Here is a 258,765-nt window from a genome sequence, read left to right as displayed (position 1 = left end):
TTCAGAGTGTATCATTTGTCACTTGCTCTGCGTCACCATCCATCACTCGCTCAATCATCCTATGCCTCTTTCTCTCTTTTAGCTTTTCAGTGTTTCCGTCACTATTGTTATTTTTCATTCTTTTACTTCTCTTTCAAATTATCATACACAAACAATCATTTCTCTCAATGGGTGATTGCTGCAGGTTTGAACTGCCTCAATGTGTGAAAAAAGCCCTTATCCACACATGCAATCTCTATTGGAATTGGAGGTAATTCCTAGTGGAATCGATAACAAATCCTCGCTGTCTGGAGCGGTACTGCTGTTCAGGAAGTAAGATAAACAGACAAGTTGCCAGTTGCACCACCATAAATGTTCCTGCTTGTCCAGGGCTTTCTGAGAGTGTTTCACTACGTGTTTATTCTACGGATGTACATTCACCCTCTTAGCTGAAGATAAAACATACAAAAAAAGTTTTTACATATCAACAGCGAAAAATCTACAGCAATGGCAGAATTCTCCAGAGGCACTAATTATTCTCTTGTGTGGAATATTTATCTATAGGTGCAGGTTGTATATGTTTTCAGTCATTTTTCAGACAGTTACATTACACGTCTTATCCTTCTGTAAAATAGCCACCAATAACTCTCAGGTTACTTAAGTTAATTAAACTTCATTTACTACTATGATTTCCCTCCATTTTCAGGTGCCTGTGTGCCTCTTATGCATGGAGGCTGAATGATAGAGAAGCATATTAATTTGTCATCAGCTGATATTCTCATCCCTCAAGAGCAATAAATGTCTTTTATTTAACCATGCGAAACTCAAAGATACATACAATTATCTGTCTATCCTAACTTGTAAGAGGTTGTTTAATTTTACGCCTGATCACTTCAGATAATGTCACACAAGACATTATTTCCAATCTTAATACTAGACTGAAACCTCTGTGAAATAGAGTTTCTGTCCTTTATGTCTTAGAGCCAGAGAGAGTTCCCTCACCTGTCTGTGAAATATTAATGATGATTACAGCTTTTCCAGGAAATACAGGACAAACAGGAAAGGGTTGACTTCCCATGGTAACATACACACACACAGGCACACATCCCAAGTGTACACACAGGCACAGCCAGGCAAAAACGGACTAAGTCAACATTTTGTACATGTCTATTCTGCATTATTGATGACTGTTGACAGGTAGCAGAGAGGAAGGCTGGATAAGAGATAAGCACAGTGATGTGGAATATGATGCTGCTGCTCAAGCCACAAAAAACAGAGAATTTTCAAGTCATCTGTAACATTAGTGAGGAGTCAAGCCAAATGTCATTAGAAGGGACTGAAGACAATAATTTCAATTAGCAAATGCCCAGTCACGATGATGGATGTTTATTAGTTTAATCCAATAATTGATTACTTGATTAACTTAATTTGATTGTTATTCTGTTTTCATTTGTGAAGGGACTATAGTGTCAGTTGTCCATGTTCCACAAATGATTAAACTCTGTTCAGTGTAATGTGAGGAATCATGGAAATATTAGCAGAAAAACACAGTTATTAAAAGTAAAAGTACTCATCATGCAGAACAGCCCCTCACAGAATGTTTTACTGTCACAGTGGCAAGAAGAGGTCAGTGAAGTCTTTGGAAAGACCTGGTTTTCTGCATTAACTGGTCGTAAAATGTGATCTGATCTTCATCTGAGTCACAAGTACAGACAAACACAATGTGCTTAAGATAATTACACACAAATAATTATTATGTTTCATTTCATTATTGAACATACTGGTGTCCTGGTGGAAAAAGTAAGTGAACCCTTGGATTTGATAACTGGTCAACCTCCTTTGGCAACAATAACCTCAAACAAGCTTCTCTGGTAGCTGCAAATCAGACCTGAACAACCTTCAGGAGACAACAAATTTTGTATTACATCTTTTTCTTTTCCCATATTGAAAAATGTAGAGCTTATAAACATGCAAATATTTCTCATTTTTAAAGTTTAATGTAGTTAAACATTTAAAGTTTCCACATCATTCATGTTTTAATACCAGGCTATGACTGACTCCACGCTGGTTATGATGTCACTAAATCCTGTGCCTACATATGGCCTTGAATTCAGATTTAAGGAGAGAACAGAGAAACTTTATCTCCTCAGCAGTTGACTGTGAAACAAAACTCTGCACATAATCTGCACAGTGAAGCTCAAACTTCCAAATTGAAGTGAAGCAATTTCCAAAACACATTTTTGGGTTGAAACTGCCCAACACATCTGGATATAATTCACTTAAAGCTTAGATATGAATATGTGCCATGAATCAAATGTTTGATTGTTAGATCTCTCTATATCTGAATTCATATATGCACCGAGTTAAGCTTCTGTCATGCACATGAGGTGAAGCTGCTGACACTGACAGTGAATGAGACTCAGTGTTTTTGATTGAGGTGTGTCAGTCACTCTCTGGTTCATAGCTACTTCCTCTGCAGCGTTTCATATGAGCCCAATCCCTATTATTATCAATGGAGCAGCCTGCCCCCCCCCCACGTCACATATTGCGGACACAATCACGTCATTGTTTAAATGAGTTGGGCGAGCTCCTTGAAATCATCGTAAAGAAAATAATAACAATAAAACATGCGCCTTATATAACGGAATCCAAACGCAGTGGCCTGTGCGCAGCCTGCAGCTTAAAACATGAATCAACAGATTTTGATTTAGAAGAAACATGCGGCCACTCCACTGCTTTACAAAACAAGATGATCCACAGTTTATTATAGTTATCCATGAGTCATACACAAAACATTCACCTGAAACAAAATAAAGTTCAAGTTCAAAAGACAGATTTTGGATCTTGCCCAGACGAAGAATCACTATAACATTTCCATAATATTGCTGTCGAGACTTTACAGTGTGTATGTGGTCCTCAGGTGAGTTTATTGTGCATTATGGGTTATTTCTCAGCTCCTACTACATCACAACAATGATCCTACGGGTTTCAGACATAGAGTGGCTCTGAATATTTACAGTAACTTTATGATTGTTTGTGGTATTCTCATCTCCTGTCCATCATCATAATATCCTTACGCAGACTTATAGTTTTTCTGTGATATAATAATATACTTTATAAATATATACTTATCATAGAACTACCATAGTCCTTTCTCGTAAGGGTTGGGCAGTCACCCCGCCTGCTCCTCAGCTGTATCATAAAAAATATGACAGTAATTACAAAGGAATCGAGTGACAGCTTTTTTTTTCTCTCTCTCTCTCTCCCCTCATTTCAATACTACATTCAGGTCCGGCGAAGCTCATAAGCACTTCAGCAGGAAAAAGTTACAGAAAGCTCCCCGAGGACAGTCGCACATCTTGCCGATCCGAGCTCCTTTTCTCACGGCGCACTGCTCTCCCACATCACACTGTCAGAGAGAGAGAGAGGGAGAGAGAAAGAAACGACAAGAGCAGAGGTTTCATTCATTTTCTACCTGCTGTGACGATCAATCAATAAATACAATTTCTGCAAGTGCGGACAATACCGTCGGGACTTGGCCAAATTTCTTCTCCCACAGAGGCAGTCGTTTAGCCTGCAGCTTTTCAAGAACTTCTTGGAGAGCTCCAAGCTGCCAGCAAACAGATAAAAACAGCAAAAGCGCTTTATTATTTGTGCCTTTGATTTTTCGGTAATGCACATATTCAAACAGATAAGATCTATTAATGTGTCATATGATGATGTGATTGCACAAATGCGATTAATCTGTTGGTAATGGACGCGATGTAGTGCAGGTAAACATTCTTATATACTTAAAATGCATTGCGCAAAACAGTGATTTTTATTTAAAATTACACAAATTTATGAGATAATGTGGGAAATATGTCATTTATTGCACCGGTTAAAAGTTCCAAAATATCAAATGCATTCATTTCTGAATGGAGTTTGGTTCATTTTAAGGTGGTCACAGATTATAGACCATCTTAAAACGATTTTTAAAACACAGGGTTACTGAAATTCAAAGTAAGTAACATGCAAGAGAAATTTAAATACCGGGGGGAAAAAAATGAAAGTTGCATCGTCTTTAGGCACACAGAATGAAAGATGATGAAAATCTTACCAGCTGCTTCTCACTGGTCAAGTTCGGACCTTTTGGGTAGAAGTCCCTCAAGGCTCTGGGGCTCAGCTCCTCCTCGGACTCGGTGTCCAACACTTCGGCTCCAGCGGCGCTGGAGAGCAGCAGCAGTGCGCAGAGGAGCGCCCCGCTGAGCAGCCTGGAGCTCTGCATGGTCCTGGTGCGCGGCAGCATGTGGCCCTTTCCCCGTCTCAAATAAGTCGCTCCCCCGCGCCAAACACCTTTTTATCTGACTCCTGCCATCTGCTCGCTCCACCTTATCCTTTGATTTTTTCTTTTTGTCATGCGTAACAGCTGCCTTGGGTGAGTCATCCCGTAAAAGTTGCTGGGCAAAATATGCCTCAAAAAGTCAACAACAACAACAGCGGCGCTGCAAAGGGTCGTTACTGATAACGTAATAGATTACCCGTTACTTTAAGTGATGAGGTCATTTCTGTGAAGTTTGGAGAGCACGGAGACGACGAGCTGATTAGAATTTTATTTCATCTGTAATTTCTGTCATTATTAGATTTTATTCATAACAAACTCAGAGATTCCAAATCATTACTGTATCACAGCCTCAAGGAATCAGTCCAACTTGAAATTACAGCTATGATGAGCCTCTGTCACCCAACGAGTCTGAGAGCATTGCTTGATTTAGTATTCCATGTCGCTCAGCAGTAACTTGCAGTATTTCACTTTTCCATTATTACCTCAGAGTGGTGTTTTGCAGACTCTTCTGTGTTCACACTGAGTGACTCAGTCAGTTCTCCCTCCTGCAAATGATCAAGAAAACCAAACAGCGAAGGCGTTGTTATTCTCTCTTTTGTAAAAATCAAACCAAGCAAGAATCTTTGTATGAAAGTCAGGTATTTGAAAGTTACAGAATCTGATGTGAAAGGCCCAAAGACTGTTTTTTTGATAATCAAGCCATCATTGAAAAGGGGGAAGGGTGGTTTATTAAACCACATAGTGAAGCAGGGGCCCATCTTTACACATTTTTGAAGAAATAGGTAGAAAATGACTCATTATACAGTGTTAGTTTATTCAGATTTAGTATATACTGATGCTACATAGTACAAAGCAACATGCTGAATGACAAAAAGTTTATTTAATTTTTTTATTTTTTGTTTGTGTCTGCACCATAAAACTCTCATAGTATCACAATTAACCTGTAAATTAAAGAAATAACTATTTAAATAGAAGCAGTAACAAGCTGAAATTTGGAACAGAAACAACACTGCAAGGCAAACTCTACACTCTAAAACCCCTGATTTTAGTGCAAAATATAAATGTGATCAGCTGCACAAAATGCACTTTGACTGTGTGATAAACTCAGCAAACATGTTCTGCACCCTCCAGCCACTGTATGATATCATTTGTCCTGTTGTATAACCGCTGTAACAATGCAAAGGATGGATGTTTACACACAATGCAGATGGACAAATGGCTGCTGTTGTAGTTCGTATTGTACTCTTAATCCTGTGGTTGAGTTGTCCTGGTTCACCGCATTGATCGCTTGTTTCAGAGCTGCCCGTTTTCAGCCCGTCAGCTGGAGACAGAGATGGAGGAGCAGGAAGCTTTGATTGTGCTTGAGGCTGCATGACTCATGTCTCTCTCTTCCCCACTTTTAATGACTGAGATTCCAATTTAACATTTCATTCACAACAACCAGGCTATTTCATTCACAACCGTGAGGTCATTAGTTTTTGCACCATATCCCTGACAGCCGTCTGCCAAAGTGCTCACAGTTCTGCTGGAGCCACGTCCCTGTTCTAATTTGTTTCTCCGGTGGTTTTTGGTGTAACACTGAGGACATGAAGTGCTGCGTCTCAATCTTCCCTCAGATTGTGTTCTGTCACGCATGAATAACAGATATTTAACAACAGATTATATTTAGAGTTGGCTGACTCAACACTATCGCTCTATACCACAGCACTAAATGCAACTTGGATTTATACAGCTTCTTGTAAAAAAAAAAAAAAAGATGGAGGCCATTACAAATTGGTGTGAGGAAAACAATCAGAGGAAGTTCAAAAATAGGTTTTAAGTGTTTCTCCAGTTTGTTTTGAACCTGCATTCACAGACTCTTTGGGCACTTGGCAGCAACAAAAGAAGCTATAAACCCAGTGTTGACGGGATGACAAACAATCCCAGCATAACACATCACACAACACCCCATAAAACATACATCCATGGGTGCAAATTAAGATGTCAAGTTCTTTAAACTACAGTAAGATGCAGAATACAATCAAGTGCAATGGCGGTAGTTAGTGCTTTGCATTTGTAAAGTGCTGATGCAGAGCTGGGAAGCCATTTAGTGATTTGATGCTCTGCAGTAATTGCCAATGAGGAAATGAGATGTCCTAGTTTGATGGCCCTGGGTCTTTTCCCTGAGGGGAGAGTTATTTGGGATCTAAAGTTATGGCAAATGTACCAGCAAAGAGTTTCCTATTTACACATCCAGCAGACACAGAGCAGCATTTTCATTCATTTAGAGTCAGTCACTGGGCCACTCTTTTAGCTCTGTTTTGGTTTCTACCAACACCTGTAGGAAATATCTGGCTCTGCTGCTAAATGTTCCACTATGTTCATCAGCTGGTCTCAAACTGTGTCTGTCTGCTGTTTGCTGCTGGGCAGGTAGTGGACAGTGGCTTTTTTTTACCCTGAAAACTGCTAAACGATTTGGCTGAAATTTACTGTAAAAGCTCTGTAAAGCTGAGGGGAGCTGCAGATTCAGCTGTGTAGGTTCAACCAATCTCTTCCTCTGGTTTTTGTTTTAAACCTTAGTTTACTGTATTTTTCTCAGTCAGGTGGTAATTTTATGTTGGTTTATCACGTTACAGCCGAGCACATAGAAAAACAAGAGACATACAGGTTTACTAAATAACAAAGAAAAGGAAACAAAAACTATAAAGCAAAATGTGGTGTGATGAGATCTGGCCAGGGACTGACTGCTGCTCTGGTTTTTATACGAGGCACACTGGGCCCAGGTGTGTCCCATGCCACTGATTAGCCTCCAAACTCAGTCAGCAGCCCTGGAGAAAGCACAGCAACAGCAAAGTGAACCATGCAGAGTGGCTGTCAAACATGATTTCTTTAACATAACACATAGTCATCTGTCCATTGTTAATATAAAATCATTGATTAGAGCAGCTTTAAAAACACAAACTAAAATGGGAAAAATGGAATAAACTGATTTTGAATTTTTTTGAGAGCTCTCTGTATTTGCTACTAGTTTACCAAGATGTTTTTTTTCCTCTGTTTTGAGGAAAACAGTTTAAAAACACAGAGTGGTTGCCCCTAAGGCAACTACATGGACTCATGACAAGCTCCATTCAGGGTTGGGAGCCAGCAGATTTTAAGTCCCTCCAGCAGTTCACTGTATGAGAGTTTATTGATTCATTTCAGCTTGAAAACAGCAGGGATACATTCAGAGCTTAACATTTTCAAACAAAAACTGTAAAAAAACTCTTTAAGAAGTCTTGGACCAAACATCAGATACTGTATATTGACAAAAAAGTAGTGGGAAGAGACACATTCAGGCATGAAGACAAGTAAAGACTCCACACATAAAGGCTCAGGTCAGTGGATTCAAACCCAGAACCTTCTTACTGTGAGGCTGAACTGTGTGTGTGAAACACTGTATGTATGTGATAAACCTGCAGGTGTTTAGGATGTACCCAGCCCACAGTGTAATTTTACTTCTCTGTATTCTGTCTAGTCTGGACAAACAGTGTGTATCTATTACTGGGATCTCTCCGCTGTTGAGCTTTTACCTTTTAAGCCATTAAATTCTGTACAGAAAATTATGGTCCCCAGGGGATAAATCCCACTGAGTGCTCCTCTGACTTCTCCTCTTGTACCAGCATGGGATTGACATTTGTAGTTTTTAGCGAAATGCCATAACAACAGCTGGATGGTGGAATTGTGGATGGTAGTATTTATGTTCCCCTCGGACTTAATTGTGAAGGCTAACATTCCCACCACCCGCTGTACTTTGTGTTTAGTGCTTTTCACCAAATGTTATACTGGTAACAGGCTAAGCTAAGATGGAGAACCTGATGAACAAGGAATTGTATTTGTGATTTTGAGCATTTGAAAAATTGACTTGACTCACCGGACAACAAAAAACTCATGTTTCCCTTGATTATCTGTTATTTTGTGTATTTACAGGTGTGGATACAGATGGATACAGTTTATGATGCAAATCAATCATTTCTTAAAAAAAAGAAAAGAAAAATCATTAAATAACAAACATTTGCAGCCTCAATGTGAAGAGGTATGAACTCTGAGTGCCACAACATGGTACCAAACACCAAATTTTAAAAAAGCAAAGCAAAAATCTTTATTTTTACTAGTGTTGATGTTTGTGTGACATTTAACAATAAAATTACATCATTTTTATCATATGCAAATGTGTCAAAATTATCGACACATTAAAACTTTCAAAATGTTAAAGTTGCTAAAAGTTGTTTTAGAAAATAATTCATTTTAATGTATTATGAACAGAACTTATTTCCATCACATTATTTGTGCTTTGCCAAAGGACAGGTTGCAGTGGTGTATGTCCTCACTGGCAGTATTAAAAAATTACTATGGTTTGACTGCAGACTTTTCAAGTCTCTAGGGGAGAGATAAACCCCATTCTAGCAGAACATATTCCTTTATTTGGTGTTTTGATGATGGCGGTGGTGAGCGTCTAAAAATCTCCCATAGGACTAGGTTGAGATCTGGTGACTGTGAATACCTTAGCATATGATTCACAAAATTTTCATACTTATTAGACCATTCAGTGACCCCTTGTGTCCTGTTTGGAAGAATTGGCATTAAAGAAAAAAACTGTTAGGTTCTGTTTTTTCCCTTAATTTCAGAAAATTAGACTTCCTGGTATCTTTATCCAGTCAATCAGTTTTAACACTGCCTGGTGAGTGTCCCTGCCCTGTGAATTTATCATACTCGGTAAATTAATTGACAGCGATTCTAATGAGTTCTGTGTATCCAATCTCTCCAATAGCTGATTTCCCCATGTTGAGTATGAAGTGCCGGTCTCTCATTACTTCCTCTTCCATCTTTAAAAATGTTGTTTTGTTCCTACCTTGTCCCCCACGGCATCCCTCCCATTTCTCCGGCATCAGATAAAAAGCTCTTATCGCAGCCTCATATCTCCAAAATGCCAACTTTTCAGGAGCTAAAAATAGCTCAGCTTGCTTTCAACTTGACCATTGTGCCTTTCCTGTCCAAAAGAATGGCAGTGGCATTTTCTGAACCCAAACTTAAAAATAGTTGGCATAATGAGATTTTCTCCATCAGAGCAGCAATTTGTTCTTTGTTGTTTCTTCATTATATAAATAAATTCTTCTATGACCTTCTCATCTCATCTTCTCATCCTGAAGCCTAATTACTCGCCGATCTACCTCTGTTTTTCTTCCATGAAAGCAGTTTATGATCGTGTTTTGGCTAAATTGGGAGATTTATGTCAAGAGAAGGGCAGAGAGTGAAGAAGCAAAAAGAAAAAGAGAGAGTAGACTGAAGGAGGGGGGGGAATTTCCATTCAGTGAAGCATCTATCTGCAGAGCCCAGACTTAATTACACACACCAATACCACTGCTGCTGAGCTGCCTTGTTAGTGAAGAGCCTCTCCTTTCCGGAAAACACCTCAAATGGAGGTTTGAGAAGGAGGGGAGGAAGAAACGAAGGAAGATGAGGTGAGATAAGAGGATCACGTCAGAGCTGTTCTGTACATATTTCCCCCTCTCTCTCTCTCACTCACACATATATCAATTTGTCTCTCAAGAGCTGGTTTTTGATTGGTCCTCAGATGGCGTATTAGCCAAGTCTCACAGTGGGTCGAGTGTTAATTCCAGCTGTGACTCATCACTAATTGCTGCATCTCGAATCTCACAAGTCATCTGTGCGAAATAAGACCATGATTAATGAGCGTCATTACTGTACTGGTGTCAGCCAAATGTGAAATAAAGTAATGTTTTTTAAATCGTGAACCGGCTCTCTGAGCTTTGACTCCACCAATTCCTGTCAGATTTAGTTTCATGACGGAGTGAGTCATCGATATAATTTGTCATCTGTGTAGATGCTTTCGTGGGATCCTCCTCCTTCTCAACCTGAACTACCTGGAGTTTTGGTCACATTAAATTAATAAGATATTTTTTCTTGAGGAAACTGTTCCCTCAGGATAACTCCACAAATACATGAACATACAGTATCCCATACACATCTAGTAGACATACAGAGGACCTCATGACTTTACCTTGAGGTAACTAAATCAGTATTTTTACCACTGAAGTTCTGTTCAGGTTGTATGCCAACCTGAACAGAACTTCAAGGACATACAAGGACACTTTGTTGTTGCAGTTTTGGCTATCTAGATGATTTTCTTTAATTTATAAGGATTCTTTTTAATCCAAAGTACTTTATTCATGATCTTTGGTTCACCCTCACTTCTTTCCTCCTGTTGTTTTTGACTACAGCAGTAATACTTTGGCCCATCAAGGTTCATCAATCTTAGGGTAAAATGGAGCGTGAGATTAACAGCATCAGCCATAATGTGTGTATTGTACCAGACTATTGTGGTGAAGAGGGAGCTGAACCAGAAGGTGAAGCTTTTGATTGATTTGATACGTTCCAACCCTCACCTGTAGTCTTAAACTTTGTGTAGTGACTGAAAGATTGAGATTGCAAATACAAGTGGCTGAAATGATTTTCCTCTGTGTAATATGTCTGGGCTCAGCCTTAGAGACCAGGTGAGCAGCACAGACATCCAGAGGGAGCTCGGAGTGGAGCCACTGCTCTTTGCGTCACAAGGACCCGATTTAGGCATCTGATGAGGATGCCTGCAGGGCACCCTCCACTGGAGGCTTTCTGGGCACGTCCAAGTGGTTGGCAGCCCCGGGGTAGAGTGGACCTCTGGGTCTCTCGGGAGAAACTGGAAAACATTGCTGGGGAGAGGGACATACTTTGTTTAACCTGCTGCCACCTCGACCCAACTCCAGGTAAGTGACAGAATGTGGATGGATGAATGGTTCATTAAGACAAAAACAGTTAGAACCAGGTTTTAGCAAACAAATAAAGTATAGCACTAGAAGATTAGTTCAGTGTTAAATGCAGTTAGATGCAGTATAACTAGGTTTCTCTATTGATTGCAGGCATCAAATGTTGGTCTGAGAGACTCTCTGGTTGATGGTGATTGCAGATAAATCAGAGCATCCTGGAGATGCCTCTGAGAGTCAATCAGCAGTACATCCAGGTATGACAAGGTGTGTTTAACGCAGCAGGAGGTAGATCCTCTGTTCACACCATGATCACAATTATCTGGCTGATATACTGACAGAAGCAGCTTCTCAATTTTCTGTATCAGTGACCTTGAACAGTAACAACACCCACCTGATTAGACCTGACTAAAAGAACACGTCAGGCTTCTAATGTCTTAGTGCATGAAGTATACGTCAAATTAAATCTTAATTTTAGATTCTATGACATGCCCCAACAAATTTTCTCACCTCTTTTTTCCTCTCTTTCTTTATTTGCTCTTAACCAGCTTTACAGAACCCCCCAGGACAATCTATGCACTCAAGCAGCTGCTGATTGCCTCCTGTCACAATGAATAACCTCACTTGATCTGTCAGATATGTATTTTTCTTTTCATACACCCTCTTTAAAGTCTCCTGTTTTTTTTTTTGTTGTTGTTTGTTTGTTTTTTGACTCAATCTGTATCATTAACACATAGGGGGGGGAGGCATCTGTTTCAAACCTGTGTGGGTGTTGGAGATGATTAATGCAAAAACCTGTCAGTTCCCACCATTAAATCATAATGCTAAACCCCTTAAAGGCCTCCCAGCACACCAAAGACACAAGACATCTTAAGCGTGGGCTGCAGAAGTCCATTTTAAACTGGAACATTTCAAGCATGTCAAAGGGATGATGAAGCAGCTTTGAACTTCCCTCACTGGGATTAATATTTCAACTTTTATGAACTGAAAGAAAAAAATATTAAAAAGGAGAATATCAAAGAGGAGGAATAATAATGACATTGCGCAAATAATAAACTATTCATGAAGAAAACTACCTAACTCCACCCTTTCCTTTTGAACCCTCAGGACAAAGGCGCAGCTCCGAGTTCACTGGATCGGTAAATAACATATACTTGGACAAGTTCACTCTGTCAGCACAGCATCCTTCAGAGGCACTCTTGTGCGTCACTGTGAGGTAATTAAGGGTTGTGGGTTCGGGACCTTTCTGCTTCTGTCTGCCTACACGGCTTACATTTGTCCTTAAATAATGCACACTGTTCTCTCTTCTGTAATTGCAGTGTAGGGAAACAGTCCGGTGACAGTTTTTGCAGCAATGATAAGAATTTCCCTCATCTCTGCTGCGTCTCTGTGTGTATGTGTGTGTCTGTGTGAGTGTGTGTGTTTTCACAAATGCAAAGATGTGTGCTGCAGAAACACAGACATTTAGCCTCATGCACAAATACACACAGGGAAACACACATAATCTATTCTTTAACACTGCTGTTAGACAGTTTTTTTTTTTTTGTTTATCTTAAATAAATGACTATTAACATATCAATATGGTTTGTGGTGTTGCATTAGATTCGACACAATTCAAGGGTTCAAGTTACTTTCTACTTTTTACTTCAGAGCCTTAAAGATGCAATTGTTAACTTATCAATTAGTCAATCAACAGAAAATTTTCACAATGTTCACTCATTAGCTGTTCTGCAGTTTTAATATTGTCATCTAATATTTTAAAGATCAAGAAAACCGAAGAATTGGAAAAGATTAATTTTTGAACTGATGATGGCGCTACATCTTTGTCAAATAGTTGCTGAGAGTCTTGTATATTTATTCTCTGGTTACAGTGAATGACTGTATGAAATTTCATGAGATCCATCCAATAGATGTTGAGATAGTTGAGTTAGTCCAGACCAAAGTGGTGGACCAATTGACTTTTGCTAAACACTGCCCCTTTGTTGTTAGCTGTGTGCTGGTCCTTCAAGCTGCTGGTTCTAGCATGTGCCCACACTGTTACTAACTCCCTGGAGGTGTATAATCCAACAGACAGAAAGATCTACAGTATATGTCAGCAGCAAAAACACATTAAAAAGATAAAGATAGAAGCTAAAGCAAAAGGTTCACAATGTGATAGTAAACTACCACGTCACAAAACCAGCCTGAAAATGACAAAAATCCAAAAGACTGCATGAAAATGTAGTTTTCAAACCCTGGTCAGAACTGGTCAACTCTATGATTGGGCAGTCTGTATCTGATGGGTGGAAATTCACCAAGAGTCAGTTGGTCTACAATGATAGAGCCATGCTGCTAGTATGGTTTAAAATACCAAACATTTATTGGCAATAGCCCCTAAAATGAATTTTGCATTGTTAGATAAAAAATCAAAGAGGTCACCTTCAGCCCTGCAAGCTTATGATTTCACCCCTTTTATGACAATTTATGGACTAAACAATGAATCAGACATGAATCGACAAAGAAAACAATTGTCAATCCACTGATATGTAGGTATATATATTCTATTAATAAGACATTTTCCAGTGGAATTTATCAACTGCGGTCATTCAAAGTGTTGATGCTGACTCAGGATCCACCTGCGTAAATTATTGTTAGACAAGATTCGCAATTAGTGTCATATTACATAACAAACAGATGAATCGTTAATCTCTCAAGTGTCTTAAATGCACCTGGGCTGTACTGGGACTCAAATCAATTCCAATCTGAAGTTTTTGTCATTGTCAGAGGTAGATACAAAGTCATTGCTTGCCGCTCAAGATGAGGGAAAAGAAATCAATAAAGTCTGAACTATTCCAGGCTTTTCACAGCCATAACGTGGCAACTCGAAGTGACAAGGGAGGTCACGTGGAAGAAAAGATCCAAACAAGCTGGAAAATTCTGTACAGACTGAATGTCTTCACCAGGCTTCATTTTTATCTTGTTTAACAGCGTTGCGACTTATACGTGAGTGTGAACACATTTTATTTCTTCAATAGAAACATCTACGATTACTTTCCAAATAAATAACATATGTGTATGTATTTATAAAAATGTTTCTGTTATTTCTCTTCACATGTCAATAGAGCAAATGTTTTACAGACTGGGAACCACCTCACTGTATAACACCACGATAATTTGACCACAAACATGTTGAAAAGTATCGATCATGTTAATCCTGACAGTTTGAATTCTGTGATGTTCATGTTCTCATGTTGTAAAGTAGGTGATGTTTGGCCTAATCATTTGTACATACTTACTATAATGTGATGTAAAATAGTGGGTCCTGACCTGGAGGTCAGGAAGATCACAAACTTAGCTGTTGCCATGGAGATGTGAAAAACATGGGAGACATTTACTGACTGAAAGACAATAGTAATGAGAGCATTCACTGGACTTGTGATATGAGAGTGAGATGAAGATAAGTTGCATTAAACAATTAGTTGTTTTAGCTGATAAGTTTCTGATCCATAGCCTTTCAGATGAGAGGTGAAACATCTTCAGGAACCTCAAGCAAGTCCAGTTTCCTTCATATAGGACTTAGAAACATTAAACCAACAGTTTCTGGGGATCATCTTGAGGCCGATGTGAGTTTCCAATAACGAAACCTCCACAGGACATCTATCTGCATCCAACCTCACAACATGTTGGAAAATGAGTTTGATTGTCTTATCAAAAATAAAGGACACTCAGCTACAATCAGGAAGTAGATTTTTGTGTTTTGTTTTTCTCCTGTTGTACCAGTTGAGTTGAATTTGTTTTATCCTGTTTCCTCTGGTGGTGTGTAAGAGAAGTTGTTGTGGTAGAAAAACACTTAATAAAAGACAAAAAGATTAATGTGCAGCCTAACTACATCACCCCAGAATCAATGGAGTTAATCAATGGAGCCATAATGAGGCAGCCTGGTGTTGTACATTCAAAAGCTGCTTTCTTTTTTCCTCTGTTTTGTAATTCTAGAACATGTTTTCATGCAACTGTTCATACAAGTTATATTCTTTATAAAATCCTTGCCTTTCCTTCACCAAATTGATTTAGCTGTTTACCATACATTGATTTTAACCAATATTTTTCCAATCTGACTGCCTGAATGTTAATGTTAACATTTACACATGAAAAATATGAAAATGCCACGCTGAGTTTGTGCCATATAATCCTTTCATGGTAGCGGATGACACTTTGCATCACAACTTGAAATTTGAATTTCAGATTCTGTGTTTATTTCACAGTTCTTTATGACTCCGTTTGATTTTTGGGCAAACACCCAGTTCAGCATGAGAGATTATATGATATAGTCAGGTCAGACAGGATGAGGAGAATTTTTAATGTCATTTGGACTTTATTAGACAGTGTAGCATAATAAGAACAGGTACAGGGACAGAGGGAACCTTAGATCCAAACCAAACATTTAGTGTTTATGAGTACAGCAAATACTTTTTTTTTTCACAATCAGCGTCATCCTGCTGATGGAGACATCACATCAGAAAACACTAATGAGACATACAGTGACATACAGTTAAGGGCACACTACTTCCTGTTTTAGCACTGAATGTTGGAAATAAATGTAAATCATCATCCACTATGAACTACTAGAGACTGGCTCCTTGGAGGATAATTCACTTTTCAAAAACACATAGATAAATAATGGTGGTAGTATTGGGTTTATCTTTGCTCTGACATTTGCTTGGTTTGCAGAATTTACCTGATCCTTAATTTGTCCGTAATGTTCAGCAGCAGATGTTTCCATGTAGAGAAATGTCAAATGTGTCTTATACAGAATCCTGCAGTCAGCCTTTTTTCCCCCTAAAGTTGTTAACTGATGAGAAGTGGCTCCCCTGAGCATAAGTTATATTTAAACTGAGGTGAAATCCTCTTTCTTTATATGACACAAGTGCTCCTCTTCAAACTGTAATCTCAGCTGAGGAAACATGTAAAATATGCTGATGCTCAGTTTAGAAGTCAGACCTACCACAAACTTCACTTTTCTACCTAGCTTAGCTTTTAGGTTGTTTTACTGTTTAACTGATGGAAATTTGCTAACATGCACAAGAGAAGAGCAAAGTGGAGCAGCAGGTTTGGAGGTAAAGGAGGAAAGGCCTGGAGATCAGTGCTCTGCACCACAGTTAGTCCAAATACACTGATCCATCTCTTGGTGCCAAGACTGAACCAAAGCTCACCCAGTTCACGTTGGATTTCACATCAGCTCTAATCTGCACCATTAAGCTAAAACTTATTCAATATTTCAGCTATAACAACATTTTGATTTTTTTATTTTTTTTTTTAATATAATTTTGGTTTATTTTTCAAGTTTTTTGTAGCATCTATGTTTGTGGGTGGACATGTTCATATTGAGTTTTTAAAATGTAAAATAAAAGCCTCAGATCTTATACCACAGTGCAGAAATATTCTGGTGCTATTAAAAGTCAAAGGTACGTGAACACTTCCGTCTGTCACATACATACTGTTTTGAATGGTTTGTCTGAGCTCACATGAGGGGGAAATCTCAATGCTGTAGCAGTCTGTGTTTGTTTCTTTCTTTTCTGTGCACAAAGCCAGGTCCGTACAGAAATAGTGTCCCCCAGTTTGATGTGGAACAACCTGACTGGTCTGCACAAAGTCTTGACCCCAGCCCCATTCAACCCCTTTGGAACGAGCCAGTTTTCAGCCTGTGAACCAGACCTCATCACCCAACATCAGTCGTGCTCCTGTGACTGAATGGGAGAAAGTCCCTGCAGCAGGTTTAACATATAAATATTGAAACAAGAGGAGTGGAGACTGCACTAAAGATTAATGTCCATGTTTCTGGAATGAGATGCTCATTAATCAAAAACAACTTGGTCAGGTTCAGGGAAACATTGTGGTTTGGGTAAAAATTACTTCTTTGTTAAGGTTAGGGGATCTTCATCATGGTTACAATAGTAAATCCTTGGTTATAGTTTGGGATCTGTCATGGTCATAGATAAAAAGAGCCAGTGTTGACTATTGGTAAAACAAAAAACAAACAAACAAACAAACAAAAAAACCAGGAACCAAACAATGGTCTCCTGAATGTAAGTCAGGTATTGGCCCACCACTGGAGGGTTTTGTCACTTGAATGTAAACAAATGATGTTTCAAGGCACTTGATAAAACGACTGATTGGTCGATTTTCAATCCCACCTTTTTGCTTGTAGCATGTATGAACATACAACATATTAGCTAGCTTAAATCAGTGTGGCAGGCAGGTGTATTCAGTATGTCTTAGTAGGTGTACATGTGTAACACAGTTATTAATTTTAATGAATCAAACAGTGTCAAATACTTCACAGCTCTCACAAAAACAAAAAAAGATTCTGTCCAACAAGCATCCAAAACTAATGAGACTGTCTGAATAATTAATCCCAGAGAGCAGCTGTTATTAGAGTTGTTGTAATGACTCACATTAGTCACTGAGGTTTTCTCTCTTTGCTGGTGGACCAATGTAATGTCTTTCTGTTTGACAATCACACTTAGACTAATGTCTCAGTCAGGGAAATTACTTAAGGCCCAAAGGTCAGCAGTGACCAGCTTTAATCTCCTGTTGTTCACTGATAAAACATCATTCATGTCAGACTGTGTCTCCTGAAGCGACATGAGAGCTTCATGAGAAATAAAAACCTTAACACAGGACACAGAATTTATATAACACATACAGTACTTTAGTTGCAAAATCAAATACTTCACATTTTCAACATAATGTGTCACATTTTAATTCTGTGACACACATTATGATTGAAAAGAACATTTTATTATGCACTGCAGGAAGTGTTGATCAACGCCAATCTTCGTGAGAGAAATGCTTTTATAAAATGTCAAGGTGATGACTGTTGGTTGTGTTTCAAAAAGCTAAAGGTACTCCCACTTTCTTACTTTAAGAAATATATTTGTCACTTTACTTTTTATATAATCGATGTTATCATAATCACCAGTATGACATTAAAGAGGCATTGGCATTTGTTTTGGTTATCCAAACTATGCAGTTGTGAAAAACTTCTTCCCCTACACTATGTACAAGTTCACCTCAGATGTTTCAAATTGTTGAGGTCCAAATCTCATTCTTGACGTTTTAAATGACAGCTGAGGAAATAACATCAGCAGATGGGGTTTTGCTTATTTCCTTCTTTTCCTGATTTTTGTAACAAGGACAAAAAGTTCTCAAAAAAATCAGAACATTTGCAGTTCTATAAAAACTGGGCCAACTCCAAATGCTGATGAAGATTATATATGATAGAGCTTGTGGTTACATTTTCTCAATTTCAAATTGTCCTTCTTCCTCAGCAAGCTAATATAATCAAATTAAATAGCAAAACAGGCAGCATATACTGTATGTAAAGCAGTGTATATGTAATTAGTACAAACATGCACAAATGTTCAGACCAAAGACAGAATCCAAATCATGAGAAAAATGCTGTTGTTAAAATCCCAGTGTCTCCAAGGTAAAGGGCTATTACAGTCTGAAATTAGTTTATCACAGAATTCAGTGCTGTACTCTTTTTGTTTCCAATTTGCTTCTAAAGGAAAAGAAGAGTTAATTAGGAATTAGATGCTAAATAGAAAAGTAAACCTGCCATGAAAACATGAGATTTGTAATGTTTTGCCACTGGAACAGGTGGCCAAATATCTTTTTTTCTCTCTGATCTTTTAACATGGATGAGAAGTCCTTAACTGCTCAGAAAAAAACATAACAACAACAGAGCACCTGCAGTTCCACAACAACAACTGAACCAACTCCATCCATGATCCACAGCTTCACAAAAGCTATTAAATGGACCTGTCAAATTGTTGCTTTGTTCCTAAAATATCTGATATCATCAGAAAACCATCCAGTGTGCTTTAATAATATTGTTGTTTCCATTTCTACCTAAGACTGACAGGAAAGTCTCCATGCATTACATTACATTATTAAAACAATTGTGGTTGCACAAAAGGCAAATTTCCACAGTCAGATAAGGACTAACATGTGATTCATGATCTAACAACAAAAGAGTAAACTGTGTGCCACTAACAGTGGAGAAGCTGCAGGTTTTATTCCAACACCACATCATCTGATTCCACAGAGAGGAGGAACTAATTAGTGAAACACCTGCTGAAGTGTTTGACAGAAGTGTTAAACCCTCTGGTACATGATGGTTCTGGACACTTGTTATCCAGAATCCTCCAGGTTTTATCTCCCATTTTAATTCCACTTGTCCCCCTGGTGTCCCCCGGTGACCACTTCTAAGACAACTAGAGAGAAAACCTGGACAGAGCTGCCACAGGTTTCAATGAATATTTGTAAAGAAACAGCACCATCTTCTGGTAGCAGCAACAGCATGAAGTCACAGTCCAAAGGCCAATAACAGTTACAGTTTATTTACATTTAACATGGTCTATGCTTTTTGGGGCTGATTTCATGTCAGTAGAGAAGGGAGGCGGTCATGCTCATCTGGCATGTGTTTAAGAGGATGTTTTACTTTTAACATAGAACACCGATTGAAACAAGTGCACCCCACGTAACACCACGTCCCTTTCATTGACACAAAATCTGGCCTTATTTCTGAAAGAGCACACAGTGGTAGTGCAGTAAATGTGCCTGCATCAAGATTTACAAAGAAAGTCCATTGAGGATTAATACATACAGAAAGACTGCAACAAAGTTATACTTCAATTGTGTCTTGTGCTTGTGTGTTTCAAATGTGCCTCGAAAATGTTAATAGTAACACAGTGGAGTTTTCTTGGTCGCAGACCTGTTTAAAACCCTCAGATCATTTATTTAAAAATACCTAAAAATAATTGGATTGGATGAGAGAAATAGAAGTGGTCTTAAAAAGGTCAGGTCATTCTGATGGCAGGTGGTAAAACTGCAGGTGTTTTCACTTTCTGTGCCTGATTAGATGTCTTCTCAGGACTGTGTGGGCGTGTACAAACTGTTTGATTGGCACCTCCCTCACATGGAATTAGGTGACCTCAGTTTATTTCCAGTGCAACTCTGCTGAACCTCTGCTCGTCTATTCAGCCATGATAAGTGAAAACACCTGTGTGGGTGTGTCCAGGACCTATTTTTAAACTGTTGTGTTCACAAATTCATGGACTTTTTCTGAGGCACAGCGACATGACCAGTTCCCTGCAGTGTGTTTGACCACATGAACACTACTTTTCCAAATCTGTGTGATTTATTTATTCATGTCTGTTTCTCAAGAGGCAGAGAACAGAAATATGTGACATCCATGTTTAAAATCTGCAATACTGGTATTTTATAGATTTTGAGCAAATATGTATTTATGTTCGTTTTGTTTTGTTGAAACTACACTATATCTCTGGTAGAAAGAAGTTCAAATGACCTCTGGTCTGCTCATCTCCATTGCACTGAGGCATCAGCATCAACTTAAGTGAAGTGACCATTTAAAGTTTAACCGTTAATCTCACCATCCCTCTGCAGTGAGTCCAGACAGCCGTTCCTGTCCTGTCTGCGACTGTATTCTGTTTAGTGGAATCTCATTAACATCTGGCTCATACCGTGATGCTGGTGGCAGACAGAGATTGTGTTTTCCTTCCCTGCAGGTTATTGGCATCCCAATAAAAACATTTGCAATCTGAGCAGTGCACTTGGGAGTAATTGCATCTCTATTCTTGTTCACAGCTCGGATGCAGTGCGTGTTCATCCACAAACACACACACAAAACCAAAATGCTTTTGCTAAGATCAAAAAATGAAAATGAAGGTTAGATGCCTTGAGTTATATTTGAATTACATCTCAGTCTAATGGATTTCCATTTATGCCACTGCATTAGCTCAACTCTCCAACCATTCATATTGGAAATGCAGAAGCTTATTACATATTTTGCCCAGAGATACACGTGATTGATCCTTTTCATAAGCTTTCTATCTCAGAATCTGAATGGGATTGCTGCTGGTTTTGCAGGATGTCTGGAGCATTAATATGAGTTATAGACACATTTTCAATGTTCAGTCTTTAATAGACCTGTTTCTATGAGGCTTCACCTTATACTTATATTTAGTTGAAGAAATTCTGACACAAAGAAGAGGCTGATATTTTATGCTGTATTTAAAACAACTGAAATATCTTCACACCTGAGCAGAGACACATCACAACATTTAGAGCATCATCCATTGAACCAAGGGAATTTCCACTCTGGATATATTCAGGATACATGTTCCCCTCTCCTTTGAAAGAAATCTTATTTTTACACCATCCATCTCTCCCTGCTGTTCAGTGTCCACTGACTTTACCCAATAAAATCTCTCTCTAAATTGTCTCCGCAGTTTCCTTTTACTGTCAATATCAGACGTCAGAGTCTCTAAATTGACAAAAAAAAAAAAAAAAAAAAAAAAACCTTAACAGGTCATCAGGGATCCCCTCAGTTATTATACTCATTACAGTGTCACAACATACTTTTATAAGAGAACATATCCTGGTTGTACTGCATCTTTTAAACTTGATTTTTCGGTTTCATTATTGCTTTTATGTTACATTTTATTCTGGTCTAGTTAACACCTCATATTATCTATAATGTCCCCATTTAATTTGATTTGACATTTGATTGATAGTAGTTTATAATAGTTTATTTCAGTTTGCTGCCTTGTATGAAGCACTTTATAGTCATTGTTTTGAATTGATATTAAAAGAAAAACTAATGTGACTTTACTTTGAAAGCATTTGTTTTCCCAAATAAGTGATAAGCAACGGGGAACAATCAAATAAAACCACCAGTATTGTATTTGTTTTTGTCATTTGTCCTTTATGATCCAATGTGTGTCAATAAAGGTCATAAAAGAGGATAATGCCAGTAGTGTTGTCTATACATGTAAACATTTATTACCATCTGCCTGAATCACTCACACATTAACTCCACCGTTTGCTCAGGTCCATGGTATTGAACGTCTTCCACTGGGGACAAATCTAATAGTTTTCTGTCTCTCTCTGTATTTTGATACAAATGTGTTGAGTAAAATAATTAGTTTGGTGTACTTAGCCACTGATGCAGCACTAATCCCATCACTACATTAATAAAGGGAGAACCTTATCACACTGTATGGTAATTAGCATTTTAGTGTAATTAAATCATTCCATACAGGAAGTGTTATATGGGATCCCACAAAGAATGTTGCTGATGTTTAACGCCATAATCACATTTTGCAGCTCAGTTTCAGACAAATGTTTCAGTCACAAGTGAAAAATGGACTATTAAGTTAGCTTGTTAGTCAGTTGGCTAATTAATTTCCATGTTCTCATCCTACATGGGATCACATGACACTGCTGTGTGTCAAAAATCAGTGCATCAAGACATATTCCTGTGAGCCAAAAGCAAATCCAGCGTTGTTGAAACATGCTTATAGTTTCAGTTTTCTCCAAGTAGTTTAAAGGTGCTCTATGTGAGTTTTTGCTCTCACAACATATCCAGCATTAGCATTAATAGCTGTTTACTTAACAAAAGTTTTAGCCATTGTGGCGTTTGCAAGAAGTCCTCTGGGCAGCTTTACTTCTTCATCCTCTCATGTCAGACTTAACGCTATAGTGACTCGCTATCACAAAGTGGTATAGGAGGTGATAGAAATACAAATAAAACAAGAATATTGGTGTTGTTTTCCATTGCTGGAGACAGCTCTTAGGAAGTGAAGGAATGAAATTTGATTGTGAACTCCCAGTGTTTCTTGTAAACTGATAAGTAAGTGGGTGTTAATGCTAATGTTGGCTATGTAACAATAGTAAAACTTAAAAGTAGCTTCTTTAACCAATAATCACACAGCATTATCGAGTGAGAGATGCTGGTTATGTTCCTAACATGAGTCTTTTACCATCCATCCATCCATCCGTTATCTGTACCACTTACCCATTAAGGGTCACACGGGGGCTGGAGCCTATCCCAGCTGGGGCCAACACATACTGGACAGACAACCATTCACACTCAGAGTGTCGACCTATGGGCAATTAACCTAATGCATGTCTTTGGGTGGTGGGAGGAAGCCAGAGTACCCAGAGAGACCCCATGAAGGCAGCAGGGAGAATATGCAAACTCCACACAGAAAAGCTCCTGGGCTCAAACCCATGAACCTTCTTGCTGTGAGGCAACAGTGGTAACCACTGCACCAAATTTACTAAATCTGTAATTGACTTCAAGTGTGAAATAATACAGTCACACTAGAAGACAACAGCAGAGTGCATCAGTCATAGAGCTCCATTTCATCACGGGGTCAAAGGTTAACAGCTGACCATCTGAAAATTTCCTCTGGGCAAGTCACTAAATGACTCTCTCTATCTGTCTGTCTCTGTTGGTCCTCACATCAAAGAGGTTATAAACGCGGCACTGTACCACTAATTGCTCCATACATCTCTTTATCCCTCGGGAAACATAAAAATGTGCTGTCTGTCTGACAAAGGAAATCAATACCAACCTCAAAAGTGATCAGACCCAAACCCTCTGATTGACTGAAATTCAAAGTTTTAGCAGCACTGAATTCTCATTGATTACTTGCTGCTATCATATTCTTTAGGCTGAGTGGTCTCACACCATTTCTAATAACATTTAGAAATAAACCAAGCTGGAAAGTTACAAACACAAGAACAGCAAAATAGAAATTACATCACCAGAAAAGCAAGATGTCAACGAGGGAATTTAAAGCAACATTATGTAACTATTTTATCTTAATTCAACAGCTTCAGACTCATTTTGATGGTTCACTGTGTAATAGAGAGAATGGTTCCTCTTCCCTCACTCACTCCCACTCATCCTGAACACCTTGTTCTTCCTCTGTGTAACTTTGGTGAGTGTAGTCAGCAGATTAAACTGCTGCAATCAGGCCCAGAAAGTTCAAGATTAATGCTGAACTGTAGATCAGTGCAAAAGACTTAGAAGTTATTAAAAACCAGTGTTCTCTGATATCCGGAGGAGAAACTTAGAAAATATCAAGAATTATAAGCAGAGTTTGGTGTGTTTATTACAACAACAGCACTTGGTGCTCCACAAGCTGGGGATTGTGGGTAATGTCGGCCACTCAGCCGTGTGTTTCAGTTCAGTAAGTGAGACTACACAGTTTGAGCTCCTGGTCAGGCGAGCAGAGGCTGCTGTTGCTCAGCAAAAGTTACATTTTGTTGCTTTAAGTGAATCTTGAGACTTTGGGTGACTTTTGAAAAATTGAACAGAAGAAACTAATTGTACGAGGTAAATGATTCCTGTGTTTAGGGGCAGAGGCAACAAATGCTCTGCTTCTCTTTGTCTAATGTCAGACTTTGAGGGCATCCAGTAGATGGTAGTTAAGTTAACTTTCAGAAATGTACTCAGCGTCTTCACCAGGTGCTTATACAAACATAATATTACACGTCAGAGACTTAATTTGAACTGCGATGAATCCAGCAGAATGATAACCTGAAGCCTGGGAATGAATGCCAAGGTTAATCTGGTAAAATAAACATGGCAAAGCGATATTTTACTTATTTTAAACTTAAGTACTTCATGGTATTTATTAGAATCCCTGAGTTATCTTTATTAGCTAAAAATAACAGGTGATTCATCACCAGCTACATCACCAGCTAATGTGGGAATATTAATAGTTTCTGCTGAACCTTCTGATCTACACAAATATGTTATTAAAATGTATTAAAATGTGCAAGCAGAACGACAAGTTCTGATTCACACTTATGGCCTTAGCTGTTGTTGTTGTGGTGTCATGTTGTGGGAGGGTTAGACAGTGAACAACAGTAGAAAACAGTTGGAGCATGAATGCAAGAAATAAATGAGTAAAATGAAATTTTATTGAAAAAATTACAGTTTTTCATTACAGTGAAACAGCTGTTTAAATTCAAATGTGATACAATGAATAAACATACTGTAACAAAACATACAATGAGAATTCATACTTGATTTTATTCTTCATGTAATCTGTTGGTTCTGTATATCTTTATGAGTTTGTTACATGGGAACAACAGCCTCCTGTCTCAGCTGCCTAAACAGAGCTGACTCCACTCTGCATCACAGCTGTTTGTACAAACACAGGAGTTCATTGTAGCTTCCAGCAGTCTGGCACCAATAAAGAGAGAGCTCAGGTGAGCCAGTGACTGCATGTGAGGTCCAAAGCCTGGAATTTAAAGGAAAGAGTCCGCTGAGGCGGCTCTGGATGGAGACTTCACTGGGTTTCTGAGGACAGCAGCAGCAGCAAAAAACAATACAGTTGTGCTAACAATAGTCATGGAAAATTGCAGAGGCGGCGATTAAGAAAAAAAATGGATTATACCCTGTATGTCTATGGATACTGATGCATCTAACAGAGAACTGAAATATGTGAAGATTTGTTCTAAATGAAAGTTGAAAAATGACTCTCACTTCCCACATTCAAGTGAAAATGTGTAACTTCAGACCGAAGAAAGAAAATATTCTCCCTTTTACACATGACAAGCAATAAAATGTAACCTCTGTCATTTCAAACTGGGAAACTTGACATTATTAGTCAAGGTAAAGAATAACCATTAAAAAATGTCCACATAATTTGAAAACTGAAGTTCAGTTTCTGCCTTAAAAACATGAGTGAACTTGAAATGGAAATTGGTATGAATATAGTTGAAGTTTCTTAGCTTGAAATTGTGAGTTGAAATAGTGCAGTTGTTTGTTTTCTGTGAACATATAATGTAACACTTCAAGTTTACACAACAAATGATCATTGGTTAAACAACTTGCATCACATAACTTTTTAAATTGAAACAATGTTTATATTTGAGTTTACTCACATTTTTAAGGCAGATACTGAACTTAAGTGTTGAAGTTGAACTACATTATTTTTACAGCCATACTTAGTCTGGTGTGACCTGTAGCTTATGGTGACTGATGTCAGCAAATATTATCAAAGTTCACACAGACATTGTGTAACTGTGTAACTGGCATTACTGAGTCAGTTTCCTGACTTCACAACGCTTCTCTACTGGAGCTACTGCTACACAATGATTTAGCTTTTATTATTAACCTGTACTTGTCACTTACACACTCACTTTAATAAAACAAACACTGGAGTTAGCTTAATACCTTTAATTAAACTCTGAAAGAGTGTTGTATATATTATAATATCATATAGGGTTTATATATATATGCTGTATTTGTTAGGCCTAGTATTATATTAAGATATATTTTATATACTACCAGTTTATAATACCATACTCCTGCTGTAAATAAAAGTAAATATCAAAGTACAAATGAATATACTGGCCATTAAATACACACATAAGAATGTATTTTATATGTATTGTCTCTATATAATCCAGCTATTGTCATCAACCAGGAAAAGATATGCTCATAGAATATGCTCATCAGTGCATGAAATTTGATCACCTTATTGAATATTTTACCACTCTGCCTTCTTTTCTGCAACAGGCAAACACACAAAAAAAGCTTTAGCCAAGCAGAATTTAACAATGAAGACACTTTTCATTCACTATTGACTTGTTTTTATTGCAGCCTAAATTGCCTCAGGCATTGAACGAGGGAAACATCACACTGCTGTTTGTCTCCTATCTTTTCCCCAAAGCCAAAAGCAGCCAAAGGACTTTTAAATGAGCTCTTCAGTCTTTTATGGTCCTGCGGATTAAGACTCCCGGGACAAATGAAAAGCACGTATCTGTTGGCTGCAGGCCACATGTGTTGGCGAGCCGGATCTGCTCTGCGTTTCAGCATTTTTTTTAATTTTCTATTATTATCATTTGGAATAAGTGCGGCTTTTGTCACAGCTGGATTCTTTGCTTTCATTTGTCACAGTCTGTGTGAATGAACTACGTTTATTACAAGCTGTGGATAAATGTGTGCAGCAGTGGGGGTGCACACACTGTGAAAGAAGCCGGAGTAAAACTCAACTAAAGGTCAGTCTCTAAAAGAGTTTCTAAAATAACTCAAGCTCAGTTCATTGAAGGGCAAAACATTCTTATCCCACACTGTGGCTTTGAATATACCTCAAGAAATGTTCAGCTTTCATCCTGGCTACATTGTTTTGTTTGTTTTGTATTTTTTTTAAAAGGTAAATTCATACAAACCATGTTTCACTTGGCTCCACCTCAAGCAGTGTTAAAACCTGCAGTGTTTTCCAGCTTCAGGGCTGTAATCAAATCTAAAATGATGACTATAACGTTAACCAATTTGAATCAATACTTCTCAGTGAATCAATCTGAGAGAGAACTGTCACCATCCCTGCTGCTCTGTGCAGCTTTTCTCTTTCAACTCATTAGTTTGGTTTTATAGCACAATTGTGTAGTTAGATCTTTTCAGCAAACAATCTCCGGTAAACCCACTGTGGCGGAGACCAAAACAGAGCTAGTGAATATTTGATTTACATTCATCAAGTGGACAAAAACAGAACTCCAAATAGCAAATGGCTGCATTTACTTTATCCAAAGCCATGCACACACACTTTCAAACACACCAATGCCAGTAAGCTACCATCCGAGCTACCATGACAGACAATCTGGAGATGTTTGGGGTTCAGCATCTTATAGGGCACTATGACAACAGGAGCTGGGGATCGACCCAGTCTAACTCCTGAGCCACAGATTTCAAATTTGAAAGATCTTGAATCTAAACGTTATTGCCCAGTAAAAAATATATGGGGTCTTGTGTTTCAATAGCTGATAGATACAATTTCTTCAGTGGCCTAATAGTCACCTGAAACCACAGCTGACTTTGTTTGTTTGTTTGAAGGACAAAAACCATTATTGCTGTTTGACAGATGTGTGTAGGAGGACTATCAAACTCCTGTCTCTCTGAAAAGCTTTCATTTGCACAGTGCTGTGCTTCCAGCTGAGTACACTTCCTGTACACTGTCATGGCTGCCATACAAACAAAAAATAGGCAAACAACCTTTGCATAACAGGTAAGGTGAAGATACATGTAGTCAAAGCAGACATCTTGTTTCCAGTGACAAAATGGAGAGTAGATAAAAATAATGTGTATGTGCAGTGTTCATATTTTAGCAAAAACTGTTGCATAATGTTAAAATACAAACTGGTCACAGTGGGAACACAGATCCTAAAATAATCTTTTCTAAACATTTAAGCATAAATACTTGATGTAGGTATCTCTGCTTTTTCAGAGTACTGATTCAGCCAAGTTAGAATTAGCCATTATTTGATCCCATTATTATTTAAAGACAGACATGCATGTTGATACATGGATTTATGGATTTTGGAAGTATTATTACAACTAAAACCTGTATCATCCCTGAAATTTATAAGCATTTACAACAACATGGATCGAGGAATGCTACGTACCTATGAGTAAACTGACAGAAAGATGTGTTGACAAATCTGTTTATTGAACATGAAACATCTACATGCTACAGTGCATTATAAGACTGTCAGAAAGTACAAAATCCATGCTTATCTTCAGGCAACAACTGCCAGAACAAAGGGCAATGCATGACAGATATAAATGCTGACATTAGAGAATGACAATAAGATGAGAGTCAGGTGTTGTGTGCAGCCAGCTGAAGGATGTTTGGTCCTGCGAAAAGAGCGCAGTGCAGAAAAAGACAACAAAAGTCCTCTGTGGTTCAGATGCACTTGAGTAGGTAGGAGTTGCAGTTGGCGCCTCTTCCACAGTCGCAGAGCTTCCCGATGCGAGGTCCAAACTTCATGGCACACCGGTCGCCCATCCCACACTGAGGAGGACAGAGAGAGGTGTTATTCATATACATTTAACGTTACTATTCATTTCAAGAATGAACAATTAGACTCTTTGGCACCTTTGTTGCTGGCAGAAAGGGAATTTAAATGTCTCCCCAAAAACAGATAAAAAATATGGTGCAAATATTAAGCACAGGCTTTTCCATTAATTAATTTGCTTTGATTAATTGTTTTCATTTTCTGTTAATTATTTTGATTCATTTAACACAAGAGAATGAGGGAGGGAAGTTAATCATTCCATCTTTTTTCAGTGAAATAATGAAATCCTGTTCATTAGCTCAAATTGAGCCTTTGGGTAACAGGCTGGTTCTGTCTTATTTCTCTGTGAGGGGACGGGATGATTGAAAGCTTTTTACAGCTTTTTAGCTTCCCACTTTCAGCTAATTGGAGTTGGGCGACAATCTTGATTAGTCTGTAATTGCACTGAGTGAAAGACTGTTGTTGGCATTTTCTTGTTATCTTTTAATTAGTGGCAGGTATCTTTTGCTAACTGGTTTAATTAAACAGCAGTGGAGTGATGTTTGGAATGCACTGCAGTGACCGAACACTGTCTTACAAATGACTAAATCACACTTTGGTGTTCATCACGGTGCATAGGTGCATTTAGAATTATAATTACATATATGTAGTGAATAAAAGCAGTTACCAGTGGGATGCTCCCTCTTTTTTCGGTGGAGGAAATCCGATTATGCATCCTACCCAGCAGAGCCTCCAGCGCTTCTATCTGCTCAGTAAAGAAGTTAATTCACAAAAACACAAACATCAGGCCCGAAGAGAGTGCACGTTAACCTCTTACACAAACACAATCTTTTTAAAATATTTATATCTGCCCTAATTCTTCATTACAGATTCTGTGGTCTTTTAAAGCTGCATCTTTCCAGCATATGAAACTATTCTACATGTCTTGTGCATAATTTTATTGTCATTCCCAAAAATTCAACTTCACATAATTGATGTCTTTGGAAACTTTTGCATCTCCACTAAAAGTTAAAATTCTGCTCTGTAGACTTGGAGTGTGGATTAGCTGCATAATTAGTGTTGAAAATCAGCTGAATAAACTCTGATCTAACTTTAATAATCATGATTTGCTTAAAAAATAAAAATAAACATGGTTTTCTTTAAAGACCAACAAAGTCAAAATCAGTAATATGCAAACGTTTCTGACATTGGTTATACAATAAAAGAAGAAGAAGGGATTAAAAAAATATATTTTATTGAGTCCAAATAAAAGAAAACTGTCCTGTAACCTCACTAAACAAACTCTGCAACAAGGCAACAGGTTATTTCTTCTGCAGAAGGCAGGTTTCACGTATTTCCCAAGCTTACAGGACATGTGAACCTGCGATGTCACTTTGACCCATGATTACTGTCATTCCTCCATAAACTAACATCTGTGAAGCTCTTCAGATACTGACCAGGTCTCTGTCTGCAGCTGGTTCGGCTTTCTCCACTCCAAAGTCCTCCGCAGAGACTTCCTGGGACGCCTGGCCGTGACACAAGATGGACAACAGGCCGACAAACAGCAGCCCGCGGAGCATCCCGGAGTTGTCCATGGTTCTGGTTAGGGTGGTGGAGGAGGAGGCAGCAACGCAGAACTAGAGGAGCAGAGGGTCGCAGCAGGTCCACAGGAGATTGTCCCTCCACCCACCCTCTCTCCTCTCTTATACTGGCTCATAGAGCCCCGCCCGAAAGGCCACTGCAGGATTAACGTGCAGGAGAGTTTTGCCTGGGGGCAGGAAGGGATGGATGGCTGCACAATAAAACCACCAGCACTCAATTTTCTAAATCGTATTTGCAGTTAGAATTTTTGAATAAACCCACATGAAAGTCATCATGTTGGTCAAAGATGCTTCTTCTGCTCATGTAAAAGCCCATACACTAAAATCTGTCTGAATAAGAGCCAGCTCTGCAGCAAACATATGAAAAGATTTAAAATCACCACATTCCACAAACACAGAACACATAAAGATGAGAATCTTATTATTTGATTCTGTGATTCAATCACTACTAATTAGCCAACTTGCTGTATATTTTATGCACTGGTCAGTTTCAAGGTGTGTATTTCCAGTGTATTTTTTAGGGGTCAAACTTGAATATTCAGGATGACCAAGGATAAACATTCAAGCGTGGATTACCTAATTAATCCACTGATTATCTGCTTAAAATCCATTTATCAATAAGTAAATAAACAGGTTACACGGTGGTGCACTGATTATGTGGTCATATTGTTTACTGTTTGTAAAATTTGTAAAACGTTTATGTCACTCTTTAAAATCATCCACTACCTATGAATTATCCTGACATTGTTTGAAATACAGATGAGCACTTGACAGATAACTCCTTATTGAAGGTGAAGGTGGTTCAGGTCTCTCTGTTCAGCATCATCATCATTTGAGTCGGCGTAATTTGATTAAAAGCAAATTTGTTAGAAACTTCGTGCACTGAAGTACAATATCAACTATCGGGTCTTCCATCATGTGGATCTGGTCTGGAAGAGAGACTCTGTGAAATTATAGTTTTAAGACCTTAATTGTTTTTGTTTACAGGTTGTGTTTAATTAGATTGTTTTTCACTGTTAAGTCCCACAGAAAACCTGAGGCAAGCTTGTATTATTCCATCGTAGGAGCGCTGTCAGGCTGCAACCAGAGATTACTGAGTGTATAAAATGTCAAGAAAGAATGAAAAATATCCCTCAGCCAAATTAAACCCAAGTTAATATATTCTAATGTTGTTTACTAACTGTCTTGTTGGGTTTACTGTCACTGATAAAAGTAGCAAATATTCACAATGTAGAAGGTGGAACAAATTTTTCCTTCTAAAAAAACTTAAATTATTACTCAGTTATCAAACAATTAATCTTCCGTCAATTAACTACTTGACTAACCAATTCATTGTTTCAGTTTCGGAGTACTGGCTGGTTTCTTGGTGCCTGGGGAAATAACAAAACTGCCATGTATAGTAGGGATCAACAGGGGCCCCGGTGCCCCCCGGGAGGTTAATCTGGCCATGGTGGATGCTGCAGATTTCTCCACTGACCTCCAGTCACTTGATAATTGCAAACATAAGTCTTCACAATAAATGCACCTCATTAGGAGGGAAAAAAGAAACAAGATTATCACTGCAGTCACTGTGATTCTGTGGGAAATATTTCATTTACACAAAACATAATTACAGAGTTGATGTACTGGTACTTCACTTCTTTCTATTTAGATGTTTTTTAAACTGCATTAGTATGAATTTCAGATGTGGTTTATTGGGATATTAAAGCATTATTGTGGGGTTTTTTCTATTTGGATGTGCTCTGTACAAATTTAAAATTGCATTGGCAAAGAAAGGGGAGAGTATATCTATCCTTTGTGTTTCTAAATTCTGCTTACTCACAGTCTGTCCTGCTGGAGCCGGAGCCGCCTGTTAACTATCAATACTGTTAATAAAGCTGTTAAGAACACTGTTGATCCCACAGGACAGATTCTGTCCCTGTGGTGAGAGGAAACAATATTCATCAGTTTCACACCTTCAACATATTGATTTACATTATAGCCAGAGGTGTTTATATGTGTGTGTGTGTGTGGGGGGGGTAAATTATTCTTGTTCTTATTTATTTGGCCTTATTCATGATCAAAATGGAGTCATGTTACAACTTTTCCACTCGAGACATTTTCACAAAGCGGCTGTGTCCCATTCAGGTTGTTCCAGTTCAGAAGATCTGGTACTGTGCATCGTAGCTCACTGTAATAGTTTATACTGGGGCTCTTCAACAAAATAAGGCCAGTATTAATGTTACTAGTCACACCTGTGTCTCCCCTGCTGGTACGACTCAAAACATCTGCAGTGAAAAAGACCTGAATGTATTATGTTACATAACATAGAAACAGCAGTTACAGAAGGAAAAGGGGGAAGAGAAGGAGGAAAAACACACAAACAATTCTAAGAGATCTTATGAAATGTAAAAATATCATTTATTTAATATATAAGGATTTGTTTTACACAAGAGCTTTTTAAAGTCTGAGAAAATAACCCCTAATGGTGTAACAGTAATATCACAGACCTCGGCTTCAGGACACATTTTAATAAAGCAAGAAAAAAAAACCTTCAGATACTTCTGATAATCTGAACAACTCTGTGGAAGAAAATAGATGTTGTCACCTGTTAAATATAAATCTCTTGGTGTTTGGCTTCAGTGAATCAAAGTCCTGTTTTTCTTTGGAAGCGAGGGAAAGTGTTGGTTGCTGCCACCTTCCTATCAGCACAATGTCTGCACGAGATTTGTCACCAAATTTAAACCATGAACTCATCCTTGAACTGTTTATGTTTTGAGTCACTGGTATATTTTTATTTTTAAATATTTGATCTGCAAAACTATTTCACTGAGTTCATCTTCCATGAGACAGAAACTGTATCTGCTGTCTGCCCCTGGAAAGACAGAGTTCATGTTTACTGCTTCAGCCACTTTGAATAGTTTGCAGAGGAAAATTAAAGTGTTGTAAACTTGATAGAACATGACTCCTTTACTAAACCATTGTTTTGTACATTATTATTGTTTTATTTGTATGTTTTTGTTGTATTGTCCTGTGTGAAACTTGTAATTCCGTCTTTCTTGGCCAGACCTCCCTTAACCATGACTGTTAATAACCACAAGTTTTTAACCAATCTAACTGGACATGTGGAAATGAAAGGACATAGATGAATGCTGTTGTCCGCATTAGGATCTAGTGGTTTAGAAGCTTGACCCCGTGGGGCTAAAGGTGAGGAAGTATATTATTAAATCAGTGGAGTCCCCCTTTAAATTTTGCAATAGAAAAAATGAGTTGGCAGTTGACTTTTCAGTAGTAAACTAAAAGAAAAGGAAGTGATTAATTGGCTGCCCATTCTGTGGTTGAGCAGGCTTTAGTCTATTTATGAATCAGTTCTTCCACGGTGGTTTGAATTTGCAGCTACAGAGCAACAGATTACATATCATCATCACATTCATCTGCATCATTTTATCTCAGATTTATTTCCAGTGAAATCACACAGATTAAGTACAGTGAAGTACAGGTTTGACAGTGTAATCTCAAGTCAGATGCTTCTTCTGGAGTTTTCAAATACATCTCATGGTCCTCCTTGGCAGGTCTAGTTTGTCGTCATGGAGATAGTTCAGTTGGTGATATTATATGATCTAAAAATACGTCTGCTAATGAAGACTGTGAGAAACAGTTGAAAGACCCAAGAGAAAATCCAGTGAATGGGCCGTGAGTTAAGATTATTTTGTTTTCTGGTATTTTCATGGTCAGACATCAGTGTAACTTTCAGGTTTAGATTGTTCAAGCTTTACATTTTCAGTATAATCAATAAGAATGTTAACACATTACTACACAAATAAAAAACAAATCAACAAATATAGAGATTTTTTTTCTCTCCTTTTTTTTCTCCTTGTTAAAGTTTTTCTGCTTGGAATTATTATTGGGTGTATTTAACAATAATATTACCTGGTTGTTATTTCAAGAGAAAAGAAACTCTCAGGGTCCCACTGAGGGGCCCCTGAAGGACCCTGGGCCACAGTTTGAACCGCCTCCTGCAGTCTCCTGTCCTCAGCAGACAGCAGGGGGCGCTGCGCTTGCAGTTTGGTCGCCTGGAGGCTGCTAAGCTCCGTTTCCTGAAACGCATACTTCAGGATTTGGAAGAACACACCCAGTGACATCAGTGAGGTTTGAAGAAGAAGAAAAAAAGTCTCAACTCAAACTGTGCAGAGGAGGAACAGGAGGGCCGAGAGGTCCTGCTCAGTTTTCTGTCGGTTTTGAGTGTTTTTCTTTAGCTCCGGAAAGTTTGGGGAAACAAACCGTCCAGACTGCGCGTAAACTTTTTTTTTTTTTTTTTTACTGAAGCGGAGCGCAGAGAGACGTGAGGATGTCAACTTCAGACGAGACAGACGGGCCCCGGCCGAGATATGGCTGTAAGTTCAGACTTTTTCTGCTCACCTTGAGATGCCAGGCAGGCTGCTTCTCCTCTCACCACACAGGGAGAAGCGGCTCCGGATCAGAGCTCAGTTTCTGGTCATGCAAACGTCCTCAAACTCCAGAAGGGTCTGATTTAATAGTAGAAAGCGCGCACAGTCAGATCGGGTTTTATTTCTGACAGCATGGTTACAGCCTAATTATGACTTCCGCGTTTTTACACTAATGCAGAGAGGAGAGGGAGGGCAGGCCTGCTTTTACAGTTTATACAACTTTCTCCTCTCCGCTGACACGTTAGTGTTCACAGCCCAAGTTATAGTAAACATTTGACTGAACTTAATATTAAAACAAGACATAAATAATTTAATAACGTGAAGTTTATGTCAGAGTTAGACGTACATATGAAACAAGCCAACAACCACCGCCCATGGACTTTTTTTTTAAGTCTCTTTCTGAAATATTTTGAGGCAACGTTTGAAAAAAAAAATGTTTGAGTTAGTCCTTTATCTTTCATCTGCATTGCACAATAAAACTTCACATTTCTTTATCCATCAAATATGGAAAACAAGGAGGAGTTTGCCAGGCAGTCAGATCCTAAAACTTCAGTTTTGAATATGTATCAGTGGTGAAACAAACTCAGGACCTGGAGCCAAACAGAACACTACTGAAGTCTTCACTGCACTCAGTCTCTTTTATTGTTAAAATCAGGATTTACCTGCTCATGATGCTGCCTGTGAGCTCATTCAGGCTAAAATCTCCCACCTGAGATGTGACAGGGGATAAATAAGGGCCTCTTTGTATTGCGTGGCTTCATCCTGTCCCCATCCCCCTCTTCATAGTTTGGAAAAAAAAACCTTCTATGGGGAACTCTGCTCTGCAGGCGGAATCACGGCTCCAATCTGTGTAATCTCATGGGAATCGCCCCTTAACCACCCCTGCATTGTTTTTTGTTTTCAGTGTATGAATAACTGTGCCATTTACAGACAAAGGCATGCCACATCACACAGCCTAACAGGCCTGAGACTCACTAAGCTCATGTGTTAACTGGCTACACAGATGACTAATAAACGAGACTGGCTTCCTTTTGCAAAACACCTCAGTATGTGGAACCTTGGAGAGGCCATGGAGCCGATGGAAACTTTCTCCTGGTTGCATAATAAGAATGTTTACACAGCTATTTGGGAATAAATGGAGCAAAAACTCTTTAATAATGGAGAAATAACACAACATTCTTCAGTGATTCTTTCTGCTGTTTTGATGTGAATTCAACAAGGTCCAGAGTTTTCTTATTACTTTGACTGATTGGATGCCGGTTTTGCTGCTTTGTAAAAAGTTTGTCTTATGTATGTTTTGACCCCCAGCTGTTCTGGATGGCGTGGAGCGGCTCACGGCGGAGGAGATGGACGAGAGGCGGCAGCAGAATATGGCCTATGAGTACCTGTGCCACCTGGAGGAGGCAAAAAGGTAAGAGGCTGGAAGATGGTTCACCTGCAAACCAGTCGAACCTCTGTGGAGTTAGAGGCTGTGGTGATTCAGGACAGCTCTGATTCACGTCACTGAGTGTCTCCCATGTTGGGGGTCAGTTTCTGAAAGTAATGCACAAGATTTGTCACCAAAAATCACTAAGGAGATGCTTCTTTTGTCTGACCAACAGTCCAAAATCCAGACATGCTCATTTTCACTGTCACATAAGACAAAGAAAAGAAGGAAATTCTTGCTGTTAAGAAGCATAGACGATGAATTTTTCGATCAACTTAGTGATTTGTTGACAAGGCGCTTTGACTCAAGCTGTCAGGTAGTTTTCAGTTCAGACTTCAGTTCAGTGTAGAAGACATCAGTTTGATTGTCCAACTCCACTTGGTGATTTTTGAGGTTTTAGTTCCTGTTGACATCATAGATAGGGCTTGGTGTCCAACCTCTCTTTCTCCCTTTATACTAATGAAATGTATCGAAGCTGAAGTACTGAAAGCAGACACTGAACGTCTGGTCAGATTAGTCATCTCTTTACCTGTTCCTTAATCTGGTACTTCCTGATTTAAATCAAAAACCAATTGTTGAAAGAGAAGCACCTCTCCAGGTCACTAGATTGGTACTTGCACCAAACCAGACCTTACTGAGTGGATCAGTCACGACAGGAACAAAACACATTATGTCTAAGTCATTCGAAAATTCAGTGTTTCCTTTAGAGTTTACAGGTAATTTAGTCACAACAGACCACCGACTCCTTACCTCATAAAAGTTATTTCAGTGAGCACCATGCAGAGATGGATACAGATTTTAAATTTAGGAAAACGAAAGTACTAGATGAGCACATTTGTAGTAAATGAAATTTCTCACTATCTTAAAATTATTTGCTCTTTTTGAGACAGTATGATATCAACATCCGGACATGACATATGAAGACATTTGTAACTAGCTGGTTTTTATGCAGCAGGTTATAATTGATTGTTGCTGAGGTCAGATCATAGTGCTGGTAATTAAAGAGCTTCATGAAGTGATTTTAGACCATAGTCCAACGTCCTAGATGCTATCATTTGTTACTGGAATTTATGAAGTAGGTGTATAGGTGTGTGTGTGTGTGTGTGTGTGTGTGTGTGTGTGTGTGTGTGGGTGTGGCTATGGCTGTGTGTGTTGGTTGGTCGGTTGGTTACTTGAGCCTGTTAACAGCCGTGCATGTTTGCTTTTCATGCCTCTGGAGTCGACCCTGCCGCGGGCTCGCTGATTCAAAAGAGGAAGGATTGTGTGAGACAGGAAGTGACTCAGTCCTTGTTGATTTTAGTATCTCCCACTGTTGCCACAGAAACCCGCAGTTGTCATAGCAACAGGTTCCGGTGTGAGTGTGCTGGAGTCCGTGCTGCTGCGAGCGTGTATGCTCTGTTTAAGAAGCTGAGTGGCTGTGCGGCTGTAGTGTGTGTGTGTGTGTGTGTGTGTGTGTGCGTGCTCATTGCCCCACATCCCTCACCTGCTGCGTTACTATCGTCCATCTGTGATGTTCAGGAAATTCCTGGAGTGATTTGTGTTTTGTTTGTGCCCATTTTTTCTCCACCTGACACTTACGCCTCAGTTTGTGGTGCACTTTATTCCACACTGTAATTTTAGAAATCTGGAGACTGTGTCCTTGAACCTTTTTCTCCTGCTGAGTGTGTAAATCAGAAGAGTTCTCGCCAAAATAAGAGCAAAAATATTTTTTTTCCACTCAACAAAAAGCAAGACCTGCAGGACTTACTCTACATGACTCATGGCTGCAGTGCATTCTAGTTCTTCTTTCTTTTCCTGTTGTTGGTGTATAACTATCATTAACTCATCATTTATATTTTACAGAAATAGTCAAAATACACAAACACAGAGAAATACAAGTCACAGTTTTAGTAGTTAGTTTTTAACTATCCTCCTTCTTTCTTTATGTTCATGACTTGGCTTTTCCTTTCATCACCGGTGTCAAGCAGTGCTGCAAAAAGATTAGTTCCTGTCAAGGTGGAAGTGTTGAGGGTTTTCAGTTTTCAGTTTCCTTATTGACCAAACATAGTGTTTTATCCAGCCCAGTGAGACAGGACACAATGACTGGCTTCATCTCTGTCTTGCACAGTATCGTTTGTGTCACAATTTTGGATTTATTTAAGGTGCTGACATTCTGAGGTAAAGAAAAAAGACAGTAGTTGACAAAACAATCTCACCACAAATTCATTTATTTTGTAAATGGAGCTCTGAAGCTTTTGTCCATATGAACTTTGTACACGTTGCAGTTTAGGGCTCCTGGGTTGAGTTTGATTCACAAACTCACTTTGTAATTTGTGTCAATTTGGAATTTGTTCTTGATGAATGAATAAGGTTAATATCATTAAATAGCAGCAATTTAAAACATCTGCAGACTTACAGCAGTAGATCAGAAGCAAATCAAACTGGAGACATCTGTGGGATGGGATGGGAGGACCACTATTACATATCATCTGGCATAAAACTGAAAATAAGTAGGGAAAGAATTTTAGCCACTGATAATTGCACCATTCACCTAAAAAATCACCGTTCATTCTAGGGGCTAACTTGCATACTTACATGTCTGCTTGTTGGAGTTGGCAACTCCTTAGCCGCTGGCCAATGGCTACTGAGAAGAGGAAACACCACATCTTATCTTAATACGCTGCTGCTTGATTGTCATCTTAATTAAATCCTAATGGTGCTCTCAGTCAAACCATGTTTGCGTTTTGTAAGTACACAGATCAGATGGTTTTCTCCTCTTCAAATGAATTTCACGCCGATTAATGTTAACCTCAGTAATGGATTCAGGACTTATTTCCTAAAGTTTATTTTGTCGTGAAAACGCACTTGATTAATCACCAAAGGTTTTGCAAAAATCCACCAGAACAGAAATATTAAGGATTAACACTTGAACAGTGAAGTACTTTACTGCTGCCAGCCTCCTGATTGGCTGCTGAGGTCTTCGGCAGGTGTCTGTTTTTCCTCCCATCAGGCAGATTCAGGTAGACCAAGCACCATGTGGGGAACACCTGAGCCTGCAGGGGAGCACTCGGGGGGAGGAATGCTGGGAGTGTGTGTGTGCTGATGCGGAGTGGTATGATGGGAATGATGGGAATGCCTCTGACAGGTGCACCACAGGGTGTGAGAGCCTACCTGTGGGGATGGCTGCAGGAATGTATTATGGCTCTGTCACTGTTATAACTCTACAACTGTCAGGTGTGTATTTGAGCGTAGAAGGCCTTTTACTTTGATCACCATTCAGCTTGTGCTCCATTGGCTCAGAGATGCAAATTATGTTATCTCTCTTATTTTCATGTTCTGAGGCTCATGCAGCTCGGTCTGCATATTATCATGGCATATTTGAATGCTCAGTGACCCGCTCATCTCTGCTGGCTTTTCAGAAAGGGAGACAAGTTGTTGGTTGCCTGGAAGATTATTTTTACTCTCCATAAACTGTTATATCAAATAACTGAAAACTCATTAGACCTATAAAGAACAAAAACAGTTAAAATTGTCTGACAAAAACTCCTACAGCCCAACATTGCATTTTCATAATTCTCATTTTGTCCAAACAACAACCTGAAAACAAACTTCTCTTCCTGTATCTTTCTTTCTTGCTTTCACTCTCTCGTTCTATCCTTTACTCTCCCTGGGAATGCAGTAGGACATGTTTTCTGCACGATATGTCTGTTTATTGATCCGTGCACGGTGTGGACTGCACATTCCCACTCCATCACGTCAGTGTACAGCAAACCATTTTACAGGTAGTAATAACGTTTGTAGTCAGGATGTCACCACTGCTTCAGTACCTCTTGTCACATGCCGTCCGCATTTATTTCATCCTGGCTTCCTGTCACCCCACGCTCGCTCTGTGCAGTGAGGTAAAGCTCAATTATAAATCACTCACTCAGCAGATGCTGTCAGTGAGTGACATAGTTTATTTATTTATTTATTTATTTATTTTTTTGGGTGTAGCTGAAAGGTTTTGATTCCACAGGAGAACAAGATTCCTCCTAGATTTGACGGCACCGTGACAGCAGAGTGAAAGTGGAAGAGAAGCATTTGATTTGTCACGGGGGGAGGAGAGAGTGTGTAATTAGATAGTAGAAATAAAGCTGAGGTTGATATTGAACTGTCATTTCTGTAAACTGCTGGTCAGATACACAAACTCTGCTATTCATTTTTTTCCTTTTTAGCATTTGATGCATATGAATAGACATCAGACTTATTGAGGAGAGTGAAAAAGTTTTGCTCCATTGGTTTGTTGTTGATGTTGCAGATTCTGTGCAGTGGAGGATCGTAACAGACATTTCAGGTACATTCGCTCTCAGTTTCAAGTGATAATAAGGTTAGAATGGGTGACCTGTGTGAGCGTCTGACCATGTCTGTCTCATGTTGCTGCCTTACTGAACCGTCTGGTTCTACTGACCTCACTGCATTCGTGAAATCTCAGCAGATAATTTGATAATTAACTCGACTGCATCTGTGAAAATAAGAGCCAGGCTGCAAAAAGATGGAAGACAGAGTTTTCCTTACAGCTGTGTACATACTCCTTAAACAAGCAAACATGTTTGCTTTTTTTTTTTTTCTTTTAAAGATCTTTGTCCTCATAACATACAATTAAATCAGGAACTATCTGACTAATGAACTAAAGAAGTAAACAGGAATTAAAGCTGAAATTAGTTATGTATCAAACAAAAGGTTATGTCAGTTTTAATCTCCTACTTTTACTCCTTCTATAGAATGAAAGGAAATAAAATAAAAATAAAAAACACTACACATACCAAAGAACTGATGAAGTGTTTTGGACGAGAGGTGAAACGTCTTCAAGAAACCTAAAAGAAGTCCAGTTGCTTTCAACTCTAGCACTTAAGACTACACACACCAAAATACTGGCACTGACACTGGACTTACTCTGATCCTGTGTTTTATACCTGATGGACTTTGGTATTCAGATATTAAAATATTGTCCTGTGAAACAGATTCTTTGGAACATGTGTACGTATTTATATTCCTCCTCCTCCTCCTCATCCTGCACCATTGACTCTGTAGGAGTTGTTCTTTAGACAGTTCTGAGCAATGTGAGGTACTGCAATAGCTGCTTCAGAGGGACTCACCACAGAGTGTCAGTCTGCTGGATCTACTGTAAATGTGATGACTGATAAACAGTGTGTGTGTGTGTTGCAGAGTATCATCCTCCCTCCATTCCGGTTACCTTAACTCCTCAAACACACTTCATTTACCACATCGCTGCTCATCACCGATGAGCCTCCAGAGTCCCTCTGCAGTATTCATCCTCCCTCTCTCACTGTGGTGAGAAAAAATTACTGAGCAGTGTCTTTTTTTATCTGACAGGGTGGTTCACATTCAGGCCTGTTTACAGCACACACAGATCTGTCGGAGTTAAAATGGTGTCTAATTAGTGTTTTGTGTAAATTATTCAAATGACAGGGTTCCCTCTAACCTTGAAATTATCACGAAAGTGAAGGGATTTGAGAAAAATAGCACACTTTTGTAAATGTATGGTCTTCAAAGTACTTGACCTTTTCAGCCAAATTACACTGTGTGGATTTAGCCCCAATGGTGTTTTAAAATAAAAGATTTTACCAGGATTTTATGATTGAAAAGATCAGGTGGAACTGATGGTCTAATTGTGACCAACCTTCTCCAAAAAAAGACCATTTTGAATCTTTGTGTTTCAACAAACAACCTTGAAAGTCATTGAGTTTGACGTGTTGACGTGTGTAATGGGTTTTGGAACTAAATTAAAGCTCAGTTTCCGTCACAAACAGGCCTCGTTCAAGCAAATCAAATCAGATGGTAAATATTTTCTACACAGAGACAGAGCAGTCTTATCTCAAAGGTAATAGAGGGTCTCAGTTATTTCCTCTTCCTTTATAGCTTTACCTTTACAGTTGAGGAGAATGCTTGTTCGTTTTCTTAGATGAGAGGACTGAAATCACTGATATGTCTGTAAATAAACTGTAAAGACGTGAGAGAGGTATCAGTTTCCTCATTTAACTTTTGACAAGAAAGCAAAATAACTGGATTTCCCAAAATGTTGAAGTGTTGCTTCTTTTTTTTAATTGTGAAGCACATCTACTCTCGAAAAATATTAAATAAATAAACTTACTTCACAACAACAACCACACCCGACACGACTGCTCTAGGGTATTTTTTGTGCCCATTATGCCTAAGCTTATTGAAAATGAGACTTTTTTTTTTTTTTTTACTAAACATAGTCATTACCATTCATTAAATCCATGATGATGATGATGTTTCCATTACTTCCCACACTATAAAAAAGAGCAGGTGGGGTGTTTTTTGCAAGTTGTGACTGTTGGACTAGTGACCTTTTAGATCTGAAGTCTTTACATGATCTTCTACACAGTCATTCTTATTTGGGTGCTACACTCCCCCCCCCCCCCACCCCCCCCCCACCCCCCCACCCCCATCAATACCTGGAAACCTTTGGTTTTTTTTTTTCTTCTTCTTCTTTTTTTTCACTTTACAGTGTTGGCTTCCTTCCGACCTCTGACCCAGTCATTCTGTCATGTTCTAACTGTGGTATCTTTGTGGGGACCTGTGTGCCAGTTTTTGAGACAGTTTTTTACACCTGTACATGAAGACAGATGAAGCCCGCACAGGCAAACACATGGCTTTCTGTATGTGTTGAAAAATATTGCAGAACTACTAATACCAGAGCAGTTTGATTAACAGCTTAAAAGGGAAGTAAACAAGGAGGTTATACTCTGGAGGCTTGTGCAAAAAAACTGCGGTGCTTGCTGGGGGTTCTGCATGTTTGAAATCAGTGATGTGATAAAAACTGGTCAAAGCTGCATTTTAATTCAATTTTGCTGACTCTGACCTTATTTGAGTCACAGTAAAAAAGAACATTGCTGTTTACATTGCAGTTTTTATCAGAATAGCACAGCACGGGTAAACACAGCAAGTGTTGCCGTAGCGACGGCAGAGTTTACCTGTGACTGGCCAGGTTTCCGCTGCACTGTCTCTGACTGACTGACAGACAACATGCTGGTGTTTTATTGACTCTGTCCTTCATGTTTTTTTTTCCTTCTTGTTCTGATGAAACAGACGATCCATTCTGCTGAGGTCACAGTAACACTGTATGTGTATGTGTTTGTTTGTGTAACAGCCAGATATGCCGCCTCTGACAAGTATACACTTGTGTCGAGTGAAAGTCGGCAAATGGCGAATTACATGAAGAATCCACTTTTTAAAAAGGTTTCGACCTTTTGTGTCAAAGTAAGTCGCACTTAAGAATGATCAGAATTTACCCTGAGAAGAGATTGTTGTTGTTGGGACAAATGACACAAATAGCAAAGTGGTGTGGTTATTAGGTTACATCACTGACAGGTGACAGTAATGTAGCATGTTACTCCTGTTTTGTTTATTATCTCAGGGTAGAACTCTTCCTCTGATTCGATTTCAGTTCTTGGGGCTGGAGTTGCTTCTGCAAAGTAGTGAGCAATAGGGTTTAAAACTGGGCATTGAGATCCCAGCATTCACTGGGAATTCTGTCCAACTCTGCTCCCTTTTCCTGGGAAAAATGCCTGCAGCAACCCATCATTTTAACGACTATTGTGTGTTTGCATATCAGAGACTATCATACACCCTCATTAACGCTAATCACGCTGCTGTCACAGCTAAATACTGTAGTGGGGCTGACATGTTATTATTATAGTAATAAAACTGGACCAACTTTTCTCATTTTTGCCAGTTTTCATGCTAAAATTGCAGCTGTGTGGAAGAATACTTTATTTAGAATAGGTGTGACACAAGTGGAGAGAAAAATCTATAAACAGAAACTATGCAGATGGGTCAGATTGTTTCATGTGTGAGTGCGAAATGACATTTAAAAGGTGGAGCATTGAGTGCAGAAATTAGCCCTGAGAGCTTAACGCCGCTGACAATGATCCTGTGCCTCTAGTCAATGACTTTTTCTTCTCTCCTTGCCACTAAATGCAACAGTAACCTCAGATTAGCTGTGTGATCAGATAACTAGATATTAATCATTGTTTTCAGAGAAAGCTCTGCAGGAAAAACCTGTATTTAAAGTCGGGTAGTTTGCTACTTTTTTGGTGAATTTCATTTTGATCTTATTTTTTGTGCATCTCAAGAAAATTTCTGCTTTGCTTGTTTTGAGTCATAGTCATCTCCGTAAATGAATCATGAATGTCACTGATGAAACGTAGATGTGTTGAAATGACCTCATCGTTTTTCTTTGCACCGTGGTGTGCTGATGCACAGATCTGATTGGCTTGTTCAGATAATGCTATTTCATTTCATTTGAATCTGGTGAAACAAAGACGAGCCTCAGTTTCAAACTTTAAATCACTTAAATAAAAAATAGGCCCAGAGGCAAGACAAATCAAGATCATCTTTAAACTGAGCTACAGATAGACACAGAAAAACTCCTAGGGTGCAGAGTTTCTTGTCATCATTTATTAAATTGTGACATGATAACCACAGTTTCTCCATATCACTATTTGCGTCACTATGTTTTTAAAACATGGGGGGGCATGCTGGATTGTGCAACATCTTCATCTTATCTTATTCTTCCCTCTAAAGAGGCTGTTTGTATAGAAAGACGAGATAATCCGTCACTGTAAACAGAATAATAATCTCTGTTTTATCTTTAATCCATTGTGCACAGTTGAGTGTTGTCATACATCAGAACTGTACTAGATTACAGTCCTGCTTCTTGTCTGTCCTCTGATGCGCACAAAAATAAAATGATATCCCCAAATAATACCTGTCACTTTACAAACTTTACCATCACTTACATGTCTTTTTTTGGGCACAGTTTTTAGCTGGGCAGCAGAATTTCATACAAAATTGGTACATTTTAAAATAGGATCATTCACTTTTTGTGTTGCAAAATGACACGGGAGACTGGGATCTGGGAGTAATCTCATTATAACATGGATGATTACTAACACAGCAGACATAGCAGTTTTTAATGGTGTAAAACAGCCCCATTGATGCCACATCAGTCTAAAGCTTCTCCTCCCTCTCACCCTTCACTGCAGGACCAGCCCAGTTCCCCCTCAGAGCTCTGGCCATTTGCCTGTAATTTCCTGTTTTTTAACAGTTTCCAAACACTCTTGTGCAGCGCTGCTGCTGCAATGAGCATTATGTAATGTCAGGCCTCGATATTGTGTTGCTGTGAGGAGAACAATGGCACAAGAGTGATGTGTTCAACACTTTTCATGGTGATACGATCTGTCCTCAGGTGACTGATCCTCATGGGAGACCAACTGGCTTCCTGTAAAACTTCCTTTTATTCTATTTTATGTAGAGATGAAACAATTAGTCAGTAACTGATTAGCTGACAGACAGGAAAAAAGAAAATTCCCTGGTTCCAGCTGCTGAAAACATCACCTTCACAATTTTTTATATTTTCTGGCATTTCACAGACTAAACAATGAATCAAACGGTAATGAAATTAAAATTATTGTTAGATGCCACCCTAATTTTATTTATTTAAAAGCTGAAGAATAATGAGTAGACAGAGGAGGTGGTAATTATCATGACTTAATAGAAAAAGAAAAGAGAACCACCCACCGAAGCTCAGACTGCCTCTTCGGAAAATGTCTGAGAGAGAATTGCGACGAACTTTATTGACACCATACAGGGAAATTCAAGCATGTGCAGCCATTAAAAAGGGTGCTGAATATAAGAGATTGAAGAGGGAAGTACGTAGCATCTACAACCAACCACACTGACAGGGAACAACACAGCCACAAACACTGAGAAGTTACCAGAAAAAGCAGAATCTTGTGGGCCGCCTCTTTAAATCAACATTATGTTGCTGTGAATGTGCCTCTGAAATCCAAGTCTACACTGTTGAATGTATAAATGTTACCTGCTGGTTGTTTTCGGGGATGAGTCACTCAGCCTGGCAGTGAGACTGAGGGAATGAAAGGGAGAGGGATCAGTGCTCCATAAAGGCCCTGCAGGAACCGTCCTGGTCCCACCCCTCCTCCACCACCTCTCACCTGGTTTGTGAAACCTGAGACAAGAAGTTACTCTTCCAGTTTGGATCTGCCGTCACAGCCCAGGAAAAGGTCTCTGAATCGTACGTGGTGATGGAAAATGTCAGTGGAAGAGAGCTGAGCTGAGACAACAGTTTCATTTGGCTGATCAGCAGGCCTACCTGCCTCTTAAGACTATCTCGGGTTTGGGTTTGAGTTATTACAGCTTTGTATATCAGCCCTCAGCTTTTATGTACAGTCAGATCAGACGACCTCAGCTGCAGAGTGAGGACAGTAATGGCTGTGATGGTGCCAGTCAGACGGGTTAAATGTCCTTAGAAGGAGACGTGTAGCACCACAGTCGGTCAAAGGTTACAATCCATTGATGGTGCTGTGCTGTTATAAAAAACAGGCTTTCAGACATGTATTTACATTTTTTGATAATTAAAATATTTTTTCCTCCTGCTTCGTAAATAATAATGTGTATAATTTCAGGTAAATGACTGAATTCTCTCATTCCTGTATGATTGATGCAGCTTTTCATGTCTTGCACTGACTTACCTCTGCATCATATTCACTCAGGGCACTTGTCATACAGAGCAGGTCTAAACTGTACTCTTCATATTATAATATTTACAAATCGAGACCCAACAGTTCCCACCATGAGCAAGTACTAGGCGACAGTGGCAAAAAACTTCCTTTTAAGAAGCAGAAGCCTCGAGCAGAACCAGACTCAGGGTTGGCGGCCATCTGCCTTGACCAGTGAAGTTAAGAAAGGGAGAGAGTTTATTGTCCATTTTTAAGTCTAGTTTATCCTCAATAACTTCAACTGCCTAAAATCCAAAGAAATCATATAAAACATATAAAACTGCCAAAAGCAGCAAATGAATGTTGGCAGTTTTAGTTGATAGATGGCTTAAACCAGTGGCCTTTTTCCCTGTGTTAATGGTTCCTGTGAACCCATTAAATTTACTATTACATACAACCCGGTGTCACAGTTTATACATGGGTTGTGGGTTGTGACACCTCAATGATAGAGTGATTTTGGTTTCATTTATTTACTTATTTTTAATTTTATTGGTAATTTTATTTTTGATTACAGTGTGAAAATAGTCCAATAATTCAAATAATAATTAATTCATTCAATAATAATTCATTATTAATCCAATAATAATTCACAAAACAGTGGCCCCAGGTTGGAATCATTAATTTAAACTATTAATCAATTGAATTATTTTGTAACGGCTAACAGCTTTCTAACAGTTCAAAAGCTTCTGAATATAAAGATGTTTTCATGTGCAAAGGCTAAATGAGGCAGATAGAAGGTCAATATGGAGCTGATGTGAGTTAATATTGTAGTTTTTCCTCATGAACCTTCACTAATCATACATGAAGCACATGACCCCAGTGTGATTTCCTTTCATTTTCACAGCAGTATACACCCTGGGCTGTGTTGAAAAATGATTGGTTGATTATTTCCCCCACTTTAACACACTAAACATGCTTTTCTCAGAGAGACGTGACGGGTACAGTGTGAGTCCAGCTGCTATCAGGCTTTGTGAGTGCGAGTGGTGAGAGGGGACGAGGTCAGTTGGTGCACAGATTCCAGTGTTGCAGCAAAGCATGTAATGGACAACTTGGCTCTCACTCGTCTTTTTTGTGTTCCCTCCTGTCATTTTTACCCTTGTTTTCTTCCACTCCTCCCTTTTGTACTTTTGTTCTTGCGCGACAACACTGTATTCATGAACTGCTGGTGTGGTGATTTCCTGCTGGATTGTAAGAAAAAGCTACACCGTAGACTCCTATAATTTCAGAGTGTCTCTCGCTGGTTGAAGACACAAGCTTTTCTTAAACCTCAGACTTTAATTAGACACCAGTTCAGCATCACAATGGAGGAGGCAGATAGTTAGAAAGTAACAGAAAACAGGACACAGAGAGGGCCTCTGTGCCTTTGACATTGTGTTGCTGCCAGATAAGGCTCACCACAAATAATTTGCCTTTCCAGCACACAGAACTTCCTTCTCTTTCCTTTTCAGACACGCATGGATGCACAAATGCACAAATGTATAATAGAAGTGACAATACAGAACAGGACGTTGTTGAAAACTACTGTCACTGTGTGTGCTGCTGTTGCCCTAACATGACCTTTTCCCACTTTTCATCACACTTCAGTCCCTGTATTGTCTAAAATTAGCATAATGTTTACCTGTTGCATGTGTTTCTGGTCTGACTTGCTTTATTGAGTAGGTTTACGTGTACACTGGGGGTTTTCCCTGGCTTAACATAAGCCTTTGCTTAAGTGGTGGGTGGGGTTCATGCTTTTTCTACATTGGTTTAATGTTTAAGACATGAGACTCTTCACCTGACAGTTCACCTTGTAAAACTGATCTCCAAATGTAGATTAGACCAATTTCTAACTTTGACTAAACAATTATTTTCATTATCTATGAATCTATTGGTAATTTCTGTTGTTTAATTGATAAATTGGTCGCTTTACAAAAGAGAGAAGTAGAAAAGTCATTACAACCTCTGAGTTGCCCGAGGTGACTTCTTTAAATTACTTGTTTTGTCTGACAAACAACCCAGGTAATACTCAGCTCTACTGAGAAGGTGGCTTTAATACAACATTTCATATAGCTTCATGTTGTTGAGTTTACCTTTAAAATTACACCACTGTCATGTCATTGTTTGTGAAGCAATGTCTATTGTCTTTTTTAATTCCGTGGTGTCTCTGGCAGTACCCTGCCTCTCGCCCAATGTCAGGATTGACTCCAGCCCACCTGCGACCCTTAAAGAGTGTAGATAATGAGTGGATGGATGAATTGGTGTCTCTGGCAGACATTAAATTCAGAGCCCAGAATAAAATCAAACAGGGTGTTGATGAATGACGAAGCAAGGCCATCCAGCAAGTCTGGATACAAGCTAAGGCCACTTATGCTCTTAATGCGACTAAAATCCTGGCTTAACAATTTCCATATTCAAGGCATTGCTTTCCATTAATTCTGTTTCAACAACTGCTGTTATTTCAGAGACTATGTATTTAGCTAAATTGAACTTCTGTTATTTGAATAATGGTTAATCACCACATTCAGTTGGATTCAGATTCTGGATGATCAGTTAGCGGTACACTAGAAACAATATTGCCATTGTCTCTTTAGCCCTGACCTAACTTTTCTAAACAATGAGTCATGAAAACCTATTAGGCCACTCCCTGAGAGGGACAAGAGAACAGTACCTCTCAGCATTGCAATAACAGTGCCTGTGGTCTGTTAGTGTAAGCCGTATATTATCTCGCTGTTATTAAACATTAACTGCAGCGGAAGCACTGTGACTGCGACTCAGAATGAAACCTGGGAAAGGGGAAGTTTGTAACTGAAAATCCAAAGTTTCCTCAACTCCATGGGCTAAATATTATTAACAGACCCCCTGCAGTCAAAAAATGTCCCCCACCAGCCCTGTAAAAAGCCGTGCTGCAGGAGAACAGCAGCCGAGGTGTTGTATATGTAGGAGAACAGAGGATGCAGGAGTCGGTGTGTCTTCCTGAAGAGACAGTGGTCAGTAGCAGACCTCTTCCTATGAGATAGACCTCTGAACTCAGCAATGACTTCAGCTTCCTGCCAGCACCCGGGGACGGGATGAGATAATGATTCCTGTTGTTTCCATGTTTTGCCTGTGCTGTAGAACTGTTTGATTTCTTTGATTAAAAAAAACAAACAAAAAACGTCCACGCCTCACGATCCACACTATATCAGCATAATAGGTTTAATTGGAAAACAGCTTGGGAATGCTCACACATTTGTCAAAGATTGATATCCCCTTTTGCACCATAGTCATTCCAGTTAAGTGGAAATTGAAATACAAATGTATCATTTTAGGTATTTGTAGAAGTCTCTAGCTAGCTTTAAGGATTTGACTCTCTTGTTTTAGCTCTGTTGTTGACAGTCCAGATTGTTTTTTTTAATCTCTGTTGTAACTCCATCTTTGGTGAAATAAATGTCATCAAGTTAGTTTTTGGTTTAAATTTTGATTAAATATCCCAGAGGATGCTCTTGCAACTTCACATCTCTCCTCTGTCTTGTTATTTATCTAGAGTAATTCTGGAGATGCCAGACAATGTTTTCATATTTGTGGCTATTTTCTAATTGTAGACATGCCTGTGTAGTGTCATAATCGCACCTTGACATTTCTTTTGGCTGCTGTCCGACGTTGCTGGAATCCAGTTGTTGATGGTCTGAAATCCCATTCATAGCTGCTGTCCTCACTGGTTAAGTGGAGGGTGTGTCTGTGTTTGTGCTCGCCTGGAAAGGGTGTGTAGCCCTGATAAAAGAGCCATTAGCCAGCAGTCTTTATGGAGCCTTTCACTGCTCCAGTTGTCGAGTGAAAGCAGGGGCTTGTTCCTGGCTGGCAGGCCCAGGCCCTGCGCCATGGGTCGGTCACTTCGGCCTCAATAGCAGGCCTGTCTGGAGACCCCATGTCACGACTTCCTGGGAGGGAAGTTGTTTCAGCTGGTGGTGTGTTAGCCTGCTCAGTGTGTTTTCATGAATTTGTATGAGTCACTAAATGTCTTAACAAGAATTTAAAAGTTAGGAAAATCCCTGATAATCAGGTTCTATTTCAGGATTAGGATGTGGATTTGGTGTTAAGTTTAGTTTGTATGTGATTGAATGCAGCGAAGGTCCTCACATCTCTAGTAAAACAAATGCGTGTGTATATAAGGGGGTCTGTCTGTAGGAGGAAAGGAATCTTTTAATCTCTCTCAGGATGAAGTTAACCTTGTTGTTACTTGACAAAGTCCTTGGTTACAGAAGAATGGGAGTGTTTTCTTAACAGATGAAAAGAGAGACTGTTTGCTTCTTTCAAAAGGCCATGTCTGACCTCACACTGTGAAATTCCTCACAGCCAATGATAAAGTCAAGGCTTTCATAATCAGAGCTGATATTTGAAGGCTTTAATAAAGCAGGGCAGACACCACAGTTTTTTAGTCGATTCAGGCGTGGATCATCAGGCTCACATTAAGACATTTCTGATCTTTACTCAGTAACTCAGTAATAAAATCCAATAAGAAAAGGCTCTCATGTGACATAAATAAAATGTCACATAAAGACATTACTTGCCCCCCCCCCACTCATTATAGCACTCTAAGTCGCTTGCAGAGGAAAACTCTACTTTTGCTGTGACCCCTGACCCAGTTGTGTTGTTTGTTGAATGCAATTAGATATAACTGGGCCTTGATATCATCCCACACACCTCAAAATTCTTACTTCGCAGTGCATCTGTATTGAATTCTGAAGGCAAAAACAAACTGATACTTGTCATGATAAATGTCACGTTAGCATCCAGAGAAAAAATCTGACCTCTTTCAGAGTCAGGACTCCTCTGAGTCAGGTTCACTGAAAAATAAAGTTACAGCTTCTCTTCTGAGATGAACTCCAAACAGATCGATATCTAACAGTTTTACTTCTAGAGACAAAACTGGACTGGCTTCGTCCATAGTTACTGGGCAGGGATTATATAAGGTGGTGGAATCCAGTCCACCAGGCCTGTCCCAGTGTGAGAGCTCAGCATGTCTACTCTATGGCCCAGGGCTGACATGGTCACACAGCAGGAATGTGACTCCACAATATGACCCAAAAGAAATGAAATGTCACACCTGAGGAAGGCTGAGAACTTTGTGTTCAGGAGGAGAGGTTTCCAGTGGCCAGGTTGGGAGCTGCAGATTTTTATTGGTACAGAATTATACATTTTTGTGTTATATGGATAAACACATAGAAAACAGCACAGCACTTAAATGCATTCCATACTTGTGATAAAGTTCTCTGTGTGAACCATATCCACGAGTTTTACCCTTTTTAATGTGAGGTTGAACACCTGCTTAATCTCAAACCTGATAAGTAATGATCCTCCCTGGGGGCTCCATATTTACTAGAACTGCAGGTGAATCAGTGAGTCAGTCAACAGGAATTCAAGCTGTCCTAATCTTGAAGTTTGTTTTTGCAGCTTAGAGCTTCATAATCATGAAGAATCGCTTGCTTCAACTTGAATCCTTAAGGTTTGACTTGCACGATTTACGTCATTATCTCTCTCGTCACAGAAAACAAGGGTATGTTCATAGCCACCAGAGTCAGGCTGGCGATTGGGCTCAGCTCTACACTGTCAGACTTGGTTAACTTAAATTAGTCTAAGCTGCAGCTGCATGCTCATGTTAACATTTAGCATACTAGCATTAATCTTCTATGTCTGACACTGACAGCACTTTGGTCATTCGTTTTAGAGCTATCCTGCCACAAACAGAAGTCTTGGACAAGTAGGAATTTTGTTGGTTGGTTAAATTGGAGACACCACAGTTTTGATGACATTTCATGACATGATGAGTCTTGTTACTATCAAAGCCATGAATGCACCAATCACTGGTCAAGAAAAGCGATTCATCTTCTTAAACAGGATCCTGTTAAGTACACCTCAACACCTTTGCCCTTTTCTCTATAACTGAAATTATACTGGTTAAAACAATACTTTCAATTTCAGTTTCATGCAGCTGAGGCCTTGCTGCTGTAACATTTGTAGAACTTATTTGACTATATGCTATATTTGTGTGCGTGAGTCTTTGTGGTAATATTTGAATGTTTTCTTGAAATCTTGCATCAGTAACAACATTAAGTTGTGTATTTAGGTATGAATGCATATGTATTCTTAGTGTTTGCTGTGTTATGTAATGCATGTCTGCTCTGTTCTCCGTACAGATGGATGGAGGCCTGTCTTGACGAGGAGCTGCCTCCCACCACAGAGCTAGAGGAGGGGCTGAGGAACGGTGTCTATCTGGCCAAACTGGGCAACTTCTTCGCCCCGCACACTGTCTCCCTCAAGAAGATCTATGACCGTGAGCAGACACGTTACAAGGTGAAAATGTGTATTATGTATTTATTCATCAGAGAACACCAAAATAATTGTTCATCATAATTTAATCATCTGTCACTAAAGCCAGGCACTGAATTAGAGGTTTGGTTCTACTTTACACTTACATGCATTTCTTGCTCAAGGAATATGCTTTGAAAAAAAATGGCTAAGGAGATTAAATAGGAAAAACTGTAAATTACATCAATAACATCACCTGCTTGGTATCAAGTGTGTCACCGATGACCCGACATTTGTGCTTTGGGAACCATGTATGAGTACACCAGTATTTGTTGGAAGTCTTTCTAGCACAACAACGGGAGGTTTTCTGAAACTGAGACAGAAACAGTTGAGATAAAATATAACATAACAAATACACTAATAATCACTAATTTCAGAACCACACAATATATGATAAGGCAAAAATGATTACGATAGAGCATGTGGGTGCTGAGATCTTTAAAGGGATAGTTCGCCTTAAATTGAATCCACATGCCCCCTTGTAGTACTATTTCAGCCGTCTTCTTGACTGGGTTTGTAAACAGAGCCATCGTTTTTATAGCTTTTACAAAAGCAGGAAGTGTCAGTCAAATGTTCTAAAGTGTACATACAACATACCAAAGTGTTTTGAAGCCAAAATGTGGCTTAGCTCTGGAACCAGAGTCACAAAACACTTCTCTGTCTTTTATGAAGCTTTAAAAGATTTCTCTCTTTTTTTTTTTAAAGAATTAACTTTTTGATTTCTTTCATTGTGGTCTGAAATGTAACTGAGAGATTTGTGGTTTTATAAACCTCCACAGGCTTTACTGACACGATATTCTTTAAAGTCCAGTGTTTTGCAGTCATAATGTATTTCCCTATTTTGTCTAATAAACTGGCTAAGGCTTTTTGAGTGAATATGGCCTCATTTTACAGTTCCTGTTGACTGAATCTGAGTCTTTAAGGTGGGAGTAAACAACATGTTTGTTGCTGTGTCCTGACATTTGGTTTTTCTCTTACAGGCGACAGGTCTCCATTTCAGACACACAGACAATGTCATCCAGTGGCTCAATGCCATGGCAGAGAAAGGACTGCCAAAGGTGAGCGTGGCTAGCATTTAATTTGTGTCTTGCACACACACACACACACACACACACACACACACACACACCACTGTCACTGCCGTGCGAATGTACCCATAGTTGAAATTAGGGTCAGACCAGTGGTTTTATTAAATATCAGGTATTTGTTTCTCCATAAAGAGTCTGTAAAACACATCATGATAGTACTGTTACTTCCTGACAAATATTTTTCCTTGAGTTTTTTGCATGATTTTGGTCATTGATGGAAAATCATAAACAGTTTCATACTGCACAGCATCAAAATCTGCTTGCAGAAACTTCTGCTCGAGATAAAGTTACAGTAAATTGTTGTCACATGTTAACAGAGCTGTGATCGGGGATTGTTTTAAGACACTTCCTCTGTAGTGCAATCAAAAAAACTCCAATATATGAAATGTAAGTAGGCTTCTTAAATTAAATTACTGCATTTTTGAGGTATGCTGTTGAAAAGGCAAACCTGAAAAATGCATAAACACTAGATGTGGACTTACATTATTATCCATTTTAAAAAGTATATATTTTAAAGAAAGGAAAGTACATTTGTTAACTGTGTGTGTTTTAAAAGACTCCTTTAAAAGACTACTCCCTCTAAAAGAAGTAAACAGTGGCCTATCATAGTACAAGTGCTTTTCTGAGAATTTTCCACCCAGTCCACTCTGGGGAAATTGAATACTTGTCACTATATTGGCATTAAACAAAACTGAGTATCAGCCCAGAATATCACCAATTGGCAGCTTCAGCAGAAAGTATCAGTAGCTGCTTTCAAATGTTCCATTTCAGTTGTGTCACAAAGACAATACCAGGGCGTGTGAATGCACATTTACATTGAGTAATCCCCCGTTTGAGCTAACATGCTGAATCACTCCCGTACACATGCAGCAACACGTTGGCATGCTCTTATGGACCTGTTGGAAGTCCTGCTCTGAGTGACTCTTTTTCCCTGCCTGTGTTTCAGATCTTCTACCCAGAAACCACAGACATTTATGACAGAAAGAACATGCCACGCTGCATCTACTGTATACACGCACTCAGGTACTCTCTCTGTTTGTGTGTGTCTCTCTCTCTTTGTCTGTATCTGATTATACAATCAGGCCTCAGGCCCTGTGGCTTGACTTTTTACTAGTGAAGTGCTGAAGATAATTGCAGTTAGTCCTCTGCTTAGATTCTTCCTCTACTGATTTGTTTAACCATTAAGCACAGATTTTGTAGGGGACAAACAAACAGATAATGTGTTTTAAATCACACAAATTCCTCATTCATAAGATTATAAGGACTCAAACAACTCAGGCGTGTGCACATGGAGGTCTGAGCATGTTTCATGTTTCAGTCTGTGACATTTTTATGAGGTGAACAGTGCAGTTTTTCAGCAGAAAGGCATTCAACAGTACAAGGTATGGAGCAGTGTGTTTTAATAGAGCATTCCACCTCAGGTAAAATGGATGCAGGGGCTGTGGGAGTCAAGAAGCCAAGCAGCAGAGCAGAGACATGGTGTTAGTGTTTGTGTTCCCGTTCTCCAGCCCAGACATAAATCAGTAACTCCCAGATGCCACAGTGCTGCCACAGAAGCATGCTCATCAACTGTTTTAATTAAAATTACCGCTGCAAACAATATACATGCTTCATTCGGCTGCTATGATGCAAGAATTTGATAAGTCTCATCTCAAAGAAACAGATTCTACTGCACAACTGCAGCAAGTAGTTTATCTTGGGTAGCTGTGCAGCAGCATCAGCACAGACCACTTCATATGACAGTGAATTACAGCAAAACATTTTTTACATAACTTATGGGTCATGACTTGATGCACTGTTTCATTCTGTTGAAACTGGCCTTTTTAGACTGCAGCTCTATTCCTCCTCCCTTTTCTGCTCGTCCTCCTCAACCCTCTTCCTCCTTTTCTCTTTTTCTTTTTTCCTCTATTTCTTCTTCACTTTGAAATGAACTTTGCTACCTGTAACGTTATTAGATATAAATTATATAATGTTATTTTTGAATTTGACAGTTCTTTTTCTCTTTGAAAAGAAGCACAGTTTTATTGGTTTACCTCAACTATGTACCAGTAGGAGAACAAGAAAATTACGACAAATAATTCCACTGCGTGTTTGAATTATCCTCCCTCTGCCTCTCTGTAATCTGCAGCTTCACAACAACAAAGTGGCAGGAGGTGCAGTATGGTACAGAGCTGAAACATCTGTTTCCTTGCTCTAAAATGACATGGTTGCATTCTGATATTTGTTTGGTCTGACCTTTCAACCTTTGAACCCTGTTATTCCCCTAAATCAGTCATTAGGTTCTACTGAAGTTGTAGTAGTCATGACAATATGTTAAATTGTCCAGTTTATTTCATTATTTTTTGTGTACTTGTTTCTGTATTGTTCCTATTGTCTCTGTATTCTGTTATCTTTCTTCATGTATTGTTTCTTGGTTCTGTTTTACAGCTTGTACCTATTCAAGTTGGGCCTGGCCCCTCAGATCCAGGATCTGTATGGAAAAGTAGATTTCACTGGTAAGAGTGTGAGCTTGAACATGAGTCTGTGCATCTGTTTTCCTCATTCTGCGCTTATTAACTTAATTATGTCATCTCACGTCCAGAACATTACAAATGTCACCATGTTGGCAAAGTGAAAGTGAAGTTTAAAAATGTGTTGAATGTGTCCGCACCCTGAAAGCAGCGCTGTAAGTGCTGAGAGTAAAGAGCATGGAGGGCCCCAGTGTGGAGGAGCTTCTGGAAATGTGAAAGTCATTAGTAACTGTGAGAGGCTTTCCTGTCAGTTGAGTTCCCACTCAGCTCCTGGTCCCAGAGCCCAGAGTCAGAAATCTGATTATCACACATGAGCCAGGAACAGTCTGTCTCCACAGTCTCCCACTTCCCTCGCCCAGCCCCCGCCTGCTCCTACTCCCCTCTTTTTTCTCTCTCTTTTTTTTTATTTTAACCTCAATCCATGGATCTGTTCCTTCTGCTCTGTCTTCTCTCTCCCAGAGGAGGAGATCAACAACATGAAGAGTGAGCTGGAGAAGTATGGAATCCAGATGCCCGCCTTCAGCAAGATTGGCGGGATCCTGGCCAATGAGCTCTCAGTGGATGAAGCTGCATGTAAGAGAGGCACTCAGATGTCATGGGGAGGGGGTGGGATCTGATCTTATTTAACAGTTACACACTCATTTTATTCAACTGAAAGTCTACAGACCTGTTTATTCTTATACGTGACACAGTTGCAGCTAAAATGTTATATATTTTTTGTCTTTGTTCAACACAGTTTCATAGACAAAACAGATTTGCCACAAATTTCCAGGATAATGGTTTCACTTCCCTTTTTTTCTACAGACCCTGAAGTTGCATTTTATTATTCACAAAAAACACTGGCAATAGACCTTTTAGAGGTCTAATTGCTAACTAACTGAATGTGTTTTGGCGCTGGCATTTGCTACAAATTCCAGATGATATTTAATCTCAGTTCAGACGATGAAATATTTATATGCACATGTGATATTTAAGGGAAAACATGGACAAAAAAAAGTCAAGCTCATAACCCCCCATAAAACCCAAATTGGATAAATGAAATTATTTGAATGAACTGAGTTTTCAAAGTGCTGGTAATTGTGTTATTGATACCTTTGGACAGAGTCAGGCTAGCTGCCCTTGCTTTAGCTTGATTCTTAACATCCAGATATGACAGTGATATTGATCTTCTCATCAAACTATCCAGAAGAAAACAAATACACATATTTCTCAAAATGTTAAACTATTCAAAAGTTGCATCAGTTAGACAAGATGAAATATTAGTATCAACATTGTAAAACCAAAATTCATATGAAACCTGCTCCTCACCAGTCCTCTCCTCCATCTTTAGTACATGCTGCTGTGATCGCCATCAACGATGCCATCGACCACGGCATACCAGAGGGCACACTGGCTGCCATGCAGAACCCCAACGCCATGCTGGTCAACCTGGATCCAAATTCTGCCCGCCAGTACCACGACACTCTGTACCAGGCCAAGGGAGAGAAGGTGGCCAACTCACGCAAGCGGGTATGTGAGCGGTGACGTCCTGCACCAAGGAACCAGCGGGGGATACTGTGCAGTGAATGCTGTTTACAGGTTTCAGGAAGCGTTCAGGGGAGGCACTGTCCAGTTTTTGAATAGTAAATAATGGAACATGCAGCCTAAAGCAGAAACTTTTGGTGTCGGACAGGGTAATTTGCAGCCACAGTAACAAATGATAGATGGAAGATGAACTTGCTGGAGAGAGACTCAATAAAATCACTCAGTCCTCTTTTGACAGGTCTGCCAGCAATTTCTTGCAGTTAGAAATAAATGTAGGACGTGTGATGTATTAGGATTTAAAACATATGAACTCTGTTTGGCCAATAGGCAAAGCAAATAAATGACCAAAATTAGCCCAAAAATCATAACAGAAGAACAAAAGTACCCTGTGGAGAGAGAGATATTTTTCTCTGGTGGACGGATATGATGTTTAGCAGTGCTGATGTGTAATACTGTTTGTTTTTGCGTGATGTTGGCCTCATCTGTGTTGCTCTGCTCCAACAGCAAATGGAGAATACCGAAGCAGAGAGAGATGTCTACGATGAACTCCTCACCCAGGCAGAAATCCAGGGTAACGTCAACAAGGTCAATGGTAAGTCAGCAACACAGACACACACATTTATTTGCTGATTTAGTGATTTGTCTCGGTTTCCATGGCACGATAGTAAAATGTCAACCATTCTCCCACAGTGAGCAATGCCCTGAATTCAGCTGAAGAGGCTTTGCTGAGTGGCGGCGAGGATAAGTTATATGAGGCCCTCAAAGCCATGGGCATTCAGAACCTGCAGGCCCAGAACAAAGGCTGGTACCTCAAACAGCTTCAGGGTGACCGAGAGAATAAAGAGCAGGTAGGGGTCATTGTGCAGTGAAATGTCAATGAAATGGTGAAATGTCTGCTCCTCTTTTTCTTCATTGTAATCTTATCTTCCTTATTAGGTGTCCCCAGGAGAGGCTCTGACTAAGGATGAGTTGCAGAGCGGCGTGGACGTGGCCAATGAGATTGCAGCAGGCTACTTAAAGAGTATGCATATATACATCCAAAATACATTTGTCTCATGATTTCTTAAGACCATGGCCTTCTTCTCCCTATCTGCACCTCTATGTGGTCTCATAATTCAACCATTTTCTGTGTGTGTGTGTAGTGTTGAAGGCAGTGGAGCGCATCAACGCTGCCATTAGAGAGGGAGTACCTGAGAAGACGGTGGAAGAGCTGATGAACCCTGACGCTCAGCTGCCTGAGGTTTACCCCAGCGCTGCAGACCTCTACCAGAGAGAACTATCCAGCCTGCAGCAGCAAAGTGCAGAGGTATTCATGACGAAAGACACATCCACATTAAAATATGCATACATACATACTAGTAGAACCCACACCTGCACCATAGCATCATTTGAGGTATTAAAAGTGTGTTCATGTGGCTTTTTAGGCTGACTTACTGGATTGGTTGACCTGACAAATGTGAGGATTTGATTTTATTTAAATTGAGTATGGGTTTTTGCAATGTTGATTGTGTAAAACATTGTGAGATTGTGATGGGCATTTTTTTACTGTTTTATGAAGCAAATGAATAATTGTTACAGCTCTATAATCACATTACAGGAACAGTCCCCTCCCTACATTATGTCCTGTCCCAACATCTTGATATAACTGTGGAGTTACAAAGCAAGGCAACACACTGTTCCCCTCTGACTTTGAATGTTTACCTCTGGTGGTCTGCATTGGCAGTTTGACATATGAGGTAATTGTGGTCTCTGTCCTGCAGGGCACTCTGTCCCACCCCGAGCTGCTTGTTGCCGTGGAGATGCTGTCAGCAGTCGTGCTGATGAACGAGGCGATGGACGTTGGCGACCGAGCCGCCCTCTGGAAACAACTGTCCAGCTCTGTCACTGGACTCAGTAACGTGGAGGATGAATATGCACAGAGGTGAGCACACACACGCAAACACACACATGGCCTCAGTGATGTCGGAGGAGTTATGCGCGTTCTCTGAATGGATTGAGGCAGACTATTGATGTGATACCTGTGTATTCCACAGGTACATGGACGAGCTGATGCGCCTTAAGGCAGCGGCCAGGGAGCAGGGCTGTGACTATCTGACCTGGAATGACATTCAGGCCTGTATTGACCAGGTCAACCTGGCTGTGCAGGAGGAGCATGAACGTAAGAGACGGGCACACCTGCATTCATTTACTCAACCTAGAACAATCAACTGACTCTAAAACCACATAGGCAACGTTTCGATCCCAATTAGATCTTCATGAAGTTAAAGCAGCTATAATCAGTACAATAGCTAGCTAAATTTCAGAACTGTATGACAGTGTGGACAGGGTTACTCATTGATTAGTTGTCAGTACCTCAAGTTCACTGTTTTGGTTCTCTCTTACTGCTCACTGAGACTAGCTGGTGAACATATTGGAGCATTTAGCAGCTAAGAGCCAGATATTTCCCTCAGGAGTTGGTAGAGACCAAAATCAGAGCTGAAAGAGAAGGAGTGCTGGATCTGCATTCATGAGGGGGGCACGGACACAACTCCACATGTATGATAATGTTGCTCTGTAACTGCTGGATGTGTAAATTATCAACTATTTGCTAACAGGTTTCCCATATCAACTTGATGATATGTCAATGCTAATTTCTCAACTGAAGCTTTCAGGTCAAACGTTTGCATGCTTCCAATGGTTTTATAGTAAACATATCGAGACAGTTGAAATGTTAAATAGTATACAATGAATTCTTTATCAGTAGTAGGTGCAACATACATAATAAATATATTTAAGAGTACATTTAAGAGTAGCGTTTGCTCTGCATTATCTAAGGTAAATTTCATCTTTAACTGTCAGGTGATGCCACACCTTAACTGACATTCTAATCGCCCTTCCCTTTTCTATCTTCCTGCTCATCCTCCCATATTAAAGTGTGATCATAAATCCTGAGTTTAACTGGTCTGTGTATACCTCTGTTTACATATGCAGGTATCGCTGCCATTGGACTGATCAATGAGGCCCTGGATGAAGGGGATCCCATGAAGACGCTGGCCATGCTCCAGAACCCCTCGGCCAAGCTCACAGATGTGGATCCATCTGTGGCACAGCACTACCATGATAAACTGCTGGAGGCCCGCAGAGAGAAGGCCCATGTAAGACACAGTCACAACACACACAGGCTTCTGGGAAAAGTATTCTACTTTCAAAGAGCTTCGTAGAAAAGTGAATGTAGGATATAGATGTAATGGTTATGACTTATGGACAGGTGTGAGGCTTGGATGAGAATTTAGTCTGCTCCAGTTACTGTGTTGGTGTCCTGGTCTCTTCTTTTGTGATTTGCTTTTTCACGTATATCTAGTATTCAGGCGAGCATTATGCAAACACCTCATGCAAACAGTGCCTGGATACAGTTACCTACAGACTTCTGACAGAGGCTTTTCATTGCAGCGCATAAAGTTGAAAGTTGTCACGGTCACAAACAATATTACTGTTACTGATACATATAAGCATTGTAATGATTGAAGGTACTCAAGTTGCAGTTATTTGAAGTGTTGTCTGCTTAAACGAATCCCGAGGGGCCAAACGTGCAGCTCTCTGAGGTACAGTTTTTGGTATAGTACAGTAGCAAGCCTCTGGACACAAGCTTAGATTTCTGCTTGTGCTTTAGGGCAGTTTTTGAAATTTAAATCACAATCAGTACGTATTACGAATTAGTAATTCTAATCCTTAAATTAATAATTTTTGCCCCCAAATGGTATTATTGGCACCTTTTTTAAAATTCCAGTCCAAGTTTTTGCTTTATTTTGATTATATATTGATATTGAAAAAAAAATCCTTAATGGCATGATGCTGATATGACAAGGCTTGTCAGCGCTGATCTAAGCACGAAATTAATCACATGCTATATCAGAAGGGGAACTGATCAGTTTTCTGTCAAAAACAGCACAGAAAAAAACTCAAACCTTTGTACTTTTTGAGAAGCAACCAGTCATTCATTCAGTTCTGGCCATGGGATTTTATTACATCACATTTAAGCCCCAAAAGTTCAAAAACAAAATGCAAAATTTCATGTGTTTAGCTTGTGTAATGCACAAATGTTAAATAGCTGTATTATTGTGAATGCGTGGTCATGGCTCAGGGGGATCTCAGACCCATCGTGGTTGCAGATGGCTTCATATGACTCAGGCCTCTGAGCTCCGTCTGACTCCACCAGTCTGCTGATGTCATGGTGTGATCATCTTTTCTCCCACTCGCTTCCTGTCTTGTATGTCTGTCTTTATGGTTCATGTATGTTTGTCTGTGCCTCCTTTCCTTCCCTCTCTTAAGCTTTCTGAGGCCTGACCCATCTTTCCTCTTATCATAAGCAGCCCTCGGTTACACACATGCATCCCTTGAATCCATAAAAGGGCCATGTTGGCACAGAGGCAGTGTTTCTGGAAAGCGGGTCATCAGCATCGTGCTCTCTCTGACTCATTTGCCTGTGTTATCATTACTTGAGTGAAGCAAGCTGATGAACATGGTTCTTGAATGTGTGTGTCTGTGCAGCGTATTTGCATATTTGATGTCACAGACGTGACACCATATTTGGGTTGTTTTGCAGAGGACGTGGATGTCACTAAACATACCCTGGAAATTCTTATTACTCTAAACTACAGAGTTTGATGTTCCCTCATGATTTCTTTAGGACAAAGTCTGCAAATAGAACAGTTCTCAGTGCATCCATTTTAGTACAGAGTCTGTTTTTATCCTGTGTAAATACAGATAAAGGAAGTCTCTTACCAACATGAGACTTTTAAATACTTGGCCACTACCCACTCTGTTAAATGTCAACATCATCAGTTACATCTAAACCCCAGAATACGTCAGGCAGGAATTTGTCACACTTTCAAAACAGGGGGAAAATGGATAGGAAAAAAAGCAAACTATTTTCCTGCCGATTTCACAGGCATAGGAAATAACAAGCTGGGCCTCAGTCATTTGCTTCCATAAAAGGACAGAAAGCTGACCATTATATTAAATGAGCTAGACCCATGGGCACAGGCACCAGCCACTGGTCGTTGGCTGCTGGATCTGTGGCTTTAGGTGATGAGCTAAAGACAGAGGAAGTGATTAGAGCAGTGCTAGCTTCCTGTCGGAAGGGTCAATGGCAGAGGTATTCCCCAGCTGAGACAGACAGATCAGACAGCCGCCGGTGGCTCAGACGAGGTGAGAATGACTGAGGAGAATAATCCACATAGTTAAGATGCTGTCAGGCTGTATGAGGGCTGTTCTCAGGTGATCTGAGGTCAATGACAAAGCTTCTGTTTTTGCCTGTGGTTCAATTTGTGACTGGCTCTTTGGGTGCCGCTTCATTAACTCTGCAGTATTAGAAGAGTTAGTCAGAAAGACAGTCAGGCAGAAGTTGGCTTTGACTGTGGGCTGAGGGCTGTGCCTAGATAAACAGCAGGAAGTCCTGCCCAGACTCTACTGACTAACAAGCTGAATATAGCCTACTATGCCTCTTCAGATGGTTATCACTTGACTTTGTAGCTGCAACAATCACAGCTGGGACTGTCTAAGTTTCAGTCTAGCTCTGTGCTTTGTTCTGTATGCGTATTTTCAAGTTTCCCACTTTCATGAGCCTAAAAAGACACATGAATGAATACATGTTTCATCATTTCTAAGGAAGTTAAAAAAAAAAAAGAGTTGTGCAAAAGGCAAGTTTAGAAAAATGAATTCTAAACTACCCAATCCCCTCAGCTTTCACTTCCTCTATTTCCATGATGTGCTTGTAACCTGTGATGAACTGCACCAAGTTACACCCAAGTCCTCCTCCAGTCCCCAGCTCTCTCTGGCACCACACCCTGTCTAGCGCCACCCGCCAGCTGCAGTGACTCATTACCCACGAATACCAATTAAAGCGCCAAGTGCAAACATACAAACACTAATCATTGCTCGCCCAGGTACGGCTTTGTTTACTATAAAGACAGGGCCCCTCTGAGTCCTGGTGCATGCTGCTGCAGATGTTAGCAGCCAGCCCCCTCCCTCTCCTCCCCTTGCATAAGAAATCTTCAAGATCAGGTATCAGTCTTACCCGCCCGCCTCTTTCTCACAGACACACACCTCCTCTCATCTACTCTGAAGCATGACAAGAGGGGGCGGGATGCACAGAGGGGGAGGGCTGAAACCATACGAGTTGCCTGTTTTACCGGGCTCTAGAAAGCAGCTGCAGCAAGTAGCAGCCAGCTGCCTCACACTTAATGCAGAGGCAGAGTGCGCCATCTGGATGCAGTTATGCAACACAACAGTCATGATAGTAGAGTGTTGAATTCTTTATTGAGGTATTTGTTTGGTCTGTATGTTGAACAAATGAAATAAAGTAACATGAAGGGGAAAATCCATTCTGATACACTTCAGCACTACAGTACATTTTCTATTTTTAGATCTGTGTATTTTAGTGTATTTTTCTGTTCCTATGAAATGGCCCAACCAGCAGCTATGAAACAGTTCATTGCCTAAGACAACAAGCTTCTCACTCACAGTTGAGAGATTAGAGATAGCAGAAAAATAAACTACAATACAATACAACTATAAAAGATGTTGTAATTTGAATAACAGGTGTGGACATGTTCAACCCACAGGAATGAATATGTACTGAATAAATAGTGCCGAGGACTTAATCGTTCCACTCCTCCAGTCTAATGTGTTGTAGTTTCTTTCTTTTTTTTATCTTTACCCAAAACAAACAAGAACAAACAAACAAATATTCTCAGGGAGAATTTGTGAAACTCCCTGCTATTGATTAAAAAAAAATTGTATTTGAAGAATCAACATGAGATAAGAGAGATGTATATTTGTTCTTTAACTGACCTTATTTACAAGCACAAAAATAGTGGTAATACTATTACTATATATAATACTATTTAATACTATTGGTCGTGTTGAATATCTGGCCATTTTTATTTTAGCCAGCCACAGCGATATACATATATAAATATACAGTACTCTCAGTTGCAGTTTATTAGTGACCTCTTTGTAAAAAAGTAAAACAACAACAACAACAAAAATGAAATACTATAGATATACTAATACTAAATATAAGAAGTTGTACTGTTGTGTTATTAAGTTCTGTTGTACTTTCTGTGTTTGTTACTCAACATGTTTGTTGTTGTCCCACCAGGAGACCCAGGACCCCTCTGCTGTGCTGTGGCTGGATGAGATTCAGGATGCTATTCTGAGGGCTAACCAGGACACACAGGAAGCCATACAGTGTAAGAATACACACCCACTTTTGTATCTCTTTCTTTTTTTGGCATATGTCAGGAGAATGTAAAGAGGACTGACGGCTGATACTTGTGTTTGTGTCTGCAGTCGCTCAGTCCATCCAGGCCATCAATGAGGCGGTGGACACTGGCGATGCAGCTCAGACCCTGGCTGCTCTGCGTAACCCTGGAGCAGGGTCTGTATGGTGTCACCTCAGAGTGTGCCCAGACCTACCAGGACGACCTCACCAAAATTAAAGATGAGAAGAATAAAGAAGGTGAGACGGTGGATAAGGGAAAGGGCAGCTTAGTAGTTGACATCATCTGAAGAGTCAGTTTTGATAAAACTTGGGGGAATGGTGCAACTTTTGAGTGTTTTCCAGTGTTTTTAGAGTGACACTGATTGCCTGAATTAGGAGATTGGAATTTGCTGTCTGGATTTCATATTTTAAGTTGTAGTTGCTCCCTAGACTGTGAGTCTGCTTATAAAATGCACTGACCTACTTTTTCATATATAACTACCAGAAAAAAAAAAACTGAAAATCTCCCAATATTTAAATTATGATTATAATTAAAAATCATTTTACAACCTATGGAGGGATGATGCTTCTTGGTAATTAGTGGCCAAGTTGTGCTTTCACCTTGTTCACTTGCATCCTGTCAAATGTGGTATGTCCAGGTGATAATGGCAGTGACTGGGTGAAACACTGGGTGAAGGGAGGACACAATTATTACTACAACCTTAAGACCAAAGAGGGCACCTGGGTGGAGCCAGAGGGCTTCCTGCAGAATAACATCCAGCTCAACAAGGAAGATATCCAGGTGGGCTACTCTTCCAGCTGAGCACTGCAGGGTTGTAAGTTTTTAACGCCGCATTAAACTGGTTGTTTTATTCCCTCCATCAGTCTGTGGTTTCTGGGGTAACCACAGCCTACAATCGGGAGCAGCTGTGGCTGGCCAATGAGACTCTAATTACCAAACTGCAAGCTCGTTGTCGTGGTTACCTGGTGAGGAATGGCCTAAAGGAGCGGATGAACTTCCTGAAGTCCCAAGACCCAGCTGTTACATGCATACAGGTAAGATACACCTGTATACAGTCACCATGTAGAGGTTATACATGGAAACATCTGAAGACAAGGACTTATTACACTGTTGTAGCTCACTGATTTGCAATTTGTATTTTTTTTCTAAGGCCCACTGGAAAGGCTACAAGCAGAGGAAGAAGTTCAAAGACCGCAAGCAGTATTTGAAAGACCACACAGAAGAGGCTGTCAAGGTAAAATAATTTTGCAATCTGTATGTTATTGGAATTCTAAATACAGTTAACATTAAACGATTTGTTTTTGTCTTTCTCAGATCCAGTCCATGGTTCGGATGCATCAAGCTCGTAAGAAGTATAAGGATCGTCTAAAGTACTTCCAAGATCATGTGAGTCTTGGTAGCCTAAAACCTTGTTATGATAAAGCATCGTAAATTTACTGTCACAAAAAATTGTGTTTAAAGTAAACAAATTGCTTTTCACTTAATGAAAGCTTTAAATCATGTTGCCTTGACATAAATTTCCCCTGACACATCCGCTGACATTTACTCTGGATCCTCTGGGGCTCGGAGAGGCAGATGGCTCATTTAACACTCTGACATGTGTGAAGTCATTTCCACTCTGACTCACTGTGGATTCCTGTGCTACTGTCTATAACAAGGACTATTGATCAGCCAAGTGATTACTGTTTTATATTGCAGATCAATGATGTGGTAAAGATTCAGGCCTTCATTAGAGCCAACAAGGCCAGGGATGACTACAAGACACTGAGTAAGTACAACCTGGACTGTGATCAAACAAATTTAGTCTTTTTTTTGTTGTTGTCTGAATCTAACTGTTGCTTGACTTTCCTGTCTCTCCGATCTTTCCACACGCAGTCAGTGCTGAGGATCCTCCGATGGCGGTGGTGAGGAAGTTCGTCCACCTGCTGGACCACAGTGACCAGGACTTTCAGGAGGAGCTGGAGCTGATGCGGCTCCGTGAGGAGGTGGTCACCAACATCCGCTCCAACCAGCAGCTGGAGAATGACTTGAACCTGATGGACATCAAAATCGGCCTGCTGGTGAAGAACAAGATCACACTGCAGGAGGTGGTGTCCCACAGCAAGAAGCTGACCAAGAAGAACAAGGGCCAGCTGTCCGACATGATGATGATGAACAAGCAGAGGGGAGGCCTGAAGGCTCTCAGCAAGGAGAAGAGGGTCAAACTGGAAGCCTACCAGTATCTATTTTACCTGTTACAGGTAACGATAAAGCACATTGCTTTTCCCTGTGTCTGTTTTAATCAGGATCTCTCTTTTGGGGAAAACAAGTTATATTTTACTGCAGATCATGTTGTTAGAAAGCACAATGCTTAGAATGATAAAGTTTAAGATGCTCACGGCTACAGCTGTCTTGACAGTCACCACCTCTCTAATAATATTTAACCAAATTTTTGCTTCCTTTCAGACCAACCCCACATATCTGGCCAAGCTGATCTTCCAAATGCCACAGAATAAATCCACAAAGTTTATGGACTCTGTAATCTTCACCCTGTATAATTATGCCTCCAACCAGAGAGAGGAGTACCTGCTCCTCAAGCTCTTCAAAACTGCCTTGCAGGAGGAGATCAAGTGAGAATCAGTGAAACATATTCAACAATAATATGTCTTTATGACCAGTTTTTAATCAGATGAGGCCTAAACATTACCATTTGACAACTATCTGCAGGTCCAAAGTGGACCAGATGAAGGAGATCGTCACCGGAAACCCTACGGTCATCAAGATGGTGGTGAGTTTCCACCGAGGTGCGCGGGGACAGAATGCTCTGCGGCAGATCCTGGCACCTGTTGTCAAAGAGATCATGGATGACAAAACGCTAAACATCAAAACCGACCCAGTAGACATCTACAAGGGCTGGGTCAACCAGATGGAAACACAGACCGGAGAGGCCAGGTGAGGTTGCCCTCTTGTGCTTGTGTGACTACAGTACTGTTAGAGTTAAGCAAAAACAGTAAGTCAAGAGAGGGGTAACCTCTTTTAGGACAATTAAATCTTTCTTACCAAATATAAATAAGACATATTTGTATGTCACAAATCATTATAAAAGAAAATGAGAGGTACTTATTATTATTATTATTATTATTTTTATTATTATGCTTAGACAGAGTAAAAGAACCAGTAAAACCAGATCCCATCAAACCCCTCATGTTCAATGTATCAAGATTATTCATATCAAGTCCTTTTACTACAGCGCTACTCTAGTTTTATGATCACATAGTGCATTGTAGAGGCCAGTGCATTTGTAAGAAGTCCTCTGAATTTTCCAAAATATTTTGCTTATTAGCAGAAGGTTTTTGTGCCTACAGATACAGCACTGTTCACCAGTGAAGCAAAAAGGCTTCAGAGGTTATGATCATCATTAATAGTTCCTCCTTTTCTCTGTCTTTTTCCACTCTCTCTCCTCTTTCTTCCTCTGTCATGTTGTCAACAGTAAGCTGCCTTATGACGTGACTCCAGAGCAGGCCATGGCCCACGAGGAGGTGAGGACGAGACTGGAAGCCTCCATCAAGAACATGAAGACAATCACTGACAAATTCCTGTCTGCTATCGTTGTCTCGGTGGATAAGATTCCGTAAGTTGCTCGCTAACAAAATCACTCATTTTAACAGACTCTGAGTCAGCTGGTTCAAACCAACAATTATTGTTGTTTTCCCCTGCCCAAGCTCATATGTCTCACGCTGTCTGTGGGTTTTGTCTGTCAGATACGGGATGCGGTTCATCTCCAAGGTGCTCAAGGACACCCTCCATGAGAAGTTCCCAGATGCTACGGAGGATGAGCTGCTCAAGGTTTGCTTTTCTAATTTGTAGGCTTAATATTAGTCACTAACTTTGATTGCCACATCCTTCTCCACAGAGATAGACAGCTTACATTCACACTATGATAGAAAATAATGTTGAAAACTGGGTAAACCTTTGACCAAGCATCGCTTCTTTTCTCTTGCACCCCCATTGATCTGTTCTGTTGCCTTTCTTCTCACCTTCTGCTTCCCTGTGTTTTATACATTTCTTTTCCTCTTTTTCATTTTTCTGCTGTTGCTCTGTTCTTTCCACCTTTGCCAACCAGCTCCAGCCTCTCTTTCCGGGTTAGGGGTGTCCTCCTCCTCCTCCTCTCTGTCTGCTGATGATGGTGAGCCACGCCTCACTCTCCTGGCTCTCCTCCTCTTGCTGCACAAGCTACGTCTTTCATCTTCAGTAACTTGCCCTCATTTTGCAGTAGCATCTTTTAAATCTTCAATCTTAACTCACTTCACTCCTAATCAATCTTCATGGTCCTGAAATGCAAAGATGCCAACACAGATGTAATTTTTAGCTCTTTTTTTGTATAACAACAAACCCAAGTTAAAACATTTTTCCTAATTAATATTGCATAATATTTTTTCCATCCCATACAAAGAGCTCATAAAGCATGAAAAATCTTTTTAACTGACTGAGTCATTTGATTTTGACTTCTCAGATTGTGGGGAACCTCTTGTATTACCGTTACATGAACCCGGCCATTGTGGCGCCTGATGCCTTTGACATCATTGAGGTGTCAGCGGGTGGCCAGCTGACCACCGAACAGCGACGAAACCTGGGCTCTGTCGCCAAGATGCTGCAGCACGCTGCCTCCAACAAGATGTTTCTGGGGGACAACGCCCACCTCAATCCCATCAATGAATATCTCAGCGCATCATATCAGAAATTCAGGTCTGGGGATGTTTATTGTTAAAGAAATATAAAGCAGATGTAACTGGAAGTTTGGTGCAGGGGCAGTGGAAACTTTTCAAAAGGCATTCAGTTACTTGAGGATGATGTTAATAATTTTCCAGTTTCGCTTCAGTTTCTCTTCCGTTTCCTCTTTTGTTGTCTTTGTTGCCTAAAGGTCTATTTTTCTTGGCTCATCTGACTTTTTATTCTCCCATCTTCCATCACAGGCGTTTCTTCCTGGCAGCGTGTGACGTTCCCTCACTTGAAGATAAGTTCAATGTGGATCAGTATTCCGACTTAGTCAACGTCACCAAACCTGTCATCTACATCTCAATCGGAGAGATCATCAACACTCATACAGTGAGTTTGAATTCTGCCTCACTCACGTTTGCACATACCCAGATATGTCAGTACTTATATTAATATTTTAATGTTTTTTTTTCCTTTTTGTGATGGTGAGATGTTTTGTCTTATATGATGATATGCTGACTTGCTTTTTCTGTCCTGATAGCTGCTGCTGGACCATCAGGACGCCATCGCTCCAGAGCACAATGACCCCATCCATGAGCTGCTGGAGGACCTGGGAGAGGTTCCCACTGTAGAGTCCCTCATCGGTGAGTGGAGTGACGCCAGAAAGGTTCTCTTAGTCACTGTGGTTGCAGTCAAACAAATAGTGTCAATAACATGAGCCATGCAAGAATTAAAGGGTGTGGGAATATGACTTCTTGTGGTACCTCTTTGTTTTCATAATCCTATTCCTGGGTGGAATATTTTGATCACACGAGACTATAAAATACTCAGATAGGTAGATAGTTAGTTAATGGTCAAATCTATAAAGATAAATTCCCAATATATTATGATCTGATCCTTTCCTCTGTGCAACACTTAGGTGAAAATCCTCTTCCTCCTGATGACCCAAACAAAGAGCTGATGGGGAAGACTGAGGTTTCACTCACACTCACTAACAAATTTGATGTCCCTGGTGAGGCCAATGCTGAGATGGATGCCAAGACTCTCCTGCTCAAGTAAGTCCAGTCATTCAGAGCTAAGAAAGCAGGCTCATATGGTTCTTGTCAGATTTCTTTTGCTTTGGTTTCTTATATCTCTGCGTTTTTGTCTCTTTCCAGCACCAAGAGGCTCATTGTGGATGTAATCCGGTTTCAGCCTGGGGAGACTCTAACTGAGATCCTGGACTCAACAGCCAGTCCAGAACAGGTCAGAAATGGGATACAGTACACTGCTGATTAAAAACAACTAGACAGTGAACATCAATAGCTTGAATCAATGTTTACTGTAAACAAACCAGAATCTCAAAGAATACAGTCAGTTTCTAGTTATGTCCACATCATGCACATTTCATCTGAGTGGAAAACTACTGGATTGACTAATGAAACAAAACAGGAACTTCCTTTTCAAACAGACCTAAAAGCCAAGGCTGACTTTATTTTGTAGATAGTGAAGTGCTCGTGGAATTGACCCACCTCTTTGGCAACATCCTCTTTCCAACACAAGAAACAAGCTTAATGGGAAATGGGAAATTTTAAAACAACATTAGAACTAATGATACCAGACAATATTACTGCTGTCATTAGTCACCATTCACTTACAGTTAATACACCAAAGTATCATAATAGATCATGCATATATGTATTGGTGATGTTACAATTAATTTTAGTTACATTTGAAAGGATATCAGAAATTTCCTTCCAACTGTGACACTAACACTGGGGAAATTAAACCTCATAATGACACCAAATGACTTTAAAATACAGGAAATAATGCTTAAGCTTTTCCCAACAAAAATGTAACATTTCATCTCATTAGATTACAGCTCTTTCTATAGAGGTGCTGTAACACTTATCAGTCTTTTTTCTCTGGATGACAGGAAGCAGAGTACCAGCGTGCCATGCAGAGGAGGGCCATCCGAGACGCCAAGACTCCAGAGAAGATGAAGCAGGTCAAACCAGTGGTGGATGACAGCCTGACGCTGCAGGGGAAGAAGGACAAGATCAAGAGCAACCTGCAGAGGCTGGCAGAGCTGGGGAAGGTCCACCCTGAGAACCGCTATCAGGACCTCATCAACGACATAGCCAAGGTAAAAATCGCACAAATTATCTGCGGACAAGCAGATAAAACAACAGTATTTTGTAGTGTTTTGTTTAAATGTGATGTGGTTTTTTTGTGCTTATTACAGGACATCAGAAATCAGAGACGGTATCGCCAGCGCAGGAAAGCCGAGCTGGTGAAACTTCAACAGACTAACGCTGCCCTGAATTCAAAGACCAATTTTTACAACGTGCAGATTGATTCATACAATCAGTATATCAAGACGTGCATGGACAACCTGGCCAGCAAGGGGAAGTGAGTGGCCTTTAATCTTAAAACATCTCACATTTGCACTTGCAATTATCACCGTGTCTGGTACTGTTGTACTAACCCCATACCTGCAGCTCAAAACATTTAACTCCAGATCAGATTTTAGTCTTTGCTGGCAGCCTCTTTACATCCACTTGTAGAGATGAGCCATATAGAACACCAAACAGACCACATGCACTCATTATTAGACTGCAGACAGAAGTTTAACCTGTTTAAAATTAAATATATTTCAGTCTGGAGCATTAGCAGGGGTTGGGTTAAGTGCTAAGACCCCAGGTCTTGGGCTGGAGGGTTGACTAGAGCAGTGAGAGAGACAGAAAAACAGAAAACAAAGAAAAAGGAGTAAAAAAACTGCAGGCATCAACCACAGTATCATGGAATATCTCTGTGCATACAGATGTCTGACTCTTCTCTAAATGATTTCCACATACAGTATGAATGAGACCCAAACCAGATCATAAAATACCACATTCTGCGTCCTTTCATGTCTGAACGGTGCCACACATGCAAAAATCAGAACCAGGTCACTTGTAAGAGGCGGTGGCTCACAGTGTTTATCCTCAGACACCTGCTAGTTTTAATTTGGATGTTTAATCGGGAACTGTTTTACTTCAGGAAAGCACAATACAACTAAATACAGCTGCCGCCCAGCTGGATAGAGTGAATGATGGTTTGAAACAGTTAGACTACAAGGACCCTCCATGCTCGGTGCTGAGATGCAAGATGAGAGGTGGTATCATGTTGTACTGTACACTTGTCTTTCTCACTCTCCTCAGGTTGTCAAAGAAACCAGGTGACAACAAGGCCAAGAAGAGTAAACAGGTTTCTCAGAAATACACTGCCTCCCGCCTCCATGAGAAGGGCGTGCTGATAGCGATAGAGGATCTGCAGCCCAACCAGTGAGTTCTGCTTCTTTTAATACAAAACAAACTGGTCAAAACTTTGTATTTTGATGAACATCAGTAGGCCATAACACAGCATTGGTAGTACTGGTTGCTGTAATGAAATTAAACTGTGGATTGGCTGCTCACATTTCTTATTTTTTACAATATTGAATATCAAAACATGACATGTCTAACTTCATCTTAAACTTCTGTCATTGTCATTCATTCAATTTCTTTACTTCATCTCAGCCATTTTAGTTGAATTCATGACAATTTAAGAACCAGAGAGCATTCAGTGATCAGCTTCTTGTTTGCATATTCGCTCAGTTTATTAATTTTTTGTTTGTTTTCTGTTTTTATAGGTTCAAGAATGTTATTTTTGAGATTTCACCATCAGAGACTGTTGGGGTGTTTGACGTCAAGGCCAAGTTCATGGGCGTGCACTTGGAGACATTACAGTTAGAATATCAGGTATCATTTCTGTTCTTCTTTATAGTAGTTTAGACAGTCGTTGTTACAGAGGTGGGTGGTTGTGATTGTGGCTGATCTCTTCTGTTTGCTGTTTGTCTCTCAGGATCTCCTCCAGCTGCAGTATGAAGGCGTGGCGGTGATGAAGCTCTTCGACAGAGCCACCATCAACGTCAACCTGCTCATTTTTCTGCTCAACAAAAAGTTTTATGGGAAATAGAGAAAGGAAAAAAGGGCAACAGACACTGATTTAAACCACAAAACCCACTTTAAGGGTTGCTGAAAGCCCTGACCTAAACCATCCTGGCTTTCCTACACATTCCCTACTGCACTTCTCTTATGTGCCTATGCAAATTTATGTGCATTATTTTTTATTATGTGGATCACCATTTGTGCTTTATTCTGAATGGAACACTCCATCGTGTGGTTCGAGCGAGTGGAGTTTTCTTACTGTCTCTATTGTCTGTAACTGCAGCTAGGTCAGAGGTTTAAGATATGTATGTTTTGCTTTAAATATTATGAATATCTTGTGCATGGGCTTTGATTAATTATAAAAATGTATGTTTTATGTAAAGAGATCACAGTTTATGTCTTTCTTAGCTGTTAGTTTTTATGTGCTCACCTGATCGATAACGGCCTGATAACATCTCCTCTGCCAACACCGAAGCGCTAGCGTACTTTTCAGCAGGGCTGTAGTACATGAGACAGAATTTTACAAGTCCTGACCTGGTCTCGGACTCAATGATTCTGTCCCCTCAAGGAACATTTTTGTGTTTGATTTTGTGTCACTGCTTGAGACAAATTGGAAAGGCAACCTTAAAGAGTTTCAGGGGGAAAAAAATAATTTTACTTTTGAAAACAATGGATGTTGGTGTGATTCATCTCCTTCCTGTCTCTTCATTTGGATTTGACCCACCTCAACTCAACCTAAATGCACACACAAGTATTCTGATATCTATGCAAAGAGAACATGGCATCAGACATGGTATTTGAAAAGAATTACCATGCTCATATTGAGCTGTCAAAACTTGATGTTTTTTTAATATAAACAACTTTTGAATTAAAATTTATTTGCATTAATGTGACAAATTCCCAGTATGCCACTCAGACCCAGTCTGCACTGGCTGTAATAGGCTCTGTATTCTTCCTTTTCTTTCTCGACAAGTCAGGATGTTGGTTTGTCTCGGACTGGGCTGAGCTGGCCATGACTTATGATGTGCAGAACTGACCTGCAGCACATTTCTGCTTTTAGCTCTGATGCTCAGCAGCAGAAGAAACTTGGCACTCCTGCTTTAGCACACAGATGTGCTTGGCCACTTGCCTTTCTCAGACGACTTACTGGAAATTATATTTTTTATATCTCTTAAGGGCTGCTTATCTTGTATAACTGAAACACAGATTATTGTTACCTTACAAAATCAGTTTAGCAAACATAACATCATGTCTGTTAATCTGTAAAACACAAAACACAATGAGCTCTAGAAGTGTAAGCTTGACAATGAGATTTTTATCATGTCTTGTTGAAAATAATTTGACGAAGTTGCCCTTATTTATATTTTATATGTTGTCAGGTTACATTATACTGTAGCAAAACCTAAGACAGATCATGTGAGTGAGCTTGAGGATGTGCAGTATTACAGTAACTAGACTTGTTGGTCGAGGAGAAATCACTATACTGGATCAGAGTTATTATTTCAAGAGGCTTTAAATTGAGATTCGACACAGACTTCTCGAACCAGATGTTGATTTTCTGTCTCATGTGAAGTTACCTTGATCAGAGGTCAACACTGTCCTTTGAAATGGAGGAGACCAAGCTCTCTGTACATTATTTGCTCTCATTCACAGTCCATCAAGTGTATTTTACCTGTTTTAGAATAAAGCGTTACAGATGCACGTTTTGCATGTTTTTTTTTTCTTTCCCTAATCTGATAGGAAGTGGTGAATTGTAAGAGAGTACACTGAAACAAGGAATTTACTTAACTTTAGACTTTCCATTTTATACTACTTCATATTTCTACTGCACCACATTTCAGGAGGTAATATTTTACTTGTATTTAACAACTATAGTTATACAAGATTTTACATTAAAAACATCTGATTACTTTGTAAAATGATGCATCAGTATCAGTATCAGTATATAAAGCAGTTAAAATCAACTCCCACATGACCAGCTACATTAAAATAATGATTACATGTTAATGCATCAGTAATATTAATCAAATATAACACTCATAGGGGCCATACTTTTGATAGCTGCTGATAAAACAATGCAAATGTTTAATGGAGTATTTTTACATTGTGGTATTGCTACTTTTTAAATCTGGATACTTTGTCCCTCACTGTGTGCAGGTTGACAGTACATCTGATATTATATAAATATACAAAGATAGTTGCTCCAGTACAGTAACTGAACTACAGTAAATAAAAAAATGTCTAGTACTGCATGAGTGGGTTCTTATAATCTCCTATAAAATAAATCATAATATATATATATTTATATATATATATATTTATATATATATATCATATTTTTTAATAATAACTTTGTACATTTATTAAATACACTGAGCTGACTCTGTGATCTGTGATTAATGTGCTGTCTATTGAAATAACTAATTGCTGCTTCCTAGTATTAACAGTGTCATCCAGGTCATGGTTATACAAGAGTTTAGTCAAAGGCAACAAGACTTGGTTAGATGCAGCCTTTTTCTTGAATCCAGAGGTGGGATCTTGCTTCAGTGTTTCATGTATATTAGTGTCACTGAGCAGTGTGGCGACCCTGGCATGGTATGGGGTGCAATTGCATTGGAAAAGGCTGGTGATAACATGAATTCAGTTCCCTCAAAAAGGGAACTGAATCCCAAGGTCTTGAATGTTTTTTTCTGCCATAGACGATAACATTAGTTGAAACTTTTGGCTGTCAGGAGACAGTGGACATAGAGCCTTTGATTTAAAAAAAAAAAAAAAAACAGCAAATTCACTATTTAATTTTTTAATATGTTAACCCATCCATCCCTTTTCTGACACAAGGCATGGATGGATTATGAGATGATGGGCCCTGCTTTCTTTCTCTACAGTAGTGAGACCCCTGTGTGACTTTCAAACATGACTTCATACAGTGTTATCTGCCGTGGCCCTGTGCCCTGTGGGCCTGTTCAGTTGTCCATACACAGGTCCAGGTCATGTTGACTGATTAATTATATTCTTAGGAATTATTGTTAAATACAGCTCAAGGTTTGTGAACAGAACACTGTATTTTCTCGGGAATATTGTAAGTTAGGTATTGACTATTCTATTTTGGTATTAAAAAGCCTTTAATTTAATTTTGTGAACATTGCAGAAACCCTGATTAACCTTGCAGAGACAGCGCTAATAATAATCCCACAGAGAGCCATAATCATGTAGTAACTTTGTCGCCGCCTAGTGGACATTGACGGGTATTGACGGTCTTAAACGAGGTAATGTTTTTCTCGCAGTAGTATGAGGATAACGAACCAGCGGGATTGAGTTGCTGTTAGTAGCCTGTCAGCCGACGGTTAGTAAACCGAAAACATCAGTAGCAATTTCTCAGAAGAACTCGGGTTTATCAGCGACGAAGACACAATCTTTTCTGCCGGCGGTGTTTGTTTATCTTCATGGAACCGTCGGGCTGGAGTTTGTCTGAGGTCTTTCTGCTGTCCGTGGATTAACACAAGAGTCGACTCCGAAGCGCTGTGTTATCAGTTAAAGAGTGAAATTGTGGATTATGCGCCTGCATCACATGTGAATATTTGTGGCTTTTTTGGAGGTTGTTTGCTCCTCATTTTTGTGGACTGCATAAACTCGAAATTCAGTTAAGTCCGGACAAGACCGAGCGGACACTTGTTGAAGTACAATTTACCGAGAAAACCTTTGCCCAACTGCTCTGAGCTGTGCTAATGTCAATAGCGAGATTTTAGCTAACGAGGCTAACAACTTTCTCCAACACTGGGGTTAAATCTTTTAGCACAAATCGCTTTTAATGTAAGTCTGTTAGGTGTTAACTGATGCCAAGTGTCCTCAAGTTGGTAAAGTGCGTTTGTCATCATTGTTGAAGATGGCACTGACAGCAGCTTAGCTAACTGGGCTAGCTGCAGCTGTTACTCTGCTCTCCGTTCACCTCCAGCGTTATGTTAGCAATGACAGCTAACGTTCTGTCAACGTTAGATTCAAACAAGTGGTTCGCTGGAAGTGTGTCAATATGAAGTTATATGGTGACGATAACTTCTGTTAATCAACACGCATTTCGTCCAGAAAGTTATTAAAGTTAATTTTCAAGCTTAGATAATTTGCAAAGCTTTATATTCGCCGCTATCAAAGCATAAGAAGCCAACTTTTATTAACCGGAGCTTTAACGTTAGCTTAGCTACGTTAGCTACTATCTCGTCTCACAATAACAACTCTGATACTGTGGCCAGCCGATCTGTCTCTGAATTAACTTTGGCCAACGAGTAATGTGTGCAATGTTTTTAAAACTCTGATGGGTTCGCCGCAACGCTCACTGAGAGACTTTGAAAAATAGACTCCCAGCACCGTCTTCCACTTTTTTCCAACCACCAAGTAGCTGAAGTTGTAAAAACTGCGGCCCGCACAATGTCCGGCTCCCCGGGCACAGGTGGCTCAAACCCCAGAAAGTTCAGCGAAAAGATAGCGCTGCACAACCAGAAGCAAGCAGAGGAGACGCGGGCCTTTGAACAGCTGATGACAGACCTCACAGTTTCAAGGGTAAATACACGTAATTTTCAAATAATTGTCATTTATCAGTTGTATTCTTTTTTGCAGGAATGCGTTCATTGCAGTTGCTGGAGTGAACTGTCTGATGCCTGTCTGACAGACTCCATCTGCTGACTGAGATTTCTGGTTTTCAACCAGTACTTCTTGTTTCTCTTCATGCATTCATTCAGCAGTGGCAAACCCCGTCTGCTGCCCACGTAACGTCGCTAAGTTTATTTAAAAGAGAAACAACACTCAGTTAAGCTATCACAAACATATGCAAAAGCCTCTAATCGCAATAAAAAACAAAAATAAATCGGGAACAGTATGTTGCACATTTTGGTGCAACAATTTACATTATTCGCCCAAGACCTGTTTTTGAATTTCAACTAGTGATGAAACAGGAAATGCGAAAGTGGCACATTTTATATTATCGCCACCCGCCCAAAGTGCTGTTATGAACACCGAAAGGAAGCAGTGTTGCGTATTAAGATCTGGATGCCTTGTTATTTTATAGTATTTAAAAAATTCCCACGGGTTAAACACCGATGTGCACTCACCCTCCCACCACCCCCCATGCAGCCTTGGCTCTGTGGACAGACTGCACAAAGGTAGAGTGGCACCAACCCTAGAGGATACTTTATAATTCGGGTATTTCAGTCACACACGCGTGCTTGTATTTGCTGTTGTCCATTTGCAGTATATGTGTTCAGGTGACTCCCTGCAGACCTATGATATTTTGAGAGACACGTTCAAATGTTGAGGCATGATGAGTCACAACAATCACAGTACGTGTGTTTTACGTTTACATTACCAGTTAATGCTAACATTTATTTTCACAAAAGTGTATTTCAGATGTGGTTCCTCAGCAGCATTTAACGTAAAAAAAAACAAACAAACAAAAAACAATAATAACTTACAGGTAGAACTGCAGTTGTTGTTATATTGATTAATTTGATGATTTTATTCATTCATTATTTAGATCAATAAATTCATCATTTAATTTTCAAAAAGTAAGGAAACAGTAAAAACCATCCATCACAAGTTCCCAGAGTCCAAGGTGAAATTTTCAGTGTCCTGTTTTGTCCGACCACCTGTTCAGCATACAAATACTGTTTCAGTGCTGCTTCACACTAAAACAGAAAAACCCAGGTTTCCTGATCAATCATGTCTTTGATTCTTCTGGGAAAAAATTGTCTTGACTCAACAAAACATTAAAAGCATAAAATCAAGTAGATTTTCAACAGAAAAAATAATTGCAACTATTTTGCTGACTTATTAATTATTTTAGTCATTTTAAAAACAAAAATGATTAAGCAGTCTCTTGTCCTGGCTTCCTGAATGTAAGTATTTTCTGCTTTTCTGTGTTATATATCATTGTAAAAAAAAATCACTTTTGGGTCCAGGACTGAAAATGATTTTTGAGTTCTTAATATCTCAAAGCTCTACTGATCCTAGGTCAGACTCGCAGTTACTGTGTCAAAGCACTTGGGTTTGCTGTTTTAATCTGACATCTGGTCACCTCTTGTTGAAGGATCCTTTTAGATATCCTGTGACCTGGATGATTGAGAACCTTCATCTGCAGTTATAGCTGTTTCCTCCTTTCACGTAGGTCCTGATTTTGTCAGCATGGCTTTTTAAGGGGGTTGTTGTTTCTTTGATCTTTGATCATGCCTCTCGTGAAAGTTTAGAGTATATACAGTACACATTCCAAGTAATAAAAATAGTGTCTCCTGGGGGGATATAAAGGCCCTTTTCACGTTATTCTCATTCCATTGGTTCACAATGTGCTCTTTCTTTGAGAGGCAGAGTCCTGAATGGCCAGTCAAAGAGGATGTGGTTTTGAGGCAACACTGAATGAAGTTTGCTATAAGGTATGAACTGTCAGTGACCCCTGTGAGACAGAAAAGCCCAGTCAGCGAGGTTGAGGCTGGCCAGTGCACAGGACACACTGCCAGCAAAAAGCTGGAATTAGAAGTAGCTGCTTCAACATTTAACACCAGTGACCAAAGGACTGGATATAAAACCCCTGAGGGGCTCTGAAGAACTGTAGATTGTACCTGAATACGCAAATAGACTCCAGCCTTCTGTGGGCCATGGTACAGCAGGGAGTTATCATCCTTGCAAATCATAAATGTGTAAAGTCTGCATGTTGGATGTTATGTAAGGCTATCACCAACACTGGAGTAAGAGGTTTAAATGGGGATTTATTTGTTTTCATATTTTTTTCATTTGTCCCAGATTGAGCATTGAATGTTACTGATGGGACATCCAAGTTGTTCATGGGAATGTCTGAAATATGTCTGCCTATGCATCACCGTGTTTTGGTTAGCAGAGACAGCTGCAATCAGACATCCATTGGCCACAGTTAACTAAGAATTAAATCTACATTTTATATTTGGTTGCCCAAAGTGTGCCCTCACTAAATCACTTGTCTGGGTTTGGGTGCAGCTTTGGAGGTTCAGAATTACAGATGCTCTGTCCTGAAGTTTTTGATAAGACTACATTTTAGTAGTATGTCACCATGGCTTTCAAATACAGCATGAAGGGAAAGAACCCAAAACATGGCTGTCTGGGTTGTTTTTGCTTCCTTCAGGACAAGAAAGTATTGTTTATGTTGTTGTAACTACTGCTATTATATCTTGTTTCTGTCAGCTGGCCATAGATGTTGATTAACTGAAATGATGAAGAGACAGAATCTAGTTCAGGGAAAGTTGCTGGCAAATAACATAAATGCAATCACCACTGTCTAAATTAATAGGATGCGGATGTAGGTAAACCTTCACCATTTCTACTAAACATAAACTGACAAATGTTTCACCAAAGGATAACATTTTTAGTCACATTCTCCTTACCCGTCCCAGATATCTAGTCATATTCACAGTCTGTTGTAAAGATCTTTGTCCGCTCTCTGTTAATCTATTGATAAAATTGAATAAGGTCGGCCTTTGAGATTCAAATTTTGCCCTTTCGGCAGTCTAAGGAAGAAATGCCCCTGTGATTTGCCTATTCCTGATCACAGCCAATGATTGGCTCTGTTTACCTTCCCTTGGCAGAACAAGCTGCCTTCTGTTTTCTGCGAGGTAATCGTTGTAGCATCTCTTGGTAGGCTGCTGGTTTGGAAGCCAAGCTGCCTGTTTCCTAGAATGTGTCCCCTTGTGTTACTATAATGACAAATATTTCTTCGTTTTAATGAAACTAATTTTTGAATGCTTTTGTAGAATACTTCTTTGTTCCTTTCACTTCCCAAATTGAACCTGTGAGTAAGAGTAATAAGAGTGTGTGACTGATTGGGTTGTTTAGCATACAGACCAAGTTGTACAATCAAGTTGTGGATGATTTGAAGAGGCATACACAGAAAAATTTGTGGTCCCCAAGGGAGATTTTAGACATTCACAGGTACAACTTTGTCACATATGAATGAGTATAAAGTAGGGTTGGGCGATATGATGAATATATCTGCCGTTGGTGAGTGGCTAGGTCGATTTGGACACTGCAAGCAGAGACATCTTTCATCTAATGCCATTGGACTCTTTTTCAAATACTGTCAGACAGGTGTTGCTTCATTTAGGTCTTTCAGCTCACTGGCTGTGTCTGATTTAAAACCAGAATAATCCCAAATAGGTGATTTTGTACTTTTGTTTGCAACAAGCTCTTCCATGATTACATGTACTGAAAATGGCATGTTGGGAGGTGGGATTCCTTTTGGCCAGTTGGAAATTTTGAACATATCGCCTAACCCTAACTAAAAAAAATAACCAGTGAGCTGATATCTGGTTTTATTTCTCCATGTAAGAAATAATGTCAGTGGTGGGAAAGAAAAATTCTGATAGGCACCAGTCGTAAATTTCATCCAGAACTATGTGTTCATCACACACCAAGACGGCATGTTCAGAATTCTTAACCTCTGACAGGTGTGTGTTTGTTTTTGTTCCCCTTTGACTGACAGGTGCAGTTTCAGAAAATCCAGCAGCTTCGTTTGTCTCAGCCACGGGTGCAGTACTATGGAGGCTCTCTGCCCAATGTCAATCAGATCGGCAACACCAGCGCTGAATTTCAGGTGGGATCTCATCACAGTCAAAATATAAAGCATCACTGCAACTAACTACAAATTCATACAGATGTATTAACACCTCTCTTAGACAGTCAGCAGCATCTGATTTTATGGACTGATTTTCTGTTTATTAAGCCTAGTCTCAGGCAGTTTTTACAATTTAAAAAAAATTCAAATGCACCAGGACTAGGCATAATATCTGTCCGAGAATCCAGCTCTGTAGATTTAACAGAAGTAGTGCTCATTCCAGTTGCATTAGAGTGTATGCAGAGCACCATATTTTATATATTTTATTTACCATGTCTCCTTTCTTAAGTTGTCTTGCCTTTTTTCTCTGGTGTTCGAACCAGAAACATTTCTGGCTTAAATAAATAAATGCATCAGTGCCAGATTGAGGAGGCGGCAGTTCTTTCATACAGTGCCAATGCCAGTCTCAACATGGCCTTATACAGTAGATGTACTGGTGCTGTAATTAGTGGGCCTTTTTTGTATGAATGTACTCAAATACTTTCCTTAAAGCAAAAGGAGGTTTGATGTAAGACTACACATGAATATTGTCTTTAAAACTCTTCCTTACCTTGGGATTATCGTCTATCAAAGTGAAGGTCTTGTTCTCATTCAGGGTTTTTTTTTAATGCTAATTATGTCTGACCACTCTGACCCCCAGTTCTAATGTTGTCTAGTTTAACTACAAAAACAGCGAAACGCTGTAGTGGACCTTCAGAAGTGCAACCAAGCTTCTCCTGAGAGCCTTAAATAATTTAGATGAATTTCTGAGGAAAAAAGATGGAATAAGAGATCAGTGCAGTAATTCTCAATACTCCTCCAAGCAGTGCAGTGCCGTATGTGATCTAACTGAGCCTGTATCTGTGTCAGCTCTCCAAGGAGTGAGCTCTGCTGGGATACAGAGGGTCCAGGTGAAAGTGGCCTTGTTACTTGAGAGAATGGGCCTTTGAGGTAGAGCAGTAATTGCAGCACAGTGGGCATTTCCAGAAATCAATCCCTGTATAGAGGAAGAAACTCTCACTCACTTATTGAGTCCATTCACCTTCTCTTCTGGGAACAAAACTCAACAAACCAAATAGCTTCTAGATTCCACTTGGTGATAATCATTTGTTAGCTTCAGTTAAATGAATGCAGAGTACTTAATGTAGCTGACTCTGACTTCACCAATGAGCAGCGCCCGTTATGATCAGCATTCAAATGTGGATCATATATTCAGTTTCAGATGTTGTTGACTGTATTAGCAGCAATCAAAGTGTGAACCATGCAATCTCTCACATTTGCTGCCAACAGGGAGATAAAGGGCTGGGTCTTTAAACTTAGAATAAAAGCTAAAGTTGTTTTTGTTTTTTTTAAAATTCAGTTTATAATTGTTTAGCAATAAATGTTAAGTGATTATGTTTTGGTGTTTCGAATCCTAAACTCAGACTTAATTGACTAATATATCGGCATGAGAGTACATTTTCTTTGCCATAATGCACTAAATGACACATTAAAACCTTGCACTTTTGATGGAAGTATTTTTCAAGTAATTGCCTTAATGCTATAATGAACCATTGTGTGTCATTATTAAACAAAAGAGACTACATTTAACTTCATCTTTGTGCCCGCAGTGTTAATCAGTAGTTCTTTGAGTTTGAAGAACCAGCATAACCTTTCAATAAAGTGTAGTAAAATGGCTCATCAGTTTATAAAAGACAAAGACTTAAGATTCAGTACAGATGATGATTTTATTTTATTTTATTTTAATTTTTTTGCTAAATGAACAAAATTCGAGTATCTCATTCAAATGCTCGCCATCTTCTCTTCCTGCCAGCCTGTAGGAAGCTGCAGCATTAATATGTCTGCTGTGAAAACACTCTTCCTGTCTCTTTCTCAGGGTGGCTTCCCGTCAGGATTAGACTCAGTCAGGGGGACACGGCACCATGGTCTGGTTGAGAGGGTCCACAGGGACCGCAACCGCATCAACTCTCCCCATCGCCGACCCATCGACAAGCACGGCCGGCAGATATCCTTCCTAACCTGAATACTGACAGTAGGAGACCAAACACAAACATATTTCCATGTGATGCAGATGTCGTCAGCATGAGAGGTTGATCGATGATGTGGAACTGGGTGTTGTGGCATCCAGGTGGTTTGTCTTTATTGTTGTTTTTTAAATGGTGGTTTGTTTTAATGGTGTGGTTTTAAGTGTGACGGCACTTACCAGTGTAGGCAGCTGTTTTGTAGCTTCAGGAACAGAGTTAGTCATTATGTTAATTCGATATGTGACGCAAAGAGAGTGCACTTTACTTCTGCTTAATGGACATTGACAATAGGAGATTCTCAACATACTCTGAATCATGCTCAGGTTGTGTATGCATGTGTGTAATTTGCATAGAAGTGTAACAGCAGATCTGATTCTATGAGGAAGCTGCAGAAGGGTCTAATTGTTGGAATGGTTATAATACTCGAGAGCAAGGAACAGAGGAGTGAGTGTCAGCTGTACCCCTTCAAAATCGATTTTTGCAGAGTCTCCTCAGAGTTGAAATGAGTAAGAGCAGAAAAATCTGTCTTTTTCCGCCACATTTTGGTTACAATTTCCATGGTTTCTTGTCATATAATTCTGGCTTTGTAAGATTTCATAAGCCCAATTGTGTTACATAAACTGCTCCCATTTACAGTGCAAAACTAATCACCATGAATGTTGTCACCAATCAGCAATTACAAGTGGTGTGTGTGTTTCATAAATCATCACAGAGAATAGGCATCTCATGCTGAAGAGAACAGAGACACATAAAACAGTGGTTGAATTAAGACCCAGAATGATGAGCAGCCTTGTTTAACTGTTGTGAGAATGAAACGGGATTAAAGTGCCACTTCAAATTTTGTCTTGAAATTAGAGCTGCGCCTCAAAATAAGTTGATACAAGCAACTTGTGAATCATAATGTATTGGATTGGAAATGAAGGAAAGAAGGTCTCTGTTGTATACATGACCATTGATTATAAAGAATCAAAAGTGATTACTTCTTGTAAATGATCATGAGAACTGTCGAGCTAACAGAGACACTAAATGCACCACATTTGTGATCTGAGCACACTAGAGTGCTGCTACACTACATAGTTCGTTGTAAAGAGATGCAGGACATGGATTAAATTTCCTGATCTGGATTCACACCCAATATGTCGCATTTACATGAAACACGACTTAGCCCACTGATCCATCAGCATGCCTCCTACCTCATAGTGTTTTAATAAGCGGATCTGTTCATTTCATGCCTCAGGACAGAGATGATTCAGTGACCTGTCACTATGGTGTGATTAGCTAGAGAGGAGTTTGTCCTGTGTCCCAGCGTGTGGTCATCATACTGATGTATGTTTCTGTGGAGACCAGTCAGAACAGATGTATAACGTAATGGTCACTGGATACATGCGGTATGTTGAGGAAAACACTCGACAAATCGTTTTCCCTGTCTCTGTCAGTACAGCGTGTCATTGTTGATGATCCTTGTTTTTACAGTTTGTACAGAGTCAGGCATGTTTTTCATTTGTGGGAAAGTCCATGTACAGTGGAAGGGGGTAACCTACCCTGAGGAGGCTGCAAGATTGTTAAGATTAAAGAAAGTTCAACCAGCACCTGGGCAGCATAGCCAAAAATATTACCACAGTGTTATTCATAATTATTGATATATACACTGAATACCATTAATGAGGAAGGAAATACACACTGTGTTTTGGTGAGTCATACTAAATGTAAACATAACTTGTTTGTTTGATTAATAAAGGTATATTGAGTTTAGGAGTTTAATCAACTTGATAACCAACATGGTATAACATTGATGCCTCAACAAAGCAATAGCAACAATGCTTTACATGTTATGCAACTATTTCCCATTGGTGTTGGCAGTTGTATTTACTTTTATGTGCCACATTAAATGAAATAAAAACATACTTTTTCTTATCATGTTGGGTAAAGACACATGACGATGACTACTGGGGTTTGACTGTTGAACTATCACAAGAGGCTTGTTTTTGAGCTTGGGTGCTAGTGATGGTGCTAGCAGCTTGGAACCACAGACTCTGTATACTTCGTGAGATGGTGCTTTTTTCAAATGGTAGATAAGGTTCTAGTCTTCATCAGCACAGGTCACCTGCATCCAGGTGTTGAAATCCAAACCATTTCCAAATCTTTCCTGACATCTCACTCATGTTTACGTTTCCATCAACGTGTGTCTTTCTTCTTGTTTTGGCCCCACATGTGTCATCTACAAAGCCTGTTGTGGTAGCCTAATAGAGTGATTGCGCAGGCAAGAGTTGATAACGTTATTATTGTGGGAATTGTTTTCATGATAATTATCGGGAATGTTTTATCTCCCAGCCACACCAGCAGAACATGACTCTGAACATTCCTGATGATTCCTGGTTGTATTTTCAATCAGTTTAGGCAATATGACCAAACTCTGCTGTTTGTCTTCTGTTTTCCTGTTTATTGTGGCTATGTGTTGTAATGTACAACACACTGTAATGTATATGGCCTGAGTGGAGGCACTCCTATAGACGTCTGCTCTTGTTAGTGTCAAAACAAAACCAGTTGGCTTATTTGTATGTGGTGGGCGGTGTTGTTTCCACATATGTGCATACTGTACATTCACATGTCCTTACATATAGATGGGATGATCAAGATAGTGTAACGGTCACTGTTAAGAGAGACTGTTTTTTTTGTTAGTGGCAAAATAGACAGGAATGTCCAGTCAAGTTTTGGTCACCAGAGGTTTGTCAGAGTTACATTACATTACATAATTTTTTTTCACAAGTGCATTTAATTTGTCAGTCACAATGAGGTTAGAAGCACCAAAGTCAGACCTAAATTCTCTTCACGTCTTTGTGTTTTTAGCAGAATACAGTGCATTTGTTTGAGGAGGCATGTGCGCTGATGGAAGAGGTTGGAGGTCGTGGTAGTGAAATAGTGCATGTCACAGAAAAACAGACCTGAAGAGTCTTAGTCTCTTTGTCATGTGGGATAGTGGTTAGTCTGTCATTTTTTCAGTTCTATACAGAAAAAAAAATGTGGTTTTTGTATACAACTGGCCCCAAAGTTTTCTAAAATCATCAATTTGACAGATATACCCTACTAAAAATAAGCTGTAAAGTAGGGCTGACAATCTTATCACTACACATTTTTTCATATCAGTCAATATCGACATGCATTTCATTATATAGATCAAATCACTATCCCTGTCAAGCTTAAAAGTTCCCTTTCTACTCCTAAGTGAGATGTGAAGGTATCATAAGGTCAGTTTTTGTTTGCTGTAAGGCATGCCACTGGAGAAAGTGGACACCATGGTCTGTTTTTGTTGCGCAGGTATCACGCTGGTTGTTTTAGGGGGGACCGCCCGCACTTGCATTGTGCGAGCTCTAAACTGCTTCAGATGGTAAATAAAGATTAGTGGTTTTACCTGTTTTTGTGGGAACATGCTCTCAATCCAATTTGCAGTGCAGGGTATTCTGCTTCTTGTCAGACTAAATAGCTAAAAAAAATCTCCACATTACCAAATTCCCCTGACCCTTCTTTTCAACAATCTCCTCGTATTTTGAGCCTCGGGCTGTGTCTGTTGGGCTGTCTTCTACGGTAACACTGTCTCTGGAGTCTTGGTCAACATTTGCTGTCGTCATTTTCTCTTTCATCTGACTCCCACTCCTGACATACTGGTGTGCACGGCTGCAGTAGACCAAACATTAGCATGTGTGCTGCTGTCAGCTGCTGCTCCTATGCTGTGCTGTCCCCAGAAAAGGAGAGGGCTCTCTGTGGGTCTCTTGTGGGCATGTTCCTCAGAACAAGACCTGCATCCACTGAGAATCAATTGAGTCTTGCAACCAACCTAGACCATCATCTACTATGGAAAGTAGTTTGAATCGTGAAAGGGAGCAGTGCAGCATCTTGAAAATTAAAATGTGTAATGTGGTTTGTGGCTCTGGCTTGTCCAATAATAGTGCCATATTTTGAAAATGGAAATGTGGTTTGTGGCTCAGATTGGCTAAAGAAATACAGGAAGATTTTTGAGTTGTATCCCAATTTTACACTCACTCACTTGTGCAATATGAAGGAACCATTCATTCTTTTCTACACGCTTGCACACAACTGAAGCGTGCCAATTACAGGTTAGGGTTGATCCCACCATTAAGAGCACATGAAGCAGTCAGCTAACCAGTTTGACAGGATTGTTCCTTCTCTTCCTCTGTGTCTGGAGAAACCACAATAGTGTCCTTTTCATTTAGTTTGTATTCGTATGTGTTGGAAAAAGGAGTTTATCCCATGTTTTGTATGAGGGGTAATGAGTGATAGCATGGCTCCAGCCTCTGTAAATCTGTCTCACTACTGATAATAATTTATCCAAGGGCCTAAACAGCTGCTGTGTGGAAAAGTGGTTGGCCTTGTGTGGCACCTAATCTCTGCTGTAATTTGTTTTTGTTGATCTGTCAACATTTTCAACACCGTTCCCCAAACAGCCTGTTTCCAGAGCACAGGAGCTCAACTTGCAAACTAAACTAAAAGAGTGACTGTCGGCAAGACGAAACACCACCCTTCTGAAGTCCTGCCCTTCCACAGACAATGCCAGGAACTCTGCTTCAGCATTCAGTAGTAAATTAAATAATGCTACCATTGTTTCATTAAGTATTTGAAAAAGGTAGCTCTATTGTTGACACTTGTCTTTCCACACAATAGGGCTTTGATGAGAACATGCTTTAAATATAAACGCTTTCGTTTCTCTTTGCATGTAATCCTCCGAGTTTGTGTGTCATACATTTGTGCGTAGAACTATAGTTAGAACACCTTGTTTTATTTTTAAATAAAAAAAAGTCAGAGTGAAGGTGTTGACTAAGAATGGTTTTATATGTAGGAATTTCAAATCTGATCGGAAATGTGCTGTGTTCTTGTTGTCTTTCTTTCTTTGTGATTATATCAAATAACATGCAAAACATACATGTATCATGGTGATGTTTCTGTATTTGTGCCAGTTATTTCCTTAACAAAGACCCACATAGATAGCTCTCCGTATGGAACAGTGTACCTGTCCCCACCTCCGGACAATAACTGGAGAAGGTGAGTAGTGCCTCTGTTGAGCTACTGACAGAATGGTTATTGTCTTCTCTTCTTCCTCTAATGAGATTATTTTACAACAGGAACTGTTTCCTCTTGCCAGCCTGTTTCCTGTATCAAACCTCTCTCTGCCTACCAGTATTTTTTTCTACATCCAGGCATCAGCCATCTCAATCAAACGCAGAATGTTATGTCCAGAGCAGCATTGAGGCAGCGTGACGGGTGGCCTTCATTGTTTCTGCAGAAATGCTTCAAGTATCAGGGTGCTGTGTTAGAACTGGGAAGGCTCCATCTAACTAAAGGTGTTTGACAGATAGCCTTTTGCTTTAAAGGTCATGCCCAACAGCAGTGGTCCCACTGTTAAGAGATTTTATGTTGTTCACAGCAGTATTGCCCTGTGGTAAAGACTCACCAAGTTAGCAGAAATTAAGTAGCAGTACCTGCTGGAAAACAATGCTAGACTAGTTGGCTTTGATGTGAGCTGCAGGATCCATTTTCCAGCTCTGGTTGTGCCTACATAGAGCAGTCAGTCTATTGGTAGGCGGCTTTTCCTCAGTGTTTACAAGGGAGGGTGAATTATGGCCTTGTGATAAAAAGCTCAGCCAAGCTCCTCCCCACTCACTCTCTTTCACTCTTGCTCTGTCTCCTCACTTGTGTTTAGTATGCTGGCTTTTGGCCGGCTGCCAATCACCCTGCCTCATCTTCTTCCACAGCGCCGACACAGACAATCGCCAGGCTCCGTGTTGAGTGTACTGTAACAGCTTGTACTATAGAAGTGAATAAGGCCCACGCCCTCTTGTCATTGTTGACAGCACAAAACAGGTTGGCTGACAAACGTCCTCACGGAGCAACCAGACGTCAGTGTTCTCAGAGTGGGTGTGTTTCTGGGAGAGCCATGTGGTACTAGGTGCTGAATGCAGACTCTCACTGCTTTGTTTCAGACTCCGTTTCTCAATGAAACACTGGAGCGTCATGTCATATAAACTTAGTGTAAAGGAAATTTAAAAGAAAATGTGACTACCATTTTTATTTAATACAGTTTTCTGTCATGAAGCCACATGCATGCTTGGCCAGTAGACCTATCATACATGAAGTGAACCTCTGAATTGATGAAATGAATCTCTGTAGTGTAAACCTGTTCGTTATATGCTGTAAAGTGATTGCTCATGTCTGTGGATATACAGGCTGTTGATTGATTGCAGCTGTTTTGCCACAAGAAAAGATATTATCATATAAACCTGTAAAATGGAACACCGTTTTTCTATCTCCTCTCTTCTATTCATGCTCATCTCTCCCTTTGATTGTTTCTTCTCCTTCACCATTCCTCACCAAAGCCTTCTATACTGTGTGTGATTGGCATCAGCTCTGTCAAGTCTCTGCAGGCCAAGCCTGGCCTCCTGCTCCAACCTGCAGCAGATTGTTGTCACAGTGTGTAACAAGGATAAACTTCCCCTTCAGCAGTGAATATTGGCCCACTTCACTGTCACAGGCAGAGATGTACATATTAGACTGACTGTGTCCGAACAGACGAGTTTGGAAGCTTGGAGAACACCCAGATTTACCCACTCACCATCAGAGAGTTTTACATGAGTTCTAGTTTCGTTGTCTTTTGGTTTGTTTTTTTAGTGTTGACAGTGTGTGACCAGCTCACTTTTGAAGCAGTGTTCTGATTTGATATAGATCTTATCTTTTCTAAAGACTCAGTCAAGACAAACATAAGTGCTCCTCGCTACTCTTTTTTACTTCTAATATCTCACTGTAGTCCTACTATATTGAACAAAAAACTGAGTAATGAACCTTCCTGAAATCAGAATCTGGCAGGATATCATTAGTGAATTAGACTTTTATGTTTTATGACTGATTTACAGAGTGTGGTTTTAAAGAGTATTTAAAAGATGTGAATGAATAAAGAAGGTGAAGATGTCACACAGAAGTTGTAATAATAGAAGTTGTCTTTATTGAGATGAAGCAGGCATGTTTGTCTTCTCTTATCCAAGAAACCCTGACAAGAATTTCACATTTTTAACAACCAGTACTACAGAATTGTAGAATCCAGGTTAGAGCATTTGAAGTGAAATTCACATAGAAATACAATCCAGAATTTCCCTTAAAGGACTCAACAATGCACTATCATACTTCACTATGCCAGCACCATCATTTTACTTCCATAAGTTGTGTGTCAAATAATACTATGTATTAACATTCTGATGTTTGATAACTGAATAATTCCCACAATACAAATATCAAATTTTAATTGCAAACTGTTATTTAACAGTTTGTAAACTTTTGGAACCAGAATCAAACTTGAGCTATTTGTCATGGTGATTATCAGGATGGATGGCCTCAGTCGCACCATGGGATTTTTTGCCGAATGTTGTCCACCTCAGCATTTTTTTTAGCAGACGTTTCAATTGAAACCTGGTAATTTCACAAATTATATCATGATTAATGTTATTACAACACCATTATTTTGTAACACTTAGGCTGTATATATAAATGAACAGTACATAAGCTTGCTTTTGCACAATCAGTGTTGTGTTTTTACTCAGACTGCTGACTGAGTTTGTTGCTTTAGTAAAGACATAACACACTGTTGGAAGGGAAATGGGAAATCAGAGTCTGGGCTGAGGTCTTGCCAGATTAGAGAGGCTCCTCTTCCAGTAATCTTCTGGGAAATCCCATTGAAGAAAATTCTACAAGAGACTATTGTTAATATACTGTACGTATATAAAAACTGTTCTTCTCTTGTTCAGAGAAACCTTCAGTGGCTAAAGTTAATATCCATCCATGGAAATGGTCTTAGACTGTTGTTGCAGTGAGAAGCAGATTCCCTGCTTGTCCGTCTCAGGGGAGAGTGGGGCGGTAAGTGTTTACAACGCCAACCACATCTGCACTGCATTACCGCCAGTCAGCTCTGGAGGAGAGCCACAGAGCTTTTTTTTAACTGTTTCAGTGCTTCAACTACCACGACGATGATCAGCTATCTGCTCTACACCCACCTTCTCCAGCACTAATGACTGGTATCGATTACATTTATGAAGACATTTTGGTTCCAAACACATACGATATATAGATGATTTTTTTTTTTTTTTGCTTGTGTTTGTATTAAGATGACGTTTGTCAAGCCTCCCAGCCTCTGTTCCATCAAAACTTAAAGGCAGTGGGTCAGTGCTAGGGGATCGTCAAGCATGACAGAAATGCAGGGGAACAGAGCTGTTCACATAGCCTTTAACCGCTCCATGACCAGCAGCCTGGCCAACAGATTTTATCCTCTCTCTGGACTTGGTGGGGCTTTTTTTTCTTTCATTTCTTTGGGGAAAAAAAAGTAGTGATTTCCCAACTTAGTTCATATGCAGTGAGTTGCACCATGATTTTTGATATCCACCATCTGTTCTCTAGAGTCTACTCAAAGTATGGTGCTTTCTTGGAAATGAGGCGTGTCAAAGAATATTAACTTATTATTATGCGGGTGTCTGGGGAGAGACCCCCTTAAAGGGGCTTCGTTCCTAGGGGTGCGTGAGGCATCAGACCTGAGTGTAGCCCTGGATGTGTCCCTTTGGAGACCATCTGCTTCAGGGTCAGAGCTTCAATCCAATCCCACGCCCTCCTCCTCTTCCATTCACCCATCTTTGGCCTGCTATTCCTGTACCAGCCTCTCTCGGGATGAAATCTCAGACCAGGCTCCCTGGAGATTGCTCTGCAGAAAGGCTTTCCATGGGCGAGATCTCAAATTTTCTTCCACTTCTTCTTTGGGAGATGTGGTGTGATGATTCTCGAGGGCTTTTATCACCATCTAGGTGGTCTGATTGCTTTTACACACACACACACACACACACATATATATATATATATATATATATATGCCCTGATAAATCAGGCTCTCTAGACTGACTTTAAAAAAAGCAATGTTTGCCATCGGCTGTACAAAGCTTCATATAGATTTGGTCAGTTCCCCCGAGTTCTGTCTATTGGTGTGATTTATTGTCTCATCTTTTTAAACTCATGGCAGTAACAAAACTAGACCATTTTGCGATAGGATCACACCAGCCTCGATGCCCATCAACGTTCTTGTTCTGGCCCATGAATACTCTGTAGTCATTACCACATTAATAGATGAGTAGTCAGAATCGTTTGAACCACACTAATCTTCGAACTTAGCCTTCATTTGGATCTCCGCTACTCACCCATAAAGTTTTGTGACTGCATCTTTCACAGTCACTGTGACAAACCGCCTCTGAGGTAGTTTCAGTTACAGTAGTTGTCTCCAAGACCACATTTTGCCATGATGACACACACTGACTCTCAAGATGAAACAAAACTGTCGTCAACATGTCACTGTGTCAGAGGGATATTTGCTGTTGCCCTTCAGTGACAGGTATAGTGGCTAAATCGGGTGATGTGAGGTGACACATAAACTGTTTTTACACTGCCTATCAAGTACTGCATATTGGGTTATCCAGAAGTATTTTCAAAGGTTTACTTCAAGAGCAGTTCTATCTTATCATAATTTTGCTCTTAATTTTTGCCATTAAGGTTAAATTACATACCTAGCTACAGCTGGCTGGTGTCATTTGTTGCTGTGTGCTATACATCTGATCGGTAATTAAAGGCAACAGGATATATATGCATACACAAATGCACACAGAGTGGAAGGAGGAGGGCTCACTTTTGTCCAGTGGTCCCCTAGGGGGTTAATCCAGCCCTTTTGTCCAGTATTCCTGTCAATACTAATGACCTTTTACTCACCATGTTGATTTCTGAGATCTCAGAATGCTGTAATATCACAAAATAAAGCTCACTTTCAGTTTTACCTCCTCATAAATTGGTTTAAGTAATCTATCTCAACCGTTGCCCTCTGATCAAGTGGCTGCTTATGTTTTTTGCAGAGTCTGACTTAATTCTAGAGACGCCATTGTCTTCCCAGATCTCAGCAGATGCTTTAAGTTGAAATAAATCGTAATGATCCTTTAATCCTAAGTACCATCAGACTTGTTGGATGAAGAAACCTCCATGTGTTTCTTTAATTAAAGCTGAAAAACAAGTGCTGTGTCTCAATTCAGATACTTCTGTTAGAACTTCTTCAGGGTAATGTTCTTTCAAATCCTACAGGGCCATTGGACACTTACTGGAAATGATAATCACAACGTGTGACAGTGATTGTCTCCCATCAAAATACCCACCGCTTCTTTGCTCACTTGACTAAAAAAATCATTGTTATACTTTATTGTGTGTGTGCCCCCTGTTTTATGCGACATGTAAATTGCGCCTCCACTGGTGACACTGACGCGTCCCTGTTCCTCAGGTGCCATTAACACGTTCGAACATATGTTGGTGGTCCCTCCCCTTCGGCTATGTAGTCAAGATGGCGACCATTGAGGGTGAGAAGTGTCTGTCTTTCCACAATCAAATTTTTGATGGTTTTGAGTCACCATCCTGGTTCCCACAGTGCACCAGTGCACCAGTGTCAGTGTGAGTGTCAGTGTCAACGCACTTCTGCACTCAAAATAGAAAGTGTGAGTATGGAAGTACGCAAATTGAGACACAGCAGAATTTGTGGATATATTCTGGTAAGCAGACATGCCAACAGCATGACCACCAGCAGGACTGAAAATAAAATGGTCTAGTCGTTAATAGAAAGTCCATTTGAGTTCTGTGGATCGTCTCTGCTTTTAGGAGACTAGTTCTGTTTGTTAGAGGAAAAACAGAGTGATTGCTTTGTACATAAGTCTAAGAAAGAGTCAACATCCCTTTTAGCTGAACACATCAGAAAAAGTCCACTCAGTCACCGTTCCCACTTTGACAATGACTCTTCACATCAAGTTGTTTATGTTATTTCTCTCTCTGGCCGGTCAATTCCCCAGAGAGCTGCTTATGTTGCACCAGTTTTCTCTTCCCATTAGATATGGGAGAACAGCTTGTAAGTGCTCCTCAGCTGCAGGTTTATAAACCTGGCTTGCAATCATTCTTCCCGTTAGTGCTCCCGTCTTTCTTTGTCTTTATTTTTTTCCATCTCATCTGCCTTCTGCTGTTAGTTTATTCTGTCTTTCCATTTTCCTCAAATATTAAACGGTATTGTGTTGTATCTGAGTATTTTCCAGGGTCTTTTCTTTTTTCCAACACAGATTCATCATAATATTTTTACCAAGAAATTTTCTCCTCCTCTTAAACTTTAGGGCAGGAGCCAGGGGTCTCTTCTTTCACCTAGTAAATTTGTCTATCCTGCTTTTCCTATGTCTTTTGAAGGGAACAACAGCCATGGACTGAGGAAAAACGGCCTGGGTTTAGATTAATATCACAACTCAACAGGTGACCCCCGACCCCTCTCTCTTTCTCTCTCTCTCTCTCTTTCCCTCAGTCTATCTTTGCTGCTTTATCCCTCGCTCACACAGAGGCCAACAATTCTGTTCTTTGTCTTTTTTTCAATCTCTCTTGGCCACATAACATCCTGGTTTCTATCCTTTGTAAATCTCCGCCTGATTTGTAACATCTCAGTAATCCCCTCCTTTCTTCCTCTGAAGCACTGAGATAGAGGGCCACAGAGTCCCAGCTAAAGACTGTTATGGTTGATTTATTAATCATTTTTTCTCTTTGTAGTTTTCCACTCATCTCTCCAGTTTGGTATTTCTCAAGCATTAATCAATAGTTCCTTTCTTACTAACCTAGCTTTAGGATCATGGCTCCTTTGCAGTCTAACATCAAGGCTCCTTATTCACATCTTCTTACTTTCAGCCTCTTTATATTCTTCTTTAAGTCTGGTATTTGAACATTATTTATGAGTTTTCTGAAGTCAATGGTAATCCATTTTGTGTTGATTGTAAATACTTGCTTTCTTTCAAAAAACTTGAAATAACAAACATCCTAATTTTAATTTGTAATTTTAGAAGTTTCTTTTATAAGGGTATACTACAAAATTTGGGAAAATTTGCTTATTTGCTGTCATACTGAGGGTTTGATTAAAAGATCAATGTCAACTTCAGCTCTGAGTGTTCAATACAGAGGCGGGTTTGTTGCATGTTTTTCACATTATTAAGTTGCGACTGAAGGCAAGGCAAGGCAATATAAACATTTGTCCACAAAGCCCTTTTAGTCATTTAACAAAAGATGCCAGTTCATCTCAAATGTTAAATATTGTCTAAACAAAAGCAGCTGTATATTGAGCTGAACCATGACGAGTTGATCAACAGAAAAATAACCTGCAAGTATTTTGATAATCAGTGAATCATTTAATCCATTTATCAAGCAATAATGGAAAACATTCCCTGCTTAAATATGAACTTGCACTGCTTTTCTTTGTCTTGTGTTATAATAAATTGACAATGTTTATGCTTGAAACTGTTGGTCAAACAAAACAAGCTGTTTGAAGACATTAACTTTAGCTTTAGAATTGTAATATTTTTCACTACTTTCTAACACATTTACTTCACAAAATAATGCAGATTATTCAGCAATGACAGTAACTGTTACGTGTAATCCTAGGTATAGGAAAAAACTAAATAAGTACTGATTAGTAATGAGTAAAACGTAAAAGACACATCTGATGTGGCATTCAAACATTCAGAGCTTGACAGATTTTGTTACCAAACATTTTTTTAAGAGTTGATACACAGCCGTGACTAAGTGTTAAACTTGGTGAAACACATCATGTTTAATGCACAGAGATAGAACTGACATTGATTTCCTTCCATAGCTCTCTTTAAGACGACAAATAAGCACATTTCTAAAATGTCAGTATTATTAAAATTTAGGCTGGAGAAACTCATGAAAACAACATGATAAAACTCATAATGGTCGCCACAGTGAAATGAAATGTTGACCTTGTTGTGACCTTGCTGTTTAATGCAAAGTATTGCAAATTAATTCCATTATGTGCAGTGAGTGTTCCAACATTGGACTGTTGAATTTTTCTTATTGTTTTGCTTGTGTGTTTTATTATTATTATTATTTTTTTTATAAAGCAAGCTATTTAGACAATCTGGCTGGTGATCTTTCTATATAATTTTTATGGTTATTTGCATGTTTCATTGCCTGTTTACATGGTATAATTGCATCAGTTTGCATTACATCTGTCCAGGCAACCAAGTAGTTTATTAAAAATGATGTTATGATAAGGTCTTAAAAATCTTTAAATCTCATTTTAAGGGACTAGAACACTTAAGGGATGTGTTTTTTTCTATGATAATTCTGTCTGCCATAATTGACGGATGGAAAAAAACAGATCGTGATTACAATAATTTTCTACAGTGTACTAGAAGGAGAAGTAGGAATGACGCACGAAAGAAGCCATTGAGGCTTAATGGAGAGCACTAGACACTCTTAGGTGGAGTGATATTAGACTCGGGGTTTGTGTGGTTTGTGTGGACAGGTGAATGTAAGTATGAGCTGAGTTTTCAGTTCATATTTGACTCAAAACATAAGACTGATTTAAAATTAGATAATATTTTGTGGCGGCCAGTTTAAATTGACTATCAAGCAGCATATTTTGCTTGTCGTTACTGAAGCAGCCAGATATAGCATCCCTGTCATATCAGTTCCAGGTTGAAGCTGTGTGAAAATGATATTACAGAACCTTTATGAAATGAAAAGTTGATCTTCATGTCATGTTGAGAAGTTACACATATTGCAGAGTTGTCAGTTTCCCTGTATTTTCCTCTATTAATATAATTACAGATAACAGACACCAGCATGTTTATATTAAGTGCTTTAAGGTGGTTATTATTTCATCTCTGAGCCACAATGTGTTTTCATCACAGACTGATAAACACTTAGTCCTGTGCTGTGAGGGTGTTTTATGTGTAAGGTCAGTGTGAGCCTGCAAATGAATGCAGCCTGTGTGGAGGCAGAGCAGGAAGCAGGGTGACTCACTGACCTTATGGCCCTGAGAAATCATCTGCCTCTGTCCAAGGTGCTGGAAACACTTTGCATAATTTCTCCTCTTCCTCCTACACAGAACCAATTCAGACTCTGCTCTCCATACAAGCGCTATGAACCCAAACCCTCAGGACCCCTTTGGCATGAACCAGCAGATGGGTCGAGGTCCCCCCCAGCGTAATGGTGAGAGTAACATACACACGCAGCACAAAATACTAACCTTCAAAGAGAGCAGTTGTTTTACTTTTGTGTTTGTTTGACAGTTGGACTGTTTCACTGCTTCACTGTGCAGAATGATGTGCGTGCCGCATGTGACATTAGGAGGCTGTTTTCTTATTCAGTTTCTCTGTGCTAACCTTCAGTCTCAATGTAAGACAAAGCAAAATTTAACAATGAGTGTGGAAGTCGCTTATGGTCCAATATGCAACTCAAAATGTACTTTTCAGTGAAGTAAACATTTTCTATCCAGCAGTTAAACCTCTTAAATGAACAATAGTTGCATACTTAAAGACTTTTAATGAAGGAATCTACCTTTTAGTGGAATATCCTCATATTTTACATATAAGCAAATCATTGGAATAGGGTTGGGTGATTGGTTTGAATATATCAGTGATTGGCAAAGATCATTGCTGGCTGATTTTTTTGGGGCGATTCTTGTCATTTTTAATTTAAGGGTCTGCCTCCTTGAGAATTAATCTCTGTAGATAATTAACCTGTAACCACCGGACACTTTTTCAAATAGTGTTGGACAGCTGTGTAGCCTGTCTTTACAAGGCGTGCAGAGCCAACACACCTGCACCAATATATTGGCAGCCACTGGTTGTTAGACTGTCGGTGGCCAGTTGGAAAATTTTAACGTATTGGCCAACCCTGTTTAGAATTGACATAACAATAAAAACTGTATTAGATGTTTGCTGTAAAAGTCTCAAATCTCTAGTATCATTCAGGTCATTCAGTCATTCATTATCATCATTGCTTGCTCCAGAGAGCAAATTATCAGAGCTGCTGCCTTTGACAGCTGATCAGAATTCCTCACTGTGATTATAGAAAAAGATCTTGCTCTTCAGATTTTCTGCTACATTGGATCTAGCCAATTAACAGTATGAAGTATTTTATGCCTGTTCAATTATTACATCTGTATGGTAGCTTTGCAGTCTCTTCTTTTTTCCACTTTTTTCACTCTGATAAATGAGTCCTATATAAAATAGTAGAGACGAACAGACAACAGAATTTATTAACAGATGAAAAATAAGTGGAATATCTACTGTATTCACAAGAGACAGTCTAGAGACACAAATTAAATCTGCTTGCATAAGGAGACATCACTTTAAACATTCAGCCAGTGCATTATACTTTGTAGCAGAGCTGCAGTCTTGTGAGAGCAGAAGTCCAGGTCACTGCTGCTCAAAGTCGTCCTGTTTTTAAACTAGAGAGACCCTCTCAGTCACATGTAGTGAGCAGGCTGCTTCTCTGCTGGGTCCATGTCATAGTAATCATGCTAGTTTATGGTGTTTGTGTTTCTGTCCCTCTGGTCATTTATTAACAGAGAACACAGTCCATCCAGCCAGCTGCTTTTCAAACCCACCGAGCCACTCTTAAGCTCAGTTACACAAACCACTATCAGGTCAACAGAAATGTTCTGTTTATGCTTTTGTAATCAGTCCAAAGAAAATAATGTAACTCTTAAGTCAAATAATTCATCTTCCACCCAACCCTTCTCACACTCTCCATCCCCTCACTCGCGCCTGTCTGCTGAGCGGTTTCCATCTGAGTGTCCAGTGTGTTTCTGACAGTGTTTGTCACTTTTGTCTGATCTCAGCGCTGATGAAGTGTGGACTGGATGAGAGAAGTGCTCCTCCAGTGGATTACTGCTCAGTGTGTTTAGCCAACAAGCTTAAACAGGATATTGCTTTAAGATCTGGGCCAAGTATGAGTGTCATGTACAAACAGAATCAACTCAGTATAAGTATATGAATTACAGCACACTGTCTGTTGTGCTTTAAGTGGCTCACCTTAGACCCAGTTGGAAATTATGGTGGTGTGTGTGTCTGTGTGTTGAATAGCTGATATCAGGTATTTCACGTTTATCATTGATCCCTGTTTGTTACATTTATGTCCTATCAAAATCTTTTTGTAGGGCTGCAACAAATTGACCTGTAATTTTCTCAGGTAATCATTTGTTTCTGTAGAGTACCCTTCACAAGTTCCCAGAGTCCATACCGATGTTATCAGATGTCTTGTTCTGTCGGACAGACAGTCCAAAACTTAAATAATGCTCTGTGTACTAGAAGTAGGGCTGACCTGAATATCATTTTGGAACTTCTACGCTTCAGTGAGAAATACCTGTGAATATTCAGAGCTTCAGAGTGGGGGGACAGTAATTGAACAGTTGGACAGCGGTGTTAGCATGCAGGTCACACCAACATCAGCCATTATAGAAAAAAAGGACATTTTAGCAGTTGGAAGTCAGCTAAGCCATTATTTACTACTGTTACATTTTCAGGTGATTTGCCAGTTTTCTTTGTCAGATCTTACACTGGACTTTTTGAGGATCATCTTCTCAGATGTGAATGTTATTCCAGATGCTTAACTACACATCTTGGTAGCATTCTTCTAACTTGTGAGCCCGTCATGTGTTCAAATATCACTGCCCCATTGTCAGTGCTGGCCACATGACTGCGTTACATGACTGCACAAAACTAACAACTAAATGTCCTGGTCTGGAATAACTAATAATAATTAATGTTGTTGCATGATTAATAATGTTGGATAACTATTTCTTATTTCATGTGCTATGCGGAATTGTTGGCAGTAGTGCATATATAAAATGAACAATTAAAAAACTGAGCTTTCAAACACTGATTTGGGTGTGGATTACCATGGCAACAGGCAAAGCTTCAATGCATTCAGGTCCGCCCTGCACAGGAGACTAAGAAAACCAGAAGATATTCAAATTTTAAACCTGTGTATTCTTGCATTTCTGTTTAAAATATTACTTTTATGATTAATCAGTAACTTAAAGAGATGCTGATTAATTATCTGTCCATCAACTAACTGATTAATCGACTCTTCTCTGGTGCAGAGTCTCATTCAGCGCAGAACTGCCCGACCTAGAATCAGACCGTTATAGTGAACTGTATATGTAAGGAGTTTTATATTTCCCCCATGTTGAACTCAGCTGTCTGTGAAGTATCACATAGTATATACAGTACAGTCTTCTTGCATAACCTGCTGTATATAGTCCACCAGCACATAGTACACATATCTGTACAGGCTGTACATCCTTTCCTCCAAAAGACGCTGTGACACCAATTTGGTTCATGATGGGGAACGAGCAGCACTGCCTCATCTCCCGGCTGCTGCAATTGCTGGAGCGCAGAGAGCTGTGAAGACCCAGGGCCTCATTGACACCTCAAGGTTTCAGCGGGTTTCGAGTGGTGTTAAGCCCTGGCTGATTAAAGAAGCATCTAACTAGAAATTACAGCTATGACTCACACTGCCGGGGCGGAAACACTTGGAGCAGAGGAGTTCAGTTACAGTCTTTTTGGTTTCATTTCTTTTCTGCCAATTGTTGTCAATGGAAAAGGAAAAGGAACCAGTCCGCGGAGATCAAACAGTCCTTTTGCAGCTGACAGGACCTCTGATTACTAGTCGCTCCAGCAGTAGACAGTGATACCTTTTTTCTGAACCCTGGGCATTTATAACTCACATATTGAGCGCATCGCACGGTGTTAAGTGATTCAGGCAAGGACACAAGCCAGACATTTTCCATCCCAGTTGTCCTGTTTCAGCTCTCTGCAAGCAACAGCAAAGAGACACCTTTAAAGGGGAAATGAAATGATGCTAGACTGTGACTGTTGTATCGCCTCATTGTCCCATCTGTTCCAGCAGCCGAAAAGCTGCCTCTCAAAATGAATGGGCCTCAGAGAGAATGAGAACATGGAAGGAGAAGGAACGGATGGGCAACAGATCAAAGGCTAATGTAAGAGAAGCAGAGTTCAAGTCTGAGTGATGAGGAGACTTCAAGAGAAACAAAAAACTTTTTTTTTCCTAACAAGCAACAGAGTGCACAGGAAGTGTTGTTGCTTAACACAAGAGTTAGACACGGAATAGCTAAAAGTTAAAAGGAGGAGAAGACAAAGGCATGTGTATCTGGCATTGGGTCTACAGTAAAGGGGAAGAGAAAGAGGCTCTTTGTGGCATGAGAAAAACAATGGCCCTCTCTTTAGTCCTCATCAGTCTGTGACCCCCCCACCTTCACCCACCACCCAACTTCTCTCCCCCCTTTCCTCATCTCTGTGACTAATAACATGATGCCAGATGCCCAGCTGTTGTGTTTATGAAACTGCACAGTAATTGCAGAGTGTATTCCAAAGGGCCTGTTCCTGTCAGAGGGACTGATTATTGTTCCAGACATGCTGGAATAATTCAAACAGCTGGTTAATATTGAATATCCTCTAATGTTCCTCTGCTTTTGTTTTTATGTCTTTCTTTATTTCTTCATCTATCTTCCCTCCACCCCTTCTTTTTTTTTGTTTTTTTGTGGAGGCTGGCATGCAGCTAGTGTAAATGAGGCAGAGGTGGACGGCTCTGGAGATGGTGAGTTGCATTCTTTTTCTTCTATAGTCAAGACATAAAACATTACATAAGATTATCTGTAGAACTTATTTAAAGTGTATCTTCTTCTCTACAGTCTTCTCCTTCCCCACCCTGCCAAATGAGGAGAGTCTAATAGGTGTCAGTAAGCCCCTTCCCAAGCAGCTGTGGGAGGCCAAGAAGGTGAGACTGCTGTTCATTTTTAATCCTTCATCATTGCTTTAACCATGACAACTCCATATGGAGGCATACTGACATCTGTGTATGTTGGCATTCACTGCATTTACAAATGATGGCTGTCTTGACAGGGTCAGGCCTACAACATTTATTTCATTATTGTATGATTGTTTAAAAAAAAAAGTGATTAGGAAGAATGTCAAAAAATGTGGCGTCCAAATCATGGTGGAGGAAAACATAGATGATGTCAAACTAGATGAAAAGGCATACATTTTTAAAAAATCATGCTGATTTTTCTGTCCAGGCCTCACAAGTTGTTCTAGACACAGGATCAGTTGTCCTCCACTATTACGCAATGCACGAGATGAAATGACAAATTGTGAAGCCCAGCACTCATTTTAATTCTTGACAGTCAATGTCTCTTTGGATCTGGACACTATGTTAGTTCTTAGATTTCCAGAAGAAGCACCCAACTACAACCAGAACCAGAGCCAGGATGTCATGTGTGTGTGTGTAATGGATTTCAGGTGGCGTGTGGCTCATTACAGATAGAAATATACTGATCTGATATGCAGGACCAGTATCAGTGCAGATACTAACCTCATTATGCGGATCTGGTGTCAACCATGATAAGACTGATCTACATTAAACCTGCAGTGTGGAACTTTTGTCTCCCCCCTCTGGCAGTGAGAGTAATCACACAAACACTGCTGATGCACGCTTATGACCTATTTGTCCTCGCTGTCCATCGCTTTCTTCTGCAGACTGTAACCCTTCTTCTGAACATGAAAGAAGTTTCTGTTTTATCTGCTGCATCAGAAACTTTTCTTAGACACTTCCCTAGGTTTTTCTGCCATAGGCTTCATCATACTCCTAGTTGCTGTTACCTACTCTAACTCCATCGCTATGATTGCTCCCCTATTCAACTCTTGCAAACCAATTGTGACTGGTTGACATAAATGTTGATATGTTATTTGTGGAATATGCATCAGCTTCTAGCATAATTGCAATTTTGTATGTTTCTGTTTCAGGTCCAGTCTCTGGCATCAAGACCTAAATCCTGTGAAGTGCCTGGAATCAAGTAAGTCTAAGGAGAGAAACACAGGGGTAGTGTTGAATGTTTTGCTTATTCGTAAATAAACTTTCTTATCATTGACATAATGTTACACAGCTTATTTGAATGCCACTGCACCCCATATCAGATTCTGTCATTCAAAATAGGATGTGGGTGTTCACCACAAGTAGTAATTGTTATAGTTGGTCAACAGAAGCAATGAATTCCTAGAAATGATTTGCTCCCTGTCCCCACCTTGTCAAACAGGATGTCTGTCTTCCTCTTTACACCTCTAACCCTTTTAAAGTAAGAGGAACACACTTGTTTTTACAATCAAATTCCATTGGCTTTGTTCAGCAGCAGTTTGTTAACATTATTTGCTAACATATTATCCCTCTACAAATGACCCCCGGTGTCATGTCATGAATTAGAAACAAACAGACAGCTCAGTTTTTATTAGCTAAGTCATGTTGCCAGTAGCTGCTACAGATCAGGCATGATTTACAGTTATATATTCATATTGTTAATATAAAGAGACTACTACAGTCTTCTGAAGAGCTTTTTAAGATTCTTAGAAAGAAGGCCTCTTGTCTATTGTGGAAATAAATAATTTAACAGAGCGATAAAGAAGAAGACAGACCTGCATCACCGGTGCCAAGTTTCTCTGGTCTCTTTGTTTTCTCTTTTTCTGACTGAGAGATAAACACTGTTTGTATGTTTGTGGAGGCAAGCATTTGTTGTGCCAGTTTGTGTGTGTGGGGACAGACAACAATGAGTCACAGTTGCTGCTCATATGCTGTTAATGCAGCATATGAGCAGAAATGGAAATTGGAGAAATAATTGAGGAAATGGAGAGTGGGTGGAAAAAAAGAAGAGGCTAGAACAAGTGGATGGGAGTCAAAAGAAACATCTTGTCAATTCAAAATGGCAATGGCAGCACATTTAATGACCCTACCTTTAATTATGCACAATATTTAAATGAATTCAAGCGGACTCTGAGCCACAGTGTTGTTCCAGATGAATCAAACAAGTTTTCTGTCTTCCTTCTCCTCAGTATATTCCCATCTCCGGAGCAGAACCCCGGTCTGTCTCACTACCAGGGCTCATTAAACACCGGCGGTTCACTGCCTGACCTCAGCAACCTGCACTTCCCCTCCCCACTCTCTACCCCGCTGGACCCTGAGGACAATGGAGGGTATCCAAACCTCAGCGGCGGCAGCAGCACCGGAAACCTGCCAGCCGCCATGATGCACTTAGGCATCGGCAACTCACAGGGTGGGTGCAGTGAAGCTTTGTACTTGTGTGTTTGCTTTTCTTTTTGGCTTGTGACCATTAAAATGAAGTAATGTCTACTTGCCACCCCTTCCCGGTTGACTCACAGTTTTTGATTTGATTTGTTTTGTTCCTTTTAATAAGTATTGGAGGTAAAAATTCAATCGGGAGACAAAATAATATTGTGTGATGTTCTTACTGTTTGTCCTCTGATCCAGTAGCTGCATTTTGTTCTTGTTAAGATAAGTTTAGATTACAGCTACAATTGAGACTGTTACCGTAACAGCAGGAGAAATTATGTTTAAAATAAACCTGAAACAAAGTCATAAATCATTTTGAAACTGTGTCACAGTTTACAGATCCAGAACGATAACAGTCTGGTTGTAATCAGAGCTAAATGTAGAAAGATCAGAGGAAGTTTGGCATAACACTCCATATCTCCAAACCCCTGGATATGGAGGGAATTTGACTGGAGGAATTAGATTTGTTCTTTCAGCTGTTGACACATTAAAAATAAATATCCATCCTCAGCAGCAGTGGTGCAGACTGTGTGGGCATAAATGCAAATGACATCTTCTGTTCATGTGAAAGTATTAAAATTTCTTTGGGAGAATATATGTTTAACCCATAAAGACATATTAGGACAGTGAGATAACATCTAGGTATTAGCTGATATGAACATCTAAACAGTAGAGTAGGGAATATACTTTAAATCACATTTAATTCCCATGCTTTGTTGATCTTTGTTTTGTAAAATATATTCAAGTTCTTATCAAATTAAAGGTGATCCCCCCCCCCCCCCCCCCAAAATAGAAAACTGGCCAAAATTCGAGAGCAAACAGTATCATCTTACTGCAGTGTCTGTTTTGAGTTAGAAATTTAGTAATTAGTAATTTTCCTCTTTTTCTCCATTGAGTTGTGGCACTTTAGACATTAGTGAGACACATGGCTTTAGATGAATGTTTTTCCCTGCTGTGGTATTGTCACAAGAATTTGTCTTCTTGATGGATTTGGGGTATCTGAATTGATTTAGTCATTCAGAATGTCTCCCTTCCCACTGTCAGGACTAAAAAGTCTGTGGCTTAAAGTCAGGAACCAGTGTTTTGAGCAGGTGCCAGGTTTCTTCCTCTGCCCGCAAACCGACCATACATTATGGGTAGCTCATTGAATGATCTCTCTGTCTCCTTCCTCACTCTGAACTTCGCTGCCTGATCTGATCTCACCCACCGCTGCTCCCTCTCAGTCTTTCCTCTCTGTATTTTGTGAGTAGGATGTGTGGTTGGGCTCCCATGTCGAACACAGTTCAGCTTGGCCGAGCACCAAAGTGACGGAGGAACTTTGACCCTGTTTTGGCTCGCTACAATCAGCTCTTTTCTTTTTCCCTCAGTTTCCCTCTGTCCTCTCATTTTCCTCTCACTCTGCTCTCCATCTTTCTCTCCCCCCAATCACACAATAAAGTCTAGTGTTTTAGGTTTAAGACTGGAGAGCATGCTGGAAAATCAAGTACATACTACATCATAACTTCCACATGTTCTCTTTGGTTTCTAAGGGTTCATATCTGCTCTGGATTCACAGCCTTATTAGTTTCATTTTAATGTACATTTATGCTCTCATGCTTTTTGAATCTTTCTGATCAGTACGCCCATGTCTTGTTGTCTTTATTGTCCCTGCAGGACTCTCCTCCTCTCTGAGCAACCCCTCAATTCAGGCGTCCCTCAACAACTGCCAGCTGCAGTCTTCGCTCAGCAATCCGTCCATCAACTCGTCCCTGCGTATGTCCAGCAACTCCCCCCGGCGACGACCAGCTCCCATCAGCCCCCTCACCCTGTCTCCAGGTGCTGAGCAGCGCAGGGGTTTGGCCAAGCAGCTGTCTCCCACCATGTCCCCTTCGCTGTCCCCCATCACACAGGTACACACACCAAAAGTCTCACAACTCCCTGAGGACAACAGGGATTGATTATTTTGTAGTGCACTGGAATCACAAGAAAAACTTAAATCTGTACACATATAATATAAGAAGTAGTTTTGTGTATCCTGTTTGTGAAGATTAACAAAGTTAATACATCTGGGGGCATGTTTTGTTGAGCTTTTGTTGATCTGTTTGGCTCACATGGGAGAAAAACGACCTCTGTTGTCAAAAATACTTCTGTAACAAGAGGACATTTAAAATTATACAAATTAAGATTCAACCCAAAAGTAAAAATTCCTGCCACTGCACAACACTGGTGCGATTGTTTTTGATGGGGAGAGTGTAGCTGAGTAATGACACTACATTCACAATAAATAAACGTCATTAAACTTGTAGTCAGTCTTTAGTGACTCCTGCTGGCTCTCTCTCCTGTGTAGGGAGTTGCTTTGGATACCAGCAACATGCCAAGGGAGCCACCCCCACCCTACCCTCTCTACCAGCAATCCCAGCATGCAGTGGACCAGGGCCGACAACGGCAACAGCAGCACCAGCAGCATCAGCAGCAGCAGCAGCAGCAGTCACAACAACAACAGCAGCAGCAGCAACAGCCTGTTTCCCCTCTTCAGAGCATCCCACTGGACTTCAACACGAGCCAAGTGAGTGCCATAAAGACAGCCTTTGTCAGGGAGTGTGTGTGCATGCCATGCTTCTAATTTGTTGTTTTTGTCCCCCTACAGGGCAGAAACTAGTGTGGGAGATTAGATTCAACATTGTAATTCTATTAACCCACACTGATTTGAGCAATCACATTTACCCTGTAGTTTGTTTTTATGCAGATAAAATTGTAGACAGATTAAAAAAACAACAGATTAAAATATTCTGCAAATGTTGTCTATAGCTATAAATGTAAATATCTAAACATATTGAGTAATATTCAACAGTAAATCCTCACTTTGGAGAAGCTGGAAACATTGATAAATGATTGCACTTAGTCTAGATGAAGAGACCCTTTATGGTTATAATGTTATTTGATTATAGCTCCAGGTAGTCACAGTACTAACTACTCATAAAGCCTGCTGTACTCCACCTCAATGAACCATTATTAAAAAGTTATTTATCACACATCATAGTTAGTCTCACAGAAACTTGCAGACCATTTTCTCTCTTCCCAAAGTTGATGACGTTTGGACGTTTTGTGATTCCTTGTTCTTCCCTGACAGCACAACAATATGGCAACACTCTTCAGTGACCCCTTCATGGAGCCCCAGTACTCCAATCGTCAGAGCAAGACCCTCCCCTATCAGGTACCAGTCAGCACACACACAGACACAGTATATGCATGTTTTCTCTAGCACAGTTGTGGAGGCCAACAAATACAGACAATATAGATGTGAAAATGTGATGTATTGGTAATTTGGAAAATCACAGCTGCAATCAATCACTCAAAGAAGAATCCCCTGAGAAGGTGCCCTGAAAGGTTAGTATGTCAGCAGGATACATCCAAATCTTATCAATGGATTTTAATATCATTGTTAATGTCACGGTTTTTCAAATACTGCCAACGTCATGAGAAAACACTGTAAACCACATCACATAAAATCTGCTCCAAGGGTAAATACGACAACAGTTCAGCTCACTGATCCTTTGTGTTTCCTCTCGATTTGCCATTTTCTCTCCACCATCTGCCATCTAGTTGGACCAGTTCAGTCTGTTGGAAAACGCAATGAGCTCCACAGCGGGGGGTTCTTGCTTCGACCCTTCCTCCTCTGGCTCCTCGCTCTACTACTCCCAGGCTGCTCTCTCAGGACTGGGTGGCAGCCATGGCAGCCTGCAGGACCCGATGCACATGAGGGCCAGCATGCTGTACTCCAACTGCAGCGGAGGACTCCCTAACATCATACTCACCGGTGAGTCCGGCAGGCCAGTTGGCTGTTCTCATATAGGATAACAGGTGATCTGTGAGGGGACTGGTGAGTTTCTATGGTGCATCCTGGTCATGAGGAATTCATGGGAAAAATTAGTTGGTGGTTTAAAGCTGCATTAATAGAATTTTAGCCGCTAGGGGCAGAATAATCCCGAAACAAGCTTCCAGACATACAGGACTGACATATTATTGCCTTTTTTGCCATTTAGTGCTGAGCAGAAAAAGGTAAGTATACTGGATGTTTCCGTTATTGTTCATGAAAACAGCTGCTGATCAGAGTTGATGAGAGTTTTAACCAAAACAGCGCTGAAAGAGGCAAAAAAAGTTCAGTAGAGCTTCAGAGTTAATTAGTTACTCTGTTCACATTACATGCATTGATTTGATTCAGGTAATAAAAGAAGCTTTATAGTAAAGATATGTTTCACTGTTTAGTTTATAATTATAATAAGCGACTGTAGAAAACAACGATAACGATTGGATGTAGTACAGTGTCTTTTGACCACCAACGGCCTGGCCTCAAACAGAGATTCGCAGTGTGATTCTACAGAGGAATCACTCCAAGCGTTTTGCAGTTCTTTGCAGTAAAATCATTCATTGTCTCCAGGCAGATTCAAATTATTCTTTGAATACTCCGTGTTCACACTGTGCTGTTTCACTGAATGCAGATATGAGCAAGAGTGTGCTGTCATGTTAGTGATTCTTTCCTGAGGCTCAAATCAAAGCAGTGTCTGCAGAGCACCTTGTTTTGTTTTTTTCAGTGGGTTCATATTTCTCAGGAAAATGAACACAGCTTCATAAAGATGTTGAGTTGTGTCTGTGCTGCCTCAGGCTCCAGCTCTCTTCTGGCTACAAGTGCTGATACTCAGGTCTAATTAGGGCTAAAGTTTGAACACCACCGTCATACAGGGAGGAGAGTGCCAAATGATGAGGGCAGTGAGAGTGTTGACTGCAGCAAGAGGAAGTGTGTTCTAGACTGGAAGAAACATTCATCTGTTTCTCTCTCTCTCAGATGACTCCCACCCCAGTCTGTCAAAGGATATAAGCAGTGCACTCTCCACAGTGCCTGAATGTTTTGACTCAGAGGGAGGCTTCCCGTTGGAGGATGAGCTGCGCATCGAGCCCCTCAGCCTGGATGGTCTGAGTATGCTCAGTGATCCTGACATGGTGCTGCCGGACCCGTCTGTGGAGGATACCTTTCGCAGTGACAGACTCTGAATGTAAAGAGTGTCACAGGTTTAAAAAGAAAACACACACACACACACATATGGATTTGCAGTGTATAGAGTGTACAAATCTGAATATGCATGCTTACAATCTTTGTAGGGCCACTGTGCATGCATCCACTGCCACTAAGATTCATTAAATGTGAAAGACATTAACACCACATACACAGTCATGGACACTTTTAAAAGAGGAGACTTGTGAACAAACACTGTTTACACCTGCTTCACGCAAAGTTACCCTCATACACACTCGAGCTCGTATTTCTATTTAGGAGGGGGAGTGATGCGGTTTAGAGTTTAAGATCAGCTTTGGGATCAGAAGCAGGTCCACATCTGAGACTCTGCGTCTCCCCCCTCGAACCAAAAAGACCTGGACAAACACATGAGGTGATGCAGCGAGGAGCCAAAAAGTCCTCCCCGCTTCGTTTTCTCTCATCATCAGCTCACAGCCCCCCTGAAGCCATGGCAACCTCGTCGCCATGGTTACACACCATAGCAACCCCATTGCAGTGCTGAAGAGCAGCAGAAATGCCTACACACGATTCACTTTTCTTACAGCTCCAGTATATGAGTGAATGAGAGCTCAGAGATGAAACATCTGGCAGCCAGTTTTCTTCAGGTGAAGTAAAATCCAGTTGTGCGGCAGCTGCTTCAGGCTCTCAAACAATCATGGTAGAAATGAAGACTAAAGGAATTTAAATGTATTTCTATGCTATTAGATTATTTTTGCCACAGATTTATAAATATATATGTACACATAAACAAGCCTCAATTTCAGTCTGATTAGAATGTGTTTTCAAACTAGAGACAAAAAGGGCAAACTGTTTACAAAGATGAGATTTTAATAAGTAAATATTACTAAAGAGTATAGATTTTTTTGAATTTCTAATTAAGAAATACACTTCTAAGATGTATTACATAAATGCTATATTTTTCCGTGCGATCTGGATGGATGCCCTCCCCCCCGCCTCTGTCACAGATGAGTCAGCTGTGATTTCCTCTGGCAGAACTTTGACAGCACAGGGACAGTGTCAAAATCCACTTTTAAGAAAGGAACTTCACATTTTTGACATGTTTTTGAAAAATACTTCTATGTATATTCATCACATATGTTTTATTTTACATTTTGTACCAACTTGTAATGGCGCTTGTACTGTACTTTAAATCTTGTTGTGAATAAGGGCATGCGCTACTGTGCTACTGTGGATCGATTATGTCCCAAATATGTGTTTGCATCCGGCTTTCTGTCCTTGTGTTAAGGCAGTACAGTAACCCCCACCCCGAACCCCAGCCCCTACTCTGTGGCTGATCAGTCACAGTGACTACTCATTCAGAGAGCAGACTATAATCATGTGGACATCGGACATCATGTAACATTGCACTTAACCTCTTTTGCACTTATTGGTTCACATTGTGTAGACTAATATTTTTACAATAGGTAAGAGTGTTTTGTTTTTTTTGTTTTTTTTATCTGAAAACCCAAAGAAGATGAATGAAGCCATTAATAAGAAAAATGTGTCTTTATGTGACTAAATATGTTTAGTCATTGCACATACACACATTTCAAAGCACCAGTGACAGGTGTTTAATTTTGAGGTGATGTGTGAAAATTGATGACATTTTACTTGGGCTTTGGCCATGTGGTCCTGCAGTGATATGTTTTTGTAAAGAGCTCACATTTACAGTTGATTATGTAATAACTGAGGCATTTAGGGCATTGAGTGCCCCCTAGTGTCTCTTTTAATAAAGTCAAAGAGCTATTTTTAATATAAAAAAAGATTTGGAGCAACCTTCTGACTTCGCACTTTTATGCTATGCAAGTTTTTTCAATCAATAAGTGAAACCTGTTGAACAGGTGCAACTTGAACATTATGCAGTGTAACGTGGCTAACAGGTTCATTTTGTCATGTGCACAGTGTGTGGGATCAAATTTACTAGAAGTCACAATATTACATGTGTCCAGTGTCCACAGTGTGTGTCAATTAGAAGAGAGTCTGCATCTGTGTTTAATTGATCTACAGTCAGAGAACAAGAGAGATTGTAGTGAATGATTTTAAAGGAACTCGTGTAACATTTTGCACCAAAGACAAGATGCTGCACGGCACTGTTTGTGTGTTTTCTTCTTTTCTTTTTTTTTACTTCTCAGTCAGAAGGTGTCAGACCTGCACTGTGTGGACTGTGGGTTCTTTCTGAGTGTGTGGGAGAGATTCAGTGTGATTATTTGTCAAATACAAAATGAAGAGGGGTGTTGGGGTTATCATGAGGTTGTTTTCTAAGAATTTATATTCAGTTTAAGCTATTATACATTTTTATCTGCTTTGTTGTTAACTCTGTAAGACAGTGGATGAGTGATGGAGCCACTTTGCAGTTAAATTTTTCCAGCATTTATTATGTTTTTTTTTTTTCTTTCCTCTCTCCCAGCCTGTTTCCTGCTGTCTAAACGCCTATCTTCTGCTGCCTTACTTTGTTGTATTTTAACTTTTCATATTCCAGCAGTAACCTGTATCAGCTTGTAATCACTTCCCTTTAGCTTTAGCTCTGTTTGGTACTAACTGCCTGTGGTTGTTTTCTGTCACTTAGTCTCACTGTTTTTTTTGTTTGTTTGTTTTTTTTTGTTTTTTTTTTTTTGTTGTTTTTTTGGTGTCTTACTTTTTTTAGTTGCATATTAAATTGTACAGTTCTGTTATTTAAAGAATGTTCTTGTCCACTAGTGTTACTACTTTTTTTTTGTTGTTTTGTAATGTCATTTGTTTCCCCTCAAGACATAAAATTTTCTTAGTTTGTAACGTATGTAATAGTGCTTATCTTTCTGATTTAATATAAACAATAAAACTCTGTACTGTGTATGAAGCCTTAAGAGTACATTGTCCTACACTGTCAGAGGATAAGTTAATTGTTTCTGTCAGTAGATGGCAGCAGTGTGGTGTAGTTCAGATTTACATGTCTTGCAAACACAACATCCCTGTGTTGAGTTTGGAAAAAATATTTGAAAAATACTTTGTTTAGAGTTTTTTTACAGCCACGTTTGCTGACAGATTATTTCAGAACACTTGCAGCTTTTTCATTGCTTGATTTATTTTGTCTTCAGCTCTGCAAACCTTTCCATCTGCTTTATTCTTTAAACAAACTCACAGACCATCAGTTTAGGAAGAGGGAGCCATGAGCCAGAGATGATGTTGAATCGAAAGATGTATTTCATAAAGATATCTTGGCTTTCTTAAGAAAACGGCCTTCAAGTTTTGTCTTCTGGCTTTCACTGACCCTAACCCTGTTTTTACATACTTTGTAAAGTGTACCAGTTCTTGTTATCCAGCAGTGTCCAGCTCATTCAAAAGGCCACCACTTAAATCTTCTCAGGTGGAACTGATGGCAGTAATGCTCTGTGTTTATTTGCCAAGGTCTAAATCAGAGTCAGCTGGTAACAATTTGATGGTGGTCTCTTCCTACTTACCGGCCTGCAAACACAATCAACTGTGAGATTAATTCACTACTAAATTCCTTCTTTGTGTTTCCCTAAACAGTGATTCTTTGTAAACTGAAATGATAAGAAAAAGTTTCAAAATACCATATCTTTGATAGATAGCCGCGTGGTAAGTTTAACTCAAGACTGCCAAAACCTGTTAGCTTCAGCTGAACTTAAGAGGAAGTGGAACAAAGTAGGTTTTGTCATCACTTACATTGGGATTGTGTTAAGAAAGATATGGACAGGAAGAACAATTACAGCAAACTAACACTGTTTCAAAGAACAGATGGGCGCATGAGAATTGTTTTAGGGGGTCCCAAAGAAAAGACCTTTAAATGATAACTCCAGTATTTTTCCCACGTTTCTGGGTGTGAATGATTGCTGCACTTTTCCACATCAAAGTATGTCTGCAAAAGAGTAAGATCTGTTTTGTTACATCAGAAACAAGCAATGTATCGCTACCAGACTCCACTGACAAAATCAGCTATTTTATCTCATAGAACACAGTTGCTAATCTGTTGCTGCTTTGATCAGCTTAGTTTGTCTGAGGTGTGTGATAATTTTACTTTTGAAAAGGATATGAATACCTCCTCTACCACTGAAAGTCACACAATAATAATAATAACTAATCAGTCGGGGGCAGCACTATTCCAGCAGCTGTTGTGTTCCGCTTGGCAAAATTTTTGTTTTTGTCAGTAGAGTCTGGTAGTGATATACAGCAATGTTTCTGGTTAAAGAAAAAGGATCATACTTTTTTTTTTTTTTAAAGGAATCCTTTGATGTAGACAATTGTCCAAGTGGATTACATTGCAGCAGTAGTTTGCAGTAGCCAGGTACACTGATCTTGCTCGGTACTGAACCAGTTGCACAGAAATACCGGAATTATCCTTTAATTATGTTTCGTTTGCCTCAACTATTTGTTAGGCATTGAATTTATAAATCTGACATTTGGTGCCCAGCAGGCTGGAATTGCGGTCTTTCACATTCACACACACTCAAATGGTATATACATACGAGTGTGTGAGGACAGTATAGTCTGGCAGATGGACAGTGTGGGCTCCTGGAGATCAGCCAGATCTCATATGTAGAATGCAATCTGGGAATAAGTTCCCAAAACAAGAACACACACACACACAGAGTGAGGGGGCTGAACAGATAATCACAGTCATCAGTCAGAGCTGGAGTCGGTCCACAAAGTGAGTCTGGGCAGGTCAGGATGCCAGCCTGAAATTCCTCCCAGGATGATGTTAAGTATGTTTGTGTGTGTGTTCGTGTCTGTGTGTACCGTCCAGCTGGTGGGAACCTGGAGGAGTGCTGAACTGAGCCACTGACTGAAAGTAATTAATGAAGTCTGTTAAGCTGCTGGCAGGCTCTGTAGCAGAAAACTGCTTTTATTGTATTTAACTTTTATTTAAGTCAGTGAAAAAAACTAATTCTGCCTCAGGTTTTAAAACACAGGTGAAAACAACATCCAACTTAACTCCACTTACTTGCTTTGTCCAGAGCTTTCAGCTGCATCTCAAACTGTTCATCAGTGAATGGGATTTGTTTTGTCAGTCATGGAGGAACTCCTAAAATTATTTATGTTGTGAACGGCTTGTTTACATCAGTCACTGTTGTAAATACAGCTGTAAAACAGGCCTGTATTTTCAATTATAATAAGATCTAATGCTACAAAAATTCTTTTTTTTTCCATTTAATTCTCCACAAGTCAATGTTATTAAATTATCAATGGATCAACTCATAATCCGTATGTGAGAGAGATCTCTTAGTACTAGGCAAACCCATAAATTGTTGTAGAATTATATACTGAAGTTAGCATGCTAACCAGCTAGCCCTTACCTCTTGTCAGTCATGTTGAGGAAAGAAAGCAAAACAAAAGTTAACATTGGTGTTTCTTTCCACTGATGGAGACAGCTCTCACTGAGTAAAGGAATGAAGTTTGATGCTGAACTTGTTATGTTTCCTCTAGACTGGTAAGTAAACAGCTGTTAATGCTAATGTTGGTGATAGCAAATACTTACATATAGCACCTTTAAATATGTAATTCTTTTTTAATACATTTTCCATATTAACGTCATAAAGCAAATATTTGAAAGCATTTATTTTAGGTTTTCAGCTTGTTCTGCTGCCCCCCGGTGGCCAAAAAGTCAATTTATGCAGCTTTAAAGTGAAACGCTACTTATAAAGCATTTGTAACTTAATGTATATATGAAAATACAAAAATACATGAGCCTGTATATTTAATCATTAAAGTAAACATGGTGTGTGATCATATAGATTTGTCTTTGATTTTGCTGTATAGCAGCCTGTGAGGCTGGCACACAGCATTTCAGTTAGATTCTAGTCATTCTTCCACCTTTCGGTATAAAAAATGATGTTGTCTCTTTTTTTGCTCCTGGCAACAAAACAGTGTTTTCTCCACCTTCTGCACACGGTGCCATGAATCAGGGGGACAGCTTTACATTGACCTTGACCTCTGCAGAGTCCTGAGGGTGGAGTTTATCTCTTGAAGACTTCATAAACCAATTTTTCTTCCTTTTTCTTCTCCTACTGCACATCAGCTCTCAGTCTCTGCCTCTCTAGTCTGACAGTGTCCCTCATCTGTTTTCTGGCTGTAGCTACTTGTATATTTATTGAAATGATTTTTTTTTCTTTCCCCGTTGTACTGAAACTATTATTAATTGAAAAAATGTACTCATATTTCGTATAATTTACCATGTGTTCAAAAAAGATATGCAATGCCCTTTGGGAAGCAAAAAGAGAGATAAAGCTACCCATCAGTAATAGATGAAATGAAGCAAAAGCTAGAGAAAGCGGAGCTTCTTAAAATCCCTAGTGATTCAGTAAAGGACATTTTATTGTGGAAACACACACCTTGTTGTGACAACAGGTAAAAAGACTTATTGGATAAAGACCTCAGACCTGGAGTGTGGTAGTGGTGCCTTTGAAAAGTTCTGTTCGGGATTATAACTGTTTGAACTGTCGTCAAGTTCAGCTGGGAAAGAGATTACCCTGTTCATCTGATACTGACCAAACGCAAAGTTGATGTTCATCAATATAAAGGTCAGTTTTTTCTTTCATTGTCTTCTCTTTTTTATTAATACCAGTAACCACTATCTGCTGCAAAATCAACAGAATGAAAGTTTACATTCTAACTTTATCTAAATTACTAACTGCATGCTTTCCTTGAACTGAAATGTAGCCTATTGCTCTGTCTCTGTCTGTCTTTACTCCCTCCCTCTGTTTGTTTCACTTATACATTTTTTTTATTCTTTCTTGTTTTTTCATTTGCTTGCAGTTAACTGTTCACATGTCCTTGTTCTTTTACTGTTTGCAATGAGAAGCATCCATGACTTTCCCTTCCCAGACTCTGTGTTTTTACCACATGTTTTGTTGATGTTTATGTGGCTCAGTGAGTCTCTGTACTGTTTGGCAGCTAATTCCACCCAGACCCCACAGAGAAAAACTATAAGCTGCAACTGAAAATGTCTGCAGATTGGATTTCTTCAGGTGGTTGTAATATTGATAAAAGGGGAAGCAGAGATGTGTTTTGAACACTTCGACCCTTTTTCATTTAAAGGCTGGGTAGATTTCAAAAAGTGCTGGCATGGTATGAAAGTCAGGGAGCGGCCCACACTCTCTGGTGGACTAAATGCTTGTTCAGTGCAGAAAAAAAGACTCACAGCAGAGCTGCTCCACACAAAACATACAGTGAGGTCATTTAATACTCTCTGTTCTGGCATCGGCTGCATACTTTTTATATTTTGCCATGTTTTTTTGAAAACCTGTTGGCAAAGATCAGACTGGAATCAAATCTTTGATTAGTTAAATAAGTGATTTTAGGATTTTCTTTCTTCTCTCTTCTTTTTATCAATGCTGTTTTCACAGATCGTCCATTTACATCCATTATAGGGAAGTGCCTGGGAAATTTACACATAGGTGTTTGGGGTGGAGTAAAATGCTTTGCTACCTCTTTCTGGAGAGAAATACTCTGCAGCTATTGTACAGGATCAAACTGCAGTTACTGTATGTGATTTACAGCTATAGGGGGCAACAGTGAGCCCTGAACAGTGAGTGGTTCAGTGTCTCATTCAAGGACACTTCAGTGTGTGGACAGGAGAATCCTAGGATCAAACCAGCAACCCTAATGGATGACTCATTCTGTCACCTGTCAAATGATGATGACCCACTGTTTAAAAAAAATTTGTAGACTTCCTTACTCACACTTACTATTTTGAGGGCATACATGTGTTCACACTGACAGTATCTAAACAAGCAGTGGACTATAAGTACCAGGATGGTGACTCAAAACGAAGAAGAAGTTGATAGTGGGACAATGGACACTTCTCAACTTCGACAGTCGCCATCTTGGCTACGTAGCGCCACTGTTACCAGTAGCAGATTTCATTCTTGGGTGCCACTATGAAAAGCTTGAAGTACAGTGGCTGAGTGAAGGGAAATCATCATCTCGCTACCAACTGAAATATCGTTCACTAAGTAATAAATGTTTTTTATTGTTAGTAAGGCTTCATTATTCTCTGAGGAACATGAACTTCCACACCAGATGTCATAATCCATCCAGCAACTGAACCACAGTACTGGACTGACACACTGACTTTTCCCTCCTCAAAGAATTACTGAAGAGATGAGTCTCGTAGGATTTCCACTAAAAAGCTCCTCAGTTACCTTTCCATGTAAATGTTCTATATATTTAGCAGGCAGAGAGTCAGGGCTGCGCGGTCACACCTCTGGCGTTGTGTGTTGTTTGAGTGACTGAAATGCCACACAACAGGAGCTGGATCAGGGCTGAACAGGCTCGGATAAACCTCGTTCCCAGAACAGGAGGAGGAGGAGGCGCAGCAGCATCTTATCTGTGGCCTGTTTTGTGAATGGAGGCTTGGATGTGGTCAGTGCTGGTTTTGGCCTTTGCTTACATGCTATGTGTTATTCTCAGCCAACAAGTCCTAACTGCATTTCTGTTCAGTGGAAACATCTGTCTGCAATAAGCGAGTCGGGGACGACTTTGTTTACTCTGTGTTTGCGATTTTCATTTGGTGGATGTGAAGTTATTTTACATGAACAAACATGGACACACACAAACACATCCTTGTGCACCTATCCTTGTGGGGACCCGTCATTGACATAATGCATTCCTTAGAATCTTACCCTAACTATAACAGTTCTACCACCAACCCTAAAACCAAGTCTTAATCCCCAGTTTTCTGACCCCACAAGTATATTAAAATAAGCCTAGTCACATATACACACACACACAGTGGCCACGCTCTGGAGCTCACCTGTCCTGCAGCTGTGTTTAGCAGCCTATAGGTGTTTGTACTGAAATATTTCTTAGACTACCGTGCCACTGACGTAAACACAAGTTGTTAACTGTATTTGTGTAACCTCAGCCCTTAATGAATTGTGTTTATATGTGTGTGTGTGTGTGTGTGTGTGTGTGATTTATTGTACTTGCAGTAACATCGAGCGAGCAGCCTGCACTGGAGCGTGACGTTTACTGGACTTCATGTGCGAAGGAGAGATACTGAGATAACGTCAGCCTGGACAGAGGCAGCAGATGTTTCCCATTCAGACAACTTGTTTATACCAACACTGGCTGCTCACAGGACAGTGCGAATTTACAGGGAAGAGCAACAATGTTTATTACTTCAGTGTGTAAATATCCCTAAATATCACTCATGCCAAAGATGCATCCAGGTTGAGGGTTCAGTTTCACAAACTCTGAGCAAAATCAAAATGACACTGATGACTGATTCTGAAAATGAATGTTTAAACCTTATATTAACTACTGGAGTTTTGTTTACTATGTGTGGTCAAACATGGTGCAGCATGATGCTACTGTGACCGGCAGGACAACGATTTACCTTGTACATGTCAAGATGATATTTTCTTACTAATCTGAAACCCAGTATGAAACACACTTGACTTAAAACTATTGCTCACGGTGAATGTCCTCACTGTCTATTTTCATATTGTCCTCATAGTGAATGACCTCCTAGTAAATGTCCTCAGTAAGGTTTTATTTGGTTTCACACTTTAATATCCTTACAGATGATATTATGTCAACACTGATACATCCATGGTGTGCATATCTCTAACCATGGGGAATTATAGACACTATATTTGTGTTTTCTTTACTTCCTATTTCAAGTAGTCAGTCCAACAACCCCTCTCAGCTTGCAGACTTTTGCGGACTATTGTTATGTGGACTGGATGAACTGCTAACATGATCCACTGTTTTGATGTTTTCAAGCCAGCACACAGCTTTGACATCAGGTTTTCACAATGCCAAGTCTGCTCTCGAAACAAGCTCCTAAACATTCATCACATCCCCAAACTCTGCCCTCACTGATGTTGAGAGCAGCATGTGTCTGTTTGTCTTCTGTGCATAAACTCATGCTGCAGATGTTCAGGCTGTTTTTACAGTATTCAAACAGTCCAGTAAATGTGCTGGATGGTATTTACTAGAGGATTTAAGTGTGTTATTTTCTTCTATGAGAAAGCGGTTGGTAAAATTACCATGGTGGTTGCATGTAATGAATAGGTCTTATTATGATTGGACAACACATAGCTTCATGACTGACTCAAGCTCTGACAAACAAGCTTCACAAACCCTGTACACTCATGGTCCTGTGAAGCAGCATAGTTTTTAAGGGCTGTTGACCTGTAGCGTTACAGACTGTGTAATTCCCTCACACCTTCCTACCAGCAGTAAATCACAGTTGCTGCTCTCTTTGTTCCACTTCCTTTGTTTTATGAACTTTATGAACCCCATACATCAAATCTTCTCAGCCTCTGAGAGTGCCTGCTCACTGCATAATCCTGCTACAGCCATTAAGCCAGCACCACATCCAAAACATGTCATAACATCACATCCATGTACACGGCAATGTGTTGCCCAGGTGACGGACGACAGCTTTAGATGAAAGCAGGAAGCGCCTGCAGGGTCTCCCCCCTGTAAGACTCTCAGGCTCTCAAAATAAAAGGCCTGTCATGTTATCCAGCAGACACATACGTATACCTCTACTTTACTTCAAATACCACCCATGATGCATGTTGGGATGGTGCCATTTTGTTGCATATGTAGACAATCAGAGACTACTTCATATCTTTACCTTCTTTCACCTCTTCCATCTTTTTTTTCTTCAATTGAATCATATTTGTAGAATAAAATCTCATTGGTCAAGTCCCAGGATTCATTTGTCAGTTAGTTCATAATTAAATTTACAAATATGTTTCTCCTGACGATCAGTAAGCTGTTTTTTCCAGGGCTTGATGACACTCATCCAAATTTTAATCACTTGTCTGTTTTGCCCAGACCTGCATGCTGTCTTGTTACAGACACAGTTTTCGCCTCCTGGGTAAACATGCATTTGGATCTGGATGTGCATCTAAAATACAACCATTGAAGGAAAACCAGAATACTGAAAAGATTTAAAAAATGAAATGTTTACACAGTTTAGATGCACAAAAAAAAAAACCATAAATTCACTGTGATGCTGGGCTCCATCTTTTCTGCTCAAACCACATATGAGTGTGTACAGTGCAAAGCCACTTACACACAGATTATATATTTTTAAATCTGTACTAATATTTACACCATTATGTCAAACAAAAGGAGATTGTTAAGAGTATAATGTGACACTCTTTATGCTGCACTACAACGAACTGAGTCTGCTGAATGCCTCTGTACATTACAGCTGACTTGTTCTGTACTGTTTATATAGATCAGGTTTGTAATTCTTTCTACAAAAGTTTCTTTTTCCACTGTGCCGCAGTGTAAGTGGAGAACTGACTTAACTGAGAAATGTTGAAGAGAGCTCAGACCTGTGATGTGATGTAATCAATCTTTACATTGGACTATAACACACATTACTATCAACATAAGAGGTGGAAGAATCATTCTGTCAGGTGTAGTGAGGTGTAGCTTGTCTGTAGTTGTCCGGGTAATATTCTCTCTGCATCGTGGTGTGTGAAATATAACATTGCAGTATTTGAAAGACCAACAGTGCACAGCGGTGATCCAGCTGATCACATCCTGTCACAAACTACTAATGAGCTCATTAGTGCAAATGACTGACAGCCGGTGAACTGATCTGAGTCTTCCAGTAAAACATTTAAACCTGCTGTCCTGGTAAGGAAATGTTTAATTTGTCAAGTTGTCACTTTTTAATGTTAACAATGAATACTCATGAAATATAATGTGAGCCTCTTTTTTTTCTAGAAGATGAAGAAGCCTGGGTTGTGAACATCAACAACAAACACCAGCATCATTTCATTGTGCCCTTGTAAAGGAGGGTAAGTTTGTGATACATGTTGTGTTCAAAACAAACTTATCTTGCAGACCGCAGACACCTGTTCAGTAATGCTGTGATCTCCTAGGTGTGGGCGAAACCCGTAAAAATGTCAAATATCCAAATTGTTGAACTTGTAAATACATGTCAGCTGCCTTAATTATTTGTAGCCAGGTAACGAAATTGTTAGTCTATCCAATGTTGTTTTGAAAAGCTTTTAAAAGCTCTAATCTTCTTTTATACTGAGTTTAAAGGGTTTCCCTTCATGTGCTGCATCCTCAAAAATAAATGCTACATGTCTGTGAGATGCAGTAGAATAGAAACAAATAGAGTTCATCATCCTGATTTCATAAAAATGTAGCAACCTCACCAACATTTGAAAGTCAGATTTAAATTGGAGGTTTTCATCAGACAGCAGAAGGACACATCTTACAAGCTGAAGCACATATAAGTTCCTTGCTGCAGCTGTGTTAAAGCACGACATGTAATGTATGTGACTTTTCACACCACCACCGGCAGTCTTTCATCAGAACTGGTGTGTGAAACCCAGTCCACCCAAGTTTCCCCATTCATGCTGGCAGGCTGCCAAGCTCCATAAAAACCTGAGAGAGAGAAAGAGAAGGGGGGTGGATGGATAAGAGACGTAGCCCTCCAACTTCACCCCCACCCCCCACCTCACTAATGTCTTTGAGGAGCAGTAAAGAGCCTCTTCGGTTCAGAAGCCTCTTATTACAGAGCAGCGCACTGTAGCCTGCCAAATGCACACTCACTCACAGAGAAAGAGAGAGCGTACGTGCATGAATGTGATGATTACTGTAAACACTTGGCTATCTGTCTCTCAGTAAACACACATACAGAGCACTAAACAGTGAAGTGTGTTTGGTAATGATGGGGGGGACTATAGGGAGGGCGTAGGAAAATCTATCTACATGCTGGAACAAGCACAGAGACCTCACTCAGCTTAACTAATCGTTATATATGCAGGTACAGAGGAGCCACTCACTGCTGACGAAAACATTTCTGTAACATTTATGAACTTCCAGAACAGATCTGACAAAATAAAAACATAATACTTTGTTTAATGGCATGGACTTCAATGTCATATAAACCTACAGCCAGATGTAACTATCTGTACATTCCCTTTCACCTTAACAAGTGAGGAGAAAACTGAGAAACTGTTCTTCCATGAGCAAAATAATATAACAAGACCTCAGACCCATAATATGAATCTGTCGGCCAGAACAAAAATGAGTACACTCTTCCTCTGATTAATTCTTTTCCCCTTGAATAATACAATACTAAAACTTATAACCTTTACGATTTAACTCCTGATTGATTTTGTTTCACCTTTGTTTCTGGTGGTGACAGTAAATGTGTTTTTAATGATACCAGCCATCATTGTGTCTACAAGACAAGAAGTTAGTATACTCCTCTGGGCAGCACTGCTTCTTCGTCATCTCATGTTTGCACTGAGGGCAGACTGGACGCTCCAGTGCCGCAACATCACAAAGCAGTACTATGAGATGTGACAGGCTAGGGCTAGCTGATTAGTATGCTTACCACAATAAAAGAAAAATTATTAGAAATAGAATTAAGTCAAAATTTCAAACTCTTTTCTTGTTTGTGGAAGTTTTAGTATACAGTCTATAGTTAATTATAAAATATATGTTGTACAGACTGACTTTATAGATGCAACACTCCCAACTCTGACTGACTTGTCCCTGGTATCTGCATAATATTTACAGAAAGTGAACTCTGGTATTCTGTAGTCAGACACATCCTGATACAGTATATCTTGTTCCTCTGTGCCATAGAGCAAATCAGTGATCCACACTGGTGCACTGGGTGACATATTCCTTCATCACCATGAACACACACACACACACACTGTAGTTTATTTTAACTCAGTTCCACACACACACACACACACACACACACACACACACACACACACAAACACACACACACACACACACACACACACACACACACTCACGCTCCATCCTGCTGTCCAAAATCCTCACTGCAGTACTGAAAGTGGATTAATCTGCCACTGAAAATAGTTTGATATTGATTCATTTGATAAAAACTGCAGTGAGCAGATGTTTTAGGAAACGACTGAACCTTTTTATAAATAAAACTTTAAATTAATGATCAAAGATTTATAGCTTCAAAATTAACTAGTTGACTTGGGGCAATTTTTGCCAATAACAGAAGCTTAGAATATTGTCAGCTGTATCTGTTTTTCTTTTCTTTATGTGAAACAACCATATTTCTCCTTGAGAGGAAAACTGTAGTCTTCTTCAGTCCCCAGTAAAGTTATGTGTTATTGAGTAGAAGAGACCAGAAACTTGTGCACACACTCTGTAACATTCAGACAGAGTGGCTGCTGATAGCCGCTGTCTGTCTGATGCTCCTATATATGACAATGCAGGCTCATGTCTGCATGACAACATTTGCAGGTTTCTAAATCACTCTTTTGGCATCTGTAATGGGCTTCAGATGACTGAGGCATCACATCCTGTGTATTGGTTAAGTGGTCTCACTCAGAATAATATTTACACTGGCTACATGACCCCGCACCAACAAAAACAAGCCGACAAGTAGTAGCGGAAACTGATAGCTGAGATCATGGTCAAAGCCCAGAGACAGATAATGCTGCTGTAACACCACTGCAGCACCGTGTGGACAAACTAACGCCGTCCTGTTTCCTCTATTATGTCTGCTCGGCTCCGGATGATAGTTCAAGGTCGCATGTTGAAACTGTAGCACAGCTCAGATGAATTGTCTCCACCTTGGCTTAGCTTAAAGGGACTGTGACAGACTGAGGTGGAGACGGTGCTCTGAGTTCACAGAGAGGTCATGTGGTTGCTTCACTATCTTTAAGTCTAGCTCATTTATACTGCTGGACAATTAGCACTGCAGGAAATTGAATATGACCTGCATGTTAATGCCTCATACATCACAAAATGGGCTCCAAACTGTAAAACAAAACCTGCTAAAGGGGGATGTGGCACTTCAAATATAAAGTTCAGTGAGAGACAAAGGAAATGCCCGAGGGATACAGTTACACATTTTAGACGTCGCTGTGAAAAAGGAGCGCTGGTATGAAGTGATTAACATAGAAAGGTGTCCTGACATGTAGATGGAGATGAGGTTTACCTCCCTGAAGCTGTCAGCTGGTGAAACAGAGGAATCACAGAACACAGGAGAAAGGTGAAGAGAGGGTGAGGGGATATGGAGAAATTATTGGAGAGATGGGAAGAATGAGTAAGGAGGAGACGATGGGAGGGAGTGAAAGGTATGGCGGTGAAAAGGATGGAAAAAATGGAGAGGGTAGATGATGATATGTGTGTGATCTTTCATTTTGAGGTTGTGTCTGATGTTATTATTTTATTGTATTTAGTTTAAAGACTGAAGTAAAGATGAATATATTGAATCTATTTTGTAAAGTCTGAGGGAAAACTGTGAATTCAGAGCAGCTTGTACTGTAATTACCAGTAGGATTTATTGATACTAGTTTACCTTGCTGATTAGACCTCTGCTCTCACTATCATGTGAGGCCACTGGTGTACCAACAGGAATGACAAAAGTCTAAGTTATCCTTCCTTAACAGGAGCAATTAGAGTTTTTACACAATCTTCGGATCCTTTCTTTTAGAGGGGCCCAATGTCAATATCTGGTATTTGATATTATGTGTAGATAATACATATTTCCAAATATATTTGTGTTGAATGAGTTTACCACAGACTAGGCTCAGGTAGCATAAGAGCAGTGGTTTGTTTCACGGGATTGGACGAAAACACAGTATGTTGAATCTGGCTAATCAGTCTGGTGCTCTGTACCTGATAAATGACAACAGGATAAATACACAGTTTATAGAGAGTGGGACAAACGATGGTCAAAAGGTTACAGGGATTTTTCAGACAAAGCAGCTGAGGCAGGAAGCGACTGAGATTACAGTTACTTGAACATTCTCATTTTGGGAGCCTTTTTTAAAAACTTGTACTTCACTATATTTATCTGGTTGCTGAATTTATCTTGTTAAGATTTTACATTCATCATAACATATTGCTCTTTGTCAGATGAAATTCTCCTATTTCTAAATTTCTAAGTGTTCAGAAACACTCACAAATACTTATTGACAAATTGATGACAATAAACAATTCATGCGTCATGTAGATTTTTGAAAATTGAAGAGCAATTTACATAAATGTTCATTTTCTACGTCAGTTTGGGCTTTTCTCCTAACTTCACCATCTCCAGTTTTGAGGATTTTACTCAGACAACTGATGTATTAACGTCTCTTGAACCACTCTTCATCCTTGGGCTACATTTAACTCTACTGCACAGCACCTGGTTCCTTTAAATTTATGAATACATGTGTTTCAACTGCACCACAGTGTTGTTCCATTGTGTTATTTCTACTTCTACTGAGTTTTTGAGGCGCTGTAAAGCAGCATTTCTTATTAGTTGTGTAGGAAACGTTTTGTCACTTCTGACTTCAGAGGAGCAGCTGGGCTGTGATTGGAGGAGAGAGGCGTGTTCACCGCAGGAATGTAGCGCTCAGGTGGAGAGAAAGAGAAAGAGAGAGACAGAGAGGGAGAGAGAGATCCAACACACCGACACCACGGCACCGCGCTCACACAGCCAAAGACGGTGCTGCGCTGCCGGTGACTCTCCGTGCGTTTTTACCGGGCTGTTCCGCCGCACTGTGCGCACACCCGACCTGTCTGGGCTGAGAGGAAGGTCGAGAAGAGGAGAGACAGGTACTGGAGCTACCTGCTGCTTCAGAAGTGACTTACTCGTGCAGGACTGCGGCAGACGTGAAAATCACCTGCCTGGAGGCGATACTAGAACTCTCAAACACACTTAAGGGACACTTTTAACATTGATTTCTATTTGGAATAATCACTGCTGACTGTTTCTAGTGAAAAGAAGAAACGAAGTTCGCGTTAAGGGAAAAAAATTGCTTTTCTTTACTTGTTTTTGCACCTGAGTGTTCAGCAGAAGATGCGAAAGACAAAACTAATGTGATGTGTTTTGGGAACTGAGTAACACAGCTGTTTAGATGCAGCAGTTCTGCAGTTGAGAGAAGCTATTTCCAAGTGTCGCTTAAGTAAAGAAGAAGAATAGGACGAAGAGACAGAGAGAGTTGGACATGGATGGTGTTGGGTCTGAAGTCCGTGTGTCGGAGCAGCCTGCAGCTGGGATGCACCGTGCATCTGAGCCACGACGTTTCACACCATGATAGGCGGACAAAACTGCACCTGAATGCGAATGTAACACACCTGAACCCAATCCACAAGGATCTACTATGTCCTCACTATTGACCAGGTAAACCTCGGACTTAACGTGCGTCTCTGGTGAAGTTTTCTGTCTTCAGGAAGGACTGCATGAGAACTGAATTAGGGTGATTTATTAAAAGTGTTCAGCCTTGATGGGAGGTGATAAATTCCAGAGACAAGTTGAGTTTTTCTCTTTTTTCCCGAGCTGAGGTTGTTTGTACTCTGATTGATTGAGTTGCATTTCAAGGAAGAAATATGCGGTGGCTTTAAATATTTACCCTGAGTTATTTTGCTTGCAAGGAGCCGCAAAGCCTTCAAAATTTCTTGCAGTGCAGTGAAGGATGGGAGGTGATAAATTCCAGGGACAGTTGAGTTTTTTCTGAAGTTGTTTGCTCTGTGGCAGGAAAAAGAAGTGTCTCTGGGTGCACAATTGCAGTGAGTATTTTGTCACAGCACTTATTCAACTTTTCCATCAGAGAAACTTGAGTTGCAGTCGCCCTGTGCAGTGTGTATGCTTTCTCTGGGGGCAGAAGTCATATGCAGGCTGCTGTATAAGCTACTTCTTGCCAGCGGGTGAGCTAATCCTCCTGCCATATCTGTGATATTGCAACTCCTGGCTCTACATTCCACCCATCCTGCTACACCACCTTTATCTCCTAAATGTCAGTGGCTATAAATATCCTGCTCATATTTTATCTAATCCCATCCCTGCAACAGAGAGCACAAACACATGAGGCTGCACAGGGTCTGAAACGTTGCTCTGACTGTCCATGAAGTTGTCTGATTCCCTTAATTGTGTTTCTTAATGTCATAACTTTAAATTGACCTTGACTTCATCTTGTCTTCTGGTGCTCTGGATTAATCCTCTTAGTGAAAACAATACATGCTGACATTTCTGCACTCGAGATGTTAAAGTGTGATTTTTCCCTTTTATGGGCTCCGTTTGCTGATATGTCGTCAGGATTAATGCCTAGGCTGCCTGTCAGATGGACCGCTGTCAGCCTGACTGGTCGGCAGAAAGAGGAAGATTTGGCTCAGGGCACATTTTCTGTCTCTCTGATAACCCTTCAGAGGAATGTTTGTTATGGAAGGAGTCACCAGCCCCATGAACAGATTTAATCTACTTACCATGGAACACTGAGCATATAGCTTCAAAACGAGGACTCTAATTTGGTATTGCACACAGTGATGTCACTTTCTCCTGCGGGGTGGAATGTCAATGCTTTTCTTCCCTGCGGATGTGGACTTACAACGCTAGAGAGGCCAGGATCATCAATAACTCTCTGCTAAGTTTCTGTTTCCTCCTGTAATGAACAATGAAAACAAAAAAAGTTATCCAAACTTAGATTTTCTGCTGTTTTTTTAATTAGGAAATCGCCTTCATTTTACAAACCCACAAGGATTAGGAAGTCAGTTTTTGCACTGAAAAGTTTACTTATTACAGGTGTACCAGTACGTGTGATGCACGTACTATATAATAGACCCCAGATGCATACATGGTCTATGGTCCACAATACAATTAGAAGGCAGTTTTTAAATATTTAAGGTGCAAATTTGTACCAGCTCAAGTTAAGGCAGCACATTGAGCCTGACTAGAGGCCAAAATGATTCATCGACAAGTAACTCTATTTTCTGTCATTTTGGCTCTGAATACACTGATACCCAAAAGCAGTGATAGTGGTATAGTGGTGAGAGAAGCTGCCTTTTAAGCAGTTGACTCAGGTTTGATTGCCGGCCATCACAAGAGAGTTTCTTCTGCTTAGTTTTGTTGTACGTGGTGGAATAACAATAAAGGAATTTGTTCAAGCCCCAAACATTGTTGGAGAAAGAGCCAATCACAGGCATGAAACAGCGCTGTGGCAAATTGAAAATGCTTCGTCTGTTCCATGGGAACAATACACTGCACTGCAGTTGCCAAATTCATCCAGAATCTGGAATAGAGTTGATGTAAGTTGCCGAATCAGGTTTATGTTAAGTGAAAATAGCCCCCCTTTACTGAAGGAATTCAAGCTGATACTAGAAACAATGAATTTTGCCGAAGAAACTGCATGAATCAGGCATATCACATCAGTGCATCCCTTGTTGTAGTGACTTCTCTTCATGTCCAATCATACTCATGTTCAATTTCTTTTAAATTAAAATACTTTGTAGTACTTTGTACTCGCTATATCATTGTTTTATAGGTTGCAATGATTCTTTCCAAGGTACAAATGGAAGACATATGGAAGAGCCCATGATGTTCTGTCCCAGTGACAATCGTTTGTACTCAGCGAAGTCAACAATAAAATAATATTACTGATGGACAAGGTCTAGTTTCAAGGTTCAGTCAGATAAGACTTTACTGCTCAGTGTTTGTGTCTTTTTGCACGAACCTGATGAAAAGCTTGTATTTGTACTGTTTGAAATCTTTATTTCCAAGGTGGATTAGGGCTGTGTTTTTACCCATTTAGTGTCTTTCTTTGTCTGTCAGCAGGATGTTTTAAAACCCAGTGAAAGAATTTCCATGAAATTTGATGGACACGTCGGCTTTGCGCCAAGGAACAATTGATTTGGTTTTGGTCGTGATCCAGATCTGGGATTTCTGCCATTGGACCATTAGTGTTTTTTAGCTGTAATTATGAAACTGATGGAGACAGAAACCTGACTCCCAATCCTGCGGGTATGTTTTCAGGTTCAGGAAAACAATTTTTGTTTAGTTTAATTGTAAGGTGTAATGTGTTTGGGTGTAAATCTGAGTGGCTGGCAGACAGGCTTCACAGTTGAAGCCATGAGTCTGGTTGAAGAAGTGATTACTCTGTTGTGTCAGCTTTGCAGTGTTTAAAAATGTTGGTGGTTTTGCTCATTGCTCATCAAGTTTGTCTGTTGTGTTTTTTGTCACAGTATCACTTGCTCACATGTCTTGGTGGTTTTTCATGTGTTGTGAGACTATGACTGTAGATGACCTGAGAGGCTCTGCCTCAGTCAGAGTGGCTGTGAAAAGATAATCTCATAATCCCTGAGGTATGACGGTGTACCAAGTTTGTTCTCCCTGTCGTGGAAGGAGCAAGTGAAGTGAAGTGAAGCGAAGCGAAGAGAAGGGAAGGGACCATAGTTGAGCAAGAGGCTGAGTCTAGACATTTTGGCAACAACAAAACCAACAACACGATACCAACGTCTGTCTTTCATTTAGTGAATGAATGTTTTTGTCCAGACATACAATGGTATTTAATATCTTTTCTCTAACATATTTTACTACATCTTCACATGAAGCAGCTGCTGAAGCACAAAGACCCTCCACTTGTGTTCAAAGAAGCTTGTTTTGTTAATGCGTGCTGACTGAGGCCACTGAGTGCTTGATTGTCACTGCCTCATTCATAGTCAATACAGATCCAGGGGTCAGAGCTGACCACAAAGCCTTCAGACTGAACATCTGTTAAAGGTTGTGTCAATTCATTCAGCAGCATGCTCCATATAACCATCAGACCCTCCACCGGGCTCTCCCATAGGCTGGGTGGGTCACAGCTAAATCTTTTGGTGGGTCAAAGGTCAATACCGGCCCCTGGTTGGAAGACGTATGGCTTTTCCAAACTCTGTGGGTGTGCAGACAATTGTAAAAAAGAACGCCTATAGGTCACCATACAGAAACACTTAGACTGAGATCCCACACGAAGAAACTAAAGGACAGATCTTCAGTCAGGTGTCTCCAGGTGTTGACATGACTCGCACCTTCCCAGAGGTCAGAGGACACATTCTCACCTGCAGTGCTCTCTTAACCAGTGCAGCATAATAGCTTCAATGTAACTGTGTGATAACACCATGGAGCTGTTGTTTATTTGTGCAGGGTGGGAATGTGAGAGCTGCCTGTCAGGGTGTGTTTAAGGAAAGGTTTGTGAGTTCAGTCACATTACAGAGGAATTATAAATGAGGGTGGGGAGAGCGCAGCATGTTTTACGCTCTGCTTGTGAACCAGGATAGGGGTGATGTCACCCGTCTGTCTACCTGTGTGTGGACTGATGATGCTTGGTTCAAGTATCAGTAGTTGTTGTTGCCAAATCTGTTCATGCTGCACAACTTATTCACCAACCTGCTGATCACCACTGATCATCAATGGATTACAAAGTTTTATGAAACAATTCACCAACACTAAATCTTTCTATTTATGATGCAGCCATATTGAAATCGTTCCAGTCTTATTCTGAGTGTTATTTGTTTAATAAGAGGAGTTTCATGTTGTTTGTGTCGGGCGTGGTCAGAGAGCGACTAATGTCAGTCAAAATAAACAACTAGTCTCATATTGATTAAAGCCATTTACCTCTCCCTGCCCTGGAGCTATTCACTAATGTGCTGCTATAGTCTTAATGAGAGCAGGAGGAGGCGGGCTGACCCCTGGTCACCTCTGTAAGGGCCCCTGTAGTGAGGGGGCCAACCAGTCAGTGACCAGGGCCGCTGTCTTTTCATGTTCAAAAACTGAAGCCAATCGTCAAGTGAAACAGAGAGGAATGACTTCATCTTTGCAGATTACCTTAGTCCACAGCATTCATATGTATAGTTTTGCTTGTTTTAACAGAAGTGGCTGAAAATAGTTGTCTAATCCATTTTTGAAAAGCAGCAATAACTGATTTTTAAACAGATCAAACTGTAGCTCAGCACTGACATACACTTATCAGCCACAACATTAAAAACTGGTAACTGACTTTAATGTTGTGGCTTATTGGTATATCATCACCTCATAAATCATCTCAGAAATCTGTTTACATTCAGACACGGAGCAACATTAGTATTCATTTGAAGTCATGTCTCTGCCCACTCAACAAATAAAAGAACAATATTCACTCTCAGTTTAGCACTTGTTGGTCACCACCGCCTCCTGAGGGAAACATCTGGCTCTTAAGCTGCTGACTGCTCCACTGTGCTCATCATCTGGTCTCTGTGTCTCTCTGCAGCTGGAGAACATGACCAGCGAGAGTGAACCAAATCAATAAAGTTGTTGGCTGTGAAATCACAAACAATGAGCTGAGAGATGCTAGAACAGGGGAACTACAGAGAAAAAGTTTCAAACTTAAACAGTTTTGTTTTTCTTTATCCTCTGTAAAATTTGCTTAATTTGATGAATCATGTTCAGAATATTTTACATCACAACTGACCATTTATCAAACCATTCAGGGGTTTAAGAAGACTCATCCAACCCGGTCCTCTACTAATTACATTAATAGACAACTATTGCAACAGCAAATATATCTTAAAGGAAACAGATTACATTTTCTTTTAATGTAATGAGGTTAATGTTGCTAATTGATTTGGCAGATTGCAAATATGTTGATACTAAATGAATCAGTAAAATATTCACAGAGCACAAATGTGTGTTTTTCCAAAATATCTGATCCTGAACATAATTTAGTTGTGTATATATATATAATCATAACTTCTTGGCCAAGTCTCTCATCAAGTCTGCATTTCATTGTATCAACATTAAATTATCATTATGAGGTAATGGAGTGCAGGCTTTTTAAATCAATCTGGACTTCAGCTGTGTTACCATGCCACTAAACTATGGACAATAAATAATGAATTTAATCCGTGACTGCGTTACATGACTCACGCACATTTTGAAGGCTCGGCCAGTTGATAAATTTACAGGAAAAACTTCATACAGATACTGAAACAATATAGTCTGCATCTGAAAATGATCAGCAAAAATGTTACAGTTTAAGTGTGTGAGATGTTAAAGTTACTTGATCTGTAGTTGAGGAACTAAAACCTGAAAACATTTAGTCAAACAAAAAAAAAAGAAGTCTGTGTTAAAATATCAAAGCCTGTTACATCAGTCACGATTATATGCTCCTTGCCTGTTTCGGTCAGTGTGGCCTTCCTTGTTCCTCTGATATGAATTCCCCCATGTAAGGCCAGGATGGGAGCTGAGGGCTCTGAAGGGATGGGCTGCTCAACCGAGTGTGAGGGAGATGTGTATCGTTTAATTGGACAGGGCAGCTACTGACCTGGGACTGAGCCAAAAGCCAACTCTTTGGACTGGCTCTGTGTTTATGACTCAGGGAGAGATAAAAGGAGACAAAACAGACCAAGCGAGATAGATGACAGACAGGGCTGGAAGCTGATGGAGCGCAAAGTGAGATATGAGAGAGGAGGGCAGAGTGACGGAAACCGAGAAGATTAAGCTGGCGTAACTTTAAATATCTTACATCTTTTTCCTTAGAGTGTGTCAATAAAAATGACAGGTCCCATCACAGAACAGACCCTTAAACATGACTCACTGTGACTGTCAGCAAAGCAGTGCCAGGAAGCAATCAAAGAGAGGGGCTTTCCAAGAATCACTGGCACTTCTCAGAAAAAGCTCTTGTACTTTGATGATTCAGAGGCAGAAACAGACGGAGAATCTGCGCCTCACAGTTGCCTCGCCATGTTTGCCCGGAGGTAAAGAAGGAGATGAGGCAGCTAGTTAAACAAACACAATCAACACTCAACACAGGTCTCAGTGGAGGTCTTATCTGGTAGCACCTCAGAAGTGGCTCACTGTGTTGATACTACAGACACTTACAATTGCTCTTTACACGGTTTCATATCCTGTCTCTGGTCTCCAATAAAGCCAGTATTGTGAGGTAGCAGATCAAACATGTGGTTTACTCTGCTATCAGAGCCAGGTATTTGTTCCAGGAAAGCCCAAAACTGATCTACAAGGTCATGATTATTTTATTATTATTTCTCTAATTGATATTAAACCTGATGAAACTCAGATTACTTATTGTAAGCTCTATTTCCTGTTATATTTAGTATACTGGTACACATTGCACAAGGCAAAAATAACTGCACTGATATCCAGTTGTTAAAATCTTTTGGAGATCCCAAAGTTTCCATGAATGTCAAATGTGTCTAGGATGAATTTTGGCAGAAAATCCTGTCTTAGTTACTAGTTCTTAGTAACTATGAGCTAGTCTCAAATTATTTACTAAATTGGGTTGAACCATTAAAATATAAGAATTATCTTATTAGCAAGTTAAGACTTCAGTCATTTGTAAAAAGGTTGTTAGCAGACATCTGTTGCTGTAATTTAAAAGCAATTGGTAAACTGTAGCACTGTCACTGTAGCATCACAAGTTAGCATAACCTCCAAAATTAGGCAAATAATAAATTTAGATGCCAATCTTAAATGTACGTGTGACTTTTTTGTTGTTTGTTTTTGTTTTGTTTGTGTGCATATATGGAGATTTATGTGTGTTTTAAAGTAGCATACTAGTTTAGAATGCTAATATAGCTGATGTTAGGTTAGCATGCATTAGCATAAAATTTTGTTCATTTTAGGCAGGCTATGTTGTGTTATCTGTGAAATTTAAAGTTGAAATCTTCCCAGACTACATCACTAGGCTATCATTAACAGCACTTTGAGTGTCAAGTCAAATATTTATTTATTTCATGTTTTTTTGGTCACATTTCTTTTTAAACTGATCATTAGCATGTCAGCATTAGCATTGCCATTTTGTTCAGTTAGCTTTGTAAACTGGGTGTAAACAAGTATTTTCCAGTTGAGCTCTTAAAAGGATTAATGTAAATGGTAACACCTTTAGTGGTGGTATTGCTGCTACAGTCTATGATTGCTGCAGAGTATTTGTTTATATATTTATTTTGAAGTATGTATTGATCACTCTTCTTTTTGCACTTTGTGTTGCATCAGGCTATTTTCTGTTGCAGCGCATTGACTGGGCATGTTGTTTGTAATTATTTCTGTTGTTGTTGTGTCATGTTGTTGTCTGGGTTGGCAGGAATGGGGAGTTGGGGAAGGTGTTTTTAAGTCAGCAAAGTCAAACAGGGGTCAACAGTTGGACAGGAGGTGATTAGGGGGGAGATGGGATCCAGTCAGCCAGGCGGTCCCTCCCTCTCAGGCTATGTGAGAGTTAATAAGGCACTGTTGGGGTGGGGTGACTGGGCAGGGGGAATTAATGATACTTGCTGGTTGGGGGGGCATTCCTGACCTTGGCTCCTGCCCACAGGGGTTCGCAGTAGCATGGCAGCTTATTTGTGGATATTATCAATGACCTAAAGACCTCAGCTGTTTGAAGTGTCAGTCGTGTCTTTTCTTTCAGTTTCCTCTCTTGTTCTTCTTTTCTGCTTCTGAAACACCTCTGCTGCAACAGCTTCTACGCCTTGACCTCTGTGTTTGTGCGTTCATGTGTATGTAATGTGAAAAACGATGAGGGTGATGTCACCAACTGACTCACGGTGGTTGTTTCTCTCCGTGTCCCCAGGAAGCTGACTCTGTGCCAGGCCCTGACCTTTGTCCTGCTTCTGGTCGCTCCCGTCTGCCTTTCTTCCCTGCAGAGTGTAAGTCCAACCAGCCGATATCGACACAAGTCACTGCTTGGCCTCCATAGAAACTCAGTTTCAAAACCTTTTACTATATACCCTGGACTGTCAAACACAGGTCCTTTTAAATGACGTAACTCTCTGCAGTGAGAACTTTTTAATCAGCCAAAAATAACTTAAGTGAACCAAACATTGCCTGCAGCAACAGTTATTTTCATTATTGACTAAACTTGTTTTCTCTGAACAAAACTCCATTAAATTAAAGTATATATTTTTTCAGTTTTCTGATTTTGAATTTTATCAATCAATAATCAAAGTAGTGTTTGCTGTGTTAGTCAATTTTTTAGCCATCAAGCCACTGGAGAACTCCATGAAAATCTGACAGACAACATACAGTACTATCAACACATTAACATTGTTATGGCTAATGCACTGCCTATGTTCACATACAGCAGACAAAAAGCTGTGATGGTAGAGACTGAACCAAAGAGGAAATGTGCCATAAAACCAAAACAATGGGCTAAAAGAGGCTTCAAAGCTCCATAGAGCTGCAGAGTTGGATGCCTTTTCTCTCATATTGCATATTACCATTTGATTCATTGTTAATATGAAAATATTTGTTTAATTCTGGTTTACTCAATATCCTTGTTAAATACCCTTGAATTATTATAACAGAGCTCCTTTAAGTGCACTTTTATAGATTTTTGAGGAGTTCACTGCAAGTCAGTCAGCAGCCATAATTTCAGTCTTTGTGTTGTGTTGTGCAAATATACAAAGCTAATAGCTGAATGACAGTGTTTCAACAAGTAGCACCAGGCTGCATTTACACACAGGGCCTTATAGTCTTAACCTGCCAGGGCCCAAGGCCATTTCCTGCAGCCTCCCCACTTTTTTGTGCCTTTACCTCTTCTTTTTCTTACATCTGACAGAGTTAAATGTTGTGATTAAGCTAATTTGGAAAGAAAACCCTGGTCTCAGCTTCCACATAGGAAAATCCAGCTCATTTAGATAATAAACCAATCACAGCCCTTTGACCAGCATCAGATGTGAGAGGGTCTGCTGGTCGCTGAGGTCTGCGAGCGTGCTGATTGGATTGTTTTTCCAGGGGCAGCGTGTTTGTCTTTTGATGGTATTTTGTCTTGGAAATAGTCATTCTTATGAGCTGGCATCCTCTTGGTCTCTCCATGCTCTGATTGCTACTGCACTACATTTTCTGACCACAGCGTCCATCTTTCATCACTGTTTGTCTTGTTGTCAGGCAGACACCCCCAACCTTCCCCCAGGCCCAGCTGGAATAACCAGACATAGACAGAGATAGGCAATACCCCCACCCAGCCCTCTCTGTCACATCAAACACAGAAATATAGTGAAGGGTCAACACACTTTCATTTTCTGTTTCTAGGAAAAACAGTAAATCAGAATTATTTAAACAAAAATAATGACACTAATGAAAACAAAATCACTTTGTCACTTTGATACAATAGTCCTTTTGAAAAACTGTTTTAGATGATGCAGATTACTGGGAGATTTTCTGCATTCGGTCATCATCACAGCTGCACTGGCAAGATTTTTGTTTGGTCAGTTAAAGATGAGAACAGGACAAACAAAGTGGATAAAGAAAAGGAGAAAACTAGAGTAAGAGCTGGGTGTAACCATGTCAAACTACAGGTGTATTTTTTCTTTTAGCCAGAGAATTGTAATTCAGTATAGTAATATTATTATCTAATCTAAATCTAATCTATCTAAATTATCTAATATATATATTATTATCTTCTATTGTATAACTCCCCCCAAACAACATTTTTAATAAGGAATAAAGCACTAGCACTACAACTACTACTTGTAGTGGTTTACATTCTTCACTATAAGTTATGGAAGGTTTTTTGGCATCAGTATAATTAGGTGTCTTATCAGCACTATTAAACATTTAAAATGGTTAGGTTGCATTTTTAAAATTTATGGATCCTCAACAAAAATCTTATCACTCATTCTTTGGTCCAGATCCTGACTTTTTACAAAATTTCACTCAGATGTGTTCACATTTTTTAGATTTCATGTTAACAAACAGACCAGGAAACAAATGATAAAATAGGACTTGTACTGAAGGACAAGATGAACAATGCATTGATCTGTGTATCATGTGGAAGTGTGATCATCAATGACTGAATGTCTGGTAGACTGGACTGAGTTAAGAGTAACTTTCAAGATAATGGGGTAATTATTATGATTGTGCATGTAGATGTGGATCTGTCATCGCCAGTTGTCTTCTTATTGCCTTCATGGTGGAGAAGATTTCCAGCCATGTCTGTCAGCTCCAGATTGTCTCTGTAGACTGGGAGAGCTGGTCTGCTGACAGACAAGAGGCATGATGGGAAGTCAGACAACTTTCGGCTCTGTTCATCTACATGTTGGATCTCAGAGTCTGTCTGACTCTTTACCTTCACTTTAGGGTCCTTCTGTTTCTCTCAGTCACTGTTTGCTGTTCGCTTCGGTTCGTTTCGGGGGGGGGGGGGGGGTAAATTGTAAAGGTCAAAGGTCACTTTCATTAATCTAGAATGCCAGCCCACCCATCTCCAACTGTTATCAACGCTAATTTGACCGGTGGTAACACTAATGAGGGCAACCTCAAGTGACCCTGCCATGGAAAATGATGGAGAGTTGTAGCACAGGTCGCTCTCAGCTGAGTGTGTGTGTGTGTGTGTGTGTGTGTGTGTGTGTGTGCGCGCATGCACCATTTTTACTGCTTGAGGCACAAAGTCAGAAAGCCTCAGTCGGTCTGTTTTTTTCCCCACTTGCTTTAACCAGAGAAATGTCCACTTCATCAGTCTGACGTTAACAGTTAAAATATAAGAAGTATAATGGCTTTCCATATAGATAAAGAAAGCTATTATTAAAGAAGAATAACAGAAAAGAAAATCAGTGAAAACAGAGATACTGTCTTTTTGATTCCACAAATTCTTCTTCCTTGTGAAGGCCTCCATACATGTGAAACCGTCCACACCCCATCCCTTAAAACCACCACCAGCTACAGCTGAAACATACTGGAGAAGATGTATGGTGACAGGGTTTAAACAACTGTATGTTTTCCTCTCTGATGTTTTAACCCAACAATGTTTTGCAGTTCAAATTTTAGGCTTTGTTTGTTGCCCCCTCCCCAGCTTGTAACTTTTTCTATTTATTAATTTAGTCAGTTATGGTTAAATGGTTAATAATTAATCCAATCCATGTATATAATAAGGACTGATCTCTGCTACTCTTCAAGAAAACTCTAACTCTCTTTAATATGAAATACAGTGACAACTGATGCAGCGTTAAAGACTTTATTTTTATTTAGTTCCTATCATGTGTATGTTTGTGGCAGTTTTAAAATAATTTTTTCTGTTAAGATATGAGGGCTGAAAAGTATGTTTCTCATCAGATTATTTGACTGACTGGTGTGTCATCCTGTCACACTCAATCAGGGCAGGTGCTGCCCTCTCCCTCATATACATATATCTTTATCAGTTATGGTAGTTAAGTTTAGTTTCATTTGTCTGTTCCAGTGCTGAAACAATTAGTCGATTGATTAGTGAACCGACAGAGCAGTTTGATGGTTGATTACATGCTTGAGTAATTTATCAAGACAGAGTGCCAAAATCTTCTAGTTCTAGCTTTTCAAATTAAAAGTTTTGTTGCTCTTCTCTGTTTTGTTTGACTATAAATTGTATATCTTTGGGTTTTAGATTGTTGGTCTGATTTAAAAAAAAAAAAAAAAAAAAAAAAAAAAAAAAGTCTCTACCACCATCACCATGGGCTTTGGGAAAATGAGGAATTTTTCACTACTTTTTGTGTCATTTTACAGACTTAGTGAATAATCAGTTTATCAGAAAAATAATCAAATCAATTCTTTTAATATTTAACTTTCAAGATAATTACCCCATTATCTTGAAAGTTACTCTTAACTCAGTCCAGTCTACCAGACATTCAGTCATTGATGATCACACTTCCTCATGATACACAGATCAATGCATTGTTCATCTTGTCCTTCAGTACAAATTCTATTTTATCATTTGTTTCCTGGTCTGTTTGTTAACATGAAATCTAAAAAATGTGAACACATCTGAGTGAAATTTTGTAAAAAGTCAGGATCTGGACCAAAGAATGAGTGATAAGATTTTTGTTGAGGAGCCATAAATTTTAAAAATGCAATTTTAAATGTTTAATAGTGCTGATAAGACACCTAATTATACTGATGCCAAAAAACCTTCCATAACTTATAGTTAGTTTGAGCTCTAGTCTTTTATTGTTGATGCAATAAATCAAGAACACAACATGACAGAAACATCCCTCTCAGACCACACTCCTGCTTTACAGTAGATGATCTGATTACACAGTGGAGAATCCTGTTGCATAAATCTGCATATTAATGAGGAAAGTGTCAGGGAGGGAGGACAAGTTTACACATTAACGCCTGTTTTATACATGTTCTTTCCCACATCTGGCCTGAGCATTAATTCTTGTCTTGCACAATAAGATACTCCAAATGACTTTGACTCCAGCCCCTCCTGATATAAAGTCTCGTAAAGATTGTTGAATGTGTGTGCAAAGAGTTAAAAGAGTGTGTGAGCCAGCTCCTGTATGAGAAACCGGTGGGAACGCTGCCAGTTTCAGTCCTCCTCCAGGGCAAAAACTCTGGAATGTGTTTGCAGAGCGCCATTGAGATTTCTCTAATCACTTTTATTGTTTAGCTCTGATGGTCCTGATCCACCAGGCTCACAAGGTTTTTTTTTTTTTTTTTGGATACCACCTTCTCTTTGAATAGACTTATCTGACTGTTGGATGCATGACTATAAATAATGTGGGTTTTGTTAGGCGTCACACATAACTCCCCCCCAACAAACTTTTTCCCTTTCACAAATGATATCCCGTCATCCTGCCAACACTGTGGTCTCTGTGTTCCTTCACACACACACACACACACACACACACACACACACACACACATTCATATGCAAGCATTGTGAGTTGCTGACAGTTGCCAGTTGCCACCTGACAGCTTTGAAAGTGCAGGACAACACCGCAGAGTGATGCTGCAGAGTGATAACAGCAGAGAGCAGAGAGCCATGTTGTCTCTGTTAGTGTTTGCTCTCTTGGCTGACAAGGACCCAACTGCGCACAACTCCAGAGTGCCAGTTTGTCCAAGAAAAACCATGTAAGTAGAAATAGAAATAGAAAAACAAGAGAAAAATGGAAACTCCAAACATTGTATTGAGCTCTAAATCCAAAGATTTTACATTTTGTCAGTTTTACATATAAAGTAGTTGTGGCCAGTTTTTTCATTTGTTTTCTTTAAATGAGTGAATGAATTCCTCTGATGTCCAACATTTCTCTGAAATGATAACTCTGGGATTTTTAAACCTGGGCCTTATTGTTGTCTCTATGTTTTTTTAGTTTAAATGACTGATAGGAACAAAACTCGACAAACAAACACAACATAGACACAAGTAAACACCAGACTATGGAGTGAAGAGCCGCTGCACAATCGCATGCCGCCATCTTTCCAGTTTAACTGACAAAAACAGTAATTTTACCAAGCAGAATTCAGGAGTTTGGTCTTTTTGTTATTGTGTGATTCGCAGTGGTGGAAGAAGTTGTATCTGAGAATTAAAGTGGTCATGTCTCTCTCTCTCTCTCTCTCTCTCTCTCTCTCTCTCTCTCTCTCTCTCTCTCTCTCTCTCTCTCTCTCTCTCTCTCTCTCTCTCTCTCTCTCTCTCTCTGCTTCAGTCCTCCTGGGTCTCTACGTGGGGTCCTTCCATTGAGGCCTCACTGGGGCGTCCAGCACGTGCCCGGCGGCAGCTGCACTTCAGGAATGAGTGGGCGACATGGAGCGGCTGGTCCGTCTGCTCCCGCAGCTGTGGGGGCGGAGCCTCAGTGCGGATGCGCACCTGCATCACCAGGTAAATAACAGCCACGTCTAGCAGGGTAACATAGCTCAGTCTATACGTGAAGGAGTGGAAAATATATTTTATATCAAAACAAACAAAACAAAACAATGTTTGGAGAATTAATTTATATTGTTCCCATCATTAATTTAGTCTCATTGATTTATTTGCAGGCCCTAATCCAATTCCATTATTTTCCTTTTTCCCATTTTTCTTCTAGTTGTGAGTCATAATCTCAAGATGTTTGTTTTTCCATTAAGAGGATTAGATTTCTACAGCAATTACAAACCATTGATCCATTGTCAGTGTGTCAAGTGCGACTGAAATCCTCAACATGTTGTCTGTTTCTAAATGGTATTCTCAGAGGAACCTGAAATGCATTTTAAGTAATACACAAAGTAAAGTATAAGACTTTTTTTTAGCCAGTTTCTATAGTAGATATATTGGAGACACATTCGGATGTTTTGGTATTACATTCCCTCCATAATTTGCCAATAAAATGGATTTGAAATTTGAAATAAATGTAATAACTGATTATTGATTTTCACCACAAAATACTTTTCATATGGATTTTTTATCTTCATGTATTAATATTGATGAATTCCTATTTTATTAAAGAAAATGAGACCTAAATAAACTCTTATTTTAATGTGTGCCAAAACTACAGCATATGTGCATTGAAGCAAGACATTTTTGTTCAACCAGACACTACAGCAGCCCGCACACTTGCTACACAGTTTCTGACTGAAAAGGGAAACGTCTTCTCCTTCATTTTGCCATACTTGTTCCTATAAATCTTTGTTCTGTGTCCTAGGAACCCAGTGGGTGGACCATGTGCAGGAGACCCCAGACAATACAAGATCTGCAACACCAAGGTCAGTTCAGTATAAAGCTTTTCACACTGTATAAAAAATGGACTTTCAATGCAAACCTTTTAGAACAATGGCTGATGTTTGCTCTAACAGTTAGTCATGTAGGTGTGCTCAGTGCTGGTGTAGCTGAGGATTTTCAGGGTGTGATACGGAATTTCACTGACATATTAACCCACGTCTTCACTGCACTGAACTTCACAGTCGTGCTGCAGTCAGGTATCAGACCTGCTATTGTGTCGGAAACGTGCTGCGTGGTCAGCAGCTGTGTGTCAGACGTGTTGTGTTGTATATGGGTGGGGGTGTGTGTGTGTGTGTGTGTGTTGGACAACCAGTCTCTATGGCCCATATTGATAGAAGCAAAAACACACAGATGGGTTGCAGCACGTTTAAGCATGCTTGAATGTGTGTGCATGTGACCGTTTGTCTGGTGTGTTGACAAAAATCTCAGACCTCTCTCTCTGCAGCGGGAACATGAAGTTTTGTGTTGGAAACACCTGTTTACACTGCTACAGATTTATTTTAGGATCAAGACTTGGTTTCAGGGTTGAAATTAGAATCATGACAGGGGTAAGGTTGGGGGGTTAGCTATGAAGTTCCTGTGAATGAATACAATGTCCTCACAATCCAATATTACATCCTCACAGTTTGTGTCTCTTTGTGTGTGTCTGTGTGTGCAGGAGTGTCCTCCCGGCTCTGAGGATTTCAGGGAGATGCAGTGTGCTGCCTTCAATGACAGACCGTTAGTGGCTGGAAACACCTTCAGATGGACCACCTTTCATGGAGGTCTGTGAGACAAATCACCTCTCGCTGCTGAAGATTTGTTGATTGTCACAACAGTGGTATAGATGATTTCTCTGAAGACACTTTGCAAAATTTACTGGCAGTGGATACAGATAAATGTGGTTGGATAAATGTTAATCCTAATAAGTCTTGAGCTGACAAAGATGTGAGATTCAAATCAAGTCCCATCATCACAGGCCACAATCCAGAACCAGTAGAATTAAATAAAATATCTAGACCTTTTCTGTGGAATATCTAGTGGTGGAAAGTAACTAAGTACATTTACTCATGTACTGTACTTATTTTCAGATACTTGTATTTCATTTTAGTGTTACTGTATACTTCCACCCCATTTTTTACTTTACTTTTTACATGGCTGTATTTGGTACTTTTATTTAAGTAAAGAATCTGAATACATCTTCCGCCACTGGGAATATCAGCTCATTCATTTCATCATTTGTTTTTGACTTTTTAACTAAAAGCTCAATAGATCTTCAATCACAGCATATATCATTTCATATTATGATAGCGGAAAAGTTAATTTTCTGGAAACTCAATTAAGAAACAACTGAAATGTAAAATATTCAGCTGGTTTTAGATACCTGTATAGAGACAGTATAACAAAATCTATACAAGCTGACAAATCGACAGCTCACTATCCTCTCATGTTACATTTCCCTATCCCCACAATTCCTTTAAAAAAGTATTCAAATTAAAATCAAGTATTAAGTAACTACACCCCAACTCAAATATGAATCACATAACTGAAATTGTTTCCCCACCTCTGGCTAACAGATCTGAAAATGCTAGCTGGGGTAGAGAGAGTGTTTTTTTCTGCTTGCCCCTCAGTTACTGTGTTGGTGGCAGTCATGTGGTAAATTTTCCATGCTGCCATGACTCCCATGTCCACTACAAAGCCTGCTGGGTGTTTAATCCCACCTGTGTTATGAGTTTTCCCTGTTACATCTGCCAGCTTTGTGCCTCCTCTCCTGCTCCGCTCTCTCCCAGTTCTTCCTGTTCACTTACTGCCTGTATCTCTTTCTCAGTCACCTCCCTCTCTGTCCCTTTGCCTCGCCTATTTTCCCATAATAAACTAATGAGCCACTGACTGGAGATCTTCCCTGCCAGGCTCTAACCCCTGTGAACTGAGCTGCCTCGCCCTGGGTCACAACTTCTACTACAACTTTGGCCGTGTGCTCGATGGCACAGCCTGCAACAAGGAGCCTGGAGCGGTGTGTGTCAACGGACACTGCCTGGTGAGTGGAAACAATATATGTATATGTGTGTTAGTGTTCTGTCTTCATTTTCTATCATTAAGTCTCTTTTCTTTCATTTAGTCAGTGAATCTGTACATGTCACACTCACGTGTCTTTTACAGTAGTTCACCTCAAGATAGCAACCAAGGTTGTTGTATGGACCCCTTCAAATGTGATAGCAGGGATAGGATAGGATCTTCACGAATGTATGGAAGTGATGTGGTTCCATAAGGAGTATCTATATTTAGATATATGGTCAGTATGACATTTATAGGGTTAAATGCCTGCCAGGAAGCATTCCTTCAGAACTGGACTCCATTATACAGTGTCGGCTTGTAGTGTTATCTCTTGTCCTAGATTAAGCTTCAGTGAAGTTTAAAACATCATTTGATCATGACCTGACAAGCTCATAGATTTCCATCACAATATTCAGTCATTTTTATTTTAAAATAACTTTTTAGTTGAAGCTGCATTAATTTATTTCCTGTCACTAGAGGACAAGAATTCCACAACACACAGTCCTGACATATATATTGCATACAATAAGTTATTAGGTCTTATGTGTCAGCAAACAATTACATATTTACAGATCTACCTGACTCAGAGATGTGTTTTGTCTAATTAATGAATTGAAGTCTAGTATTCACTCTCTTTTTAGCTCTGAGTTTGGTCTCCACCAAAACATCTTGCTCTTCAGCTGCTAATTGTTGAGCTTTCTCCACCAGCTAGTCTCTAACTGTTTGCCTACCTGCTGCTGCTGAAAATGGAAAGATGCTTGAGACCAAACCAGACAGTAAAAGTGCCCTGATAGAAAAGCTAAAAAGCTTTGCACAGCATCAGAGTGGTTAATCACTTGACATTATCCATTATATATGGAGAAAACTCTGTTGGCCTGATGTACATTTCAAAACAAGGCTGGACTGCGCTGAAGTTATTCTCTCTCCCTCTCTCTCCTCTCTTCATTCCCACTCTGTTGTGGTATAAATGATGTTGACCACTCTGACTGGAGCTCTCAGGAGATGTGAACTCCATGCTGTGCGTTAGGGCCAGAGTGCACTCATCAGTGTGGACTGCAGCTTTCGGTTAGCATTACAGCTCTACTCAGCACACAGTCCAGAGTCCCGCTCCCATATCCAGCCTGTCCCCTCCTCAACTCTCTCACCCTGGGGATGGTTGGAAATGAATTTCTGTACCCCAGGTCCTGCAGCAGAGGCAGAGTAATGGCATTCACACATAATACTAAGTAGACACATCTGCTTTATGAAGGCACACTCACAGTCATAGTAAGTTATTTTTACCACAGCTGACAAATGATTAATGCATGTCTGTGTTTACACATGTATATATATATGTGTGTGTGTGTGTGTGTGTGCGTGTGCAAGCTGACGTGTAGCATGCGATGTAAATAACTGGACTTACTGGCTGTGTACTTGGGCTGGCTGAGGTCAGAGCTGCACAGGGCCTGAAACAGGAAACAGATGCAGGCTGCAGCTGGTGTGGAGGGCTGCAGGTCACAGATTGAGATCAGACTGGAGAACACATGGTTGGTTTGGACGCAACACATGTGTGTGTCTGTGCACATGTGATGTGTATGTGTGTGCAGAGTATGTAGATGCTTTCACAGCTAATTCTGCAGTGTTAATAGTTTTGTTTTTTGTAGTTGCCAAATGTTTATTCAGTTAAGGCAATTATCTAATTATCTAATTGTGTTTTCTCACAATCAATATAATTGTGAGAAAATAGTGAAAAATATCCATCACAAGTTGGCAGTGTTGAGGCAGGTTGATGGCAGACCCAAAGATGGTTTTGGTTTTGTTTAGTTAACTGAAATTGATAAGAAATGGAGTAGACTGCAGCCATGCTGGCAGCTCTGGTACAGCTGTGATTTCAGGTGGATGAAAATGCTAATATGCTCACAGTGACAATGCACTGAATTGCTGAGGATGAAGTGAGTGTCATTAGTTTTCCAACAAAAGCACTGGACAAATTAAAATATTAACCTGCTTGTGGTGCTAGATGACAAGTTAGAGGATCATCAAAGTTATTACAGTTTATTCTCTGGAAATCTTGAATATCTGCTTCTTCTTTTTTTTAACTTTACTACTATTCATCCAGTTGTTGTGAAAATATTTGACTCAGAACCAAAGAAGTCAAACTCACAGTGGCGCCACAGAAAAAGTCAGGGGACCACTAAAGTTATTAGAATTCCTCCTCTGGGGCCCATGGATGTCTGCACCAAATTTCATGATGGTCCAGTTGTTGTTGAGATGTTTCAGTCTGGATTAAAGCTTGATGCATTAAACTAATTGCTGTCAGTACTGTCCAGCAGCTGCTCAGAGCAAACTGAAACTCATCAGTTAAGCCGAGTGTTACAGACTCAAAGAATCAGCAACACCAAATTTATCTACTCTCACTCTACTCTTAACTCTCAAACTCGTATTAACACAGATGACTTGCTTTGCACACTTGTGTGTTTTCTAGTGTTTTGCAGAACTGTGGGCACTCCTCTTGTTGGGGCCCATGTGCCCTCTGCTACCTTGTCACCAAGGATTCATTTCCTGTTGTGCACACAGAGATGGTGTTTTTGTATTTTTAAAGGGCTTAGAGGGATGATTATAGGGTCCCTAGATTGTTGCTCTCCTGCCTGGGAACCTCCCACTTGATTGGCTTGCTCTACAGAGCAGGAGATGGTGGCCGGAGAAGAAAGCAGCCACTGTAATCTATCTAGCAACAAGATTCTCCACACATCATAAACCATCCGACTCCATCCTCCGTGCTCTTTACTTTGGTGTTTTAACATTTACAGAGACAACTCCACGACTCGTCCTCCCTTCTTGAGGCCCTGAGCTGCTGAGTTTATTCCAAAGTAAATGTTTGGAAGAAGGAGAAATTGACAGGGAGAGGCAAATAAAGGAAAGAGAGAGAGTGGACTTAGTTGAGTCATGGCAGAAGGTTACGGCGACTCTACGGCAAAGACAAGCCAGAGGGAAAGGTTAGAAGTTGCCAGGGCTCTCATCAGAAAATGTGCGAGGCGAAGCGGGGATGCTGCTTCTCAACACACTGTCACACACAAGTTTCAGGAGACATGTTCAACCAGATCAAACTGTAGTCCCCTAACAGTTGTGTGTTTGTCATACAGAAACCTGGCTGTGACTCTATCTTGGGTTCAAAGCAGCAGGAGGATGCCTGCATGGTGTGTGGAGGACAAAACACCACCTGTCTGCACCACAAGAGCGTGTACCAGAGCAACGGTCTGGAGGCAGGTAGGATACACACACACACACACACACACACACACACACACACACACACACACACACACACATAATCATTGTATTATCTCCATGAGGACTCAATTGCAGCAGTTTCAGACCAACACGATCCGAGGATAATTCCAGGTGCTCTTTCTGTTTTCCCTCCCCATCGTTATTAGTCATTTGGGATTAGTCAAGAGGTTATTGTTCTTTGATAAAGTGAACATTAACCATGGTAACAGTTTTGCCAAACAAAAGTGTTTGGCTGCCTTCCAGGAAGAAATTCAGCTAACAACGAGTTCTGTAAAATTACAGTTGTTAAAATTCAGGAAGGAGGAGGAAGAACACAGAGTCCCTCAGGCCAAAGTCAAGGCTCCAAATGACACTCTGGCTCGATGCCACCAAAACATTTTCTACCTCCATCTGTACCTGCAATTGAGACATTAACCCAGGGTTTGCCCATATGTGTGTGTGTTCTTTGCATAAAGTTGTATATATATATATATATATATATATATATATATATATATATATACACACACACACAACTTTATGCAAAGCACCACATTTGCTTGTAAGATCTGTTGTGATTTGCTGAAAAACTGACAGTGGCCAGAAAGTTTAGTCTTTGCCTGCTGTGCACAAATGTCTGTGGAGGAGAGGGACAACAATAATAATCCTCTCCTCCAGGATTACAGATACAAATAACAGCAAAGAGTTTCACAAACACAAAGTCTCAACAAAGATGAGCAAGTTGAAGGTTTTACGCAGTGTTTGCTAACAATTAATCTTTTGAGTGTTGTTGGAACAGCCACAGCAACAAGTGAGATATGGCAGGGATGTCACATGTATTCCTCATTTTCCATTTTCCATTCCTTTTATGTAAGGCCCCACAAAGTGGCGGTATTATGACGTGTGTCTAGAGACTGAAACTGAAGCTAAATTAGGACAGGTGAGGAGAGGGTCTTTGCAGAAACCTCAACATTCACATTATGTGTTAAACACTGGAAAACAATAGTCTATTATCCTAAAACCTGCATAGGTTCTTTGGCTTTCCAATAGTTTACATATTAAATAATCATTCACGTTGTGACTGTGATGGAACAATGTTGGCAAAGATATACGTTGCTGAAGGGAAAGAAAATTGGATAAAATGTGATCAAGACATAATTGAATTTAGATCCTGCTGGCCTCTACTGGGTATTGAACTGAACTGTAAAATTTACCACATAATGGACACACACACATACACATGTGAACACAAAGTACCCAACACCTCTGGTGTGTGACTCGGCATGCTCACATAGCTTTGAATGGGGCCGTGTGGGGTTGACAGATGGAGCACCAGCCATAATGGTTCAAACTGAGCAAGAGGAAAACAGGCTGATAATGGCCGCCTTGTTTGGCCTTGGGAGGTTTTCCCTCCTCCTGCAGCTGTGTTTCCCCACAGAGAGATAAACTGATGGAGGACGGCGGCACAAAATCACTCCTCACAAGGTCAGATGCTGATGGTCTTGAGCTCATCACTGTTGGTCCGTGACCCTGACTTCTCTTCAGTCACAATACCACATCTTCATATAGCTGAAGCCCAACAGATGAACCATGTGCATAGTTTCTCTCTGAAAGGGGTAAGCAGGAGCAACCCATGTTACGCGCTCTTCAGAGGCCATGATAAATGGAGTTCATCCTGCAGCTGCTTTTCACTCCAGAACAGCAGGGGAACCATAGAGCTGTCCCTGCCTCAGTTGTGTTTTGGCTCAGAAGTGAAATATCACTCTAATGAATGGCATAATGAGTGTTCAGCTCATTCATAAATTGTCTCTTTTTGTGCTTGTAAACCAATCCTGTAAACCATTTATCATAGTTAGTCATTACTGGCATCACCGATTCTGTTTGTTTTATAATGATATGATACAAGCTATAACCTGCCAGGGTTTGGCAAGATCTCATCAAAAGAACATTACTATCTAATTACTAATCCAGTTTATTCATTGGTTACTGACTCCAAGCTATAGTGTATGTGGTCAGTTGGTCTTGGTTGTTACGGCTAGGGTTGACACCGTTCATCCAAAAAACTTCACGGTCAACATTGCACTTCCTTGGATCCTCTGCACCTTCCAAGACTGAAGTCGATTGGATGGAGCACTTGTCTGGAAAATCGAAGGACAGACACACAGAGATTCCTCCATTTATGGTTAAATACCTGTAGTGAAAGTAAAAGTAAAGTATTTCTTCAGTGGTGATAATAATCATCTATGATATGAATTTGTGAAAACTGTAAACTAAACACTGGTGTACATCCAGTCGACCTGCAGGTTGAACCCAGTATCACTGCAGTTCAACAGTCAGTCTTTAGGGATTAGTGTGTGACTAACTTTTAATGTCCATCTTCATTTACATTCAGTGACTTGACTTTAAAAGGCATCTGAGGCTTTTCTTTTAATGGCGTCATTTTACATTGTTATAAATTTGCTTTCAGAGCAGCACTCACATCCCTTGTCGTAAAAAACTGACACTTTCTGTCTCTGTTGGTCAGGCGGACCTTTTGGATACAACGAAGTGGCTATGATACCAGCTGGAGCCACTCACATCCGAGTCACCGATAACAGCAGGAATTATCTTGGTAAGATTCAGCCTGTCTCACACACACATGCTGCTACCAATTTCAACTTTATACTGAGAAACCAGAATAAAACAGACACTTTAAATTAATTCCTAGACTTTCTATTACTTCTTCTCCCTAGAGACAGGACAGACTCAGCAGTCCCATCTCGTGTGTGGACCTGCTATGTGTTTTCCAGGCAACATAATAACCAAGGGCATCTATTCTCATCCTTGTTTATGAGACCAAAATAAAACAGGTTTCAAAATGGCACACACTGTGGTCTTGAAAGGGACACTCATAAAGCTTTTATCTGACCACTGGGGCAAGGCAGGTGAAGGTACTTAATTCCATCTCATGTCATGGAAAAATCCCTCTCCCTGCACTGAGGGGAGACAGTTGCCATATATAGCCAGCCCACACATTTCTGCTCCTGACAGCCTGCCTTTACCTCAACTTGACCCTCTGATAGGGAGAGCGATTTTTTGGCATTTGGTCATAAGAAACATTTGACTCATTTCAGCGCTGATTAACACCAAACTATTCTTTCCTCCCTTGCCCAGCCCTCCAGAACGGTCGCTCCCAGTTTGTAATCAATGGTAACTGGAAGATAAGTATTCCGGGTGAGTACAACGTTGCTGGAACCAAGCTGCTGTACCGGCGTTCGGCTGACACCTGGGAGAGCTTTGAGGTGCCAGGACCCACCCAGGAAGACCTCCATCTGATGGTGAGAGTCCCTGAAGATACTAGAACAGGACACATTTAACAGCTTGTTTTTAATTTTGACTTATTTGCAAAGCCATTGTAAAATTGCAAAATACCTGCTTTTTATATTATAACAAGGCTAACTCAATTTAGCACCATACTGATAAGTCTGATTTATCACAATCAACCAGTATGATACCATTGAGATAGACAGGCACCAAAACCAGTGAAAGATAAACACATTCTACATCCCTATGTTGTGCAACACGCTGGAGAAATTGAAGTAATTCTTCTAGTTACTGAGCATTTCATAAGAATAAATAACTAATTGCTTCCATTTGGGCCCTGTGCAAGTATTTCCCAAACAGACCTAGGTCAGCTACCAGGCAGCTGCTAACCATCGCTTCCCTCTGAGATATTGTAAGAACATGAGTCTGTTGTTGTAAGTTCTGTGAGTGATGTGTATTGCTTGTTTCATCTGACAACTTCCACACAGTGAGTATGAATACAACAATAATCATGACTTCCCTCTGGTGGACTGTTACTCAGGTTTATTGGCTATAATTTGTCCTAGTTCTCTTGTGATTCCTAGTTCTTATGTATGGTAAGGACAAATGTTGGGACATCAAGCACCAACACTGTGTCATTAATTTAGTTGCCATGCCTTGTTGTAGTCACTTAGTCTAGTTAGCCCTGTAAGCCTTACCCTAAACCTTTGGATTACAAGGTTACTAGGACAAGTTATAGTCAATGGACACCAGGACCAGTTGTCCCAAAAAAACTCAATATAGCACAGAGAAAACAATTCACACCACACACCACAAGATCTGTTATATACAATAAAATGGAGATATCCCAAGCAAATCCTAAGGACTGGAGATCAAAAATCCCCTGGCCAAGATAGGCCAGCCCCAAACAAGAATAATTAGTACAATATAAACATAGACATATGTCTCAAGAATACACCACAATATCAGCATGAATAAAAACTGCAGTGAGCAAATGTGACAATGATGTACCATTTCATACAGTCTTATTAAACATCACATATAACATGTGATTCCTTAAAATAAACCTGTAACTAGCGAGATACAATTCTAAAACAGAAAAAGTTAATTAAAACCACTAATGCTAATGTAGCGCTTCAGATTCTAAAACACCCATAAAAAATAGGCCAGACAGGGAAAATTATGCTGCTGTAATTTGAATTCCTGAAGAAGAACCAAATTTTGCAGTTTTAAATCAAGTTGCAGGCGGTTCCAAGCAGAGGTTGGAGCACACATAAAAGCTCTTTTACCAAATTCAGTACAGACTCTGGGAACTGTTAATAAATATGGGTCCTGGGATCAAAAAGCATAATTATTTTGTTTTATGAACATACATGAATAAGTGGTTACAACCCAAGAATGCCTTTATAAATAAATATGATCCAGTGCTTTATTCTACAGTAGGTTAGGACCACCCAGAACAATGAAACAATGATGTGTTAGAGCATTATTATTTGTAAAAAAAAAAAATCTTAGAGCTCCCAAGATTTATTGGAACCAAAGAATGCAGGAAAAGATTTTTTGTGAAGAGATATAAACCTAGTTTCATCTTCATCTTTTTTTTACACGTAGCTGAATATGGAGATCAAAAGGATAAAACATATTTTTAAGAATAGATGTGTTCAATAGTTTTGCTTTGATTTGTAACAACCAACCACATCTATTAGTTTCCTCTTAGAATTTGCAATAGTCATAATTTTGGTTTTATCAACATTAAGGACAAGCTTCACGTCATGCAGAGTATCTGTTGGACAGTGTTAAAAGCCAGTTGAAGCAGTGAGAGGGCCTGTGTTGATGTGGATGTAGTGCAGTAAATCATTGTATCATCTGCATAAAAGTGTGCATTTGCATCATCCTTCCTTTGCTGTACTCTACTGTGTTTTGTACTTTTCAGCCTTCTAGTGCTGCAGTGCTGCTCTCCTTTACAACAGCCTACAGTGCGAGTGAAAATTACAAAGAGTAAAAAATGATTTGGGCACACTGGTTGCCAAAACACATAGATGTATTAAGATAAGAAGATAATGAATCTGTTCTCTCTCCTCTCTCTTTCTCATCAGCAAAGTGTACAAAAAGAGCTTTTCATAAGAAAACTGTTTAAAAATAATGCTGACATGAAAAGGTGATATCAGCTGTATTAGGTAATTTGATGACTAAAATCTCTTTTTGGGTTTGTGGGCTCTCTTCAAAAGAGGCATCACAATCATGAGTGTTTTTGTAGTTCACCAACAGAGTGATGTGTCCTCAGCTGATCATGTCAGGTTAATAATTTAAGATGAACATGAAAGTGTTATTATAGTGTGTGATTTCACTTAATTATTATATAAAAACCTTTCCAGGCCACTCTAGATGTTTCCATGCCATCCTTGTGCACAGGTACTGGCAACAGGCAGAAACCCAGGCATCGAGTATGAGTACTGGCTGCCACCGGACCAGTATGCCCTCTACCATGGGAGGAGAAGTCCACTGCGTCAGGCTCACCACACTGCCAGCTACCTCCCCTGGGATCAACCCACCACTACAGTTACCACCACTACCACTGCCACCACCACCACCCAGGCTCCCCGAGTCAACACCCAACCTCCCTGGTGTAAGACCTGCTCTCCCCAGAATCTAAGTTTATCAGTTAGCACAGAGTCATCCAGCAAAACAGTTACACAATGCAATGCAGCAGCATCCATCAACATGCTATGTTAGACAATCAATTCCTTCATGAAGCTACTTTTTTTACCTGACATTTTCTAGACATTACCCAGCTGAGCTGTATGTGTGAATGCAAATGTCTGCATCATGTGGACCAGACAATAAACCTTGTCAGCTTCCTAGTATAAAGTCTGCATGATGTCCAAGTGAGCTCTTACGTGAATAGAGAAGTAAGTGTCTGGAGAATTGACAGTGAGCGGGTGGGCACTGGTCTCCTGTTGCTCAATCTGCAGGCCTTGTCTTATCAAACAGAACATTTCCAGTAGGTGAGAACATGTCTGACACAGACATTCTCCGACTATGTGCCGCAGGACCTTACACTCCAGATGTTATCTGGAGTTCATATGTGAAAACAGCTTAAGTCTTTGTTTCGCAGTTTCAAAAATAGATGAATATCCATTAAAGAAACGTTCCAGTTTCGTACGAGGTGGATCTTATTTTCGTAGTGTTTTTATCAGAATAGTGTTACTCAACAACTTAACTGCTGACATCAGCATCACTAAAAAGATGTTCACTTGGACAAGAAACTCGGCCAGTCAGATGATCAGACAGGTTGTGAACAAACCATGTTAGCCAAACTTTTTTAGAATAGAAAACAAAGACAAAATCATTAACCAAAATTTAAACATTCATTACAGTTAAAGTTTGCTCTGTTGATTAAATTTTTATACACTTCAGTTATCGTAGTTGTGCCCACATGCACTTTTCCTATGGAGGGATTCCATCCATCCATTATCTATACCGCTTATGCTTAAGGGTCGCAGGGGGTCTTGATAGTCTTGTTTCTGGTCCCATTCAGACTTTGCAGCTGTTGTAGCAACAGTGTTCCAAGTTCTCAGCAACTACTTTTGGTCATTTTAATGGTATCATAATCGATCGGAACCATGGTGATTTTATATAAAATGTATATGTATACAATATGTCTAAAAATGCAATCTCACAATGTTAAGGAAAGTGAAAAAAAAAATTCAGGATATGCCCCTTTAATTAGATATACTGAGGTCTTCTGGGGCCCATGCACCGGCCCATGTACCAAGTTTAGTGCAAATCAGTTGAGTATTTTTTTTCATTATCTTGCTGACAGACATGGGTGAAAACATAAGCCCCTTGGCAGAGGTAATAAGAGCAGCCCACTAACTTCTATCAGCTCATAGCATATTCCATATGTTTTCCATATTTTTTTTTGTCCACACTATGTCAGCAGTCATACTGCAGTAGCAAATACTGTTCTGCTCAAACTTTGTATTTATGTAAAAAATATTCAGAGGCAATGGGAGAAATACTGGTCCTTTGGATGCTGTGTAAATTATGAGCATGGAGAAGCTTCCTAGGATAAATCTGCTGAACAGATTAACAGATCTAATTTTGAAGCTATTCGTAAATGTCTGTGTTATCATCAGTAATTTGGGATGAGGCTGAGATAGAAATGATCAAAGTCACTTGTGTGTCTTTAATTTCCTGGGGAACTAAATAAATATTAGCCAAGCAGAGCATGTTTTATTGCCTGCACATGAGTGGACTTTTACCCTAAGTTAATTGGAGGAAGTATTGGTCAATATTTTTCCATCAGTATTGTGTTTCAGATATACTGATCTTGATCATACTAATGTCCCTGCTCACCCTCACAGGTCTTTTCAGCCATACTAGTAAGAATGATTGCAAAAAACTAAGATGAAAATGTCAATCAATGACAATTTGTACGTGCACACAAAGTCCTCAGACACGGTCCAATCAGGCACAGTAAGTGAAAACACTTGTGTGGTGGACGATAAGTTAAAAACGGTCCATCTTCAGGTCACACTTGATTTAAAAGAGTTTATCTGCACATTGACCTGGTTGCTGCTGCTGCTGAGGAATGCAGCTGGTTTATCTCTCATGATAAGCCTGCAGTACACATGTGCTGAATCTCTCCATACCTCCTTTAATACTCCCATTCTCATGGAAACATGCACACAGCCCGAGGACTTGTGCCTTCTGTCGGAATCTATCCAGTACGGTAATAAATCTAAGTAGCCTCTCTGGAAGTATTTCCTGGCTGATGTTGGATGTATGCCAAACAGAATTCCCATTGTTCCCAGAAATAGTGTGTTGATTGTTTGTTTGGTAACAAGGTGAACTTTCAATCACTGGGTTTTTGTGTTGAGCAGGATATGAGGTTATAGAGTGAGTGAAAGACTAAGAAATGTTTGAGGAATCAGGATTTGGTTTGTGATGGTATTTTCATATGAAATTGGGCTTTTTACACACAACGGACATTTTGCAATAGGTTTGCTGTTTCATTACTCTCAGACCAACATGTCCACATAAAGAATTTGTTATTTTCTCCAATCTGTTGCCCCACACACTGAGCCGGAGTGCACTTGCGTTTCTTTTGTGTTTTAAAGTTAATTTCTGACTGAAGGTGGTCAGTTACTTGTTGGGACTGATGTTTGTGCATGGCCATTAACTGAATCCAGGCGTTCTGTAATTTCAGATCTCACAGCCAGCTGGTGATTTGCCAAATTAAAATGAACAGCAGCAAACAGAGTCAAACCAACTGGTACATTTTAGGCTAGAACACAACATGAAAGTTGTGTTTACATACACTGTACGCTATTACTGACCATTCTTGCGTCTCAGCTCATCGTTCTGCCATCTTATGAAAGAAAATCTCCAATTACATTAATTTATAAGAAATGAAAACGATACAATTCTAACCACATTTTGAGTATTTTCACATGAATTAAATACGATCATTGCAGATTTAGAGACCATCAGTAGTTCTGCCATAGCATGCAAAAGTTTATACTCAATTGTCAGACAAAGAAATATTAAATTAAATTAACTATATTTATGGCTAAAGTCTTTTTTATCTTTTAAAGTAATTTTAAGTTGTTTGTTTTGAAAAACTGAACCACTGTTGACAAAAGTGTGTGATTTTTGTTTAATAGTCATAAGGCCTGCAAAGCCACCTCGCCAGTCACCCCACCACAACCGCCGCCACCGCCCTCACCAGCCCGTCTTACCCCGCCTGGAGCGGGAGGAGAACCACAGAAATCTCCTGCCTCAGCCCTCACCTGGAAGTATGTTCACCACCTCCAACAAGCTGAGCTCAGCTAAATATGCCCTGATATACATTAAAGGGATGCTCAGATACTGTGGGGAATATTATTGTTTGAATATATTGAATAAAGACATAGAGGTTTGTTGGAGCTAAGATAACTGTTTCCAGATGCTATGCTAAACTCCCAGAACTACTTCTGTAGCCTGATATTCAGATTGAAAGCTGCTAGTGGCTAGTGGCTAGCAGCTGTCAATATTTGTCATGTCAGTTGAAGAAATATGTATATTTAAGAGTTTAAGTTGAGATACAATATCCAACATTCATGCTTGTTGCAACTTTTGTGGACATTTTTCCTTTGCTATTTTTTTTTGGCCCTGTCACAGAATCATATTGTCCCTGTTATTAATTCCACCTGCAAAGGTCAAGGCAAGCAAGCATATTTCTCTAACATGCTGACTTATTCTTAGAAGGTCTTTTTTTACATCATGTCTCTGTTTATTCTTCAGGACATTGTGGAAAATGTCAGCGTGTTAAAGGCCGAAGGGAACGCCAGAGACAGTATTGTCAGAAGGACTTTGGTGAGTCTGAATCTTGTAGCTTTACTGTTTTTAAATAGCTTGTGACAGAATGCTTCATATGTCTATCGAAATATCTCTGTCAGTTTTCCGGGGCAGAGTCCTTGGGAAGCTGTACCGAGGTGAGGAGACGCGTTACGATGTCCAGATCATCCACACGTACCGAAACCGCTTCCGTCTGGAGCACCGGGAGTTCCTGTGGGTTCCTAATGTGTGCGACTGTCCTCACCTGGAGGAGGGGAAACAGTATATACTGATGGTGCGCCGTCACATTAACTATGAGCACACACTAAACCGCATCCTGCTGGAGGAGGAGAGCTACGTGGTGCCATACAGACCCAGAGAGGATGAGCTGCTGCGACCGCTTGAAAGATTCTGCAGCAACAGAGGACCCAAACAGCCTGCAGAACTGAGGGGATGAGCCTAGGGACAAACTCTGTGTGTGTGAGTGTGCGAACGTCAAAGAATGAAGCTCATACTGAAGCTTTTATTCACTTCCAATATTTCATTTCTGGACCTTCAAAACATCATCAGACTACATGTGCGATCAAAGCGATGGCCTGATGACTTCCAGAGTGGTGTCACTGGAGACAGATGACAGTTGGACTGTCGACAGACTGATTCAACCTCATTTGAAACTCGCCACATTAAGAAACCAGAAAGACTCCATGTTTATTTAAAAGCCTGACCAGCTTACTGTACCATATAGAGCACTTTAGGTGGACAGTTGTGCCCACCTTTAAACACATACCAAAGAGAAGAACATTGACTGAAATGGCCTTTATGTTATTGCTGATAAAACATTACATTTTTTATATCATTGCATTTTTGTGTGTGTAAACTTAAAAGAAAAATTCACCTCAAAACACTCAAGCAGCTACTTAAATACCATTGGACACCATTTTCTCTCCATTCTCTGCATCTCTCTGGGCATACATCTCCCCAAATCATTTGTTAGAGTTCATCCAGTTATTTCCAGAAGCTCAATAGAGTTTTTCTAGCTGCAAATGTTTTGTGTGATTTAAAATATCAACATAAATATTGTTTTTTGCGGTCAGTCTCTCATAATAAAAGGAAGAGGTCGACTTTCTGCCGTAACATAAAAACTAAATAAACTAACTCAGTTCACTGCACTGCCCCATGCTGTCTGCTGGCCCTCTGCCCTTCCATCGCGTCTCTACTCCCATCACAGTTAGTTTTGTAGTTCTGTAATTTTAAGACAACACTTGGTTGTAAAGTTTACAGCTGCCACACTGTTGACCCTGCATTCTGTGTGTGAACTGAGGCTTCTAAAAAAAATGTAATCAAATCACATTTTGTGTGTTGACAACTTAGAGGGCAGCCCTAATCTTAGTATCATGAGACGCAAGTGTTTTTATGTTTAGGAACACTGAGTTTATAATTTAATTTAGGGAAAGTTTGAAATGGGAATTTTCACTGAGGGGAAAAAAAAACCCTCCAGAACTAACTGATCTTCCCACCTCAGAACTTAATTTCTCCACCACAGTCATAAAATGTAATGCAGATATGACCTTTCACAATATTAAGAGATTCCAACTCTGCTACCACTGATCATATTTTAAACAGTGCTTGTAACTGCAGCCAAATACAGCAAAGCTTAGATATGGTTTGTACTGGATGTTCTTGAAAGGCATCTTAGAAATTAAAAATATATTTGGATTTGCCAAAAACAACAAGTGCAGTCACAAAATACTGAACATCTCAGACTGATGTTCAACTGTGTGACAGGTTTTGATGGTGGATTTTTCTTTTAGCTTTCACTCAAGATATCTAACAACATATTGCTTCACAATGTATTTATATATAAAAAAAAATAAGCTTAAATCATAACACGTTAATTTTGTGTCACTTGTTTAAAGTCACAGTGTTGTTTGTGTTGCTCCTTTGTGGTATTCATTTTTTAAAGTTTCAGGTCTGTTTTGTGATACATGAAAGACGGTATGAAATATACAGTATTTTATTGTTTGGCACTGACTAGCTACAAATATACAAAAGTATAATTGTTTCCATCTGTTCAATATTTAACTCCTGCACCTTTAGTTATAGGTCTGAAATATCACATTTTCTCTCAAACCTCATCTACGTGTGCCAAAAGAGTTTCCTTGTGTATTTGTCCATGCAGTGTCTGAATGATAATTACCCATTTTCTTGATATAAAATTATAGTATTGCAACTTAAAGCAACATCACGTAACTATCTTAAAATAACAGCAGAATCATTTTGATGGTTCACTGACTTGTAGTAAGGAGCCTCTGTTGTTTCCATCCTGTGCTATGAACACCTGTTCCTCCTTTGGTGAACAGGTACGATCTCCCTCTAACTGAGTGATTTCCACCTCCTGAATATAATATACACTGTTTGGCTGTGTTTCAGTTCAGTGAGTGGAATTACACGGTTGGAGCTCCAGTTTAGTGATTGCTAGGGTTGTTTCCAGAACCCAACTACATTAAATTGCCACTTGTGGCTGCAGAGGGCACTGCTGCGCAGCAAAAGTTACACAGTGTTGCTTTAATTTGAAAGCTTAGCACACGTGTTTAAGTGATTTCTTGTTATTCAACACGCAGCACACAGTTAAACAGACCATACATGAGAACAGCAGAGTTTGTAAGAAAACAATGTATTTACAAAAAGGTTTTACATCTACACCAAAGGAAAAACTGCTCTAGACAACAAATAATAATATAACTGTATACATATATATTTTTTGACTGAGTCAGTTGTTCATTAACTGTAGAAGTCATCACAGACACTCAGCTCAGTTTCCCTTTAGTAGAGGGGAGAAAACGTTTCCAGGTTTCCACAGAACAACATCAACATGAACTTTTTGGGGATGTTATGCGGGGCTATTTTAGATTCACAGCACAGTTCACCTCAGCATCCTGCAGATATGACTACTTCATCTGAAGGCATGAGACAGAAATCTTCTATCCCCTTTGGATTTTTTTTTTCCTTCTTTTTTTTTTTGAGCACTCCTGGTGTCAAACTGAATAACAAATGCAGTATCATGTAAACAGTCACAGTTCACTCTATTTAGACATTATTAATGAAGTGAGTGATGTACTGTAAAGCAACATATTTGTTCCTTGTGAGTAATTTTTGCACCCAATGAAACAAACAACAGTTAGAAACAAACCCTCTCATGTTGAACTTTGAAGAACACCATACATTTCAGTTTAGCTGCCTCTCAGTCGTTCTGTCAGAACTACTGTCTCTGAGCATTTAAAAAATAATCTCATGAAAGAGAATTGGTTAATCCTGTGATCCTGGACACTTCCAGTTTTATTTTAACACATGAACAAATCTCTCTTTAGCCTTCATCTGGGTTGTAAGAACTGGTCCTGCAGCTGCCTCGTTTACAGGTAGACAGGTTGACAATGTTCATAACTGAATGAAAACATGTAATTAAATTGGTTCTGTCTGTGCAATGTCTGGTTTGTAACTGTTAGCACTAAGTTAAATAAAGCTCATGCAGTTATTCTCTGTAATTACAGTGTGACCAAAACATTGAACACTTATACTGTAACTTCTTGGTAGCTTAATTTGAAGTGAAATATGTTATGTGTGTGTCATGTAACAGGTAACTTGATGGAAAACAAAATTTCAGTTCGGACTTTAGAATTTCCATGTGACTTTTAAGTTGTAAAAAAAATTTATAAATTATAATGTAGGTAAAATTTCAGACAGACAGAAGCCTAAATCTCTGCCTCTAACCAAACACATCTGTTATGGTTTTTGGTTTAAAAGAAAACCTTTAACTGTACAATTCAGCCAGTTCTTGTAAGTTGCTGAAAAACATCTGTAAGGACCAGCTCCTGTATTTGTTCAACCTGAGAAAGATTTGTTCATGATCACAACCATCAACTGCCTGTCTAACATCAGAGGGCATTCTTTTTCAGGACAGATTCATTTGTTTATCAGAAACTTTTAAAAGAATAACATAATCAGAACATGTGCCTCTGTAGCAATATTACAGCAAATACCTAAAATCCCTCCTCTCTTATAAAATTCAAAGTCTAAATACAGACAAAAACTGAAAATAATACTAAAATTAAACAGTAAAAATTGATTAATTTTTCCATCTTTACACCAACTTACTGTAATTCCCACATTATAGAGAGTGAGATTTCACCCCTTCTAATCCCTTTGGCAATTCATACTGTAAGTGTTTTTCCAAACCACAGTCAAGTCCTTGTTAGTGGTTTAATGTCATGTTGTTGAGCCTGTAACATCAGTTCTTCACATATCAACAGGGCACCAAGCCTTCTGATTGGTCCTTCTCACAGCTCTGTAAGACTTTGACCCCTGACCCTTGTGACCTCCATTCCTGAAAGTCTCCCCGCTGCAGGGCACCACGAGGAGGTTCGGAGTCATCTGACCTCTCGTGCACGTCTCGCAGTGTCCGCCTCCCTCCTGCCTGGCCCCCTCACAGAGGCTGTCAGACGCTGACGGTGACGTGACGGGAGGACGCCGAGCGGCGTTTGATGCGTGCACGGCGAGGTCTGGATTCGGACTGACAGCTGCACAAAGGGCCCAGCAGCAGCCAGAGATAGAGGACCACGCAGGCCCAGCAGGATGACATCTTCACCCAGAAGGTAGACCAGCTGCCGTGGGTGAAGGTGGTCTCCAACACTGCTGACTCGTAGCTTTAGAAATCACAAAAACATGAGTGAGAAGAAGACCAGTATTTAGGTGAAAACAGTGACAGTGCTGAATGCAAACCTAGGAAGTGTGGTTAACCAACCTGAACCAGTTAGTGAGGGTCATCATCACATACAGTGAGGCCAAGAAGAAGACGAAATGGAAGAAGAAGTAGCTGTACGCCACTCTCTGGGTCTCATTGTGAATAACCTTCTGACAGCCTTTGTTCTCGTCGTCAATCACAAACTCCTCTTCAGCTGAAAAAGATCAATTTCTCAGTGAGTTTCAGTCGTGGAAATAAGAATAAGATCCGGCAACAGTCCTTCTGAGATAAACTGTCCTAACCTTCCTCTTCCTCGGGGCAACAGAAGCAGCAGGTTGCTTTCTGGAACTCGTAGCGGTACACCTTAATCATCCAAAACGGACCAAACACCTCTGCCAGGTAGGAAGCTTCATTACTGCAGAGAAATTAGATTTGAACACATCTGTCAAAACAGATTTCCGCCTATCAGAGATGTGTTAGTCTTCATACAGGTCATTCTGTTCAAAGACAAAGAGTCCACTCACCACGCAAAGAGAACACAGCAATACATGATGGCAGCTCCAATGATGGCGACAGCATTGCCTTCATTCTGGATGCCATCTTGTCCCACACTGGGGTAACAGACGGTCATGTTCATGCCCTGGTACACCACTGACAGAGAGAGGAACACAGTACAGTACGAGAGGGTCGATTATACAAGGAACTGTTTTCTTTGGTTTCTCAACAGAAAATGATTTGTGGCAGTTCTCAGCAGTGAGACCGGAGGACACTTACAAAATAAATAGATTCACAGTCCATATTACTGTGTACCAGAAAGCACAGTTCATCTGAAACAGTAAAGATTAGAATATGTAAACTGGAAAAACACACGACCTCTGCAAATATTACGACAGAAAATATGTCAAATGTCTGTGTAAAACCAAAAAAGACAATAGATTTGTAGTGCACAGCACCTGTCATGTTCACCAGTGATTTACTGTAATTATATACACAACTTAATTACTATAAAGCAAATGTTTTAAATTGTCTGATTTTATTGGCAGATACTAATTTCAATTCTATGACTCAAAGGGGCTGCAACCTTTGTAAACATAAATCTACATTTATTTGGATCTTACAGCATAGTGTTTCCTGTGGCAGCTCCAAAAAGAAAAGGTGCTACATACAGTTTAAATTGTTTTGTCACTTTCTTCATTCCTTCTCCTTCATTTCATTTCTGAGGAAATTCCTTTCTTTCTTGTAAAAGGGGCCTCGGCTGCACTCTCTCTTCTGGGACTCTCTCTTATTAACTCACCCTCTGGACACTCTCTGGAGGTGAATACAGAGCACTCACAAATATGTACTGTAATGCTCACACATGCACATGCATGTGCACAAGCTCAAACATCCAAACACTCACACACACTTGAAAACACACAGAAATCCAGCCCAACCTCCAGAGGGTCGTTTCGGCTGGCTGTGGATTCCTGAGAAGTTTTTGTGTTTGTGTGTTGTGGGGGAAAGAGAAGCTTGAGCTCAGTGAAAACAATGGCTAATTACAGGACTCAGACTATATTACACACGCGCGCACACACACACACACACACACACACACATACACTTCAAGAGTCAAGAGTCATCAAGGAAGAGAGAACATGTCCTGTCCTTTGAGCTGTGTCTTTTCAGTTGCACTTCAGACCAATTCTTCCTCTCAGAAACATAAAGATTACTCTTTGTGCTTGTGTGTGTGTGTGTGTGTGTGTGTGTGTGTGTGTGTGTGTGTGTGTGTGTGTCATAATGAGGAGTGAGGGCATAGAGCAGAATAAGCCTTCCGGGGGACACACTAGGTAAACAAAGACCTAAGAAGACAGTAACAAGGATGGATCTCGTTGTCTAATGTGCACATTCACCCACACACCCAACTCAGTAACAGTGGGTAGAAATTGAATATTACCGAGCAGTTGAGTGTGTAAAGCTGTGTGTGTGTGTGTGTGTGTGTGTGTGTGTGCAGTTCACAGTCATGCATTGAAAAGGTGTTTTTATAGCAGACTCAGAGTGCATATTTTCTCAACAAGTTGCTACAATGTCCTGCGCTGCCCCGGGACTCTCACCCACACCTACTGTACTCACTCATACTGTACACACACACACACACACACACCTATGTTATGTCTCTGTTAATAACAGCAAGTAAATCAAGAGAGACAGCTGCATCAAATATCTGAATATAATGGTCATTTTATGAACTAACCTACTGTCACCTTCATTAACAAAATCTATGAGAACCAGTTAGTCACCTCCCACAACATCTTAGGGTGTTTTTGAAAAGTTTGCTCCTTCACAGAGGAAAGCATCCTTAATGGGCGCTGGTGGAGGTGTGTTGTTTATGGTATCAGGTGGACAACAATCCAAAAAGTTCATCTGGAGTCACAAATCACTGACACCTCTGGAAATGTTTTCCAGTGGGAAAGTAAATTTGTCTTTTGTCATGATGCATAAAAACAGCTGAAATATGGCATTTGCCAAAAAATGTGTGTTTGCATGCACACACAGCATCTTGACAGATGACGCTGCATGGTGGCAAAGTTTGATTCAGGTTTAACATTTTGCTGGAGTTGCTCTGTGGCTTCAGTTGGTTGTAGATTCACAATATTTCTAATAAATTTGGACAACAGTTCAAAGCACTCGTGCAGCGCAGACCACACATGCTTGTTATGTTGTGAGATTTTTGCCAGAATGGACGAATGTTCAGTTTGTCATTAGTTCAGAGGACGATCTGTGTGAGAACATATGTAATGACGCTGCCAGGCTGTATTCCTGTGTTATTATGTTGTCAATGGATCCATGAGGAATGTGAAACAAATATCCTTCAGTCTGCCCTCACCACAGGCCACCAGCCCAGCAGGCAGCATGTCAGAGCACATCTGATCCCAGATTATCTGTGTGTGTGTGTGTGTGTGTGTGTGTGTGTGTGTGTGTGTGTGTGTGTGTGGTGTTCATCTATATTTGCATGTGTTCCATTTAGATGTAAACCCCGGATAAGACGGGGGCCCCTGACAAGGCGCTGCACTAATGTCTCAGTCATGTGGAGGCTCTTTGTCTTACCTGGAGCCAACAGGTGAGTCATTATGAGAAAAGTAAAAGCAAATTATGGAGGATTTTACCATACGAATGTGTGTGTTTGTGAGTGTGTGCGCTCCTCAGCAAGAAGTCGTACAGGATGGTGAGGTTCAACCAAACAATTTTTGATACATTTCATGAAGAGAGGATTACATACACTGATGAAAATACAGGATAGGTTCAGATTTTTCCAAGTCTGGTACAGTATTCCCATGTCCACATGTTTCACCATGAAAGGAAATGCCTCTTCCTCTCATTTCCCACACCATATGCTTCTCATAACCTTGAATAAATCCTCAAAAGTGTTCATATTCATGTCAAAGCTTTTTCAGTGTCAGTGTTAACACAGGACAGAGACACCATGTCTCAGTGGAGCTGCAGAGATCTGCTGCTGTGCTTATGCTCTGTGTCTGGTTAGTTAACGTACCTTTCTCTGGCGGGCGGCTGGATAGAGCAGAGAAAGTGAGGTACATGACATAACAGCTGATGATGGAGGCCTGAAGGAGCCCCGACCGAGGCTGCTCTGCAGAGACAAAGAGAGTCAGGGTCACAGTATAACCTGTAACACACATGCAATATTATAACCCCTTATCCAAATACTCTACATTACTATGATTAAAGTAAAAGTGGAGTATTAGTCATAACCAGTCACGTCTAAAGTACTGATGGGGAACTGAAACAGAAGAGCTGTTCTCTTCAGAGTATTTACTTATTGAGTCATTAATATAAAGGTGTTATTTGAATTCAGATATATGATTTGAGGGTAGTGCAGTGGTGCAGTGGTTAGCACTGTCACCTCACAACAGGAAGGATCCAGGTTTGAGTCCTGGTTCATCTGGGGCTTTTCTATTAAGAGTTTACATGTTCCCTGTGGGTACTCCAGCTTCCTCCCACAGTCCAGACATGCCTTGGTTAAATAGTTAAATAATACACTTCCGTGGCACAAAACTGTTCAAAATACAGCTGCTATTATTTCTAAGACTTCTACATGCAAAGTCTCTAAAAACTGAACTTGAAGAGATCTTTGAAAGCATCATTTTAATTGCGCACTACAGGCATGGGCTCTCCGAGCGCACACAGATTTACCAACTGCTTTCAGATTACTGTCTTGACACATTATTTTATCTCTGAAGTGTGAGTTCACGCTACACTGGATTTCTAAATACTAAAACACAGCATACACCTCACAAGTCATGTCCATAAATCAGCGATCTGCCACATTGTGACTCTCATTGGATCAGCTGTTTTCACAGTTCAGTAACACAGTTTGTGATTGGTTTACACAGTCAATATGGCTGCCATGAATTTCATTCATCAGAACACGGCAAAGGTTTTTTCGATCATAAATAACTGTTTAATAAGGACGCTAAACAAGGAAGTATAGTTTCCGTGGTGGATTACACAGCCTCTGGAGGGATTATAATCCTTAACGACGACTCGTTGTGAAGACAAAACAGAGCGCAGCAGGACAGTTTTTTAAGTAAGTTCCTACACAAATGTGTTATATTGATCAAAGTATCAGACCCCCGAGGGTTAAGGATAAGAGGTATAGATAATGACTAAATATTTAATTTGAACTTTTCAAAAGATATTTAAGGAATTTATCAGTATTTATTTTGTTGTTTAGTCAGTTTAAACTGATGTGCACACTTTTAAAAATCTTTGCATTTTGTGATCTAAATTTGTTCAAAAAATGAACAAAAAGCTTCAATGAACTGAATATGAAGAAGTTTCTCATCCTCCAGGACAGAAACCTTATTATGCAGTTGGGTATTTTTATGTATCTGAATGGACTAAAGCATCTCTACAGGTGGAGAAGGGTGTCATAACTCTTTTTAACATAACTGCAAAAAAAAAAAAAATCTGTTAATGGAGATGAAGTGATATTAAATGAGAAGCTACTAAATGGATATAGTGGTGGTCAAATTTACATAATGTTTAAAATTAATAGTGTTATCAAAGTGGACTTATAGTCAATAAATTCTCCTAAAAAGAAAATATAGTCAAGTAAACCAACAGTAAATTGCCCTGTATTCGAGTAAATGTACTTATTGTAGTTATTTCTCATCTCTGCTGCCAGCTGTATGTTTCAATCGTAAAACTCAGACATGTGCAGACAGAGCAGGCCTGCAGTCGACTTTTTGTTTTTAAAGAGACCAACAGATATTACCTTACATCTAATTATTATTATCTGCAGCAGCACACTCAACAGGGGGATGTTTGTACAGCAGGAAAAATGGACAAAGTGTTATTTCACTGCCGAGAATCGATGACAGACGTGTTGAGTGTGTTTCATCAACTCACTCTGCTTCACACACGGAGTGACAGCAATAAAGGACATGAGGCCGCAGAGCCCCAGGTTGATCCACAGCAGGGCCTTGTTGAAGTGGCAGGCGATGGGGTGGGTGTAGTACTTGTACATGAAGGTGAAGGCCATGGTGGCGATGGTGTAAAAGAAGAGGGTGGCGCACATCACTGCCAGGTACCAGCGCTTATTTTCTGCCGCCCCGGTCAACCTGACACAGCAACACAGAGGACAGAGTGAGGGCTTCAGCTTCACATCCTGAAGGTTTAGAATAATGTTATTTCCACCAAAAGTGTTGTGTTTTTACTCCTGTTCAACACATGAACTGCTGAGATTTAAATGAATGTTGCTATAAATTAAAGCACAAGTCAAGGTACAAAGGATTTATCCATGATGATTTCTCTGAATTTGTTTTGATTTTTTCATGAATCATGATTTTCTCATGAATTACTGCATTTACTTGAGTGAAAATACTGTCACAACCTAATAACATCTTGAAGTCCCTCTGTGGTGAGCTACTCTGTGATTATAGCATTTTTCAGGTTAATCTCTTGGCATTTTATAAGAAAACCCAGAGAAAATTTCTGACCATTCATCTCAGAGGTTGTTTCTTTTATGGTCAGAAATAAGAAAAGCCAGACATTTTCAAATCCAACCCATAGGGACTTTAATCTTATAAAGTAGAAGCTCAGAAAAGAAGACACTGATAAGTGGTAAAAGACACCACTGATGTTTAGGAGTTACAGGAGATAATGAGCCATGTATTGGACTTTTTCAGCAACGATGGGTGATGTAGAAGCTAACATTTGATTTCAGAAGGTATTCCTTTGACATGCTGTAAGGGGAATTAGAGGATTTTTAGTTCTGTGCGTTTGCCTTGGAAAAGGTCCTGAATGAATAAATCCTCTTAGTCGTCGTAGCTACAACTCTGCCATGTCACCATGGAGGTGGCTGAGAGAGACTGACAGCAACAGCTGGACACAGTAAATAACATCTGGGACAAGCTGGCTGTCAGAGGACGAGTCTGGCTGGATGAATGAGGACATGACAAGGGATAAAATACACAAACAAATAAGCGAATATAAAAAGCAAGCAGGCAAACAAACAATAAAATAAAAGACAGAATAAATTAAGCAGAAAAACAAATGAGCAAGTTAAGTATATAAACAAGAAAATAAAAAACATATGGAGCTTTTCTTACATATAATCACATATCGATTAGAAACTGAATATTTTGGTCTGAACAAGATGTTTGAAGACATTCCATGAGGGCTGTAGAAAACTATAATCAATAAAAAAGTTTTTCACTATTTTTTATAGGCAAAACAATTTATTAATTGAAAAATACTCACTTGATAATGAAAATAAATGTTAAAGTCCATGTATGTGTAATGAGAACTAGTTCCTGCTGCTCAGATTTTTTTTTTTAAATGAAGAATTACTGTAAAATAAAAATGTAGGTTCTAAAGAGTAAAACTGAAACCAAGCCAACAAAATTTGTAAAAAAAGTAGGACTTCTGTCTGTCTGTCTGTCTGTCTGTCTGTCTGTTTGGGACAGATGCTGGTGAGGTCAGCCTCCATGATTTACACAGCTCTGCTGGACAGAAGGTGAATCCGTCATCACAAGTAAAGAAGAGAGAGACTCTTTTCTCCAGATGTGAACCAGGCTCCAGTCTGTATGTGAGTGCAGGTAAGAAACTGTGAGGAACCTTAAATTAAACATCATTGCCTGTGAGTCCCATGAGAACCATGTAAAACAGACCTGTTTAACATTTTTTCAGCTAATCCAGTGGGGTTTATGTTTTCATTTATTATTTTCGTTTCTCTTTCGGCCTTTGACATGTGGTACAACATGTGACAAGATTCAACATCAGACTCAAACTTGGCGATGCCATGGTTTACGGTCGGCACTCCGACTCCTACACAAATTATTAGATACATGGTTTTCACTGGATAGCAACAGTTACATTAACTTTCCCACCAATTACTGAACCTCTTCTGCCACCAGAAAACATTTCTTTTGTCAGAAGCTTTACAATCACATGGCTGCACTTTTCCTTTATTATTAACCTTGTTTTGGTAAAGGTAACAACTGGCCTGAAAAGTATATGTAAAAGTATATGTGGAAATTACACCTGTATGTGTTTATAAGATATTTCTATCCAGCTCCATGTGCTTTAATGTGCTGCTCTAGCAGCCTCCACTCTGGTTCAGTCTCCCCACCAGATGTTGAACCAGGCTGCAGGGATTTGTTCTCATTTCAGACATAAGAGCATTAGTGAGGTCCGACAGTGATGTTGGGTGATATGGTCTGGTTCACAGGCAGTGGTCCAGTTCATGCCAAAGGAGGTGGATGGGGTTGAGGTTAGGTCTGAAGACAAGTGTGTCCATGTACTTTTGGCCACATCTGTCACTGGTTTGTTTTAGAAATTGTATTCGTATAGCGCTCTCACTCACCAGTTCTTGTTCCAGGTGTGTGCAAAAGCTGTGATGAGGATGAGTTGGATGAGGATGAAGGCAAATCCTCCCACCACACCAACATAATGCCAAGCTGAGGGAAGAAAGGGAGAGAAAGAAGAAACATCATCCTCTGATTTATTTCAGGGAAGTGAGATATAAAAAGAATGGAGGAGAGAGAGTTTAAATCATGAATCAGCTCTGATATCAGGCTTGTATCACCATCAGATTTATTGTTCCCAAACAAAGTGAAATCTAACTTCAGAGATTTATGGTCCAATAATTCACAGCAGTCAACCTGGTGAGTATTTTCAGGAGTGAGTCTCTGCTGCCCTCTAGCAGGATCAGAGAAACGTGCGCCAGCAACATCATCACCACCACAGTAGGGATTTATTTTCAGATGAGTCCCAGCAGACTGATGGTGAACATCCTCTGCTCAGTTTCTCACCGTGCAGGAAGGATTCTGTTGGGATGAAGAAGGCAGCGGTGCACATCCCAAGCAGGGTGATGAACTTTAAGAACCAGAAACTGAAACACAGCAAACAGAAACAGGAAACAGACTTTCATTTCAAAAGTCGAACATTCAGACTACAACTCAAAATTTCCTTTTCAAATTTTCATAAGATGCAGTCTCTGTCGTAGGTTTCATCGACTCTGTACGCACTCATCTATGTGGGCTCTTTAGTTAAATAAAATAAGTCTGGCTGCTACAATAAAACCATTTAAGTCTGTCTGGTCTTTATAACGACATCTGAGGTTTCCAGCAGGGCACTGGGTCATTCATTCCCTGACCTGACCCTTCCCTCTTCAGACCACTAAGAGCTGTAACCTTTGCCAAAGACCCTGAAACCTTTCGCCATGGCACCGCTAAGACTCTTGTGAGTAGATTTATACCAGAGAGGACCAGCAACCCAGTCTGTCGAATCCTAATCCGAGCTACGTCACAGCTCTAATCAAGTGCGCCTCGGTGGAAAGTGTGACAACAAAGAGCTTTAAATAGAACAGGAGGCCAGGTCAGGTGAGCAGAGGGAGAAAACCACTTTCTCCTTACACACTGTAGTGAAGTATTTAAAGATGTGTATAGTTCAGGAGCAGCATGGAAACATTTCTAAATGTAATCAGGTCCATTCTAAATAGGGAAATTACATAAAAGTCTTTGTAACCTGATTGTTAATTCAGAGAGATTTAGTACTTTTTTTGCCTTTCCAAGCTTCATTTGGGATTTTTTAGGACAGGAAGATTGAGTGAATGTGTGCAAGGATTAATCTGAGAGAAGTTTGCTCTCATTTTGTGATTGATTTTTGGGGCTACATTCTGGAATTTTAAGTTTATTTTCTCTTCTAAAAATGTTGGAGGGAGGTGATATTTTCAGCTCTTTATGCCTTTCTTTAGGCTGGCTGTCTGTTAGCAGGATCAATAAAAAGTTAAATTGCTGATAATTTTGTGATGTCAGGTTTGAATTTAGGTCATTTCATTTGTGATGCTGTGTTGGTGTGCACGCACAAAAATCAGAGCTCCTGGGATTCAAAGTCTAAAAATAAACAGTGTTGTTCATGCACTATTATTCCTGAAAGCACAGATGAGATAAATTGTTATGTAACCTCCAGATTAATAACTCATAACTCAACACATAACCCAGACCATTCTGATGGTTACCAAAAATTTAAACCCATTCTAGAAAATGTGTTTGATGAGGTAAAGCTCTGCTGCACTGACCCGTTGTGTATGAGCGCCCTGAAGTCCTGACTCGACTTCACGTCTATGAGGAATATCGCCATCATCAGGTAGAAACAGGAGGTGCCAAAGCAGACTCTGTAGACAGCAGAGTAGCCGACCAGCATCTCACAGTGGCCTCCACCGTGTGCCTGGTCACACACCATGTTGAAGAAAGGCACCTGAAACACACACACACCATATTTATATTTTATGTAGCACTGCATCCATTCATCTGATCTGTGTGTGTTTCTGTGTTGGTGAAAATTTCATGCAAACTGAAAATCAATTAATCAACTTTAACAAATTGTAAACTTAGAGATAATGACCCTAACATTATGGCTCTTCTCTCTTCCTCTTGGCTTAACTCCCAACACAATATTAAGGACAGGATGTTATAAACACCATGTCAGTAGTTTCAGCAGTTCAAGTGTTTTTGTTTGTTTAAATGTGGTGTTATGGAGCCTTCTCCCCCATTCACAGTTTCAGTGTCATTTCCTTGAGTCTGAAAGAAGATGCACCATCCTCTTTGACATTTAATTGACTCGTGAACTTGTGATGTTTGAAAAATGCTTGTTGTGTTTAGTCTTTCTCACATAGGTTTTTCTGTAGGGGGACTTAAATTCCCTGACCTCCCTTTAAGAAAAAGGAGTGCACTTCCCCTTTGAAATGTCTTTGTGAGTTATGTTTTCTTCTGAAGGTGTCACAGAAGGGGATGTTTACCTGTGTATCATATTCACTAACCGTATATATGTTTTCATTTTGTCTCTTGTTGGAGTAAAAATCTGATTCATATTTTCATCAGAGAACAATTAAGTAACATTTATCTCCAAACGAGGGGGGATTGTTGCCACCTGGGTCAAAGTGGCACTAACTCCAGAGGTCCTCCCTGATTGGCCACAGACAACAGGTGATAGGTATAAAAAGACGTGAAAAACAACGTGGGTGTTGTTTATATAGGATCTGGCGTTGGATCTGAAAATGACAACTGTGTTGGTCTGAAGCTAGTAAATAGAATATACTATCAATGATCCCCAGAGTCTGGAGCAGGAGGTGCTGTAACAAACACCAAACACTGTTTATAATTCTTGATATTTTCAAAGTTTCCTTGATGAATATCGGAGATGAACGCTGCTTTTTAATGACTTCTAAGTCTTTTTAACTGATCTATATTTCAGCATTACTGTTGAACTTGCTGGACCTGATTCCACTGACTATCACTCAGTTAGAGGGAGATCACCTGCTCACCAGAGAACATAGAACAAGAACAGGTGTTCAGGGAGCAGACTGGGAATGACAGAGGCTCTATTCTCCTTATTTCAAGTCAGTGAACCATCAAAATGATTCAAACTATTATTTTAATGTAAATTAGTTACATAATGTTGCTTTCAGTAAATTTGGCTAATACTTACACTGATATTGATAATGTAGGACTTTTGCTTGTAATTGAGTATTTTTATATTGTAATGTTAAATATTCCACTACTGTCCAAAGGTCACATTACAGTGACTTGGGTCTTAATCGCCTATTTTTATGTTTTTTTGCCATTTGACTGAAATGAAATTCATTTTCTCTGTTAATTATTAAATGTGTCCCAGCTGTTTGTTGTCCTGTTGTATCTGTTGACCTGCAGCCAATCACAAACCATCTTGGACTGCAGAGCTGAACTGCTTTCTATCATTATGTTTTTGAGGTGAGTTATTTGTGTCAGTACTTTTGCACAGAATCATTATACAGTTCTCCTGTTCTGTTGCCAGATGTCTAGCAGGAGATTATTAGTTGTTATGGTTGTATTTCATTTCTTTGGTGGTGGCCATTTTGATGACCATCACCCTTAGCATATAGTCACAGCTCCTCATGTAAAATAAATTAACCAAACATGACACAGAGAGTAAGAATGCAGTTCTCACATTTTCCCTGACGAGCTCAGAGACGGTACGGGACAGCATGAGGCAGGAGACAGCGCAGCTCATGATGTGGAAGAGGGTGTACATGACCCGCGTGCTGGTGGAGGATTTGACTGGGGGACAGAAGGCACAGCAGAGGGAGCAGGGAGCCGGTCCACAGCAGCAGCATACCTGAGGTGAGGAGAAGACAGAGGCAGCTCAGCATCCAAACACACACACAACCATATAAACACACTCTAATAAAGAAGAAAAACAGTAGAAGAGACTAGACTCTCCATCACAATACTTAAACAGTGTATGCACAGTATGAGATTCATGATTCATTTCCAACAAGTGGAAATCTAACGTCAAACAGGCTGAAGACTTTGGGGAGTCGCGTAATCAGAGAGCCTGCACTGACAAAGTATTTGGCAGGGACGCGGTTGGTGGCAGATTAATATAATGAGTCCAGCAGCATCTGGCTGGTTCTGATTCTGGTAAATCAGGGCTGTGGACAACTGGACGTAAGCCCATCACTGCTGATCCTGAACTAAATCTAAGGAGGCAAAACCTGCCTGCACATCTGTCTGATGTTTCAGCAAACTCAGCAGATTACAGTGTAGAGGTCTGTATTTTCAGGGTCACAGGATGATGTGTGGGGTAGGGAAAATGGTTTCAGCTCTGTGAAAGTGGAAGTATTTCTCTGTTCAGTGATTTTCAGTGTCTGGGAATTAGTCACATAAAATAAAATGCAAAGTAGAAATCTGGGACAAATGTGTGGCCTGTACTACACTGTATGATTTGTGAATGCATGCACAGAGTGCATTCAGAGGATCCAGATATACAGTATTATTTCTCATCACGTGCAGGCTATAATCTGATGGATAATGCAGAGAAGCTTATCCATCTTCTCATTGAAGGGAAGACTGAATAAAAATAGAGCTTTAATCGTGCACAGTAGCTCAAAAATTATTTGATCCTGTACGAGATGAAACATGATTGAAGGGACAGTTTGCCCATATTTCATCTCCATCTTTAGAGAGTATCTTTCCTCCATCTATGGCATAGTTTTTTTGCCCTTATTGATCCTCAATGCATCATATTCACATAGCGGCCATTTTCCCCTGATGTCACACCCAGGCTGGGAAGCTCAAATACAGTAAGCAAAAGGATAATATTATACTGTTGTGTTCCAAAAGTAGGCAATCAGACGAATTGTTATCATTTCATTGCTCCACAGTTGATCAGCAACTGAAAAGACAATAGACATCAGGCCATATTTCAACTTTTGATAACCCATTAGCCTCTCTCAGACAACAGCTAATGTTAGCATTCAACCATTTCCTGGTTAATATTACTGTTTGCTGCCACACAAGGCATTTTTATTTTAATAATCTCCCATTTATAAACTCTGTGGCTAAATGTATACTCAGCAATGTACTTATATAGTCAGTAGTACAATTCTCTATATCACTGAGTTAAATGTTACTTTAAGCAGACTCAACAAACCAGTTTCTGTGCTGAATATTGGTGCTGTGGTGCTTCAGTTTGTTGTTATAAACACAGCAAACCAACATGGGGAAAATTGTATGTACAATCTTTATTGATCTTCATCTCAACAGACAGCCAGGTGTTTTATGATTGTCCTAACCTCTGCACATGTCTGTCTCTGGCCTAGTTTAAGGTTCATAATACAGGATTATTGGTGAAGTTGTTGCAGTAGGCTAGGGAGCTCAGATTGGATATCAACACAGAAAAATCACTTTGATAAATAATACATTGGGTCATACTGTATATTCAGGCCAAACACTGGTGTGTTAGGTCTGCTGTGGAGACTATCTGAAGAGCATCCTGACCCGATTCAAGCATTGTGCAAGTTTTGCAAAATGCAGAAGACCGCCTTTTCAAATCAGGATGTTTAAACACGGACAGTCCAGTTGTTTGTTTGGAGAGGATTATAAGATCTCTTGCATCTTTCCATGTATTCAGGGAGCTAATCTGAGAGCTAATCCTTCATGAATCACATTGTTAATGCACCAGTGATCCACATTTACCTTTCTTCATATACAGCAGTGAATCTCTGCATTTATTTCATAAACTGTATGTTTTAGTATTGATTTCAAGTATATTGATTTGGGTTGAAATAGGAATTCCAGTGTAAGGAATGAAAATCTAAATGACTGAAGGTTACTTACAGTCACAGGGGTACTAATAAAATTTTTGAATAATGTAACTTCAGTTTCACTTTTATTATAATAACTTTTTAATACTTTCCTTACTTTCATGACATATTTGGGTACTAAAATATTATATATTTAGTATGACTTGACGTGACTTAAAAAGAGGATGTGATTACCCTGTTTTGTGCTTATCACTTGTTATTTTTCTTCCTGGTTTATTTATGCCTTCTTTAAGATTAAGTTACCTAAGTTAAAAAATTTTTTTATTCAAATTCTGACTTTTTCATGTAATTTTAATCTGAAAATGAATGTAGACCGAACACACTACGTTATATTGTACACAGTGTCTTATTCTACACCTGATCATTGCTAAAATCCACAAAATGACGTGTAACTTTTGCAGAACAGCAGCCACAAGTGCTAACCTACAGAATAATGGCACACTGAATTTTCCTTCATTTCCTCCATAATTCTCCTGACTCAGTTGCTTTAAATGCATCATCCTTAAGTGCCCTAATAAGAGTAAGAGGAGGGGAACCAGAGGACACCTGGTGAGATATGACCAGATGATGTTTTTACTTCTTGTCCTACTTTTGTGATAAAATTACCAAAATGTTTGTGACATGGTAAAAATATAGAAAGAGCCTATAGTTGTGCTTGCAGCACTGGGAGGTTGTACTTTGGCTCAGCAACTCTTTGAGCTAAATGGTTAGCATGCTAACATGTTGATGTTAGCAGGTACAGTGTCATGGTCACTATCTTAATTAACTAACACATTAGCATGCTAACCTTTCCTGATTAGCACAAAACACTAAGTAAGGGGATTGTTGTTAGTTTTACAGGTATCTGCTCAACAACCAAATTACTGGATATAAATTTGGACCTAATGTTGGGGCTAGATGAAAACTCAGAGCATTACCAATGTTAGCACAACTCATCCTGAAAATATCTGATGTAACTTTCATACTAATCCATCCAAATATAGGATCCATTCTCTGGGGAACATGAATGTCGGTACAAAAATTCACATCAATCTGTACATTCAATAGTTGTTGAAATATTTAGAAAACAACATGGTGCCCTTTCCAAAAGACCACTTTCCTCCTGTTTGAGCAACAGTGGCCAGGTTACTATACTTAGAACACTATACCTCTTCAGTAAATATTATTATTATTATCATATATTATTATTATATTATCATGTGGCAGTCACTTTTGTCCAAAGCAACATACAAATGAGGTACAGTCCAAACCACAGTAGATGTAGAATTGTAGTATTGTATTGTATTGTAGTATGATTTGAAATCTCACACTTCAGTGCCATTTTAAATAATCTATTCTCTCAACCAGTGTTATTATTGATAAAATCAACTCCAGAGTTAATATTTACAGTCAATACCAAACTGACACTGAAAACTTCAAACTCCAGCTGCAGTCACTGCCTCCTGCGCTGCTCTCACCTGATAGGCCAACATGTTGAGGAAGTAATTGTACATGCCGCTGCGGTTCATCCCCTGTGTGGCCGACATTGCGTCCCTAAACTGCTTTTCCTCGGGCACCACGACCCTACATTTGGCCATGAACTTCCAGCACAAACAGGCTTCCTCAGAGGGTCTGCAAAGATGACATCCTCACATCCTCAAAGAGGCCAGAACACAACATGTAACTGGCCTCTTAGAAAATAAAAAATAAAAAGTAAAAGCCACAACGCTCAACCCAGCAGGATGTCCGTACTCTCTCCTTATGCTGGATTAGTGGTGAATCTAGTCCGACTGGGCTCCCTGCAGCCGAGAGTCTCAGCATGAGCACCGGTCCAGGCTCCTCTGAGTCCAGCCCCTCAGGGGAATAAGTTGTTTTTTTTGCCCATATCCTGTGTGCTTTGGCTCTGCGGCTGTGTTGGGTGCTGCCAGAAAAGAGGGAGAGGTGGTTGAGAATGCCCAATGCCCTCCCCCATCCTCCCCATGTCCTACCCGGTCAGATTAGGCAGAGAGTCTGTGAGGGGAGGAGGGGGTGGGGAGGAGGAGGAGGAGGGGGAGGCTCGACAGGGACCATGTGTCAGTCCCATCTGTCCCTCCCTCCCTTCCCCCCAGTGCTGCACAAACCCCACAGTACAATGGGATTGGGCAATAGTTGTGTTTAATCCAGACTGGGGAAATTAAACAATTACCCCGTGTGATTTCTAGATGCTGATGCCTGACATCTAACAGCCTCCTGCTGCACCTGCTGCACCTGCTGCACCTGTTGACCTACCCTCCTCCCCTTCCCCCCAACCCCCCAGACCTTGTCTAAGTCTGAGTCTCTCTGTGTCACTCACAGAAAGAGGCCACATCCATAATCCTAACAAGTTATCATGACTGCAGTACGACCCAGAAACAGTGGGACGGACCGAACGCAGGGTTGTCTGTGATGGGATCAGCAGAGGCATGGTGCATTAGTAGATGTGGTCACAGTTTAATAATGAACAGGCCAGTGGATGTTTTAGGAGAACTGAAACGGCACCCAGCAGATAAACTTAAAATTAATATCTTAACTCTCATTTCCACTTGAAATTCACTATTTTCATACATGATCTGATAGAATTTTTCAACCTGTCTTTTGGAATGAATAATCTTAGGTTGTTCAAAAGGCAGCTAAATTTTTATCAATTTAACAATATGTGCAAGCTTTCCTGCTGTTCTCGGATGTTTCCAACTGTAGTTTTCTACTTGTTTTGGCGACCTGCAGCCTTGTTTGTATTTATGTTCTGTGTGAATCTCATTCTGGACATGATTTTACATTGATTTAACACATTTCTTAAGACTGCACAGTCTAACTCGCCATTTTCTCTGCCCACACTGTACAGTATTTATGAAGACTTCTTGCTGTTTTATGCATCTTTAGATAAATTAATCAGTGAACTGGTTTGTTAAAACTGAGGATCATTTTAAAAGCTCAGATATGTGATTCGCAGTATATAAGACAGACCATGAAAGAGGCTTTTATGGTTGAATTCAGGTTAATTGTAGTGATTAATCCTTAAGATTCCTCAGATTTTTAAATTTTGGTGACATCTCTGTGATAATAAGTTGTTGTTCAAGTGTTCTACAGTTGATGTTAGGTCCAAACTTACTGTAAAGATAATGACCTGATGTTGGTCTGAATCAAAATGACAAAGGAGCTGGATATACTGTATTTAAAGACTCGGGTATGTCAGTGACAAGCAGTAGAAATACTGAGGTTATTTTCTCTGTGTGTGTGTGTGTGTGTGTGTTTGCTGTTTAAAAAGCGCTGAGTGCGTGAAGAGAGAGTCAGATTAGATTTGGGTTAGTGTGCAGGGCGGAGCGCCGGGATAATCCTGTCGTTGTTCAGCCCTCCTCTCAGTCAAGATGACCTTCACCAGCCCAGACAGGACGGTACAGACTGTAAAACTCTCTGAGTCGCCACAGACGGTTTCACAGAGCCAGAGGCTGTCTGAGCAAACAGCAGTGATTTGTCACTGTGCTAAGGCTCGCCCATTAACACATTATCCTACACAGAAATGTAGTACATGCTGTTTTTCCGGCAGATTAAATAATCAGTCTGACCTGTTGAATTCTGTAAAACAATCAGCCCAGTGACTGCAGTAACTTTATCCAGTCGAAGCCACATTTCCCAATCATTTTCTCTCAGCAAAGTACAATGCACATAGCCATCCAACTGCTGGATTAGTTCCCAAAACTAACTGTACATTCTCATTGTTGACATGAAGAACCATAAACCACACACATATTTGCTCAAGAACTCTCCAAACATAAAATCCAAGCACTAATAATTGTCTGTTCAAGCTCCTTTAATTCAGCCAAGCTAACAGTACCCTGTAACACAAAAATGACAGCACTACATTACCTATAAGTCTCCTGGGTTGACGGAATTGCACTGATAAGGGCTGAAAGAAGAGAGAAAATGTTGGGCTTTTTATGAAGCATGATTAATAATTTCACAAATGCAGAAGAATGTAAAAATGGCACACATAGTTTTAATTATATTATTAAAATCTGTTGTGAAGAATTACATATTGTAGAAAAACAAAAATAGACAGAATTTCTGTGATATTTGTCACTGTCATTTGAATTTTTCTGGACCTTATGTTGGTCTGAATCGAAAAACATGATAGTACTCATTATCCAAAACAACTAATTTCAGTATATGATATAAGTGAATTCTAGTTATTGATGCATTAATATTTATCACTTTATATTACTGCAGCTGGCAAAGATGGAGCTAATTTTAATTACATGCTGTAAAGTGCTGCTGGGTAACTAAGTCCATATTAATATTGTACATTATAATTTATTGCCATATTAATAACATGAATCTGCAAAGTATCTGTCAAACAAATGTAGTGGAGTAGAATTATCATTAAAAGGAAATACTCCAGTAAAATACATGTAAATTATACTTACTTGAGTGAATGTACTTAGACTCATGTTGTTAACATTAGCACATATTTTAAAATAAAACTAAACTGATGTTATCAATGGACAGTGCAGGGTTTCTAGAGTGATTTGATAAGAAAAGCAAAGTAAAGCTACACTGAAAGGACAAATACCTGCAGACTATAACTGATGGCTAACACGATCCAGAGGACTTGAGTTACATATGTCACATTTGGCTACTGTCGTGTGTCTGCATCATTAACTGCTTTTCTAGAATGAACTGTTTTAGTTTTTAAGACTGGGCCTCTTTGGGAAAAAAAACTGCCTGTGCCAAGATCTTGTATGGTAATTCTTCAGAGGAGCAGCAGTCTGTTTAGATTCACTTTCTAGGAACTGAGTAATAAACAAGAGTTAAATAACAGAGAACATCAGAGGTTAGCTTGGTTCAGATTCAGTTAAGAGGCTTGGACTTACAAACCCAGTGAATGAGGACTCTCAGCACCTTCGAGCAAATAGACAGTTGTAGGATTATTAGTCTGAGGCTGATAACAACAGCAGAGGAGCAGCCAGGAACACAAAGCCCTGCTTTTGTAAATAGAGTATGTGTGTGTGTGTGTGTGTATATATATATATATATATATATATATATATAGATAGATAGATAGATAGATAGATAGATAGATAGATAGATGGATATAAAACGAGTAAAATGTGAACAAAAGAGATAAGTATTAACAATGACTGCTTTGAGATTAATGATGAAGAAGTAGTTTCAAGGAATTGATTGAATAATTATCTACCTGAGGTAAACTAATCTTAACATTATATATGTATGTTTATTTATTTATATAATTTGTTCTAATTATATGGTTGTTAAAGATGTAAGGGCACATGTAACAAAAATAAAGAGTATTTATAATATTACATTCTTAAAACAGACTGAAATACAGATTGACAGGACCAAGAACATCACCAGGATCTTAAAAACAATAATAGTTTCACATAATATCCTTAATCTCACTTTGGATTATTCCCTCCATCATAAGTGGGTGTAAACCAGTAAGTCCCTGTGATAAACATGTGTTGCTCTGAGCGGTCCAGGCAGCCATGGCCCGGCATTCCTGGGGGCCCCTTTCACTCTCAGATAATTGCCACTGCCTTGTGGGAGAGGAGGAAGTGCCAAAGAGAACAAACAAAAGCAAATTAGCGGATGCAAATCGCCGCTTGAGCGAAAGCGCTCAATCTATGGTTTCAATAGGCTTGCGCAATAACAGTTGGCTGAAATCCAAGCCTTGTTTACAAAAAAAAGAGAAAAATGATCCATTCATTATTCATTTAAGACTCTTGAGCAAAACTATGGGGCAACGGTTTTTGACTAGCATTGTTTTTTAAAATCTGTTTTAGATGTGGGTAAATAAAACTCTGGGAGCTGTAAATGATTCACATGCAGTTGTGAGCATTAAGAAGAACTGTTCTTCCCATAGAAACACAATGTACCCATTCATACAGTAGCTGTGTCATGACTGAGTGCACAATCAAGCCCATGTTCTCATGTTAGGATGGATTATTAATAGAGTTCAGAAAGATGTAATCTGTACCACATTCTTAAATTGACACATTAATGACTTAAGTTTGGAGAAAATAGAAACAAGTCTCACATCAAAATCTGATCTTTAACATTAACATGTTGCGCTTTTTTTTTGTATCTAATTGCTTGTTGTACTACATGGTCAAAAGTATATGGACACTGTCTACATACTGTATCTTGTGTGGTTTTGGTTTTGGGCTGTTTTTCATGGATTGGGCTGAACACCTTTGTTCAGGTTTAAGGGAAATCTTAACACTGTACAAAGTTATTTTAGAGCAGTTGCTCTTGTGATAACACAAATTAACCAATGAGTAGTTGTGACTTATCTCTATCATCAGCTGGTGACCCTTCAGATTTATCTTAAGCCCCTTATGTTGGGAATCTCTCGTTTAAACAACTGTAAGCTTCCAACTTTGTAGCAACATGACACACAAAGCTGCAGCTCAGAACGCAGCAGCCAGGGTCTAAATACAAATGTATCCCACCAGTCCATAAATCTCTTCATTGGCTCCCAGTACAAAAGAGAGCTAACTTAAAAATTCTGCTGTTTGTCCATTCAGCGCTTAATCTGCGATCAGTTATTACTGTTTCAACATTTGAAAGAAAACTTAAAGGCTTATAATAAGCCAGTTTTTTACCTGAGTGTGTGCAGCTGGACAACTGATTTTTTGACCATTTTTCTTCTTTTTTTTTAAATGTATGCATGGGTGCTGATTTCTTAATTTTAAATTGTTGTATTTCCTCTTTTTATGCTGCTGTTCAGCACCTTGAAGTAACATGGTCTATGATGGTGTTTTAAAAATATAATAGATTCAACATTTATGTGTGATTGCCCTTGTTACGCTTTCCTATACACTGACAGATACCTGTCATGCTTTCTACATCTAAGCATCTTGTGCCTTCACCATAAGACAACTGTTGCGTCCTGCAGAGTCTCACCTGAGCCCGAAGCCAGTGTCCTGACATCACGTCCCTGAGGCCTGAGGTGACAGAGAGCTCCACACAGTCAGACAGCCGTCAGTCATAGAGCAGGATGAAGGGGTTTGTGTGACGAAAACGACGTCTCTCCGGCCCCAGAGCCATTCCTCCAGCCGCTCACGACCACACACATCTCCTGAAGGAGAAACAAGGGAAAACCAGAGAGCACTGATGTGGTGTTCAGGCTTGTTCAGGGCGAAAGGCATGAACAGGTTTCTCTTTCCTTTAATCTGATTACAGTGGGTGGATTGAAAAAGCTCAAGCACACGAAAGGGCTGGAAAAGTCTGGAGACACAGGAAATCTGTTACAGTGGTTGAAGGGCTACTAAACCTCTTATAACAGACAGGAATAGAACGAGGAGGAGCACTGATTGATCTAGTAATCCGGACAGTTAGAAGTTAACATAATCCAGTTATTGTCTTTTTCTCATTATCTCTAAGACAATAACAAGATAATGGATAAATCACTTAAATCACACATAATAATATATATTCTGTTAAACCTGCTGATTAATATTTGATCAGTTCAGATTAAGGTCTTGACTCATTCACATGACCAATGATGAATGACCAAAATGTTCAGAGTATAGACCTAAGTTTGTTCAGTTTACAGTTTAATTATAATTTGCAAAGAGCACCTTCATCCCCGGAAATGCCTTATGTCCCACTGTCCTTTTAGGAATTTCTCCAAAAATGTGTTGTGTAAGGCGACAGATAGAGTTAGAAAGTTGTGGGGGAAAATGTCAGTATGATGCTTGAATAGGGAAAAACTCTTGTTGTGTCTAGTAGTAATTGTGCTGCACTCTGTTTTTATAGCATAAATTTTATTTGCAGAAAATTGAAACTTCATGTGTTTGCTTTTAATGTTGTCAGAGAAACACAAGCAGGCTGGATTGCAAGTAGTCACTGCCCCATGTTCACTGTTTGTCAGTTGGTTCAAGGTAATTTGATTAAGTTGATAATATGTCATCTCGTGATTCAGTCTGATAAGTATCTAATCAAGTGACACTCAGAGAAATGCTGGAGCCAGGTCATTTTATTTCACTTAGCTTCTGGGTGTTTGGGCTACTGTGAGCTCTGAAGTCCATAACTAGTATTATACTGTTGTAGCTGCTTAAGGTGGAGCTACTACTTTCTATTCAGTGAGGGGTGGTGAGCACATTGGCTCTTAATTTCTCACATGGTTTCATTTATATAACTGTTTGAGGCCCAAATAGGTATATTACTCCAATATTTTACAAAAAAACAAATACTGGAGAAAAAAAATAACACAGATTTGTGTACTAGGTAGACACAGTTTGTTGTAAGGGAACACAAACCAAAAAGGTTGGGAACAACAGATTGTGTTTTGTAAACATAGCCCATACTTTTTACATACAGTCTCAATATGAAAAACAACTAATATAGCTGTGAGATAAACGTAGTGGAGCAAATAAAATAGGATAAAATGGAAATAATCAAGGTAAATAAGTGTACTGGTGAATGCTTAAGTAAATATATATTTAAATGTGATACACAGTAAGTACCCACAATATTATTTAAAATCTACGGATAGTTCCTTTTAATTTATTTATTTCTTTTTCCCTGGGATAGCTGGCGCTACCCCGTTTTCCGTCCGACGTTTGAAGGAACCATTCTTTTTGTTCCGGCCTCACTGGAGCAAACATGGCGGCTGAGGGAGACGTCGATTTGGACCTAGAAGCCGAGGAAAACTGCACCGGGAAACCGGCAGAAAAGCCTCGGAAACATGACAGCGGAGCCGCGGACCTGGAGAGAGTCACGGACTACGCGGAGGAGAAGGAAATCTCCAGTTCCGACCTGGAAACGGTGAGAGCTGCGGGCTAACGTTAGCCGGGAGACATGCGGCCGTTGCTACCTTCACTGTCCGCCCATCATCTCTGACACCGGCCCATGTGAAGTGTTCAGTTGTACCCTCTTTGTCTTATAAATACTTATCTCACTTTTAGTTCTTTCGCTAGATGCTAATAGGCTTTAAGCGTTTGCTTGACCATTGTGTAGTGAACGATTAGCTTAATGGCTAATTAACTAGCTAAATATATGCAGCTTTTCCCTTTGCTCTATTGAACCGAACTGTTGATTTACTAGCAGTGATAGTCTTTAACTTTATCAGCAGTAGAATATATCATAGTAAAGTTAGATAAGAGTAATGAAACATACAAATAAACCCAGTAAACAGCATGTAAGTAATAGAAAAACATTATTGTAGTCTAGTCTAGTCTAGTCTGTAGTATATAATGTAGGCAACAACAGTTAAAATATTTTTGAATCGTTAAGTGGGACCAGAAATTCTGAGTAATATCATTGTTTTATAGATATTAAGCCTCAATAGTCGTATTTTTTGTCTGAATTTTAAGAGGTCTTAATTGCAAAAAAAAAAAAAAAACCCAGACATTTTATCTGATTTTATTTATCCATCTTTTGATTTATTTTTGTCAAAATGAGTCAAGCTCTTCTGCTTGAAAGTCCACATTGCTGATGTTATGAATCTTTAAATCAACCACTGACAAGGTCTTAAATTTAACTTGGTGAGTGCTGCAACAGTGAAAATTACTTATATACTAATAACTGTGTTTCCTCTCTCAGGCCATGTCGGTGATTGGAGACAGAAGGTCAAGAGAACAGAAAGCCAAACAAGAAAGGTAAGATTGGTGTAAACCATCTCAGCCTTTACGTGGCAACAGAAAAAATGTAACTGCTCCATCAGCTCCTTTCCTCCTTTTAGGTTTACCACAGAAAGCAAATGAGAGGGGCAATAACATTTGTGATCAGCAGATCCTCTCATACTATCGTGAGGTGCATAAATGTTTGTTGTCTTGTTTTTTGATGTTTACAGAGAAAAAGAGCTGGCCAAAGTCACCATCAAGAAAGAGGACGTAGAACTAATCGTAAGTTTTTCACTCAGTCACTCTGAGATTTTTTCTGTCTATTAATCTTCAGATGATATTAAAGACACACATCTGTTTTTGAACCTTATGGTGGTTGAGGTCAGGGCATGTTGAAACAGGAAACTGTTAACACAAGGTTGGAAGAACACTAACGTTTAAGATATAATTGTATGGTGCAGCATTAAGATTTCCCTTCACTGGACCCAAGGGGCCATGAAAAAAGACCCTTAGTATGCACATATGTGGACTGGGGTGTAGGCATGGGCTGGTTACTGGTTTCAAGGTATACTGCGGTTTGAAAATGTCAAGCCACTCATTTTTTCCATCATATCGTTCCTACGGTATAAACTGTTTTCCTCCCACGTTAAAATGGCTCGTCAAAGACAGAAAGAGCAGGAATCCTTTGGGTCGTGTGCAGCGCAGATTAACACGACCCCTCCCCCTCCGGTTCGCGCGTGCAGTCACCTCTGTCTCTACCTGTATTCATGATGGCAGAAGAAGGTGACACCCCCCACCACACACACGCACACACATCGACTGTGTGTGCGTATTTTGAGTCAGGAGGCAATACTTCAAAACCTGATTTCACATCTCCGGGAGCACCACCCATCACTCTATTTCAAATTCAAGGTAACGCTATCTTGAAATGAACGTATGCAACAGCTACGAGAGTTAGCATTTCTAGCACTGGTGAAATAAATACTATAGGCCTGGTACCGTGGCAGAAAACGATTAACTAGCATCAGCTAGTTTCTCCACTAACATTAAGTTGCGGAGCAGAGATTGTTGAACTGCAGGTTTAGACTCACTGAAGGGACTTACTAAAAATGTACATACACGTTTACTAATGTTCTAGATATTCTGTGTTGTTTAGAAATAAAATAGATTGTGTTCAATGGAGAAAAACGTTGTTTTTCTTACCAGGCATTTCAGAATAACTCATTATAGAGCTGTAATCGTGATACTGCAAAACTGATATTTTTGGTTAAGATCATACAGTCAGAATCTGATATCGGCCCATGCCTACTGGGGTGTCTATATATTTTGATGTACATCTAGACTTGTAAACATGAGGTTTGTTTTGAATGCAACTACATATCTTACTTGGTTTGGATGCAATTGTGTGTGTCATTTATTTTAATTTCTAAACCTGTCAAGTTAAATCTATACATTTTTAAAGCTGCAGTGAATAATTGAGAAAAATTGTAATTTGTCATGCTGTACTGTCATTTTTATGATGCCATCACTAGGAAATGTATATTTGATTGACACTCTGCTAATGTCCCTGTGCAGATGTCTGAGATGGAGATTTCGAGGGCCGTGGCGGAGCGCAGTCTGAGGGAACACATGGGGAACGTGGTGGAGGCTCTGGTGGCTCTGACCAACTGAACAAACACCATTTACACGCTGGACTGCTTCACCTTTTTGTTTTTTTTAGTGAGGCTGAACTGATGTCAGTGGTTAAACTGTTGTGGTAAAATCTTTACCCCAAAACTTTTTTTTTTTCTTTTTATAATTAAAAGTTGACATTTGACCAGATTCTTCATTACCTGTTACTTAATTTAATACTTGTTTTAATCTGTGGAAACATTTTTAAAATGATGAAAATACAAATTTTATTCGCAAACAAATCAACAAGTTACACCACCTGTACTTTCACATAATAGTGGAAGAACATAGAAAGTGAGTACAAACATCTGCCTATTTACAAAATGACTTTGCTTTAAAACTGAAGAAGATATCTGAGATGTGGCTCTAAATCTTTAGGATGTTTTGAACGTAACTGGTTTCAGGATTATTTTCGGCCTTTGCCCCATGTTTTTCGGTGTAAATGACTGATGGGTAAGAAAAACATGGTTAAATGTTGGTGCACCTTCCTGGTAGATACATTTCAGAGTGGTGGAATCAGCCTATTTGCTGCCTTCCCTCCACAACATAAAGTCCAGGGAAGACGCAGCATCCTTAAACTCAGCAGGATGCAGCTCAGTCGCTGAACAGTCTCTGAAGCTGCAGTGTCGGTCTGATGAAGACTTAGGTCTTCCTCTTCTTCACTGTGGGCCGGTCGAACACATCTCTCACGCCTGCTGCCTTCTGCTTGAAGAACTTGCTGTTCTGGGCGCTCTCCTGGGCCCAGGCTGAGTCGAACGATGTGGTGTCCTGGTCCACAAGATGTGTGTACTTGGTGCGTCCAGAACGCCCAAAGTTTTTGACCTTAAGAGGACGAAACCACAAACCACCAAATGAAAGAACTGAATGACTTGACCTTAATTCAAAGGTACAGTGCACGTCAACTGGTTAATTTCCCCTGAACAACATTAGAAGGGTGAATGATGACGTGAAAATGTCAGAAAAATTTTGTATGAGTTTAAAACAAGTCAGGATGAACTGTGAGTAAAGGCAGACCTGCATGACTTTGGGTAAGATGGTTTTGTTGAAGTGATCCTCCAGAGTTGGCGCGCTGAAATCCCTCTTGTACACGTCCTCCTCCTCATCCTGTAACAGAAACCATATGTTCGTATTAGTTACAGATGATTCACTGTAACATTACATCGATTCAAACTTCGGAAGCTGCTTTGTTAATTAAAAAATGTTGCCCAATAACTGTACGGAGCAGGGCATCTTACAGTTGTCAGTGCCCCCTGGTGGACAAACAGTAATTTCTTGTCCATCTAATTTAATTTGACTGATGCACTCCTGTATTGTTTGCTATTTTCTGTATTTTTTTTTACTTAGAACAACTGATTGAGACAGTAACTGGCAGATTAATTGAGCCCTAATCAATCAATACAAATTCACTGACACAGACCATTTAGGACAACAACTACTAGCATGATTAGATCTTTTGTGAATACTGCCCCATGTGTATCCAACACAGCTAAGGCAGGTGATATCAGACCAAAGTGCAGCCTCTGCAGTGGCTTACCATGAAGAAAGCGCCTCTGTGGTAGTATTTCTGGAGGAACTTGTATTTGCCTTTGGTGGCTTTGTTGGTGACGACTTTGCCGCTGTTGCGGAGCTCAGCCCTGCGCTCCTCCTCTGTCAAGCTGTGGAATCTCTCGATTTCAGTCTTCTCCTTCTCCATGCTGAGGACAAACATCACCCATTACCATCCTCACTGACAACTACAGCACTGTGCCTAATGAAGGGTACTCAACTAGTGAAGTCATTTTTAGTCATTTCAGTGTTTACTTACACTTCTCTGGCCTCTCTGTCCCTCTTGATGCGTTTCAGCTCTCTGACTTTCCAGGCTTCGTATTCTTCCTCCTCATTCTCTCCATCAGTGTCCAGGGCATCCAGAGCAGCCAGCGTGCGCCGGTTCTCCTCAAACTCCTTCTTCGCCTCCTCCTCCACAATCTTAAGGGTGTAGCGCCGACGCTCCTCTGCCTGCTTCTTGGCCTCGGCTTCCAGCTCCTTTTGTCTCTGCTCCTCTGCCTCTCGCTCCGCCACTGTGACTCTGTCCTTTCTGTGGTACAAACAAAGACACAACCATCATACACAGGAATGTGACTAATGTTGTTTCTACTGGAGCTGCGGCGAATGGTTTCTGGAAATCTTAATGTGTCCTGATTTGGTAAACTACATGAGAATCTTGCATAGAAACCCTGACAGAGGGTATTTCCCCCCTGTGACAGCAACAAAGAAATTGGCCAGAACATTTATGGCTTGAAATGAATCTGTTCATGGAAACATTTTGTTTTTTCATTTCATACTTGCGTATGAAGACAGGTTTGAGTCGCGGCTCTGCTTCATCCTCACTGTCTGTGTATTCTTCATATTCAGACTCAGACTCAGACTCCTCCCCTGACTTCCCCTCCTCCTCCACCTCCATGACCTCCATCTCTTCGTTCTTTCGTTCCATGGCTCGCTGCCGCATCATTGCTCGTCTCCTCTCAATTTCCTGCACAGAACGACAAAACCCACATTAAAAACGTCTCTGACAACAATTAACTAAGAAGTTTTGTTTACGTTTGTCTGACAGCTAAACCAAAACAGATAGCAACCTCATCATCCACTTCTTCTTCCTCCTCCTCTTCCTCCTCACTGCTCTCCTCCCGCTCTGGGTGCCACGTGCCTTCATCAGAGTCCTCGCTACTCTCAGGAACAACTTCAGGCTCTGCGATCTGTCTATGTCTCGCAAGCCTGAGGACAAAGAAAAGAGTGCACAGAGGTTGAGTTAGTATTTCAAGAACCCAAAATGTTGCAATGATATCAGTCAAATCAAATCAGATCTGAAGAGCAGTGTGATACCTCTCCTCCACGTCTTCAGAGACACGGTTGAGCAAACGCTTGAGACGTGGGTCAGAGACGTCTTCTTCCTCCAGCTCCATCTCTGGCTCCATTTCCTTTCCCTTCTTCACAAACTGGAAGTCTTCTTCTTCCTCATCTGACGACTCCATTGGGGCATAGTCAGGACGTTTACCTGACACATACCTCTTCACCTTCACCTTCTCCATGGAGAGCTCACCTGGGATATGAAGAGACATTAATTGTGAGTTTGGTCTTTGGGTTTCCCATCTCTAAATCTACTGTAAGACTGGTAGTAAATAGGTCTGAAACATGTTTTCTATTTGATTGTTTTGCTGTGTGTCACAGAGAAGCTGAATCAACGCCTTGGTCTCTTTTGAAGTCCTAGTTAGTGTTGTTGTACAGGATCCAATGAGGTTTATCAAACTTCTTTAGCTTTTCCATCTACACTTAATGGCTAAAGTATGTGGACAAGAAATCATCACACCCATGTGTAATTACTGAACATCTCACTGCAAAACAATGGACATTAACATACTGCTACAATTTACAGGAGTTTAAAGCTGAAATGTCTGGTCAATTAGCTTCTGACAGAAATACAAGTAATTATTTGGCTAACAGATCAATAATTTGAGTCATTTATAATCTTGAAATGCCATATAATCATAGAATTAAGTCAGTAAATCGGAGGATTAACAGTAATCGATAATGAAAATGATCAATATTATTAGTAACCAATTTATATATAAGTATAGTCAGTAGTAACTACACTCATCAATACAGTCTGTTGGGATTGGTGTACAAAACTAGGTCGACTGGATGGTGACTTTGGCAATTTTTCAAGCAAAAACTCTAAATAAACTCTGGTTTCAGCTTCTTCATAAAGTAGATGTTCTTTGTCAAAAGAAACAGTAAATTTACGTATTTAGCATTTGTTGGTCGAATAAAACAAGTTGAAAACATCATCACGGGGTCTAAGATACTGAAAATGCACATTTCTCCTGATTTAAACACTTCAGTTCGCTATAGTTCAAACAAATAGTGGAAGCGAATAGTGGAGAAAATGATCGGTATATTGTTCGATTATGAAAACAACGGTTGCTGCAGCCCTGCTAGCTGCTAGCTTCGCACGACGGTAACCGCCTGCTAACGGCTCCGTCTCACCTTTCTCGTTCCGGACCGGCACGGCTCCGGCCGTGGACTGGATCGGTGGGAGCTTCATGTTGAGGGCTTCGCGACTAGACATGTCTGCCCAGTCGACGATATCAGCTCAAGAATAAAAATAAAAAAGAGTATTTTACTTGGACAAAATGAGTTCTTCGTCGCTCAGGCAAAACGGAAGATGAACGTACCGCCTGAACGGACAGGAAGTGGATTTGTTCCGACTACATATAGTGTGTATGGTTCCGCCCAATAAGAACACATATTGAACTTAACACAAACTGTAAGTCGTACATTTAAATTGTGTGAGTACAATCAGAAAAATATACTTGAAATATTACAATTACTGCTATTATACCTATTATATTACAACTATTATATCTCATATATAATTAGATTATTATTACTTATGTATTAATGTGTAAATAGCATTTTACCGCTATAGAAGGTGGAGTTGGAGCAAATTTGAACAATTTTGTATAGAAATACAAGTAATGATATTATTACTATTATTATTATTATTATTATTATGGATGAATCTGCTGGTTAGCTTCTTGATAAATTGATTATGTACGTAGGTTATTGGCAGCATCATTTCCTTTGGCTGATAATTACTAATTCATAATATGAATAAGAATAACCTATATTACTACACCAAACTTTCAGCATGCCCTCAATTTATCAACACTACCAAAATATGATAAAATAAATGAAAGGCCACACAACTTTATATGAAACACAATTTCTTTATTTTTTTACATTTTTTTATTTGTAACTTAAATAGTCCGCTTTGTAGTGTGTTGTTGTCAGAGCTGGGCTCCTCTCTGTCTGAACAGCTCCTCCAGCTTCTCCTCCAGAGCTGAGTTAGTTCCTTTCAGGCCTTTCACCACCTCACAGGCCCAGACAAAATACTCCTGGACCCGCTCAGGTGTCCAACCTGCCAAACACATACACACACACACGTGAGGAGAAAGTATGGTGACTAGGTACTCTGTGATGTACTCCTACTTATGTATTTCCACTTTGAGAGAGTTTTACTCTACTGCAGTAAAAGTGTTTTTACAGACTACAGTTTGTTAGACTAGATGAGTTTTAACTCCTCAAGTGTTCATGACAAAGTTCTATATATAAATAAAACTACACTGAAGCAAAATGATGATGTTAAGGTGAACTCAAGAGCGAATATCCAAAAAGTCTGTCTGTTATGCTGAAAACTTCAAATTAGTCATTTTGGATTATCTACAGTGTTTTCCTGTCTCTAGTTTCACCAGGTATATCATACAGGTACACATACTTTGTTTACAATAAAGACAAGGGTGAACCTAGATTGAAAAAACATTTAGTTTTTTTCAATTTAGTGTATAGTAATTACTTTTCTTTAAATTTATTTCAATCACATTATACTTATACAAAGAGAGGTGCTGACCGACAGGTGTGCAGCGGTTCAGGTCCCTCAGATTGTACAGTTTATCAGCCAGTTTGACCAGTTTGGCTTGGTGGCTGCAGTGAGGTGCGTGCTCCACCTGCAGACGCTTCCGCTCCTGTTTGGGTAGATTTTTGTCATCCGTCACCTCCTGAACGATACGAGCCACAGTTGGCCCAAACTTTGCTTCGAGCTCTGCCGGAGTTGTGTCTGTGTCCTCCACTGTGTCGTGAAGCAGAGCAGCCTGCAGAGGGGGACAACACACACAAATACGACACACAGACTCAATAATACAGGAAATCCTGCACTCAACCTGCATTACTTGGCATTAACTTACTGATAACAACATACTTGCAAAACCTCAATGTCAGTGACGCCTCCTTCGTGGCTGAGGATTCTTGCTACTCCTTTAAAGTAAACACATACAGAACTGTAAATAGAGAGGAAAGTCAATAAGACATCTTACTCTTCGCTGTCAATAATGTCATTAATACAGCGAGTAGTCTGAGTCATAGTAACTTAACTCACCTGACTTTTCAAATAGCTAGGTAAGGGCTGAAGATGAGGGCAAAGTTCTCTTTTGAAGTAAAGACTGTGCGAATGCTAATAAAGACCAAACTGTAGAAGAACAAATACTTACATTTTAAAAACAAATATCATTTTCATTCATCCTTTATCATGATTTATTACAGCAGCTGGCTGTCTGTAAAGCACTGTGTTTTTTTCCAATTCCTTGTGGACAAATACGCCTTAACAATTTCCTCACAAGGGATAAATATTCTGATTCTGATTCAGAAAGTGTGTGAAACATGGGAGAATTTGGCATCAACAGCATGAGTCCATGGACCCAGCCTGCCTTGTGTAAAACAGTCCAGGCTGGTGGTGGTAGTACAGTGCTGTGAGGGATATTTCCTTAGCACACTTAGAGACACCTAATCCTAATCAGTCATTGTTTGGATGCCACACGCTATCTGAGTATTTTATCGTATTTTTATTTCGTATTTTAGTTCGTTAGTGGCCTCCACGGTCACTAGATCTGAATCCAATAGAACACCTTTGGGATGTGGTAGAACAGGAAATTGGCAGCATGAATGAGCAGCTGACAAATATGCAGAAATGACGTGATGCGATCATGGCAACATGGAGCAGAATCTCAAAGCAAAGTTTCCAACGCGTTGTTGTTTCCATGCCACAAATAACCTTGGCTGCTCTGACAGCAAAGGGAAGACGTAACCAATATTAGTGGGGGGTTCCTAATAAAGTATCCGTTGAGCGTAGTTTGCTATTTTTGCATAGCAATGAATTGTTATTTATTGTTATAACACTAACACAGATGCTAACAGAGATGCTGATATAGCTACAATGAGTTAATATTCCAACATAGGCTCAGTCCAGTTTTTGTTTCTGTAGTGAGAGGCTGACAGAATTACGAGCAGCACTTGAAGGTGTCACGGTAACGTAAAAACAAGACTTCTACGTACCAACGGGGTGATTAATGTACGGTGTCCGGTCTGGATCTTTACGTCGCTGATAACGATGTTTCTCTGCGGCAAAATTAACGGTCTCTAATAGCAAAACAGCGTCTGAACTCATGGTGCTTGACAGAAAAACAAAACTGAGAAACTGCATCAGGTGTTTCTGACTCCTGACGTCGCTCTAACGAAAGTGCTGCAGTCCGTTTGTTGTGGTGTCCGGGCGGAAACAGCCGACCATGGGATCAGTTCCGGTGTAGCTACGGAAGCAGGTAGCTGCTGATCTCGGCTAAACGCCTGTTCGTTGATATTTTGACAAATATTCGCCTCGTAATTCCTGTGATTTAGTGGATATATTTGTGAAATTATTTCCACGCCTGTTTTAGCACTTTGACACTAATCACTGAGAATCCCCGTGACGTGAAGGGTGTGTTTTTAGTCCTCCAAGCTAACCCAGCTAATAGCACAGATTTCTGTCTTTTCTATGTGTTTCTGTTTCTTGTAGCATTATGTATTTATGTCTTTGTTCGTGCAGTGGATGAGTGATCGTTGTCTTGTCCCTGTTGTGGCCCAGTATGGCTCACAGTGCCAGGAGAGACTCCCCGGAGCTACCTGACTTCTCTCTGCTCAAGAGGCTGGCCAGAGATCAGCTCATCTACCTGCTGGAACAGGTGAGACCAAGTCACTGTAACATGTCACTGCTTTATCTGGTTCGGCTGGCTGCCCACACGTCGCTCCTACAGCAGTAGTATGACTGGCGCGTAAAGACTGACTGTGTTTGTATTATAGGACATGAGTTATAGACACAGTGTCAGTTACCAAATTAGAAACACAAGGATTGCGTTTACACGGAATAACATTGCAGGGATTATGTGCAGTTATGAAGCAGCAATAGTTGTAAAGCAGATGTTACTGTACTTGTGACCACAACCCTCCTGCCAGATGTGAAAGATTTAGCTTTACATTTTTTATATATATGTATATGGTATACATTTGGTGGTGATATATGATTTTTTGGCTTCAACCAAGTTATTTTTATCATCAATTAATCAATTTCATAATTTGCTGATTCTTGTTTAGTCTAAAAATATAAAATACCAGTAATAATTTGCCACAGCATAAGGTGATGTATTCAGTTTGCTTGTTGTAATATGACCAACGATCTACAACTCCTAGGTATTCAGTTTATGATCATATATGCTGAATAAAAGCGTCTAATTCCCACAAATTATGACATAAATGATCTCAAGGCACTCACAACATGTTGCCAAATAGTTCATGTTAATAGAAAGTGACTCTTGTTTGTGTGTTTGCTGTTGAATAGATTGCTCTAGATTTTGTCTTCACACTACAATCTTACTCTTTTTGTCACATATGCAGCTGCCAGGGAAGAAGGACCTCTTCATTGAGGCGGACTTGATGAGCCCATTGGATCGCATTGCAAATGTGTCAACACTAAAGGTGAACATCATCAGCTGATACCCCTCTCACCTTTGATTTTGAAGAACTCTTGAGAAAACCCTGCTGTACCAGTGTCCTCTTCAAACATTTTGTCTCGTTTTTTCTGTTGCAGCAACATGAAGTCGACAAACTCTACAAAGTGGAATACAAACCTGTTATAAGCACTTCAGACCAGTGAGCCATGAACCCTTCATACTTATAACATTACACAGTTATTACACAAACACACACCTGATGTGACAACGTGTCATTACTCTCTTATAGGCTTTGTTTTCTGATCCGTCCAAGAATACAAACTGTGAAATGGATATGTGGTGAGTAGAGTTGGATGCTTTTTTAAATAAAGTCTCAATGATAGCTGGTATCATTTCTAATTTTAAATGAGATATTTTGAAGAAATTTGATGTTATAATTGTTGTAACAATAAAATAAATAGCTAAATAATCTCTGTGTGTGTTTCACGCTGTATTCCGTCTTGTTCCAGATGTGGTCAATGCAGACAAAGCAGCAGGAAAATTTAGAAGATACAAATTAATCTTCACACCTCAGAAGGTATTTTCCCTCTCTGCTGTTGTGTTCACACACTGCTTTGATTTTTTTTGAATCAAGATGTTGATATTAACCTACTGGTCCCTTCTGTGTTGTCCAGTTCTACGCCTGTGAGGCTGTGCTGGAGGAGCAGGGGATTTTTGGTGGTGAGCATCTTTCTGCGTTTTCTCTTGTTTTGGTTGCAATAATCAGTGTTGATGAAAGAGAGAAAGATGAAACTTGTTTTCCCACAGATGTAACCACTGATGAATGGGCTTTCTACCTCCTTCCACTTGACGATGATATCATCAGTCTGGAGCTGCCAGAATTCTTTCGAGACAACTTCCTGGTAAAGACAGAGTCTGAAATAGAGCTGATCCTCATCATTGATTAACTCTTTAGAGTGTCAATAATTAACACTTTTATTAGAAAAAATTATCAAATGACAGTTGTAAGTATTTTACTTGTAAAAACAACTTGTTATTTGATCCAGATATCCCAAACTCCTTCAAAAGCATCTACATCTACAACCAGACAAATAATTTAGAGGTTAAAGTATTGTTTTACATGTTATTGATGTGTAATTAATCAAAGTGTCAAAAACATAACAAAATGATTCTACTTCAGAGACTGGAACTGGAATTTCTTGATTTGCTGGTAGCTGGTATTTTAGCTATAAATAGTCAAATGTTGCACGTAAAACTTGTATTTTCACAGGCAGGGGACCAGCGCTGGGTGAGGACAGCTGGCAGCACTCTGCACCTCCTCCACTCCATTTATGGCCCGTTCTCAAAGATCTACGGGATTGGACGATGTTCCAAGGTGCAGTATGATTAGAGAGAAGAGTGAAGAGAGTTTGTTTTTTTTTTTGATTATGTGCATGATGAAGGATTGAACTGTCATTAATTGTGTCTTTCTGTCTGGTAACCAGATGGCATACGAGTCGTGGAGGGAGCAGGTAGAGGAAGGAGAAACAAAAGCTCGTCAGGCTGAAATAGGAAATGTTTTTCTCATTGACAGAGGTAAGGAGCCACACAGCCTTTTCTCAGTGGATGACGTGCTGGGTTATACTTTTTGTCCTCCCTAACATTGTCATTGTCTTTGCAGATGTGGACTTTGTCACTCCTTTGTGCTCACAAGTCGTCTATGAAGGACTCGTGGATGATATATTTAGAATCAAATGTGGTGGGTATCAGAGCAGCATGTGGAGAGTATACACCTGTCCACACTAAGACAGCTAAATCTTAAAACATGATTTATGTGTAGAAATGAGGTGTTTTCAGGTTACTTTCTCCACTTACACTAAAATGCCTGAAGATGGCTAAATCACTTCCTTTTCATCCTCTTTTGGTCAGTGAGCAACAAAACTAGACTTGACAGCAAACATTTGCCAAGGAGGAGAACTGACAGCTTAGTTTAGGGGCCAGTGTACCTCTTCAGGACTGCTTGTTGCACAGTTTGAACTTCAGAAACCCCCTCACCCAAAACCTTTCTGACGTCAGATTGGGAGGTTTCTGAACATTTCTGTAACAGCAACATTCTGACCTTCACATTGGACATTTTTCAGTGGTTAGACAACTATTTGTGGCATATTTCATATTAACAATGGAGTGCGACACTGTGATTGTCTTCCAGTCGAGACCATCTGAAAATGTGCACCCCTCTCTCCAAATGTAAATGATATCACACCCCCCACCCACTCTTTCTGTGATGCCTGGCTTTCCTCTCCGCCTTCCAGTCAACAACTATAGACACTTTTGATCTCAACATGACAAACTGATCTGATTCTGATGAAGTGTATATAGCATAACATAAATGATTAGATGTGGAATCAACAACAAAATAAATGTTGATGTAAGTATCTGGTTTTGACTAGATTTTTGGACTATCCCAGTTTAAACATCTTATCCTGGTTTCAGAAACCTGCATATGCCAGCTTCAGTTCTCCAACAGAAACCAGGATACTGTGGTGTGTAAGCACCTTGTCCAGGTTTCTGAACATTCTCTGTTCATAGATAAATAAGTGGCTGAGATGTTCAGGAATCAAGACAAAACAGCACTCAGACAATCAGAAATCTGGACACTATTATGATGCTGTATACAGGGAGATGAATAATCAGGTTTTTTGTGCTCCTGGTCATCATCACCTCTTTTGTTCCACAGGGTGTGTGGAGTTTGGACCTGATGTTACTTCCTCTGACAAAAGTATGAAAGTCATGCTGAACTCTCAGGATAAGGTAGGGCTGATACTGGTAGACACTGAATCAGCTTCTGCAGATCTTTTATCACCATGATGCTAAGTTAAATGTCCCTCTATACTCTCGTCTCATAGGTCTTCAATGAAATCAGAAACGAGCATTTCTCCAACGTCTTTGGCTTCCTCAGTCAGAAAGCCAGGAATCTCCAGACTGCATATGATGTGGGTAAATGTTTTACTCTCATCGGGCTTTGTATCTAGGGTTACTGAAGTAACTGATGCTTGTTTTTTGTCTTTGATCCTACAGAAGCGTCGGGGTATGGACATAAAGCAGATGAAGACATTTGTGTCAGAGGAACTAAAAGGGTTAAAACAGGAACATCGGCTACTGAGCCTACGTGAGTGTCAGAGCAGTATATTATACTGTACATAAAACACTGATTGTGACATATTTCAAGTAATATCTGCAAAGCTGCACTGCTGAAGAGCACACTCTCTTTCAGACATTGGTGCTAGTGAATCGATAATGAAGAAGAAAACAAAGCAGGATTTCCAGGAGCTGCTGAAGACAGAACACTGTAAGATTCATCTGTTTGATACAGTCAGGTTTTGGTTAAATGTCTTTCCTGATAATATATGTCACTTCAACTTTACAAGACAAGACATATTTTTTGTTTATGTTCTTATTGATACAGATCTTGATTTATTGTTTTCTGTTCCAGCCTTACTCGAGGGATTTGAAATCCGTGAATGCATTTCTTTCATAGAGGAGCACATCAACAGACAGGTGCTTTTTCCATTAACACAGAGGCAGTTTGATATAAGAGCAGGTGAAATTATAATAATGAAAATATATATATATTTTTTTTTCTTTTTTCAAGGTCTCCATGATAGAAAGTCTGAGGCTGCTTTGTCTTCTGTCTATCACAGAAAACGGTGACTTGTCTTTATATGATTCCAAAGATAGAATCAAATTATTATTATGCATTAACAAACTGTGTGATGGTGTTTTCTCACAGGACTCTTGCCAAAAGATTATCGGTCATTAAAAGCTCAGTATTTACAGGTGAGCCTTAACATGTGTCTTAGCAAGTCAAGCTTTTTGAGAATGTGCAAATACTGTGCACAAATATTTCATGTTTTGAAGACACAAATTGGTTGCCATTAGACACAAAACCACATTGTCATATTTATCTATCTTGGTAAAATTATGACACATTATAAAACTACAAAACTAGATTAACTCTGGTATTTTTTCCAGGTTTTTTCGGTTTAAATGACTGATAGCAGAAGTATCGCCATATATTACTGCCAGACTCCATTGACAAAAACAGTAATTTTTTTCTCTGCTCAGTAAAATAGTAAAGTACTGTTTTTGTCAATGAAGCCTGGTAGTGATATATAGCAATGTTTCCAGTCAAACAAATAGGATCTTACTCAATAAAAAGGTCTATCTCTGTGGAAATCCTGTTCATAATATTGTAATATTGTCTCTGTTTGACTTCATCAGAGCTATGGAGTGGACCACCTGCTCACATTTGCCAACCTGAGGCAGTTGGGGCTGCTGGTGGAACAGCAGCCTGGAGAGACACTGACTGTTATGGAGAGCAAAGTGGGCAAACTGGTCAATGACAAAACTGCAGGTGAAAAAGGCTTCTTTTTTAATCTGTATCACTTCATCTATTGGGTATGTCTGAATGATTTTGTGTATCCGTCCTTTTCTCTTCATGATTGAAGAGAAATGATCATGATTGCTTTTGTAATTCTTTGTCTTCCAGGAAAGCTGACTGATGCCTTCTCTTCTCTGGCAAAGAAGAGCAATTTCAGAGCCCTGAGCAAAAAACTCAACCTGGTAACGTATCATCAACTTTACTATTTTGGCTCCAAAACACTTGTTAATCGTGTTGCAGAATGACTAACCAGTGGCATTTTGCTTTTAACTTTCTGGAAACACTGTACAAGACCAGTAACTGGATTATTCGATTTTGTCTGAAGGTGCCAAAGTCAGATGAAGAATATGACCTGCGTGTCCCACGAGACATGGCTTACATCTTCAGCGGTGCCTACATCCCTTTGAGCTGTAAACTCATTGAGCAGGTGAGTAAATCAGCAGGATTCACTGTTTCCACAGGATCTGACTGGTTTGGTTTGTTTTCCATTAGTGCCATGATGAAACTCTGTTAATGTTCTTCTTGGTGTATGTTGTGTAGGTGTTGGAGCGAGACGGTTGGACAGGGCTTGAAGAAGTCACCAGGCTGCTTAACGGGCATGAATTTGCTGTTACAGGGTCGACCGCAGGTAGATTTTAATATAATGTTGAAGATGAGATGAATAATTTGAAGCTGTTGAATTAAGTTAGTGATTACATGTGCTCAGGCATCTGGATTACTGTTACCTTTCTGCAGCAATTTGATTTCTTAAAAGCTATGTAAACGACAAATTCAGCTTTTATAATCTATAATATATATAAGGGAGTAGAGAAATCTGATACCGCTGATAGGTCTCCGTTGGAGGAAGATGGCTCCTTGAGCATGTACATGTGGAAACAGATTTCAAATGGACTTTTTCTGACTTCAGACAGGAAAATGTTGTGACAGCATAGTGACCGGTTGAAAGGACAGATCACTCCAAGGATTCATCCTAATATTAAAAATAAATTAACTCAGTGTCTGAAACTACCACAAAATTGCCTCAGTGGGTTTCCAGCACTTTTATTAAAATTCAGACACATCCTCAGTCAGTCCAAATGCTCTGACAAAGAGATATCGGGAGGAAGGGCATCACTTGCATCACTATAATACAGTTAAAATAAGGTTCAGATAAGGGAGAAATCTAACTACTGACAGTAACCAGGTCACTACAGCACAAGTAAATGTATTGTCTGATTTGCTGTGTAACCTGATTTCTCTGAGTAACCCTTTTACTTGTGTGCCTGTTTAAACAGCAAGAGTAAAACTACATGTAGGTGTTTGAATTAATGAGTGATGGAGGTTTTCTGTCTCTGTCATCAGGCAGCAGCGGAGCTGATTCAAGAGCAAAGAATGACGCTCAGCGCATCGTCTTGGTCATGTTCCTCGGTGGCTGCACCTTCTCTGAGATTTCAGCCCTACGCTTCCTCGGTAGAGAGAGAGGTAAACATCACCTGGATGCTGATGTTACAGTAGAATATTTATCTCCTCCTGTTTTTCAAGTGTGTGTCAGTCATCTAACCCCCCCCACCCCCAGTTAGTTTCACGTCTGCTGTTAAATAGACAGAAGCCTCTTTATATTCAGAACTGGTCCTGATGATTTATTAGCTTACAAATAAAGATTTCAAAGATTTTTCACATTTTAATATTATTAGATTATACTAGCTTGGACAGTATGATTTAAATTCATATGGAGCACTGTTTTGGTGAAATAATTCCTGACATCAGGAGCAAACAGCAGAAAATAATCCCTCAAAAACAAATCATATTCATGTTGCCTTAAGTTAGTAAAGACCTGAAAGAAAACAAGGAGAAAATTATTTTGATTAACATTTTTGTTTTCTTATTTCAGGTTATAAATTCATTGTTGTAACAACTGCAATTACAAACAGTTCAAGACTCATTGAAGCTTTGCTGGACAACCATGTATGAGGCCTGTCAGCACATCATGATGGACAGAAACCTGACACATTCCTGCAGCCACTTGTCATGCATTCCCTCCGGCACTGGCATTACAGAAGGAAAATGTTCACTCATGGTTTAGTTCTGGACACCAGGAGAACTGTAAAGATGTATAAAGTGAATAAATGTTTATAACATGTTTTAAAGCTTTTCCTCTGTATATTTTTTCTCTTTCTGTTGCAAAATATGCAAGACAGACAATCATTACAATGTCATAACATTAGTAATCAGGAACTGGGTATAACATACATCCCAACACAACAATTATAGTCCAGAATAACAAGAGTATATTTGAAAATAACATAAGACAATAGGTAGGCTAATAAAAATAACTAAAGAAGAAAATTAAGAAAAAGGGAAAGGCCTAGAGTTGTGAATTGTTGCAGCCAGAAATTAATCCAGTTTATAATGAAAAATGACAGTCTCATATTCTGATTAATTTCTGACAGATTCTATTGCGTTGTTTTGAGTTTGAGTTTTTAACAGAGGTGGGTACATGTCAGTATCTGTTAGAAACATCTCCTGAGTAGTTTTTCTCGGGACATCTCATCTTATTTATTTATTTATTTTTGTTTATATGTTTTTACAGATTTTCAGAATTAAACAGGTGAAAACTGAGTCCACTACATGCTAAATAATATAGTAGACATCTATTACTTAATTCGTGAGAAAAAAAACTACAGTACCATTCCAGCTCTACTAGTGCTGCAGTTCCAGTCTAAAATTAACAGCAAGTTTCACAATGGAACCGGAGTGTTTGTTTTTACTCACGAGTTATTCGGCGACGGGGCGGTTTCATCTCATGTTTAACTGCAGAAGCTCCTCGCCTTGGCGGTCAGCGTCAGTTTGACACAACACGCGCTCCCGTAGAAGGAACCAATCAGAGCGCAGAATGCGCGTATTTTGAACTGTGTACGGTTGGACCGGAGTGAGAGCAAGAGACGCAGCTCGTCTCTTTGACAGGTTCTGTTTGTTTTACACTGTTAAACCGATAAACGCAACAAGACCTGGGATTTAACGATGAGAAAGAGGTAAGGTGAAAACTTTTTCGCAATAGGGACTGTAAAATAACGTTATATGACAATAACTAAACGAGGTAGCAGGTAGCTGTTCGCTAAACTAACGCCAACGTCGGTTATTTCGATCAGAGGAGTGAACTGTGTGTGCTGTGTTTGGTTTAAATATTACCGGCCACTCGGTTATTAGTGGCATCGAAGCGATTTATTGATAAATGAATCATGCCTCCCACCGCCTCTCTGTCCCTGTAGCGAGGTGCTCGCAGCAGAGGCTGTGTCGTGCTTGAATAAAGCGCTGTGCCATCTGAAGGACATCTGGGAAGAGATCGGTATCCCGGAGGATCAGAGACTACAAAGGACTAATGTTGTCAAGAACCACATTAAGGTGAGACATCGATTAATGGACATAATCACGCCTGAAAACGTGTTATAATACCCGTGATGACGTTTGTTCAAGATTCGTCAGTTGTGGGGAAAGTTAAAGGAAACTTATATGACAGTACTGATTCCCCCTTTTATCCACTTGTTGTTGGACTGTGTTAGACTACCTGTTTAAAACAGTTTCAGGTTTGGAAAATCCACGGTGTTTTCTTCATCCAGACAACATCAGACCAGATCCATCTTTAAAAATCTAGACTTGTTAGATCTGGATTAGATTAACAGGGAGAGTGTAAATATCATTTAAAAATGAGCTCCAGATTTGTGAAATCTTTTCTTCTATGTGTGAAAACTAAAACACAGAAAAAGGACAATTTAACTGTTTTTCCCCTATCCAGACTATACCAAACTAGGTGTAGCTCACAAGACTGCTTAAAACAATTTATCAGATCTGTGAAACCTGTGAATTGGAGGCTGTAGTGTCTGTAGTGTGTGTGTGTGTGTGTGTGTGTGTGTGTCTGTGTCTGTGTCTGTGTGTGTCTGTGTGTGTGTGTGTGTGTGTGTGTGTGTGTGTGAGTGAGGGGGTGGACAGAGAGACGTATGGGTGTGGCAGGGGTCTTGGACAAGAACACAACAATCATTATGAGTGAAACTAGGCCACTGGAAACTATTCAAAGCCCTTATTCCGTAAATGCACTGTATCAATGAGACATCCGGTCACTGGTCAACAAAGTAGAGTTTTCAGTTTTGGGTTGCCACTATTTACATTCACTAGATAATGACCTCTAGTGGACTTCTTTTTAGGAGGATGTGATGAATGATTCATCTGTTAATTGCAAAGGCACACAGTTGTTTTTTTGCATTACTACAGCCAAAGCAGATTATTTCTGTTTAAATTATGATGGATGAAGAACGCTGATACCTAGTTGTCTGTGCATTTCTAAAACCTTCAGAAAAGGCAGCAGATTTCTCCTTTTTGATGTTTACAATAACAGATGGAGGAAGCTTCAAATATACAAACTGGTGCAGGAAAAGCAGCTAAACAATTAACAACAATGAACATTTCATGTTTTCTGTATTTTAGTTGAAGTACTTTTAGCTCATCTCCCTAAAATAGCAGTATTGCTGTGTTTTAATAAACTGAGCAGCATTTCTAGATGCCTGTCTCTACACTAAGGACCAGTATTACTGTGTAACTGTACATGGCTGAAGCTGGATATATGGTCGAATTACAGAGAAATCAGAATATCTGTATCCATATTGTCCAAAATGACCAGAATGATCATTTACTGGATATTGCTGACAATATCAATATTCACATGTGCTGATTTGATTGACTGTATGTATCCAACAGAATTTATTGGATATGATGATCAAAGAAGAGGAGTCTCTGAAGAAGAGGCTCATAAGCAGCATTCAGACATGCAGGACAGAGATGGAGAAACTCTGCCTGGAACTTCAGCTTCCTGTGTTTGAGGTAACAACATTTTCCGTGTTAAAATAATTGCACATTGAAGAACAATCTGTTAACTTTAATTTGGGCTCCTAACTCTTGACTAGATAATACCTCCACATGCCAGACTACAGATCTTCCTTGATAGACATAAATAATTCTCATATTTTCCATAACACAACAGCTTGTGAAACATCTTATAGAATGAATTTGTTGCTGTCCTCCTTGTATATTCAGGAAGAGGAGGGTATTAGCATGCTCCAGCAGGAGAAGAACATCCGCACACAGGTTGAGGCTCTGACAAAGGAGAGGACTCAGCGGATGCAGCAACTGAAGGCTCTGCTGGAGCAGGACCAGGACTTGTGTGACATCCTGTGCTCCATGCCGTATGGCATTGCTCCAGACTCTGTCCCCTCAGTGGAACAACTGGAGGACTTCCGCCAGCACATCACCAACCAGAACACAGAAAAGGTGGGTGTTTGCTTTATGCATCTACATCTCCACTGTTCAGTTATTTTGACTGCACAAGTATAGAAGCTGTGTTTCTTTCAGGGTTACAGGTTGTACTATAGATGGTTGTGGCAGCCAGGCACAAACTGCAGAGACTGTACTGGAGGAACGTGTGCAACACAATAATCTACTGTATTTCACAGTGTTAGTGTCAGATGAAAGCCAAAAGTTTCATTAGTGATGGAGAATGAAGCATTAAGTCGCTTTGGAGCTGTTTCCCTGTTTGCGCTGAAAAGCTCTGGGGCTTCAAACGCAGCAAGCACAGTCACATCTGGTGGTTTACAACATATACATATATATACATATACATATACATATATATATGTGTGTGTGTGTGTGTGTGTGTGTGTGTGTGTGTGCGCGCAGTAAAAGTGCATAAAGTAGTCTGTGCACATGGCAACAAGACAGAAACATAATCTAAACTATTCTTCACCAAATGTTTTGCTGCTTTCATGTTTGCAGGCAAAGCGGTATGCTGAGTTCATGGACCTCAAAAAGCAGATCATTTTGTACATGGGGGAGCTGGACCACATCCCTGAGACCAGTTTTGAGAAGGATGTCGTCTGTGAGGATGAGGACTCTTTTTGCCTTTCCAGAGATAATATCACATCACTCAAACTGCTGGTTTGTCAGGTAAGCTGTTTTTTAATGACATTACATTTACTGAAACTTAAAGCCCTGTAAGGATAAAGGAAATGGGTCCCACAGATAATAACTGGGTCTTGCAAGCTGACATTTTTATATGGTACAATTAGGTCAGTTTGGTCAAAGGCATAATTCAAAACTAATGGACATAGTCACTGTCTAAGCTGCTGCCTGATGCCACTTTCTGCTACACTGACCCCACAGCTGGAGGAACGCAAAGCAGAGAACGAGATGATGTGTGAGACTCACCGAGAGAAGATTCAGCAGCTGTGGGACCGACTGCAGGTTCCCCAGGAGGAGAGAGAAGTCTTCAATGAACACATGGTCACATCAAAGAAGAGGAACCTGGAAGCGGTGAGAAGACTCCTGTGACACTTTCAGCTTTTTATCAGCCATGGCTGTCTGTGCTGTGGTTGTTGTTTTTGCTGTTCAGTTTACACTTTAAATTTCTTTTTTTTAGTTGCAAGCAGAGGTTCAGCGTCTGGAGGAGCTCAAACTGTTAAACATCCGCAACGTCACAGAAGCCATCCGTTCTGAGATCGCTGTGTTTTGGGAAAAGTGCTTCTTCAGCATTGACCAGCGACAGGCTTTCACACCATATTTTAGCGGTGGGTTCACTTGTTGTAGCTGCTTTAAAATGAATGATACTGACATTTGTAAAAGTGATGACACTTAAGCTGTAATTGACTATTTTAGAGGACTTTACTGAAGAGCTGTTGAGCCTGCATGATGCTGAGATCCAGCGCTTGAAGCAGCATTATGAGGATCACAAAGAGCTTTTTGACGGGGTTCACCGGTGGGAGGAAAGCTGGAGACTCTTCCAAGAGCTGGAGGTGAGTTCACTGGAACAGTTTCTCAGTTTAAAATGTCTGTAAGGGGATCATATCAAGATTGTTTGGTTATGTGATGTTTTTGAAAAATACTCCTCAAAGTAAAGTTCATGAGATTGAACTTTACGAACAGCAGTGGAAGATCAGTGCATTTGTTTGGATAAAATGTTTCAGGATAATGAAGCATCTTTGAGATGAGTAGTGAGCTTTCTAAGCAGCTGGAGTACTTTCCCACACATGAATTTATGTTTTTCTTCTGGTTACATGGTACATGTTGGAAAGAATTGTCATACTGCTCATGCTCACAATGCTCATAATCTGTCTCTCTCATCTTTCTCGTTCTCAGAAGAAAGCCACAGATCCGACAAGATTCACAAACAGAGGAGGGAATCTCCTCAAAGAGGAGAAACAGAGGTCAGAGCTGCATAAAAGCCTGCCCAAGGTAAAACATGACTAGCAATTCATTGTTTTATAAACTGAAAATATGTTGTAACATTTCTGTCATGTGATGTCACGTGTATGTGTTTTTTTGTTTTTTTGTTTTTTTGTTATTTTTTAGCTTGAAAAGAAATTAAAAGCCGAGATTGATGCGTGGGAAAGTGAACAGGGTCGGGAATTTCTAGTAAATGGCCAGAAGTTTATGCAGTATGTGGAAGAACAGTGGGAGCTGCACCGAATAGAGAAAGAAAAGGAAAAACTGGAGAGGGTAAACAACTTTTCCTTGCTGTATTAAGGACATAGCCTGTATGTTTACTGAGAAATATGTTGACACTTGTGTTTACATACTACAAACAGCATCTCAAGAAGAGCAAACAGACTGAAGAGGACATGCTGTACGGAACATCAGTACGGACTCCGACCAAACGCAGATTCCTTGGTACCACTACACCGAATAAATCACGAAAGATGGTAAACTCTGTTTGTGTCTTACTTTTATTTTAATACAGATTCGTTCTATTCAGTGAGCTGCGTCTGTCAGCACTAACCCACTCCCTCTGCCTCTCTCATCAGTTTAACGCAACTTCCAGTATTTCTAGCGCCACTTCTAACAGCACCATGCGCTCTGTCTATGGTGGAACTCTCTGTCGCTCACCTGTGCCCCGCCCACCTCTGTCAGCAAACAAGGTTGGTTTCATTTTAACAAATAAAAGAAAGAAAAAGTCATGAAAGAAGGAAACAAACCTACACACAGTTCAAAACACTCTTTCTAGAAAACAGCATTTTGACAATCAGCCAGCTGCCCATGTGAAGTCAGATGGACAGTTGACATCAAAATCAGGATGTGGAAATGTGTTGGACCACACAGCTTGAAACAAGCAAAAAATTACATATAGGTGCTCTTGGGTATATACAGTACAACCTCAGTCAAGCTGTTTACTGTCATTTATCTTTGTCAGTTGTACAGAATTTTTTCCTGAAGTATTTGCTGCATGTGAGCTAGTAACTGTGTTATGTCTTGTGCTGCACTTATTCCAGTTGCCTGTTAAGACCTGGTATCACAAGTATCACAATCACAAGTGGACCGCTCTAAGTAGATCAGTTCATTCCTCTGCTCTCTATGCAAATAAACACAAACACATTTTCAAAGATTGACAGACTGACTGAGTGAATCAAAGTGACGTGCACAGCTCTACAAAGAAATTAAATTTTACCCATTTGAAATGGTAAAGCCATATAAAGTCAATATATGACAGTCACTGTTGATATTGTGGCAGGCTGCCACAAATAAAAATGTATGAGGAGACTTCACTTCTGAGAGGTGTAAAAATATTTTCAGTTCATAATGAAACTGGCGAGACAAAATAAACTGTAGCAGACCTGAGATGGTTAGGCAGTCCCAGGCCAGGACACACCTCCAAATCTGGTCTAAGCAATTGTATCTCAAATGTGTCATCAGTGAGTCTTGGGTGCAATCACACCTGTGCTTGGAGCTTTCCACCTGTGATCTGATCACCTGAGACAGGTGTTAGTGCCAGGTATGAGCAGGCTCTTTATTCAGTTAATTTTAAAAACTGATTGCTGTATTGTGTTGTTAAAGAGGACAGTTGGTCCCACAGTTGGTCTGATCTATCTCCCCTGCTGTGTGTCCTCCAGGGTCTGGCACCACGGACGCCAGGAGGCAGTAAACCCCCCCACCCACGACTACAGGGCTGTAACAAGGAGAACGAGGCTCAGTTGAAGGGGACTCCTGTGAGTGGTGCGTTGCTGACATCCGCTAGTCCACAGCGTAACTTCAGCATAGCCTCTGTTGCCAGCACATATTCAGAGTTTGTGGTAATTTACTCTTTTGTCTCTAATTTCTTTGCTCTGCATCTTTTCCTCCATTTCTCTGCAGTGACACTTTTTAGTGCATTACAGACGTTTCAGATGATGTACAAATACTAATGATGTAAAATTATATTTTAGAGGGACTTGGTCAACACTGAATCTGTTCAGTCAAGGTGTGTGGAATTCAGAGACCTTGTATGATGCTTACTAATCTCTTTTAGCTTAACTGCATGCCTCTAATCAAGGGGATGATTACCTTTAATGAGCAACCTAACAAGATAGGCATGATCATCCCACAAACACTGACACTCCCCTCCCCATCACAGCTCTGACAGATTGTTGCTTTAGCATTGTTCTGCCTCCCCCAGCGTCTATACCAAATGTATTTGAGCCATGTTTTTAGATCGCCCATCTCACAGTTAGAGCGCAGTAGTGTTGTCTGCTATTTTGTGACTGCAATTTCAAATCATGTACTGTGACATTTGTACCAAAAAAATCATTTAAGTCTTCCACCTTCACTGATGGTCAGGTGATCCAGGGCCATATTTATACAAACCATAGCCAGGATTGAACTGGGCTAGTAATTGAGGTCACAAATCCAAGATCCACGCCTTTGCAATACCAACCATTTTGTTGAGATATTTTCTGTTTAATGTTTATGCTAATAATATTTTAGTTTTTTACCTTGCAAAAACTACTTCAAAGAAACACGCCTCTCAAATTCTGAGACAAAGGTGTCGCTCATGAGGATCCATTTTGCACCAAACATCAAGAGAATAGTAGAACAGTTATCGAGATCCAATATCGCAACTCACAGTAGACTCAGTTACACACACTGTAGTTTAATTAGGGGCTGACAGAAACACTGTTTAGTGACTGATGGTACAATCCACAAGATGACATGATGCTTATAACCTGATGATACTTTTTGGTGATTAAACAAAATGTGGATTTCTGCAATGAAAAGCTAGTCTGAGGTCAGACGTAATTTGTTTTTGTGTGATTTCCGTCTCACTAATTCACACTAACAGTCTTTGCAGTGTGATTTCATCATGATTTAGGAAAAGATAAGCATTTATTTGTTGATGGCAAGTTTGCTTTTAATTGTCGTCTAATCCCAAGGAATCATCCGTAACAGCTGCTCTTCTGTTTGCACAGCGAGACCTGTCCAAGGCCTCTAACGCCAAGATCCAGCACGACGTCCTGAGTTCAACCATTACCAACCTTTGACCTCTCCACACTGATGATGACTGCGTTAGCTAAAATATCATAGTCCATCCAATGAAGTTCTGATCACCTACAAAATGGATCACTACCTTTCACTGTTCTCTGCTTTTATATGTAAATGAAGGTAATAATATATTAAGTGTTGAGTTTGTGATGAACAAGGAACAAGGTATCAGTTGTCAGTTACTGAATCTTTGCCCAGTCTATCACTGTAACAGAACAAAAAATGCTTATATCAAAAGTTAAACTAACACTATTTTGGCTCTCTGATTTTGCCAGTTACTGAGATGTAATAAATGTTGTCTGCATCTTATATGGCACATGTTTTTAAAATATGGGCCAAAAAACAAAAGAAGAAACTTTAGCTTTCTGAAGTTATGCAATCTGGGGATTACAGGCCAAATGTATTATAAATACTTTGCACTTTTTCTAAAGAAAATATATTGCAGCGCATAGTGTAATTTTTCACACACTCACACTGTTCCTTCCAAATCTGTTTTTATAAATATATGTATTTGTGTATATATTTCTATATCTGCTTACTCTTCATAGTTGTTTGAACAGGCTGCTGTTAAGACTGTTAGTTAAAGTGTCATATATTGGTGCTGCATAGCAGTTTGAATATAGCTAAATCAAATGGATTCAGTACACTATCATGGCTGATTTGGATAAGCTTGTCAAAATATATTAAATGCATTTTCTCTTGAAAAGCACAGACTCACTGTATTTCCTAGATAGCAAAGAATCTCTTTTCCTTTTTTAAAATCAATGTATAATACTTGTGTTGCTGGAAAAAAAAATCCAAATTCACATGTTCTCTCATGTTAAGAACACTTATTTTTACCACAAAGTTAGCAAAGAGTAACCTTAAGATTTACACATGTACCACGTGTTTCAGATCTGTTCAGCCTCATCCAAACATCACGTTTGTCAGGTTTGAATGAATCTGATTTGTCTGTTTACACAACAGTGCAGACAGATTTCACAATCAAAGATGTAACTTGGTGTTTTATCTGTTCTGTTATTTAGTTGTTTTTTTTTTTAAAGGCAAACATAAGGTAAAACCAGCTTTTTGAAAAGACGTTCTATAAAAGATCACAAACCATATTTCCTGTTAGAGTCGGCACAGTATTTTTGGCTCAGCCACAGACAAGAGAAATGTGGTCAATAACGTGGCAGATGGCAGGGATTGCATGTCCTTTTTAGTGGATCAACCTCTTTGACCTTAGTGTCCGCAGACTCTCCTCATGGAATGTCTTACTGATTTGTCCACTGCACTGTGATAAGTCTTGTTTGCAAGCTAAAGCAGAGCAGTTAATTTCTCAAGTTGGATAAACTCACTGCTATATAAGATCTGAAAAACTGAAACTACACAACAGTTGACTTCAGGCTAAAAGGATAACACTTAGATAACATAGCCAGCTACTTTAATTTAATCAGTGTTGAGTAAACACTGGTTGGCAGTATCTGATGTTAACTTTGACTGTAGACTTTCAAATTGTTGTGATGTGACCACTCAGACTGGATGCTTTCATTGTGTTACGACTCAACCCACCTCACCATGTTACCCTGTGTTAGCCATTCATTTAACAACATACAGTCAGTATTTAGACAGTTGCACATTCTTGTTCTTCTGACTTCAGCACATTCAGTTTGAAATAAAACGATGGATACTGTGTTAAAGTGTCAAGTCTCAGTTTGGCTATGTATCTGGGCAGCTGTGTAGTTTGAACATTAGTTTGTGCGCAAATGGGTACATGTGTGGCTCAGAGTTGACTGAGAGGTGAGAGATGCAATTTATATTGAAGTTAAGTCATCTGTCAACATGAGGAGTAAAGAGGTGAGCATGCAAGTGAAGATAATGAGGCTATAAAAATCTATCAAATATCAAAGGTAGTTGGTTTGTCAAAATCAAAAGTTAGTTACTGACTAAAAAAACAGGTTTACATAGGAATAATGCAAATGAGCTGGTAGACAAAGGAGAACAAGTCTTATGGATGAGCAGAGCAGTCAAGATGCTCTGCAAGATAGAGGTGGACAGAAAAAGAAACCAGTAGAGTTGTTCTATGAACTGACAAAATCACCAGCCTTGTTTATTTTATATCATGGTATACTATAATAAAGCAGTTTATACCACAGTGTTTTGGCATATCTGGCTTTCTTTCACTGGTATTTAAGAAAAGCTAAAACCTAGTAATGAGGTCATCTGTCCATATTTTAAGGTAAACAGTTATCTAGTTCTCCAACATTATTTTCCCAGATATTTTGTAAACATTCAACAACAACTTTGTGCATTGACAATCAAAGGTGAAGTGGGCACTTTTGTGTTTTTCTGTTTTTCTGTCAATGTTGATAAAACGGAGGGTGTGAATTTTATTTTGAAGGATTCACACCGGAAGTCCCAGCGGAACAGACTTCCGGAGGACGGACCCAACTACATCCATGAAAGAACTCATGCTAACCGGCTGATAGGTCGTACTACATGGCGTGTGGAGAAGAGACGCTACACACAACAACATAGTGTTCTAGTTATGAAATGTTAAGTTTTTACATAGTTTTTTAAATAATAATTAACTCAGCCATGTCCGGAGCGTTAGCAAGGCTGCTGTTCTACCCTACGTTAGCTTATAATGTTGCCATGGAGAAGGTCTCATCGAGGCGGTGGTTTGACCGAGTGGACGAGACGGTGATCCTCGGAGCTCTGCCGTTCAGATCCATGACCAAACAGGTTAGACTCACCCCCACACCTGCCTTTCTACCTGTCTATCTCTTTCTCAATTCAGAGGCTACAACTAAGCTCCCCAGCCGCGGTGGAAGAAGTATCAGCTCAAATTGTGACTAGCTGGTAGGGCTGCAGCTCGCGGCTATTTACCACATTGAAGTTAATTTCAATTTAAAAAAGTATGTGTATTCGGTGTTTAAGAGTTTGCACTCCAATAACAATAGTCAGCATGTAACAGTGTGATTGTCACCGTGTGTTCTTGTGTTACAGCTGGTAGAAACAGAAAATGTACGAGGGGTCATCACTATGAATGAGAAGTATGAGACCAAATATTTCTGCAACTCAGCTGAGGTGAGTTTGTCTTCTCATTCTATGGGTGAAGATTCAGATGATTTCAGCCAAACATCCTGTGTGTGCAGCAAACTGCCTGAGCTTTAAAGTATTAAAGTACATTATCTTGACCTCTGAACTCACAGTAAACACAAAGTTCTGCTGAGATCCAGAAACCAGACTGTTGAGCACCAGAGGCTGATTTCTTATAGTGTAAAAAGGGCACAGAGGTTCATCTTCTACACGATAAACAACTTTGGTTTGATGTGTTTGATGCTGGGTGCAGGAGTGGCAGGCTGCAGGGGTGGAGCAGCTGAGGCTGAGCACCGTTGACCTCACTGGCGTGCCCAGCCTGGAGAACTTGCACCGAGGGGTGGAGTTTGCCCTGCAGCACCGAGAACAGGGAACTAGCGTGTACGTCCACTGCAAGGCTGGACGCTCCCGCAGCGCCACACTGGCTGCTGCGTACCTCATCCGGGTCAGTAAATAACTGTGGGGAGGTCACACTGTCGCTTCATCCCCTGATGTTTGCACTCAAACATAGACATCAGATTTAAATAGATGTTACACACATAAACTGTTTTGTGACAGAAAATTAATGGACATTAATTTTATTTAACACTGTGTTTCTCTGCTTACAGTTACACTGTTGGACTCCAGAGGAGGCCTGTGAGAAACTGGCGTCTGTTCGACCCCACATCTTGGTGCGTGCTGCTCAGCTGGAGATGCTGAAGACGTACTATCAGCAGGTGTGTGGACAGTCCAGCTGAGAGTGCAGGGTGGCGAGTTGGACCTCATTTTGTTCCCAGCATCTGGAAGCCTGGACTTGGAGCCTTGTTTAAAGACACAAAAACATGAAATGCAGCTTTTGCCATATCTTTCAGTCCTTCAAATCATCATGCACAATCACGGAAGAGTAAATGCCAAATGCCCCCCCTCCCCTCAATTTGTTTTTTAAAATCTGATTTCAAGAATTTTATAAGTTTACAAGTTGCAGATTTTAGTGGTTAATTCATGACAAATAGGTAAACAGAAATTAGTTTCTACAGTCATGGATTTTGTCTTTTTGAACTCTGATGTCACAGAATCTGCAACTTCAAAGTGACAGTGTCAACATGGTACAGTAGTTAAAGCCATCTCTTCTATAAATCCCTGACTTTCTGATTTTACCTTGAGCTGAAACATATTAATTTAATATCTGAAATATGTGAAGCTCTGAATTATGTTAAAAGAAAGCACTTGGAAACAAAAAATTCTTTCAAATTCCACAGGAAAAACAGCAATGCAATACCTTTTGCTTCTGACTTTCATTGACAAACACTCCATTTAGTTGAAGTGCCGTGTGCTTGTTACATTTGGACTGCAGTAGCACAACAAGACAGGGACGTCTTACTGCATAATTCAGCAATGAAGTGGTTGCTGGATATACTAGAGAATGTTTTATTTCATTTATTTTCCTCTGGTGCCTCATAACTTGTTAAATAAAATATTTGTGAGATGAAAACATCAGTCTAATGGTGTTTATGTTCCTTTATTTTCATAACATAGATTTTACAGGCAAACTGTCTACTATTTGTGCAGATTTCAGATGGAAAGGTTGTACTATTTACCAAACTATAATGATTTGATGTCAGTAGCTGTTTTGCAGAATACTGTTCTCCATTCAACATGAGATATGATCATAAGATTACTTTGTTGGGCAAAAACCGCTGAAGACTGTTTAACATACACAAGATTTCTATGTATTTAGTTAGTAGAATTTCCAATTTTGTAGTAGTACCACTTTTATTAGTATTATTTTATTATTATTATTCCATCATTATGAACCCATTCTCAGCAGTTGTACTGGATTTGTCCTCCGGCCCATCAGGGGGCGACAAACCTCTCACAGCCGCTTCTCCAGTCCGGAGACATACGAGCATAGAGAGCAAACATGGCGGCGTCGCTGGTGCGGTTTGTCCGCGGGGGTCTTGGAAGGAGTTTTAACAGTAAGTTGATCAGAAATCAATTAATGTTTCTTCACATTGTACGCTGCAGTGATGCATTGCATGTCGAGTCCATTTTCACGCCACCAAAAACGACAGCGTCTCATTTTCAACCGTCAAATGTCTCCGGTTTGACCTTCGAGCTAGCGTTAGCTAATGCTAACGTTAGCCTGCACCGAGTTGAATGACAGGCAGGATGAACAGATTACATAGTTTTTTTGTGGCCGATGGGTTTATTAGGGCAACAGAAGCAGTCGTGCAGATGTGTTTAGAGTGGATACACAACGGGCCTTTTCCTGTAGCAACTTCTTTTGTTATGCACAATAGTAACTGAACTGGAACTACACGAAATAAACATAAGTGTAGCCTTGCACAACTCCGATACAAATAATATAGTAAACATGATTTTAATAAAAAGAAAGGATAAGTTTAGTTGCCGAGATAAATAAGAAAAAGATGAAAAGCAGTAAATGCAGTGAAACCAATGAGAAAAGCAAAGACAGGCTCATATAACAGTATTTCTGCAGCATTCACCAACGTGCAATTAATTGTAATAATTTAACACCCGTGTCACAGTTATACCGAACAATGAATGTCAGATATCAACAAAAACCATTATGGATAATAAGGTCTTTACAGTGCAATATGAAATAATGTATTTACATTTTTATACTTCCTATATTCTGTAATTAGCGATTATTTTCACTATAGATTGATTTGCCGATTTTTTTTTATTAATCTGTTAATTGTTAAGTCTGTGAAACATGAGCCAGTGTCTTGTTTTGTCCAATCACCAGATGAAAACTCAGACATATTAGAATATTGAATCTATTAGTGTAACTTCCACAATGCCAAAGTCAAAATACTGTTCACTTGAATGTAGAACCACTAAACTGAGACTTTGAGACTTTAAACTGTTGAATTTTAATTGCATTGTTTATATCAGTACTGGGAGAAAACAGGGTCTTCCAGTTAAGAACAGCACAGCAGACCAGAAACATGATTTAAACACCTGGAAGCCAGAGGTTAAATCAGCACTCTCACAGGTAAAGAACGGGTCATTAGAGGTTTCTGGAAATTTAGCTGGAAATGAGTTAGAGGGATAGATCTGGTGTAAAAGTTTTCTTCACTTTGGCCAAAAAGGAATATTTGCAAAGTAAAAGCCAAGCCTTCTGCCAGAAAATATTAAAAATGCAAAACCTCCAAGATAATTCACCTTTAGGTCTAACTTTATTCTCTCTTGTAAAGGTCAAGTGGATATGTTTGACATTTAACTTTTCATGTAGGAAATCATTTCCATTTTGTATCATTGAGCTTTTGCTTTTCATTCTTGGCATGTTGTCAGTGTTTATATTTACTGTTCTCACTCTTTCCTCCTGTTTTTATCTCAGTTGCGAGGACTTCATGTCTCCTTCAGCAGCAGACCAGACTGCAGAGCTCCACTACTGAGAGCAGACGTGAGTACACAGTAACTGTTGATACAGGAGATAGTCAGTCAGGATGGCTGGACAACTAATCTCTTTCTTAACTCCTATAAGATCCAGTTTGTGACTCTCATATGTTAACCAACAAGACTGGACTTCTAACAGGCTAAAGGGGGCAAGTGCCCCAGAGCTTCATGGGCCCCAAAAGCTGGAGGCTTCCTATGAGTGAAGTTGTTTATTTGAGGTTATTGGAAATTTGTGAGGTTAACAGACAGGACATGAGCCTTAGTATGTGTCCTGTGTAAGGAAAAGAGGTGTTAATATAGGGTCGTAGGAGCTTGTTGCTGTCTCTGGTCCCCTATAGCAGGTTCATTTGGCCATATGCATCTACTGCAAAACTTTTATTATGGCTTTGTAAAGCCAAAGGTAAAGTTTTCAGATGTTTTGTTTGATCCAACCACCAGTTCAAAGCCCAGAGATATTCAGTTTACTGTGATATATGACAAAGAAAAGGAGGAAATTCTCACATTTTAGAAGCTGTAGTCACAAATGTATGGCATGTTTGCTTAAAAAATGATAATCAGTTAGCAAATTAATATTCAGTTGATCCTCTAATCCACAGATTTATTCAGCTCTAATGTCTTGTATGATGTGTTTTTTACTGACATTAATATTCTCTTGTCTTTCTTCTTGCTTATAAATGATATTGCATATATGTTGTGACTCTAATGTTCAAATTAATGAGAAGCAAAATCTGGAGGTACTGATTGGATGACTGATTGATTTGATTGTCACATTCACTTTAAATAGTTATTACAGAAAACTAAAAATGTCACACAAACTAAGAACAATAAGCAATGTTGCACTGTGACCTGTTTTCCAATGTGAATGAGGAGTTGTTTGTAGAGAAAAAAGGCATGGAGAGCAAACACTGCTGTGTTCAATTATTATAGACCTGTTGTCTTCTCTCTCCTTTATTCAGCCACTGTCAGGCCCAAAGATGCTGTTACTCACAACCAGCTGGCAGCGTTTGGAGAGTATGTGGCCGAGATGATGCCCAAATATATCCAGCAGGTCCAGGTCAGTTCATACACCCATAGGAGCGTCAGAGAATGTGAATGAAAAATTTGATAAGGGATTCATAATGTAGACTTGGAACCAGGTCAGCCCATTAAATTCAGATTTCTTAAATATGCAGGTGGCTTGAAATTGTATGTTTGTGCTTGTTTGTGTGTCCGTGACTGTAGGTGACCTGTTATAATGAGCTGGAGGTGATGATCCATCCTGATGGAGTGATCCCAGTGCTGACCTTCCTGAGGGACCACACCAACGCTCAGTTCAGGAACATGATTGATCTGACTGCTGTCGATATCCCAACACGACAAAATCGCTTTGAGGTAGCTGCCCCCCCTCCTCACACACACACACACGCACAGTTCTTTAAACATTGTTCTTAATGGTACTTGATGCAGAAATAAAAGACTCCAGGAAAATGTAATGACCATACAGATTTACGGCAACTGTTATTTAATCTCAAGTAAATGAAACAGTTAAACATTTGTCATCATCAATCATTTTAGGTTATAAGAAATGTCCATCCTTGTCTAATAATAATGTTAACAATAATAATGAATTTGTACTGAATGGGCCCTTGTACTCACGCGAGGGTTTAAGGCAGTCACCTGCACAGATAGACCCTAAGAGGGGCTTAAGCCTCTGTCCTTTTTCCCTCAGACTTGACATGCCTCCTCTTGGCTGGATTTGACTGTAACAAACATCTCTGATCCAATGTGAAATGGATCTTTGTCAACCTGCTGGGAGTACAAAATTGTTGTATAACATGTTTCATTTCCTGTTGCCGGTAGGTGGCACTACAACTATGGCTGAATATTGGCATGTAGACGTGTTCAGGACAGGCCTCTTGTCAAACCTGTGAAATGTGGGGCAGATTGGATGAATTTTTTTTTAAGTTACAGCGAGGTACTCCATCATGGTGACACATCAATCCATTTTATAGGCGATTTATTTGCTACAGGAATAATAAGGAAGAAAAATAGTAATTTGAGCAATTCCAATAGGGCCTTCGTACCACTTGGTGCTTGGGCCCTAATAATAATGCATGACACATCTGTCGGATGTGGATGGATAGTTACTGTCAAAAGCTTTAGTTTTACATTCAACTGTGGATTCATCCCTACAGTGTTGGTAAGTGTGTTGTACCTACAGCAACACAACAGGAAAGTGTTGTTCATCTACACACTGTTGTGGTGTAAAAAGTACAATATTTCCCTCTGAAATGTAGTACAAAAGTAAAGTAACATAAAAAGGAAATACAAGTAACTAAAATTGATCTTGTGTACAGAACTTGAGTAAATGTACTCAGTTACTTTCCACCACTGCTCACATTCTACTCTATTTCTTAACATCTTATGGTTAGAATTAAAATATTGGTGAGCATAAATGACATAAATGAGCTTTCTGAATGATTTTATAGTGATGATGTGTGTGTGCTGGTTCACAGATTGTGTACAACCTGCTGTCATTGCGCTACAACTCTCGCATCCGTATCAAGACGTACACAGATGAGCTAACACCAGTGGACTCTGCGGTCCCCGTCCACATGGCTGCCAACTGGTATGAGAGGGAGGTGAGTCACAACCTGCATGCCAAATCTGAAGATTCATCAGTGTTTATTTAAAACCCACTGACGCAACAACAGTAAAATAGTAAATAAATAAAGGTTTATTTATCTTAGTTAGATAACAACAAATGACAACAAATGTTGCAAAGTGCTTTACAAACAAAAAGCATCCAACAGACATGATAAGAACACACACAAAAAGGGATTAAAACAAAAACAAGCTAAACAATAACTCCTGCCTTAAAGTACACAGAGCAATGCAGGAGCAACAGTGGGACAGACTGTAAACTTTACAACCCAAATCCTGTTACAAAACAGGCAACTTGATTCTGTTGACTGCTCCTCCACAGCACTTATTTCCAAAAGGACTTATTTCCAGATGTTGCTTTGCTTTACTTTTTTGTTTTTTTTTTCTTTTTCATCATTACAGTACCATCCACATCCTGCATTATGTATTTGTATCTTTCTGTCTCGTTTTTTGATCTGTTTTTTTTCCACTTGTCTTGACTCGTTTCTCTCACTGCCTTTTAATTTTCAGACATGAATTTGAGCTGGTGTTTGATTCTTTGATGTTCTCTGTGTAATATGACTATTACATTGTTACGTCTGTTTTGCGGTTGTATTTACTTTTCACATTCAAAAGATGGCGTATGTCTGATCTTAGAGATATTTCTTAACTGTAAAGCTTCTTACAAGCCTCTAAACATATGTTGGAAAAAAATAGACAAATCAAAAGTCAAACTTTTTACTGTGTGATTTGACATTTGTGCTCAGAGGTTCCGGGGTTTGCTACAGGGTCTTCAGATCTGTTTTATCCTCGCTCCATTTTAAGCCATTTTAAGATATCCAGCATCTCTTAGCTTTCACAAAGTCCTCACATTTCACAGACATGTAAAGCTGAGTGTCATCTATATAAGAACGATAAGAATATATTGTTAAAACTGGTGCTGACACCCGCCCAACTGACAGTAAAAGTGTGTGTGTTTATACAGGTATGGGACATGTTCGGTGTGTTCTTCGCCAACCACCCAGATCTAAGGCGTATTCTGACAGACTACGGCTTCGAGGGTCACCCCTTCAGAAAGGACTTCCCTCTGTCGGGATACGTTGAGGTGAGTTCTGCCAGCAGTGAGTCCTCTCAGTACAACAATCAGCTTTGTTCAGCTTCATGAGTCATTTGTTTACTCCAAAAGATAAATGGAATAGAATTGGCAGGATGTTAGTGAGACAGACGGGATGATATGCTGTGATGTTGTACATCTCCAACTCTGCTAGATCCCATGCTTTTTAGTTAGTTATGTTGTGTTATGTATTTATTTTTGAGCTCATTATAATTAATCAGACAGTCTTTGAAAAATCTTGACAGTTTGTGCTGTGAAAGAATAATTTATGGCCCAAATACTTTCTATAAACTGAGTAGATTTCCTTTGGAGGAACGAATTAATTATTTATTTTTAACACAGTAGTCTAATTTACTTCTCTCTGTCCGAGGATGACCGCTTCACATACTGATGAAAAGAGATCTGTTTTAAAATCCATCATTTGGTCAGAATGTGTTGATATATGACTGAAAATAGTTTAAATTAGATATAATTTGTTATTTCCGTCTGCAGGTGCGTTATGATGATGAGCTGAAGCGTGTAGTGGCCGAGCCCGTAGAGCTGTCACAGGAGTTCAGGAAGTTTGACCTGAACACGCCCTGGGAGGTGTTCCCCGCCTACAGAGAGCCCAAAGAGGCTGCACCCAAACTGGAGGCTGGAGACAAAGCCCCTGAGAAGAAGTGATATCCCTTCAGTTAGTCTCCACACGCCCACCATCATTACCATCATCATCGTGTTCTGTCTGTTTGTGTCATTCTGGGACTCAAACCTTCCTGAACAAAACCCTCCTGAAATATTTATGTAAATAAAATACTAATAAAACAATCTTTAAATGGTTTATGTGGAGCTGTGGGTTTTATTTGTGATTACACTGCATTGTCAGAAGTATGTGGACACATGAATACTCCGCTCATATTGGATTTTTGTGGTTTCTTGTTGGAAGTGGGTGGTAGTGATGGTCGCATGCCAAGAGCTTCAACCATCATTACGTTTACAGGAGGTTATAAAACACTCTCTGAACAGTCCTCAGGACAGACTGGACGCTACAGTGGCTTACTATCAGAAAGTGTCCGGGCTGAGGCTAGCTGGTTAGCATGCTAATTTCAGTAGAAGAAAAGAATTAACAGAAGTAGAAGCAAACAAAGACATTTCACAGCTGGAGACAGCTCTTAGTGAGTAAAGGAATGAAGTTTGATGCTGAACTCACAGCATTTCTTCTAAACTGCTAAGTAAACAGCTGTTAGTGCAAATGTTGGCTATGTAGCGATAGTGAAAATGTACAAATGGCTAATTGAGGTAAAAATCCTCCACGTTTACTTCAAACTTCAAAATAAAAAATATTTATCAAGCTTCTGTTTGACTTAAAAAGTCTTAAAATGTCAGAGCTGCAGTTAAGTTGGTTAGGAGTAGATCCTCTGACTGCAGAACAGAAACAAATAATACATTAGCCAAAGGAGTATAATAATAATGAGGAGTTTTAGTCTGTTATTTGCATTTGAACATTTGATTGGATGTTACCACACCTTCTCCTTTTTGGAATTCATGGGGGCTGCAAACAACCTGAGTAAACCTGACATTTACTTTTATTTACAGTCATTTTTTAAACATCCCAGTTGTCTCACTGAGGATGCATATAAGACATCTTTTGTCACAAACACCTGCTCATTCATGTAATTATTCAATCAATCAACCACGTGACAGCATTGCAGTGAATTCAATGTATTTAGCGTCTCTTCGCAGTTTCTACAGGTTTCAATTTGTAATCCAGCATAGGACTACAATTCCCTTGATGCCTAGCTTCACAGCTTCTGCTAACACAGGTGTTCTGCATTAAGGGTTATCACGTGATGTTCTCTTAGACTTTTAAACCGCTGCCCTCACCTGTTCATTTCCTGAGGAGGGTGCCTGACTGAAAGTCTGCACGGTAAAAAGGATTTTTGCGCAGATATGATTGTGAAGATGCTCATTACACTGAGGTGTGGAGCTTCAGCTAATGTTCTCATCCAACACCAGAATGGGTTAAAATGCGATTTCACAGACTTTCACTGAGGAGCGACTGTTGATGTTAGACGGGACTGATCTGAGAATTTCTGAACCTGCTGATTTCCTTGGATTTTCACACCCAATAGTCTCAGAATGAACAACAGGTCTGACCATGAGGCGGAGTGGCTGGGAACTGGAGAAGCATAGCCTGGTCTGTGTGAGGTGTTCCTAATAAAATCCTGGGTAAGTGTAAGTTTACATTTCTACATCATAAACATATGAGGTGGTCGTTCATTATTCACTGAGATTTAAAGATTTCACACAAGTAAAATTAACCTGTAACTAAAAATATCTGCTGCTTTGACATTTTTGAGCGTTTTTAAGTCAAAAGAAGTTTGATAATTAGCTAGTCTTACATTTGTCAGTAAAAGTGGAGGATTTTTGCTTTTATCTTTCACTGAAGTCCAAAATGTTACTTTTGGTAGTTTGATAAAGAAGGTCCCAATGTTGGATGTAGAAATTTGTAGAAACGTGTCCACAAAAAACAGAATTTCAGTAATTAGTTCTTTCTACCCTCAGTTTATAAATGTACTATATCGGAATCAGCCAGCAGATGGTGCTGCTGCACAAATTATAAAGTCAAGAATGAAGCCAGGCAGCTGTAAATGTTTCTAAATGCTGTTACTTTTACCTGTCCGGTGATCATTATTTTTGAATGAGTTCATGGACACAGATGCAGGCCAGGCTGTACATTTCTTTTTTTATTTTGTCAAACATGTTCATTGAAGCATTCATTTTTTGTTAACACGTAAGAAATACTCAAAACATTTCAAAGAGTCAACATGAGCCAGACTCTTAAACAAGACATGGGTCAAAATGTTTTACAGTGTTGTTTTTTTTTTTTTTTTTTAAGTTATTTTTCTATCATGGTTGGATCTGTGGTTTTTGGGACACAAACCCAAACTGAGCATTAACACATTTTGACCCACGTCTGCTTGACATAGTTTCGAATACACAATGATCGATCTTTCATCAGGATTATCTGAAAGAAAGAAAGAAACACGGACCAGAAACATCCAACATATTGTCAATTACTGCACAGATAATTCACTTATCAATAAAAATACACAGTTAACAGGCAGCGACTGAGCCTGTGAAGCTGTTCAGCGATCATGAAAGCATCTTTTTACGTAATTTTATTTTTCAGTTACATGCATGCATCACACAGTTGCTTCTGAGTGTGTCATATGCTCAAGTCACTTCAAACACCACAAGTTCTGTTCAGGATTTTTCACTGTTTCACCTTCACAGTCCAATCGTGATGTACTGAACTAGGTCGGGTCTGTTTTTAAAGTCAGAGGCGATCACAGGTCACTGAGGCTGAAATAGAGGAACCACCAAGGGTTAGACTGTGACAGGATACATTAATATCTGAAATGAGGCACACTCACAGTATAATTTCTTACTGTGGAAAAAAAAGCACTTCATTGTTACAAATTTTGTCGCTTTCTTAGAAGTCACTGCAGCCGTAAAGGACAGGAAATTGTTGATTAGTAACACAGTGGTGGAGAGAGGCCTGGTGAGTGTGAAACTCATGAGACGCTGTCTGTTATTAGTGTGAGTTTGTTTCCCCTGTGCCAAAGACTTTCATGACTGTTGACCACTCTGACTGTATTTTTTTAGTTAAGTTTTTATTTTATCTATCCAGAGTAGGTTGGCTGAGTGTACATGCTCTTTTACAGCAACACCTTGTTTACAGTGAAAAGAAGTCGCAGGGAGAAGGAACGCGTTCATTTTTCAACAGAAAACACTATAAAACGTGCAGTCTCAGTGAAAGTAGTCACAAGCAGGAAGAGAAGGATTATTGACAATGTTAAAGAGAGGTATAAGTGTTTTGTTTTAACTGACATTGCAGATTATTCAATGAAATGCTGCATGAACAGCAAAAGCAGTCTTTCCCAGATCAGTTCTGGTTCAGGGTTAGTGCTGCATTAACCAGTCGCTGGAGCATCTTTATTATGGGACAGAATGTCAAGGCAGCAGGAAGATAAATAGGCAACAATGTTTTTGAAGTCTCTCAGAAACATTTTAGATATGATATTTTATAGTAAATGTATCAAGCGAAACCTAATATCAGTGGTGGTTAGAACCTTGGATTTATCATCCAACATTGCAGGGTCTCATACCACAGGCTGGAGACTGCTGTCTGTTCAGTTTGTTGGAGATCTGCCACCAATACATTTTGCTTAATCTTAGTAATCATGTTTGCCTCCATTTAAAGGATCTGATTATATAAAGAAAAACATACTGTGTTTTCTCCATAACGAAGTCATATCTAACCATGTATCTACAGTAGTTTTGGTGTTCTGTGTAAAAGTTTTTGTTTTCTGAGATTTCTTCACTGCTTCAAAATAGAGATGAATGGACTGCTGTGCATGTGGTGCCAAAACAATCTTTATTCCTCTGGATAATTCACATATGAACTATTTCTTCAGTAGAAAGTAGTTTGAGTTTTTTTTTTTTTTAAAAACACAACAACAATAACCTGTTGTACATTGTGTTCTGTGGATTATCCAGAGTACAAGGGACACTATTTTAAAGCTGCATTAAGATTTTTTTTTTTTTTTGGGCCACTTGGGGCCAATGGAATTAGCTGTAAACACAACACTGACATCACCATTTTAATGTTGTCATGGTGACAGTATTAGCAAACAGTTGCTTATTTACATGTATGTCAGACACAGAGCAATATTAGCTTTGAGTTTCTGTCCACCTGATGAATCCAAGTCCATACACTCCCTATTTTTAGATCTTTTGGTCTCCACCAGCTCCTGAGAAAAATATCTGGCTCCACTATGTTCACCAGCTAGCCGCTAAGTGTGTCTTTCATTTGGTGGGTTGGTAGTGTAGGGTGAGTTTAACAGTAATAACTGTCTACAAGCAACCCCTCTCTCATTACATATAGTCATTTGGTCCAATATTTACTCAAAATATTGATTAAATTTAAATGTAACTTACAGCCCCACAGATGAAACTCTTTTCACTAATTTTGAGTTGAAGTGGCAGCAGAAATCTGCCAAACCAACCTGTTGACCAAGATATTCTCATTTGAATTCTTAAAACTGAAAATGGCACTCTCTCTTGATGAGATAATTTTCAGAAAAACAGTTTGACGCTTAAGAACTAAATTGACCTACTTGCAGTGCACTAGGTGTTTTTAGACCATAGTTTATATCAGAGCTCTCACTTCTCATAAATGAACATCCAGTTAAGTCTAATAAAAAAGATGTAAATGTTCAATCAGAGTGAAGTATCACTTCACATTGTGCCTCTCCAACAGAGAAGGTGATTTCATAAAGTCAGGGTTCATCACAATTTGAACTGCATCATCTTTCTCCCGGCAGTGTGAAATTAAACAGACATGCATGTTACAGAGGCCCAGGAGAAGCAATTCAATTTTCCCCGCAGTGCTCGCCATCTGAAGGAATGAATTAAACGCTGCTAGAATTAGAAATCAAATTACGGTCCAGTTCCCTGCAGGCTCAGTGGTGGCATGTGGTCAACAGTTGGATGGGGATGCAGTCTGCGTCCTCTGCTCCTGCTGCGGTCGAGTATCGGGATGAGAAACACTCCAAAACGAAGAGAAGAGACTCATTTTGACACAAAACACACTTTTCATATCATTGTCTCATGCCTCTAAAGACATAAAGAAACTTTTTACACACGAGCAGGAACACCAAGTCTTTGACTAGGATAACAAATGCATGTAGAGGAACATTTCACTTAAAAATGAAAACACCATTATTATCTCCTCAACTTGATGTCTGTTAAATATCCACTGATCATCTGTGGTCAGTGAACCTCGTCTACAGATTAACGAAGGACAGTAGATGTGCATGAGTTTTCATGAATCATTGCCAATAATCATTTTGTTTCACTTCAATCAGCAGCCAAGTTTCTTCTACTACTAGAGCCCCACCAGAGGACGTGTGTGAACAGTGCAATCAGTTGATTATAAAGCACTGATGCATTCACGTGTAAGCGGCAGATTACTTTACTGTAGTTGGTTTAGGTGCAGCTGATTTTGAACTGTTTGATACAGGACTGTAACTACAACTGCAATATGATTATTTTCATTATGTATTAATCAGCTGATTATGCTCTTGATTAATCAGCTGATTGTTTGGTTTGTAGCTGGCTTATTTTGTCAAACCTCAGAATTACTCAAGTTATTGTAATTTAAGAAACTGGAACCATGAAATGCTTCACATTGTTAAATATAAATATTTGTAATAGTGAATGAATGAATGAAATTTTCTTTTTCTTATTTAGATGAATCAGTTATTAAACTGGTTTTAATTTTCTGTTGATTGACTCATCAATTAATCAGCCTGAATCACTTTCATCTCTAACCTTTTGTGCTATTCGGTCAATTCATCTATAGTGATACATCATCTTTAGTGCGTTTTTTTAATTTCTAACTGTAGCCATCAAATAAATGTTTTGCAGTAAAAAGTAAAACATTTTCCCCTGAAATGTGGTGGGAAGTAGTAGAAATATAAAGTCACATAAGATGGAAATACACAACTAAAGTACGAGTAACTCAAACTTGGCCTCAAATACTGTACTTGGGTAAATTTACCTAGTTTCTTTCCACAGGTGTGTGAATGTACAATAACTTGTGCATTGTGGTGGATCGCACTGACTTTAATGAAAGCTGAGGCTGACAGAGATGAGCAGGTAATGACTGGGTTTTCATTACAGAGTGAAATATTCTATTAGAGTTCACATTACTGTCATTCAAGGTTCCACATTTAAGTGCATTGAAATCACATCCTGCGAAACCATTAACTGGAAATTGAGGAGATTTTCATTTGAGCTCTGTACTCAGTCCAAGGTCCATGTGACTTTGCGAAGGAATTCATATGAAGAGGAAGCGTCAAAGACAAACCACAAAGAAGCATCATTATAGTATTTTCCTCTCTGCGCATGAACCAGGAACGCTCTCTGTGGATGCACTTGGAGACTTTTCCGTCTTGCATGAATTCCTCTCACAATGTTCAGTCCCCTAGTTGGTGCCCTGCAGCTAGGGTTTCTTGTCTGCATATGATTGGCTGGTGCTGGTGGTGGTGGTGGTGGGGAAGTCTGGGTAAACCAGGAAGCCAGTGAAGGTGATGTACTTGGCGTGGTTGCTGTAAGCCCCAAATCCATCTCTCTGGTGCGAGTAGAGCCAGACTGTGTCTCCTGGTTTCAGCGCCAGCATCAAGCTCTGACTCTGCAGAGCTTTCTCGACCTTGGCTGTCATCAGTAGATCATTGCCTGCACCTCAAGACGGTTCTTCATCAGCTTGACGGACAGTGTCTTCTGCGGCAGCTTGCCCACGTTGAAGGAGAAGTAGTAAACGCCAGGGATGCGGCAAGTGAAAATCCCCTCCGTCATGTTGAAATCTTCTCCAATGTTGACGAACGCTGTATCAAAACCAACAGGCTGGTGCTGCGGCATGCCTACTTGGTCAACTCCCACGATACTCTGGGTGCGCCCCACTGAGAAGGCAGATCTCTGGTCATCTTCCTCCTCATCTTCATCTTCCTCCTCCTCTTCCTCCTCTTCTCGGTGTTGCGGCTCCTTCTCCTCCAGGCATGTCTCTCGCTCCAGACCTGACATGATCTGTGGCCTGGTTACTGTTCAGTGAGGGGATGTTGTCCTGCTGGGGCTGCTGGGAATTGTAGGCAGGATGGTGTTGGTGGTGGTGCGTCTGGATAGTCGTAGATGTCTGGGTAGATGAGGTACCCATTGAAGGTGGTGTAATGACCAGTGTTGCTGTAGAGAGCATAGCGAGGGTCACCATGGAGACGCAGCCACACGGTGTCACCGAACTCCAGCTGCAGCATAACACTCTGGCTCTGCACCTGAGGATTGAAGCGGACTTTATTATCCCAGTCAGACTGAATCATATCTGGGTGTGTTTTTACATCAAGGCACCAATACAAACATAATCCGATCATCTACATCACGCAGCCTTTCATTCAGGGGAATTTGGTGTGTAATCCTCTCTGTTCTGCTTTCATTCCCCTCCCCAACGCAAACACACCCTCTGTGATAAAAGCCATACACTCGAAGACAGTTGGAGAGCTTTGACATTATAAAAGACTCTTAAAGGGAAAACATCCAGTCTGAAACAGAATTCAGGCATTTCTTGAACCAGAGGTTGTCCTCACTGAGACGTCTGAAAGGTCTCCAACAATTTTCAAACCTAGGAAATCCATCATTTTAATCAATGTAATGGTCCGTTTCATTTGGTCACCTGTCACTTTGAGCATGTGTCAGTATTGTCAAAATTGTCAATTTTTATCTTTAGTCCCACCTAATGTTCTGATTGGCTCTGCTGATCTCCAGCTGAGACATGGCCAGATGGATGAAAATGGACTACAAGATCATGTGAATGAGCGCTAAATTCTGACTCAGGATTTGCACAGTAACTTTTCCTTTTCCACCTATTGGCCCCACCTACCTTTCTCTCTTCTCCAGCGTTCTCCTCATAAACTATTGCCTGCACCTCGTTTCTGTTCTTCATCAGCATCACAGACAGGTCTTTGTGTGGAAACTTCCCCACTGTGAAGGAGAAGTAGTAAGCCCCGGGGATACGACAGCGAAACACGCCGGCCTTGGGGTCAAAATCACCACCAATGTTGACGTAAACCGCATCAAAGGTCACGGTCATCTTGGGTCCACCTTCCATGCTGCTGGTGCGAGCAACTGAGAATGCTGAGCGCAGCTCCACATCGTCCAGCAGACGGGCGAAACCCTCCACAACCCCTGCATGGCTCAGGCACAGCAGGCCAATCAGCACGCTCGCTGGGAGCAGCATTGTATCTGTAGAAATATTAAAGAATGGGGAAACAGGTTACATATGTACAGCTTTTTAAATGTTCTTATTTTTAAATAGTATTTATGTGGCTGCTGGCCTGTTTTATTAGGTACATCTGTTCAGCTGCTTGTTAATGCAAATATCTAATCAACTCAGTGCATTTAGGCATGTAGATATGGTCAAGATGACCTGCTGAAGTTCAAAATGAATGGGGAAGAAAGGTGATTTAAGTGACTTTAAATGTGGCATGGTTGTTGATGTCAGACGAGCTGGTCTGAGTATTTCAGAAACTGCTGATCTACTGGGTTTTTCCCACACAACCATCTCTAGGGTTTACAGAGAATGGTTATAAAAAGACACAATATCCAGTGAGTGGCAGTTCTCTGGGCAAAAACGCCTTGTTGATGCCAGAGGTCAGAGGAGAACAGCCAGAGTGCTTCAAGCTGATAGGAAGACAACAGTAACTCAAATAAGCTTTCATTACAACCAAGGTCTGCAAAAGATCGTCTCTGAACGCACAACACGTCAAACCTTGAAGTAGATGGACTAAAGCAGCAGAAGACCACACCGGCTGCCGCTCCTGTGATAAGAACAGGAAACTGAGGCTACAATTCACACAGGCTCACCAAAACTGGACAATAGAAGGCTGTAAAAAACATTGCCTGTTCTGATGAGCCTTGATTTGAGATGGTAGGGTCATAGTTTTACATGAAAGCATGGATCCATCCTGCCTTGTATCAATGGTTTAGGCTGGTGGTGTTGACGTAATGGTGGCACACCTTGAGCCCCTTAGCACCAACTGAGCATTGGTTAAATGCCCCATCCTACCTGAGTATTGTTGCTGACCTTGTCCATCTCTTTATGATCACATCATATCCATCTTCTGATGGCTGCTTCCAGGAGGAGAACACGCATTGTCACAAAACTCAAATCATCTAACTGATTTCTTTAACATGACAATAAGTTCTCTGTACTCAAATGGCCTCCACAGATCTCACCAGATCTCAGTCCAATAAAGCACTGCAGACACAACTGCATGACGCTATCATACCCGTATGGACCAAAATCTCTGAGGAATGTTTCCAGCATCTTGTTAAATCTATGCCATGAAGGATTAAGGCAGTTCTCAAGGCAAAAAGGTACAAGGCACAAGCAAGGTATACCTAATAAAGTGGCCAGTGAGTGTTTTGAGAGAAATTGAACATGAGCTGCAGACAAAGCTTCACCTCTCGAGTGAACACAATTTGTGAGCTGCAAGTAAAACACTAAAATCACACACATAGACAGACAGTGCACATAATGGAGCAGGCAAACATTTGCACATCAAAAAACAGACAAAAGGTTTTAACACGTGTACCTAAAAGACAAACACACACACACACACACATTCCCAATGCTCTGTTTAAGTCATTCAAGCTGATCGCTCTCAGTAGAGGAGGTATTAATGTGTCTTTTATTAGTGGAGACAAGCACTCTCATTGTCTCATTGTCCTCCTCTAATGAACCAACAGGAAGCTGGCACACACAGGTGGAGCCATCAGTGCTTTCAAAGCACCCTAAAAACAAAAGGACGCAGCAAATCATTTGCAGAGCTACCAGACCCACAGGAGCTGCCCCCATGTTCAGTGCACACCACAGTTCTCAGTGTAATTTATCAACATGCAACCAAAAAGTAAAGTGAGGATGTTCTCAAAAAATACCACAAATAAATTTCATACAAAACGTGGATGAATTACTCTATCTGACCATTTCTTTATTGTTCTAAAATTGACAATCTGACAGTGATTGGCCGGCTGTGTGGAGGTGAGAAAGAAGCCATGCACTGAACTTCTCTCGTTCTTTTTTTTTTTTTTTTTTTTTTTTTTTCATTTGCCACTCAAATGTGTGTGGCAATTTTCATGAGAATAGCAGAGTACAATACCATTTAAATCTTCTGCAAGAGACTGTCTGAAAATGTGCACTGTTGGGTTGCTCCAGTGGTGTATACCATCAAGGTTGAGTCCTTACCTGGGTTCAAATCTTGCCCAGGCCCTTCTCTCTTATCTAAAAAAAAAAACCTGCACACTGTTATGACAAGTAGCTTTTCACTCTGCCTGTCCTCTCTGTCTATTAATATCTGTAGCAAATTTCACAGCAACCCATTTAATAGTTGCTGAGATATTTCAGTCTGGACCAACAAAGCGGCACTGCCATCCACCAGAGCCATGCTGCAAGCAAAAAAGGAGGCGGTAGTTTAACAACATATCCTCACAATGCTAATAGAAAATGAAATGCTGTTGCAGTTACTTTTCCTTTAAAATGTGTTTGCTATTGCAAATTTGGTTGTGTATAAACACACTTTGTAGGAGACAGGGCTGTGGTAGGAGATAAGATGTGAGCTCTGGTGTTGAAGAAACACACACATATACATCCAATCAACATCATTCATAAGAGCAAAGATCCAGTGAGCCGCAAGATGCAAAACAAAAAAACAAAACAAATTTAAATTTTTTGCAAAACCTGCAGAACCAGTTACTTAACTTCTGAAGCCTCTTTGAAATGATGAATTGTCCTCCAAACTAAAGCATGGTCTATGATAATTCCATCCATAGTATAAATTTATTCATTTTGCTGTGGTAGAAAAAACTGCTTGGAAATATTACTGGAAGTGATGTCTTGTTGCTGCCTTTACGGACGATAGAAAACATCCACCTATGTCAGACTATGCTATCCTATGAGGAGTTTTAATGGTCATCATATTAGTATGAATCCCTGCGTATCATACCAGCTGTGATTCTGGCAGCCTCATCTTCACCCCTGAATAAGTAAATCCACTTGCTAATGTGTTGTAGATTTTTCTCTTTTAATTGTGCACTGCATCTGTTTTCACTGTTGCAATGTGTCACAGCTGAGGCCTCGAAGTTATTTACTGTTGAAACTAAATGTTCTTCTTGTATGTTTGTACTAAATCGACCTCTTTAAATGGAAACTAATTATAGCGGTTAATTGTACTTAAGGCACTGAGGCATAACTGATGGTTTTTGTCTGATTACTTGTCCCACTGCAGCGGGGGAACAAATTCACTCTGCTGCAGTACCAGCTTGCTATACATATCATAATTTTCCGTTATGAATCAGAGTAACCCCCCCACTCACCTCCCATATCCTAACCTATAAAAAAAAGCTAAAATTGACAATGCAGTGGTTAGACTTATAATATATAATAGCAGCTTGCACTAAGAAATAGTATTTGTTTGTCTGTGTAATGGCAGCAGTTTTAACTAGTCATGTTGATAAGACTGTAGTACTCCTCCGAGAGTGTGATGCTTCAGGTTCAAACAACAATGAAAGAATAGATCAAACAAACTGCTTCCATAATGAGTACTCATGGGAGTTAAGCACAGAGAGGAGCAACAGAACACAGCAGAATAGGAAAGAGTAGAGTAGAATTAGTCCATGCAAGAATAAAAAGTACAGTGTTAAGGCATTTTTAAAAATGTTACTAATTAGTGACTTTCTTGTGTCCTGCACAGTTACATAGATTTTGGAATCACTTACACAAGTTTAGATGATTTAGGCACATTTCCTGAATTACTGCACAATGGCAAGAGATATGTCACCTATAAACTATTAAAAATCACTGTTGTAAAATAAATAACCTTTTTATGATCTGAAAATGCTATAGTAGTTGTTTAGGGGTACCCCAACCTCCATCTAACGCAGAGTTTGTCACTAATATAACATCACCAAATGTCCTTCTTTGCTCTCATCATCATTACAATGGCCAGTAGAGAGCACTGTGACTTGAACGTCTATGTTGTTCTGGGGCTTTTGCTTAAAACTCTGATGCCGTCTCACGTGGCCACCAGATGTCACTTAACAATTTAAAGTAATTTTCATCATATATATATTTAAGTTTATGTATTGTGTTGTTATGGATCTGTTTATTTCCTGAAAATGTTTTTGTTTCACAAATACAACAAGCCTTGAGCTAAATGTCCATCTGAAATTAACGTTTTTGCATATTAATATTGGCTACTTAGCACTAGACAACGTACAACTGAGGTCGATGGAAATGTCAGTAGTTTTGTGGGAATGTGGTCATAAACCAAAGTACAGGACCAATTCATATTTTGACCAAATGATGGCGCTAGACGACTAGTCAGTGAATCATCAAAGTTATTACAGTTCATTAACAGACTATTAGTCTGATATATACAGCATAAACCCACTGATGTCAACTTCATGGTGGCACTAGAGGAACAGGCAGAGGTTGAACAAAATCAGTAGGATTCATCCTCTGGGGATCACAAATGCCTGTACATCATTTCATAGCAGTCAGTAGTTGTTGTGATATTTCAGATTTTTGGGCCCCAACATTGTGTTTCTGGATGATTAACTGTGTTGTGTTTCCTGTTAAACGTGAGGTAAATCCAAAGACTAACACTCGTACAATCCTCTGAGCCTCTCAGCCCAATCACACTCTTTTCCACTGAACAGCTTCACTGGAACCTGCACAAATTAATTGCCTCTATGAAAGATGTTGATAATGCTTGTTTCACGATGAGTGGATATTATATATAAATTTTTTCCCTTTCTAATGGCGAAATGCAAACATAGAAACTGCTGATCTACCTTTTATTTCTGTCAGATAAAAAAGAAGAAACACATTCTGTTCACAAACATGACTAATCGTGTGACTTATATTATTAATTAATTTTTTGCTATTATTTACTAATCTCCAAACAACCCACTCACCATCCATTTCCTCACTGCTTATGGCAGCTACAGTCTGCATGGGATGAGCTTCCCAGTACAGATTTATTTGCCTAGCAGCTTCCTCCAGCTCCTCCTGGGGTGAATTCCCAATAGCTTGAACAGACTGGGAGAGCTCTTCCCCTCTAGTGAGTCCTGGATCTGCTCTGGGGTCTCCTCACAGTCAGTCATACCGTTTAAACTTTTAAACAAAGCGAGGTTTACTGATGTGCTGGAGTAAACTAATTCCTATGCCATCCTTGTTCCACGTTAATATGTATTTTCACATATTTTTTTCCCTGTGTATCATAAGCAGTTAAAGGATAACAGGGATTTAGAACAGTGTAGCAGGGACCTCTGAACAGCTGCTGTAATATAATCAAGTGAGATTGTCTGCCTCAAATTATGTCTGCTGAAAGTGCTTGTTTTTGCCACTGACAGGCTCAGATTGTTATTAAGTGTCTGTCAACATTATGGATAGGATTCTTACAGAGATGGACCTTATTATTAGAGAGTAAGATCCCTTTTTTTCAAACCAGATCACTATATGTCACTACAGGACTGGAAGAACACAGGACCTGCTGGAATACCACTGCCTCCATCTGTTTGTGTTATTGTGTGGTACTTTTGCTTATGTGAATGATTTAAATACCTCTTTCACCACTGAAAGTCACACAGCAACACAAACTGATTGAGGCAGCAGTTGATTGGCAACTTATGTTCTGCCCAGTAAAACTGTTGTTTTTGTCAGTGGAGTCTGGTAGTGATAATAACGATGTTTCTGGTTAAATGAAAGGGATAGTACTCTTAAACAAGAAGGTCTCTGCAGGAATCCTATGCATAATGTTTTCAGACTCTTATAATAACAATCTGAACCTGTCAGTGACAAAAACAAGCACTTTAGTGGATGGACTGTGACACGGACAGTTTCACTGTTTGTTTACATTGAGGCAGCTGTTCGCAATTGCCAGGTAAACTGTTCTTGATCAATACTAAACCGATTGTCCCTATCAATTATTTACACCCAAAAACACAGGAAAATAAATTCCAGGTTTAAAAAGTCCTGGTTATCCTTTACCATATCATACTCCCTCCCCAGAAGGGTAATTATTTCCATCAAACGCTGTAATCTGATCTCTAGTATCTACAAAATCTCTGTGACTGTGATTATAATAGTGTTTGACATTCAGAGTCAGTCTGTTCAGGCTGACAGGATTGATGTGCCCTTGTGAGAAAGAAACAGAGGGTGCATAGGGGGAGATGGAGGGACCTGTGCCTGAACACACCATCAGTTATTGGTGTGTTTTTCAAGGCAGCAGAAACCTGTCAGCTGAACTTCTTTTGTCTCCAAAAGGTCATCGTATCAAGGATTTCAAAACCAGCCTTATTTTTAGATTGACCTTCATGCATTTTTGAAATTATACAATAGATAGTGGAGGTGTCTCGCAGACTCGCAGATTGTCATTCCTCCGGGCGCCTGAAGCCACCGCTTCAGTTTTTAATTTAAAAGAAAATGCAAAAAAAGGGAAAAAAAACTATGCTGCATTTGCATATCCGCGTGGGCGTCTTCATGTTACCAGTTGCACCAGAGTGAACCAAACATCTTCGAACATAGGCGGGTTCATTACTTTACAGGCTCCCTCTTTATTCGACTCTTTTTATCGCCTTGCCATCAAATTAAGCGCCAACTCATGGTATCAGTTGCATCTGTGCTTCTACTTTATCTCTCCCTCTCCTTCAGGTTGTGGCTCTCCCTGAGAATCTGCCCCATGTCTAAAAATAGAGAGAAGGAGAGGAGAGGCTGATTTCTCCTCCCTGGAGACAGATCAATAACTGATGATTGAGATGGGGATGAAAAGGAGGACGGGAGGGAGGGAGAAGTGAGAGAAGGAGCAAGTGATGAGAAAGAAAGCTGAGCAAATGTTTCTAGGTTTTGGTGGATCTAGAACAGAACGTGAAGATGTGGGAAGTTGTTTGGCTCTGCTGCAGTTATTTGACTGGATATACAGTAAATGTGTGTGTGGCCTATATAACTTTGATGTGTGGGCAGTATTGCGTATGTGTGCGTAGTTCTAGTTGCGTAGGTTGCTGTTGGTGTGTGTGCGCATCTGAAGAAATGTGCTGATTAAAGGTGTGTTTCCTGCATATGTGAGTTTGTGTTTTGTGTGTGTGTGTGTGTGTGTGTCCTATTAAGATTTGTGTGCAACCGGATAATGTGTGTGCAGCAGTGAGCTTTTGTATGTAAATGAGTTCATGTGGACTTATGTGCTCGCATGTGAGCATAGTATGTGTGTGTGTACGTGCATATGTGTTCGGTGTGCACATACATGATATGCATGTGTGATGATGCTTTTGTGGTTGTGCATGAGTGTGTGTGTTTGTGTTTCTGTGTGTGTGTGAGAGTGAATCTCTCCTCCATGCTGGGCCATCTGCTCTAGGTGATAACAAACACATTAGCCCTCAGATGGAAGCAAAACAACCTCTCTCCGAATCTCACCGGCCCGGGTGAGGATTACTAGTTTATATTACCTTTAAGACTGCTCTGAGAATCTGTTAATATGTATTAATATTTCCTCCTGCTTCAGTGCACACACGCAGCAGTGTCATCATCTAAATGTCACAGGAGTCCATTTAACCCTAACCGGGCGTTCCTGAATTTGTCTCCCAGCTGCTAAGATTGAAGTTCGAGGACGATTCCTCTGGGATTTGGAGTTTTCTTTGCAGACTGAGTGCTTTTATCACCCTCATTTCCAGCAGCAGCAGGCAGTTGTTTAAGCAGCTAGCTGGGTGAAGAGAGTGGAACAGCTAACAGCTATAGAGACAGGTGTTTCTCAGCCGCTGGTGGAGACCAAATCAGAGCTAAAAGGAGGTTAAATATGACTCTAATGGGGTGATATTTGTTAACCATATCAACTTTGAAGCAGGATAGTAAGCCAGGACTTTGCATCTGTCTGTTTGGAGTTCTTTTTTCCCTTAGTGACTAAATATTGTTCTTAGTTCAAAACTAGCCAAGTATAGTCCAAATGACTGGAAGTGTTGGTTTCCATAAAAAAAAAAAAAAAAAAAAATCTTAAACATTACCCTCCGTATTAAGTACGTCCACTAAAGTGCTTGGTTTTGCCACTGACAGGCTCAGGTTGTTATTAAGTGTCTGATAACATTATAAATAGGATTCCTACAGAGACTTTTTGGTTAAAGACTTAAGAACCTTTTGTTTAACCTGAAACATCACTGTACATCACTACCTGACTAAAAGTTATTTTACCTTGCAGAACACAAGAGCTGCTGAAATACTGCTGCCTCGATCAGTTAGTTTGTTTGTGTCACTGTGTGGTACTTTACTTACGTTACACAGTAAATATCTGTACCACTTACTGACTAGAGTGTGGTAGAGATATTATTAAATCAACTTAATTCAGTTTGAATGAGAAGCCGATAACTGTAATTTGCTCTAAAAATAATTTCAGTGTCACTTTTCAAAACCACATTGTTCAATTTCTATTGTAAGCTCCTCGGTCAAGCTAAAATAAAATCAGTTCTTGGAGTAGTTGTTTCATTCTCAGCGTGATCCAAGTGTAAATCCATCTCTTTTCTCCGCTTCCCTGAACAACCGCACTCTCTCTCCCTCTCTCTCTCTCTCTCTCGTTCTCTCTCTCTCGTTCTCTCATACCCCCCACCTCTCGCTTTCTCCCTCTCTCTCATTAGATCAAAGCCACACAGAGAGAACTATTGTTCTGTTGTATAGTCGAGCACGCCTGCCTGCGCTGAAGCCAAAATAACAAAGAAACACTCATCACACATATGCATGGGTACACACACACACACACACAGATTCACAGATACTATACTTATTGTTTTTATGCTCCTTCATTTACATGACATGAGCATCTCTGTTTGCAGCTTTCAGGTTTGTCTTGAATAAATAATTTAACAGTCTGTTCCCACAGTTACATTGTGCCTTATTAGTTTAATTTGTACACAAAAAATAAAATGGTAATAGTCAATATAGAGTGCACTATATAATAAATATGAAAGGACTATGGACACAGTTCCAGAGTCTTTTTGTTACTGGTCAAGAAGTAGCTCTTTAATATTTCTGTGCTTCCAAATTTTTTTCCCTACATTTGTGACTTTAGTCTTAGAAAATTTCAGACTTTTTCCTTGCGAGTTAATGACCTCATACTCTTGTAAATGTAATATATTTTCTTGTAAATTTATGACTTTAATCTCTGGAATTCTCTACATTTTCAGGGGATGTTAACCTGCCTCTAATAAGCTGTCCTACCAATGGGTATTGATGTTAACTCTTCAAATATATTCAGCTGATACATAATAACTGTAGCAATTAACACTTTTCTCAATTTTCCTTATAATCAGTACCAAATTCTAAAGGCCTTTTATATAAATATCCTTGTAATTAAAAGCTAAATATCAGTTCATTTCTAAGAAATTAGCTGGAAAATATAGGACCTGCATTACCAAATTATAAATATTACTGTGAAGTCATAGCTAGAGATGTGAAATTTCATTTATTTCCCCAAAAGTTAGGTCATGGGCGATGAGCTCTTATGTCTACAGTACCTATGATTCATCATGCATCCTTCCTGTCCCTGTGTCCAGGTTCATTACCATGAACTGAAGATATACACCTCCATTTAGGCCCATGTTTACCCACTCTCAAAGGATGAAACATCTTTTCCTTTATGAGTTTGGACAAACATCCATTGTGAAGCTCCAGCTCAAGGCCAAGTCCCCCTCCTCTCCTCACAACAGAAAGGTGGGGGTGCTGCTTCCTCCCCTCCCACTGCCATCTGAGTAAAAGCTCCTTTGAAAATTACTTTTGTTAGAATTGCAGCACGGAGCCTTGAAAGCCACACAGGCACAAAATCAGCAAGAGCAAGTCCAAATCCTTGGCTGCTGAGAGGAGAGAAGCTCAAGCCTGATGAGAAAATAATCACAGCCTTTGACACTTTGTCTGAAGCAGCATGGATGCTCATCAAACTATATGAATAAGCAACAACATGACATACTGACGGCCATGGAAACTGACTTTGTGCTTATTCATGATAATGATTTCCCTTCTCTCCTCGTGTAATGTCATCAATAAGGATATTATGAAAAGATTAAAGCAAAATCTGTCCTTTTTCCCTGTCAAACAGCATCAAACTGTGACTTCAGGGAGTTATTTTGTGATGAAGTATCCACGTTTTCTTTCCTGGAATCCACTGTGTTGTCAGAAAGTATTAGGACAGTGAGGTTTTCTTTGTGTTGTGAGGTTGAAATGCTGAATTTCTTCTTGAGTTTATGTCAAGATGGGGGATGGGCACTTTTTAAACATTTTAAAAATATTTTTAAATAGCAATGAATCAAATAACAATGAGAAAACAATGTGCAGAGCATTATCAGCTGCATCTGCAGCTCCTCTCGGATTTACAGAACTTCATAGTCAGCTCATTGTTTATCTGTCCAGACCACAACTTTACACCTACTGAACACCCACTGTCCACTACCTGCTCAACAGCAGACAGACACAGTGAGGGACTAACTGGTGAACATAGTGAAACATTTTGCATTAATGAGCCAGACATTTCCCTCAGCAGCTGATGGAGACCAAAAACAGCGCCAAAAGAGAGTAAATACTGGTGTTACATTCATCAGGTGCACACAGCGTCTCGAGATAACTTCTGTTGTGAATTGGCGCTGTATAAATAAAATTTGACTTGAATTTGACAAACACCACTCCAAATGAGTGATTGTGTTGACCCATAAGCAGTTCCTTACTAACAAGTGGTTTCCCCACTGGGGGTCTAAAATAAGGCTACAGTTTCCACTTCCACAGTTCATGTGTTTTGGTCTAAATTTAATGCTGAAAGGCGGCACTTGGCCTCACTCAGCCCGCTACCTCTACATGAAGAAATGTTTTTCCAGAACACATGTCAGCAATTTCCTGTCTGACCTTGGTCCGTATTATGCAGTCAAATTGAAACTGTTGTGATAGCAACAGTAACAAGAGAGGGAGGTTGCTGATGCTGTGGGTGAAAAAAAAAAAGCTGTCTGCTTCTTCTACAGTAGATTTCTCCCTGTACGATTATTGAACACTGATGCTGATTATGTTTTAAGCTTGAAACATGCACATGTATGTGTCTCATTAATTTCTGAAGTTAGAAAATATTTTAGCCACACTAGCAGTGTACGTCTAGCGACGGCCATGTCAATTTGTCAGTCGGTCCAAGTTGACTCGTCAACTGTTGGATTACCGTGACATTTGGTACAGGCAGAGGATGAAGCCTACTGGCTTTGGTTAGCCTGTTACTTTTCCTCTAAACCATCCGCAAATCAAGGTTTTTGCTTATCCAGTGAAATTACTTCCACATCTACAAAGTGGATTGGCACCAGTTGTGGAACAGCAGATAATCACTGGTCCCAGTGGATGATCTGACAGTATAGCCAGTTGTTGTGCACAGTATTTTAAGTATCACTAATAAATGCCAGTGGTTGGTTCTGTGATGGATGTTTATGAGGGATTTTTTTTCTTTCAGCTTTGTTCGGCCAACCTGGAGGTTTGTTGACTGCCCATGTTTTCTGCCCCCTCACACAGTTAACTTGGTGAGTACATCGTTATTCATAGGAATGAGGTCAAAACTACAAAAATAAGACCTAAGTTGTGATAAACCACAACTATCCTATGTGTCCATAAAAATATTGACAAATCCAAACACCCAAACAGCTACCAGTTTTGGTACTAGGACGACACTGACAAACAGGTTGGATATAAAAGTCTATATAGCTCAGTGCACCGTAGGACACACATAGTAAGCAAAGACCCCTCACCCTCCCACCCCGTCAGACTTCAGTGACCTTTCACATCTATCGAGCGAAGCCAGTTTAGAAAAGAATAAAAATCAATATGTGTTTTACCTGGATCTTTCAGATGGGCTGAATGACTGATTCCAAGTCAAAAATCCCCCCAGGGTTTATTAGAAAGAGCACAAATACCAGTTCATTCTCCAGCTTCCACAGATCAATTTGATGCAAAAACACTAAGAAATAACCATTGCTCACATCTGCATGTGCTTGCTCTTACATGCATGGAAAAATCCCAGCACATGAAGGTTTCCACTCTAATCAATACAGCTGTTCTGTTTCCAATGAAGGCTCGAGGGTGTGACTGATGCTCTGAAGCTGCCTCGGTTGGCCTCCTACCTGCTGGGATGGCGAAATCAAAGTGCTGGCTTCTGAGGGAGGGTGGATATGAAAGTTCACACCTCAGACAAGAAGTCAATATCAAAATGTGCAGTTCCGTTGAGGACGGACATCAAAGTAGTCAGTCTAGTGTTGTGATTATGTCCATTATCAGAAAGTGCAGTCTTAAGAGAGGAAATAAAAGTGTAGATTCCTGAAATTACAGGATGATCCTAAGTGATTATACTGATGGAGCAAAGATTTCTATTGTAGAAAAATGTGCTTAGAGTACATCCCCACTGCCTTTTGTATTGCACAGTTCATATAATCAGCCAAGTGTACAGACGAAAGCCGAGAGGAGTGAGGTTTCTGGGCAGGAGAACTGACAGAGCAGAACTGGAGTCTGAACTAAAATACCTTTTGTGGCCCTCAACATTTGAAATATAAATATTTAATGGTTTTCCTTCACACTGCTTTGGTTTTTAAATCCAGGTTTTGAGATATACAAAAAATAACTTGTAATGTTTTATCTGGGACAAACTGGAAGGAGGAGGATTAAAATGTGGCTCTGCATTTCCTGTGCCAACTAAAACTGTCATCCTTAAATAGATTTTGAAGAGATGACTGGGATTTCATTTGGGGACCTGTTTTGCATTAAATCACTGGAGGTTCCATTTTTCTGTTCACATATTGCTCTGCTCATCACAATACAGAAACATAAAGACACCATCAGTACCCCCTCCACCAGCTAAAACAATGAGGGCACTCTGCTGGCTGGAAGAAGTGTCTGTTCCTCTGTAATGTGTTAGAAGAGCGAGTTCTTGTCTTTAACAACAGAGTGAAAGAAAGACTGGGGCTGAGATCTGCAGAAAAATAACAATATAGCCAGCATGGCTGCTTGAACCACTTAAATAATATGCACATGCAGTCAAAGGTGGCAGTTAATTTACCATGTTACAGAGTAAGCGAAATTACACAGTAATCCAAGTTTATATAATTTGAGCATATTTTATTGTTTCAGAATGATGCATAATGAATAGATTAATAGATTTAACTTATCTGCACACAATAAACTGTAAGACAGTTAACTGTGCTTTTTGTGACACAAATCTGTTTTGGTCTTAACGGCTAAAGCTGTGGATGTAAAACTTTACGTGAATTTAAAGGTTACTTCATTTAAATGAGGTTGATTATGTTAGTTTACTACACCTCATTTCAGCACAATGTACTGTTAAGATAGCTTTGTGCAGGACAAGTTGTCTGCCTTGTCTTATTATTAACAATCTATAAATATATAGGAGGCATCTTGGAGGTACAGTATATAATTACATATTTATACACATTACCAGGAAATATCTACAGCTATGCAACTTCTTTGTTCATGTATGGAAATCTAATGCATTAAGTAATATATTTCAAATGTAATGTAAAATAGGTTGACATGCTGAATGCACATGTGGAACACCATTTCACATGTGAAGAAATCACATTTCAAATGTGATATTTCACAGGTGAACTGTTTGACATCATCTGTGAAACATCAAACATTACATGTGAAATAGGGAAGCGCATTTATTCTAAATATTGCAATATGGTGAAGTGCAATATCAGAATTGGAAGAGCTACAATTTTTTGATGAAAGGAAAATGTGTCGCAACATACTGTTCTAAATGAAGCACTGTTTTTTTTTTTCAGTGAAAATGAAATCCAAAAATTCCACAATCAAATCAATATGTTTTTATATCGTAATAATATAAAAATGTGTTTCACACATAAATTCACATACATGTGGTTTTCAGACATTTAATGTAAAATATTAAATGTGAAAACATGAATTTCATATTTAAGGGAATTATTGCTGCTTTTAATATATGGTTACAATTGTTCAGTCATATATTTCAATATAATCCATGTATTTAACAGATATGTGAATGTAAGAAAAACAGGTGATTGGTATTGGGACAACTGTAATGTTTTTCTGTCACTTCTGGGCCACACTGCACTGCAGATTTAGTATTTATTTATTAGGGCCCGAGCAACGAGTTGCAAGGACCCTCTTGTTTGTTACTGCCATCATGTGCTTTTTGAGGTTTTTAACTTCAAGTGTGTCGTGAGTGATTGTTGAACAGCTCTTCATGCTCTCTAATTGCCCCCTAAATAGATAAATAAAGTCATTTGAATTTAATTAAATTGTAAGACATACATATGGTCTATCCATATACTATTTTGTTGTGTTTTGGTATTTTCCACATTAAATCTGTTACAATCTCTCCTTGCTGAAACCTCCTGCAGCTGCTCATGTACAGGATTCTGCATTTTTCATATAAACACAGTGGGGGGAGAATGTTTTAGGTGAACAACTTGGGCGTATCCTCTAAAATAAACCATCTATTCCCATTATTGGAACTCCTATTCGGTTCTGCTTGTTCCTTTTGATCCAGGCGACTCCACCCTCCCCTGCCTCACCTCCTCTTCCCTTTACAAGGGCATAAAAGGGAAAAAAGGGGGAAAAAAGCCCGGGTGGCTAATAAGCACCCCTGCCCCCACCTCACTGGTACAAGCTGAGGACAGAGCGACCTGGTCACTTGGGACAGATATCAAAGAGAGTCGGGGGGGCTGTTATCTGGAGGTGCAGTGACAGACCCCTGCTGCTGCTGTCCCTCTCATTAGTCCTTCTTCCTCTCTCTACCCCCTCCCTCCCTCCACTGCCTCTCATCCTCCCATCCTCAACACTTGTCACCATGCTGTCAGCTGCCTGCTCAACTGTAGACACATGGCCCAGGCTGGGGAGCGGATGGATGGCAGGGATGGAAAGAGAGACAGAAAGAAAGGAGGGATACAAAAGAAAGACTGGTTTCGAGGTGTAAGCCAAGCTTGTCAGCTGAAGCAAACAACAGAGGAGATCTATTTCTATGAACTCTAATCCGTCCTGTAAATGTTTCCTTTCTCCTGCCACAATCTGAGTACAAAGAAAACCTGGAGCAGAGAGACAGACCACTCTCTGTCAATTTGACTGTAGAGAGGCAGAAAAAGAAAAAGAAAAGGGGGAGAGAGAAAGGGATAGGAGGGAAGAGTAACAGCTATGGCAGCAACCTGGTGTCTTGCCAGGAAACACGGCAGGGTTCGATCCACCAGTGACAGACGAGACATGAGCGAGGCAGCAGACTGGGCTGGCTGACTGCTGCCGCTGCTCATTATGTGTAAGATTACGAGAACCAAACACACAAATGTCAGTCATGTAAGGAGCTGGTCTGGGATTAAAATGTGAGCATAGGGCTGCAGCAAAATCTAAGATGCAAGATTTAAACACACCAGCAAACATCTATTGGTGTGGTGGTGCATTTCTTGGTCTGATTCTGGACTTTTCTCAAGATGTTATATTTGCTGAGATATTTCCAGCACAGCAAGACAAGTTTCTATGATCTGAAACATCAGCGGTACTTGTCAGGTTTTGGTGCCAATTCCTCACAAAGAGCTTCTTTTTAGAGCCACCATCTTACTTCTACACAGATATTCAGTGATCATAGAGAGAAATCCAAAGGAGACAGATTTACCCACTTATTTATGGTTAATCCGTTTAATGCTTAAAAATAATGCTTTTATAATTCTTGGTCATATAATTCTCATCTGCACTGTTTCACTTTCTCTGATTAACTGGAGATGTTCGGTTCATTAAGCAAATTTTAAATCCTCAAGATGAACTGAGTGTATTGAATCAGCAGTCTCACTAACTGAATCAGTAGCTTTTGCGTTGCAGCTCCCCTCGCTCACTGAAAGACCTTGAAATCCACAGAAAAACAAGACGAGAGTCTACAGCCGTGACTGAATCTAAGCCTTGGGTCACTTTGAGCTAAACATCAGCATATGCACAAACTCAGAGTAACAATGCTAACATGCTGATTTTAAGCAGGTGTAACGTCCATGATCACCATCTTAGTTTAGCTCAACTGACTGTATTGATCATCAGAGACTGATGATACATAAAAACATGGAGTAGAAGAATCTACTGATGTTTTTATTTCCACTGGGGACTGGAGAGAGGTTTAGGGTTAGCTAACAGTTGGCTAACAGAAAGCTCAGGGTTTGGTTCAGTGGACTGAACTTGTGTCTGGGAGATTTTCAGGATGTTGCAGGAGACAGATTAGTGCTGTAACAGAGGGATTATCAGATGATGCCACTCTGTATAACTCTAAGAGATCCTTTGCTGCAGCACTGTCATGTTTGTCTGCTCAGGGCTTATTTTATGTGACTCGTTTATAGCAGACACTCTCAGTAATCCAAACCTTCAAGAGTGAAGCTAATGCTTAAAAATAACCTGACTGCGTCTATCATTCTTTTCTAGTTCTCATGTCGCACTTTGTTTTCACTCAGCTGCGCTCACTGTTCCACAACACTCTCACCTGCAGCTGGTGAATAATCTCATGTGATTAGCTGCATTCTGTTTCTGTGTCCTGTGTGGGATGCATGTTGTGGTTTTTAGACAGGCAGGCCCAGATTGAAGCGACCTCCATCTGCTTTTGGTATTCTGCTTGTTGCTTGCAGAGGTGTATTTGACAGCAGCTAAACTGGCTTTGCAAATGGCCCACATTCAGTTTTATTTGGAACATACTGGCAGTCTCAGTGTTTCAGCACCAGCCTGGTTCAGTTCAGTGTCCAAAGGAGTCTCATCAATATGCATATACTGTACAGATGAAATCCTCCAAATGACACCAGCTGTTAAGATAGCCAGAGTGTGTGTGCAGATGGTCAAGAAGGGTCCCTGAGTTATGATAACTCTTCTCCTAACTCTTTGAAAATGTCAGGCGCCGTATTCCCTGTGGCTAAGAAACTATTCTTTAGTTCAAATATTCTTTTTGCATTTTATAACTGTTGTGCAGCAGCTTAGAAGTATTTCAAAGATCAAACCACCGCTGTCCACAGCTGACTTACAGAAGGTCGTTCTTGTAATTAGTTGGCTCCGGCTTCATTCAAGAGTCTTTCATGTTCAAGGTCTCAGTCTGGTGCAAAATGTAGAAATGACCAGTGTCAGTTTTACCATCCTTGTGCTGACTCACTGGTTATGTTTACATGTACATGTTTTTTTATTCTTATGTAAATTAGTTAGATATTTTAATATTTTTTGTTATTTTTTGGTGAATGTATTTCTGTAGGTTACTGAGGCACTGGACTAGAGGAGGCTGCACTGCATTACATTATGTTCATAGCCACTTTAAGAGCCGAAGTCGCTACAGTCTGCAGCTTTTTTGAAAAGAATCTCTTCTTTTCAAAATGCGCATCTGCACATTTTAGCGGTGCACATTTCTGTGCATTTTTGAAAACATGTCATCACATGAAATAACAAGTCCACATTTACACAAATGTTTCAAACTATAGTTCTCACAGTTGCCAGTTGTCATAGCAACACAACATATTTTATGAGCACATCAGTTTTCCAGGTGCACAGTGAAAGTCTAAAATAATGACCAAAAGAATTAAAATCAGATATTATAGTTAAAACTACATGACTTACAGCTTTGGTGGGTAGTGGAAGGTCTACTTTTGAATCCTTACCTGCCACAAAAAAAACTGTCAGATGTGGAAACAGTGCCAGCAAAGATACTAAAAACTTAAAGGAACAAAGAGATGTAAATGAAAAACAGAATTACTGTGTGGAGCCACCTAAAACTTTACTTTTGAATATAATGAAAGCAATTAATGCAACCAACTAACATATTTAATTTGTATTCATTCAAATCTGCACAGCAGTGTAGCATAAAACACTTTATTATTTCAGTCATGTCTCTCTGATTTATTCCTTTCTATAACCTTTATTTAAGCAGGAGGTGGAGAGAGGGCTGTCATGAAATAAAATTACTATAAAGAGGTACCATGGTTTAATATAGCTTGTCACTGATTTATAATGTTGTGATGCAGAGAAAAAAATGTGTGGTGTATAAACAGTGTGGGAGAAGAACAGGCTTATTATTTCCTGCATCTTAACTGTTCATATGTTTGTGGAGTCAAACCAGATCTAAAAATAATTGCAGCATGAAACAGAAGAAGACTGAGGCTTGTTATTCATTCTTTTAAATTAAAAAAAAAATCTTCCTCTAATTAACTTTAACGATTAACTTAAAGTGACTCAGCCCTGGAAATTCATCATCAGAAGAACTTCCTCAGGGAAAAGAAACACCTGCCACTGTTGGAAGAGCAAACAAACCGCAAAGTGAAGATTTTCCCAATTAAAACTATTGAAAAGCCACATAAGACAAGAGACTGACTGAAAGAATCAGGGCCATTTTTACTCTGCTTCTACCAGGGTATTTGTGGTCTTTAATATTTGAGTAGGGTCAGTGCTCTGTGTCTTTCTGATACGATGTGGGCAAACTGGCCGTGGCATTAGCAAAGACTGTGTGTGTGTGTGTGTGTGTGCTTTCTGTCTCACCTTCCAACACCTGCATCACAAAAACGTGTTTTGAGTATCAAACACACACTCTGAAATGTTTGGAGCCTGTAAGCTGTCCTCACATACATGTTTCCCTTTGTAATTAGTTGCCTTTTATGCACAAAATTCAGCCTAAATGAAGAAGACAACACATTGTTTTTGATCAGAGTCCATTTTTTTGTATGGAAGCCCATTTCTGCCAGTCAGAGGGAAAAAAAGAAGAAACATTTGTCGTAGTGAAAAAATTAAAATGCTCACAGAAAGTCAGACATTTGGTTTTGTGAGTGAATATTTGAACCTTTAATCTCATAATTTTGAATGTTTATTTAATTATTTTTACTTATTGTCAAATTTTTTTTACATTTTTTTACAATTTTTTACATCCAAAGTTTTGGTAAGATGGCAGTAATTCATGTTCTTGCAGAATTTTAGGGGTTGTTCAGCTAGTCTTTCTAGGTTTGAATTATCTTAAGATCTATTTCCAGCTCCATGTTGGTCATGAATGACAAATATGAATATCTAACTGCGCTAGTGACAAATAAAAACTGTGAATTTAATCAGTGAGGAGTACACTAAAGGAGTGGTTTGAGATTACCGTTCTAAGATGAGATGTCGAGTTTTGGTGGAATATTCCTTCAGTTGTCATCAAAGTATTTATGTGCTGTGTGTGTATGTGTATGATGTTGTTCGATGCAGATCTGTCTCATAACTCCTGGTTTCTTTGTTTGCTCTCTCCACATTAGATGCCGCCTTCAGCTTTTAATAAAAGAGGACAGAAGCAGCTGGATGCAGAGACATAAACACACATAGATGCTGTAAGTAATACAGGCATATGCACCTCACAAGAGTGTAATCTACACACACACACACACACACACACACACACACACACACACTCTGAGTCAGATGATAAATCTGTTGCCTGCAGCAGCCATGTGTTACACTGATGTGGATTAAGATACTGTATCTGCAGACAAAAGGAGTCAACCTCCTCAGTGTGGAAAACCCATCTAAAGATAAGAGAGATCTCATCACCTCAGCTCTATTCACAGCCTCCTGCTGCCACGGGGCTCTCCGCTATCTCCACCACAGATAATGACAGATAAATAAACCATGGGATATCCACGCTCAGTGTTTCGTGCCACACTGCAACCTACTGAGGCAAGATGTTACAAACAAGACAAAGCAAGTGTGGCACAGCTGAGCATATAAAAGATGCAGTTTGTCCCTCTGCTCAACCCTCACTGTATTATATCAGTCCGACCGCACATTTAATATTAACACTGTGAATACATAACAGCGTATACATTCCTCCCTCTGCCCTTGTTGAGGTATCGTTGTTTCTGGAGATCAGTGTAGATAAATAATGCATGTTGCTCAGACTCGGCACGACTGCTGAATGCACAGAGACAGTATAGCGCTTTTCCACCAGCACGCGCACTGCATGCAACACTTAAGGAAAGCATCCATTAATATTACAGCAACACTTACAACCCCTTTGTGTCGAGAGTTCATCTGTAAAATCATACTCTTGCACCAGGATGAAATATTAGAGAAAAGAACAGACTCTGGACTCTTTGTCTCTGTTGTTTACGTTGACATTCATCCCTCTGGACCTAACAAAGCCCCTGGTGATGCTCCGGCGTTTACACTGCATGCCTGCACACTCCCAACTTAGGCTGCGGCTGAGCAGCCAAGTTCGTTCATCGCATTCACACAGCATTCACCTTCACACCTGAATGTCTGGATCATGTCATACCTCGCAAAATCCCCCTCCCCAAAAAAGAGGAAGAGTTGTCTCACCTGTCTGTATGTGTGTGTTATCTTCTGTCCTGGCTGTGTGTGAAGCGCAGAGCTGAAACTTCTGTCTCACCAGCGCTGTTGGATAAACCTCCCCTTCCTCTGTACTCCCTCTGTCTTTTTCTATTCCCCCTCCCCTCCTCTCTCTCTCACTCTCTCTCTCTCTCTCTCAATCTGCTCTCTCCCACCCTCCTCACTCACCCTCCTTGCTCTTTTTTCCCCGTCACTCGCTGTTTTTTCTCCATCTGCCTCTTTCTCCCTCCTTTAGTCTTTTCCCTCAACCTGCTGCTGTCTTTGAAGCTGTATTAGGCAACCCCTCCCCCCCATCACCACCTACACACACACACACACACACAATACATATATGTGTGTGTGTGTGTGTGTGTGTGTGTGTGTGTGTGTGTGTGTGTCTGTGTGTGTGTTTGTACATATATATATGCAAAGGGGGGTTGTGATCTGATAAGGAGGTTTTGGAGGTGCAATGCGTACCACTGCAGTGAGGATGCTGGTGAGATGCACTCAGATATGATGCTCTGTTAACCTAGATCCTAGTGTGTGTGTGTGTGTGTGTGTGTGTGTGTGTGTGTGTGTTTGTGTGTGCATGTGTGTTTACCGATGTGTGCACGTGTGTTTGTGGGTGTATGTTCACAGATAAATAGGAGGGGAGGAGCAGCCGTGCCATAATAACCGTTGGGCTTCCTTGTGTGGTGACAGCGCTGCCAACTCCCTCCCTCCTGCTCATTGTTGGGACTCATTATCTCACCTCTGGGAGGGAGGGAGAGAGGGGGTGAAGCAGGGGAGTAGGGGGTGAAGAGACAGAGCGAGAATACATGTAATGCTCTCAAATTGAAATTCATCCTACCCCGTCTCCCTTTATAATCTCATTCAAATTCCACAGTCTGTTGCTCGCTCATATTTAAATGAGCACTTGACTAAATCCCTCCTGTGCTTTTGCTTTTCTTGGCCAGCGCTTGGCAGGCTGCCGCGCTCTGTTGCATCTGAGCATCCTGGATGCTTCTCTGCAAACTGGCGCACTCTTTGTGTTTTGGCCAACACGCAGAAATAGAATTAAAAGAGTGGGCAGCACAGCCACGCAATGAGGCTAAACAGATCTAATGTCACGCTGGCAACATGTGTCAGCTCTGACCAGGAGACGGTAATGGGGTGTGAAGCCACCAAAGCTCAGGACACACAGAGAGAGGTCTCTGTTTACACTTTTCACATATTCTCGTGAAGTTTGCTGCTCACACAGATCCACAAAAACTCTAGAAAGATAGTGACAACCTCAAGCAACTGAGTGAAAAGTCTTCAGTGTAGAAACATTTGTGTTGATTATTGTCTTGTGATTTTTCTTGTTGTGTTTTTAAGAGGAAAAACGACAAGCTTGGTCGTTTCAGCAAATGTCCAAAAACAGCATTTGTTTGTGTTCAAGTGACTCGCATCCACAAGAATTAACACTCTTGTCTGTCTGGAGCAAAGGAAGAAGTCAGGTAATGTTATTATAGAACCACAAAGGACCACGATTGTTTCCAAACCGTTTTTTATTCTTGTGTAAATGCTGTTACTTTGTGTGTGTGTGTGTGTGTGCTAAGTTTGCTTCGTCCCTGCTGGGATTCAATCCCGCGGCACCAGTTTTGCACAGTCTTTTTCTGCAGGGTGCTTTCCTTCTAGACTATATTCAGCACCAATGAGCACAAACAACCAGAGACAGACAGACCAGACAGATCAGTTTTTGTTTGGATAAAATAAGATAATAAAAAATAATAATCATGGTGAGAATTGGTGCAGTCTCTTGTGGAATAAAAATCTGAATGATAAAACTAGACATTACAAAAACCAGAAAATAAGTATTGCAAAAAATACTTTTGCACTTGGTTGAGGTGGAAGATGAGGTAAGAAAAACATGCTGAACAAACAGATCCATCACTCTTTACTGATTATGTGAATTGATAAGTGCACTGGTGATTGCTACAATCATCGATTGGAGTAGGCTGTGTTACCATGTGTGAAAACTTGTTAAGTATGTCAGTAAGGTGGAAAATTGGTGTATTGAGAAAATCTGCATAATCTGACAACATGCGTCAGAAACAGACTTAATGAATTAATCATGACGCACATAATAGCATGTGGCTAAAATGTCTAATGAGGTGACAAAAGATCTAATATGGAGCTGTGTGTAACCTTCCTCAAATCAATACATAAAACAACATTATGTAACAGTTTTACCTAAAGTAACAGCTTTAGAATAATTTTGATGATACACTGACTTGTAATAGGGAAAATGGAGCCTCTGTCAGTGTAACTTTGGTGAGCAGGTACGATCTCCCTCTAACTGAGTGATAGTCAGCAGCTGGAATCACGGCCCAGCAGGTTCAAGAGTAATGCTGTAGATCAGTTAAAACAACTAAGACATCATCAAAAACCAGCGTTCATCTCTAATATCCAGCGAGGCCACTTTTAAAATATTAAGAATTATAAGCAGAGTCTGGTGTGTTTTGTTACAGTGACAGAACTTCCTGCTCCAGAAGCCAGAGACAGTGGGTAATACTCACTGCTCTGACTCATAATTAATTATGACTCATGGTTGCAGAGGGCGCTGTTGCTCAGCAAAGTCACATTTTGTTGATTTAATGGTCCAACTAGAGAATTAGCATCACCAGTTGTTTAGATCTTGACGCAGCGGATCGTTGTGGATGGAGATATGCATTAATTCACATTTTTTGTTGCTGATTTTCTGGAAATTTGGTTAAAATTTGAAGTAGCCTCGTATTTGCTGACCACCACATTTCTCAACTCATCATCCTCTCTGCTGTGACATAACTTTTTTCCTCCTCAGCTTTAACAAACTCCAAATTTCCCCGTTTTTAAATGAACAACTTTAAAATAGGGCAGGAGCTGAATCATCCACCATTCCCCCTCACGGACATCTATTTCTGGGCTCTTTATTCTGCCATCTGCCACCTTCAGCAGGTGTTCCTCATCCTGCACCATGAGACCAGCGTACAGGACAGACTCAGCTAATGACCCGCCCCAGCTATCAGTTAATGATGGGAGAAGACGGCAAATTGGTCCCAGTGTCCCCCTCATCTCTTTTCCCTCTTGCCATTTTCTCTCCATCTCCACATCACTGTCAGTCCTTTACTCACTCTCACTCACTCCCTCTCTCTGTGCCTCTTCATGGTCATCAATCCCTCCATTCACTTGGGATCAGCCAATTAACCTATAGCCGGTATAAATGTGCCAAGCGGAGAGATGAACAGCACCAGTGCCTTGCTCTCTCTATCTGTGAGTGTGGGAAAGAGAGAGCTTGTGTTTTCTGTTGCTCTTGGTGAGTGAATGTCAGAGTTGTCTTCGCTGGCATTAATTAGTGAGAAAAGCATCTGCTGCGAAATGCAACCGCTAGTCCAAAAACCTTTGAAATGTTGTGTCTTGAAACACAAATTTTAAGAGAAGAGGATGTGGAAAAACAACGCGAGGCAGATATGGGATTATTTCATTATCAACACAAACAGCAGAGTTGTGTTTTTTTTCTTTCTTTTTTTTGTTTTTCAGAATTAAGACTTATCTTCAGATAGGAGGTGATGTGGTGCGTAGGCAGCTCCAGGCAACCTTGTTAATAAAAAAAGCAATGTCTCATCTGAGGAGACAGGGATACGGCGATAAGCCTGCAACATGACATCTTCATTCCTCGCTGACATTATGTTTTATTACTGTCCCGTGCCACCCAGAGAGACAGATGTATGGAGGAAAAGATGGATGGATTCATGTATAATGAGAAGATGAGTAGATGGGAAGGGGAGGGGGGTTTGGTAAACGATGATAGAGTGAGAAGCATAGACAGAGAATGATTCAGTAAAATAGCTGCAAACAGGATTCTTTGAAGTCAACAATTTACTCCATTGGAGTGGTGTTTTAAAAAGCCTCTGTAATCTAGATTAATCAGATTTTGTCTACGTGGGTGTGAATTTTGGATCTTTTCTTTTTTGATTTACTGCAGTAATTTTTGTTTTTGCAAACACTCCTCTGATCTTGACAAAAAGTAAATAAATTAGAAATGAACTGGTTTTGAATCCACTTTATTTTTTGTTTAAGGAAATATAATATATGATACTGCAGCTGCTACTGTGCATGATTTCCCCTTTTTCAAAAGAGGTATTTGGAAACAGCATCTAAGGTTCAAGTCTTAGCTTTGACAGCCTGTAACGTTTAAAGATTGAAAATTGAAGACATCTGTCCCTTTACAACTGGCTGAACTCTAACTGGCTATCATTTGAAAAGTGGGAGCCTGTTAGCCTGGTGTTAGCAGTGATCTCCAGTATTTAACAGTATCTGTTTGTAGTATACTATTACAACTGTTTGTTTGTGTTATTGTGTGGTACTTTGTACTTTCAAAATCTGAATACTTCTTCCACCACTGAAAGTCACACAATAACCTAAACAAACTGATCAAAGCGTTGGTAGACCAGCAGCTCCTGTGTGAACTGTTTTTGTCAAAACAGGTCGCAATACATATGGCAATTCTTCTGGTTAAACAAAAAGGATCTTAATCTCAATAAGCTTATCACTGTAGGAATCCTATTCATAATGTTGTCAGACACTTGTAATAACAATCTGAGCCTCTCAGTGGCAAAAAAAACGTTGTAGCAGCTGTTCATGGTGGCAGTGTACACTGCTCTGGATCAATACTGCACCGATTCCAAAGACTGTGGTCACTATCAAACTCTTACACCCAAAAATATGAGAAAATAGGATCCAGGTTTAAAAATACCAGATTAATCCTTTAAGCAAATAATTACAGGAGTCAAAGCAGAGACTGAGGATGTAAATGGATTTCTTAGATTTCACTGAAATCATTAAACAGCCTTTCACTGTACCACTGGGCTCATGTGGTGCTTGTTAATTTGAGTAGTGATGCAGTGTAGCTAGTGTGTGTATGTGTGTGTGTGCACAAACAATGCTCACAGACTTCCTCTTTCTCAGCCTGGTCTTATGCCTTTGTGGAAACAAACAAATGTGAATCTGAGTATATAGTAACCCGATGAGTAAATGAGTATTTCCTTCCCGGCAGTGATGTAACAGGCTGGTTTCATTAAAGGGATCCTGATTTCCTTCTGTTTAATTATTCATCATAGAGATCCATGAGCGCTCCACTGTCCTCAGACTCCGACTCAACCTCCGTGGAGGGAAGTCGTGCCTTCCACTTTTCCTGAATATTTCAAATATTTGAATATGTTAAATTCAGATTGAGATGCCTGGGTGATTTGTTGTATTTAATCTTTTATGACTATCCATCTATTTGTTAATCTGTTCTATCTATAAGATTTTTAATATTTTAAATTGTTTTTGTTTTTAATCTTGGTTCAGTATCTCATACTTAATTCATTAATTTTCAAAACACTTACAGCAGCCAAATGTGCATCATACCACATACAACTCAGACTCTTTGGTGCCAGTTAAGTCATCAATCTGTCCCATATATCTTAAAAAACTTTGTTAAGAAAACATCATATTTCGATCAACCTGCTGCTGGCTAAGATACTGGGATTGAGGTTTACCTTCAACAGCAGAGCATGTTGGAAAATGAATTTCACAGGTTCTTGGGGGTTGTTATTCTTAATATCAAGGGCTTCAGAGAGTGTTGCTTCAGGTTGCAAGTGGCTCTGTCACTGTGGGCTGCCCTAGTTTCATCATTAGGTCTGTTTTTATGGAGCAGGCTGGCAAACTAAATATAGCTGCACAGTGAGCTCAGACGCACAGCTGAAAGAACAAAACCATCGCTTGTTGTTGCTGCTGCTGCCGATGATAAATGCTGATGACGCTGTGATGTGGATGAGTCAGGATCAGGAAAAATGTTTTCCTCAACTCCAAGCTGCTTCGAAAGAATTTGTCTCAGATGTTTTGTTGAGATCACTGCACGCTCTGATTTCACAAGTCAAATAATATAAGGCAGAGAAACTTTTAAGTGAGGTGGTGGCATCAAGGACCAGACCTGTAGTGACAGTGATATAAAATAAGGTTTCTAACCTTATTAAGATACAGGTTGGGATGTGCACACATATTAATAGCCCATCTCTATTAATGTGATGCCAGATCTGAGCGAACCCTCTAAGAACCAGTTTGTTTTTCCAAGGGCCAGAGCACAACAACAGTAAAGACAGACTACAGCGTCTCTGGAGAAGTGTTGCTCCTGTCTTTGTGAGCTAACACTGGGATCCAAATGTTTTAATGTTGATTTTGAGTATTTCCAAAATGGCAGTCACAAAGTTTTAGTTGGTCTTGTTGGTCACAATAATCCCACCCCCAGCCACTCTTGGTTCTAGACCAGTAACATGTTGGTGCCAGTTTGGAACCAGTTTTCCTGGCTGAGAGCTGGTTCTTAGGTTGGTTAAAAGTGAAGGACTCTGTCAAGCTCCTTGCGCTGCCTTGATGGAAAAGGGTCGTGTCTTACAGCCCACTCAAATATTCATTTTGGAGAAGCGGAAACCAGAGAATTTTTGGCATATCCACTTAAAAATATCTTCAGGCTTAATTTTTCTGTCGATCAACTAATTAGTTGTACGACTAATTGTTTTCCCTCCAGAATGAGCAGGATGGAAGCTGTTTTTTAATGTTGTGGGGATTTTGCTCAGCAGTCGAGACTAGTTTGCATGTTTCCTTGAAACTCCAACTGTACAGTCTTAATTGGTTCTCATTAATCAGTTGATTAATGTCGGCAATTCTTATCTCGGCAAGCCCTTGTGTAATTTGTGCCTGGCATTGATGTCTTTAGCATTTTGATAAATGACATGATTCGTCCTCGAAGATAAAATTTGGTCTCACAGTTGAAATATAATATTTGTTGCTACCATTTTGTCTGAAGGTAAATTTAGATACTTGTTTGAAGTGGCCTCTGTGGATATACATACATGTATACTCTGGGTTTACATACAAGGCTGTATATATGATATGCTCTTACATTTGTGTTTTTTGATAATAAAATTGTCAAAAAACAACTTAAGTAGGTTATACAAATTATTGTATGTACACTACAAGTGTAAACCACCCAAGAGACTTTGTTGTATCACTCAGACAATACAGAAAAATGCCTGCTATGATCCAGCAATCATTTGATTATCAAAAAAAGTTGGTATTTAATTTTCTGTTGATTGATTATATTGGTTGTTGGTTCTGGTGTCATTGTAGTTGCTTGTTTGAATCAGTTATTCATGTTGCTTGGCAACATATGCATGCATATATCTGCACTGAATATAAATCTGAGTCATAGTGTACGAGCGCATTTTTGAAAAACATCTCTTCTAGTTTTATCTCTTACGTTTTACATACCATTTTTAGAAATTATTTATGTATTGTTTCAGTATAGATTTTAGAAATTTGCCTGTTGATTCACTTCCTTGTTAATCTGTTATTGCAATGTAAACACTGGTCAGAGGAATAGAGGTAGGATTAGAGAGCAGAAGAGAGTCGCTGATACAGTGGCATGAGAGAGACACTCTACACACTGCACTCTGCCTGCCCTCTCACATACAGCACAGGACAGGAGAGAATAACACGGTGCTGTTGGTGACACATGTTGTTACCTTCCTGTAGATTATCTGACCAGAGTAACATCCGTCCATCCATCATCTATACCACTTATCCGTTAAGGGTCACAGGGGGGACTGGAGCCTATCCCAGCTGACATTGGGTGAGATGCTGGGAACACTGTTGACAGATCACCAGTCCATCACGGGGCCGACATATATCAACAAACAACCATTCACACTCACATTCACACCTATGGGTAATTTAGAGTCACCAATTACCCTGCATGTCTTTGGACTGTGGGAGGAAGCCGGAGTACCAGGAGAGAACCCACAGAGGCACAGAGAGAACATGCAGAAAAGCCCAGAGCGAGCTGGGGTTCAAACCCAGAGCCCTCTCGCTGTGGTGTAATGGATGAAAAAAGAGTCAAGTCATGTTGGAAAATGTGGAAACTCACTCACTACATTCAGGCGGTGAATGCAGACAGTGCTAATCATTGCATCACAGTGCAGTGCCAGAATAACATCCATATCTGTCATTTAGCAGTTCCTAAAAGGAGAGGTTCTGCTGAAGGTTTACAGTAAATTGAACTAGTGTCCATTAAAAATGTACATGTCAGGATGCAGGTATGGCAAAAGTTTATCAGCTCATAAACATCTTTAAAAAAAAGTTCAAATGTGCGGGGTAGTGATAGAAACTAATGGATGCTATTAGCCATACAGCAATGGATATTTATGTGTCTATATTTGGTTCTGGTAAACAAAACAACAGCCTGATGTTTCCTGTTAAAACTAATGGGTGGATGGAGGACATCTCGGCAGTAAACATTTTCAGACCTTTGGACGCCTCTGTACGTAAGAGAGAGAAAATATATAAATGAATCTACAAAAGTTGTTTTTCCATCTCTGCTGACAAAACTCTGCTCACATTTTCTGGAGGAGAATAAGAGATAGAACTAGAGTTCCAGGCAAAACACTCACACACACACGGTGAAGTTGGTGTATGTTTGTAGTCTTTTGTATTGTATTGGCTAAAAAACATGGCCACTTGAGACTTGGCTCCTTTCAGACTTGACTTGAGTCTTCACTGCTTTTGCTTTCAAGTCTCCAGTTCTACCTGGTAAAATCTCAGAAAAATACAAACTACAGAGGCAAACCTTCACAGCCTCACTGAATGAATATTTAATTATATAGTAAGCCAATAAAATGAAAGCACTAAAAGACGTATGTCAACAATGTGAATAAACGATCCCAATCTTCCCCGAAACTTCCCATGGTAATATGCAGTAAGCAGAAGGGATGAAAATGTCACCTGAAGTAGGTGCCTCATGCCAGACTTTTATACCCACAGTACAACCGGTGAGTCAGACTAACATGAACACTTTATTTATTATCACCATGATAGTTTCCCAGAGCCGTAAAATCATTGCTCATTATATCAGTAACTGCTGTGCGGTGA

At 39.9% G+C, this 258,765-nt stretch overlaps 14 protein-coding genes and 1 long non-coding RNA gene across 28 annotated transcripts; 9 read left to right on the top strand and 6 right to left on the bottom strand.

Annotated features, from left to right (window-relative positions):
* Positions 1-2,715: 2,715 nt before the first annotated feature.
* On the bottom strand, positions 2,716-4,323 carry cart3 (cocaine- and amphetamine-regulated transcript 3). The gene is made up of 3 exons (XM_018692833.2): positions 4,079-4,323; positions 3,506-3,589; positions 2,716-3,388 (listed from the first exon to the last, which is right to left on the bottom strand). Exons 1-3 carry the CDS (start codon positions 4,265-4,267, stop codon positions 3,281-3,283), a joined length of 381 nt encoding a protein of 126 aa, XP_018548349.1. The 5' UTR covers positions 4,268-4,323; the 3' UTR covers positions 2,716-3,280.
* Positions 4,324-28,370: 24,047 nt separating this feature from the next.
* Positions 28,371-30,483, bottom strand: cartl (cocaine- and amphetamine-regulated transcript-like). The gene is made up of 3 exons (XM_018692681.2): positions 30,177-30,483; positions 29,408-29,485; positions 28,371-28,736 (listed from the first exon to the last, which is right to left on the bottom strand). Exons 1-3 carry the CDS (start codon positions 30,312-30,314, stop codon positions 28,629-28,631), a joined length of 324 nt encoding a protein of 107 aa, XP_018548197.1. The 5' UTR covers positions 30,315-30,483; the 3' UTR covers positions 28,371-28,628.
* Positions 30,484-34,428: 3,945 nt separating this feature from the next.
* On the top strand, positions 34,429-75,813 carry iqgap1 (IQ motif containing GTPase activating protein 1). The gene is given in 38 exon segments (XM_018692785.2): positions 34,429-34,693; positions 36,056-36,158; positions 52,909-53,065; positions 54,061-54,138; positions 55,115-55,191; positions 56,596-56,663; positions 57,138-57,251; positions 58,009-58,187; positions 58,707-58,794; positions 58,893-59,050; positions 59,139-59,223; positions 59,345-59,508; positions 59,963-60,123; positions 60,236-60,360; positions 61,173-61,336; positions 65,344-65,434; positions 65,535-65,614; positions 65,616-65,703; positions 66,105-66,247; positions 66,331-66,501; positions 66,618-66,701; positions 66,782-66,853; positions 67,166-67,235; positions 67,343-67,707; positions 67,913-68,076; positions 68,174-68,398; positions 68,937-69,077; positions 69,208-69,292; positions 69,960-70,192; positions 70,420-70,552; positions 70,704-70,806; positions 71,082-71,217; positions 71,320-71,407; positions 72,078-72,287; positions 72,387-72,553; positions 73,345-73,467; positions 73,815-73,923; positions 74,027-75,813. Coding segments are annotated over 38 exon segments (4,962 nt in total). The 5' UTR covers positions 34,429-34,647; the 3' UTR covers positions 74,141-75,813.
* A 1,540-nt stretch (positions 75,814-77,353) lies between these two features.
* crtc3 (CREB regulated transcription coactivator 3) lies at positions 77,354-113,656 on the top strand. Of its 4 annotated transcripts, none has more exons than XM_051075493.1 (15): positions 77,354-78,663; positions 82,601-82,711; positions 84,588-84,719; positions 89,732-89,790; positions 96,031-96,093; positions 98,735-98,838; positions 103,216-103,254; positions 103,349-103,434; positions 104,460-104,509; positions 105,537-105,757; positions 107,428-107,663; positions 108,101-108,319; positions 108,884-108,967; positions 109,357-109,570; positions 110,597-113,656. In XM_051075493.1, the coding sequence occupies exons 1-15, from the start codon at positions 78,532-78,534 to the stop codon at positions 110,800-110,802; spliced, it is 1,956 nt and encodes a 651-aa protein (XP_050931450.1). In that variant the 5' UTR covers positions 77,354-78,531; the 3' UTR covers positions 110,803-113,656. The 4 variants fall into 4 exon arrangements, with proteins under 4 accessions (XP_050931450.1, XP_050931449.1, XP_050931456.1 ...); XM_051075492.1 differs by having other exon boundaries at positions 103,204-103,254; XM_051075499.1 differs by lacking the exon at positions 96,031-96,093.
* A 13,489-nt stretch (positions 113,657-127,145) lies between these two features.
* adamtsl5 (ADAMTS like 5) lies at positions 127,146-161,429 on the top strand. The gene is made up of 13 exons (XM_018692889.2): positions 127,146-127,925; positions 136,111-136,186; positions 141,932-142,104; positions 142,904-142,964; positions 143,639-143,744; positions 144,870-144,997; positions 148,137-148,260; positions 150,788-150,874; positions 151,417-151,580; positions 153,979-154,192; positions 157,236-157,367; positions 157,855-157,926; positions 158,010-161,429. The coding sequence occupies exons 1-13, from the start codon at positions 127,906-127,908 to the stop codon at positions 158,342-158,344; spliced, it is 1,692 nt and encodes a 563-aa protein (XP_018548405.1). The 5' UTR covers positions 127,146-127,905; the 3' UTR covers positions 158,345-161,429.
* On the bottom strand, positions 160,543-178,086 carry serinc4 (serine incorporator 4). Its single transcript, XM_018692890.2, has 11 exons — positions 177,725-178,086; positions 174,110-174,277; positions 172,203-172,381; positions 170,935-171,014; positions 170,487-170,580; positions 168,029-168,240; positions 166,152-166,247; positions 163,150-163,276; positions 162,928-163,040; positions 162,686-162,839; positions 160,543-162,587 (listed from the first exon to the last, which is right to left on the bottom strand). The coding sequence occupies exons 1-11, from the start codon at positions 177,842-177,844 to the stop codon at positions 162,380-162,382; spliced, it is 1,551 nt and encodes a 516-aa protein (XP_018548406.1). The 5' UTR covers positions 177,845-178,086; the 3' UTR covers positions 160,543-162,379.
* On the top strand, positions 166,944-171,887 carry LOC108894276 (uncharacterized). The gene is made up of 3 exons (XR_001962793.2): positions 166,944-167,204; positions 169,588-169,719; positions 170,502-171,887. It is a non-coding gene; the product is annotated as an uncharacterized LOC108894276 (long non-coding RNA).
* A 6,763-nt stretch (positions 178,087-184,849) lies between the features above and the next one.
* hypk (huntingtin interacting protein K) lies at positions 184,850-187,669 on the top strand. The gene is made up of 4 exons (XM_018692888.2): positions 184,850-185,051; positions 185,829-185,884; positions 186,079-186,130; positions 187,424-187,669. Exons 1-4 carry the CDS (start codon positions 184,890-184,892, stop codon positions 187,517-187,519), a joined length of 366 nt encoding a protein of 121 aa, XP_018548404.1. The 5' UTR covers positions 184,850-184,889; the 3' UTR covers positions 187,520-187,669.
* Positions 187,670-187,720: 51 nt separating this feature from the next.
* On the bottom strand, positions 187,721-191,748 carry mfap1 (microfibril associated protein 1). Its single transcript, XM_018692886.2, has 8 exons — positions 191,540-191,748; positions 190,379-190,595; positions 190,132-190,270; positions 189,841-190,028; positions 189,324-189,593; positions 189,054-189,213; positions 188,534-188,623; positions 187,721-188,341 (listed from the first exon to the last, which is right to left on the bottom strand). Exons 1-8 carry the CDS (start codon positions 191,619-191,621, stop codon positions 188,162-188,164), a joined length of 1,326 nt encoding a protein of 441 aa, XP_018548402.1. The 5' UTR covers positions 191,622-191,748; the 3' UTR covers positions 187,721-188,161.
* Positions 191,749-192,262: 514 nt separating this feature from the next.
* On the bottom strand, positions 192,263-194,661 carry hddc3 (HD domain containing 3). Its single transcript, XM_018692887.2, has 4 exons — positions 194,441-194,661; positions 193,311-193,366; positions 192,963-193,203; positions 192,263-192,473 (listed from the first exon to the last, which is right to left on the bottom strand). The coding sequence occupies exons 1-4, from the start codon at positions 194,586-194,588 to the stop codon at positions 192,343-192,345; spliced, it is 576 nt and encodes a 191-aa protein (XP_018548403.1). The 5' UTR covers positions 194,589-194,661; the 3' UTR covers positions 192,263-192,342.
* On the top strand, positions 194,558-202,413 carry vps33b (VPS33B late endosome and lysosome associated). 6 transcript variants are annotated; one of them, XM_018692882.2, is made up of 24 exons: positions 194,558-194,703; positions 194,967-195,102; positions 195,812-195,892; positions 196,005-196,066; positions 196,157-196,206; positions 196,377-196,444; positions 196,542-196,587; positions 196,675-196,769; positions 197,138-197,242; positions 197,352-197,442; positions 197,528-197,605; positions 198,584-198,657; positions 198,753-198,839; positions 198,925-199,015; positions 199,121-199,195; positions 199,340-199,404; positions 199,499-199,553; positions 199,637-199,683; positions 200,128-200,260; positions 200,396-200,469; positions 200,613-200,714; positions 200,828-200,915; positions 201,629-201,748; positions 202,158-202,413. In XM_018692882.2, the coding sequence occupies exons 2-24, from the start codon at positions 195,007-195,009 to the stop codon at positions 202,235-202,237; spliced, it is 1,863 nt and encodes a 620-aa protein (XP_018548398.1). In that variant the 5' UTR covers positions 194,558-194,703; positions 194,967-195,006; the 3' UTR covers positions 202,238-202,413. The 6 variants fall into 6 exon arrangements, with proteins under 6 accessions (XP_018548398.1, XP_018548397.1, XP_018548401.1 ...); XM_018692881.2 differs by having other exon boundaries at positions 194,576-194,703; positions 195,006-195,102; XM_018692885.2 differs by having other exon boundaries at positions 194,675-194,730; positions 195,006-195,102.
* A 735-nt stretch (positions 202,414-203,148) lies between these two features.
* Positions 203,149-210,828, top strand: prc1b (protein regulator of cytokinesis 1b). Of its 6 annotated transcripts, none has more exons than XM_018692957.2 (15): positions 203,149-203,298; positions 203,536-203,668; positions 205,016-205,138; positions 205,352-205,585; positions 206,087-206,257; positions 206,474-206,623; positions 206,730-206,877; positions 206,966-207,102; positions 207,446-207,541; positions 207,659-207,805; positions 207,895-208,005; positions 208,111-208,224; positions 209,194-209,373; positions 209,506-209,540; positions 210,526-210,828. In XM_018692957.2, exons 1-15 carry the CDS (start codon positions 203,288-203,290, stop codon positions 210,572-210,574), a joined length of 1,839 nt encoding a protein of 612 aa, XP_018548473.1. In that variant the 5' UTR covers positions 203,149-203,287; the 3' UTR covers positions 210,575-210,828. The 6 variants fall into 6 exon arrangements, with proteins under 6 accessions (XP_018548473.1, XP_018548477.1, XP_018548472.1 ...); XM_018692961.2 differs by having other exon boundaries at positions 207,895-208,008; positions 209,194-209,296; XM_018692956.2 differs by having other exon boundaries at positions 207,895-208,008.
* A 2,166-nt stretch (positions 210,829-212,994) lies between these two features.
* On the top strand, positions 212,995-215,155 carry ptpmt1 (protein tyrosine phosphatase mitochondrial 1). Its single transcript, XM_018692676.2, has 4 exons — positions 212,995-213,322; positions 213,587-213,667; positions 213,933-214,124; positions 214,288-215,155. The coding sequence occupies exons 1-4, from the start codon at positions 213,176-213,178 to the stop codon at positions 214,414-214,416; spliced, it is 549 nt and encodes a 182-aa protein (XP_018548192.1). The 5' UTR covers positions 212,995-213,175; the 3' UTR covers positions 214,417-215,155.
* A 358-nt stretch (positions 215,156-215,513) lies between these two features.
* ndufs3 (NADH:ubiquinone oxidoreductase core subunit S3) lies at positions 215,514-221,634 on the top strand. The gene is made up of 7 exons (XM_018692963.2): positions 215,514-215,634; positions 217,023-217,088; positions 218,038-218,135; positions 218,303-218,452; positions 219,577-219,702; positions 220,689-220,808; positions 221,310-221,634. The coding sequence occupies exons 1-7, from the start codon at positions 215,580-215,582 to the stop codon at positions 221,478-221,480; spliced, it is 786 nt and encodes a 261-aa protein (XP_018548479.1). The 5' UTR covers positions 215,514-215,579; the 3' UTR covers positions 221,481-221,634.
* Positions 221,635-223,520: 1,886 nt separating this feature from the next.
* c1qtnf4 (C1q and TNF related 4) lies at positions 223,521-250,067 on the bottom strand. The gene is given in 6 exon segments (XM_018692912.2): positions 223,521-228,084; positions 228,087-228,446; positions 228,448-228,537; positions 228,539-228,688; positions 229,291-229,652; positions 249,790-250,067. Coding segments are annotated over 5 exon segments (1,176 nt in total). The 5' UTR covers positions 229,648-229,652; positions 249,790-250,067; the 3' UTR covers positions 223,521-227,865.
* Positions 250,068-258,765: the final 8,698 nt, after the last annotated feature.

This window comes from Lates calcarifer, linkage group LG2, assembly GCF_001640805.2.
Source record: "Lates calcarifer isolate ASB-BC8 linkage group LG2, TLL_Latcal_v3, whole genome shotgun sequence".
NCBI lineage: Eukaryota > Metazoa > Chordata > Actinopteri > Centropomidae > Lates > Lates calcarifer.
The sequence above is the reverse complement of the archived record's forward strand: the minus strand, read 5'-3'. Positions and strand labels throughout refer to the sequence as shown.

Coding starts and splice junctions, on each gene's coding strand:
- mfap1 (XM_018692886.2), bottom strand. CDS start 191,621: ATGTCTAGTCGCGAAGCCCTCAACATGAAGCTCCCACCGATCCAGTCC. Junction 190,271..190,378: donor TCTGAAGACGTGGAGGAGAG/GTATCACACTGC, acceptor CTTTGTCCTCAG/GCTTGCGAGACATAGACAGA. Junction 189,594..189,840: donor AAACCTGTCTTCATACGCAA/GTATGAAATGAA, acceptor TTTGTACCACAG/AAAGGACAGAGTCACAGTGG.
- cart3 (XM_018692833.2), bottom strand. CDS start 4,267: ATGCTGCCGCGCACCAGGACCATGCAGAGCTCCAGGCTGCTCAGCGGG. Junction 3,590..4,078: donor TGACCAGTGAGAAGCAGCTG/GTAAGATTTTCA, acceptor GTTTGCTGGCAG/CTTGGAGCTCTCCAAGAAGT. Junction 3,389..3,505: donor AATTTGGCCAAGTCCCGACG/GTATTGTCCGCA, acceptor TCTCTCTGACAG/TGTGATGTGGGAGAGCAGTG.
- serinc4 (XM_018692890.2), bottom strand. CDS start 177,844: ATGGCCAAATGTAGGGTCGTGGTGCCCGAGGAAAAGCAGTTTAGGGAC. Junction 174,278..177,724: donor TCAACATGTTGGCCTATCAG/GTGAGAGCAGCG, acceptor TCCTCACCTCAG/GTATGCTGCTGCTGTGGACC. Junction 162,840..162,927: donor TTGCCCCGAGGAAGAGGAAG/GTTAGGACAGTT, acceptor GATCTTTTTCAG/CTGAAGAGGAGTTTGTGATT.
- adamtsl5 (XM_018692889.2), top strand. CDS start 127,906: ATGTCCTCACTATTGACCAG. Junction 142,965..143,638: donor ACAAGATCTGCAACACCAAG/GTCAGTTCAGTA, acceptor CTGTGTGTGCAG/GAGTGTCCTCCCGGCTCTGA. Junction 143,745..144,869: donor ATGGACCACCTTTCATGGAG/GTCTGTGAGACA, acceptor CTTCCCTGCCAG/GCTCTAACCCCTGTGAACTG.
- cartl (XM_018692681.2), bottom strand. CDS start 30,314: ATGGACAACTCCGGGATGCTCCGCGGGCTGCTGTTTGTCGGCCTGTTG. Junction 29,486..30,176: donor CAGCTGCAGACAGAGACCTG/GTCAGTATCTGA, acceptor TTTACTGAGCAG/ATAGAAGCGCTGGAGGCTCT. Junction 28,737..29,407: donor AAAGAGGGAGCATCCCACTG/GTAACTGCTTTT, acceptor TGTCCTCCTCAG/TGTGGGATGGGCGACCGGTG.
- prc1b (XM_018692956.2), top strand. Junction 205,586..206,086: donor CCAACCAGAACACAGAAAAG/GTGGGTGTTTGC, acceptor TCATGTTTGCAG/GCAAAGCGGTATGCTGAGTT. Junction 207,103..207,445: donor GACTCTTCCAAGAGCTGGAG/GTGAGTTCACTG, acceptor TCTCGTTCTCAG/AAGAAAGCCACAGATCCGAC.
- hypk (XM_018692888.2), top strand. CDS start 184,890: ATGGCGGCTGAGGGAGACGTCGATTTGGACCTAGAAGCCGAGGAAAAC. Junction 185,885..186,078: donor CAGAAAGCCAAACAAGAAAG/GTAAGATTGGTG, acceptor TGATGTTTACAG/AGAAAAAGAGCTGGCCAAAG. Junction 186,131..187,423: donor AAGAGGACGTAGAACTAATC/GTAAGTTTTTCA, acceptor GTCCCTGTGCAG/ATGTCTGAGATGGAGATTTC.
- crtc3 (XM_051075492.1), top strand. CDS start 78,532: ATGTCCGGCTCCCCGGGCACAGGTGGCTCAAACCCCAGAAAGTTCAGC. Junction 96,094..98,734: donor TTAATATCACAACTCAACAG/GTGACCCCCGAC, acceptor CCTCCTACACAG/AACCAATTCAGACTCTGCTC. Junction 107,664..108,100: donor CGCTGTCCCCCATCACACAG/GTACACACACCA, acceptor TCTCCTGTGTAG/GGAGTTGCTTTGGATACCAG.
- hddc3 (XM_018692887.2), bottom strand. CDS start 194,588: ATGCAGTTTCTCAGTTTTGTTTTTCTGTCAAGCACCATGAGTTCAGAC. Junction 193,367..194,440: donor GTACATTAATCACCCCGTTG/GTACGTAGAAGT, acceptor TTTACTTTAAAG/GAGTAGCAAGAATCCTCAGC. Junction 192,474..192,962: donor GAACCGCTGCACACCTGTCG/GTCAGCACCTCT, acceptor TGTGTTTGGCAG/GTTGGACACCTGAGCGGGTC.
- ptpmt1 (XM_018692676.2), top strand. CDS start 213,176: ATGTCCGGAGCGTTAGCAAGGCTGCTGTTCTACCCTACGTTAGCTTAT. Junction 213,668..213,932: donor ATTTCTGCAACTCAGCTGAG/GTGAGTTTGTCT, acceptor TGCTGGGTGCAG/GAGTGGCAGGCTGCAGGGGT. Junction 214,125..214,287: donor CTGCTGCGTACCTCATCCGG/GTCAGTAAATAA, acceptor CTCTGCTTACAG/TTACACTGTTGGACTCCAGA.
- ndufs3 (XM_018692963.2), top strand. CDS start 215,580: ATGGCGGCGTCGCTGGTGCGGTTTGTCCGCGGGGGTCTTGGAAGGAGT. Junction 215,635..217,022: donor TCTTGGAAGGAGTTTTAACA/GTAAGTTGATCA, acceptor TTTTTATCTCAG/TTGCGAGGACTTCATGTCTC. Junction 220,809..221,309: donor CTCTGTCGGGATACGTTGAG/GTGAGTTCTGCC, acceptor TTCCGTCTGCAG/GTGCGTTATGATGATGAGCT.
- vps33b (XM_018692882.2), top strand. CDS start 195,007: ATGGCTCACAGTGCCAGGAGAGACTCCCCGGAGCTACCTGACTTCTCT. Junction 196,770..197,137: donor TCTTTCGAGACAACTTCCTG/GTAAAGACAGAG, acceptor GTATTTTCACAG/GCAGGGGACCAGCGCTGGGT. Junction 198,840..198,924: donor ATCTCCAGACTGCATATGAT/GTGGGTAAATGT, acceptor TTGATCCTACAG/AAGCGTCGGGGTATGGACAT.